The following is a 288,358-nucleotide window of genomic DNA, read 5'->3' as shown; positions in this document are numbered from 1 at the left end:
CCATGGTGAAGACCGCTGAACAGGGCAAAGAGCGCCATGGCAAAGCACCGCTGAACAGGGCAACGACTGCCATGGTGAAGACCGCTGAAGAGGGCAAAGACTGCCATGGTGAAGACCGCTGAACAGGGCAAAGACTGCCATGGTGAAGACCGCTGAACAGGGCAAAGACTGCCATGGTGAAGACCGCTGAACAGGGCACAGACCGCCATGGTGAAGACCGCTGAACAGGGCAATGAGCGCCATGGCAAAGCACCGCTGAACAGGCCAAAGACCGCCATGGTGAAGACCGCTGAATAGGGCAAAGAGCGCCATGGCAAAGCACCGCTGAACAGGGCAAGGACTGCCATGGGAAGACCGCTGAACAGGACAAAGAGCGCCATGGCAAAGCACCGCTGAACAGGGCAAGGACTGCCATGTTGAAGACCGCTGAACAGGGCAAAGACTGCCGTGGTGAAGACCGCTGAACAGGGCAAAGACTGCCATGGTGAAGACCGCTGAACAGGGCAAAGACTGCCATGGTGAAGACCGCTGAACAGGGCAAAGAGCGCCATGGCAAAGCACCGCTGAACAGGGCAAGGACTGCCATGGTGAAGACCGCTGAACAGGGCAAAGACTGCCATGGTGAAGACCGCTGAACAGGGCAAAGACTGCCATGGTGAAGACCGCTGAACAGGGCAAAGACTGCCATGGTGAAGACCGCTGAACAGGGCAAAGACCGCCATGGTGAAGACCGCTGAACAGGGCAATGAGCGCCATGGCAAAGCACAGCTAAACAGGCCAAAGACCGCCATGGTGAAGACCGCTGAACAGGGCAAAGAGCGCCATGGCAAAGCACCGCTGAACAGGGCAAGGACTGCCATGGTGAAGACCGCTGAACAGGGCAAAGACCGCCATGGTGAAGACCGCTGAACAGGGCAATGAGCGCCATGGCAAAGCACCGCTGAACAGGCCACAGACCGCCATGGTGAAGACCGCTGAACAGGGCAAAGAGCGCCATGGCAAAGCACCGCTGAACAGGGCAAGGACTGCCATGGTGAAGCCCGCTGAACAGGGCAAAGACTGCCATGGTGAAGACCGCTGAACAGGGCAGACACAGTGTGGGTATGAATAGGCCGCCACATCAGGCATCGCTCTCCCATGTGCAGCTGGGACAGTGACAGGACATGAACTTTCACGGGGAGACTCATCCAGTCTGGGCACCAGTCCCACCCAGTACCAGTAGAGAACTGCATCTACCTGCGAAAATGTGGCTTTGCACTCCCCAGGATGGCACAGTGGGCAACCCACCCACTATAGAGACTTGAGAGACTGTGGCTTTGCACTCCCCAGGATGGTACAGTGGGCAAGCCACCCACTGTAAAGACTTGTGAGACTGTGGCTTTGTACTCCCCAGGATGGTACAGTGATAAAGCAACCCATTGTAAAGACTTGTGAGACTGTGGCTTTGCACTCCCCAGGATGGCATAGTGGGCAAACCAACCACTGTAGAGACTTGAGAGACTGTGGCTTTGCACTCCCCAGGATACATCAATGGGCATGGAGCCCCGTCGTGGATCTGGCTTCGCATTCATCTGGCTGAGGTGCATCCCCCTTTCCTTCCCCCTGAGGTGCCTGTAGTGTTTCTATCTGATGCCCCGGCAGTGTTCTCTCGGATTTTGGTCAGGTATCTATTGTGGGCCTCGCTCATGCATTTTTGGACTGTTGGTGCACGGACATTGTTGTGTACATATCTGCACTACTTCTTGTATTGTATATTTAATTCTAACAGATTTTGTGATATATATCAGTATATTTTTGTATGACATGTATATTGGCACAATACAATGTTTGACCGCAATTTGCTTTGTCTTTGCATTCTTCCGGGGGGGATTGTGGGTTGTTACTGTGATTTTTGTGACTGCATTGGTGTGTATGTTGTCTAATGCGAGGGTGGGGGTGGGGGTGTTTGTTGGGTGTCCCCCTAACTTTTGCCTCCACCCTCCCCCGTGTCGTAGATGCAGTACTCACCAGTATCTTCTGCGCCTACGTCGCTGTTGGTCGTAGAGGAGCAGAAAGACAAGGGCAGGTAGGATTTGTAGTTCCGGCTTCATGGAGTCGTCGTTCCTCGTGGAGTGTGTAGAGGTGAGCGTTTTCCCATAGCAAAAGCTGTTTCCGCCGTGTTTTTATCCATGGAGAATCTGCCCTGGAAAAGGTGACGGATTAGTGTGTTGTGATAGTGTGGGCGGTACATTGTCTCCCGCCTGTTTGTTGGCGGTGACCGCCGCGCTGTTTGTCTGTACCCCCGTGGTGGGCGGTGTGTTAAAGTGGCTGTCTTTGTTGCCGGTTTCCGCCAGGGTCGTAATTCCATTTTTTGGTCCGCCGGACTGTTTGCGGTATTTGCGCAGCTTTAACACCGTCCGCCAGGGCTGTAATGACCACCATGGTGCTTTATAATTATCTATCGGTTTCCAAAATGATTAATCAGTAGATGTGTTGTGAACAACACCCAACATAGTCAGATTGGCTCCTTTTCTGATATGAATTATACATGACCACCAAGCATGGATTGATAATAAGCATTTTCCTATTGGCAGCAATTGATTTTAGAGCAGCAGAAAGTAACAAACCAAATACTTTGTTATTTCAATCTGACAGTTTTGTTGAAAGTAAAATAGATTTTCAAATCAACAAATTATATGAAAGTTTATATGATAAATTATATATTTTTGTAATGACATCCCAAACCTCTTTCCAGAACTGAGAAACAATACTGCATTGCTATGCCCATGTAGTTGGTTATGCCACCTGCCTTTCGCTAAATGAAACATCCAGTAATTGTGCTGCAGGAGGCTACATGTAGCACTGATACCTAAGAGTACCATCAGGAGCATAAGCACCAGTTACTCTCTCAATAATTTTGTTCACTCTGATGACTTAGTGCAGCATGCACCAAAGTGTGTCCACCAGACTTAACCCCACCAAGCCAGCAGTAAGTTCTAAATGCATCGGAAGGTCCCAACTAGGCAGAGAGTCTAAGGCTTTTGCCGCATCAATGGGCTGGCTGACTACCTGTAAATGACCTCATCAAAGTGTGAGGATATTTTCAATGCTATTGCTGCTCATGCTGTATTCTTCTTCTGTATGTATAAAATCTTGATTTGCTGAAGTTTGTGCCTGGTCTGGTAGAAGGGGAACATGTTTCAGCCTTGTTAGTCTTGTCATTGAGGTGTCACTTGGAACCTGTGACCCAGCAAGCAAGGGGCCCATGTCGGGGTATACCCTTGGTCCACAATTGCTTTCCTGCCCCCACTAAAAAGACAGAGTGTTATGAATGTGCTCTGATAAGACATTGCAAGAATTAAAGTCCCCAAGACACAGAAAGAAACTGCACATGATGTGACAGTGGCAAAGAGAGGCTTCTAATAGCTCTGCAGCTTAGTGGGAGGAAACAAGCAATTATGACTAAGGAAGGCCTATGAAAGCTAGTGAAATTACATGGCACAGAATGGCAGGCATGGCCTGCACCATGACTATGATGGATTGTACAGAGGTCCACTGAGATTATCTTACAATGAAGATAGTGGCCTTTAGCACAGTGTCCATGAGAATGTGGCTTTGTCAAATTTTAGGCCCTAGCAGGGTCGGTGCAATCAGAAGTTTCCAGAATACAATACAAGGTACTTAGATACCATGCCTTTGAAGTCTATTACCACGGAGACCCCACTGGATCCCCAGGGTACAAAATGGGTAAACGTGGTGCCAGGTTCACATGTTATGTCATATATAGTCTTGCAGAATATCAGTGCTGTCTATCACCACACAGGTAAATGCTAACACTGAGAGATCATGGTAACGTTTTTCTGGGTTTGTATTTTGTTGAATAAATAATGCTGATAAATATTGATTGCACATGAAATTAGTTTAATATCGTATAGAGAACTGTGTTTATTAACATGATTTAGTTGTGTCACATTTTCATAAAAAGACATATTAGTTCAGATGGATGCTGTTCTAATGCTGCATTGTCATCTCACTCTTGCTTTTCCCTCTTCCATCTCTTCCCACTCTGCATCTTCACTATCCACAGGCTCTGCTGAGCGAAGCCTAAGGGCCTGATTATGAGTTTGGTGGTCCCATGCCACCATGTTGGTGGTTCGACCTCCAACAGTCTGCCAGAGCGGACCCCGGTATTAGGAGTTTGGCAGTCGAGCAAATAGAAGACCACCAGCGTATGCGGCTACTGCCAGCCAACACAGACTGACGCAGTCTTCTTGAGACACAAACAAGCCGGCGGACACCATGTTTCTGTCAGACCTATTACGAGGTTGCACACTGCCAATGTGACCACCGCGGTTCAACCACCACGGATCAGCAACGGAAACGAGCAGTTTAAAGGAAGACACTCACTTGCACACACCAATATACATCTGGACCTGCAATGGAGCCATTCCCAAACATCATGCTCCAGCTCATCGAAAGACAACTAATTCAATGCCGACGTGAACAACACCAACCGTAAGTACACACACCTACCTGTATTAATACCATGTATAACAAAATTGTACGGCTACCAAACACATTGTTGGGGGGGGCACAAGGCCAGCAGCTACACCTATCATCCAAGACACACACACTCACATACTGCAACACAGACATCCACACGTTCACAAAACGCACACTTCAGCCAACACACACACACACACACTGCACGGCAAAACCACACATATGCGCACAACTACACAACACAGGATCAGGGACACTAAAGGCCACACAACATACACACACACACAGCAACAACAACACAACCACTGCACAAATACAATTACATTCCACAAACTCACGTCCTACAGTGGCAAGGGACTGGCAACACATGCAACACACAAAGCCATCCATCTGCCATGGCACACACACAACACCACCATCAAACAACACTGCAATTGACACACACATCACACACACTCATAGCACAATGGACCAACATTTGGGACTTAGATGTTCCTGGTTTCCAGATTTTGTAATAAAACCCTTTAGCTTCTCCTTGATCTAGAACTCAGTTATAGATTGGTTTCAGTAATATATTTGCTACTATGCTAAACTAATGTTGGCTCTGGTGGCAAGGAGGGTATCTTTTAGTGCAAGATCAACCTGGAACAGAACTTCCTGAGTTAAAATTTGGGGTGCTTTAAATTGGGGTGTACTGAATATTAGGAGTATGGGGTTCTGTTCCCTCAAGATCAGCAGGCTCTGAGAGGTTGAATGAAACTTACATAAGCAAGCAGGAGGGCTTCACTGAGGATCACAGGAGGCAGTGGGGGGACTTATCTCCCTTGTCAGGATGTACCACAAGATTCAATGGAGTGCCGTTCACTTGAGATCCTGTATGGTTGAAGATGAAAAAGAACCTCTTGGCTGAACAGTGAATACTAACAGGGCAAGTAGCAAGGGAAAACTGAGTCTGTAATTTACTCTCCCCTGAATATCAGTGAGTATCTCCAAAGTTCATGTTCCTGATCAACGATTGCCAAAATGAAGGCTTAACAGAATGTGTGATATGAATGTAATGTCAGTTTGTCTGACAAAGTGGACATGTCTTCTTAATGGAAGTTCCAGTGCAGCAGAACAAGATGCAAGCTTCATTACCTGGACTACAGGAGATCATCAAAAATGTCAGTAGACTAAGCTTGTGATAGGATGTAAAGCCATATCAGGGGCCTACAGGACATATCTTGTTAACTTGCCCTACTATAGCCATAGTGGAGGACCTCTGAGGACCTGAAAAACTCCTTGCTTGCATCATATTAGCTCTCAGATGGGTTCACAGAGACAAAAAGAAAGTAGATGCTGTCCAGCAGTCATCTCTGTACATTGAAGTTCAAAATATTTTATTGAATTTTATGATAAGGCAATAGACCAAACAAAAAAGAGCACCGAAAGAGGTAAACAAAATTTTACAATATTACATTATTAATATAATAATTGTACCTATACAATGACAACTGTGATATAATAGTAATTAAAATTGAAAATTAAAAAGGGGGAAATCAATAAATATCATCTTAACAAGTATATGATAGAGCTACTCACTATAATCTAAAATACCTTACATATTATATAAAAATATAACATATTAATAGTACTTATTTATAAATATACTGCTCTATAATTATCTATCACTTTCCAACATGATTGATAAGTAGATGTGTTGTGAACAACACCCAACATAGTAAGATTGTCTCCTTTTCTGACATTTTTCTGCATGGATTGATAATTGTAGGAGGCTGGCTCGCTATGCAGTCTGCAAAACCAGGCTCACTGTGCAGAGTCAAGGCAACCACACATTAGTTTACAGATGTAAAAACTAGACCACCTAATGCTCTAATTTTTAGGGTAGCTTGGTTGAGCAATTAGATCAATCTTGGAGAAGTGCAAACCATTTGTTGTACTCACAGTATCAATAAATAAAGGCGTACTCAAAAGAATAACTGAAGACCAATTTACAGAAATTCTTCAGATTTTGATATCATTTTTAAGACCAAGATCATCAAAATCGGGCAAGTTCATTTTAGGTTATGATTTTTCAAAGTTCAGCAAAAATAGTCTTTTTGTGCATAATTGAGCACCATAGGAATCAATAGGAGAAAACTTTAAAAATGCATATAAAATCAGGCAATACATTTACCAATGTCTTCTTTTGCAGATAGGTCGAGGTCATCGAGGCTGTTATGAGGTGAAGAATGGGATAGATCAACAATGTCTATGCAGTGACACCGTACGAGGAAATTGTAGAATGTAGTGAGGTAAGATGGAATGTGGTAGGCAGGAGACGGTGGTCGGCAGAGGGGCGCACAAGGTTTTACTTATGCTCCTCACTGTGCTGGGGAAAATTAAAAATAAACTAAACTGCATCGCAACCGGGGTCGGTGTAATTACTACAGAAAGTGGCAACAAGCGACCCAGCACATGAACCTACGGGCCAAATTCACAGCTGCTGATCGGCCATGGTTACGCTCCAACCTTAACCTTCACACAACTTTAGAAACAACACTGAAATGGTAATCTTCAGCATTTTGCTATAGAGGTGAGTTGCACTGTAAATTTTTATTAGAATAAATGGCTTCGTCGCAAAACCCTCCCTCCAACTGTCAAACCTCGTGCACCATCACAAGCTCCAGTATTCCATTTAACAGCTCTGCGCTGTGAATCGGTGACCCGCATGCTGTATGTGGGCACATGCTGTCATCCTGTGGTAGACAGTGGTACTGCACCAAAGTGCAGAGCATAAGTAAAATAAGGAAATTGAAGGTGGCGGACTTAAGTAAGGTGACTTAAAGTACTTTGAGGCACAATCATTTTTTTGGGGTTGGTAAAGCAAATGGTGAAAACTATTGCTGTTGTCCTTTATCAAAGCAAGCGCTTAAAGACATGACCTCTAGTAATGTTTTAAACTTATCTCCACCACAACCGTTTTCACCAACCTTTGGAGACAATTCTATCAAGTGGCAAGAATAGCGTGAATATTTTTTAAATTACTAATCCACCTTTGATGAGGATGATGATTACACACCTGAGAAAAAAATCCTTTTACACTGCTTAGGCCCGCAGGATGGAAAAGAAACAAAGACAACAGGGTCAAGGCAACGTTTTCAACAACGCACTAGAAGATTTAGATACTTATTACAATCCTACTGTTCGAGTGGGCATAGATAGGTACAAGTTCTTTCATAGGAAGCAGTCTAAGGAAGAGTCTATTGAGGCCTACGAATTGACATTAAAGAATTTAGCACTCGCTGTTTTGGTACATTACATGACGAACTCATAAGAGACCAGACGGTCATGCATGCTGCAATTCTGCCATAAAGGACTGCTTGTGGGTCAAAGGAGAAGCGCTACTACAAGAGTGATAGAAATAGTCAAGAAAGCAGAACTCACAGGCAGGTGTGCAAATGCAGTATTGTTAGAGAACAAGAAAGAAAATACATCAGAAGAGAAACTGGATCTGGAGTTGGTAAACAAAATTAGAACAGGAAAGAAACTATCCAGAAGCACACAGGAAATGCCTAAAAGACAAAGCAGCACCCAGAACTATAGACAGAACAAAGAATGGGAGGATCTAAACACAAAAGTAAATTGTTTTAGATGTGGGTTTACTGGCCATTTTGCTAATGATATAAAATGTCCTGCTCGCAGTCAAAGGTGTTCGGGTTGTGGTATCATGGGACAATTCTTGACAATTATGTAGGAAGAAAAAAAAAAGGGTGATAAAAGTATTAGAGGAAGAGTCCAGCTCAAAAACACTAGACTCTGAGGAGGAGGAGAAACATATGTGTATCTTAAGCCTAGGAAACTCCTTAGAGGCATGTGATAAAAATAACCAGAGAAAGAAACCTAAATGTGAAATATCAATTGGTGGTGTGATCCTCAGCGTCACAGTTGATTCAATATCTCCCTACATGATCGTTAATGAGTTGGTATGGAATAATAAACTCAAACCTGTGTTGGGATAAAGTATGGAAACACCAGACATATCCCCAAAATGTTTCATGGGAGAACCAATTGTGTTGCTGGGATTCAGGAAGTTACGCTTCATATTGAAGGGGAGGGGGGCAGAATGTAAGTTGACTGTCTCCAAGTCTGGTCCTTCAGTGCTTGTATGGTGGGATCAGGGTGAGTTAGGTATGATCCTTGATCCTAACAGTCTTGAACATGTCTCTGTGGTCCAACAAGGGGTTCATGATGGCAAAATATGTAAATACATATTCAAGAGTGCTTTTGGGTACACTCATCAGTTGAAGGGATTCCAACATAGAATTACATTGAAGAAAAATGTGACATCTTGTGTCCATAAGACCAGGAATATAAAGACAGGAATTAGAGATGAAGTAGCAACAGAATTATAGAAACTACTGTCTGCAGATATAATTGAAATGATAGAGTCCTCAGACTGGGTTGAATCATTAGCGGTTGCGAGGCATCCAAATGGTAAGCTGAGGTTATGCATGGATTTCAGAGATTTAAACAAGAACATCATGGTGGATCAATTTCCCTTACCAAAAATTAACAAAATGTTGTCATTAACCAAGGGAATGGAGTGGTTCAGCACCAGTGATCTAACCTCAACATACGATCTAGTGGCTTTGCATCCAGACAGTCACAGACTGACTGCATTCGTTACGCCTATCAGATGCTATCAGTTTGTGACAGTCCCTTTTGGGTTGGCATTTGCAGCTGCTATATTTCAAGATGATATTTTGATTCAATCTCAATTTAAGCTGGAGGGGGAGGGAAACATCCTGAACAACTAGGTCTAAACCACTACTTGCCTGAACCACTACTGCTAAACAACTAAAAAGTCTCTACAACTAAGTACTGAACAACTACTGTCTAAACAACAATTGTGCCTGAATAACAATTTCCTAGTGGTTTAGGCTATAGTTGTTTAGGACCTAGTTGTTCTGTCACATATTCGGAGGAGGGTGTGTTTTGACGAGAAGAATGGGATAGATCAATAATGTCTATACTGTGACACCGTACGGGGTGAATTGTAGAATGTAGTAGGTAAGATGGAATGTGGTAGGCAGGAGACAGTGGTTGTTAGAGGAGCACACAAGGTTGTACTTATGCTTCTCACTGTGCTGGGGAAAATGAACAATAAACTACACTGCATCGCAACAAGTGTCGGTGTAACTACTACAGAAACATCCTATGGGCCAGCTGGAGGAGTTCTGGTGGATCCCAGTTTTGGCGGGAAGAGCTGCTGAAAAGTCCTTGAAGCTTTTGCAGGACCACTCCGGGGGACCACTTGGAAAAGCGATGCACAGGTGAACTTCAAGGTGAGTTCAGTAGTTCCCCTTGTAGTGTAGGGGTTACAAAGGGTGGAGGACCCTTGGAGAACAGCTGGTTGTTCAGCGCAGGACCTAGAGAGGCCAGGTGCAGAGCAGATAGAGGGGCAAAGAGCTGTGCACAAAGGTGCCCCTGGAAACAGGAGGTAGGTCACTTTGAGGGTCGCATGGAGGTCAGCAGGGATACTCTGTTCTGGTACTTTATGAAATCCCTCAACTGGGGCTTCCTCCTGGTCCTTTTGGAGTCTGAAGTCAACTTTCGTTCCTGGTGTTTGATGCTGAGTGACCAGTACCTGGGGCTATTGCACAGTTCAGCCACTGGAGGCTGCAGTGCCACCAAACTTGGCACACTTGTAAGTTTTGTCCTCGGGTCCATCAGATGAAATTTGGTCTGACTGAATTACATCATATTAGACAGAGGAGAGAGTCTCCTTCTGGTATAGTGGGAGATATATTTGGAGCAATAACTCCTTCAGTAGGAGTTGTTCTGAATTCGATAAAGATTTGAAAGTTGTCTACTATTGTGGATAACATGCTGACAAATTTTTCAGGGGCTATACTCCTGATAGATACTGAATTAGCTGCTGAAAGAGCTGTGACTCTTCAGAACTGTCTGCATTAGACATTCTTTTAGCGAAGGAGGGCGGAGTTTGCAAAATGATTAATTCTAGGCATTGCTGTTCGTTCATTCCTGATAACAGTAAAACAATTAGAAGCTTACTTACTAATGTGACTAATAAAAGTGCTCATTTGAAAGAGCCAAGTGTTTGGGAGAAAGTTAGCAAAGGGTTTGCTTTAGTGGGAAATTGTCTCAGCAACATTTGGAATGGGATGTTAGCGAAAATAATACAGGGGATATTGATTGTGGTGATTTGCTTAATTGGAATATGGGGAATATGTACATTATGTAAAAGGATTAAATTGAAGAAGACAAAGAATAGTCAGAGGAGGGCAAAAAAGAAAAGGGAAAAATTGTTTAGGGAAAATTCGAAAAGAGAACAAAGGTTTTGAAGGGATCGAATTGACAGAATTTTTAGCTGATGGAAAAAATTTGTGAATGAAGGTTTAGTGTGATGACACATTTAGTCCTCAGAGGAGGGATTGCTAGAGCAGGAGTTGTTAATAGAATTTTCAATTAATAATCATGTATCCTGAGTGTTGAAACTGCGTAGAAAATGTGATAACGTAGGAAAATTAATGCAAGCATTTGAAAGTATGACCACGTGAGTGGCCACCAATGTTCATGAAGTGTACTTATTAATGGCTTATTAATATGAAATATTGAGCATATGTTTTATTAATGTAGTAATGTGTCATATTAAGGGTTATACATTATGTATTAGCTTTATTTATTAAAAGCCTTAACTTAGCATAGGTATTGGCCTAGTTCCACTGCCTCGTGTCAAGCTGCATTTCTTAAGCATTTAATAAATTGGCTGGTTAGAGAATGAAATTGTGATCTTCCACTGTGCTGACCTAATTTGTTCATAGCTAAAAGGCTTTCTCATGAGAAGTGCTTGCTAGAAGATGTTGTTCCTGTGAACGCGACAATGTAAATGTAGAATGTGTTAGACTGACTTGCTCAGGAGAGAACAATGACCATACTGATTGGAGTGTAAGCTGCAACAATATTGTTACCTGATGAGCCGGGTGGATGAGAACACTACAAAAGAAGCCAATCATCAACACGTGAATCATGTACTAGTAGAAATGTAGATTTTAAGTTTTAGTTTTATTGGACAAAGTGTGAACATGCGATCCCTTGACCCACGGAGATTTGGGAAGTAGGTTTAGGAAATCTAACTTAACAGGACTGCACTGAGAAGAACACACCATTCATTCACCATTTGTCCATTCATTCGCCATTTGCCAATGCGCATTTGCCATTGCGCATTTGCCTTATGCCCAAGCACATTTTTTTCTCTTGAGCATTTTGAGAAGAGACATTCTTAACTTTAATGCTTAAAAGACTTTGCCTTTTCTGAACTTTAATGCAGAATCCTGATGCCTTGTTGACCAAACTGATGTCCTGAGGACGAAGACTGATACTGCTTGCTGATCCATACTGAAGATAGGTATATTTGATGAAAATGTTGTTTGCTATGTCTATTTGCTTTTGTTTCTAGGTACCAACCACACTATTTTGATAGAGCCATAGTTAGATGTTTTTCCAAATTTGTGTTGACTAAATTGTTTTACATGAAGCCCAATTTGCTAATTCTAATCTGATGTTAATTAGGGAGTTCACTGATGAAGTTAGATATAAAGAATAACATTTGAGGTCTTTTCTTTGCTGAATCTAAATGTATGTGAGATTGTTTGCGCAGTTATTCCTGCTATTAATTTGTACTGTAACCTTGGAATGTGTAGTAGGTCAAGCCTTGATTAGATTACGTTTCTTTAGATGCTTTGGCCAGTCAGTGTTGTTTCAGTATGTTTATCATTTGATATTGAGATTAACTTAAGTGACATTAGCATTATTAATATAGGGAAATAAATATTCAAACTTTTATACAAAGGTGTGGTGACCGAAAGGTCATGGTGTGTGACAATTACTGACCCCTATTGATTACTAATGTTATTGATTATTGTTGATAATGGTTGTTAAAAATTGACAATTGGTTATTTGATATTGCGACGGGGACTATATGGTGGGAACATCTCAAGTGTTGGTCAAAAGGTTAATCGGCCTGTTGGCGTCCCCTTGTAAGTTTACTTATTAAGGTTCGACGCGCTAACAGCCTCACCCTTTTAAAAAATAAAATGATAATAAACAAGTTTTGCAGCTGCTGCTGGCGGGGGTCAAAGTTCCTCCGCCACAGCAGAGGAGCTGCCACTGAATATAATCACTTTAACTTTTAGCCATAAACATAGGGAGTATTTCCATGCTCCATTTCATATTAGTAACAGTGTATTTTTGTAGTTGGTTCTTGCATAGTCTGCTATCCCTTGAACAAGGATATCACAGTGCATCACTTTGTGGAGACACCATTTTTAACAGATCATAAAGTTTATATAAGGAAGATGATAAATATATTTGCAAAAAGTCATGATGGTGTTTACAATTACAAAACTGATATTAATGCAACATATATATCTTCATCTATATCAGATAGTGATCTTTAGACCAGCATATATTCAATACGTTAATATTGAGATTGGCCTTGAACAATGAGAAGAAGGATGGGAAGCCTATGGAGAGTGCGAGTTCCAGATTTTTGGAACATTGCCCGAAAAAGCATACGTCACTGTAAACTATTCTTGCATTTGGACAAGCTGAGGGATACAGAGGCATTCCCGGGTATTTATTTCCAGAAGAAAAGGTCTGCTTGCCAGGTATTTCAAAGTTTCTGTGTGCTATCCCTTGCAACTTAATACAAGCAGTCTAGAAAGTGCTATGTGCATCAAGTGTTAGCCATTTTAGTAACTCCTGGACTGGTTTAAAGTGATCAACTATTCTTGCTCTAGAGAGGACTCAAACATTATTACTAAGAACTGGTTTCGCTGAATAAGTCACGTTTTGAGTTGAGATAACACTCATCGTATTTCGTCCAGGTATGTATTTAGGATACGAAGATCAGAAGGATGTTTTGATAACCGATCCCCACATATATTTGGATGTTATCTGCAAATTATAGAATGGAGAACCTAAGAAGAGTTCACCTAATGGTCCAACATAAAGGTTGAACAGTTTGGAGACAAATATGGAGCCTTGTGGAACACCAGGTGGTGAGTTGGCAGTGACACAGTGTTGTATCAACCTATTTTGAATGTAATTATAATATAATCTATTTTGAATTTTAAATACAAATTTCATAATTAAATAATAAATATATACTATTTTATATATTTTAACATGAATTTATATGTATTTACATTTGTAACTATTTTAAATAATTTAATTTATTTCCTGTGAGTTTTAAGTCTTTACCACCATTATTTTCTATGGGAGTTTTGCAGTACCAGTGGTTGGCTATGTGTATTGCTGAACATACTAAAAATGTGTATGATCCTTCAAAAGAGAAGTTTGTGAATACCGAAAAGTAGTAAACTTACTCAAAAGTGTATTTCATCTTCCCTTACAGTTGTTTCTGTACTAGTACATCCTGACACTGTTTCCTTCTAAGGCACAAAAAAGTATCCATTTTATATATCACTGTGAAAAAGAATTCTATTTTGCTTATCTTCTGAAATGGAAGAACACAGGAGAGAGACACTGTAGGTAGGAAAGCTCTTTTAAAGAACATTGAATGCACAAGTCTCTTCAGCAGCTTTAACTCATATTAACTTACAATCATCAAAATAAACATTATTTCCTAATATTCAAACCCCTTTCTGCAGTTCCCTCCTATGATGATTTGAATCATAACAAACTATCTACACTACACTATAAAAGTTCATCAATTGTTCTTGATTTATTTAGCTCTGTCTTCTCCAATTTGAGGTCACCCAATTTAATCTCCTCTCTTTTCCCTTTTAACATCCTTATCATCTTTCTTTCATGTGCCCATTTTCATCATTTCATAAAGCAGGTAACGGTCAAACATTTTAATATTAGAATTAGACCAATTAGACCAATCAGTCAGCATAAATATTACTAAACAGGTTAGGATTTGTTTAGTAAATCACCATCTACATCATCAAACCATGCACTAGCATTTGCGACTCCCTTTCCAATATTTGGAAGCATGAACCAACTGTCTTCCATACACCAGTATCTCCTAAAGTTTTAGTTGCTTTAGTTCAGGCACAATTGTTTTATATAATGAATACATTTCTTAATTTCCATGTTATTATCTGCCACAAACATACAGCAAAGCTGTACCTTAATCACACAACATTCACTACCTTCCTTCACTAATAATTTAGCCAAAGCAAGTCTATTTTCTATAGCCATTGCATGAATGTCCAACATCTCCTCATTAATTTTAGTTGTTTTAATGCTCGACTATTCAGCCATTCACTCAATAGCAAATATCAAGGTAGCTAAAATACAAAAGGTACAGCATTTTCCCACTCCTCTCCACGTCACTCATCCTCTTTTCCGCTTTTTTTTACATTTGTTTTATTGGGTTTGTAGGTGAGTGTACAGTGTCCATCATATATTAACAAAACATACACTGAATATTGTAATAAATAAACAGAGATACTCCAAACTCATATTCCCAAGCCAGCCTCAAAGGACCACAGTGGTAAGTCCTTGTAAATAGAGAAAAAAAAGTTATGTTACATCCCCTGATCATAGCAATATTTACTTCCCCTGCTGCGGATTTCACTTAGTTTATCCCACTAAATCCCTCGATGGGGGTATTTCTCCATTAAAAAACTAGCAACTCGATCCTGGGGTACTCAATTGACAGTGATTGCCCCAGCCATTCGTCCACAGGTGCCCAGTTTAGATTGCCCTTCTTCCGAGCCCACCTTCCCCTTCGCTCGTAGACGCCTTCCTCCAAATTATACATGGCCAAAAAACGTGCTTGCCACTCTGCAAATGAAGGGGCCTCTGGGTCTACCCAGCCAGCTGCACTACACATGCGGGCCGTGGCCATAGCCACAAAGAATAGATCTCTTTCAGCCTTTGAAAGTCCCTGTTCCTCGCTGATACCAAGCATTACTGCCATGTGACCTCAATTTGTCTCTTAAAATTAAACCCAAAAATTCTGCAATGTTCCTAAAATAGCTAAATATGAATATAGTAATAATATAATAATAGCTAAATACACAAACATATGTATACTGTCTGCTTCCTCTGTCCCACATCTGCAACACCTAGAATCCTGTCTCCTGCCCCATTTGAACAATGTGTTAGGAGTATAATATAAGTCAAAGACTGTCTTATAGTGTTGAGACTCTTGAGGCCGGCCTTCAAGGGCACTTTTTTGCAAATCAAGATGAAATCTCTAGCAAAGCCCCATTAGCCCCTGACCTGGATTCCCACCGCGATACCTCGTCATTTGCGAGACCCTCAACCAAGATGTCATAGATCTGCCCAGTCCGGCAACACTGGTGAATTGTGTCTATTAATGGGCATTCAGAACAGATACTTGCTTTGCATCTAGTTTAAAGAGCTAGGGGGTCATTCCGACCCCGGCGGGCGGCGGGAACCGCCGAATGACCGCACCGCGTCAAAAGACACTGAAAATCTTTATGGGGCCCTGTTAGGGGGCCCCTGCACTGCCCATGCCACTGGCATGGGCAGTGCAGGGGCCCCCAGGGGCCCCACGACACCCGTTCCCGCCATCCTGTTCCTGGCGGTAAAAACCGCCAGGAACAGGATGGCGGGAAGGGGGTCGGAATCCCCATGGCGGTGCTGCAAGCAGCGCCGCCATGGAGGATTCCCTGGGCCAGGGGTAAACCGTCGGGAAACCGCCGGTTGCCCTTTTCTGACCGCGGCTTTACCGCCGCGGTCAGAATGGCCCAGGAAGCACCGCCAGCCTGTTGGCGGTGCTTCCGCGTTCCCCGGCCGTCGGAATGACCCCCCTAATCCTGTATCTGCAGATATTTATAACATTTCTCCTTTGTCAGCCCATATTTATCCTGCAGCCCCCAAAAAGAACTAAGTTGCCCATTCTCATAAAGGTCACCTACCTTCACTATTCCACATGACTCATAATATTTATAAGTGTCATCTTGAAATATGCCCGGCAGCGTGGGAGAATTCCAAAGGGGTGTGTACTGATTACATTTAGTGATGTTAATCCTCCTATCCTGACCCCAAGCCTTAAACACCACATCAACTGTTTTAAATCTAGTACTTTAGTAATAACTCCTCCTAAAATACTTTAATAGGCAACTCTTAACATCGGTGCCCAGGACTGGTTGTGAAATAGAGGATGATGCAGTAGGGTTAATCTTAGTGGTATTTCCAGTTATCAGGATCGCAAAGTGCTGTAACATGCATGCCCAATGATAAAGCAAGAAACTAGGTACTGCCCACCCTCCACGCAGTCTGGAGGACTTTGCCGCTCTCCTTGGTTTCCTAAGTTGTCAAATGAAACTAAAGCACAAGCTGTTAAACTTGGTGAACCACTTGTGATGAATCTCCAGTGGTATGGTTTGGAATAGGCATAATACCCTTGGGAGAACCAACAACTTTAATACATTGCATCTTCCCATCGGTGTCAAATGCAAATTATTGATTCAGTGAAGATCCTGCTTAATCTTATTTAACAGTGGCACCAGGTTATTTTTAACTATCTTCCCCACCACTGGAGTCAGATTCACCCCAGATGGGTTATGGCATCTACCCAAGGTGCATCTTCAGGTTTAGGACCCTCAGTGCTCATCACTTGGGTCTTGCCCTCATCAAGATGATATCCTGAAATGGCACCAACTATACTATCTTCCTCTTCTATAGCCGCTAAGTCATTATGGGAGTCGGGGGTAACAATTGCTAAATCATCAGCATAGGCCAACACTTTATACTGTGATTGATTCACAATAACCGCCTGGATCTGGCAGTTCCTTTGCAGACAATGAACGGGTCTATATATAAGGCAAACAATAACGGCGAACATGGGTTCCCCTGTATTGTACCCCTTGTTAAAGGAATCAAGTCTGACCCCCTACCACTGATCAATATTTTAGCCTTGGTATGCTAATACAGATCACAAGTAGATCTAATAAAACCCGGGCCAAGCCCTTTCCACTGCAAAGCTTCCCACAGAAACCCACAGGAAACTCAAACCCGGGCCAAGCCCTTTCCACTGCAAAGCTTCCCACAGAAACCCCCAGGAAACTCAATCGAAGGCTTACTCGGCGTCCAGCAGCACCAGCCCTATAGGTGTCTTAGCTGCCTCTGCCATGTCTAGGAGAGTAATCACTTTCTGAACGTGGTCAGCTGTGTCACGCCCCAGAATAAACCTGTGTTGTTGAGGGGATACGAGCTTGACCATAACTTTCCCTAATCTACAGGCCAGGGCTTTAGCATATACCTCTGCATCCACATTAATCAGAGAGATAGGCCGATATGACCCCGGATTCAGGGGGGTTTGTCCTTTTTCCAAACCACAACAATATTAGTTTCTGCCCATGGGGGTGGTATCACCCCCTCTGCCTGTGCTGCAAGAAAAGTAGCAGTGATAACCTCTAACAACTCACGGAGATACAACCTATAAAACCCCAACGGGATTTGATCCGGCGTCTCTGCCTTCCCCTTCGCCTTTATCTCCTCTCGGGCAAGTGGCTGCTCCAGACAAGCCTTCTCCTTAGCACTCAGCAGACCCCCCTCTATTGATTATAGATACCTAAGATACCCATCTGGCTGTAAGGGGATATCCTCCGCTTACAACTCTGAGTAGTAATTACCTAAAACCTCAAGAATTTCTGAAGCAATTCGAGTTTTTCCCCCTAGTTTGTCCTCAATACTCTCTATTCCTCTCTCTACCTCTTTCTACCTGACGCAGTGCGTCAAAAGCCTGCCACACAACACACCATATTCATAGCAATCAGCCCTATGGCTTAAATATTTAGCAGCCACTTCCTTACTATAATAACCATTGATTTTAGACTTAATGATCAAAACTTTCTGCAAGATCTCTACACATTCCTGCCCCTTTCCGATTGCTCCGGCTGGTTCCGTCTCACATTTAAGAAGGTAATTGGACAACTTCTGCATATGTATATGTATTTGACATTGTTTGGTTAAGCTGTAACTCATTGTCTTCCATCTAACTCATGCTTTTAGAGCATCTCATACCATACTAAGAGCCACAGTGCCTTGATGAAAAGAAATACATTATTTTACCCATGTGCGCATATGTGTAACATAATCCTCTTTATACAGGTGTTTCCTATCAAACGTCCAGGTGCAAGGCTGCCTTGCAAAACCTACTACTGCACAATCCCACACTAAGGGTTTGTTATCAGAGAGTATCTTGGGGAACCGTTGATTAAATAATTGAAACGTACCAGCTTGTCATGGGGCAGGGAAAAAAGGTAGCTATATTGTTAGACTTTTTAAGGGGGCGTTCCCTGAACTCTCTACGTGGGATTGGGCTACCAAGGTTAAGCGTGTTCACGGATTCCCTTTTAAACTGAAGAAAGCTAGCCGCCAGGTGGGTGACAGGCAAAGGGCGGTGTTGGTTATTTGAGGGATTTTTTTGTTGCACCAAGAGGTTTATGATTTGGCCCGCCCTGACCGCAAGCGGTCTTTTGAAGGTTGTACCTTTTTTGTCAGACCTTATTTTTGTCATGTGACTGTAGAAAGGAGATGGCGCCTGCGACAACTGATTCAACCCTTCCATCAGAAGAGCGCCCCGGCCTTTCTAAAAGTCCCAGCAATGCTTAAGATCATAGTACAGATGACTTCAGAGATCAAGGCTAAGGAATTTTTGGATGGTATGGGGACGGGTTTGGGTTAGGAGTCACAAAAGCTTGTTCTTCCTAATGATATGTATGGGGTTGATACTACAGATTAGAGTGCATCACTAGGCTTTGGCTCTGGCTCTGGCTCTGGCTTTGGCTTTGTTAAGGGTCCGTGGCTGGTGGGGTAGGGGCAGGGTCCTGTAAGGTTGCTCTGCAAGGTTGAATAATGTGGGGGTCACTTTTGCACATTGGAGTTTTGGTTTGTGTGGGTTGGAAGGGGAGCATTTCCATCAATGGGCCCAGGTCGTCCAATTGCCCATAGAGACAGGTGGGGGCCAGAGAGGTCGGGGGGAGTTCAAGGGTGGAGGGTAGTAGGGGGTAGTGGTGAGGTGGAGAGAGAGGAAGAAGGAGGGGTTTTGGGGTGGCACGGGGGTGGGTGGGATAGTCAGTGAGGAGGTTGGTTTTGGGGTTGCCGGGGTCAGCAGAGTGGGCCAGTTGTATTGTATGGGTTGCGATTTTCACGAGGACCAACAGGATATCAGTGGTAGTAGGGAGCCTAGTCAGTCGGCAAGGATTCTTAGCTTGACACATATCTTAGTACGCAGATAGGGATGTTCATTTTTGCTGGTTAGTACACGGTTTAATGACACAGGATAGAATAGTATCTGTATGAACAACATCTGTGAATTAAACGACAGAGGTAAGAGGGGGAGGGTGGCACTGGGGCTTAGGGCTCTGAAGCCAGATATGGTGTGCCTTCAGGAAACTCATGTCCCTCATGTCCCATGGGAGAGAAGGAGGTTGCTTGAAGAGTTGTGGTATACGTTGCTGGGTTGTACAATGCAGGGGGGGCACAACAAGGGGGGCAGCTATAATGGCCAATCGTCTTATCAGGGTACCAACTAAGGTGATATCTGATGCAATGGGTCATTGGGTCATCATGGAATCCTACATTGTGACAGGGAGGGTCACATTATGTTTGATATATGGGCCTAATCTAGACGACCCAGCTGTTTTCGATATACTGAACCTGGAACAGGCAACATAGCCAGCCCCTCTTATATTGTGTTGGGATTTTAATCTTCATGTCGTGGTGGGAGGCAAGTTCAGGGTTGGGGGGCAGTTATAAGGGCAGGAGGCCATCAGTTTTTCAGGCTGTTCAGCAAATAATTAAAGACCACAGCCTGATTGATATGTGTGGGGTTGTCAAGCAGCCTGACCGAGGGTTTACCTTTTTTTCAATAATTTTAGTTAATGTACTTGTAGTATTAGTAGCCAAAAAGTTCTCAAAAGTCGATAACTTTCTAATCATGACATCATTCAGAGCCACACTAATAGGAGGAATATACCCATAAGCACCCAGTATATTCATAAGCACTTAACCAAACCTACACTTCATTCTCTTAGGACTCACTTCACTCATTTAATTCAATTCATTAGTATGATAGATTTTGGGAAACACTAATGCAAAATAACAGGAACCTACCCAGTTTTTTGGGATGTTAAGATAGGATGTTTTCCCACAGGCATGATAAATATCTCTAAATATTGGATCATCACCTAACATGTAACCTTTGTCAATTGTATAATTATAACTACACTCATGTATGCCAATCATCATTGAAATATCCTCTTTACCACATTTCTCTTCCGTCTTACATATAACTTATTTTTTTTCCTGAGAAATCCTTAGTCTGGGATCTGTCTGAATGCATCTACATCTAACCTTAGCTTCTTCCTTTAATTGGATCTCCATTGTTTCAATGGCATGCCCACTAATTTTCACTTTTCTTTCATTACATTCTCTAATAAATTTATTCTCTGTATCAGTTGATTTGCATACATTCTTCTCATCTGTGTTTCTATTATTTATATTATAGAGCGTGATGGGTGTATTATGTTTATTTAAAAAAACAAATTCTCCCTTATAGGCAACTTCTCTAAGGGAAGTTCATAATCCACTTCAAATTCTTCAAGAATGCCTTGTCCCAACAAAATTCACACATAAACACTACAAGCTCTGCCATACCAAAATGGCAGTTGTATTTATGTAGCTCCTTCAGAAACAGAAGATGGTAAGAATACATGGTACGGAGGGTAATAAGTACAGATATAACAATTTGATACCGTCATAATAAACTTATAATCATTTAGCAGATTGTATACGAATTTTCCCCAAAATTTTCATTGGAAACATCGCTTTGATCCAATGTACTATCTCTTGTAAATATATTAGGTTGTAAAGCATTTTTGTTATTTTATGCATATCTAACTGGATGGTATAGACTCACTAGAATACCCTTTAAAACTAAGAAGATGAAATTCATTAAAACTATTTTAAAAGCCAAGTAAAATCTTTCTTTACATGTAGCCATTTTCTTTCTATAAAGGCTACCTCTCAATAAAAATCTAAATTGCAAAACAAGGTGCAAAACTCTACAAATTTCAAAATGTTAACATTTTAATGCAAGCAGATTTTAGTCTTTAACCGGGCACAAGATAAACCATCTGTGTGCAGGTAAATCCTCAGTTTGAATGCTGTAAAAACATGTGCCATTTGGGCTGAACTGTTCCCATGGGGAGCAGGGTCAGGACTGATTTGAATATGGTTGGGTCCAAAAACACAATGGCCCTCATTACAACCCTGGCGGTAAATCCCGCTTTCCGCCGTGCAGAAGACCGCCAACATACTGCTGCGGCCGTGGAATTCCGCTACCGGTATTACGACCCACAGCTCGGAATCCGCCACAATACCGACACCCACACAAGTCCACCACACCAAAGCTCAGTGATAAACTGGCGATACCGAAACCCACACCGTCATGCCAACAAGAATACACCCACACTATCACGACCCACGAATCAACGCGGCGGTCATTCAACCGCAGTAAACCATTGGCATACACAACGCCGCGCTCAAAATGCACACACACTAACAAAACACAACCACATTGGACAAATCGAAATACACACCTGATACACATACACACACCACACCCACACACCCAATTCATTATAAAGCACACACCCACATCACCCACAAACCCTTACAACCAAAAATTTTAAAGAAGGCCAGAGAGAGAGACTACCTAAAACAACACCAGCATCCACAGACACACAACACCATCACTTACACAACATCCATGCACCTCAAACAACACACACCAACACATCCCCTCACACATCACAACAGACACCACCTCACACATCACCCACACCACATCATGGCACCTCAAAGACACCCCAGGTTCTCTGAGGAGGAGCTCAGGATCATGGTGGAGGAAATCGTCCGGGTAGAGCCACAGCTATTCGGATCACAGGTGCAGCAGACATACATTGCAAGGAAGATGGAGCTATAGCGCAGAATTGTTGACAGGGTTAACGCAGTGGGACAGCATCCAAGAACACAGGATGACATCAGGAAGAGGTGGAATGACCTACGGGGGAAGGTACGTTCTGTGGTATCCAGACACCAGATTGCTGTACAGAGGACTGGTGGTGGACCCCCACCTCCTCCCCCACAACTAACAACAAGGAAGGAGCAAGTCTTGGCAATACTGCATCTTCAGGGCCTCGCAGGAGTAGCAGGAGGACTGGACTCTGGTAAGGCAGATCTTTACTACTTTATCCCCCCCAGCCCACCTGCATGCCATCACATACCACCACCCTTACCCTCACCCCCATCACCCATCACCCCAACAACCCACAGATACCCCACTAACACAACCCATACATCCCAAAACCAAGCCCTGCATATAACACCAATGCATGGACACCCATCACCAAAACATGTCCAGTAGAGAGACTCACTCATGCCCCAAAATCACCAATCACACACGGGCCGCGGCAATAATGCAAGCACAGGAGTAGAGGGTCACTCACCCATTGCACAAGATGGCACACACAGATACAATAACTATGCATTTACACCCCAACAGAACCAATACCCAATGTCACTGGACAGGAGATGCCAGACATATCCAGTCCCCCCACAGAAGATTCCCACAGTGACAACAGCAGCTCTGCACGCCTGGATCAAGATGACCAGCCCGGCCCATCAGGGACCTCTGGACAGTCGGTTCCCCTGCCACAGTCACAAACCACCACTGAACCTCCCCCCTCAGGAAACACCACCACAGCACCCACCCAGTGGGCCCATCCCTCTGTTCCCAGAACACGTCAATCAGCAGTGTGTCCGCCACTACAGGGAACCCAGGCAACCCCACTAACACAGGACGATCAGCGACCTGTGGGCAGTGGCAGTGGGCACACGGTTCAGGGGACAGAGGCACAGGATAACAGGGAAGCTGGGAGGACTGCTGTGCGACAGGAGGAGGACAGGCCCAGGGAACCCACTCTCCACGAGGCACTCTCCAACATCATGAGAGCTTACCACCATTCCCAGGAGACCATGGGCATGGTACTGGCCAAGTTTCAGGAGACCCAGCGGCTGCAGGAGGAACACTACCTGGGATCAGGGAGGACTTGAAGTCCATCAACACCACCCTGGTCACCATTGCAGGGGTGCTGGCAGACCTTCTCAACACAAGGAGGGACACAGTGGCACATCAACGGGCCCCTGACACTAGCCTGGACGATGAACAGCCCTCCACCTCCGCCGGCGCTAGTGGACAGGAGGCACCACCACAGGAACAACAAGTCACCAGCACCCCACCCCTGCAGATGGAGAACCACCCCGCAAACGGTCCCTGAGATCCAGGAACAAGACAGAGAACATTGCCAAGACCCCGCCAGGAAACAAGAACCCCCTGAATGTCACCCTTCTGTCCCACTATGTCACCCTGTCCACCTTAAACTGCCATTGCTCCACTTCCTATGCCCCTTTGGACAATGCACCTGTGAAACAAATAGAATGGACTCTGCCATGGACATACCTCCACCATCACCCCAGCCCATTTTACCACCCCCTCCACTTATTTGCACAGAAATAAACACACTTCAATCACAAAACAATCTGGAGTCAGTCTGTGCTTTCACAAATGTGTAATTGCAATATCTATGGAATATAGCAATGTCAATTTACTTGTTCACATACCAATGTAACTCAGCTGTAGGCCAGCAGTAAGCATAGCAGAGGGCACAAACTGGGACCCAGATCTGTGAAATGGAAAGTCAAAGTGACAAGTCAGTGTCCATACACTGAGTGAAAATGACAGACTTATGCTAGCTCCAACAATAGTATGAGATGTGGGAAGAAGTTCCATCTTCTTACCTGTGTCTCACTGGAAGTATTGCATGATGATGTTGTTTCGGTTGTCGATATCTTCTTCTTCTGCCTTCTCTTCTTCACTGTCCACAGGCTGCACAGCTGCCACAAGACCACCATCTGGCCCATCCTCCTGCAGAAAAGGCACCTGGTGTCGCAAAGACAGGTTGTGCAGCATACAGCAGGCCACGATTATCTGGCACACCTTCTTCGGTGAGTAGTATTGGGATCCACCTGTCAGATGGAGGCACCGGAATCTGGCCTTCAGGAGGCCGAAGGTGCGTTCTATTGTCCTCCTAGTTCGCCCATGTGCCTCATTGTAGCCTTCCTCTGCCCTTGTCCTGGGATTCCTCACTGGGGTCAGTAGCCATGACAGGTTGGGGTAACCAGAGTCACCTGCAAATGTCGAGGGACAACTGTTAGACACACACTAACCCTTAGGGACAACCCCATACCCAGACACCTATGTCAACTGTATTGGGACCTTGGCCTCACCTATTAGCCACACACAGTGCCTCAGGAGTTGCCCCATCACATAAGAGATGATACTATTCCTCAAGATGTGAGCGTCATGCACAGAGCCAGGATACTGGGCATTCACATGGGAGATGTACTGGTCTGCCAAACACACTATCTGGACATTCATCGAATGATAGCTTTTCCGCTTTCTGTACACCTGTTCATTCCTGCGGAGGGTACAAATGCCACATATGTACCACCATCAATGGCACCAATGATGTTGGGGATATGTCCTAGGGCATAGATGTCACCTTTCACTGTGGGCAAATCCTCCACCTGAGGGAAAACGATGTAGCTGCGCATGTGTTTCAGCAGGGCAGATAACACTCTGGACAACACGTTAGAGAACATTGGCTGGGACATCCCTGATGCCATGGCCCCTGTTGTTTGAAAAGACCCACTGGCCAGGAAATGGAGTACAGACAGGACCTGCGCTAGAGGCAGTATTCCTGTGGGATGGCGGATAGCTGACATCAGGTCTCGCTCCAACTGGGCACACAGTTCCAGGATTGTTGCACGATCAAGTCTGTATGTGATTATAATGTGTCTCTTCCATTGTCGACAGGTCCACCAGGGGTCTGTACACCGGAGGATGCCGCCATCTCATCATCTGCCCCTGCAGACTTGCCCTAAAGAGGAGAACAGCTAGCAAAGAGTCATCCAACACTGAGGTATCACAATGTGTTATTTGCAGAAATGTTTGTAATCCGCAATGTGCCGGTATCTGTCTGAATTCCCAGCCTAGATAGGAGTGATGCAGTTTTTATCAATCCCATGTGGCCCCCTGAAATGGCGGCTGCCTGACCTTTAAGGTGGGACAAGGGGAAATGAGGTAACTGTACTGGCGTTGTACACCGTCACGGTAGGCGATCAAAGACAGCGGCGCAATTCTGCATTGGTTAACATTGGGCCCTATGGGTCCCAGGAGCCAACGACGATGTACGCCCGCGGTGACGGTACGCACCGCCACGGACGTGACTGCCATTTTTTGTCTGTTCCCTCACTTGATACCTGACCTTCAACAGGAGAAGACCTACACTGCAAGTGCTGCTGTGCCTGGAAGCGACAATGGCTACAGTGTCTGGGGAAAGGGCCCCTGCCTTCACTTCGGAGGAGTTGGAGAAACTAGTGGATTGGGTTCTCCCCCAGTACACGCAACTGTACGGTCCTCCAGACAAACAGGTGAGTACACTGTGAGCATGCTGCATGGGCAATGCCTGTTTGAGTGGCGTGGATGGAAGATACATGGGGGGGTGGGCTGAGGCCTGCATGTGCGGACGGTGAGTGTATGTGCGTCAGGGCATGGGTGGGAACTGGTGGGCAATGAGTATGACGGTCCAGACGGGTGAGTAATTTCCTTTCCCCCTGTACCATTCCTCTAGGTCAGCGCCGACCAGAAGAAGGGTATTTAACTTGCCATCACCAAGGATGTCTGGACCCTGGGGGTTTACCACAGATGAAGCACCCACTGCCGTAAAAGATGGGAGGACCTGCGCTGCTGGAGCAAGAAGATGGCGGAGGCCCAGCTGGGGATGGCTTCCCAAAGTGGAAGGGGTGCCCGTCACACCATGACCCCCCTGATGTACCGGATCCTGGCGGTGGCCTATTCGGAGTTGGATGGGTGCTTGAGGGAATCACAGCAGCCACAAGGGGGTGAGTACAGTCTCATTCAGCTGACTCTGCACGCATTACGAGGTGTCTGGGTGGGGGAGGTGGGCAGTGTGTTCCCCTAGGCCAGGTCGAACTTGGTAGGCAAGGTCCCTTGTGAGGCAGGCTATGTGGCACCCAAACCCCACTAGTGGTAAGAGCCATCTACACCTAGTCAGGCTCCTGTGACTTCCAGGTGTGCAGCAATTGGGCTTAGGCCTCGTACCCCATGGGCATGTGAATTTTCTCTGAACTGTTAGTGAATGGCGTAGTGCTGAGGGCTGCTCCCTGTGTGTTGTGTCCGCCACCGGTAGTGGTGTTGCATGCACTGAACATGTTTTTCTTCTGTCTTTACCCCCCCCCCTTTTTGTTATCTCCCTGTTCTTGTGTGCAATAGCATCATCAGGTGGAGGAGCAGTGGCACCGGAGCAGGAGGGAACTGCAACCCACATGGCCATGAAGCAACGGAATCTGAAGCCACCAGTGGGACAGAGGTCGGGGGAGCTCCACAACGGGGACAGGAGTATACGCCAGAGACAGCGGCTCCTCCTCTGATGGTAGCTCCCTCCATGCCCACCGCATTAACAGGTACAGCCGCCACCCCCCCTACCAGCACGGCCCTCCCAGCAGCCCCTCAGCGTGTTTCCCGTGTCCGCTTGTTGTGTGGTTAGTTTTACGGATCCTTTGCACATTAGCTTCAGGCTTTAGGCCTTTGTGCACTTTGCCCTGGATGTATTTTATTCATTTGCTTGCAGCTTAGAGCCTCTGTGCACTTTGCTCTAAATGCTTTTTATTAGGCTTCGTACTGTTATTTTTCAAATAGCCAGTTCTACGGTCTTGTTTTTTATTCATATCACACTGTTTAGCCTACTTCAGCACTGGAGTTCTCCATAACACACTCTGTGCTTCAGTCAAGGATACAGTCTGGTACATTGCCGATAGACATGGTAGGAGTTTAGTCTTTGGCATTCCTGCGTAGGGACATTTTGTGATCACGCTGACATGTTAGTTATAAAATCACTTCCTTGTCCCAATACACGAAAGAGGGAGATTCCGACCAGAGAACCACAACTAGACGCTGACTGCCTTGTTGCAGATGCTGAACCAAGATCACAGGCCTTTGCTCAGGTATGAGGGCTGATTTCTCCCCAGTGATTCAGAAAGGCAAGTTAGAAGCTTAACATGCTGTGCTCAAAATAGATCAAGCAGAGGGAGAGTAGAAACTAATAGACACGATGATAGCTTAGTTCTTATGTTTTACTCTCCTGGTGACTATTTCAATCCTACTGTGTTGTATGGTTCTGGTTATTGCGGCTCACGCCTTATTATCTAAAATACAGACGTTTTATTAAAACATTATATAAAACTTATACTGTCTTTGTCATTTGTATATGAGATCATATTGGAAATGAGAGAGTTGGTTCGGATCTGAGTGACCACGACTTCCCTGAGAAGTTGCAAAGATATCATGCGCTCGGCTGCCCAATCATCTCTTCCCCTTGGGAGAAATGAGGCACTGCTAGTTAGCCGGAGCAAAAAACGGATTTAGGGTGACAGCGTTCATTTCACGTGGGTCAGACTCAGTCCCCCACACCGTTATCGATCCTGCTGCCTAGAAATCCAGTAGTCTCATTTAGGATAATGAGAGCCCACGCGACACGCTCACCCAGGACGGTGGGCATCTCCTTCACCCCAGGCACCTCAGGCCCTGCCCCAGTCAGCCCTGCTGCCCTCAGTGAGGAAGCTATTGACCTCCTGAGATCCCTCACTGTTGGGCAATCTACCATTTTGAATGCCATCCAGGGTGTTGAGAGGCATTTGCAACAAACAAATGCATACCTTGAGGGCATTCATTCTGGGCAGGTGGCCCAACAGAGAGCATTTCAGGCTCTGGCCTCAGTACTGATGGCAGACATTGTCCCTGTGTCCAGCCTACCCCCTCCAACTTCCACTACCCAGGCGCAATCCCCTGTACCTCAGCCTATCCCAAGCACACCATGAGACCAGCAGGCACACTCATCAACACACAAGAGTGGACATGGCAAACATAAGCACCACACATCCCACAAGCAGCATCCCCATGCAGACACAGCAACAGCCACTGCCTCCACTGTGTCCCCCTCCTCCACGTCCTCCTCCTCCCTCCCTGTCTCGTCTCCACTCACACCTGCATGCACTACATCCTCAGCCACTACCTCATCACCAGCACGCCCATCACAAAACACACTGCTCACGTGCACTCACCACCCCCACTACCATTCACACATCCCCTGTGTCCTCTCTCAGTGTATCTGTGAGACCTCCTCCCAAAGTACACAAACGCAGGCCCATACCCACCCAACAGCCATCCACCTCACAACAGCCTCCGGCCCATGCACCCTCACCCAAATTCAGCAGACGTACACCTCCTACAACCACTACCTCTTCCTCCACTCCCAAACCCACCCCATCTTCCTGTCCTAGTGTGTCTAAAAAACTTTTCCTGGCAACCCTTGATCTCTTCCCTTCACCTCTCCCCCTCCCCCGTCCTTCCCCTAGGGCCAGGCTTTCCTGGTGCAAGCCCAGCACCTCAGCCACCAAATCCCCAGGCACAGTTGTGCCAGCAACTGCGGTTTCATCGAGTGCGCCACCCATCAGGGCTGCCAGTGTGCCACGTAGCAAGGACATTCCTCACCTGCCAAAGTGAAGAAGGTGCCCACATCCCAGAGGGAGAAGCCGCACCAACCAGCCACCAAGGGCTCCACAAAAACAAAATGGGATAGTGCAAAAGACACCTGCAGCACCATCAAAGGTGGGGAAGGGACAAAAGCAGAAGAGCAGGTCAGGACAGGGCACAGTGGCACCAACTGAGGGACCAGTGTCACCCCTTCTGTCCACGACAACACCAACATGAACACCGCAAGCTGCCCCACCACCTGCACCGCAACCTGCACAGCCACACGTCTACAGCCTCAGTGACAGTCCCCAGCATCTTCCCCATTGGGCAGCCGTCTGAGGCTGCAGGAGACGTCCTGCTGTGTCCCTCAGCAGGTGCTGACCCATGCACCACTGCCAGCACTGCCACCAAAGACACCGCCGCAAGCACGCCACCAGCTCCGCGATGTGCTAGGACAGTGGCACCACCGCTGACATAGCTACCATCCCCAGTGGTCAGTCGTCCGATGCTGGAGGAGAGTTCCTGGACCCTGGCCAGCTTCCAGGAGGTATGACTTCCATCACTGTTTGCACCTGCAGGTGGAAGGCTAAGCCGCAGCAGTGTGAGATATGTCGCTGCCTCCATGGCGTATCATGCTACCTGTTCCTCAGCAATCTCGTGGCACACACACCCAGGTGAGGGAATGGTACTGGCCACACTGCACGTGGAGCACTCTGGGCACCAGGCCCCCTCCAGAACAAGTGGAGAAATACATCCACTACCTCAGTGCTTGGCAGGATGAAGCACTCTGGGCACCAGGCCCCCTCCAGAACCAGTGGAGAATGACATCCACTACCTCAGTCCTTGGCAGGATGAAGCACTCTGGGCACCAGGCCCCCTCCAGAACCAGTGGAGAAATACATCCACTACCTCAGTCCTTGGCAGGATGAAGCACTCTGAGCACCAGGCCCCCTCCAGAACCAGTGGAGAATGACATCCACTACCTCAGTCCTTGGCCGGACGATGCACTCTGGGCACTAGGCCCCCTTCAGAACCAGTGGAGAAATACATCCACTACCTCAGTCCTTGGCAGGATGAAGCACTCTGGGTACCAGGCCCCCTCCAGGACCAGTGGAGAAATGCATCCACTACCTCAGTCCTTGGCAGGATGAAGCACTCTGGGCACCAGGCCCCCTCCAGAACCAGTGGAGACTGTTATCCACTTGTGAGACTGTGGCTTTGCACTCCCCAGGACCAAGCAGTGGACAACCCACCCACTTGAGAGACTTGAGAGACTGTGGCTTTGCACTCCCCAGGATAAAGCAGTGGGCACACCACCCACTGGAGAGACTTGAGAGACTGTGGCTTTGCACTCCCCAGGACCAAGCAGTGGGCAACCCACCCACTTGAGAGACTTGAGAGACTGTGGATTTGTACTCACCAGGACCAAGCAGTGGGCAACCCACCCACTTGAGAGACTTGAGAGAATGTGGCTTTGCACTCCCCAGGATAAAGCAGTGGGCAAACCACCCACTGGAGAGACTTGAGAGACTGTGACTTTGCACTCCCCAGGATACAGCAATGGGCATGGAGCCCCCTCATGCAGCAGTGGCATTGTGCGTTCATCTGGCTGAGGTGCCTCCCCTCCCCCTCTCCCTGAGGTGCCTGTTTATTTTCGATCTGATGCCCCAGCAGTGTTCTCTCCGTTTCCAGTCAGGTATCTTGTGTGGGCTGTGCCCATGCATTTTGGGACCAGTGGTCCATGGACAATGATTGGTACACTATCCGGACTTGTGTAGTTGGTGTATATATTTGTATATACTGAATTGTGAATTTTGACTATCAGATTTTTCATGATTACAATTGTTACAATCGTTTCCTTTTGTCCTTGTGTTCTTCAAGGGGGTAAAGGGGTGTATATGTAATGTTGCTGCATGTATTTGTGTGTATGGTGTTGTGGGTGAGGGTGGAGGTGGGGGTATTGCATGTTGCGTGTGTGTGTCACTCTCTTTTCTCTCCCCTGTGTTGTAGGTGCAGTACTCAGAGTGGTCGTCGATGGCGTCTGTCTGTCCTGCTCCTGATAGAGCAGGAGGAAGAGCAGCATTGGTAACACCTGTAGTTCAGGCTCCATGACGTCCTGGTTCCTTGTTGGGTGTCGAGAGGTGACTGGTTTCCGTTCCTAAGACTGTTTCCGCCGTGCTTTTGATGGCGTTGGTACCTGAAAAGGTGGCGGATTGGTGCCTTGTAATACAGTGGGAGGTACTTTGTCCTCTGCCTGTCTGTTGGCGGTTACCGCCGCGGTGTTTGTTTCTACTGCTGTGGCGGTCGGAGTGTTAAAGTGGCTGTCTATGTTGGCAGTTTCCGCCATGGTCGTGATTGCATTTTTTTTCCGCCGGCCTGTTGGCGTTATTACTGCTGCTTTAACACTGACCGCCAGGGTTGTAATGAGGGCCAATGGATTTAGGCCCAGATCTCTGTACTGGGGGTGAATGTTTGACATTGTTCTGCATTCTGTCAATCACTTGATCTTTTTGCATTTGTTGCCCTAAGTGGGAAAGGTATTCCCACATGCTCTCTATGCCACTGGAGTCATGCTAGCCTGGCTGATGAGGGGTGATACTCCAAAACTGGTCCCAGGATGCTTGTTTCCGGTCCAGGGAGGAACAGGCATGGCGGTTCAGGCTGGACTGTTCCCATGGCGAGCAGGGTCAAGACTCATTGGCATATGGCTGAGTCCAAACTGGAATGGGACGGGTAGAAAAAAAACATGGATTTAGGGCCAGATCTCTGTACTTGGGGTGAATGTTTGACATTGTTCAGCATTCCGTCCATCACTTGTTCTTTTTCCGAAAAACATATATGAGCAGAACTGAATCTCAGCGGTGCAAAACTAATCTTCTTAAAAAATGGGCATTACTATTAAAAATGGACATAATATAAAAATCTCTAGCTAAGACTTTAGTGAAAGATGGTTATATGGGCACACTATGAAAAATCAAATATCAACATTTCCCTTCCCAAAAAAATTGAAAATTCTAGTCTATTACTTCATCAACAAGTTATTCAATATCAATCACCCTCATCTAAGTCCATCCCAATTCATGGAAGCTTTTCAACCAGAAAGTGATAATCTTTCAAATCAATGTCGCCTTCTTCTGATTCAACCCTTGCGAGAAGCAGGGTACTTCTTATTTGGCACTCGTTCTCTTTTTGATCTTCTTACTTCAGACTTCTTAGAAGCTCTATCATTCAGATCTGTTACAGCTTCTGTTGATGTTGCTCCTTTCTGACCTTTAAATCTTTGCAACAATATGATTCCTTCTAGCACACCTTCAGGCCACTCATCTTTTATCAAGCTTTCATTTTCAGCTTCATTTGTTTCAGTTGCTTTATCTTCATCTTCACCTGTTTTTTGATTTATGCAACCTGTGTCTGGAAAACCTTGATTTATATGTGGGATTTTCAGAGTTTTCGTTTTTAAAGCTTGATTTTTCTTGTTTTCGAGTTTTAAAAGCTTGTATTTGTGTTTCTAATTTTGATGTTCTTTTTCTTCTTCTTGTTCCTCTTCTTGAACTCTTTCTTTCCCCCCTCTAGATCCACTTAGAAAAGTCAAGCTTGACCAAGTGTATTAATGGTTGGTGTCACCACTTCTTCACTCTCTTTGTATGAGATGTATGGATCCACACTTTGCATCAGTATTCATCACCAATATCACTTGGTAAGGCCCTTCCAGACAATTATTATGGACTTGTTTCTTCACTATGACCTATTCTCCAGGCTCTAGGTAATGCCAGTGTTTGTAATTTGCTCAAAGTGATGCAAGTTTTACCTGGTGAGAGAAAGAGCATACCAAATAAGCCACATCCTTGCAGTAATCCAGAATCAGATTACCAGTTATGTTCAGAAAAACAGCACCTGAAGGAAATCCAGGAAATCTCATGGATTGCCCCATTAGCACCCCATTAGCATCCAATGGGCTGATAGTCCTGTTGCCTTGTTCAAGGCACATCTCATGCTCAGTAAAACTAAGGGAAGAGCATCTGCTTTGCCCTTAGGATACCACTGGCCCTTTCAAAGATTCCTTATGCTTCTGGATGAAAACCATAATAAAACTTCCATTCCATCTTTAGTCCTATCTTCAGTGCCATGCAAGGTTCTCTCATGATCTCATTTTTAAAACGAACTCTTCTGTCTGCCTCTAAAGAAATTGGCAAACCAAATCTAGGGATTAATATCCCTAATAACAGCTTGGCTACAGTCAAGGCGTCTCACTTTTGGGTTGGAAAAGCGTCTACTCTCCTAGACAAAAGGCTAACAACCACTATGATATATATATGGCAGTTGCATTGGGCCATCTCTACTTTGGACTGACATTAAGAGGTCGCTCTTAAAATGTGCCATTTCACATTCAGGGTTTTTGTTTGATTCTAAGGTGCCAGACACAAGAGCTCTGTACTTTAATCAACCCAATTTCTTTCCCTATAAAATTCTAAACCTCCTTACTTACAGTATGTTTCAAATCAGGAGGTAGGCCTTCTGTAGTGAGGACTGGAAGCATTTTAACACTGCTGTGACTTTAGTTTGAAGTCATAATATTCATCCTGAGTTTGAATGCAAATATTCATCCTGTGTTTCAATGCAAACACCATTCGATGTAGAGCAAATCACACTCATTCAGTTCCCACATGTGATCATGTCCCAACTAATGAATGGGGCTCATCTCACTGATTACAAATTCATGATTAATCATAGTTTAACTAATTTTTGTCGGACATTAGCAGGCACCTGTTTATTTGAAATACATACAACTCTGATTTCTTTTCCCAAAATGGACAGAATGGGAACCTCCACCAGCCGAACCGTGGAGTAGAAAACACTTGTACTGACTAAAAAGGGTACTGAATGGTTATTGAGGTCTCCTACAAAAAACAATCCTGGTCTACCTCTAGGACTGCAACAATAATACAATTCACATTCCGCATCAGGCACCATTGTTGTGCCTGACTCAGCCCTGTAGGAACTCTGAGTGCAGCTGCAAATTGTGGAAAATGGTCATTAATCACTAAAGGTTTTTGCAGAAATCTGAAACTATGTTCAAAACTGTACATAATATTCTGCACAGGCTGTTGAATAACTTGAGCTGAAGGCATATTCCTATTGGACTGCCTTCTGTATATTCTGCAGAAGCTGGTACAGGTAGGACCATTGACTGTGTCATCCCATTTTGGGCCATCTAAATCATTTGGGGGAAAACGTGTGACTTATTTTGAAATCTATTTGGACTAAATTACACTTCTATTTCCAATGTACTTTTTTAATACAGATGTGGAAAGGGTAATTTTTTTTATCTGTACATTGTTAATACCACTTTGGTTAAGTATTGTTGGACTTGGCGCTTTCTACACGATCATCCCCAAACTTTTTCCCTTTACCCTCCTGTTTTTCAGAACCTGTTTCTGTTGGCTTTTAGCACTCTGTGCACTTTACCACAGATAATCAGTGATGAAGTGCTTGTGCCTTCGCCTTTGAACATGGTGGAATTGACATGCACCAAATTGGCATATTTGATTTACATGTTAGTCCCCGGTAAAGTGGACTCAAGGCCTTTCAATTAAATGTTACTTGTGGGCCTGCAGCACTGATTCTGACACTCACATAAGTACCCTTTTAAACATGTGTCAGGCGTACTATTATAGCCTGTGTGTGCAGTTTTAAACTGCCTTTCGACCTGCCAAAATAAACCTTTTGCCAGGCCCAAAACCTTCTTTGTAATATAAATATGTCACCCTTAGGTTAGGCCGTAAACAGCTTATGTGGCAGGGTACAGTGTATTTAAAAAGTTGGAAATGTACTTTTAACTTTTACATGTCCTAGTAGTTAAAGACTCTTACATTTGTTTTTTAAATACTGCAAGGTCCGCCTCTACCATATGATAACAAAGGATTACTTTATTAAATTTAATAAGTGATAACTTTCAATTGGTAGCAGGTAAGAATATAGAGTTTGGTGTCTAACGAATTGTAATTTAAAACACTCTTTAATGGTAAAGTCAGATTTTAAGTCACAATTCTGAAAATTATACTTTTAGAAATTTGGCATTTTCTTGTTCCAGTAATTGTTTGTATGTAGCCTGTATCCTGGGTCGTGTGGCTAGGTGTGCATGGCAGTTGGTCTTTGTGTATTGTTCCCAGAAAGTGAGACAAAGGAGAAATAGGTGCTGGCAGGATAGGCCATCTCTGACTTGATAGGGTGGTGCTCTCACCTACAACACCTGCACATCACATAGCCTCTGCCTCAGTAGACTCACCAGCACACTGGTCTTTTGTGCCCTCAGACAAGCTGGGGCAAGGAGGGAAGCATACCTTTCCAAACACTACAACCTCCAGAGCCTTCTCCTACTGCAAAGCTAGCACCAAGTATAAACATTGGACCTCCAGACTCAACTCTTCAGTACACCTCTGGATTTGTGGGTACTACAGAATAAGGACTATTATGCTGCTCTTCTGCAAGAAGGACTGCTACTCTGCTGCCCTGCTACTCTGCAGTTCTACTTCCTGCTGCCCTGCTTGCTGAGAAAGAAGACTGGACTTGCACCCTTAATCCCAGGCTGAAGTGACTCCAAGGGTCAGCAGGCTGACCGCCTGTTCTGAGCTACAGGGCCATAATAAGCTCCAGAGGTATTCCTGCATCTGCCCAGCTGACCTGCTGCCTGGACCTGCAACTGGAGGGGTCTGAGCCCTGTTCGGCTCTGCTGGAGTGAATTCCTGATCTCCAGGATGTGCTTTGTTGGTTCTAGACACTTGGTGTGGCATTAGTTGACCTCCTTGTCCAAGATTAGGAGAATTCCTGACATTTTCGGCTATTCGCAACTGCGAACAGGCCTGGTCGCACCAAGATCTTGGCGACTCCCAAAGCATAACTCTGGGGAACCCAACTCTTCGTGCTGCAGCGACTGGCAACGTGAGATCTGCACTTCATTCTACAGCATCGACAGCCTGCAGTGGCCACTAACCCAAATCCCCAGCAACGACCATCCAAGATATTCATCAGGATCTTCGTGCTACAGCAATGTTCTGCAATGGTCTCCATGCTCTTCGCTGCCTCCTCCACCGCAAACGGAACTCTTCTCGCCCTGAGCTTCAGAATGTAACTCTTTCAGTGGGACTAACCTGGTCCCTGTATCCGGCATGCACCTCATCACGGTCAGCCAGAACTTGTCACTATCACGCGGTCTCAAATGACCAGATGACGGTAAGTCGCACTTTGTGCTTTTAGGCCCTATACCTACCCCATCACTTTAAAATTCCATATCTATGGTTCTACTGATTGGATTTCTGTCATTTTGGTCTCAAATAATTTATTACATTTTACTCTATGTTTCTAAATAGGTATGGGATGTTATCATTGTATTACTGTTTGAAGTGCTGCTTGAATACTTTACACATTGCCTCTAGGTTAAGCCCGATTGCCCTGTAGCAAGCTACCGGTGGTTGAGTACAGGGAAATTTCGGGAATGGCTGTGTTTCAACCTGATGAGAACTGTGGTTGTTGTTTGAGTAGAGTTTCACCCTTCTCAACCAGTAACTAAATTTCCTACAGGCATGTTATTAGTAAATCCTTTACCTCTGTCATGAGGACCATTATTTTTACCTTGCGCAAATTGCATACCATTCCCTGGTATACCAACACCAGCAAATACATCAAAGGTACTTGAAAACCACCTCATTTACCCTTTGTTTGAGTCACCATCAGTTTTTCCTTAGTCATTTTCTTTTTACCATTGCAACAATCACTAAAACACTTCATGTAGGCCAACATTTTGCCAATAAGTCACCTAATTGATTTAATTTGCCAACACACCACATTTTGCTGAATATGTGTACTAATCACTGGACTCAAACTTAAAACAAATGCAGAAACAAACACCTTTTGAAGGGTGCACTCTGCTATACTGTCTGGAAGTCTGCCTCAAGCTCTCCTAATGTTCATGCACTAACACATCTGGATTCTGCATCTTTTTCATGATTTTTGACTAATCCACTTGTTTCTGGGGAAGTTTTGTTTTCAAATGCTCAGATAACGGCATTATATTTCTCCATAACAATTGAAGAAGGCTTATTTAGAGGAGTCTCCTTTGGGTGTTCTTTTTCTGGCCTTTGTACTATGGTTTTACACTTAGGGGGTCATTCTGACCTCGGCTGTAAAAGGCGCTTACCGCCGGTCAGAAGACCGCCATTACACCGCCGCGGCCGCTGTAAACCGCCACGGTCATTCTGACCCACAACCGCCAAACCGCCAAAAACCCGACATCCACTGAAGCCCGCCTCATCAGCGGTCAGCGATAAACTGGAGATGACCAAACCTCCACCGTCACGCCAACACAAACACGCCCATGCCATTCCGACCCACGAATCCACGCGGCGGTCTTTCAACCGCGGTATTCCATTGGCGGTACACACCGCCGCGGTCAAAATACACACACCTTTACAAAACACAGCCACATTGGACAATTCGAAATACACACACCTGATACACATACAAACAACACACCCACACAACCATCACTATATAAAACACACACCCACATCACCCACAAACCCCCACAAATAGAAATTCAGAGACAAGGCGCAATACACAGAGAGAGAGCACAGGGAACGCAAAGCACAACACACACAGGAACCCAACCTCATCACCCACACCACATCTACGCACAAAACAACACACACCACCACACTCATCACCACAAACACCACCCCACACCTCATCCACACCACCCCATGGCACCCCAAAGACACCCCAGGTTCTCGGACCAAGAACTCAGGGTCATGGTGGAGGAAATAATGAGGGTAGAGCCCCAGCTCTTCGGCACACAGGTGCAGCACACCACAATAGCCAGGAAGGCGGAGCTATGGCAAAGGATCGTCGACAGGGTCAACGCTGTGGGACAGCATCCCAGAAACCTGGAAGACATCCGAAAGCGCTGGAACGACCTACGGGGGAAGGTGCGGTCGATGGTGTCAAGACACAACATCGCTGTGCAGAAGACTGGCGGCGGACCCCACCCACTCCACCCGAATTCACAGCATGGGAGCAAGAGGTCTTTAACATCCTGCATCCTGAGGGCCTCGCTGGAGTAGGCGGAGGAATGGACTCTGGTAAGTCTAATCTCAACTACTTCACCCCCCCCAACCACCAGCATGCCAACCCACACCCCCACCCTCACCCCCAACCCCCCAGCACACATCCTCCCTGCCAATGTCTCACCAGCACAACCCACCCAACCCAACACCAACCCCTGAATGCCAACACAAACCATGGACACCCATCACCTAAGCATGACCACTGCACATACCCATCCCCCCCCACAAACCACCCTCACAACTCCTCCCACAAGGGAATGCCAGCACTGGGGGACAAGGGCACCCACAAATCGCATGCCATGGCACACACAGAAGCAATAACCATCCTCTTTTACCCCTGCAGGGCCCGAACGCCAACACACCGGCCAGGAGGGTCCAGATTTGTCCATCCCACCCCCAGAACAGGCCCCCAGTGATGACAGCAGCTCTGTCGACCTAGAACCTGATGACCAGCCCGGACCATCGGGGACCTCTGGACAGTCGGTTACCCTCAGTCAGCCACAGGCCACAGCAGACCCACCCCCCTCTAGAAACACCAGCACAGCACCCACCCAGCGGGCCCATGCCTCTGTCTCCAGGACAGGTCAAGCAGCGGTGTGTCTACCAGTACAGGGCACCCAGGGTAACACACCACCCCAACAACAACAGGGACCTGGGGGCAGTGGTAGTGGGCACACCGTCCAGGGGACAGAGGCCCTGGAACAAAGGGGAACTGGGAGGGCTGCTGTGCGACAGAGGTAGGACAGGCCTAGGGAACCCACTGTGCCAAGAGGCCCTCACCACTATCATGGGAGCCTACCACCACTCGCAAGAGACGATGGCGACGGTCCTGGCCAGGTTGCAGGAGATCCTGCTTCTGCATGAGCAACAGCATATGGGGTTCCGTGAAGAACTGCGCAGCATCAGTTCCGCAATGGGTACAATGGTGGTGGCACTCAACCAGATTGTCACCACTTTGCGGGACCATGTGGCCCCCCAAAGGGCCCCTGCCACTAGCATGGAGGAAGAACAGCCCACCACCTCCGCCGGCGCTAGTAGTCAGGATGCCCCGACACAACAGCAACGGCCCACCCGGACCCCACCCCCTGCAGAACAAGAACCACCCCGCAAGAAAGGCCTGAGATCTAGGAAGAAGACAGAGTAGGATGTCAAGACCCCCGCCATGCACGGATACCCCCGGATGTCATTCCACTGTCCCACTTGTTCACCCTGTCCAACCTTGAACTGCCCCTGCTCCACCTTCCACAGGCATATGGACAATGCACCTGTAGGAACGACAGTCTGGACTCTGCCATGGACATGCCTCCACCATCACCCATCACCCTTTTTTAACTATACACCTATTTTAAAACTTCAATAAACACAAGTATTGCACAAAAACCAACTGGATTCTGCTATCTATTTATTTAAACCAAATGTATTCGATATAACCAACAAAACATTTCTATTTACATTGTGATGACAACATCCCAGTGTCACACAGCGGTAGTCCATGGGGAAAAAAACCAGAGGGCACTCCGTGGGGATCAGATCACTGAAATAGGAAGTGAAATACACAACTAAGTTACCATACATTGGGGTGAAAGGTCAGACAGTAGAGAGCCACTACAGTTACAGATATAATACAATGCAGGAGTAGATCCTTACCTGTGTGTCACTGGAAATACTGCAGTATCACTCTGTCCCTGTTGTCTGTGTCGTCCTCTTCGTCTTCCTCCCCTTCACTCTCCGCAGGCTCCACAGCGGCCACAACACCACCATCTGGACCATCCTCCTGCAGGAAAGGCACCTGGCGTCGCAAAGCCAGGTTGTGAAGCATGCAGCAGGCCACGATGATATGACACACCTTCTTTGGTGAGTACATTAGGGATCCACCTGTCATATGCAGGCACCTAAACCTGGCCTTCAGGAGGCCGAAGGTCCGCTCAATCACCCTCCTAGTACTCCCATGGTCCTCATTGTACCGTTCCTCTGCCCTGGTCCTGGGATTCCTCACTGGGGTCAATAGCCAAGGCAGGTTTGGGTAACCAGAGTCACCAATTAGCCACACACGGTGTCTCTGTAGCTGTTCCATCACTTAAGGGATGCTGCTATTTCGCATGATGTACGCGTCATGCACTGACCCAGGGAACTTGGCATTTAAATGGGAGATGTACTGGTCAGCCAAACAGACCACCTGGACATTCATCGAATGATAATTTTTTCGGTTCCTGTACACCTGTTCATTGTCTTTTGGGGGAACCAAAGCCACATGGGTACCATCAATGGCACCAATGATATTGGGAATGTGTCCAAGGACATAGAAATCACCCTTCACTGTAGGCAAGTCACCCACCTCAGGGAAAATGATGTAGCTCCGCATGTATTTCATTAGGGCAGACAACACTCTGGACAATATCTTTGAAAACATAGGCTGAGACATCCCAGATGAAATGGCCACTGTAGTTTGAAATGATCCACTGGCAAAAAAATTGAGTACAGACAGCACCTGCACTAGAGGCGGAATCCCTGTGGGTTGGCGGATGGGTGACATCAGGTCTGGCTCCAGCTGGGCACACAGTTCCTGTAAAGTGGCACGGTTGAGTCTGTAGTTGAGTATGACGTGTCTTTCTTCCATTGTCGACAGGTCCACCAGCGGTCTGTACACGGGAAGATTCCTCCATCTCCTCGCAAGTCCCAGCGGACGGTGCCTAGGAAGGGCAACATGGAGCACAGAGTCAAGCAACCCACAGGTAAGTGCCCACAGCATGCACATAACACTAATCTCTCTGGATTGAATGGCTAGTATGAATGTCGGTGCAAGGCCTAGCCATGAGTGACGCAGTAGGAATTAAGCCATGTGGGCCCTTGAAATGGCGGCTGCCTGACCTGTGAAGTGTGACGATGTGAAGTAAGGTCATTGCGCTGGTGTGGCACAACGTGGCGGTAGGCGGTCGCAGTCCGCGGCGCAAAGCCGCATTGGACAACATTGAACCCTATGGGTTTCAGGAGCCAATGGCGATGAGCGCCGGCGGTTGCGGTACGCACCGCCGCAGTACGCGCCGCCGCGGCCGTAACCGCCATTTTCTCTATGCTTAATCACACGAGACCTGAGCATCCACAGGAAAGGACCCATACTGCAAGTGCTGCTGTGACCTCGGTCTGGAAGTGACAATGGCTGCTGCGACTGGGGAAAGGGCCCCCGCCTTCAGTTCCGAAGAGTTGGAGAAGCTCGTGGACGAGGTCCTCCCCCAGTATGCGCTACTCTACGGTCCTCCAGACCAACAGGTGAGTACACGGGGGGCAATGCATAGTGGGTATGCCTGTGATGAGTGGTGAGGATGTACGATGGAGGGGAGGGCAGCGAATGACGAATGCATGGCACGACAGATGAGAGCATGTGCCACAGGTCTAGTTTGGGGAGGGGGGGCCACTCACATCGAGCATGCAGAAAAGTGATGATGTTTCTCTTCCCCCCCTGTACATGTCACATAGGTCAGCGCCCATCAGAAGATCGACATTTGGCGTGCCATTGCCAAGGACGGCCGGGCCCTGGGGGTCCACAACAGACGGGGCACCCACTGCCGCAAGAGGTGGGAGGACATCCGCCGCGGGAGCAGGAAGACCGCCGAGGCTCTGCTGGGGATGGCCTCCCAACCTAGGAGGGGTGCCAGTCGTACCTTGACCCCCCTGATGTCCCGGATTCTGGCGGTGGCCTACCCCGATTTAGATGGGCGTTTGAGGACATCACAGCAGACACAAGGGGGTGAGTACCAGCACATTCAGCTATTTAGCGCGCAGTGGAGGTGCCTGGGTGGGGGAGGAGGGCTGTGCGTATCCCTAGGCCAGGGCGATTTCAGTAGGATAGGCCCCTCCGTGAGGTATGGTCCTGTGCCCCCGCCCCCCACCTCAGTAGGGTGCCTAGTAACGCGATTCATGGACCTGTATATTCTGTGTGGGCAGTTGTCGCCCATAGGCTTGTAGGACATGTCCATGGAATGAGTTGTGTACCCCAAGTGTGCAGCGTAGTGCAGGGGGCTTCTGTGTCTGTCCTCTCTGCCAACGGTGTCCCCAATGCATGCACTCAACTTGTCTTTATGTTCCCCCCCCCCATTTTCTTTGTTTTTCTGGGATTGTGTGCATTGGCATCATCAGGCGGAGGAGAAGTGGCATCGGCGCAAGAGGGAGCTGCATCTCACGTGGCCCCGAAGGGCCATGCAACGGACTCCGACATGACCAGTGAGACGGAGGGCGAGGGGGCTCCTCCACGGGCACCCGTGCAGACGTCAGTGACACCGACACGTCCTCGGATGGGAGCTCCCTTGCGGTGGCGGCAACATCCGTGCCCACCGATACTACAGGTACCCAGCGCACCAGCACCGCCCTCCCAGCAGCCCCTCGGCCTTCGGCCCGTGCCCGCACGGCCAGGAAGCCAGCCATCTCCTTCGCCCCAGGCACCTCAGGCCCTGCCCCAGTCACCCCTGCTGCCCTCAGTGAGGAGGTCATTGACCTCCTGAGGACCATCATTGTTGGGCAGACTACCCTTTTGAACGCCATCCAGGGTGTGGAGAGAGAGGTGCATCAAAGCAATGCATACCTGGAGGGCCTTCATTCGGGTCAGGCTGCCCAGCAGCGATCGTTCAACGCTCTGGCCTCAGCACTGACAGCAGCAATTGTCCCTGTCTCCAGCCTCCCTCTTCTAACTCCCTCCACCCAGTCCCACTCCCCTGTTCCTCTGCCTATCCCATCCACACCTACAGACCAGCCTGCACACACCTCAACACCCAAGGGAAGCTCATCCAGACATAAGCACCACAGAACACACAAGCATTCACCCAAGCAACATACAGGTGCAGACATGCCAACAGCCAATACCTCCTCTGTGTCCCCCACCTCCTCGTCTCCCTCCTCCCTCCCTGTGACGTCTCCACTCACACCTGCAAGCACACCACCATCATCCATTACACCCACCACCAGCACACCCGCCAGTACAGTCCACACACGTGCAGTCACCACCCCCACTGCCATGTACACGTCCCCTGTGTCCTCTCCCAGTGTGTCTGTCACCCCCGCTTCCAAACCACACAAACGCAGGCAGCCACCCACCCAACAGCCATCCACCTCATGTCAGCCTCCAGCCCAAGCACCTGCACCCAAAGACAGCACACTTGACTCTCCTACAACCACAACCTCTTCCTCCACTCCCATACCCACTCCAGCTACCCTTCCCATGGCTCCTAAAAAACTTTTCCTCTCTAAAGTGGACTTCTTTTCCTCACCTGACCCACCCCCTCCATCCCGTAAGAGTACCACAAACACCTCAGCCACCACCAGCCCAGCAACTCCCAAGAACGTCGTGTCTGGTTTTTGGAGTCCGCCCTTTCCTTGGGCTGGGACATCGTCCTGCAGCAAAGGCACAGCCAGCCCCCCCCCCCCCGGGAAGAGGACCAAAAAACTGAAGGCCAGGCGCGACAGGCCTGATACGCCTGCCCCCAAGGAGGGTAGCCTTGCACTGTCACCTGCCACATCGGGTAGGGGAGCCAAGGGCCACGGCGAGTCTGCCAAGGAGGCCAAGGGCAGCAAAACAAAAAAGGCAGGGAGCAGCCGACCTGGCCATGAGGGACCCACCAGCCCCATTCCGGGGGTATCGGAAGAGACCCAGAGACCCAGGACTCCATCACAGGAGGGCCCCGCAACGGAAAGGTCCGATGCTGACTGAGCGGCAAGTATTGGCCAGGTGTGGTTCACTCGAAACACAAGACAGGCACTGCTGAACAGGGCCCCGCCGTGAAGAGCACCGCTGAACAGGGCCCGCCGTGAAGAGCACCGCTGAACAGGGCCCTGCCGTGAAGAGCACCGCTGAACAGGGCCTGCCGTGAAGAGCACCGCTGAACAGGGCCCGCCGTGAGAAGCACCGCTGAACAGGGCACCGCCGTCTCAAGCACCGCTCCGCTGGGCACCGCCGTCTCAAGCACCGCTCCGCTGGGCCCTTCCTGTCAAGCACCGCTCCGCTGGGCCCTTCCTGTCAAGCACCGCTCCGCTGGGCCCTTCATCTCAAGCACCGCTCCGCTGGGCCCTTCATCTCAAGCACCGCTCCGCTGGGCACCGCCGTCTCTGAACTGCTCTGCTGGGCCCTTCCTGTCAAGCACCGCTCCGCTGGGCCCTTCCTGTCAAGCACCGCTCCGCTGGGCCCTTCCTGTCAAGCACCGCTCCGCTGGGCCCTTCATCTCAAGCACCGCTCCGCTGGGCCCTTGCTGTCAAGCACCACTCCGCTGGACACCGCCGTCTCAAGCACCGCTCCGCTGGGCCCTTCCTGTCAAGCACCGCTCCGCTGGGCCCTTCCTGTCAAGCACCGCTCCGCTGGGCCCTTCCTGTCAAGCACCGCTCCGCTGGGCACCGCCGTCTCAAGCACCGCTCCGCTGGGCCCTTCCTGTCAAGCACCGCTCCGCTGGGCCCTTCATCTCAAGCACCGCTCCGCTAGGCCCTTCCTGTCAAGCACCGCTCCGCTGGGCCCTTCCTGTCAAGCACCGCTCCGCTGGGCCCTTCCTGTCAAGCACCGCTGGCCCATTGGCAGTCCTGGTTCTGTGTCGGGCAGGGCTTCACGAGGCACTCTGCCTGCCATGCCTCCTCCGTGACCAGTGGACTCTGTTATCCACCTGATGGACTGTGGCTTTGCACTCCCCAGGATGGTAGAGTGGGCAAGCCACCCACTGTATAGACTTGAGAGACTGTGGCTTTGCACTCCCCAGGATGGCACAGTGGGCAACCCACCCACTGTAGAGACTTGTGAAACTGTGGCTTTCCACTCCCCAGGATGGCACAGTGGGCAACCCACCCACTGTAGAGACTTGAGAGACTGTGGCTTTGCACTCCCCAGGATGGCACAGTGGGCATGGAGGCCCTTCGTGGATCTGGCGTCGTGGACTCATGTGGCTGAGGTGCCCCCCCATCCCTTCCCCCTGAGGTGCCTGTTTTTAATTTTTTGTGATGCCCCAGCAGTGTTCTCTCCAATGGACTCGATCTCGTGTGTGGGCTTTGCCCATGTGTTGCTGAACATTGGCCCACGGACATCTGGACTTTGCATAACTGGGCCGGACTTTTGCTACTTGTATGGATATGGTTCTAGATGTGTTATAATTCTTTATATATTGCTAAGATCGCTATATTTTATTGTTGCAATAATATATTTCTAATTTTACAATCATTGCCTTTTGTCTTTGCTTTTTTTTTGTGGGGGTTTGGGGTTGTCACTCTGACTTTTTAATCTGCATTGGTGTGTAGGTATATCGGTGGGGGTGAGGGTGGGGGTGGGTGTGTGGCGCATGTGTGTGCCCGTAACTTTCCTCCTCCCCCCTCCCCTGTGTCGTAGGTGCAGTACTCACCGTTGTCGTCTGCGGCGAGGTTCGTGATCCTGGAAGAAGAGCAGGAAGGCAATGGCTGGGAGGATGTGGAGTTCGGGTTCCATGCTGTCCCAATTCCGCGTGGAGTGTGTCGAGGTGAGCGTTTTCCATTGGAAATGTCTGTTTCCACCGTGTTTTTATCGGCGGGGCTCCCGCCCCGGAAAAGGTGGCGGATTGGTGAGTCGTGATAGTGTGGGCGGTACATTGTCTGCCGCCTGCCTGTTGGCGGTGACCGCCGCGTGGTTGGTTTGTCCCGCCGTGGCGGTCGGAGTGTTGAAGTGGCGGTCTGTGTTGGCGGTTCCCGCCAGGGTCAGAATTCCACTTTCTTGACCGCCTGCCTGTTGGCGGGTTGGCCGCCGCTTTAACCCCGACCGCCAGGATCAGAATGACCCCCTTAGTCCACAAATCTCAAGGTAGAACAATTGAAAATAAATCATCCAAATCTTTCAAAAGCACTTTTGAAACAGTTACAATCCTACACATCCCCATATACTACTTCTCAGGTTCCCCTCTAAGCTTGAACAAATACTTTGTAATGAATAAATATCACTTCTTGACTGAGTTACATGCACTGTTTGCTCCACTTTGCACTTCTCTCAATGACAATCCTGTTTAACAGTCACTTCACATTCAGGATCACGCACACTCACATTTTTCTTTGCTTTACTTTTTTTCAGCACTTCAGTCTTATCAGGAGAAAGTTCCAACCATTCTTCATGCTACCTTGTCCAATCTTCCCATTCTCTAATCATGTATAAAATGTTGTGAGATTTTCTTGCGATATTTAGGATTCTGTCTCATTCCTCTCTTTGGTTTCAAATCCACTTTCAATTCTTTAACTAAATTTTCAAGTTCCTCAAATTCAGGATGTGGACAATTTCCAACTTCTGCACCCAAAAATGCCAACTCATTTTTATTATGTATTGAAATGTTGTCACCATAAGTCGCGTTTCTGCATTAATTTTCCAAATTCCCCTTATGTATGAAATTACCACTGTTTACTCATCCTGTGAAGAACTAGGCTCTGCCTCATACTCAACTCTCCTGTCCTGTTTCTTGTATATGCGCTTGCCTCTGAGCCTCATTACACAGAGGTGGTCTTGTTTCAACCCATCCACAAACTCACCCACTCCCTCAAAGTCGCTCTCTTTCTGCTCTGTTTCATTCTTTTCCTAATTATGATTTTTATTTTGTGATATTGTATTTTTTTTGTCTGACTCATCGATAGTTTCTGTACAGGCATTCACAACACAAAACACTTCCTGACGTAATGCTTTCTTCCATAAATGTGATCTCACAGCCATCCAATTGTGACAGCCCTTCTAACCTGACCCTTAAGCATTTTCACTGCATAATCCTATTCATTCATGGCTTCAGACTGTGCAGGTCTGGGCAGTGACTTCACCACAAATATGACACACTTCAAATTTTCAAATTATTTGACATCAAATCTACCATGCACAGGATATTGCATTTTTTTTTCATTCACAGTAATTCCATTTCATTTTTTCCAGCCAGGTATGTAATCACGAGATCAGCAACATGGGAAATGGTACAAATTATGAGTGAAGTCTCTCGCTCAAGGGTTGGAATAGCAGGTTTATTCAAATGCACACCCACTGTAATCTCAACCAGGCTCTCACAGTACACGGAACATTAGCACAGCCAACCACAATGCAATTCAAGATAAACAAAACAAGACAAAACGCAATACATAATGTCAATAACCAAAACAAATAATCCCTTTTCTGCATTATCGGGACATAGGAAGGAAATTAAACTCATCACAAGGTACCTACAGCAGCACCACCAATCACACTTCAATAGGCTTTCAACCAGCTGTAACTTACCCTTTGAGTCAGCACATCTTTCCTCATGTGCAGAATAACTATGATTAGTTCACATTCACAACTAGACTATTAAAGATTCTTAAAACCTTAATGTTAACCTGGTGCCACACCTTTATTTAGCAGACAATTCATAATATCTCCAGATCTTGGATTTCCATGAATCTGTAAACTTTTCCATATAAATTCAAACACCTTTGAAGCATATATCCCATAAACCACAATATCTTTTCAGCAAAATATTAATTTGACAAAGCTTAAAAAATTCATACAGTACATTAAAATGCCAGACAATACAATTCAGCCTCCAATTTTCAACGGATATACAAGACAAAATACCATTCAAATAACGTGAATGGCATGTTCAACAATATAATGACATTCACAGTTACATGTTGCAAGACAACACAATCAGCATCAAGCAACTCATCATGCAAGACAACTCATCACACAAAGCCCTACTGAAATGTCATTCAACTCCCAGTAACATCCACAAGAACTCCAGAATCAATCCAAAAATTCTAGGACACTTGAATTTGAATTTTATTCTAAAAACAATCCAGAATGACACCACAGCAACTAATAAATGGTCCATGCATTGAACAATCACCCTCCTTTGAATGCTGCTCCTCATCCAGATAAGTAGCACTTTATACTTCTCTGCATTTTTATAACTTGAGTCTCCTTTTAACTTTCCTTATACGTTATTTTCATCTCCAATTTATGGAGATGTATACAACAACCCCTGTGCACTTTGTGTGCTTTTATTGATTCAATAAATAAGGCTGGGCCCCACCTTCGACCTCCCACCAGTGAATCAAGGCATTCTTTCACCGCGTATCAGCAATCCTTTTGTCTTATGCTTGCTTTTGGCTATGGGCCATCTGTGGCTTTTGTCACGGTTCCCGTCTTCCCCAGGATTGTGACGCGGTGGTCCTGAAACAAGCGTTGTCCAAGGACATCCCGCAAGTTATGATCCATTTTCTCAGCCGACACTCTTTTACATGGGCAGTCCCCCTTCTCAAACGCTTCGTTGACAGCGGGCAGTTTCCACGCCCAATGCAAGTACTCTTCTCCTTTTGCTCCCTGTCAGACGATGCATTCTCCAGGACCTTTTCGCACTAGTTATCGCGAGAGCAGCCACAATCTTGGTTTGGGCTTGAAGGCCTTTTTGTTCTACAAAATTACACGAGCACGAACTGCCACGGTCACAGTTGACGGTTGCAGTTCGCATCTTCTCAGCTGATCGGAGAGCACACGGCAGTAAGGCTTAGACATCCTGCATATTTTAGGCAATAAAGATTGAATTTAAATCTTTATTATCTTGCCTCTGCATATTTTGGGCCCTGTTCTCTTCTGCCTCTCAAATACTTCTTAGCAAGAAGCTCCGAAATACAATTTAAATATTATATATTACATAATTACATTGCTACAATCATTACATTATCTATATTTAATCTTACATTAAAAAATATATATAGAAATATAAAATATGTATGATTACGAGGATCAGCAACCTGCGGCCCCTGAGGGTAAAATTAATGAAAAGCTAATCAGAAAGCTCATACAGCATGAAATGCGTTTCTGCATTTGTCAGACAACAAGTCAAGTTATGAGCAGAAAGTGGCAGTCTAAAAGCTCCGATTACGAGACATGTTCCATGTCTGATGATGAATGTGAGTCTACCACAAAAAAGGGTAAAAAGAAGAAAAAAACTAAGCACTTGAGGAAAGAGCTTTTACCCTCCGCTGTCATGGAAGGTCTAAGCACCTTCAGCGACATTAGAGGTCCAAGTACCTCACAAAGGAGTGGTGCCCCTCGCAACACAAAAAGGAGAGGTGTCCCTGGTAGCACAAACAGATTGGGTGACCCTTGGGGCACAGAACATATTGGGACTCTAGACCTGGAGTTTGGGGATCAGGACCCTGAGAACACGTATGATGAATATGTTTTTTATTTGGACCAGGAGACTTAGATATTGATTAGATTTTTGACAACCCATCATCCCCATCTAGCTCAAAAGATATCATTAAAAACCCCTTGGGAGAGGAGATGTTCTCTCCAGACAACATAAGACACCCGAGGAGCTCAAAGTGGTGGCCAATGGAACATGTGGGCAATTTTATAAGAAAGTGGATTAGGAACCTACTAGAAAAAGAGGGACGCAACCTCCTCAAGACCGAATGCCCAGTCCGTTGATTGACGAAAAAGTAGGCCTTACTCCAAATCTTGGTCCTGAGCTGATCACATTTCTGTTCAAGATGGGATGAGACCCAAGGAAAGGCCAAGATCTTGAGAGATCGTCTGATGGATGTTGTTGGTCCATTGGCTAGGATAATCGACATGTCAGGGGAAGCCTACTTTGAGGGACTTCAAGTAGGCCTGGACCTCCTGAGAGCCCGGAGTCAACGAGCCATGGTGCTTTTGGGAAACGCCAATGCTGGCCTTAATGCCGAAAAGTGCAAGGCAGTGTTTCTCAAGAGTAATCCAAACCTCAGAGACATGGCGGAGAAGAAAAGCTCAGAAAATCGTAGGGGTTTACTCTTCGGAGAGAACATGGTCAAGAGCCTAGGAAAGTATGTGGCCATGTTCACTGCACTGGATAAAGCCCAGTCTAACATGCGCAAGGTATTTAACCCAATATTTGGCAGGGCCGGCAGAAGAGGACTTTCTGTCTGCCAATACCCACAAATGTCCCATATCAATTATTTCAGAACAAGAGGAGGATGTGGCAGGGTACAAAACTGGTGTTCAGTCCAATTCCTACCCACAGAAAGGATGATTCCAGAGAGGTAGAGGAGGCAAAGGTTGTGGGCAAGCTCCCACTCTCCAAGGTGAGTGTTGTCAAGCCTCTTCCTTCCTCTTCACAAGAAATAGTGGGGGGACACCTCAATTTCTTTTTTTTTAAACTGGGAATCGATTAATCAGGACCCCTGGGTGTTACAAACTGTCCAAGGTTTCAGAATAGAATTTTGGGAGACTCCCTTTCAACCAGTCAATGTGAGAGAGCTGGTATTCAAAAAATATCAATAGGTTATTGTAGACAAGGAAGTAGAGTCCATGCTTTTAAAAGGTGCCATTCTGGAGGTCACTCTAGAATACAAGTTTTTCACAAGTACTCTGTTTCTGGTAGATAAGAAAGACAAGGGATGGAGACCTGTGATAAACATACGGGAATTGAACAGATTCTTAGTCTACTGGCACTTCAAAATGGAGGGTGTCCACCTTCTAAGAGATTTATTACTGAAAGACGACTGGTTGGTGAAGTTAGACCTGAAGGAAGCATACTTCACGATCCCCAGGGCATTGTAATTCCAGCCCTACCTTCGGTTCATCTGCCGCAACCACTTTTATCAGGTTTGTGCTCTACCATTTCGACTGTCTTCACTTCCTTGGTGCTTTACCGAGGTCCTGAGAACGGTGGCCTCCTATCTAAAGGAGAGGGGCATCCGAATGGTCATCTACCTAGACAACATTTTGATACTGTCCCAAAGTTATCTACAGATATTAGAATACTTGAACTTGGTTATATCCCTGTTGGAGAACTTGGGATTTATAGTAAACAAGGAGAAGTCGGTCCTTACCCCTTCTCACACTCAAGAGTTCCTAGGCTTTACTATAGACACTGTGAAAGTCATGCTTCTACTTCTCCTAAAAAAGGTCAAGAAGATCAGGAAAGAAATAAGATATATCCTCAGTTGGGACATCTTAACCCTGAGAGAATTGGCAAGGCTTTTGGAGTTATTGTCCTCCTCCATCCAACCTATCTTTCCAGGTCCCTTGCACTACTGTGCATTACAGTGGATAAAATGGAAAGCTCTCCGCTCAGGACTTTGGTACGGGGACCAGGTTCCTCAAGATCAGGCAGTGAGAGAGAAGTTGAATTGGTGGCTCGGGAACTTGGATGCTTGGAATTGCTAAGCAATTTTTGGTCGTTCACCAGACTTTGTGCTGGAAACTGATGCAAGTATGACTGGCTGGGGTGCATGTCTGAGTGCTCATGAGACTGGTGGATTATGGTCAAACTTAGAGAGGTTAGATCATATAAATTATTTAGAATTGAATGTGGTACTTTATGATCTAGTGAGTTTCAAAAAATGTTTACAAGGCAGTTCTACTGAAAATGGACAATGTCTCTGCAGTAGCTTATATTAATTGATTAGGAGTTACCAGATCCATGGATCTAGCTATCTTAGCAAATATGCTTTTGTTATTTTGTCTAGAGCACAAGATCAGTCTAAGAGCAGAATATTTGCCTGGGAAGGTGAATATTTCTGCGGATTGGAATTCAAGGTTTATAAAAGACTACAGTGATTGGAAACTGAACGAAGCATGCCTCTGGGAAATATTACACATTTGGGGCCCACTAAAGATAGATCTCTTTGCAAGCAGACTAACATTTCGGCTGGACAGGTATTACAGTTGGATGCCGGACCCAGTTGCTCTGGCAGTGAATGCATTCCTTCGGAATTGGAAAGGAATGAAAGCTTACTTTTTCCCTCCTTTTGCAATGATTGAGAGGGTCCCGCAGAAGGTGAGATTAGAGTGCTGCCTCCTGTAGGAAGCTGGCTCTGTATATACTATATCAAAATGAGATACAGTGTGCACAGAGTCCAGGAGTTCCCTAGAGGCTTAACAGAGGCTAAAGTAGATAATACTGATGCTCTCTTTTGAGATAGTGTGGTCGAGCAGTTAGGCTTATCAGAGGGTAGTGTGAAGCATTTGTTGTACACACACAGACAATAAAGGAAGCACACACTCAATGACTAACTCCAGGCCAATGTTTTTTATATAGCAAAAACATATTTTGTTAATTTATTTCTAGAACCACAAGATTCAAGTTGCAGGTAAGTACATGAGTAAGCAAGTATTCAACATATGTATCAATACGGCTTTGGTTAGAATTGGCAAGTTATACAGTTTTTGAATAAATGGCAATAATCTGTTTTAAAAGTTGACAGTACAATTTTCAGAAACAGTTATTGGTGGAAGAAAAGTTAACACAGTTTTGAGGTAAGTACACGACGTACAGTTTGTAGACTCGAGGAGTTAGGAAGTCCACTGGCTGGGGTTCAAGTTAACCCCAAACACCCACCACCAGCTACATGGGGCCGGCCAGGTGCACAGGTCAAAGATGAGGCAAATTTAATGTGGGCTCCTATAGAGACAGGGGGCACTCGGAATCAGGCCTGCTTGCAGGTAAGTACCCGTGTCGCAGTTCCTTCTGATTCAGGCTGCATGCATCGTCGTGTTGGACAGGAGGGGTCAATCAATCCAGGGTGGGCACTTGCTCAGAATCATCTAGGGACCAGCTCTAGTTGGTTGGCCCACCTGGACATGGGCCGTGGGCGTCGGGTACAGCGTGGACAGGACTCGTGGTTCTGGAGTCCTTAGATGGAGTTTCTTCTAGGACAGCGCCGCTGTCCACAAGAGTTCTTGGTCTTCTGTGAGGCAGGTAGTCCTCTGGGGACTTTTCAAAGGTTGCTGGTCCTGCAGGATGCGTCATTTTCTTCTTGCAGGGCTTTTGAAGCTGGAGACAGACCAGTAGGGCTAGGTCTTAAGTCTTCTCTGCTGGGGTTTCGGCTTAGCAGTCCTTCTTTCTTCTGTGAGGTCACCAAAAATCTGATGAGCTAGGTTCAGGGGAGCCCTTAAATCCTGGATTTAGGGGTGTAACAGGGGTCAGAGGGCAGTAGCCAATGGCTCCTGTCCTTGAGGGTGGTTACACTATTCTTGTGTCCACTCCCTTTGGGATTTTTCACGGAAGGGGTCATCTCAGCTTTCAACACCTTAAGGGTGGTCCCAGCTGAGGTGGTCACTCCTCCCTGCTTTCCAAAATTTTCCTGCTGGACTTGCTGCAAAAAATGGGGCTTTGTCTGGGGGTGGGCATCTCCACTAGCAGGAGTGACCTGGGCCACTGTAACAGGAGGCTTGAGCCTTTGAGGCTCACCACCATGTGTTACCGTTCCTGTAGGGGGGAGGTGGGAAGCACCTCCACCCAGGACAGGCTTTGTTTCTGGCCACTGAGAGCACAAAGGCTCTCACCCCATGTGGTCAGAAACTCGTCTGAAAGTATCAGACTGGCACATACTGCTCATTCCTGCACTAGCAGTTTGGCTAACATACAGGGGGCATCTCTAAGATGCCCTCTGGGTGCATTTCTCAATCAATCCAATATTGACATCAGTGTGGGTTTATTGTGCTGAGAAGTTTGATACCAAACTTCCCAGTATTTAGTGAAGCCATTATGGAGCTGTGGAGTTTGTAATGACAAACTCCCAGACCATATACTTAATATGGCTACAATGTACCTACAATGTCTAAGAATGGACTTAGACACTGTAGGACATATTACGCGTGCAGCTATGCCCCTACCTGTGGTATAGTGCACCGTGCCTTAGGGCTGTAAGGCCTGCTAGAGGGGTGACTTACCTATGCCACAATAAGTGGTTTGTGGGCATGGCACCCTGGGAGGGATGCCATGTCGACTTTGTCTTTTTCTCCTCAACAGCACACACAAGCTGCAATGGCAGTGTGCATGTGCTTGGTGAGGGGTCCCCCAGGGTGGCATAATACATCCTGCAGCCCTTGGGGACTTTCCCTGGACACAGGCCCTTGGTACCATGGGTACATTTTACAAGTGACTTAACTGTGTACTAGGGGTGTGCCAATTGTGGAAACAATGGTACAGTTTTTGGGAAAGAACACTGGGGCTGGGGAGTGGTTAGCAGGACCCAAGCACACTCTCAGTCAAGATGGCATCAATATCAGGCCAAAAGGTGTTGGGGGGGGTAAGCATGCCAACAAGGCCACTTTCCTACACCTCCTTATTCTGATTACCCCATTTTGCAGCACACAGGCGTGGTTTCTGATGACTTTGGAACGCTCTTGCACAATTCCATTCCTTCTTACTGCCACAGAGCGCTTGCTAAAAGACATAGATGGAAGGGAACATCCTTTAGTACAGTTTGGGACTTTGAACCTTCTTGCCTGGAAAGTGTCAGGTGACCTGGGGAGCTGTCAGGCCTTTCGGGAAGAGCTGTGGAGCTCCTTGAAGAGTCTTTGGCCCCTGCCACTTCATACATATATAAATGAATCTAAAAAATCTGGGTTTGTTGGTGCCTGGAAAGGGACTTGGATCCAATTGAGGCTCTTACAGCTGAGGTGGTTAATTTTCTAGTGATTCAGTTCGACAAAGGCCTAGGTTACATGACAATTAACTGTTACAGATCTGCTATTTCTGCTAGAGACAGTTTGGTTAATAGTAAGAGTGTGGGGGAAAATGCTTTGGTTTGCCGTGTCCTTAAGACTATTAGGTTAAGAAGACCCCTCAGACAAAGGTATCAGACTCTTTGGGATGTAAATTTAGTGCTCTTGTTGTTCTCAAGTTGGCCAGTTAATAGGTATCTAGAAATTAAAAAAAACTTTCTATGAAACTGGCTTGTCTAACATGTTTAATTTTGTGTAGCAGGATCTCCGATGTCAAGGCTTTAGAGGTGAGTAATAGAATTTACCACAGTTTCAGACTCATCTTTGACATTACCAAAAGAACTAAGACTATGTCTGACACAATCTTCTATCCAAGGTTTGCTGCATGTAAAATGTTATGTGTTGTTTAGTGTATGAGGGCATTTGATGCTCGTACGATGGAGTTTAGACCTGATGGTGTCAATCAGTTGCTAATTTCATTTGTTAAACCGTTGCATGCAGTTTCAACAGCCACTATTGCAAGATGGGTGAACTGTATCATGCAGGAGGCTGATTTACCAAAATTTCAAGCCCATTCCTTGAAGGGTGCTTTGGTAATCAAGCAAAGGTGCGAGACTAGAGGATATTATTAAATCAGCTGATTGGGCTAATGCTGCTACCTTCGCTAAGCATTACTGTAAACTTATCGAGCACATGTCTAATGTTGTGTTAGAGAACTACCAACATGCGGTCCTGTAGTGAAATAGCAATTCTCAAAGTTTGACTGTCAAGAGAATCTGAATTTTATTAAGGACACGGAGGCTAACATTATACCTTCCTCTCCTCCCTTTAGTTATTTTGAGCACTGAAGTATACCAAAAAAAAAGGAGGAGTTGTGCAAAAGATATTATTGGTAGATGAATTAAAAAACGACAGAGACTTGTTATTTATTCATTTGGTATTCTAATAAGCTATATTAAGGCTGGCAAAATACATTCTGTATATATTTATCTTTCTTGATATTCTATTTTAATTATTTCCTTACTTTACAAACAATTCTCAGTAAAGCCATCCTCACGAACAATTCCATTTCCAGTTTGATGTTCAAGTTTACCTTTACTAAGAGAAGATTGCAAGTTGCTTTTCAAGTCATATATTCTAAAGAGGATGATTGTTCCACGCATGGACCTTTTATTAGTTGCTGTGGTGTCATTCTGGATTGTTTTGTTTTGTGATGTAATGGACTTTCAAGTGCTGCATAGGAGTGGCATTAAAAGGATTTATGCATAATGTTAGCTTCCGTGTCCTTAATGGAGTTCAGATTTTCTTGACATTGAAACTTTGACAATCACTATTCTCTTAAGCAGCTTTAAAATGAATGCCAGGGCAAGTAGGCTGAGGCTTAGTAATGCCAAATAGAGGCCTTGTTATGTTCATTATCGCCTACTGATGTTAACTTAAACACAAACTAAACATTATTTTCTTATTATCAAAAACTCTATGGGGTTTGTCTCACTCCACTTTGAAGGCTCAGTTGGAAGCCATTCAAGCTTTAGAGAGTCTTGAGGTGGTTTGCACTCTATTCAAACATTTGTGTCCTATCTTCTTAATGGTTTAATGTTTGTCTGGCCTCCAGGTAGAGGGATCCTTCTCCTTGGAACCTTCCTTTAGATCTCTCTGAGCTTCAGTGGACTCCAGGATAAGGTTTCCCTTAAATGTCTGACCTATAAGATGTTTTTAGGTTGCCATCACCTCAACCCGGAGGTTAGAGCATTGGGTATCTTTGGTCTTCCAGGCTCCATTCACTTATGTTTTTATAGACAGGATGGTTCTTCATCAGGGTTCTGGGTTTGTTTCCAAGATCTTGTCCAAGATTTGCAGGCAAAGTGAAACTGTTCTTGCCTAAACTTCTCGCTCTGGAAGAGATAGCACTGTATTCTCTGCACTTTGCAGAGAGGTGTTCATTTATTAGGACAGTGTTGTCTTCTTCTGTCAGTGTAATAACCTGGGCTTTGGCCCAGGGGATAATGGGTTAGCTCCTTCTTCCTCCACTTTGAGTTGATGGGTAAAATCAGATATTTCAAGTATTTATGAACAACCAAGAAAGAGGTTAACTGGACACATTCAGGGATGCTCCAAAAGAGGCATGCTACCTCATTGGATGAGGTACAGTGAGTCACTTTTACAGATATGTGTTTGGCAGCCACTTGGGCAGTAGGTTCTACAGGAGGTTGCCACCTTTTGGTTCTGCCCGCCTTAAAAAACACACTGGCCAGGACAGCTGGTCATCCCAACTGGTTGTTAATTTTCTGAATCTTGCATCGTTTGCCACTGAAGTTCTGTCAGCTGTCTCTGGTAGACAGTTTTCAGAGCCTTCATCCAAATTTAACATGGATGTTGCATTGACTGTTTTCACTTCTGTCGTTGTTCTTTGGCAAAGATGTGCCTCAGTGTTTGCATCTCCTTTAACATAAGGAAAGAAGAGAAATTAGTCAGTAATGTCCACGTTACTTATTGGTAATGTGAGTGCTGAAACTTTACTAATAAATATTTTATGTATTTTGTATTCTGAATATGCATAGAAAATGATATCATATAGAGAATAACATGCAACTCATAAAATGTGCCTACTTGAATGGGTACCACATAATATAAAATATCGTACTCAAGAATATATTAATGTGTATTTAGAGTCTATGGTGGTCATTATGACATTGGCAGTAAAAGCCGCTTACCGCCGTGCAGAAGACCGCCACCACATCGCAGCGGCCGCGGAATTCCGCCACAGCTATTATGACCCACAGCTCAGAATCCGGCAAAATTCAGACACCCACACAAGTCCGCCACACCAAAGGTCAGTGATAAACTGGCAATAACAAAACCGACACCATCACCCCAACAGAAATACGCCCACACTATCACGACCCATGAATCGACGCGGCGGTCTTTCAACCGCGGTATTCCATTGGCGGTACACACCGCCACGCTCAAAATACACACACATTTACAAAACACAGCCACATTGGACAATTCCAAATACACACACCTGATACACATACACAGGCCACTCCCACACAATCAATACAATATAAAACACACATCCACATCACCCACAAACCCTTACGAAAACAAATCACGAACGAAAGCCAGAGAGAGACACCACCAGCAACAACACCAGCATCCACAGGCACACAACACCATCATCCACATAACTGCCACACACCTCACACAACACCCCACTACATATCAGCACACTTATCACCCCACACACCAGCCCACACATCACCCACACCACCCATGGCACGGCAAAGACACCCCAGGTTCTCGAAGGAGGAGCTCAGGGTCATGGTGGAGGAAATCATCCTAGTAGAGCCACAACTATTCGGATCACAGGTGCAGCACACCTCCATTGCAAGGAAGATGGAGCTATGGCGAAGAATAGTGGACAGGGTCAACGCAGTGGGACAGCACCCAAGAAATCGGGAGGACATCAGGAAGAGGTGGAACGACTTTCGGGGGAAGGTGTGTTCCGTGGTCTCAAGACACCACCTGGCGGTTCAGCGGACTGGCGGCGGACCCCCACCTCCTCCCCCACAACTAACAACATGGGAGGAGCAGGTCTTGGCGATTCTGCATCCTGAGGGCCTCGCAGGAGTAGGTGGAGGAATGGACTCTGGTAAGTCAAAGCTTTACTATTACATCCCCCACCCTACTTGCATGCTATCACATACCCCCACCCTCGCCCTCACCCCCATCACTCCTACTCCTCACAAATGTCCCAACATCACAAACCACACATCCCAACACCAAGCCCTGCATGCAACACCAAAGCATGGACACCCATCACTAAATCATGCCCACTGCACATACCCATACACCCCCCTAAACCATTATCACACAAGGTCCCACACAGGAATGCTAGCACTGGGGTACACGGTCACCTACCCATTGCCCACCTTGACACACACAGATGCAATAATCATGCCTTTATACCCCTGCAGGACCCCTACCCAACGTCACCGGACAGGAGGGTCCACACATGTCCACACCACCAACAGAAGAGGCCCACAGTGATGACAGCACCTCTGTCCAACTGGATCTAGATGACCAGCCCGGCCCATTGGGGACATCGGGACAGTCGGTTCCCCGCACCCAGTCACAGGCCACTACAGAGCTTCCCCCCTCTGAAAACACCAGCACAGCACCCACCCAGCGGGCCCATACCTCCGTCCCCAGGACACGTCAATCAGCAGTGTGTCCACCACTACAGGGAACTCAGGCTAACCCACCACCCCAACTACAACAGGGACCTGGGGGCAGTGGTAGTGGGCACACGGTCCAGGGGACGGAGGCCCAGGAACACAGGGGAACTGGGAGGGCTGCTGTGCGACAGGGGGCGGACAGGTCCAGGGAACCCACTCTCCACGAGGCCCTCTCCTCCATCATGGGAGCCTACCACCACTCCCAGGAGACGATGGCAAAGGTACTGGCCATGTTTCAGGAGACCCAGCGCCTGCAGGAGGAACAGTATATGGGCTTCAGGGAGGAACTCAGAACCATCAATTCCACCCTGGGCACCATCATAGGGGTGCTGAAGGGAGTACTCAACACCAGGAGGGACACTGTGGCACTACAAGGGGCCCCTGACACTAGCCTGGATGATGAACTGCCCACCACCTCCGCCGGCACTAGTGGACAGGAGGCACCACCACAGGACCACCACACCAGCACCCCACCCCCTGCAGAGGGAGAACCACCTCGCAAACGGTCCCTGAGATCCAGGGACAAGACAGAGAACGATGCCAAGACCCCCGCCAAGAAATGAGACCACCCTGATTGTCATCCTACTGTCCCACTTTGTCACCCTGTCCATACTTAAACTGCCCCAGCTCCACTTCCTATGCCCATTTGGGCAATGCACCTGTGAGACTAATAAACTGGACTCTGTCATGGACATTCCTACGCCATCAACCCTCACCATTTTGCTACCCCCTCCAATTTTGAGCACTAAAATAAACACCCTTAAAGCACAAAACAATCTGGAGTCAGTCTGTGATTTTGGAATACTGTATTAGTAATAACTGTGGCGAAAAGCTCTTTCATTTGTAATGTCAACATACCTATGTCACACAGCTCTAGTCCATGAGGAATCAAAGCAGATGTCACACTGTGGGACCAAGATCTGTGAAATCGTAAGGGAAAGTGACAAGTCAGTGACCATACACTGGGTGAAAAAGACAGACAGTAGAGAGGCAGTAGTGTTTAAGTACATGTAGAAGGCAGGTTTGTATCCTTACCTGTGTTTCACTGGAAATAGTCCCTGTTGTCCATGTCTTCTTCCTCTGCTTCCTTGTCTTCACTGTCCACAGGCTCCACAGCTGCTACAACACAGCCATCTGGACCATCTCCTGCAGAAAGGGCACCTGTCGTCGCAAAGCCAAGTTGTGAAGCATACAGCAGGCCACGATGATCTGGCACACCTTCTTTGGTGAGTAGAATAGGGATCCACCTGTCATATGGAGGCACCTGAACCTCGCCGAAGGTCCGCTCGATCACCCTCCTAGTTCGCCCATGGGCCTCATTGTAGCGTTCCTCTGCCCTTGTCCTGGGATTCCTCACTGGGGTCAGAAGCCATGACAGGTTGGGGTAACCAGAGTCACCTGCAAATGGCGAGGGACAACGGTTAGACACACACTAACCTGGAGGGATATCCCCAGACAACCATTCCCACTGACTTGCTTCCAGGTGCTCACCTAATAGCCACACACAGTGCCTCTGGAGTTGACCCATCACATAAGGGATGCTGCTATTCCGCAGGATGTAAGCGTCATGCACTGAGCCAGGGAACATGACATTCACATGGGAGATGTACTGGTCTACCAAACATACCATCTGTACATTCATCGAATGATAACTCTTCCGGTTTCTATACACCTGTAGACTCCTGTGGGGGGGGGACCGAAGCCACATGGGTCCCATCAATGGCACCTATGATGTTGGGGATATGTCCCAGGGCATAGAAATCACCTTTCACTGTAGGCAAATCGTCCACCTGAGGGAAAACAATGTAGCTCCACATGGGTTTCAGCAGGGCAGACAACACTCTGGACAACACGTTGGAAAACATAGGCTGGGACATCCCTGATGCTATGGCCACTGTTGTTTGAAAGGAACCACTTGCAAGGAAATGGAGCACTAACAGCACCTGCACTTGAGGGGGGATTCCTGTGGGATGGCGGATAGCTGACATCAGGTCTGGCTCCAACTGAGTAAACAGTTCCTGGATTGTGGCACGGTCAAGCCTGTATGTGATTATAACATGTCTTTCCTCCATTGTCGACAGGTCCACCAACGGTCTGTACACCGGAGGATGCCGCCATCTCCTCACGCGGACGGTGCCTATGAAGGACAACAGCGAGCACAGAGTCAAACAACTCAGAGGTACGTACCCACAGCTTACACAGAACACCATTCATACTCAAAAAGTGGCCTGTATGTGTGTTGAGTCTAGGCCTAGGTATGTGTGACGCAGTTGAAAATGAAGCCATGTGGGCCCCTGAAATGGCGGCTGCCTGACCTCTAAAGTGGGACAATGGGATGTGAGGTAACTGCGTAGGCGGTCGAAGACCGTGGTGCAGAGCTGCATTGGTTAACATTGGACCCTATGGGTCCCAGGAGCCAATGATGATGTACGCCGGCGGTGACGGCACGCACCGCCGCGGACGTGACTGCCATTTTCTATCTGTTCAATCACTCGATACCTGATCTGCGACAGGAGAGGACCTACACTGCAAGTGCTGCTGTGACCTCGGTCTGGAAGAGACAATGGCTCGAGTGTCTGGGGAAAGGGCCCCTGCCTTCACATCGGAGGAGTTGGAGAAACTCGTGGACCGGGTCCTCCCCCAGTACATGCTACTCTACGGTCCTCCAGACAAACAGGTAAGTAGACTGGGAGCATGATGTATGGGCTATGCCTGTGTGGAGAGGGGTGGATGTAAGAAGGAAGGGGGGAGAGTGCGTCGTGCATGAAACGACGGTGAGTGCATGTGCCACATGGCAAGGGTGGGGATGGGGGCCAATCACTTTGACGGTGCAGTTAGTAATAACTTTCTCTTTCCCCTGTACAAATCATGTAGGTCAGCGCCCACCAGAAAAAACATATTTGGCGTGCCATCGCCAAGGACGTCCAGACCCTGGGGGTCTACCACAGACGGGGCACCCACTGCCGGAAAAGATGGGAGGACATTCGCCGCTGGAGCAAGAAGATGGTGGAGGCTCAGCTGGGGATGGCCTCCCAACGTGGGAGGGGTGCCCATCGCACCATGACCCCCCTGATGTTCAGGATCCTGGTGGTGGCGTATCCGGAGTTGGATGGGCGCTTGAAGGCATCACAGCAGACATAAAGGGGTGAGTACACTCGCATTCTGCTGACTTTGCGCGCAGTGGAGGGGTCTGGGTGGGGGAGGTGGGCTGTGGGTTTCCCTAGGCCAGGGCGAGTTCCGTAGGCAAGGTCCCTCCGTAAGGCAGGCCATGTGGCACCCCAGCCCACCTCTGTAGAGTGCCAAGTACACCTAGTCATGCCCCTGTGTCATCTATGTGTGCAGATGTCGTCCATAGCCTTGTAGGCCATTTCCCAGGAATTGAACAGTGGAGCCCAAGAGCGCAGCGTATTGCAGGGGGCTTCTGTGTCTGTCATGTCCGCCAACGGTAGCAGTAATGAATGCACTCAACATGTCTTTCTTCTGTCGTCCCCCCCTTTTTGTGGTCTCCCTGTTCTTGTGTGCATTAGCATCATCAGACGGAGGAGTAGTGGCACCGGAGCACGAGGGGGCTGCATCCCACATGGCCATGGAGGGTCACACTACGGAATCGGACTTCACCAGTGGGACGGAGGGCGAGGGGAGCTCCACGGCGGGGACAGGAGCTGAGACCAGTGACACAGACTCGTCCTCTGATGGGAGCTCCCTTGTGGTGGCGGCAACATCTGTGTGCCCCCCCATCTACAGGTACAGCCGCCACCCCCCTTCCAGCACCGCCCTCCCAGCAGCCCCTCAGCCTTCGCCCCGTGCCCGCTCACCCGGGAGGGTGGGCATCACCTTCGCCCCAGGCACCTCAGCCCCTGCCCCAGTCACGCCTGCTGCCCTCAGTGAGGAGGCCATTGACCTCCTCAGGTCCCTCACTGTTGGGCAGTCTACCATTCTGAATGCCATCCAGGGTGTAGAAAGGCAGTTGCAACAAACAAATGCATATCTGGAGGGCATTCATTCTGGTCAGGCGGCCCTTCAGCAAGCTTTTCAGACTCTGGCCTCAGCACTGATGGCAGGCATTGTCCCTGTGTCTAATCTCCCCCCTCCAACTTCTTCCACCCTGACCCAATCCCCTGTACCTCAGCCTATCCCAAGCACACCTACAGACCAGCATGCACACACCTCAACACACAAGGGAAGCTCAGGCAAACATAAGCACCACACATCCCACAGGCACTCACGCAAGCATCACACACATGCAGACATACCAACATCCACTGCCTCCACTGTGTCCCCCTCCTCCTCGTCTCCCTCCTCCCTCCCAGTCTCGTCTACACTCACACCTGCATGCACTACCTCTACAGCCACTACGTCCCTCTCCAGCACACCCACCACCACACCCCGCTCACGTGCAGTCACCACCCCCACTACCATTCACACGTCCCCTGTGTCCTCTCCCAGTGTGTCTGTGACGCCCCCTCCGAAGATACACAAACGCAGGCACACACCCACCCAACAGCCATCCACCTCACGACAGCCTCCAGCGCATGCACCTTCACCCAAAGTCAGCAAACAAACACCTCCTACAACCACAACCTCTTCCTCCACTCCCAAACCCCCTCCAGCTACCGGTCCCAGTGTGTCAAAAAAACTTTTCCTGTCCAACCTTGACCTCTTTCCCACACCTCACCCACCCCGTCTGTCTTCTAGGTCCTGAACTAGCACCTCAGCCACAACATCTCCGGGACCAGTGGTGCCTGTAGTCACCGGAATCTGGAGTGCACCGGCCACCAGGGTAGTCAGTGTGGCACGGAGCCACAGCACAGACAGTCCCCCACCTGTGAAGCATCAGAAGTTGGCCAGTGCCTGGCAGAGGGGGGAAGACTCCAGTCACCAAAGCCGCTCCCAGGGGTCCCGGTGGGAGTGTGGAGTCAGCTGTGACACCTTCCAAGGTGGGGAAGGGCCACAAGAAACCCGGCAAGTCTGGGAAGAGCAGTACGGCGGAGAAGACCGCCATCATCCCCGCTGCGCAGGAGGCCACCGCCAGCACCAGCCCAGCTGCCCAGGACAGGACCTGCCCAGGACAGAACCGCCAGCACCAGCCCAGCTGCCCAGGACAGAACCGCCAGCACCAGCCCAGCTGCCCAGGACGGGACCGCCAGCACCAGCCCAGCTGCCCAGGACGGGACCGCCAGCACCAGCCCAGCTGCCCAGGACAGACCCGCCAGCACCAGCCCAGCTGCCCAGGACAGGACCGCCAGCACCAGCCCAGCTGCCCAGGACAGGACCGCCAGCACCAGCCCCGCTGGGCCATGAAGGACCGCCAGCAAAAGCCCCGCTGAGCCATGAAGGACCACCAGCAAAAGCCCCGTTGGGCCATGAAGGACCGCCAGCAAAAGCCCTGCTGGGCCATGAAGGACCGCCAGCAGCTGAGTCCCTGCAATGGAGACCGCCGCCTCAAGCACCGCTGAACAGGGCACCGGCGTCTCAAGCACCGCTGACCAGGGCACCGCTGTCTCAAGCACCGCTGAACAGGGCACCGCCGTCTCAAGCACCGCTGAACAGGGCACCGCCGTCTCAAGCACCGCTGAACAGGGCAACGCTGTCTCAAGCACCGCTGGCCCATGAGCGCCAAGGGCACTGACGCTACTGAGTCCGTCACGGGGAGAATGAAGCACTCTGGGCACCATGCCTCTTCCAGAACCAGTGGAGAATCACATCCACTACCTCTGTCCTTAGCAGGATGAAGCATTCTGGACACCAGGCCCCCTCCAGAACCAGTGGAGAAAGGCATCCACTACCTCAGTCCTTAGCAGGATGAAGCACTCTGGGCACCATGCCCCCTCCAGAACCAGTGGAGAATCACATCCACTACCTCTGTCCTTAGCAGGATGAAGCACTCTGGGCAAAAGGCCCCCTCCAGAACCAGTGAAGATTCACATCCACTACCTCTGTCCTTAGCAGGATGAAGCACTCTGGGCACCAGGCCCCCTCCAGAACCAGTGGAGAAAGGCATCCACAACCCCAGTCCTTAGCAGGATGAAGCACTCGGCACCATGCCCCCTCCAGAACCAGTGGAGACTGTTATCCACTTGAGACACTGTGGCTTTGCACTCCCCAGGATAATGCAGTGGGCAAGCCACCCACTGTTATCGAGTTGAGAGACTGTGGCTTTGCACTCCCCAGGATGGAACAGTGGGCAAACCACCCACTGTAGAGACTTGAGAGACTGTGGCTTTGCACTCCCCAGGATGGAACAGTGGGCAAACCACCCACTGTAGAGACTTGAGAGACTGTGGCTTTGCACTCCCCAGGATGGAACAGTGGGCAAACCACCTCCTGTAGAGACTTGAGAGACTGTGGCTTTGCACTCCCCAGGATAATGCAGTGGGCAACCCACCCACTGTAGAGACTTGAGAGACTGTGGCTTTGCACTCCCCAGGATGGAACAGTGGGCATGTGGCCCCCTCGTGGATTTGGCGTTGTGCACTCAACCGGCTGAGGTGCCCCCCCTTTCCCTCCCCCTGAGGTGCCTGTTTAGTTGCTCTCTGATGCCCCTGCAGTGTTCTCTCCATCATGGTCGGGGATCTTGTGTGGGCCTCGCCCATACCGTGTGGGCCCAGTGTTCCACGTACTTAATTGGAGCACTACCTCTACTACTATGCTTGGTATATATTTTTTAAATGGTGTATATATATATTTCCGCCTACTTGATTTGAATATATTACAATGGTTACACTCATTTTCTATTGTCTTTGCATTCTTCCGGGGCCTTGGGGGGTGTAACTGTGATGTATTAATATGCATTAGAGTGTGTGTTGTAGTGGGTGGGGGTGTTGCGTGTTGCGTGTGTGTGTGTGTCCCTGTTTTTTGCCTCCCCTGTGTCATAGGTGCTGTACTCACCGTTGTCTTCGCCGCCGGCGATCGTGCTCCTGGTAGAGGAGCAGGAAGACTATCGCAGGTAGAATTTGGAGTTCCGGGTCCATGGTGTCCTGGTTCCTCGTGGGGTGTGTAGAGGTGAGCATTTTCCCTTGGGAATTCCTGTTTCCGCTGTGTTTTTATCCGTGGTGAATCCGCCCCGGAAAAGGTGGCGGATTGGCCTGTCATAAAAGTGTGGGCGGTACATTGTCTCCTGCCTGTCTGTTGGCAGTGACCGCCTCTCTGTTTGTTTGTACTGCCGTGGCGGTCGGAGTGTTAAAGTGGCTGTCTTTGTGGGCGGTTTCCGCCACGGTCGTAACTGCAATTTTTTTACAGCTGGCCTGTTGGTGGTCTTACCACCGCTTTAACACCGTCCGCCAGGGTTGTAATGAGGGCCTATATTAAAAATAAAATGCAGTAATATGTCACACTTACGATTAAATGCTATGTGTTAGCTTAAATATTAACTGTAGGCCTCAAGTGAACAATGCCTAAGTGTTAGTATTTCACCATCGCTTTAATAAAATATTATCTCATGGGGTGCATGGCCAGCAGCCGGTGCAGTAAGACGTGAATCGCTGAGCTCTCGCCCGGCGACCCCACATCCCTAGCAATCCTGAACAAACGGAGGCCTAAAGGAGATTGGGATCTTTGAATACCCTCGGATAATCAACCCAGGCCCTGGCTGAGGGCCCTGAAAATGGCACAAGTACACAAAAGACGCTGTTTGAATCCCTGATCCTAGAGACCCCGAGCAACTGCGAGGGGCTGAGACAAAATGGTGGCACCCTTTGCGCAGGGATAAGGGGACGCCTACAGAACAGCGGAAGACCCCCAGGCCGGAAAGAAGAACCTGTGCAACCCTAGCGACCCTAACTAACTGCCGACCGAACTGTCCGGTGGAAGACGAGTCGGAAGAAAACTGAGGCGATTGCAGAGGCTATGCGACAGGCACCACTCCTGCAGAACAGCAGCAGAAATGAAAGACAGAGGTGAGGAAGCCCCTATGAGATTGAGCTCTCCAGTGTTCCCCCTATGAGCGACTCGGGCCACCACTGCGGGCCCCGAAGCTGGCGGGAGTGCACAAGGGATGCTGATTGAGCCCCTGCTCCTGGGGGCCCCAAGCAATGACGGTGCCCAGTGTGAGAGGATATGGAGACACCTTCAGAACAGCAGAGGACCTGTGGAATGGAGGGGGAACCTGAGGGAGCCTGGCGACCCTGGCTGGCTGCTGACCGGATTGTCCACTGGAAGGGGAGACGGAGGAGGACCAAGGCGATTACAGAGAATACCTGACGGAAGCTCTCCCACAGACCAGCGACGGAGGCGAAGGACAGAGGTGAAGAAGCAGGATTGTGAGACAGATAGCACCGACGGAGTCGCAGGGGAATTCAGGAAGGCGATCCCGGTGATAACATTGGAGGCAGCAGAGGACCCACAGCCGGCAGACATGCAGCAGATCTAAGAGGGCGCCCTGAAGGCAAACAGTAAGGAAACGCGACGGGAACACTAGAGTACCTTAGGAGCCATGGGGGAGGATGGCTCTGCGTACTCCCAGGCCTAAAACATTGAGGAGACCAAGGGTGACTGCAGAAAAATTGCAGAACCCCTCATTGAGAGGAGGACACAGCCTAGCGTGACATTGTTGGCTAGCGCCCAGAGAACTAAGATGATTTAAAAAGAACGAGGAAGGAGAAGGGCACTCAATCCTGCCGAAGTAGCGTCCTTTGGAGCCCTCAGATAGAAGGGTTCAGAGCGCACATAGGCTAGAAGCCCGCCAACTGACTGGAGTAGTGCCCAAGAGGCCACTTGCCCCTAATTGTCACCATGGGAAAGATTATTTTTTTAAAAGGACGGAGCAGGGGGAGCAGCAGTGGGTAATGAGACGCTCTCAACGAGGCTGAATACCACAACAGAAGAACCCCAGCAAGACCCCACACTGACAGACATCATGCAAGCCATCACAACCATGAGAGAATCACTAGAAACCAAAATAGATGCACTGGGAGTAGACCTTGGCATTCTCAAGGACGACCATCGGTGATTGGCCACAAGAGTAACCATGACTGAGAAAACACTGAAAGAGCTTAACTCCGAGGAAGGCTCCTTGAGACCAGGCTAACTACGATGGAGGCAAAGATGTGCACCCTAGAACTCTGAGCAGAGGACAGTGCGACTAGGTCCTGGAGGATTAATGTCTGCATCGTAGGTATGCCCGAAAGAGTGGAGGGGGGAAATGCATTATCTTACCTGGAGAGATGGCTGTGAGAGGAGATAGCACCAGAGGGACTCTCTGCCTTCTACTCGCTGGAGAGGGCACATAGGCTCAAGGCAAAGCTTCTGCAATCTGGAATGCCCCTAAGGCCTATTGTAGCTCATCTCTTACATTACCAAGATCGCAACCACATCCTGGCAAGGGAACGAGAGAAACATGAGATAATTGTGGACAATCATAAAGTGATGATCTTCCCGGACTTTACTAAGGCCATACAAAAACAAAGAGCGACGTTCATTGAAGCAAAGTCGAGGCTAGGACATCTAAATGTGAAGTATGCCATGATGTTTCCTGAGAGTCTCCACAGCTGAAGGGACGCATTTCTTTCACTCACCCAAGAAGTATGGGACTGGCTGGAACTCCAAGAGCAACATGGGCCTAGCTGTACACCTCTGGTAGACAAAAGCGCACGGAAGAAGAAAGTTAAAAAGAGAGGGCAGACCCACAACGGGGGCACACCAACTAAAACAGAGGCACAAAAAGATCACCAAAGAGCAATAGAAATAGTGGCTGAGATGAGCAGGAAGAGACAAGAAGGCACCAGCCCGACGGTGACGAAAACAAATAGCGAGGCCTCTGTATCTAGCGGGGAAGATTCTTCGGATCATTCGGAAGATGAGATGCCCAAAATTACCCCACAACACAGCAGATGAATGCTTTTGAGACTAACTGACAGGTACTAAGAATGGCCTAGCACCTGACGGCTGTTGGGGGGGCATTCCCTACTCACTAACTACCCAAGTAGGGCACTGGCATGAGGGAACTAATTGGAGGACCGGATCTTGAGAGGACCGACTGATGTGATAACAGTGATGGAAACCTACACTAACTTGATCGGAGACTATAGAACAGAGCCGGGGAGCAGCTATAAGATGACAATGCTGGTGGGTGGGGGGAAGTCGGGTGTGATGTAAGCAGTTGATTGCAACCACCCCCTCGACGTTGATTGGTGGGCATCTCTGCCAATATTAAACTAAGTGTTATAGTTTGGATGAAGAGGGGGGACCCACTTGTCCTGGGGATGGGGAGTTTCGGGGAATGTTCACAGTTAGACTGTTTTCGGGAATTAGAAGTCTGGAGTAATGTCACCGCACAAATTATGCTCCCAGAAGGGCACTGGGCACAAGATAGCAGGACTGAGATACAAAGATATAAGATTATACATGGCAGACACAACAACATATAGGATAATTACTTGGAATATGAAAGGGATGCATACCATGGCTAAGCGATATACAGTCCACTCGTATCTGCAGTGTAGATGTGTGCAAATTGCCCTCCTACAGGAAACACACCTAACAGCCAAGAAAAGGCTAGCACTACAGCACAGGTGGGGAGGCCAACTATATTACACCACATACTCTGCATATGCGCGAGGGGCACAGATCTGGATCCGGGCGGGAGTACCATTTCAGTGTATGGGTCAAGTGATAGACCCGGAAGGCCAATATGTGGTAGTGAAGGCCAGATTAGACGGCCGAGTTGTAGTGCTGGGTAGCATTAATGGCCCGAATGTGGACCAAACACAGTTCTTTTCTGACATATCCAGAGTCTTGGACCCGCTTCTAATAGGCCCTGTAATATTGGTAGGGTATTACAATTGTGTAGCGGATCCACCACTGGATAGTTCTCACCCACCCCTTCCAAGCATGCAGACTGAGAGAGTGGCCCGAGCCTTCTCAGATATACCTACTCAGGTGCATACAACAGAATATCTGACTCGCCCCCATCAGATCACAACCCACCCTTACTCTGCCTTAGATGGGGAGAAGATCGTCCAGTATACCTACGTGGCGATTGCGCCCAGAAACCCTGAAGGATCCAGTATTCCGAACTGCGATAGGCATGGCTATTACTCAATATTTTGAAGAAAACAGAGGTACTGCTGACTACCCCTTAGCAGAATGGGATGCATTTAAAACAGTAATCAGAGGAAGATGCATCTCAGAAGTGGAAGGGGGTCAGGAGAACTTTACTCCAAGAGGTCTTAACAGCAACATTGCTCCGGGAGATGGACAAAAAAATGCCCCGGCCATTCGGAGCTACACCAGGAGCTCCTCGCTGCAAAGGAAACCGTAGCAGTCAACGTTGAAAAATGACGTTGTTTTGATTATCTAAACTATATGATACGGGCCCATGCTGAAAGAGACCGTACGGGCACCCTACTAGCATGGTTGGCGAATCCCACCAAGCGAGGATCAGTTATTGTAGAAATTAAAACAGAGGATAGCTCGAAACAATAAAGACAAAAAGAGATTAATACAATATTTCGAGAGTACTATGCACAGCTCTATAGGGCACGTGTGGGACTTCCAGTGACGGAGCTGCAGGAATTATTGGATACCCTACAATTAGCACGATTGCCCCCGGAGCATGTAGAGGCATTAGAGGCTGAAATCTCGTTCCAGGAAGTTCGGGCGGCGATTAAAATCATGGTCTAAAATAAGACGCTGGGTACCGATGGGATTCTTATTGAGTTTTGTGACACCTACAGAGAAACCCTAGCTCCTAGACTGAATAATATGCTTATCATAGTCAAGACCATTGGTATATTACCACAATCTACCAGAGATGCCCTAATTGTTCCCTTGTTAAAACCAGGCAAAGAACCCCAGGATAAATGCGCTTATAGGCCGCTGTCAATGTTAAATACGGATTATGAAATATTAGGCAGGATCTTAGCAACGTGCCTGTTGCCTCATATGACCCTATTGATCCATGCAGATCAATCAGGATTTATTCCAGGGAGAAGCACAGCTCATAACATATGGTGTCTCTGCGCAGTACTGAGGGCCACTGCATCTGGTAGACAGACAGCAGCAGTTCTAGCAGTAGACATAGAAAAGGCATTTGACAGCCTGGAAAGGCCCTTTTTATATGGCGTGATGGAACGATTGGGGATAGGGGATGCATTCCTTTCCTGGATCCGTTTATTTTATACAGACCCGACAGCTAGAGTCCGAACAGGACGACAGATATCTCAGGATTACAGGGTGGAGATGGTCACTAGACAGGGATGCCCCCTTTCGCCCCTGTTACTTGCATTAGCCTTAGAACCCTTGGCATGCTGGGCCCCTTGAGGGATGATGTAACGGACATTGGAGGTGGATAACAGAGAGCACTATATTGCACTACATGCAGATGACATCCTCCTTTTCCTCCTGAACGCCCAGAGGGATCTCCAAGGAGCTCAAAATATGCTGAAGCAATATGGCTTATTATCAGGACTTCAAGTAAACTGGAACAAATCATGTCTGTTCCTAGTCCAGGCAGGTGGCATACCGCTGGATGAGCTAGGACCCCTGCCCTGGCAATATCGTTCCCATACTTATCTAGGGTCCACATATACCATCGCACAGAAGACCTGCTAAATGGCAATCTGGGTAGGGCCTTGAGAGGCCTGAAGACAAGTATCTTTTTCTGGTTCACACTACTGATCTCTGTAGCAGGGAGAGTGGCTCTTCTAAAAATAGTGGCACGCCCCGGGTTGCTATAGTATTTTAGAACATTGCTCCTATGGGTTCCTAGGGCATACTTTAGGGAAATTGATAAGATCACCATGGGATTCATATGGGGTTCTGGCCATCGCCGAGTAGCTCTGACCACACTGCAGAGACCCACAACAGAGGGAGGTATGGCAGTTCCAGTGTTTGAGGCTTACTAACTGGCAGCCCAGCTGCAATGGCTTACTGTAGGAAAGTACCATCTTGCCTGGCATGTTACCCCCATTTTTCACTGTATATATGTTGTTTTAGTTGTATGTGTCACTGGGACCCTGGTAACCCAGGGCCCCAGTGCTCATAAGTGTGCCTGAATGTATTACCTGTGTAGTGACTAACTGTCTCACTGAGGCTCTGCTAATCAGAACCTCAGTGGTTATGCTCTCTCATTTCTTTCCAAATTGTCACTAACAGGCTAGTGACCAATTTTACCAATTTACATTGGCTTACTGAAACACCCTTATAATTCCCTAGTATATGGTACTGAGGTACCCAGGGTATTGGGGTTCCAGGAGATCCCTATGGGCTGCAGCATTTCTTTTGCCACCCATAGGGAGCTCTGACAATTCTTACACAGGCCTGCCACTGCAGCCTGAGTGAAATAACGTCCACGTTATTTCACAGCCATTTTACACTGCACTTAAGTAACTTATAAGTCACCTATATGTCTAACCTTTACCTGGTAAAGGTTGGGGGCAAAGTTACTTAGTGTGAGGGCACCCTGGCACTAGCCAAGGTGCCCCCACATTGTTCAGAGCCAATTCCCTGAACTTTGTGAGTGCGGGGACACCATTACACGCGTGCACTACATATAGGTCACTACCTATATGTAGCTTCACCATGGTAACTCCGAATATGGCCATGTAACATGTCTATGATCATGGAATTGCCCCCTCTATGCCATCCTGGCATTGTTGGTACAATTCCATGATCCCAGTGGTCTGTAGCACAGACCCTGGTACTGCCAAACTGCCCTTCCTGGGGTTTCACTGCAGCTGCTGCTGCTGCCAACCCCTCAGACAGGCAGCTGCCCTCCTGGGGTCCAGCCAGGCCTGGCCCAGGATGGCAGAACAAAGAACTTCCTCTGAGAGAGGGTGTGACACCCTCTCCCTTTGGAAAATGGTGTGAAGGCAGGGGAGGAGTAGCCTCCCCCAGCCTCTGGAAATGCTTTGTTGGGCACAGAGGTGCCCAATTCTGCATAAGCCAGTCTACACCGGTTCAGGGACCCCTTAGCCCCTGCTCTGGCGCGAAACTGGACAAAGGAAAGGGGAGTGACCACCCCCCTGACCTGCACCTCCCCTGGGAGGTGTCCAGAGCTCCTCCAGTGTGCTCCAGACCTCTGCCATCTTGGAAACAGAGGTGCTGCTGGCACACTGGACTGCTCTGAGTGGCCAGTGCCACCAGGTGACGTCAGAGACTCCTGCTGATAGGCTCCTTCAGGTGTTAGTAGCCTATCCTCTCTCCTAGGTAGCCAAACCCTCTTTTCTGGCTATTTAGGGTCTCTGTCTCTGGGGAAACTTTAGATAACGAATGCATGAGCTCAGCCGAGTTCCTCTGCATCTCTCTCTTCACCTTCTGATAAGGAAACGACCGCTGACCGCGCTGGAAGCCTGCAAACCTGCAACATAGTAGCAAAGACGACTACTGCAACTCTGTAACGCTGATCCTGCCGCCTTCTCGACTGTTTTCCTGCTTGTGCATGCTGTGGGGGTAGCCTGCCTCCTCTCTGCACCAGAAGCTCCGAAGAAATCTCCCGTGGGTCGACGGAATCTTCCCCCTGCAACCGCAGGCACCAAAAAGCTGCATTACCGGTCCCTTGGGTCTCCTCTCAGCACGACGAGCGAGGTCCCTCGAATCCAGCGACTCTGTCCAAGTGACCCCCACAGTCCAGTGACTCTTCAGCCCAAGTTTGGTGGAGGTAAGTCCTTGCCTCACCTCGCTGGGCTGCATTGCTGGGAACCGCGACTTTGCAGCTACTCCGGCCCCTGTGCACTTCCGGCGGAAATCCTTTGTGCACAGCCAAGCCTGGGTCCACGGCACTCTAACCTGCATTGCACGACTTTCTAAGTTGGTCTCCGGTGACGTGGGACTCCTTTGTGCAACTTCGGCGAGCACCGTTTCACGCATCCTCGTAGTGCCTGTTTCTGGCACTTCTCCGGGTGCTACCTGCTTTAGTGAGGGCTCTTTGTCTTGCTCGACGTCCCCTCTCTCTTCAGGTCCAATTTGCGACCTCCTGGTCCCTCCTGGGCCCCGGCAGCGTCCAAAAACGCCAAACGCACGATTTGCACCTAGCAAGGCTTGTTGGCGTTCTTTCGGCGGGAAAACACTTCTGCACGGCTCTCCAAGGCGAGAGGGATCCGTCCATCAAAGGGGGAGTCTCTAGCCCTTTTCGTTCCTGCAGAAACCTCAGCTTCTTCTGTCCAGTCGAAGCTTCTTTGCACCCGCAGCTGGCATTTCCTGGGCATCTGCCCATCTCCGACTTGCTTGTGACTTTTGGACTTGGTCCCCTTGTTCCACAGGTACCCTAGATTGGAAATCCACAGTTGTTGCATTGCTGGTTTGTGTCTTTCCTGCATTATTCCTCTAACACGACTACTTTGTCCTTAGGGGAACTTTAGTGCACTTTGCACTCACTTTTCAGGGTCTTGGGGAGGGTTATTTTTCTAACTCTCACTATTTTCTAATAGTCCCAGCGACCCTCTACAAGGTCACATAGGTTTGGGGTCCATTCGTGGTTCGCATTCCACTTTTGGAGTATATGGTTTGTGTTGCCCCTATCCCTATGTTTCCCCATTGCATCCTATTGTAACTATACATTGTTTGCACTGTTTTCTAAGACTATACTGCATATTTTTGCTATTGTGTATATATATCTTGTGTATATTTCCTATCCTCTCACTGAGGGTACACTCTAAGATACTTTGGCATATTGTCATAAAAATAAAGTACCTTTATTTTTAGTATAACTGTGTATTGTGTTTTCTTATGATATTGTGCATATGACACTAAGTGGTACTGTAGTAGCTTCACACGTCTCCTAGTTCAGCCTAAGCTGCTCTGCTAAGCTACCGTTATCTATCAGCCTAAGCTGCTAGACACCCTATACACTAATAAGGGATAACTGGGCCTGGTGCAAGGTGCAAGTACCCCTTGGTACTCACTACAAGCCAGTCCAGCCTCCTACATTGGTTGTGCAGTGGTGGGATCAGTGCTTGAGACTACTTACCACTCTTGTCATTGTACTTTTCATAAGAGAAAAATATACAAAACAAGGTCAGTGTATATACACATAGCCAAAAAGTTTTGCATTTCCTCTTTTCACTCTTTTCTAAGTGCTGAAAAGTACTTCTAAAACTTTCAAAAAGTTCTTACAAGTTTAAAAAGTTTTTTTTCTGTCTTTCCAAAAAGTTCTGAAAACTTTTTTCTCTTTTTCTATCACTTTAACTCTCTCTAAAAAATGTCTGGCACAGGCCAAAGTGTTGATCTGTCCAAACTTGCATATGACAACCTTAGCTGGAAAAGAGCAAGGAGTCTCTGTATAGAGAGAGGTTTGAGTTTGGGAAGAACCCTTCCTTGGAACTGTTACTTAACATGCTTAGAGAACAGGATAAGGCCATAGGTGCCCCATCTGTTGAAAAAGTACCTAATAGTTCCCAATCTGATTCAGGGACTCCCCCAGGAAAAGATTCAGGAAAGAAACTTCCTAGCCTGCCCATTACTAGACAATCTAGCATAGATGGTAATGATGATGAGCCACACCAAATAAATAGTGTTGTCTCACATCATAGCAAAAGCATTTATTCTCACCATACTGGTAGTAATGTTTCTGTAAACCAAGCTGTTAAGTTGGCTTCTGTAAGGGACAGGTCTCCTTCTGTTCATTCCCATCATAGCTCTGTTTCTAGAAATGTCCCTCCCACCAACCCTGATGACAGAATGTTAGAGAGGGAACTCAATAAGTTGAGGGTGGAACAAACCAGACTGAAGCTTAAAAAGCAACAGCTGGATTTGGATAGACAGTCTTTTGAATTAGAGAAGGAAAGACAGAAGTTGGGTTTAGATACCCATGGTGGCAGCAGCAGTATTCCCCATAGTCATCCTGCAAAAGAGCATGATTCCAGGAATCTGCACAAGATAGTTCCCCCTTATAAGGAGGGGGATGACATTAACAAGTGGTTTGCTGCACTTGAGAGGGCCTGTGTTGTACAGGATGTCCCTCAAAGGCAGTGGGCTGCTATCCTATGGCTATCATTTAGTGGAAAAGGTAGGGATAGGCTCCTTACTGTGAAAGAAAATGATGCTAATAATTTCCAAGTTCTTAAGAATGCACTCCTGGATGGTTATGGCTTAACCACTGAACAGTACAGGATAAAGTTCAGAGAGACCAAAAAGGAGTCTTCACAAGACTGGGTTGATTTCATTGACCAGGCAGTGAAGGCCTTGGAGGGGTGGTTACATGGCAGTAAAGTTACTGATTATGACAGCCTGTATAACTTGATCCTGAGAGAGCATATTCTTAATAATTGTGTGTCTGATTTGTTGCACCAGTACTTGGTGGACTCTGATCTGACCTCTCCCCAAGAATTGGGAAAGAAGGCAGACAAATGGGTCAGAACAAGAGTGAACAGAAAACTTCATACAGGGGGTGACAAAGATGGCAACAAAAAGAAGGATGGTAAGTCTTCTGACAAGGGTGGGGACAAATCTAAAAATGAGTCTTCATCAGGCCCACAAAAACACTCTGGTGGGGGTGGTGGGTCCAAATCCTCCTTTAATCAGAACAAGGAAAAGAAACCATGGTGCTATTTATGTAAAATAAAAGGCCATTGGACAACAGATCCCAGTTGTCCAAAGAAAGGCACCACAGCTCCTACCACTACAACCCCTACTGCTACACCTAGTGTCCCTACTAATAGCAGTGGTGGTGGGAGCAAACCTACTAATAGCCAATCCAAGGGAGTAGCTGGGCTCACTTTTGGTAATTTAGTTGGGGTTGGTCTAATTAGGGAGACCACAGAGGCTACTTTAGTCTCTGAAGGGGCTATTGATTTAGCCACTTTGGTTGCTTGCCCCCATAACTTGGAGAAGTACAAGCAACTAACCCTAATAAATGGTGTTGAGGTCCAGGCCTACAGGGACACAGGTGCCAGTGTCACAATGGTGATTGAGAAACTGGTGCACCCTGAACAACACATACTTGGACACCAGTACCAAGTAACCGATGCTCACAACATAACACAAAGCCACCCCATGGCTGTTGTAAATATCAACTGGGGGGGTAACTGGTCCAAAGAAAGTTGTGGTAGCTTCAGATTTACCTGTAGACTGTCTATTAGGGAATGATTTGGAGACATCAGCTTGGTCAGATGTGGAGTTGGAGGCCCATGCAGCAATGCTGGGCATCCCAGGGCATATTTTTGCTTTGACAAGGGCTCAGGCCAAAAAGCAAAAAGGACAGGGAAGCTTGGATCCTGGAACAATGGACCAAGTGCTCCCTAAAGCTAGGGCTAGTAGAAGCAAACCACTTCCTACTATCCCTCCCTCTACAGTGGATTCTACTTCTGAGGAAGAAGAATTCCCTCCCTGTGCAGAACCTACACCAGAGGAGCTGGAAGCAGACACTGCTGAGCTTTTGGGTGAAGGGGGGCCTGCCAGAGAGGAGCTGAGTGTGGCACAGCAAACCTGTCCCACATTAGAGGGTCTCAGACAGCAAGCTGTCAAACAGACTAATGGGGATGTCAGTGACTCTCACAGAGTTTACTGGGAGGACAACCTCTTGTACACTGAGCATAGGGATCCTAAACCTGGAGCTGCCAGGAGATTAGTGATTCCTCAGGAGTACAGAAAGTTCCTCCTAACACTGGCACATGACATTCCCTTAGCTGGGCATCTAGGACAAATGAAAACTTGGGACAGACTTGTTCCCCTGTTTCATTGGCCTAGGATGTCTGAGGACACAAAATAATTTTGCAAGTCCTGTGAAACCTGTCAAGCCAGTGGCAAAACAGGTGGCACCCCAAAGGCACCCCTTATCCCACTGCCTGTGGTTGGGGTTCCCTTTGAAAGGGTAGGGGTTGACATAGTTGGCCCCCTTGACCCTCCTACTGCTTCAGGCAATAGGTTTATCTTAGTGGTAGTGGACCATGCCACAAGATATCCTGAAGCAATTCCTTTAAGGACCACTACAGCTCCTGCAGTGGCAAAGGCCCTCCTGGGAATATTTTCCAGGGTGGGCTTCCCAAAGGAAGTAGTATCAGACAGGGGAAGCAATTTCATGTCTGCATACTTAAAGGCCATGTGGAAGGAGTGTGGTGTAACGTACAAGTTCACAACACCCTATCATCCACAAACAAATGGACTGGTGGAGAGATTTAATAAAACTCTCAAAGGCATGATTATGGGTCTCCCTGAAAAACTCCGCAGGAGATGGGATATCCTCCTACCATGCCTCCTTTTTGCCTACAGGGAGGTACCCCAGAAAGGAGTGGGCTTCAGCCCCTTTGAACTTCTTTTTGGACACCCTGTTAGGGGTCCACTCACACTTGTAAAGGAGGGTTGGGAACAACCTTTAAAAGCTCCTAAGCAGGATATTGTGGATTATGTACTTGGCCTCAGATCAAGGATGGCTGAGTACATGAAAAAGGCCAGTAAAAACCTTCAGGCCAGCCAAGAGCTCCAGAAGCAATGGCATGATCAGAAGGCTGTTTTGGTTCAGTACCAACCAGGGCAGAAAGTGTGGGTCTTGGAGCCTGTGGCCCCAAGAGCACTCCAAGATAAATGGAGTGGACCGCACACAATTGTTGAAAAGAAGGGTGAAGTCACCTACTTGGTTGACTTAGGCACTGCCAGGAGTCCCCTTAGGGTGCTCCATGTCAACCGCCTGAAACCCTACTATGACAGGGCTGATCTCACCCTGCTCATGGCAACAGATGAGGGACAGGAAGAAGATAGTGATCCTCTACCTGATCTCTTCTCTTCCACAGATCAAGATGCTCTTGTGGAAGGTGTAGTTTTGGCTGATTGTCTTACTGCTGAGCAGAAAGACAATTGCATAAATCTCCTAGGACAATTTTCAGAACTCTTCTCTACTGTGCCAGGCACCACTTCTTGGTGTGAGCACACTATAGATACTGGAGACAGTTTACCTGTCAAAAGTAAGATCTATAGGCAGCCTGACCATGTCAGGGACTGCATAAAGCAAGAAGTTCAGAAAATGTTGGAACTAGGAGTGGTTGAGCACTCTGACAGTCCATGGGCTTCTCCTGTGGTACTGGTACCAAAACCCAATTCTAAAGATGGAAAGAAAGAAATGCGGTTTTGTGTAGACTATAGAGGTCTCAACTTGGTAACCAAAACTGATGCTCACCCTATACCCAGGGCAGATGAGCTTATAGATACACTGGCATCTGCCAAGTATCTAAGCACTTTTGATTTGACTGCAGGGTATTGGCAGATCAAATTATCAGAAGATGCTAAACCTAAGACTGCATTTTCTACCATTGGAGGACATTACCAGTTTACTGTAATGCCTTTTGGTTTGAAAAATGCACCTGCCACTTTTCAAAGGTTGGTGAACACAGTCCTGCAAGGGCTGGAAGCTTTCAGTGCAGCATATTTGGACGATATAGCTGTCTTTAGCTCCAGCTGGGATGATCACCTGGTCCACCTATGGAAAGTTTTGGAGGCCCTGCAAAAGGCAGGCCTCACTATCAAGGCTTCAAAGTGCCAGATAGGGCAGGGTAAGGTGGTTTATCTGGGACACCTTGTTGGTGGGGAACAGATTGCACCACTTCAGGGGAAAATCCAAACTATTATTGATTGGGTTCCCCCCACCACTCAGACTCAGGTGAGAGCCTTCCTAGGCCTCACTGGGTATTACAGGAGGTTCATTAAGAACTATGGCTCCATTGCAGCCCCTCTTAATGACCTCACATCCAAGAAAATGCCTAAAAAGGTATTATGGACAGAAAGCTGTCAGAAAGCTTTTGAGGAGCTGAAGCAGGCCATGTGCTCTGCACCTGTCCTAAAAAGCCCTTGTTACTCTAAAAAATTCTATGTCCAAACTGATGCATCTGAATTAGGAGTAGGGGCAGTCCTATCACAACTTAATTCTGAGGGCCAGGATCAACCTGTTGCTTTTATTAGTAGAAGGTTGACCCCTAGAGAAAAGCGTTGGTCTGCCATTGAGAGGGAGGCCTTTGCTGTGGTCTGGGCTCTGAAGAAGTTGAGGCCATACCTGTTTGGCACTCACTTCATTGTTCAGACAGACCACAAACCTCTACTTTGGCTAAAACAAATGAAAGGTGAAAATCCTAAATTGTTGAGGTGGTCCATATCCCTACAGGGAATGGACTATACAGTGGAACATAGACCTGGGAGTAGCCACTCCAATGCAGATGGACTCTCCAGATATTTCCACTTAGACAATGAAGACTCATCAGGTAATGGCTAGTCTTATTGTCCTTCGTTTGGGGTGGGGTTGTGTAGGAAAGTACCATCTTGCCTGGCATGTTACCCCCATTTTTCACTGTATATATGTTGTTTTAGTTGTATGTGTCACTGGGACCCTGGTAACCCAGGGCCCCAGTGCTCATAAGTGTGCCTGAATGTGTTACCTGTGTAGTGACTAACTGTCTCACTGAGGCTCTGCTAATCAGAACCTCAGTGGTTATGCTCTCTCATTTCTTTCCAAATTGTCACTAACAGGCTAGTGACCATTTTTACCAATTTACATTGGCTTACTGGAACACCCTTATAATTCCCTAGTATATGGTACTGAGGTACCCAGGGTATTGGGGTTCCAGGAGATCCCTATGGGCTGCAGCATTTCTTTTGCCACCCATAGGGAGCTCTGACAATTCTTACACAGGCCTGCCACTGCAGCCTGAGTGAAATAACGTCCACGTTATTTCACAGCCATTTTACACTGCACTTAAGTAACTTATAAGTCACCTATATGTCTAACCTTTACCTGGTAAAGGTTGGGGGCAAAGTTACTTAGTGTGAGGGCACCCTGGCACTAGCCAAGGTGCCCCCACATTGTTCAGAGCCAATTCCCTGAACTTTGTGAGTGCGGGGACACCATTACACGCGTGCACTACATATAGGTCACTACCTATATGTAGCTTCACCATGGTAACTCCGAATATGGCCATGTAACATGTCTATGATCATGGAATTGCCCCCTCTATGCCATCCTGGCATTGTTGGTACAATTCCATGATCCCAGTGGTCTGTAGCACAGACCCTGGTACTGCCAAACTGCCCTTCCTGGGGTTTCACTGCAGCTGCTGCTGCTGCCAACCCCTCAGACAGGCAGCTGCCCTCCTGGGGTCCAGCCAGGCCTGGCCCAGGATGGCAGAACAAAGAACTTCCTCTGAGAGAGGGTGTGACACCCTCTCCCTTTGGAAAATGGTGTGAAGGCAGGGGAGGAGTAGCCTCCCCCAGCCTCTGGAAATGCTTTGTTGGGCACAGAGGTGCCCAATTCTGCATAAGCCAATCTACACCGGTTCAGGGACCCCTTAGCCCCTGATCTGGCGCGAAACTGGACAAAGGAAAGGGGAGTGACCACTCCCCTGACCTGCACCTCCCCTGGGAGGTGTCCAGAGCTCCTCCAGTGTGCTCCAGACCTCTGCCATCTTGGAAACAGAGGTGCTGCTGGCACACTGGACTGCTCTGAGTGGCCAGTGCCACAAGGTGACGTCAGAGACTCCTGCTGATAGGCTCCTTCAGGTGTTAGTAGCCTATCCTCTCTCCTAGGTAGCCAAACCCTCTTTTCTGGCTATTTAGGGTCTCTGTCTCTGGGGAAACTTTAGATAACGAATGCATGAGCTCAGCCGAGTTCCTCTGCATCTCTCTCTTCACCTTCTGATAAGGAAACGACCGCTGACCACACTGGAAGCCTGCAAACCTGCAACATAGTAGCAAAGACGACTACTGCAACTCTGTAACGCTGATCCTGCCGCCTTCTCGACTGTTTTCCTGCTTGTGCATGCTGTGGGGGTAGCCTGCCTCCTCTCTGCACCAGAAGCTCAGAAGAAATCTCCCGTGGGTCGACGGAATCTTCCCCCTGCAACCGCAGGCACCAAAAAGCTGCATTACCGGTCCCTTGGGTCTCCTCTCAGCACGACGAGCGAGGTCCCTCGAATCCAGCGACTCTGTCCAAGTGACCCCCACAGTCCAGTGACTCTTCAGCCCAAGTTTGGTGGAGGTAAGTCCTTGCCTCACCTCGCTGGGCTGCATTGCTGGGAACCGCGACTTTGCAGCTACTCCGGCCCCTGTGCACTTCCGGCGGAAATCCTTTGTGCACAGCCAAGCCTGGGTCCACGGCACTCTAGCCTGCATTGCACGACTTTCTAAGTTGGTCTCCGGCGACGTGGGACTCCTTTGTGCAACTTCGGCGAGCACCGTTTCACGCATCCTCGTAGTGCCTGTTTCTGGCACTTCTCCGGGTGCTACCTGCTTCAGTGAGGGCTCTTTGTCTTGCTCGACGTCCCCTCTCTCTTCAGGTCCAATTTGCGACCTCCTGGTCCCTCCTGGGCCCCGGCAGCGTCCAAAAACGCCAAAAGCACGATTTGCACCTAGCAAGGCTTGTTGGCGTTCTTTCGGCGGGAAAACACTTCTGCACGGCTCTCCAAGGCGAGAGGGATCCGTCCACCAAAGGGGGAGTCTCTAGCCCTTTTTGTTCCTGCAGAAACCTCAGCTTCTTCTGTCCAGTCGAAGCTTCTTTGCACCCGCAGCTGGCATTTCCTGGGCATCTGCCCATCTCCGACTTGCTTGTGACTTTTGGACTTGGTCCCCTTGTTCCACAGGTACCCTAGATTGGAAATCCACAGTTGTTGCATTGCTGGTTTGTGTCTTTCCTGCATTATTCCTCTAACACGACTACTTTGTCCTTAGGGGAACTTTAGTGCACTTTGCACTCACTTTTCAGGGTCTTGGGGAGGGTTATTTTTCTAACTCTCACTATTTTCTAATAGTCCCAGCGACCCTCTACAAGGTCACATAGGTTTGGGGTCCATTCGTGGTTCGCATTCCACTTTTGGAGTATATGGTTTGTGTTGCCCCTATCCCTATGTTTCCCAATTGCATCCTATTGTAACTATACATTGTTTGCACTGTTTTCTAAGACTATACTGCATATTTTTGCTATTGTGTATATATATCTTGTGTATATTTCCTATCCTCTCACTGAGGGTACACTCTAAGATACTTTGGCATATTGTCATAAAAATAAAGTACCTTTATTTTTAGTATAACTGTGTATTGTGTTTTCTTATGATATTGTGCATATGACACTAAGTGGTACTGTAGTAGCTTCACACGTCTCCTAGTTCAGCCTAAGCTGCTCTGCTAAGCTACCGTTATCTATCAGCCTAAGCTGCTAGACACCCTATACACTAATAAGGGATAACTGGGCCTGGTGCAAGGTGCAAGTACCCCTTGGTACTCACTACAAGCCAGTCCAGCCTCCTACACTTACTCAATGGGTAGCGGGAAGGAGAACACCAGGAGGATCCTTCCCCGTATTGGTTCCTCACCTAGCGACTTTGTGAAGATTGATTCTACGGCTCCCAGACACTGGTGGCAGAAACAAACCTGAATTCTAAGTTACACAACGGTGCTGGGCAAAACACCTCTGGAAAATACCCATAAATATCCCATACTCTCCAGAAATCCTGATAGGATTTTTGAAGGAACTTCCACACAGAGGATCTTGGAGAGGGTTGAGGTCCAGGAAGGATGCAGGGATGACCGAGATGACAGCACTCTATTATAATGGGGCACTCCTTCCATCCGAAGAATTTAGGGCCCAGTATGAATTGCTCTTTTACATAGAGCAGTTACGGAAGCTACTAAACGACATTGGAAGGCTGGGATAGAGGAACCACGCCAATCCATTAGTTGTCAATATCTAGTGATGGCATCAGGGACGGTCAAAGCAGTGACTTGCAGATATGGGAGACTAAGGAAGGAAGTAATGAAGCCACTGGAGGGCCTGAATGATAAGTGGGAAGCAGACTTTGATAAGACAACTGGGGACAAGGACTGGAAAAACATCCAATATAATACAACAAAGGCCACAAGAAATGCCCGTTTTGAGCTAATTAACTTCTATATCTTACATAGAGCATACCTTACACCAGAGACAATTAATAAGGTGTTTCAAATAAACACAGCTAAATGTGTTTGTTGTAATGAAGAAAGTGCCACATTTTTCCCCATGCTCTGGGGGTGCCCTGAGCAGTGGGTTTTTTGGAGGGGAATCACGGAAACAGTCTCAACTGTTATAGAAAAAGAGGTCCCATGTTCGGCGGACAGATGCTTGCCGAGCTGGTTCCAATATACATCTAAGAATAAGGTAACTAGTTGATTCCAAGACGTAGCTCATGTGCTTGGAAAAAGGGAAATAACCAGAATCTGGAAGAGTGGAGGAGGTCCTCACATAGCCACTTGGAAGACAGAATTCACAAAATGGGTGAGATATAAATCAGATGTTAGACTCAGAGAGGCCAAGAGGGGACGCGCTTCACTCGAGGGAGCACGGGCATGGGAGGTCCTAGCAGATGCCCTCAAAGAGTGGAGGATCTGAGGAGCAGAGACCTCCTCTGGGTGGAGTAGGAGATTGGCCACATCAGAAAGGATGTTGGGGCCCATCTACGAGGGTGGGGAACATCCAGTAAATGAAAGCAGAAGAACTGCCAGAACCGCATACCACCTGCAACTACCGCAGATTGCTGAAATCCCTATGCCCTGACGCCAAGAATCAAGTGTGATGAGACATATGAATGGTGCTGTGACTAGGACATTCCCATAGAAGGGGTAAGGGGAAGTACGAGGTTTAACAGTTAAGAAGTCTGAGAAATAGGGCACCGACAGTAAGATAACATTATGTGAGGAATCAGGAGGGGGAGATTGCACTGTCTTGTAGACTAGACATATAATCAATATCCAGATATAATAGGAGGCACTATAGACCCTCTTGAAAATACCCCTGGAGACACACTGTTGTTTTAATAATGTACTGTCTGTAGGTATTGATGCTAAAAAAGCAAAAAAGTAGGTATAAAAAAAATAGATGATCTCATGCTTGCCGAATAGAATATAACTAATTGTATCAGTCTCGAAGGTCGACCAAAATCCTCGAATTAGCTGTCTTCATAAGCTACTGTGTATTAGGTAATGTGTGTAGAAATGTGAATGTACAAAGGTCGTTACAATTTGATAGCTTGAGACGTATGGGAAAGAAATGCTCCCAGGAACTAACAACAGATGAGCTGACAGAAGGGGCAGAAGAATGCTAAATGTTGCTTCTTGACAACTCGACAACATGCGTATAGGAAGAAGAACCAATCATCGACGTTTGACACACTGTCTAGTTATATCTCTGATTTGAAATATTATTCTCATTGGATTAAAAAGCTCTTGTATGACTTTCTGACCAATGACAATGTGGGACAACTTTAATTTACCCGCACTGCATTGAGAACTTTAGAGCGAGATTCCTCGCTTCCTCTTGGGGTCCACTCTCATGAGCTTTTCTTTGGGTAACTCTGACGAACTTATCTGCTGCAATTTCACTCTGCCATTTTACGTGCTCCATGCTTAAATGCTGGTGTTCAATCTTATGCTCGATGCTTATAGCTCGATGCATCTTTGCTGTCCGCCTTAGAAATTTCTCTCAATGATTTTGAGAACTTAGAGTCCCCAATTCTAAACTATTTCCCCTGCCATGTCCTGTTGCTGATGTTTCCTGAACTGATGCCCACCTGACGAAGAATAATCACTGCTTGGTGATCCAAAATAGGACAGGTATTTTCATCTGAAAATGTCTTTACTACTGATTTGTCTTTTGTTTTCTAGGTGCCAACTGCTGCTTTTGATAGAGCGATAGTTAGATGTTTTTCCAAAGTAATGTTGACTAAAACTTTTTGCATGAAGCCCAACAGGCTAATGCTGATCTGATGACAGAGAGACTTTTTCCAACTGTTTAAGATACTGATTTGATGTTGCTCAATTGCTGACTATCTCAATGTATGTTGTTTCTATTGCAGAATTACTCTTATTGTTGCTCTGTACTCTAATCTTAAAAGGTCTGATCATAAATGCTTTATTTAGGTTGAGATTCTTTAGAAGATTGGGTCAACCAGTGTTGTTTTTGTACTTATATCATGTGATTTTGAGACTAATTTATGTAATACTAGCATTGTTAATCTAGGGAAATAAATCTAATCTGATACTAAAGGTGTGGTCATTCATGGCCAAATGGGTCATGGTGTGTGAAATTCACTGTCTCTAAAGATTTTCATTGATTGATTTGTGGATATTCATGATATGTGCAGACTCGAGGGTGTGAACGTCTTAAACGAGTCCAAAGTTTCATCGACCTCATACATCGTCCTCTTATCCACTTATAGCAATAAACTAATAAGGTCCGATGTGCCAAAAGAAATGGTGGCAGAGTCGGATGGTTAGTGTCTTTAAGAGCACATCCTTCAGTATAGTTAATGGTTTGTTTCGTTAAGAAATCGCCATAAACTCCCAAAAGATTAGAGGTAAAAAATTGATTTGGTTGAGATTTTTTCCAGATGATGCAGAATAGAGAGAAAATGTGTCCCTAAAAGCCTAGGATGACTTTCCCAGGTCCTCGGAGTTTGCCTATGCTTGTTTGAAATGTTCCTGGTGTTCTAGTGATAGTGTGATTGAAGTAGGTTTCACACTTTTACAGTTTAAGCATACCACAGGTGAATTGTGATCTTTGTGAGAAGTTAGGGGAGTTTGTGTACTCCAAATGAAGTTGTAGAAGGAGTTTGCGTACCCCGAAGTGTGAGAGTAGGGACATCGTTGAACTTCACATGTGTGTGCCGCTTTGTGCTTGTCCACTTGGATGTTGGTATACGGGCCCTGTGAGGTCTAAGATTCCGGAGTATATTGAAAAAGTGTATGCGACACTTGGTTTTTGTTGTAATTTGTCTGTTTAGTAGGTTGATCAGGCATGGTCAACAAGTCAGTGTGTGTCAAAAGTTAGATACATTTTCGACTGAGATTTGGCGAGCCCTCTGTGCACCAGGACAGACCCACTGATCAGTTAAGAGTAAAATTTGCAGGTCGAATTTTGCTTGCGATTCAGGGAAACAGAGAAAGAAAGAGTAGCTGCTAGAGCGAAACGCCATCAGTGAAAATCCATAAGGTTTCCGAAGCGATTGTGTTACCCTTCCTGTAGTAAACAGACAAATTTGGATTATTGTTTTTGTTGAAGTGCTTGCAATAATTTTCCAATAGTTTAGTGTGGATCTGAAAGGAGGAGCGCAAGCCGCTATACTTTGTCAGCCGCTGTACATGTCAGTGTGATGTCATTGGAGCCACTCTGGGATCGGTTGGTTAGTGAGAAGGGTTGCGCACGGATTGGCTAGCGACCGTGAAGTCACTTTCTGATTTGATAGAAGTAGCATAAAACTGCAAGGATGACGTTTTTCAAAGATCTAAAAAGTGCTCTAAGAGGAGAAGTGTATATTCTGACAGTAGGGGAAGTTACTCCTCCAGAAGGTACACCCACATACATAGTTTTCAAAGAGCGGGATGCTGTGCCATGCCTTTGGTTAAAACAGTGGTGCAAAGCGACAGAAAAAGATTGGAGTTTAGCGTTTCTTACCCATGGGACATTAAATTTGAGAATTTTCGAGAACTTAAGGAGGGTAATGTATGAACTGAAGCAACAACAGTTAAAATTTGAGAGCAGGATGAAAAAGGCAGAAAAGACACTAGCGGAGGCTAAATGAGACAGTGATCAAAAGTTTTAGAGATCTGAAACTTTACAGGGAATTTAAATATTTCCTGCAATGACACAGGATAATGAGAAAGAAGGGAGGCAAGAAGGCAAACAGAAGTCCTTCCGATGGTAGAGAGCAGAAATCAAAAGAGACTAGGAAGTCTTTGACACCTGACAAAGAGTCAGATGATGATGAGTTCATTTTGCAGTTGCTGAGGAATCGTCCTCCAGCATATGCAGCACAGGAAAGCAGTCCAAGCACAAATGTAAATCCTAAAGCTCCAACACAAGTTAACCTGACACAGAGCCCGGTACAAAGTAGTCTGAGTGTACCTACTACATTGGCAGCTCAAAATCCAGTGCCACAGTTGAGTATTACCAGACTTTATCCAGATGTGCCTTTTGTAGATACTGGAACAAATCTAACGGTCCCGACAGGACAGGTTTATAAGAGACAGACATTGGTTCAGATGGAGTCAACCCCACACTTACTGCCCCAAATGCCGCCACAAATAATGCCGAAGTTTACTACTGTGACAGGAACACAGACAGAAATGTCTCCACTGATGAGTCAGAATATGGGAATAATGCACCCTCAGAATCTAAATGTTAGACCAAGTCCTGACGCAGTGTCAGTACAAGTTACTATTGGTCCAGTCATACCATTGTTTGCCCAGGGAAATAACGGGACAAATAGCCAGGGAATCCTGAGTCAAAATACAATTGGAGAAAGAATAGATGGAAATGCAGGAATAGTATCTCCCATGAGACTTGAGTCCTTACAGAGTTCCACCAAATACTGAAGCAGGGTCACACATCAGTTCCAATCTGATGTTAATGACACCACAACCTCCCAAGCTTAAAGCACAACAGTTTCCAAGTACACAGCCTAATAACATTTCACTGCAAGGTTTAACAGCCCAAAAATTGACTGAATGGTTGGAAAAACTGAATAGTCTTCAAAGTGTTTCCACTGGAGGAAACTACCTAAATTATACTAGACTTGTGATGGAAGTAGAGGAACTGATTGAAGGGACAATGGGAGTAAATAGACTTGAATCATACACAGAAGATGAACTGAGATACTGGTGTCTAATAGTCACTAAGAGAGCAGGAATTCTACATCCGAAATTGGTAGAAGTCGCAGACAATTACAACATAGTCCTCGAGAAAACTAAACACTTATAGAGGAGTTACAGGTTAGAATTCGGTGCAAAGGATTTTGAACACATGAGAATTGCAGGAATGAAAACGCACATAAGGGAATTACTTCAAAGCATTCAGACATGGAGAGCATTAGACAAATGGGAAGGCAGATGGGTAAAGAAACGAGAGAAAAGAAAGAGAGATTTTAATGTTCCCCTGCAAACATGCTGCAAGCTAAGGAAGCAATAAAAATACTTCCAATGAGAGAAATTCAAGGAGGGAACTTTGTTTACATCCCTTGGAGCAGAAGTGCCATTCTGTCATTTACAAATGATTACCCCAGACTGAGGGAGAAGCCTGTAGAGTGGTACCAGCAGACAGACAGGTTTGTGATACTTGCAAAAGCCCTACTGGAAGACTTAAACACTCTATTAGAGATAGTAGTCCCAGCAGACTTATGGGTGGAATGCAAGAGGAGTGCAGATTGGCAAACGCGGGAACCAGAGAGAGATCCAATGACAGGTGCACCATCTCCTCAAGTAATGAAATATTACTATAAAGTGATCAAATTTTTAAAGCCAATGATTTTGCCCAAGAACATTGATTGACAGAACATAGACAGGACAGCCCAGGAAGCGAAAGAATGGATTCACGCATACTATAAGAGATTGTTGCAGGCGTTTAAAAATTACAGTGGTACAGAAACAATTGAGCTGAAAGACATGATTCATTTTGTGTTCAGATTTGTCAAAGGAATGAAGCCTGAAATTAGCCAGATGATTAAGAGTCATTTGATTTGCTGGCAGGTGAAATCGATTGATGAGGTGTTCCAGTATGAGAAATAATGTAGTGACAAGATTGAGTTGAAACAGAGAAAGTTGAAAGAAAAGGCAATGGTGATGCGGATTAGAGCAGCACAGACATGGATTCAGGGAAGCTATCAGCCACAGCGGCAGCAGGGAAATATGTTGTTTCAAAATCAAGGCAGATGTAGAGGCCGTGGAGGAGTGGGAAGTGTGAACCGTGGTCCTGATTTGAATACAGTGGTGGTGCAAGCTGATGCACAAAGGATGAAAAGGATGTTACCATGTCACGCTTGCGGAGGCCTTGGGCATTGGAAACGGGAGTGCCCAATGATAAATCAGGGAGGTGTTGTTCAGCAAAAGAATGATGTTAATTCTTTCCAAAACATGAGAGGAACGAGAATGAGAGGTCCAAATCGAAATTTCCAGAATAATGCAAACCCAATGCAAGGTTTTCAGGGTATGCAGCCCATACAGCCACAGCAATTACAGATGCCCCAAACACAGCAGATGTAATCACAGGTGCAAATGGTGCCTTGACAACAAATCCAAATACCTCAAGCCCCTCAGAAGGTCACAGGTCAAAGGTTCAACCAGAGTAACAACACTGTACACCAATTCCCCTTACACAGTGAGAATGGAATAAACGATGATTGGGTGAGCAATAGTTCAGATGAGAAAGAATGAGTGTTGGCTGCTTCACTAAAGGTAGATCAGAAAGGTCCCTACGTTAAAGGAAAGGTGAATGGTCACAAAGTCTCACTTTTGGTCGACACTGAAGCTAAACGGTCTAGAGTGAGAACTGCAGAAGTTCCAGACCTGTCCCTTTCAGGGAGAACACCAAAAAATGTAAGAGTTGCAAATCACTATTTGACAAACCCAATTACAGAACCAGTCCCGGTCAAAATTGGCAATTTTAGGGGATTGCACAAATTTGTGGTTTGTGACTATAGTCCCTACTGGGAAAAAGATTTGTTGTGCAAAACAAAATGTTCGATTACTTGTTCAAATGATGGAATTGAAATTCAGACAAACAGTGATGATGAAGATAATTTACTTACAGAGACAAACAGTAACCCAGTGACTGAAGAATACCCTCGGATTCGCTTCTTTCCAGTTTTCACTGCGAGAGATCTTCCTTCCGATTTATAGGGATCTGTGGTAACAAAGGTGTGGGATTTTTCAGGAAAAAGCATTGGTCTGATAAAAGGGGTTGAGCCAGTTAAGGTTACAGTTACGCCAAATGCAGTTTTTCCCCAAGTTCGGCAATACCACATGACAAAGGAAATGATTGACAGTGTAGCACCCATAATTGAAGAGTTCCTAGACAAATGTGTGCTGAAAGAAGTGCTGTGCAGCCCGTGTAATTCACCAATAATGGGATTGTCCGGGTTGTTCAAGATTTAAGAAAGGTAAATGACATTGTGGTTAAATGTTGCCCAGTGGTACCTAATCCCACAGTGATCTTGTTCCAAATTCCATGCGACTCTGAATGGCTCATAGTAGTGGACCTGTCACAAGCATTCTTTTCTGTTCCTCTTCATGAGGATAGCCAATTTCTCTTCTGTTTCAAATTCTTAAATTGAGTCTGTTGTTGGTGTGGGATTCCACAAGGGTTCTCAGAGTCACCTTCCATTTTTAACCAGGACTTAGAATCATTGGCAATGCCTTATCAATCAACAATGGTACAGTACATTGATGATTTGTTGATTGCTTCCAAAGTGAGGAAAGAATTCAAACATGATATAATTGCCTTGCTAAATCATCTAGGAAATAATGCTCATAAAGTGTCCCCAGTCAGAATTACAATACTGTCAGAAAGAAGTACAATACTTGGGTCACCTGATTGAGAAGGGGATTCGAAATATATCCAGAGAGATATTTGCAGCTATATTACAGATGAATCCTCCAACTACTCAGAGAGATATTAGGATGTTTTTGGGAATGGTGGGCTACTGCCGCCAATGGATTCCGAATGTTTCAGTCATTTGAAAACCCCTGCAAAAGCTGACTCACAAGGAGGTTACCGACCCCCTAGTGTGAGACCAAGCCTGTATGAAAGCCTTCATGGAACTGAGAGAGAATCTGTGTCTAGCACCAGCTTCAGGTATGCCTGATTACACAAAACCTTTCATGTTGTTCTGTCCTGAACGAGAGGCTTGTTCTTTGTCTGTCTTGACTCAAACACAAGGCAATGTAAATAGCCCTGTAGCCTTTTTTCAGCTACCTTGGACCCAGTTGCAGCAGCCTTACCAGGTTGTTTGAGGTCCGTTGCAGCAGTTGAACAGAGTCTCACTCAGAGTGAGAGCATTGTGATGGGGCAACCCTCTTACAGTATTGGTCCCTCACTCTATTGAAGTTTTGCTCACTAGATCCAAGACCCAGCATCTAATGAGTGCTCGTTTGACCAAGTATGAGTCCATTATCTTCGGATCCCCACATGTATCAATCAAAAGGTGTACCGTGCTTAACACAGCAACTTTGCTTCCGAATGAAAATGTTGAAAATGACAAAATTGATGACATTGAACATGATTGCATAGAGGTAACTGAATTGTGCATAAAACCAAGACCTGATATTAGAGATACTTATTTGGAAGAAAATGATCAAATTATCATTGTTGATGGCTCCTACCTGAGAGACAACATGGGTGCATTGAGAGCAGGATATGCCGTATGTACTGTTTCTGGAATACTAGAAGTGTCCTGGCTTCAAGGAGTATATTCTGCACAAGTGGCAGGGCTGGTGGCTCTTACTAGAGCATGCCATGTTTACGCACAGCTTAAAATCACAATTTTTACAGACAGTCAGTATGGATTCAGAATAGTCCACGACTTTGGCCAATTGTGGTCACAGAGAGATTTTCTGACCTCTTCTGGTTCACCAGTAAGAAATGGCGAGATAATTTTTTAATTGTCACAAGCCATCCAATTGCCCAAACAAATTTCCGTGGTGAAATACAGTGCACATCAGAAATTGCAAGATTTTCTTTCAATGGGAAATGGATATGCCGATCAAGTTGCAAGGTTTTTTGCACTGAACTATATATAATTCAAAGACAATTGGGAAGTGTTACCTGATGACAATGAAGTACTTACAAATTGTGCATAACCCTTCCGACGAGGAAGCAGAGCTGTTGCAATTATCAACAACGTCCAGACAACCTCAAGGCTCGGGAAGAGGAGAAAACAAACTGGAGACTGTACCTGAGCAGACCACATCCAGTGTGTCCACTCCTGTGAGGGACAAAGTGGAAGGAATACAGGAAAGTGACAATGAACCGACCTCTACTAAAACAATAGGAAAATCTAACCGGAGGAGGTTTTCCCAGAAGCAAACGGTCTTGAAAGACAAACAGAACACACAACTAAAAACAGCACTGACAGGGAAACCATTGAAAGGAAATAAGTGTCAACACCAGGACAGTGCGCGCTCTACGGGCGACTAGAATGCAAAAACCCAACACTCTCAAGAAAATGTAATTTATGCATTGTGCTGATATGTTATTGTTTAACCTTGTGCATTGCAGAATTCAATCCTGAAGACTCATTCTTAAGGTGCTTATAAATACTGTTCATTTGCAATGTATTGCAGCAGGCTTTCAGAGTGAGTCAGGGTGTGGTCCCTTTCCAGGGCCTTCTAGAAGCTTTCCCTGCAGCATGCCTGGGTGTGGTTGTGGGCTGGGCCAAGACTCTATAAAAGGGAGCCAGTCCAGCTCCACGTGCTCACTATTCAGAGGTCCCAGTGCAGAGCAGCAGCAACTTCCTGAGCTCCTGTTCCGGTGGCCTACCTTGATCTTCCAGGCCTCTGCCCTTCATACTACAGTGGTGACCCTTAGTCAGGGCGGTAAGACAAAGGATGGGCTGGGCCCCCGACCCCGTAATCGAGGACGCTTGAATTCTTGGGCCTAATTCTTCATGCTAAACAATTTGCCTTTGCGCGTGGGAATGTGCATTTGGGCTTTTCATGGCATTTGCATGCTGACATTCGAATCGGCAAGACGCACGATTCTTTCCTTGTGAATAATTCATGATACTCATTGTGCGCTACCATTCCTTGGCAGTTACATGGTGGCATTCGAATCGGGATGGCGCGCAATTCGTTTCCTAGTGATTTAACTCTTGATGCTCATTGTACGCTACCATTTCCTTGGCAGTTTCATGGTGACATTTGAATCGGCAAGACGCGCAATTCTTTTCTTGTGTGTAATTCATGATATTCATTGTGCGCTACTATTTCCTTGGCAGTTTCATGGTGGCATTCGAATCGGCAAGACGCGCAATTCTTTCCTTGTGATTAATTCATGATACTCATTGTGCGGTACCATTCCTTGACAGTTTTCATGGTAGCGTTCGAATCAGCAAGATGCACGATTCGCTTCCTAGTGACTTAACCTTTGATAATCATTGTGCGCTACCGTTCCTTGGCAGTTACATGGTGGCATTCGAAATGGCAAGACGCATGATTCCTTTCTCGTGTTTTAATTCATGATATTCATTGTGCGCTACCATTCCTTGGCAGTTACATGGTGGCATTCAAATCGTCAAGACGCGCGATTCCTTCCTCATGTTTAATTCATGTTATTCATTGTGCGCTACCATTTTTTTACAGTTACATGGTGGCATTCGAATCGGCAAGACACACAATTCTTTCCTCGTGCTTAATTAATGTTATTTACTGTGCGCTACCATTCTAAGGCAGTTACTTGGTAATATTCGAGTTGACAAGTCGTGTGATTTATTCCTTGAATCTACGTTGTGTTATTCATGGTGCACAATCCTTCTATGGTGTTTAATACTTACATGAAAACCTGCAATGTGCACAATCCACTTTTCAATGTTTTGAGATAACACAAAAGACCAGAGTTCTAGATGTAATGTTGTGGGTTCCTGATATGTATTCTTAAAAAAATAAAATATAATAAGATTCATATGATGGTTCAGAAATTACTCAGATTGTTTCCTGATTCTCATGCTAAAGAAAGTACTTGAATCCTAAAGTTTTATCTAACCTCTCTTGCTTCCCCCCAAAGGTATTCAGTCATCTAAAAGCCTAGTCATTTTAAGACTATTTCTTTGTTCATGTTTTCAGAATGACGATGCTTAGAGTCATAGCATAGTACTGATTTCATGAGATGTAATTTTGATGTTGTGTGTTTTAACTTCTTGCTTCCTACAGGTCTCCTTCCCAGCTGTTCCCTTCCTAATCCCCTTTTCCCCACTTGGACTCTCTTAGACTCTGTGACAAATCTAATCAGAGTATTGGAGTTGTCTTCTGGTGGAAGTGTTGGGAACGTGCACAGACCCCGAGGATCTGGTGACTCTGACAATAAGTGGCTAGAATCTCAGCCAAAAGCAAAGAAAGCAATTAAAGTAACAACAATCGAAGAAGAAGATGATACCACCAGAAAATAAGTTTAAGTGAAGGAGAACTAGGTGGTGATCGAAGGCCGAAATGAAAGAGAATCACAAATCAAAGGTACTCAGGTCCTGAATAAGTGTTTCTATCTACCAGTGAGTGGCAGAAATATTTTTTGTCTTTTTGTTTTGATGGAGATATTCCAGGTCAATACTTTAGCATGTGAAGAGAAATTATTAACTGAACCTGTTGAAATGCTGAAATTGAAAAGTGCCAAGAAAAGAGACTGTTATAATTTAGCGGAAGATAAATTTTTGATAAACTGATATGACAAGCTGCTAAACTGATTTTGACAATGTTACTGATTTTGACAAGGGTACCGAATTAAAGACTGAAAGCTGTAAATAATTATTGAAGAAGATTTTTGTTTTTGATTTTTGCTGCAAAGCCATAAATTGTTATTACTTCTGCTTTCTGTTCCTTTACAGACCATGAGTAATCCTAACCAGAAGGGTGGAAAGAATAGATGCTATAAATACTTAGGTATTGGTTTGGCGATTGTATGTGTGATAGTGTGCCTGACATTGATTGTAAGTGTGTCTGTTCTTGATACGAATGAGGCCAACCACACCATAGCTGTAGAGACTATCAAAAATAGATAACTTTAGGTAAGATGAGAAATATCTGCATGTAGATAACACACAGAGAGAACTTTCTTTTAATGTCTTCTAATGCTTATTGCAAGAGTATGTTGATACAATGGATGTGAAAGAATATTATGTTTGTACCCATATTCCTGCCTCAGTTGAGGAAGGAGTAACATATCATAGTCTGCCTCTAACCTATGGCATAAGTTGTAGTCTTTTACTAACAAGATTTGATAACCAGGAGTATATCCAGTATTTTATTCTAATTATCATGTTGTATTTTCGTTTGTCCCTATAATAAAATACCTGAGTAGAGTAGTTAAAGAAAATAACAAAGAATTGGTGAGAGGAATCTTTGAGCCTACATTAACGTTTGGAACTGCTTATGTGCACAGGAATAACCTGACATGTTTGCTCACACCTGTAGAAAATAGATTTTTAGATCACACAGAAGATAGAAGAAGAGCATTAAAAACACAGATAGAAAAAAGGTTAGTGATAATGACACCAGGAAATGATCAGGCATTTAGTGACACAACAACGCAAGGGAAATTAGCTTTAGATGCGCTACATTTAGGAAAGCTTTGCATATATAGGCCAAAATCGAGAGTTATTAGGGTGTTTGTAGGAACAAGTGAATGCAGACATTTGTTTTTGTTTAGTATAAATGGACATTTATGTTGAATGGTACTGACCTGGCATGTTCCAGGTTTTTATTACATCTGTGGACCAAATGCATATTACCGTCTTCCTAGAGGATGGTATGGCGTATGTTACCTAGGGATAGTTATCCCAAAGATGTATCATCTTAAAGACTTGAACAAATTACCAAAAATGACCGAATTACATCATGAAAGACAAAAGCGCGAATCAGTTTTTGGCATTGTTGGAGACATATTTGGAGCAATAATTCTTTCAGTATGAGTTGTTCTGAATTCTATTAAGATTCAAAAGTTTTCTACTATTGTGGATAACATGCTGACAGATTTTTCAGAAGCCATTACCCTAGTGAATACAAAGATGGCTGTGTTAAGAGCTATGACTCTTCAGAACCGCCTTGCGTTAGACATCCTTTTAGCAAAAGAGGGCACAGTTTGTAAATTGCTTCTTGCTCATACATACCGGACAATAGTAAAGAAATTAGAGGCCTTATTAACAATGTAACCAAATATAAAGCTGATTTAAAAGAACTAACTGAACCTAATGTGCGGGAAAATGTTGGCAAAGGCATTGCTTCTGTGGGGAATCTACTTGGCAACCTAGGAAAAGGGATAATAATAAAAATAATACAAGTGATTTTGGCTATTGTTATGTGCTTGATTATAATATAGGAAAAGAGAAAATTATATAATGTGATTAAGCTCAAAAGATTGAAAAAGGATCAGAGGAGGGAGCAAATTGAAATGGAAAATTGGTTAAGGGAAACTTCAAATGGGAAAAGAACAAGTAAGAAAATAATAGAAACCAAATTTTAAAAGAAAATTGTGGGATAAATTTGTGTGATGACATATTTAGTCATCAGAGGAGGGATTGTGAGCGCTGAAACTTTACTAATAAATATTTTATGTATTTTGTATTCTGAATATGCATAGAGGATGATTTAATATAGAGAATAACATGCAACTCGTAAAATGTGCCCACTTGAATGGCAGGCACCTAATATAAATTGTTGGACTAAAGAATATAATAATGTGTATTTAGAGTCTATATTAGTAATAAAATGCAGTACTATGTCATACTTACATGCCATGTGTGAGCTTAAATTAACTGGAGGCCTCAAGCTAACAAGGCCAAAACTTTAGTATTTCACCATCGCTTATTTGAAATTGCAATGTTAGAATAAAATATGATCTCATGCTTGTTGACTAGAAGATAACTAATTGTATCAGTCTTGAAGGTTGACCAAATCCTGCGAATTAGCAAATGTTTTTCCTGTCTTCATAAGCTACTGTGTACTAGGTATGTAGAAATGTGAATGTACAAAAGTCGTTACAATTTGATAGCTTGAGACTTGAGACTTATGGGAAAGAAATGCTTCCAGGAACTTACAATGGATGTACTGACAGAAGGAGCAGAAGAATGCTAAATGTTGCTTCTTGACAGCTCGACAACATGTGTAAAGGGAGAAGAACCAATCATCAACGTGTGAAAGACTGTCTAGGTATATCTCTGATTTGAAATATTATTCTAATTGGATTAATAAGCTCTCGTATGATTTTCTGACCAATGACAACGTGGAACAATTTTAATTTATCCACACTGCACTGAGAACTTTAGAGAGAGATTACTGGCTTCCACTCTCATGAGCTTTTCTTTGGGCCACTCCGACAAACTTCTCTGCTGAGATTTCACTCTACCATTGTATGTACTCCATGCTTAAATGCTGGTGTTTACTGGTTTGTAGAACTTAGAGTTCCCGATTCTAAACCATTTCCCCTGTCATGTCCTGTTGCTGATGTGTCCTGAACTGATGCCCGCCTGACAAAGAATAATCACCGCTTGCTGATCCATAATAGGACAGGTATTCTAATCTGAAAATGTCTTTACTCCTGATTTGTCTTTTGTTTTCTAGGTACCAACTGCAGCTTTTAATAGAGCCATAGTTAGAAGATTTTCCAAATTAATGTTGACTAAAACGTTTTGCATGAAGCCCAACATGCTAATGCCGATCTGATGTCAGAGAACCTTTTTTCCAACTGACTAGGATACTGATTTGAAGTTGCTCAGTTGCTGACTATCTCAATGTATGTTATTTCTATTGTGCAATTACTCTTATTGTTGTTCTGTACTCAAAACTTAGAAGGTCTGATTGTACATCCTTTAGTTACGTTGAGATTCTTTAGAAGATTCGGTCAACCAGTGTTGTTTTTGTACTTATATTATGTGGTTTTGAGACTATTTTACATAATACTAATCTAGGGAAATAAACTTTCTAATCTGATACTAAAGGTGTGGTCATTCATGGCCAAATGGGTCATGGTGTGTGAAATTAACTGTCTCTAACGATTTTCATTGATTGTTTTGTGGATATTCATGATATGTGCAGACTCGAGGGTGTGAATGTCTTAAACGAGTCCAAAGGTTCATCAAACTCATACACGCTTCCCCTTATCAATTTACTGCAATAAACTAATAAGGACCGATGCGCTAACAGTAATCCTACTTTTCTGACTTTCTCTTCCATGTCCCAGGCCTTACTCACCCCCCCCCCCTGATCACAGCTTTGGCTTTAGACTTGGAAATTTGTACTAGGAAGGTGGACGGGATATACGGGTCCTCATTTAGGTTTTCCGGCTGGCCATCTGTTGTTGTTTTAGGAGTCTGCAAAGGCCTGAGTGTGATACTAAATAGGACTTCATACAAAATAGTATGTATTCATTTCTAACATTACTTTTCTACCTTTGTTTACTTTAATTATAAGTCAGGGTTTGGTAACGCAACTCAAACGAAACCTTAAAAGCGCTTTCTATTTATATTCGCTATTTGAAGTATGTACAGACAAGGGCTAAAAAAAAACTTTCGTGAATTTGCTTATTTTTGTACCATCAAAATACCTGTGGTATTTTCGCATTTTGCAGCAACTTATGTCCTAAATGCCATACACATTCAAAATGCTTTCTATGACAGTCAGAGACCCCTGTAGCACTAAAAATACACATATCAGTATTGCCTGCTGCATCAGCAGGGTTGATTCCTATGAGCCTCAATCTGCGGTGATCAAGTAAACCAATAGAGATTTTGTAACATAAAGTAGTGCATTTCCCACTGAATAGTTTAGCTTGCATTTATTTTCCATTTCTGGTGTGGGTTATTTTATATACATTTATCTCATGGCGAAAGCCCAGCAAAGTAGTTACAGAATATTTGGGTTTTTTTAACCACACCTTTCATTTCGCCAGAACACTCACTGACCCTTCCCCATTGCACTCAGGATCATAGTATCCATACTTTTTTAATGGAGTTTGTCTGCTGCATTGAGAACCTTTGTAACATCTGAGAAAACCTGGGATATTACCACAGACTCTTCCCTCCTCCATCCTCCTTTACTCATCCCAAGCCTAAATCCTATTACCATATACTCCCAATTAACACTTCTGGATTATTTCCTCCTCCACCCCTCCATTACTCCAGTCAATCTAACTAACAAACTCTCATACCCGCGGCTCAAATTAACTCATGATAATACTAAAACTGTACTCATATTTCCCGATACTAATCCATCACTAATTCTTGTTGGCTTTCGGAGTAGTGTGCTACTCGCCGAAAAGCGCTTTGACGCCTCGTCAGGGGTAGTAAGCGCTATATACATACTATTACAATATAATACAATACAATTACGGGTCCTGCAATCCCTGAGTTTCTCTATGTACATTGTGTTTAAGATACTGTGTCCAATTAATTAACTTGTGGTATCCATTTATATAACAGTACAACATTCATCTGGTAGAACTGTACAAAAATATTTTCTGCTGGTTTTAAATGGGATTGAGAAAAATAAATGTATCCAGTCAGTGGCTTAATTGCTCTATGTGTTACTAGGAAACCTGGGTTTCAAATCCCAGCTGCCTCGCCTGGCTAAATTATGTGATCTAAGAAAAATGAAGTTACTTTCTGTGTCTAATTTACTTGATAGTGACATTTAGGACGACTTTCAAGTAATTGTATGATGGAATCACGCATGCCTGAACCATGCATGCCTTAAGAATGCAGTCACAACAATGACTGCATCTTTACCATGCATGCCTTTTCGTTGTAGAAGCATGTTTCGTAAAGGAACATGTGTGATATATTGTCCCCCGCCCTGCCCCCCTTATACCTGATACCATACTCTGCAAACCATGGTGGACCAGCTCTTAAAACTGCCCCTTCAAGCCCCTGCTCTACACCCTGCCCTAAAAGTAACCCCGCCCTGCCCTTAAAACCACCCCACCCGCTGCCCTGAACCATAAAACCTACCCCAGCCTGTCCTAAAAACTACCCCAACCCCTCCCCGTCCTGAACCAGAAAACCTACCCTGCCCAGTCCTAAAAACGTCCCCAACCCTCCACCCCAACCTAAACCCTTAAACCTAAACAGCCCTGTCCTAAGAACTACCCAGACCTCCGCCCTTGCCCTGAACCCTAAAACCTACCCCACATTGTCCTAAAAACTACCCGACCCCGCACCCTGAACCCTAAAACCTATCCTGCCCTGTCCTAAAATCTACCTGACCCCCTGCCACTGCCCTAAATCCTAAAACCTACCCTTCCCTGTCCTAAACACTAAAAAGACCTCCCTCCCTGTCCTAAAACCAAAACCTACCCTGCCCTGTCCTAAAAACTACCCTGATCACCCCGCCCTGCCCTGAACCCTAAAAGCTACACCGCCCTGTCCTAAAAACTACACCAATCCCCCACCCTCGCCTCAAACCCTAAATCCCACCCCACCCTGTCCTATATACTACCCCAACAACCCACTGCACCCTAAACCCTACCATGCCCTGTCCTAAAAACTACCCTTGCCCCGCCCCCCCGCCCTGAGCCCTAAAACCTACCCTGCCCTGTCCTAAGAACTACCCTGACCCCCGTCCTGAACCCTAAAACCTATCCTGCCCTGGCCTAAAAACTATCCCAACCCCCAGCCCTGAACCCTAAAACCTACCCCACCCTCTTCTAAAAACTACCCGACCCCTTGCCCTGAACCCTAAAACCTACCTCGTCCTAAAAACTACCCTGACCTCCCACCCCAGCCCTGAATCCTAAAACCTACCTGGCCCTGTCCTAAAAGCTACCCCGGCCCCCCACCCTAAACCCTAAAACCTACCCGCCCTGTCCTAAAAACTACCCTGACCCCCCACCCTGAACCCTAAAACCTACCCCACCCTGTCATAAAAACTACCCGACCCCTTGCCCCCACCCTGAACCCTAAAACCTACCCTGCCCTGAACACTACCCCAACCTCCCTCCACCCTGAGCCCTAACACCAACCCCTTTAAAAAAACACCCCACCCCTAAATCTGCCCCTTCCCCCAAGCCCTCAGACCCCACCATGTCCTTAAAAATTCACCCCTCGTATCCCCCACCCACCCCAGCCCCACTTACCCAGCTGATGCTTTCCTCTCCCGGCTGTTTCCACTGTGAGCCTAAACCATGCATATGCATGGTGCCTTACCCACGCATTTGCGTGGTTCAGGCACATGTGAGGTTCAGGCAAGCGTGGTAACAGCATGCTTGGTTACAACTGCATAGTAAAGGCTGTTTCCCCCTTCAAGTAACTCAGTTCCAGAAGGATCCTGTACAAAAGTCTCACTTGAATATACTTTAATATTCTGTATTGTACCACCAACCATAAAAATCATATTGGCCATGATTTAAGGACCACCAGACAATTGGTCCACATTGTTCACTCATGACTTTGTCAGGAGAGAGGGTTAACATGTTTTAAAGTTCATGTTTATAAAGTTTCCTTGCAAATAAATTCCGATGCAAAATTGTGATCTAATGCACTAAATTGAAACACTGCCATATATTAAAGAAATACATTTCTACATGTTGAAATATTCATCATGTTCTTATATTTGCTTGGTGTGTAATTTGCATCCAAAATATGTTTTAAATTATGTAAGTTCTTTAGCACTTAGGGATGAGCCAGTCTAATGTTCAGCCTTGGCTGTATTTCTGAGCCATTTCAAGACCTGGACGGAGTGGACAATTGTCTAGGACAGTGGTTTCCAACTTGTGGTCCGGGGACCCTTGGGAGTCCACAAAGCCTCCTCATGGGGTCCGCGACTGCTTAGAAAATTAAACAATATTAACACATTAGGTCCACAGCTTTTAGTAATGACTCAGTGGAGGGGTCCCCGGATTCCAATAATGATTCCGTGGGGGACCCCAGGTTCCAGTAATGATAAAGTGGGGGTCCACAGAAGTCAAAAGGTTGGGAACCACTGGTCTACGACCCGCACTTCCAAGGGGCCAGGCGTCTGCCCATCCTCCACAAGCACTATCAATGGACCATTGCGTTGTCGGAGAATGCCAGTGTGGGTGGGAACTCCTCATTTCTGGCCTCTTTTCTGAGACTACTCTCCAGGTACGCAATATTTTCCGATACCATTTCTGATTTTAGAAATTGGCCCACGTTGTTCTCTTCCTAACTTGTCTGGCTCTAAACAGTGATCCTATGAATCAGTTGCTGTGGATCTCCAATTTTGTCTCAATGTCATCTTGCTCTTTAATTCTCTTTTTTTGATGGGCCCGGGCTCCCAGTTCTCAGATAAATATGGAATCCCTGAAGCACACACTAATTCAGCAGTCATGCCTTCTTTTTGCTGTGAGACTACAGTACCTTACATCCTGACATTGGATTGAAACTGTTGCCCACACCATCCGCTCTGCCTCATTAATTATTTTAGGTGTGATATTAGATTTGGGTAGGGGTGATATGATATCCTTGACTCCGTGCTCAGCGCATCATTTTACTACTAAAACAAGGACATAATGCGCTATATGAATGCATCATATCTAGAGGCAATCCCATTAGAGCATCCCGTGAATAAATAGTTCCATATAAGGAATTGTAAATAAATGCATTGATGAAGTAGTGGGATATGGCTGCTCCTCAATTGTGTCCTAAAACTGAGCATTTGCCCTGAATTTTTTCCCTGAATTTTGACCCTTTGTCCTGAATTTGTACTGTCGTGTTCTCAGTTTGCCCCCATGCACTTTTTCCTAATCCATTCATATTCCGTCTGCACTGTTTTTTGGTGATTTTCGGTTCCTTTACGGGTTTTATAAAGACCCGTTCCGGCTGCTATTCCAACCCAGCTCTTTGTGCTCGAGAGTGGTGAGCGCTGCTGCTAAGAGGAAGAAACAAATTAAATAGCATTCCAGTAGTGACCAGTGTTTTACTTTCATTCTTAGCTCTCAGAGCAGGAAGCGGCAGCAGAGGTGAAGCAGCAGACGGCGGACCAGAGAAAGTAGGCAGCGTACCCGAGAGAAAAGGCTTTTTTTCTCGAAATAGTATCTCTGTAAGTATAGGCCAAGAGCCCACAACAGGTTTTGCGAGTCAGTCGCTTCATATTACCGAGTTACCAGCTTAAGTTTTTATTTGGGAAGGAACTTTCACATTTCACTCTGCGTTTCCGCCAACATTTGCAGGTGTAGATGATGGGCCGCGGTGCCACAGGCCGCCTTCTCGCTCGATTTATCAGCAGTCGGATGCCACCAACTGCCACTCCCCCCCCACCCACCTTGTCTCTTCAGCGAGTTCGGGAGATTAATGCCTACTTTTACTTGCCATTTGTCTGCCACGGCACATCTCTGTATTAATTTTACTTCTATATTGTCGACCTTTCACTGATAAATCAGCCGCGGAAAGATTCTAGACTTACTAACTGTTTGCGCGTGCACCGCAGTGCATTTCAGGAAATGTATGTTTTTTTTTACGATTTACGGTTTCCTCTCTGTATTGCACCCTCCCACCATTGTCCCTTGTCCCCCGGAACAACTGAAAATAATTTAGGGAAAAAAAAGTGCCACAAGCCTCCAGCTCAAGTTTTCCGATTCCATACATGCAGTGCTGGAACTGTAAACACTTTACTCTGGGAACTCATAAGTTTGGGTAGGGAGGGGGTGTTAATGTGGGCAATTAAAACGCGTCCAGTCATAAGAACGGGGAAGTCACAAAGGGAAGTCACGAAAAGCAGTCTGACACATTCAATTTATAGATTTATTTTTAAAAAAATATAAAAAACTATCACGAAAGAAAATTAAACCAAGGAGAAACGTGACAGTAATCGGACCGGGCCTAATTTAATTACACATGCTACACCTTTAATTTTTTTTTACCGGGTTAAGGGCCAGATGTAGCAAACTTTTTGCATGGCACAAACAGCGAATTTCGCTGTTTGCGACATGCAAAAAAGCACATCGCGATGCCCAATCCCCGTTTTGCAAGTCGGTAACCTGGTTACCAACTCGCAAAACAGGACTGCGAGTCGCAATTAGGAAGGGGTGTTCCCCTTCCTAATTGCGAGTCGCAGCGCGATGCTGCATTGCTTTGTGACCGCGAACGCGGTCGCAAAGCAATCGCAGTTACCACCAGTGTCACACTGGTGGTAACCTATTCGCAAAAGAGAAGGGGTCTGGGGACCCCTTCCCCTTTGTGAATGACCTGGAAAACATTTTTACATTTTGTAATGCATCTCGTTTTCCTTTAAGGAAAACAGGCTGCATTACAAAAAAAAAACTGCTTTATTTAAAAGCAGTCACAAACATGGTGGTGCTGCCAGTCGAAAGGGGGTTGCAAATAACGACCCACCTCATTAATATTAATGAGGTGGGCCTTTGCGACCCCCTTGCGAGTCGCAGATGGTGTCAGGGACACCATCCTGAATTGCGTCTCGCAAATTGCGAGTCTCTCTGACTCGCAATTTGCGAGTTGCAATTCAGGATTTTCCTACATCTGGCCCTAAAACTCTTGCTCCAGACAGCTTTGTGTGCCCATTGGTAAGATAGCTCGGGTGGAGAGATCTGTGTTTTGTTTGGTCACAGTTTGGACTCATAAAGTAGCATGGGGTTAATGAGTGTCCTGCAAAGCACATCGTGTAACTTGCAGATGACATAATTGTGTAGGGCTTCCGGTGTTATGGTATTTATTTTTTCAACATTTCCATCTCTATTTATTTATATTTATTTTTGGCTCATTTTTTCTGTATTTATGGACTTTGATTTTGTGCTTACTGTGTAAATGAAACTGCATTAGTATGTTTCCACATGTATTTACCTGCTAAATGTGTACTCACATTTGAATGTCCAAAAGGTTCCAGTAGTTTACAGTGCAATAGTGTTATCTGAAAACACTTTAATTGTAGAATAGCATAAATAACGGTAGATCTGTGCTTAATTAGGAAATCTATTGTCTTTTTTTCATCTCCTCTACCCTCAATCTGTACATCTACAGACCCAGCTCTCATGATTGACAGAAGAAAAAATAATTTAAAAAATGCCTATTTTCTGTATTTAGAAATAAATACAGACAGGAAAATAGGGTGTGGGTGGTGAACAGGAGGGTGGTGGGGTTGGTGATCAGGAGGGCAGGTGGGGGAGTGAGAAGCCAGTCACCCACAAACAGATAGCAAGATACAAGGAGAAAATGGGCAGAGAGGCACAAACAGAGGGTAAGCAATGAGCAGAGAGGCACAAACGAAGGTCAAGAAACGGGCAGAGAGACACAGACAGAGGGCAAGAAATAGGCAGAGAGGTACAAACAGAGGGTAAGAAACAAGCAAGAATTGATCAGAAAACAGGGAGAGAGACACAAACAGAGGGCAAGAAATAAGCAGAAAGGCAGAAATGGAGGGCAAGAAACACGCAGACAGGCAGAAACAGAGGCAGGGGTGTGGAATTTAATAAAATATCTACTTGTCCTTGGACAGATTGCTTTATAAATCTACTTGTTTTGTAACAAAATCCACTTGTCCCTTTGGTCCCATGTAGTGCGACAACAAATTATGGCAGCAATCTCATTATTTAAAACCCTCTCTAATTATGCCAGGAAATAATACTATAGTAGGGTTTGCATTTTAGAAATTCCTTTATTTTGCCACCTTTCCACAGATTTACATGTTGGGGCTGGAGGTAGCAGTAAGCAGTAGCTCCAGGGTTGTAATACCATATTGAGTGTGTGCAGACCTACTAACTTGCATGTTTTAGGGGTTTTCACCAACTTTTCTCTTATGTTTTCTCATACTAAGAAAGCTTGGAAAGGTATCCCTGACAAGAGCAGAAGTAACATTTCTTCCAGGATTAGGAAAAAGGTGGTAGAGGGAAAGTGAACTTGTAAACGCTCAACAGATTTTCCCATGTGCAAACCTACACCTTTGCTTGTGCTAAAAAGTAGTTCACAAATAGGAGTACCATTTCCCGGCCTACTTCTGTACATTCTTGGTAATTCATGAAAGTTCTAAATCTGCACTAATGCAAGGACATATACCCTGGGTACACTTTTGTGACTTTCTTTAAGAATTGGGACCCCAATTAGGCCTGGCGTTAATCAAGCCATTTTGTTCTTAATTAAATTCTGCCTTTCTCTATCTGTCTGTTGGCTGGCTTCACTATGAGCGACAGCGTTGTGCCCTTTCACAAGGAGCATATCAGCACACAAAGTAATTTTGTTCAATGCCAGGAACTACTGGGACAATGTGGTCTTTTTGAGACCAAAAAATATTTTTTCTTTTGGCTAGTGTTTGTTATAATAGTGAGGGGCCCGCAGCTCCGACCACAATAACGTTTTACACAAACCATGTCATTACAAGACACACATTGACAAAACCAAAAGACTGACAACCAATGTCGAACCTACTGGCTTTGCCAATGCTCGTTTATTTTCATGTTTCCCATAATCTTGTTGAAACTTGTTAGACTTGGCATCTTTTTGGCTTGTCTCCCCTGCCTTTTGCCTTCTGAGCTCCTGTTTTTATGGTATACTGGACCCTGTTTTTGCTGGTTTATTGTCTTTGCGCACTTTACCACTGCTAATCAGTGCTAAAGTGCAAGTGCTCCCTACATAAATTGTACTGTTGATAAGTTTATCCACGATTGGCATATTTGATTAACTGGTAAGTCCCTAGTAAAGTGCCCTAGAGGTGCCCAGGGCCTGTAAATCAAATACTACTAGTGGGCCTGCAGCACTGAGTGTGCCACCCACATAAGAAGTCCTGAAAACATGCCTCAGACCTGCCACTGCAATGTCTGTGTGTGCAATCTTGCACTGTAAATTCGACCTGGCAAGTGTACCCACTTTCCAGGCCCAAACCTTACCTTTTACTACATGTAAGGTACCTCTAAGGTAGGCCCCAGGTAGCCCCAAGGGCAGGGTGCAGTGTATGTTAAAGGTAGTACCTGTACTGATGTGTTTTACGTGTCCTAACTGAAATACTGCCAAATTTGTTTTTCACTGTTGCAAGGTCTGTCTCTCTCATAGGTTAACATGGGGGTTGCCTTTAATTATCCTTAACGTGCAGTTTCCCTATGAGAGCAGATTGAGATTTGGAGTTTGGGGTCTCTGGGCTCACAATTTAAAAATACATCTTTTAGTAAAGCTGTTTTTTAAATTGTTTGTTTGGAAATGCCACCTTTAGAAAGTGGGCATTTTCTTGCTTAAACCATTCTGTGCTTCTGCCTGCTTGTGTATACCACGTCTTGGTCAGACTGACAGTTGGGCAGTTGTGAATTCCCTCTAGACAGTGACACAATGGGGGTTGGGGTGTAGCCTGCAAATCCTGATGGGACATCTGGGCTAGAGTGGAGGGAGGAGTGGTCACTTACACCTGAAAGGACTGTGCCTGCCCTCACACAATGCAGTCTCCGACCCCCTGGAGTGTGTCTGGGGCCAGGCCTGGGCATGGCAGGATCTTGTGAACAACAAAGACTTTCCTTTGAAGTATGCCTACTTCAAAGGCAGAAAGGGGTATAAGTAGTGGACCCAAAACCCCAGACTAGTAGAATCTTTATGGGTCAAGAGGACCCTCTTCCAAGGAGAAGATCTGAAGAGCTGGAGGAGGAGTACTGCCCTTTTGCTGTGTTGCTTTGCTGGGTTGGCATGCAGTTGCTGCTTCTGCCTTAAAAAAGAGCAAAGGGTGAACTTTGCTGTGTATCCTGCTTGAGAGAGTTCTCCAAGGACTTGGAGTAGAGCTTGCCTCCTGTTGTAAGTCTCAGGGACACCAATTACTTCAGTTTCATCTGCCTACAGCACTGGGAACTGTGTGTTTTGTGCAGTTCAAGAAGAAAAACTACTGCAATGCCACCAACGACGACGCTGGCCTGCACTGTGACCTGCCGACGCCGCACACAGCCGCACTGCCCCACTTCGCACCTCAACCCTGTTGTTACGGATGCCGCCATCTGACGCGACCATGAGCCGCTGCTTGCTCCTTGACTCATGGGCCCCGTACTCCGGCATCGCCTTGCTCACACCGCATCCTGGGCATCCCCGAAGACAAGCAAACATCTGGGAACATCCAAGAGGAAGATTTTGTGACAGAAAGAGACAGTTTTATGTGCCTGTTGACTTTATGTGGGCTCAACAGAAGCTAAAAAAATGGTGATATGGTCTATTCAGCTATGAAATTTGTGTTTTCCTTCACAAATAGGTTGAGTTGACAAGCAGGTGAACCTAAACAAAGCTGACAGTGTAGGCCTCAAGCACTCCCTCCGCCCTGTGTGCCACCTGACATCAGATAGAAAAAGCGCTTGAAAATCTTCAGCAATGCCAGAAAACTTTTGTTACGTTTCCTCACAATAGGCAGTTTTCCCATTTGCTTTGGTTCCCCCATTGTTTCCTGCTAAATTATTAACCTGGTGAAAATAGAGGTGGTTTGCTGAGTCTGGCGGGCACTCATATCAAATCCTAGTTCAGTTTACTTCAGTGTGAACAGGACAGATTTCGCAGGCATGTTCTGCTTAAAAGTTTAAGCTATTCAGTAGTGCTTGATAAAACATTTGCATCACGTGTACCACCGTTCACATTATCGTTGTTGTTATTTCATAGCTGCAGTATTCGTAATTCACCACTCGCTTTGAAATTCACATCCGCATCGCCTGCATGATTTAAGAATGGATGCACAACAAGCACTTCTCCATTCACGTTGAAACTCCTGATGAGCTGATTTCCCTAATTTGCACAACCCCATATGTGCTTTGTTACAACAAAACTTTCCTTACTTGACAATTCTTATACTCTGCTCCTTTCCAGTCCTGGGTGGAGACATCCCTTGAGCTGTTGGTAATAACTCTTCCTTAATCCCAGGCCTCGTGTACAGCGTAGTCAGACTTCTCTCTGCAACCGACTCCTACTGGCTGGGTAAAATAAGCCCAAGCCCCCCAGCCAATGCAAGCACTGCTTTTTTGCTGCATATAATACTAAGCAGCATAAGAGCAATGATAGGATGCTAGGATTGGCTGAGGTATGGCAGCACCAAGCTCCATTGAAGACAGATGAGGCTGTGTCTTTGCTGATGCAGCTCCATGGCAACCTTCAATGTAAAAGCCTCAACTGAGCATGTGAGGCTGTACACAGCAAAAACATAGGCCAATCTGATATGCACAGCTCAGTTTCAGCCTCAGCTGCTCGTCCCACCCACTGAGAGCTCCATAGCCCCACCCCATAATGCAATAAAATTAATGGAGAATGTGCAGGGCTAATTTAAATTGCCAAATGAGACTAGGAGGGGCTTACAGCAGGGGGTCAATGCCCTTCGCCCCCATGAACGCACCACCGCTAATATATGTACATTGTATTTCTGTAGCACAAACATAGCTAAAAGGCAGCAGAGTCTTGTATAGGCTCAAAGATAAGCATAAAGTCAACGAGTGATAGGAGCGGTAGCTAGGTTGTGGATGGTTATTGTATTGTAATGTTGTGTTCTTTATAGATATTAGTCTTCACCTCTTTCCTAATTCGAAGCAGAGTTGGGATGGTAATTTTGGATACAGGGCTTTTGGTTCAGATGCTGGAGGCATAGATGGAAAAGCCAACTGCCTTGTTTCTTCTTTTTTATACTATTTAGTGTTCTGATGTTATAAGGTTCAATACTAAATGCATACATGTTGTCATTTGAACCTCTGTATTCCTATACTATTATTTAGGTTGTAGAATTAAGAGCCCAGTGATGCAATGAGAGTTGAGATTCATTGTTTGCTGGGAGATGTACTGTGCTGCGTGAAATAAACCCCGGTCTGCACTTTAAGCTTTGGACCCTTTATTGAATTTAACAAGTGGAGATGAGGATGGGAAACACTTTGCAACACTGCAGCACAGGAGCAGTGTTATCTCCATTGGACCCTACAGCGCTACAATTTACTTTAATGGTGTCTGAATATGAAGCACATGAAAACACTGGTGAGAAGGAGTGAAGACTGCACTGCGTAAACGGCTGCGAAGCTTATCTCAGCAAGATTGGTAATGTACTTTTATCGAATTAAAAGACATTTGGGGAAAACTCACTGCGTGTGTTGGCCGACGCGCGGGTCTGGAATCCTTTATCATTCTTTGCTTGCATGTGCGGAGCTCAAAGTGTGTAATTCCATTATGCTAGAGTTGGAACTTGTCTCTCGTCATCATGTGAGGTCACGTGAAGTCGCGCAAGGTACATGGGATGTGGCCATTTTGGAAATGTCTTTTCAGTCAGGAAAGCCAGGCACTCTCTAACTTCAACTGCATTTGTTCACCGAATGTGTGGAAGCAGTCTTTAAGGAGCGGTTCGCATTTATATGGGAAAATATAAAAAACAAGGTGCTGATAGTTCTTTTTAAATATTTTTAAATTATCATCACCGTTTTGCTTACCTAATAGATTAGGCTTTCAATAAAAAGACAAAATGCAGTTTGAGCCACCAACAAAATTTCTCCAACACAAAGGTGACCAACCAATACCATGAATGCGTTGGAAGGAAGATGTAAACCTACTTCGAGTATAGCTCTTAAAAGATTTACATTTTACACTAGGGCTCAGAAGAATGAGGAGGCGTTTAACAAGTTCCTTACTGCTTTACAGGGGCTTTCACTGCATTGTAATTTTGGAATGATGACTGATGAAGTGACCAGAGACCAAGTAATAGTCCATGTGAAAGGAAAGTTCAGGAACAATTATGGATTATGGGTGATCCTAATCTCCAGGACGCCATAACCACTGCCAAAACTCTGGAGCAATCTGAAAAGTGGATAAAACTGTACATGAATCAGGTAAAGTGATTAAGGATGAGTGTGAGAATATATGCACAGTTTGCCAGTAGTATCTCTGGTAGTAATAATGGCAAAGGTATGAAAGATATGATAAACTCACATGTTATCGCTCTGGTAGCACAAGTCACTTTGCTTCCTCGCCTCAGTGTCCTGCAATAGGGAAGGAGTGTAAGAAGTGTGGGAGAATTAGACACTTTGCTCATGTGTGCAATCATTAAAAATAAATAGTATGAGTACTAAGACAAAAGTGGCGTACATGAATGAAGTAAGGTCTATGGGTTAAATAGAGTGTGGTTGTGAGTGTAATTGCAGTGTGGGAAATTACAGAGTAAAAGGAGGTATGGTATTGCCACCTAAAGGAGTTGAGGGGGAGGAAGAAAATGTGAGAGTGGGAAATCCTCTTAATGTAAAGTAAGTGTAATGGGTGAAGTACTGGATCTCATGGCAGGCTCTGAATCTCCATGGACTATCATTACAAGTAATTATTTTCGGGATAAATTTGAGAAAGTATGGAGTGTAGGGGATTTGAAAGAGTCAGATATAATGGTAGAGAGTTTTGACGGTACCACCATTGACATTGTGGGGTACACTGATGTTGATATAATGTTCAAAGGAAGTAATGCAAGAATAAAGTTATATATTGTGCCCAAGGGAGTGAATGTGCTAGTTAGGAGAGACTAATGGAAATTGTGGATTATGCTGAATCCCAGAAGCTGAGTGCCAGTCTTAGGGATTGAGAGCTGTGGTGATAAAGAACGGATTGTATGTCAGTTTCCCGAAGTGTTTAATGAGAAGTTGGGGAAGCTGGATGGCTATTCACATAGGATGAAAGTGAAAACGAATGTCAAACCAGGTGTGCAAAAAGTCAGGAATGTACTTATCAATGTAAGTGAAAAGTTAAAGCAAATGTTGATGGACATGGTGTGTGAAGGAGTCATATAGGAAGCCGAGTTGTCTGAATGGGTGTCTCCCATAATTCTAGAAGCAAGGTGGACAATTCTTTGAGATTGTGCGTGGACCTTAGAGCTATAAATGCTAATATTATAGAAGGCTGTCACCCTCTACCTAATATAAACGAGGTCGTAGGAATGCTAGATGGAGCAAACATTTTCTCTGCCCTTGATTTGAGGTCAGCGTATCACCAGATAGGGCAAACTGAAGATTCCCGTCACCTTACAGCATTTCTTACACCGCAGGGGCTATTCCAATTTAAGAGAATTCCTTTAGGGTTAGCCTCTGCAGCATCTGTATTTCAAAGAACTACGGGGGTCATTACAACATTGGCAGTAAAAGCTGCTTACCGCCGTGCAGAAGACAGCCAACACAGCGCCGTGGCCGCGGAAATCCGCCACAGCTATTATGACCCACATTCCGAAATCCGACAAAATTCAGACACCCACACAAGTCTGCCTCACCAAAGGTCAGTGATAAACTGGCAAAAACAAATCCTCCACCGTCACGCCAACAGAAATACGCCCATGCTATCACGACCCACGAATCCACGCGGCGGTCTTTCAACCGCGGTATTCCATTGGCGGTACACACCGCCGCACTCAAAATACACACACATCTCCAAAACACCACCACATTGGACAATTCGAAATACACACAACTGATACACATACACACACCACTCCCACACACTCAATACTATATAAAACACACACCCACATCACCCACAAACCCCTACGACAAAAAAATCTGAAAGAAGGCCAGAGAGAGACACCACCATCCACAAACTAGCAGCCACAGGCACTCAACACCATCACCCACACTACTTCCACACACAAAACACCACACACCACTACATATCACCACATACATCACCCCACACATCACCTACACCACCCCATGGCACAGCAAAGACACCCCAGGTTCTCGGAGGAGGAGCTCAGGGTCATGGTGGAGGAAATCGTACGGGTAGAGCCACAGCTATTTGGATCACAGGTGCAGCACACCTCCATAGCTAGGAAGATGGAGCTATGGCGAAGAATATTCGGCAGGGTCAACGCAGTGGGACAGCACCCAAGAAATAGGGACGACATCAGGAAGAGGTGGAACGACCTACGGGGGAAGGTGCGTTCCGTGGTCTCCAGACACAACATCGTGGTACAGCGGACTGGCGGCGGACCCCCACCTCCTCCCCGACAACTAACAACATGGGAGGAGCAGGTCTTGACTATTCTGCATCCTGAGGGCCTCGCAGGAGTAGGTGGAGGAATGGACTCTGGTAAGTCAAACCTTTAACTACCATATCCCCCAACCTACCTGCATGCTATCACAGACCCCACCCTTGCCCCCTCCCCTATCACTCCAACTCCTCACAAATGTCCCAACATCACAAACCACACATCCCAACACCAAGCCCTGCATGCAGCAACAAAGCATGGACACCCATCACTAAAGCATGCCCACTGCACATACCCACACAACCCTAAACCATCATCACACAAGGTCCCACACAGGAATGCTAGCACTGGGGTACACGGTCACCCACCCATTGCACACCATGACACACATAGATGCAATAATCATGCCTTTACACCCCTGCAGGACCACTACCCAACGTCACCAGACAGGAGGGTCCAGACACCTCCACCCCACCCACAGAAGAGGCCCACAGTGATGACAGCAGCTCTGTCCAACTGGATCCAGATGACCAGCCCGGACCATCGTGGGCCTCGGGACAGTCGGTTCCCCACACCCAGTCACAGGCCACCACAGACCTTCCACCCTTTGGTAACACCAGCACAGCACCCACCCAGTGGGCCCATACCTCCGCACCCAGGACACGTCAATCAGCTGTGTGTCCACCACTACAGGGAACCCAGGATAACCCACCACCCCAACAACAACAGGGACCTGGGGGCAGTGGCAGTGGGCACACGGTCCAGGGGACGGAGGCCCAGGAACACAGGGGAACTGGGAGGGCTGCTGTGCGACAGGGGGCGAACAGGCTTAGGGAACCCACTCTCCACGAGGCCCTCTCCTCCATCATGGGAGCATACCACCACTCCCGGGAGACGACGGCAACGGTCCTGGCCAAGTTTCAGGAGACCCAGCGCATGCAGGAGGAACAGTATTTGGGGTTCAGGGAGGAACTCAGAACCATCCGCACCGCCCTGGGCACCATCGTAGAGGTGCTGAAGGAGATACCTAACACCAGAAGGGACACTGTGGCACTCTAAGGGGCCCCTGACACTAGCATGGACCAAGAACTGGCCACCACCTCCGCCGGCGCTAGTGGACAGGAAGCCCCGCCACAGGACCACCACACCAGCCCCCCCACCCCCTGCAGATGGAGAACCACCCCGCGAACGGTCCCTGAGATCCAGGAACAAGACAGAGTACGATGCCAAGACCCCCACCAAGAAATGAGACCACCCTGATTGTCATCCTACTGTCCCACTTTGTAACCCTGTCCATATTGGAACTGCCCCAGCTCCACTTCCTATGCCCATATGGGCAATGCACCTGTGAGACTAATAGACTGGACTCTGCCATGGACAATCCAACACCATCACCCCTCACCATTTTACAACCCCCCTCTAATATTTAGCACTGCAATAAACACCCTTGAAGCACAAAACAATCTGGAGTCAGTCTGTGATTTCGAAAATGTGTATTAGCAATGACAGTGACAAAATGCGTTCTCAAATGTAATGTCAACATACCTATGTCACACATCTCAAGTCCATGAGGAATCTAAGCAGATAACACAAGTTGGAAACCACACCTGTGAAACCGTAATGAAAATGTACAACTCAGTTACCATATACTGGTTGAAATCGACAGACAGGATAGAGGTGAAAGTGTGAAAGTACTTGTAGTAGGCAGGAATGTATTCTCACCTGTGTGTCACTGGAAATATTGCTGGATAACTGAGTCCCTGTTGTCAATGTCTGCTTCCTCCTCATCACTGTCCACAGGCTCCACAGCTGCCACAACACCGTCATCTGAACCATCCTCCTGCAGAAAAGGCACCTGTTGTCGCAAAGCCAAATTGTGAAGCATACAGTAGGCCAAGATGATCTGGCACACCTTCCTTGGTGAGTAGAATAGGGAACCACCTGTCATATGGAGGCACCTGAACCTGGCCTACAGGAGGCCGAAGGTGCGTTCAATCACCCTCCTAGTCCGCCCATGGGCCTCATTATAGCGTTCCTCTGCCCTGGTCCTGGGATTCCTCACTGGGGTCAGTAGCCATGACAGGTTGGGGTAACCAGAGTCACCTAATAGTCACACACAGTGCCTCTGGAGTTGACCCATCACATAAGGGATGCTGCTATTCCGCAGGATGTAGGCGTCATGCACAGAGCCAGGAAACATAGCATTTACCTGGGAGATGTACTGGTCTGCCAAACATACCATCTGTACATTCATCGAATGATAACTCTTCCAGTTCCTGTACACCTGTTCACTCCTGTGGGGGGGGACCAGAGCTACATGGGTCCCATCAATGGCACCTATGATGTTGGGGATATGTCCAAGTGCATAGAAGTCACCTTTCACTGTAGGCAAATCCTCCACCTGAGGGAAAACGATGTAGCTCTGCATGTGTTTCAGAAGGGCAGACAACATTCTGGACAACACGTTGGAAAACATAGGCTGGGACATCCCTGATGCCATGGCCACTGTTGTTTGAAATGACCCACTTGCAAGGAAATGGAGCACTGATAGCACCTGCACTTGAGGGGGGATCCCTGTGGGATGGCGGATTACTGACATCAGGTCTGGCTCCAACTGGGTACACAGTTCCTGGATTGTGGCACGGTCAAACCTGTAGGTGATGATCAAATGTCGCTCCTCCATTGTCAACAGGTCCACCAGCGGTCGGTACACCGGAATTCCGCCATCTCCTCACATGTCCCAGCGGACGGTGCCTAGGAAGGACAACAGCGACCACAGAGTCAAACAACTCAGAGGCATGTACCCACAGTCTACACAGAACACCATTCGTACACAGAATCTGGCCTGTATTTGTGTTGTGCGACAAGGCCTAGGTCTGTGTGACGCAGTTGGTAATTAGGCCATGTGGGCCCCTGAAATGGCAGCTGCCTGACCTCTAAAGTGGGACAATGGGATGTGAGGTAACTGCGCTGGCGTTGTACACCGTCGCGGTAGGCGGTTGAAGACCGCGGCGCAGTGCTGGATTGGTTAACATTGGACCCTATGGGTCCCTGGAGCCAATGACGATGTACGCCGGCGGTTATGCTACGTGACCGCCGCGGACGTGACCGCCGCGGACGTGACCGCCATTTTCTATCTGTTCAATCACTTGATACCTGATCTTCCACAGGAGAGGACCTACACTGCAAGTGCTGCTGTGACCTCGGTCTGGAAGAGACAATGGCTTGTGCGTCTGGGGAAAGGGCCCCTGCCTTCACTGCAGAGGAGTTGGAGAAGCTCGTGGACGGGGTCCTCCCCAGTACACGCTACTCTACGGTCCTCCAGACCAACAGGTAAGTACACAGGGAGCGCGTTGTATGGGCTATGCCTGTGTGGAGAGGGCTGGTTGTAAGAAGGAAGGGGGGCACAGTTCTGAGTGCATGAAAGACGGTGAATGCATGTGCCACATGGCAAGGGTAGGGATGGGGGCCACTCACTTTGACAGTGCAGTTGTTAATGACTTCTCTTCTTCCCCTGTACATGTCATGTAGGTCAGCGCCCACCAGAAGAAGGATATTTGGCGTGCCATCGCCAAGGACGTCCGGACCCTGGGGGTCCACCACAGACGGAGCACCCACTGCCGGAAAAGATGGGAGGACATTCGCCGCTGGAGCAAGAAGACGGCGGAGGCTCAGCTGGGGATGGCCTCCCAATGTGGGAGGGGTGCCCGTCGAACCATGACCCCCCTGATGTTCCGGATCCTGGCAGTGGCCTACCCTGAGTTGGATGGGCGCTTGAGGGCATCACAGCAGACACAAGGGGGTGAGTACAACATCATTCAGCGGACTTTGCGCGCAGTGAAGGTGTCTGGGTGAGGGGAGGAGGGCTGTGGGTTTCCTTAGGCCAGGGCGAGTTCTGTAGGCTAGGCCCCTTCGTAAGGCAGGCCATGTGGCACCCCACCCCACCTCTGTAGAGTGCCAAGTACAGGTATACATGCCCCTGTGTCATCCATGTGTGCAGATGTCGACCATAGCCATGTAGGCCATATCCCAGGAATTGCATCTGTAGAGCCCAACAGCGCGGAGTAGTGCAGGGGGCTGCTGTGTCTGTATTGTCCGCCAACAGTAGCGGTAAGCCATGCACTCAACCTGTCTTTCTTCTGTCGTCCCCCCCCCTTTTTGTGGTCTCCCTGTTCTTGTGTTCATCAGCATCATCAGGCGGAGGTAGAGTGGCACCAGAGCACGAGGGAGCTGCATCCCACATGGCCATGGAGGGCCACACCACAGACTCGGAATACACCAGTGGGACGGAGGGCGAGGGGAGCTTCACGGCGGTCACAGGATCTGCAACGAGCGACACGGACTCATCCTCCGATGGGAGCTCCCTTGTGGTGGTGGCAAAATCTGTGCCCCCCACTTCTACAGGTACAGCCGCAACCCCCCCCTACCAGCACCGCCCTCCCAGCAGCCCCTCAGCCTTCGCCTGGTGCCCGCTCACCCAGGAGGGTGGGCATCACCTTCGCCCCAGGCACCTCAGGCCCTGCCCCTGTCACCTCTGCTGCCCTCAGTGAGGAGCCCATTGACCTCCTCAGATCCCTCACTGTTGGGCAGTCTACCATTTTGAATGCTATCCAGGGTGTAGAAAGGGAATTGCAACACACAAATGCATTCCTGGAGGGCATTCATTCTGGTCAGGCTGCCCTTCATCGAACCCTGCAAACTCTGGCCTCAGCACTGATGGCAGCCATTGTCCCTGTGTCCAGCCTCCCCCCTCCAACTTCCTCCACCCAGACCCAATCCCCTGTACCCCAGCCTATCCCAAGCACACCATCAGACCAGCATGCACACACCTCACCACACAAGGGAAGCTCAGGCAAACATAAGCACCACACATCCCACAGGCACTCACGCAAGCATCACACACATACAGACACAGCAACATCCACTGCCTCCACTGTGTCCCCCTCGTCGTCGTCTCCCTCCTCCCTCCCAGTCTCGTCTACACTCTCACCTGCATGCACTACCACTACAGCCACTACGTCCCGCACCAGCACACCCACCACCACACCCCACTCACGTGCACTCACCACCCCACTACCATTTACATGTCCCCTGTGTCCTCTCCCAGTGTGTCTGTGACGCCCCCTCCCAAAGTACCCAAACGCAGGCACACACCCACCCAACAGCCATCAACCTCACGACAGCCTCCAGCGCATGCACCTTCACCCAAAGTCACCAAACGTACACCTCCTACAACCACTACCTCTTCCTCCACTCCCAAACCCCCTCCAGCTACCCGTCCCAGTGTTCCTAAGAAACTTTTCCTGACCATGCTTGACCTCTTTCCCTCTTTCCCACCACCCCCCCTCCAATTCATAGGTCCCGTACTAGCACCTCAGCCAAAAAATCTCTGGGACCAGTGGTGCCTGTTGTTACAGGTATGTGGAGTGCACTGGGCACCAGGGCAGCCAGTGTGACACGGAGCCACAGCACAGCCAGTCCCCCCCCCTGTGAAGCACCAGAAGTTGGACAGTGCCCGGCGGGACAGAGGGAAGACTCCAGGCAGCAAAGCTGCTCACAAGGGTTCCCGGGGGGAGTGTCGACTCAGCTGTGACTCCTCCCAAGGTGGGGAAGGGGCAGAAGAAATCGCCAAAGTCTGGGAGGAGCAGCACGGCAGAGAAGACCGCCATCATCCCCGCTGCCCAGGAGGCCACCGCCAGCCCAATCGTCACTGGCCACCGCCATAGTCAGTGCCCAGGAGGGCAGCCCGTTTGTCACTGGCCAGGAGGCCACCGCCAGAGTCAGTGCCCAGGAGGGCAGCCCGATCGTCACTGGCCAGGAGGCCACCGCTAGACACAGCCCAGCTGCCCAGGAGGGCCCCGGTAGCCACAGCCCAGCTGGGCAATGAAGGACCGCCAGCCCCAGCTGGGCAATGAAGGACCGCCATGGCAAGCACCGCTGAACAGGGCAAGCACCGCTGAACAGGTCAGGAACTGCAAACTCAAGCACCGCTGAACAGGGCAAAGACCGCCATGGCAAGCACCGCTGAACAGGGCAAGCACTGCTGAACAGGTCAGGAACTGCAAACTCAAGCACCGCTGAACAGGGCAAAGACCTCTGAACAGGTCAGGAACTGCAAACTCAAGCGCCGCTGAACAGGGCAAAGACCGCCATGGCACGCTCCGCTGAACAGGGCAAAGACCGCCAACTCAAGCCCCAGTAGCCCATGGGCGGCAGGGGCAGTGACGCAACAGGGACCGTCACGGGGTGAAGGATGCACTCTGGGCACCAGTCCCCCTCCAGAACCAGTGGAGACATGCATCCACTACCTCTGTCCTTCACAGGATGAAGCACTCTGGGCACCAGTCCCCCTCCAGAACCAGTGGAGACATGCATCCACTACCTCTGTCCTTCACAGGATGAAGCACTCTGGGCACCAGTCCCCCTCCAGAACCTGTGGAGACTGTTATCCACTGTGGCTTTGCACTCCCCAGGATGGTATAGTGGGCAACCCACCCACTGTAGAGACTTGAGAGACTGTGGCTTTGCACTCCCCAGGATGGTACAGTGGGCAACCCACCCACTGTAGAGACTTGAGAGACTGTGGCTTTGCACTCCCCAGGATGGTACAGTGGGCAAGCCACCCACTGTAGAGACTTGTGGACTGTGGCTTTGCACTCCCCAGGATAAAGCAGTGGGCAACCCACCCACTGTAAAGACTTGAGAGACTGTGGCTTTGCACTCCCCAGGATGGTACAGTGGGCAACCCACCCATTGTAGAGACTTGAGAGACTGTGGCTTTGCACTCCCCAGGATGGTACAGTGGGCAACCCACCCACTGTAGAGACTGGCCCAAGCAGAGAGGATGATTTGATAACAACGCTACCAAAGCTCTCAGAGAATTAAAGGCAGTACTTGACGCAGATAGTAGAAATATTGTAACAGTAACTGCATGTGAGCAAAAATATGTCTGTGCTGGACGCGAGGTAAAAGTCATAAAAGAAGAGGCATGGGTAGCACTTTGAGAGGCAAGTGAGATAAAATATAATGCTGCTTTCTGGCAGTGATCAATCAACACTAGTTTAGGGACATTGGTACCTTGACAGTGGTGGTTGGTATCCTGCCTCAGGAGAGGATTGACCATTTACCAGCATTTATGCAATTATGGGTATGGGGCGGGTTATGGAGGAAGACAAATATAATGAAGATATTGGAGTAAATACAAACAATGTCAGCCCAATCATTTTCACATTAAATTAGGTTGCTGAACATTTTCTAAAAAGGTATATCACGAGGAAACATCACTGCCCAATGTGATCAATGGACTCCCTGGTCAAGGTGACAAGGAGGATATTACTATCTAGTTTGGATGTTTGGGATGAGTAACACGCTATATTTTTAGACCTGCAAATGAGGTGCACATGGAAATAGGCACTGTTTTTCAATGTTTGAGCCTTAGCCTTTTGATCAATAAATATTCTGTGGCCAAAAAAGGGACTATTTTAATGGCTTTCATGGTCTTGTCAAGTGCTTTGCATGATTTACACAGTCAAAAACGTTGGTACTTAATGAAGGATATGCTGGTGTAAATACCAGTTGTTAAACTCCTCAAACAGATTTATACAGATTCCACAGCAAAGGTCAGATATGAGATTAATGGGGAAAGTACTGAGGTCTTTGGTATTGATAAGGGGTGCAAACAAGGCTGTGTGCTTGCACCTTTTCTCTTCACATTATATATTACCAAGGATGTGTCCCAGATAGGTCACCTTCCTGTCCCAGCCCTCTTACATGCAGATGATGCAGTAGTGATGGCATGCACACCTAGTGGTCTACACCTTCACTGACTTTATGGAAGAGCTCAACCTTAAAGTCAACCTTTCTATATCTTTTATTAAGAACTGTGGGCCCACTCCGATCAAACATCACCCCTTCACAGCCAATAATGTCCAACGTAATCAGATGGGCTCCTTTTCCTACTTAGGGGTTCAATTTGATTCACTGGGTACATGGAAGTCGTTAATGATGCCTAAGTAAACATCAATTTGACAAAGCTCTTAGCTCATTCTTTTAGAGTCTCACCTAAACATTGGATGGAACCCATAAAAGAATTGGGCCAAATATACCAAGCTAAGTGTGTGCTGCTGGTTATTCACAGGGATGGAGTATGGGCTTATGCAAATTCAACTAATTTACAGATTTCGGAAAACTTCTTCCTAAGAAGATTGCTGGCAGGTACAATGGGCTGCTCCATTTATGCCTGCAACAACGTTGGGCCTCAGCCATTTGGAAGATTTTATCCTTCTCTGCCCTTTCCTTCTGTGACATAGGATTTGAGAGCAGCCACAGGTCTTCCTTAATAGATAAATTGTTGAAGATTGTTTGACCCTGGATTCCGCCTCATTAATACCCTTATTTAATTAAGATGCATTGCGACAGGATGGGAACACTAAACACCAGACTTTATGAATTTGGTGACGTTAAATGAGATCTGCAAAGGAGACCTTAAAACACTGTTCCTACACAGTTTAGAGGAGGATAGATTTAATAAGGAGCAACACAAGTTTGTTACCTCCCATGCTGTTCTACTAATTAAGGATGGAGGTGGTAAAAAAAGGCACAGCATAAATTAGTAGTAATGTGATTTAGATGTAATATGTCCCCTTCATGTACAGTTCCGTAGACAAAATGCCTGACGCACAATTTTAATAAGCTGCCCATGTGAAGGGCCCTCAACACACACACTTTGCTAGTTTGCAAATAGTACAATGAGCGCAGAGATTAATTAAACCATTGCTACTGCAGTATAACTTGAGACAATGTAGACTGGCCTTGATCCACCTCCAACAGATAAACACTGTAGATATTTGTGTTGCTACGTCCTCTTTTATTTGCAAAGCTATCCATATCCATAAACGATTAAGTAAGTAAGTAAACTTTATTTGCATCAGTTGATAAAAACTGCACAGAATATACACAAGAAGTCAATCAATTAAAAAATATATATATATGTGGTAAGGGAAACATCAATTATGCCAGAAGTGTGAGTTAAAAAGTAGTACGGCAAGACCATAGAAAATTAAAAGACGGTTTTAGAGTGCAGGTGTATGAGTTAAAAGTTTTATGAACAGAAATCGTAAAGTGACAAGGAGCCAGGATAGCTTGGGATTGTAATATAAATGTCCCTACCCTCGGCTAGCAACCTGGCCCGAAAGTGGTTTTGTCTTCTGATTATCACTGGGTCTTGCTGTGCACATTTCCTAACTTACTTATTTTTTGTTCAAATTTGTTTAGGAATTACGCATGGCAGCTGTTTACTATAATGTCTAGTTGTAAGCAAGTTATGACGGCCTGCCGGCATATGCGTATACCTTTGTTTTTTTATTGAGGTTTGAACAAGGCGACTCCTGTCCATAGCCATTTCACTTTAACTGAAAATAACTATTCATGACCTTCCAGGCATGTGCTCTTTTTGCAAGCTCGTCTTCGTCCTTTAGTGTGGAGAGCTCAGCCACTGCAGTATTGTCTGATTTTTTTAAAGTGTCATAAGTGATTGCCAGCACCCGTAGGTTTTCGAGTTGCAGGTTTGCTGGAGATTGGTCTAAATATTCTGTGAAAATGCTGCTGTTAGTGCTGCCCATGTTGTAGTTTTGTAACCATGGAATGTTATTTAATGTGTTAGGCTCCACGTGTTTTAGTTTGAAGCAGCACTTAACTGTTTATCCCTACCTGTCAACTGAGCGCCTCATAAGACCGAACTCCAAACGTATCTAGCTAAGGGGGAGTTTTGTGCTAGATCAAAGAAATGCTGATAAACGTTTAGTTGAACTTTGTCCAATAGAACTGAGTCACAGCCATGAGGAGGTTACAGTTGGTAGAACCTCGGTGGTCATTTCTCTTAAAAGATGGTCATGTATTGTACCTTTCAGCCTCATGCACAGTGGATTGGATGCCACAGTTAAGGCGCTGCTTTTGTTTATGATAGCCCACAGCTGTTGTTTGAATGTTCCCTTGTCATCCAGCAAAACACCTAGGAACTTATATTATTTTACTGTGTCCAGGGTATGTGTGTACCTAAGTGCCAGGTTGTGTTCTGCTTAACTGCCTCGCTGACCATCCTCACCTTTGTTTTATTTACGTTAATAACTAAGTCATTTTGAGTGGCATGCAGTTGCAGTGTGTTTATCAGCCTCTGCAGGCCTACTTTAGTTTGACAGCACAGATCCACGTCATCCGTGTATAGCAAGTGGTTTAATGGTAACATACCGAGGTGGGGGGTGGCTGTTAATTGTGTCAAGAGCTGGGGAGAGATCTGCCATTAAAAGATTGAAAAGATGTGGTGCCAGCACACAACCTTGCTTCAGATTTACACCACATCCAAGTGCAGCTATGGTGTGACAAAGTGATTCTAAGCAGGTGCTGTAGAATGCTCCACGCCCTAAGCTTCCTCCAACGGTTCACTCGGTGTACACAGTCAAAGGCTGACTTATAATCGACAAAGCAGAGGTAGGTTGTGCGATGCTGCTTTTCCATTTGATCAAATAGAATTGATAAGGCTAGGATATTTGTGATTGTGCTGAAACCTCTCCTGATGCCAGTTTGGGTTATTGGAATTATCTGCAGGCTGGCTTCCGTTCCAAAACTAATGCTATGGACCAAGTTTTTAGGCTGTCATTGTTATCTTGGAAGTATGTCACCTTAGCCAAACAAAAATTGTATGTTGCCTTTGTGGATTTAAGATCTGCCTTTGACCTTGTTCCAAGAGATAAGTTATGGGAAGTCTTGATCAAAATCGGCACCCCAGGGAACCTAGTGCATTTAATTCAAAGGTTGCATGAGAACACATACGCACAAGTAAGATGGGGCAGTCAGGGGGAACTCACTGACAGAATAGATATTCGGCGAGGGATGCGTCAAGGTTGTGTCCTTGCCCGACCCTTTTTACTTTGTTCATTAATGAGGTGGTGTCAATTGTAACTGACTGCCAAAATGATGCGCCCTCTCTGAACAATCAGAAAATCCCGATTTTATTATTTGCTGACGATTCTCTGCTGATTTCCAGAACACCTATGGGTCTTCAGGTGTTAGTGGATAGGTTCAGCTCGTTCTGTGTTGATTATAGACTGGAGCTCAATCATAGTAAAACCAAGCTTATGACCCTGGGCCGTGGTTCTACCCAAAGATATACCATCCTTCATAATGGGACCCCCTTATGTAAGGTTCGATCCATCGATTACTTGGGGGTAAGAATCAGTGATAACATGCAATGGGACACCCAGATTGATAAAAGCTTACTCCTCCTGTCCCATAGATCAGGGGCTATTTTGCACTTCCATAGAGCCACCACTGAGAGAGTGGTCACTCCAGCTATTAAAATCTATCTGGCAGAGGCCCAGGGTGCTGTGGCATATGGGGCAGAAGTCTGGGGGTTCTCTAATGTTAGTAAACTTTCAGTGGAGGAAAATAGTTTTGTAAGATCGCTTTTGGGATGCCCTCAAAACACCCCACTGATCCCAATGTTCTGGGATCTTGGTCTTGCGTGTATCTCGGCTGTAATTGCTTTGAGACCACTTCTCTTCTGGGTATGCATCTGGACCACCTCCGAATTAATTACACATAAGGAGTCCATTCAAGACATTCTAGATAGACCAAATGTACTCTCTATTCCTTGGTTTAAGCACATCTCAAGATGGTTTCATATCTTGGGACTTAGCAACTTCTGGAGCCATCCTAACAACTTAAGAAGAGACCAAAATAAATATTTGAAAACAGTCTATTGGGTGTATGTTAAAGAAAACTATTTGCTACGTATGACACATGGCAGATTGGCATCTCAATTTCTCGATTATAAGTGGTATCCTTATTTTGAATCATTCATGGATCTAATCCTTGATCTGCTAAGCAAATGTTTGCACATTCAGTTTAGGTATGGATGTCTACCTCTCAAATCTCTCTGTAGCACTTGGAGTTCCACTTCGAGAGTTGATCTATGTCCTAGCTGTAGCTGCTCCTCAGAAACCGTAGTACATTTCATGTTCACATGTCCTGCACATAGGATTGCTCGGCGGAAGGTGGCTACGCCCGGTTTGCAGGAATATGGGCATGAGACATTGCAATGATGCTCCAAGGATTATGATGAGGGACACTTCCATTCCCTTGTTCTGTGCAGTCAGCAAGTTTCTTGCAGCCGCATGGCATACACGCACATGCTATTTAAATAATTAGAAATGACCAGTTTCAAGTTTTATAGTTTTAATTATATATTTCTGATTGATATAAGGTTTCATGATTACTGTGATTACTTACTTAGATGTTACGGAGGATGATTTGAGAGATAGGTTTCAGGTGGTTAAACATACTCTGTAAATATTCTAATGATTAAGTATTTATGTTTTTATTCTTTTTAAAATATTTTTGATTATACTATAGCTACGTCTTTTTGCTTCACTCTGTATTTGCATGATGTTATTGCTTTGATGGTTGAATATAACCGAATAAAACTATGTGTGAATTGAAATTGAATTATCTGTTTTGATTCTGCCCAAGCAGCATGTCCTGTAGAATGAGCGATGCAAAATATTTTCCTTCATTATTCCGAAGAGTGATAAGGCGATAGCCCTCTGGCAGGGTTCTGTCTCCCCCTTTGTGAAGTGGGAAGACGACTGCACCTCGCCATGAGTTGGGCATGTGACCTGTGAAGATTGCATTGGAATAAAGAGGGCCCAGCTTTCCTGCCCAATACTGTGGGTCTAGTTTATAAATGACCTGAGTTATTCCGCTGGCCCAGGTGCACCGTCTCTCCTACCTTTTGTGATAACCTTTGCAATTTCTTACTCAGCTAAATGTACTTCTAGTTTAGAGGCGATGTAAAGAATTGTACATGGTGATTGATCTAGTGGTCAGTGAGCTCCGTGCTGGGTCTGCAAAATCTTCAGGCCCGTATTTACAGTGCAATCTTTGGCTGAGTTACTGCTTCGAGAGGGTCTATAGCTGATACTATCCTAATGCAAGGGAGGATTAGGCACCCTGACGGCGGCAGGGTAGAATGTGCCTCTTGAAGCATTGTAGTTGGTGATAGTTAGCTGCCGAAAAGTGTTTTTGGAGGAAAGCCACCCAGCACTCTTCCCTAACTGGAATGTTACATAAGGCCCACTGTTGTCAGTTTAAATTATTTACAGTTAACAAAAAAATCATAAAACCGGGTTGCTTGCTGTCATAGTACAACTTTGCCCAAAAGCTGTCCATTTCCTTTTTGCAGTCAACCCTGATTGACTTTGTGTATTCTTATTTTGCTGCTCTTAAAATGCCTAATTTGTTTCTTGTTTTATCACAACCTCCTTGGGCAACCCTCAGCATCTTGTTTAACTTCTTCTTGGCCAGACAACAGGTTAGTGATCTTATTTGGGGTTTTTGGCAGGTTTCTGAGGGTGCCCTAGGATTATCCCTTAGGGGACCATCTGCATTACGGTTGCCGCTTGCAAGTAAATCAACAGTGCATTTGCGCCACTTTGTTATTTGATTTATGTTTAACCTTTCATACCCTTCTATAAAGGCCTTGATGCTATTGTCAATCTTTGCTATGGATGTTTCTTACCATCTTAATTTCTTGAAATTTACAGTGAATTGAGCTCCGAACACGGTAAGCCTACTCTCGACAACCCCTCTTCCCAGATCTAAGACCAGTGTTTGTGGGAGGTGATCACTCTCACAGCGTTCCACAATTTGAAAGGAGCAGATGGCATGGAAGAGGGTGAGAGATGCAAAGGTGTAATGATTAATGGACTCAGCCCGAGGGCGAAAGTAGGTTAGATTTGCAGGGCAATCATCAGGCATTGTTTCCAGAAGAGAAGAGTTTCATCGCTCTCTATTTTGCTTTTCAAACCAGCAATCATTCCAGGAGCAAAGTTTTAGACTTGTATGTCGTGCCCCCTTCCCAAGGTTCCAAGGTCATTTTCTGCTCCTTGCGTTTGGGAAGCCATTCCCAATCTGGGCTCACAGTATGGTTTATGGTTTGTAGTGATTTACTTGCTAGGGTGTTTCTCATACTGGCAATTTACCATGTGCTCCTCTTAGCACAGAAAAGGTAGGTGAATGCGGGCAACACTACTCAAAATATCCAAAGCACTTCAATAGAGGTGTGGACGGGAAAGATTAAAATCACTAAGTGCAGGGCTTTAAGGATATAATGGTCCTATGACCCTACTGGTATGCCAACATGTTTCAACCCTACAATATTGACCTCTCTGGTCCAGGACTTTTGTCAGGGCAAGTTAAGATCAGTGTACTCCCCCTTTCTTTAAGGTAACAAGAAGAACATGCTGATAGTCCTTTGTCACTTTGTGAGGGGAACGTTGAAGGGTGAGATAACTGTACTGATTTGCAGAGATTCAATGTCTGTCTCCTTTTCCACTTTGTTATGGTCACAGGACACTTGATGAACTTGGTCTTGTTTGCCCTCAGCAGCAGTGTGATAATGGTGGCTATGGCCTATATCCACCCTTTTTTCTGCTGTGTCCTATGCTTGGGCGTTTTGGAGATTTGTCTTATAGGGGCATCCCAGGCAAGATTTTATGTCCACAAGGAGTGTGTACAGAGTGTCTGGCAGGGTTCCCAGTTTATCTATGATTGAGAGCATGAACAAGTAAATTGATGGAGAAATGTAGCTGTCTAAGCTTCAATGATTAGTTTGTTCAGTTTCGACATTTTGAAGTTGATACGAGAGATGTGCAAAGCCAGAACATTAAAAAGGTCGACTTTCAGGTCCAGTGTATCTGAGTGGTAATTTAATGAAGCTTGAAAGGTTTTTAGCAAAAGAGGTCAAACGTCTAGGCAGACACTGTCTAAAGGCTTTCTGTTGATGATGTTTGAGCTGGTGGTGGATTAGTGCACAGTGAAGGATCCACTGTTCCTATCATGGATTTAGCGCTCACAAAATCCTTTACCACCTCCATTGCTGGGGTTAGAGCACCTTTAGTGGTCAATGTTGACCTCATAGAAGTAGTTAAGTCTGACTTTGTTGAAGCTTAGTCAAGATCCTTAGGCGTGTTCATGGCTATTGGGCCCAGGGATGACCTTAAGTGCTGTACTGGAGAAGTTATGACTGGATTGGATTGCCAAAGGAGTGCATGGATGTGTGTGGAGTCACTTGCATCCTGCACCATTCCCAGGATAGCTTCACATGGAGCATGCATCTCCACATTTATGACTTGTTTTTTTGAGAAGGCCTGCAACTGCATGGTTTCAGCTAACTCAACTGGCCCAGGGGTTTGATCCTTGTCTTCCAAGAGATAATAGTTGGTATTGGTGTTGCAGGAGCTATCTCTAATTGACATTTTGGCTGCATAGACTTGGGAGTCAGTTTTAGGCCAGGATTGAAGTTTGCTATACTGGTTGCTCCTAGATGAAAGTTAGGAGATGGTGAGTAAGTTTTTGTTTTTGGATGGGTTAATTACTGTGTCACATTTGTAGTCATTATTATATGGAATTATATTAGAACTCAAATCTGTTTATAGGATGTATTTTTCTTTATGTATGTTATATGAGCCCGTGCAAACCATGTGATGAAATGTTCTTGAATTTTATGTTTGTATTTTTATAATTTTTCTTTTGGAAACCAATTAGTTTCATTGAATAGAATTGCTGTGCCATTCAGTGAAAAACAAAAAAAGGGATTGAAGTCGGTTGTATGATAATACCACGCATGTCTTTACCACACATAATTTACCATGCAACGCCTTTACCATGCAGTGCTTTTGCCAAGCATGCCTTTACCATGAATATACCTTTGCCAAGCATGCCTTTACCATGCAAGGTAAGTTTATTAAAGGTGTGTGTGTATGTGTATATATATATATGCCGAAATGCGTTGACACGTTTTTTATGGGAGATAGCGTTTTCATTCATAAACGCATATAATAAAGCAGCGGATTCTACAGGAAAGACTTTGGGGGTTATTACAACTTTGGAGGAGGTGTTAATCCGTCCCAAAACTGACGGTAAAGTGACGGATATACCACCAGCCGTATTACGAGTTCCATAGGATATAATGGACTCGTAATACGGCTGGTGGTATATCTGTCACTTTACTGTCACTTTTGGGACGGATTAACACCTCCTCCAAAGTTGTAATAACCCCCTTTGTTTCCTCATTTTGCAGGCATGGATTAATCTTATATCACAATATGGTGCAGCTGGTTCGATGAGTTTTTCTCACAGTTTTTTTTGGAAAACATGTCCGGTCGAAGGCGTTTGCCGAAACGCATTGACAGTTTCTATGGGGATTAGCGTTTCCTGTGATTTATGCACATAATAAAGGAGACGATATTTTTGGAAAAAATACATTCTCGTTCCTCTTTTCTTGGATGGTGATTGAAGGCAGGCGGCGATATGGTGCAGCTGGTTCGATGAGTAGAATTCATCGTCTTACAAGAATGTGTATATATATTAAAAAGACACCGTCAGCACCCCCCTTTTAACATTAATATAAGTTTAATTTTTTCTTTATTGGGTTTATTTGGGCGAACTCCACTTTTTAAATAATTATTTTAAATGTGCTGTTTTTAATTTGTGGAAACCCCTTTTTAACCCTACCACCCTATACTCCTACCCACCCCATATCTCTAAAATACCCTTACCACCTTGTACCCTTGCCCACCTCTAAACACTAAAACACCCTTACCACCAGATACCCCTACAAACATACCCACCCCTAAACCCTTAAACACCCTTACCATACTATACCCCTACTCACACCATAACCCTAAAAATACTCTTAACACCCCATACCATTACCACTAATCCCTGAAAATACCTTTAACTCCTTATACCCCTATCCATCCCTACACCCTAAAAACAGCCTTACCACCCTATACCCTTACTTTAACAAAGCTGGTTACTGTTTGAGGGGTGTGAAATCCTACTGACGCAGAAAACCAAAATTCTTGTCAGGATGAAGTCACAAGCAAACCCTAAATTACCCTGTGCTCAGTCCTCTGGTAGATTGGCACAGAGTAGTCAGGCTTAACCTAGAGGCAATGTGTGAAGTATTTTTGCAACACTTCAAACAGTTATAAAGTGAAGCACAACACAAAGATAATCCCACACCAATTTGGAATACTAGAGTAAAATGTAATAAATAATTTAAGACCAAAACAACAACAATTCAATCAGTAGAACTGGATATTTCTTAGATTTAACTGAAAATACCACTTAAATGCACCATCTCTGGATGTCCGGTCATGTTAGACTGGAACAAATTCACAAGTTTAGGCCAACCGTGATGGAACGTGGGCTGGCCAAAAGGACCAAGTTAGGCCCGCTTAACAAGAGTGCCTTAAATATGTTTGTGAAGAGTTGAGGGGTCCCAAGTTCAGGATGCCTTGCACAGATGAGACAGTGCGAGGTCTTGGTCGGAGATGTGTCATGCAATGTTGGTTCTGAGGAGCTGTAAGGCTTCTAGGCGAGGTCCTGCATGATTGTTGAGGAAGCCGTCAAAGAGGGATGCGAAATCTTGTGTCAAAAATGCATTGCATACCAGTTGTTTTCAAAGAAGCTGCGAGGCTGCCAATGCAGAGTCCTGTGTCGTCGATGAAAAACTTGCAATGCATGGGCCTGTGTCAGGGATACATCACGCAACAATGTTTCTGATAAGGCTGTGGGCTGTGAAGACAAAGCAAAGCCTTTGCACTGGGAAAATTCACACAGCAGAGGTAATGTGTCTGTTCTGGCAGAGTTGCACTGCGTAGCAGAGAAAATGCATGGGTTCTGCTGGGTCCATAGATGGGCTGGCAGAGCACCATCAGGACCCACTCCCAAGGGCCCAGGCCTGGGGTGGCACCATCTGGCAGGGTAGGACTCACAGGTGGAAGTGTTCAGGTTCTCCGTTCAAGGTAGTTGGAAATCTGTTATGTCTCTGAGGCTTCTGATCAGGAGGCCAGCCAGCTAGCCCTTGGGGTCACTCTGGGGTCTTGGGTGTAGAGATGCATGTCCAGTCTTTCTCACCCAGGAAAGAGAGCAGCAGACCAGCACAGAAGGGCAGCATTCCTTCAGAGCAGCAGTCCACCACAGTGGCAGTCCTTACAACAGCACAGCAGTTCTTCCGGGCAGGGTCCACAGGTCCAGAAGTGTACTGAAGAGCTGGTCTCCGATGTCCAACATTTATACTTGGTGCCTACTTCTTAAGTGGGAGAAGATTTTAGAGGGTTCCGCCCCCGGAGGTGCTTGGAATGTCCTGCCTCACTACCCCTGCACCAGATTGTCTGGAGTTATAATAGACTAGTGTCAGATCTGTTTGCGAGAGTGCTCAGGCAGGGACTTTGTGATGTATAAGGTGTGGTAGATGACAGCTCCTCCCCTTGCTAATTCAGAGTGGCCAGTCATGCCAACACCTTTGTCTCACTGTCTAGGAACAATACACAATGACCAGCTGCCAACTAACTTAGTCATGTGCCCGAGGATACCAGCGGCAGACAAAAAATGGTTGGAACAGGAAAATGCAATTTTTCTAAAAGTGGCATTTTCAGAATTATGATTAAAATCCAACTTAACCATTAGAGAGGGCTTTTAATTACAATTCTGAAGACACCAAACTCGACTTGTCTACCCACTCCCAATTGAAAGTTATTGTTTGTTAAATGTAATAAGGTAATTCGAATGTTATCCTATGAGAGAGGTAGGCCATGCAGTAGTGAAAAACAAATTTATACATTTTTCACTATCAGGGCATGTAAAACTAAAAAGTAGCTGTCCAACATTTAAATACCCTGCACTCTGGGCTGCGTGGGGGTTACCTATATTTATAAAAAAGGAAGGTCTGAGACTGGCAAGATGTTTAGCTAGCCAGGTCGAAATGGCATTTTGAAACTGTACACACATGCTGCAGTGATAGGCCTGAGACATGTTTAGAAGCGCTACTTAAGTGGATGGCATAATCAATGCTGTAGGCCCACTAGTGACATTTGATTTACAGGCACTAGGTAAACATGGTACCACTCTACTAGGGAGTTACAGGTAAATAAATGTTGCCAGTTGGGTATAACCCAATTCGACCATGTTTTTAGGAGAGAGCACAAGCACTTTAGCACTGATAAAGTGTGCAGAGCCTTAAAAACTGCAAAAACTAGACCAACAAAATGATAAGGGGTGAAGGCAAAATGTTTGGGGGGGGGAACAAACATAAAGCTGACAGATCTAACACTTTCCCACCCCTTTAATCCTAATAACATCCTTACCAGGCTATAACCTTACACACCCCTAAACCCTAAAAACATACTCACCACCCTATATATAACCTTACCATGCTTATGTCATGCTTTTTCCATATAAAGTGTTTTTTGTTGGTTTGCTAATAACTTTGGTCCTGTTTGGCAAATGTTCCCAAAACATTTTTTTAAAAAGTTCATCCACCTCAGCTCATTGATGCCACTAGTGCTGTCATAAATGACGTAAGTGATGTTATATGTGAGGTCATAAGCAGTGCATGGCGAGGGCACAAGTTATAGTTAGCGCTGCTAAATATAACTGGTGAATTTCTGTCGTTTTTTAGTTCAAAATGAAATGTTAATGTTGTCATTGACATATTCACTTAACTGTAATATTACTTTAACCTTTGGCTTTTTCTGTGAATAATATACACACTTACCTTAAATATAGCTACCTTTCATTGTAAAGGCATACATGAGAAAGGCATATGCTTTGTAAAAATGTGTGGAAAGGCAGTGCGTGGTAAATTATGCATGGTAAAGATATTACATAGTAATACCAGTTTTGTAAATGGTGCTTCCCATCAAATCCATCAATATTCATATAAGGCAGGTTTGTACTGTTTCCTGTTTAAGATTTTCAAGTTGGGTTTGTATCATCAGCATATTATTGAATCTTGATGGTATTCTCTGTAAGTAGATCACCAAGATGACAGAACATAGCACAGAACTCTCGGGGGCTCCGCCGATGATAGGGTTCTTTCCTGGAGGTGTCCATGTGAAAAAATTGCTTTTGGTTTGAAAACTGGAAGGAAGACTAGTGAAGAACATTGCAGTTGTCTCCTGATCGAGACTTCCGGGGAGGGTATGAGAGTGGGATGGGCAACTGTGCTAAGGGCAGCTGAGAGTTCTAACATTATCAGGAGACCGGGGTCATCTACATATGTGATCAAGCAACCAGACATTTGGGGCCTGATTACAACTTTGGAAGAGGTGTTAATCTGTCCCAAAAGTGACGGTAAAGTGACGGATATACCACCAGCCATATTACAAGTCCATTATATCCTATGGAACTCGTAATACGGCTGGTGGTCTATCCGTCACTTTACTGCCACTTTTGGGACGGATTAACACCTCCTCCAAAGTTGTAATCAGGCCCTTGGACTTAATAAGAGTATAATTAATTTTATCTGCTTCACCCATCAGATAGTGACAAATGCCCGCTTTCAGAAACACACTAAATAAACAGATTAGCTCTGGGGGCTAAAAGTATGCAGACCTTTAGTGGAGGGAAAATGGAAAGGTAGCAAGTAAATTCCAGCACTAACCACGTTTTCCCCATCAATTCAACAAAAGCAAGAGCAATGCTGAAAGGTGGACTCCTGCCTGAGCCACGCCTCAGGCTTTGGTCCGCCGCGCTGGTCTGCCACAGGGCCTCACTTCTTTCTCCCGGATTTGGATCCCGCCTTGTTTCGGCTGGCTCCTGCCTTGGGGATTTGCCCTGGTTTTTGCCAAGCTCCTGCCGTCTGACCCCTGCACAGCGGCCAGCCCCATGTTCGGACTCACGGTGCCGGCCCCATTCTAACAAGTCGAATGCCTCGTTCCCTCCGGGCTGGAGAGCTCATTTTCCCTATCGGAGTCCTCGTCTGCAGACCGCCGGAATCCTCGCCGTCCTTGATGCCAAAGCCAAGGACCGGACTCCTGGATCTGGAGCCCCGGTGCGTTTTATCCTTGTTTCTGCTGGGATAATCGTGCTGACTCTGCCCTGTTCCCTGTTTGGACCTTCTTTTGAGCATCACTGTTTTTCGAGGAAAGTAAACTTTTACTGGAGTAACTTCTGCCCTTTTTTTTGTCTGAGACTTGTTGACTTTCTTTTCCTGATACTCATGGCAGATGGATTGTAACCCTGTTGTCGAGTGATCATGGTCTGGCCTGGCCCCCTTCTCTAAACGTACTTGCCTCTACCCTTGGAGACCACCCTCGGTCACTGTGTGTTTTGTTGTTGCCTTCTCCACTCGGGAAAGGTTGGGCAGCTCAGGCTATGACCCTGGGGTTTCCTCCGGCTGAGGAGTTTCGGAGCCATTAGTGAGTAGGGAAGATTGGCTCCCCTCTGCATGACGCGCCCTTCTCGGCCTTCCCCGTTTTCTGTGCCCCCCCGGGACCATCTTCCTCCCCTGGACACACGTCGGTGGGGCCAGTGTAGCTCTAGCAAGACGCATCCCATCTTTAGCCAGTGGTTGCCCTCTGACACTCCTCCCACCCTCCCATAAGAGATCGCCTGTGTCCCCTTGATACTCTCCCCCCCCTGTCAGCACCTCCTTCTCCTCCCCACTCAAATCCCAGCTCCTCTGACCTCTTGCCATTGCGTGACTCCTCCCAGCGGGATGGCAGACTTCTGACCCACCGCCTCCCCCCCCCTTATCCTGACTGAAACTCGCTAGCATCCATTTTTATGACCACCCCCCCTCCCTGGAATCCCCCCCTTTGTTTGGCCCCTTCTGCTAGCGACCTTTTAACCCCATACTTAGCACTGGCATTTTAACTGGATCTCTCAAGTACCTACACCCAACACAATCTGTAGGACCACTTAACCCTTTTCGAGCAGCATTACCAAGGTAGGACGAACATTACATGAAGACCCCCCCCCCTTAAGAGCCCCAGCCCCAGTCCCCCAACCTTGCCCCACCTTCTACCTCCACTAGCGACCTTTTAACCCCCTACCGAGCACTGGCTTTTCAACTAGATCTCTCAAGTACCTACACCCAATTCACAATCAGTAGGACCACTTAACCCTTTTGAGGATTACTACCAAGGTAGGACGAACATTACCTGCAGCCCACCCCCCCCCCCTCCAAGAGCCCCGGACCCATCCCTGCCCCACCTTCTACCCCACCCCTAACCTCACTAGCACATGATGTTGATCCCCACATAACCTGCAATCTCACCCATTTCCTGCTTCCTTAAACCCCACGGGCCCAACTCTTTCTCCATATCTCCCCCAACAACCTCTCCTCCACTGCACTGAAAAACTTTAAGCGCAAACTTATCAGGCAACACCCAGAGCTACTTATCGCCGACACCTATTACAATGCCCATAAAGGCCCTGTAAAGAAATGCCTCCTTGGCATGGTTAACTCCTTGACTTTTTGCCTTTGCTGATGCCAAGTTATGATTTGAAAGTGTGCTGAGGTTTGTAACCAAGCCCCAGCACCAGTGTTCTTTCCCTAACCTGTACCTTTGTCTCCACAATTGGCACACCCTGGCATCCAGGTAAGTCCCTTGTAACTGGTACCCCTGGTAACAAGGGCCCTGATGCCAGGGAAGGTCTCTAAGGGCTGCAGCATGTCTTATGCTACCCTGGGGACCCCTCACTCAGCACAGACACACTGCTTGCCAGCTTGTGTGTGCTGGTGGGTAGAAAAATGACTAAGCCGACATGCCATGCCAACCTCACAGCGCCCATGGCATAGATAAGTCACCCCTCTAGCAGGCCTTACAGCCCTAAGGCAGGGTGCACTATACCATAGGTGAGGGCATAAGTGCATGAGCACTATGCCCCTACAGTGTCTAAGCAAAACCTTAGACAGTGTAAGTGCAGGGTAGCCATAAGAGTACATGGTCTGGGAGTCTGTCATACACGAACTCCACAGCACCATAATGGCTACACTGAAAACTGGGAAGTTTGGTATCAAACGTCTCAGCACAATAAATGCACACTGATGCTAGTGTACATTTTATTGTGAAATACACCCCAGAGGGCATCTTAGAGATGCCCCCTGAAAACATGCCCAACTTCCAGTGTGGGCTGACTAGTTCTGCCAGCCTGCCACACACCAGACATGTTGCTGGCCACATGGGGAGAGTGGCTTTGTCACTCAGTTGCTAGTAACAAAGCCTGTACTGGGTGGAGATGCTTCTCACCTCCCCCTGCAGGAGCTGTAACACCTGGCGGTGAGCCTCAAAGGCTCACCCCCTTTGTTACAGTGCCACAGGGCATTCCAGCTAGTGGAGATGCCCGTCCCCTCCGGCCACGGCACCACTTTTGGCGGCAAGGCCGGAGGAGATAATGAGAAAAACAAGGCCAGTCAGGACGACCCCTAAGGTGTCCTGAGCTGAGGTGACTCTGACTTTTAGAAATCCTCCATCTTGCAGATGGAGGATTCCCCCAATAGGATTAGGGATGTTCCCCCCTCCACTCAGGGAGGAGGCACAAAGAGGGTGTAGCCACCCTCAGGGCTAGTAGCTATTGGCTACTAACCCCCCAGACCTAAACACACCCCTAAATTGAGTATTTAGGGGCCCCCAGACCCTATGAAAACAGATTCCTGCAACCAAAGACGAAGAAGGACTGCTGACCTGAAGCCCTGCAGAGAAGACAGAGACACCAACTGCTTTGGCCCCAGCCCTACCGGCCTGTCTCCCCACTTCAAGAGAAACTGCAACAGCGACACGTTCCCCAGGGTCCAGCAACCTCTGAAGCCTCAGAGGACTACCCTGCATCTAAAAGGACCAAGAACTCCCGAGGACAGCGGCCCTGTTCCAAAGAAACTACAACTTGCAACAAAGAAACAACTTTTAAAGGACTGCACGGTTCCCGCCGGAAGCGTGAGACTTTCCACTCTGCACCCGACACCCCCGGCTCGACCTGCGGAGAAACAACACTACAGGGAGGACTCCCCGGCGACTGCGACCCTGTAAGTAGCCAGAGTTGACCCCCCTGAACCCTCCCAGCTATGCCTGCAGAGGGTATCCAGAGGCTCCCCCTGACCACGACTGCCTGCTTCCAAGAACCCGACACCTGGTAAAGACACTGCACCCGCAGCCCCCAGGACCTGAAGGATCCGACCTCCAGTGCAGAAGCGACCCCCAGGTGGCCCTCTCCTTTGCCCAGGTGGTTGCTACCCCGAGGAGCCCCCCCCCCCCCCCCCTTGCCTGCCTGCTTTGCTGAAGAGACCCCTGGGTCTCCCATTGAAATCTATTGCAAACCCGACACCTGTTTGAACTCTGCACCCGGCCGCCCCGTGCCGCTGAGGGTGTACTTTTTGTGCTGACTTGTGTCCCCCCCCGGTGCCCTACAAAAACCCCCTGGTCTGCCCTCCGAAGTCGCAGGTACTTACCTGATGGCAGACTGGAACCGGGGCAGCCCCCTCTGCATTGAAGCCTATGCGCTTTGGGCACCACTTTGACCTCTGCACCTGACCGGCCCTGTGCTGCTGGTGTGGTAAGTTTGGGGTTGCTCTGAACCCCCAGCAGTGGGCTACCTTGGGCCCAACTTTGAACCCTGTAGGTGGTTTACTTACCTGTAAAAACTAACAAATACTTACCTCCCCCAGGAACTGTTGAAATTTGCACTGTCTAGTTTTAAAATAGCTTATTGCCATTTTCGCCAAAACTGAACATGCTGTTTTGCTGATTCAAAGTTCCTATGATACCTAAGTGAAGTACCTTTCATTTGAAGTATTGATTGTAAATCTTGAACCTGAGGTTCTTAAAATAAACTAAGAGAATATATTTTTCTATATAAAAACCTATTGGCCTGGAATTGTCTGAGTGTGTGTTCCTCATTTATTGCTTGTGTGTGTACAACAAATGCTTAATACTACCCTCCGATAAGCCTACTGCTCGACCACACTACCACAAAAATTTGCCACTATCTTACCTCTAAGGGGAACCCTTGGACTCTGTGCATGCTATTTCTTACTTTGAAATAGTACATACAGAGCCAACTTCCTACAGGCCTTAAAAGAACAGATCTTATCTTCTTCACCAAACGCCCAGCTAGATGGAACACCCTCCTCACTAGCCACCTCCTCCCCTCCAAAACTACCAACATCCCATACGGCTGCAAACTGTCAATCCCCAGCTCTCCCACGTTCCAGAGTAACGGCATCATCTCCATTTTCAGAAATGGAACCATCATGATTCAAGCTAACACTAACCTCTGTGCTTTCGAATTCATATTCCCATCTTTTAAAGTCAGCCCTCCCACACCATCAACTCCCCACAAGCCCCTCGGAACTTCACTTTACCCCCACATCCAATCCCCCCCAAATCCAACCCCCCCCCCAACATCACCCCCAGTTCGCCCTCAGCTCCCAAAGTCCACAGCCATAACCTGGTTGACCCACCCATCCCCTTCAACCCCTCTCCACCTGACCAATCCCCATACTCCCCTAACCCTACAACCCTCAATCACAACATCTGTATAGGCTTCCCAGCCCACACCTTCACTATCCTCTCACACAATACCTCTTCACTCTCCGAACCTCTCCAAGACTCCCCCAACAATGTCTCCCCTCCGAACCCCCTTTTCCTACCTCCCACTAACCGGCTAGACTCGACAAATCGTCGAGGCACTCATGTTCAGCCCACCTCCCCTATCACCTCTAACCCACACCCGAGACCAATCCCAAACACTCCACTACTGCCTCCTATCACATACTACCCAGGGATCTTAAAATCCAACCAGAAACAGTGGCCTCAGACCCCGGCTGATAAGAACCTCATCTCCCATACCCCCCTCCAAACCCTCCTCTACCTCAACAATCAATGAACTGCACTCCAATCTTGAATACCAACTCGAACTCATCATACAGGGCATCAACATGATACCGAGAAGCCTCAACCCGCTGTTGCACACTTTCCCGACCCTGACACACACGCCTTCGCTGGACATGACCACCCCACAGAGTCCCATCTGGCTCTCCAGGCCCTTCCACCTAAACACCTCAAGACCAAGAAGAACAAACTCTCCTTTGTCTCACAATGAAGCAATTGAACTCGCTCAATCTTACAACTCGTCCTACCCATCCCAAATCCCCCTTCCAACATCCAGATCATCACTGGCCTAGATCGATACCACATACAGCCTTCTTCACCCAGACCCCCAGCTCACCTCGTCAATATCCCCCTGATCCCTCCCATGTCTGACCCCAAAATCTATCAGCATACAAACTGCATGCTCATTAACTGCAGATCAGCAGTCTAACACGCTACGGATCTTGCTGATGCCATCCTCAATCATAACATTGACATTGCCTTCTTCACAGAAACCTAGCTGACTGAACTCTCACAAACGATCATGAACATCCTTGTCCCTCCCGGCTACTCAATTTCCAGCAAAGATAGAAAAGACCGCCCGGGGAAGGCATTGCCATCATTCACAAAAATGAAATAGTATTAGAGTTAAAAGACTCATTCAACTACAACTCCTGTGAACACCTTAATGCCTCCATAAGGACAAGTGACAATTGCAAGGTGACCTTCCACCTTCTCTACCACCCCCCTAGCAACACCCTACCTTTCGCTGACCACCTAGCTGACCTACTAACGCACTGCTCCCTCTCCTGCCCCAACTCCATCATCTTGGGTGACATCAACCTCCGCTGGAATGGAGAGAACAATGCTCTCATCCAAGCCCTAAATTACCTTTATAGCAACAACCTTTCCCAACATTGCAAGGTCCAAACCCACATCAAAGGAGCTACACTAGATGCGATAATAGCACATAAAGACTCACTCACGATTGATGACATCCTTCCTGTCGACTGGTCAGATCATCCCTTCATCCTATTCCATCTTAACTATACCCCCCAACAAGCTACCCAATCCCAAAAGACATTTAATTGGAAAAGGAACATTAGCCAAATCCCTTTATCTACTCTTGAAGAAAAAATCACCTCCCTACTACCGCCCCCTTTGACCAACCTCTCAATGACAGAGGTAACCACCCATTACAACTCGACTATAACTACCATACTTGATCAACTTCCCCCTTTGAAACTGAAAAGAGTGAGAAACACACCATCCAGAGCCTGGTTCAACAATAATCTAAATTTAGAAAGGAGAGAAGTGAGAGCAGCAGAAAGGCTCTGGAGATCCGACCCTTCCACCACCCACCTGGAGCAACTCCGAAGAGTACGGAGAAGCTACAAAAAACACATATACAACAAAAAAACTCCTTTTTCCGCAATGCTCTAGACAGAGCCAAAAACCGCCCTAAGGAGCTCTTCAACATCATCAAACAACAAACTACTAAATCTCCCCTCAACCCCCTACCTGCAACCATAGACACCTGTGTCAATTTCGCTAATTTCTTCAACGATAAAATCACAGAGATTGAGCTTTCCCTAGTACTGGCTACCCCTCCTATCACAGAGCCCCCCCCCAGCCCTCCAATAACAATTTTATCCCTGTCCCATCCCTCTCTGACAACCTACCCCTCAAAACTGAATTCTTTCTCACCAACCAGATTCAGCTGTCGATCCTCGCCAGCTGGATATTCTTACACCCCCTCCTGGCATCGGACATCTCCAAACTAATGTCCACCTCCAAAACATCCTCCCACCTAGCCGACCCTCTCCCTTCCTCCCTGGAAAAAAAAATCCACCAGTCCCTCTCCCCGACATCAACAGCTCCCTGCAAACCAGCGTGATTCTCGACTACCTCAAACTAGGCCAAATCACGCCGATTCTAAAGAAACCAGGAGCTGACCCTAACATCCTACATAACTATAGACCAGTCTCCATCCTTCCCTTCCTTGCCAAAACTCTAGCGAAATGTGTTCTCCAACAACTAACCCATCACATTGATAACAACCTCCTCAACCCTCTACAATCAGGTTTCCGAAAAGGTTGTAGCACAGAATCAGCCATCCTCAACATAGTAGATGACCTCTGCAACTCCCTTGACTCCGACCAATGCTGCCTTCTGATTCTCCTAGATCTAACAGCGGCCTTCGACATTGTCGACCACAAGCTCCTTCTGGACTCTCTCCAGAAGAGACTCAGCATTGAAGGTACAGTCCTCCGCTGGTTTTCCTCCTTCCTACAAAACAGAAAACAACAAATAAAAATACTCGACCTCGCCCACCTCATTAAGTACCAGAGGAGCCTCCAAAGGATCTGTCCTCTCTCCCACACTCTTTAACATCTACATGGACCCTCTTACCACCATTCTCGCTCGAACCAATATCCCCTTCCGTCTCTATGCTGATGACACACAACTTTATATCGAAATATCCTCTTTAGAAGATATCCACCACCTGAACAACACCCTCGAAGAAGTCCACTGTTGGCTATCCCATAACCATCTCAAACTAAACCATGATAAGACGGAAATACTCCTACTTTCAAAATCGAACCAGCTCCCTCAGTTGCAAGAATGGCTAAAGTCCATTGACGCTCTCAAATGTATTCTCACCCCTTCAATCATGGTCAAGTCTCTGGGAATCACTGTGGACTCCAACCTGACTATGCAGGACCACATCAAGAAGAACGCTAACAACGCTTTCCACAGCCTTAAACTTTTGAAAAAAATCAGATCCTTCATTCCCCATGATGATCTCAAACAGGCCACACAAGCACTGGTACTTTCGAGACTAGACTATGGGAGCTCCATCCTTACCAGCACAGCCAAATCTCAACTTGCCCCTGTGAGGTCCACTCTTCACGCAGCTGCCAGACTGGTGACGGGAATTAAAAAATATGACCACATCTCCCTGGCCCTGAAGAGTCTTAAATGGCTCCCAATTGAGGCCCGTTGCTCGTTCCGCACTGCCTGCCTAACACACAAAGCCCTTCACACTGGGAAACCAGAATACCTTGCCAAAAAACTCTTGAAAGCAGGTCAAACAAGATCACTAAGAAGCTCAAATACCTTCCTCCTCCTCCTGCCAAAAACCAAGAAGCAAAAAACTCGGACATGCTCCTTCTCAAACAACGCGCCGAGAATCTGGAACGATATACCTGTTCATTTCAGATCTAACCCTTCCCATCAGATTTTCAAGAAGCTACTTAAAGAATACCTCCTCAACCAACCTACATGCCAAAAAGAATCTCTCACCCCCACCCCACCACTGCCGGATCGCTATCTTCTTGTCCTTGAGAACCCCACTGTATAACCGGTCTGCAATGGGATCCTTATGTTTTTCATGTGTTTATTATCTATACTGTTGTAAAGCGCTCTGATACCTTCGGGGCCTTGCCAGCGCTATAGAAAACTTTCTAAATAAAAATAAAAGTGGACAAAGTGTCTGAAGGACAAATATGGCAACCACAGATGATCCAGACTCGAAACCCTCTGTACAAAAGTGGATGATTCCAAAATGCTCTTCTAGAGGATGATGCTTCAGTAAATCATGGGGAGTGTGTTGCTAAACCTGAGCACAAAATACATCCTTTAATCAAGATTAATACAACTGGGAAACAAAATCAAAATGCTCACTATGCCACAAATGTGAAAGATGCCCTGCAGTAGTGTATTTCATTCACGGTCAGTCCAAAAGAGGGAGATAAACTGTCTCAAGCCAAACAAGCTAATTACGTCCACGCATAAGTGTAAGCAGAGGAGTGGGAAGGCTTTGGGATGATGCTGATTACATTATAGAAGGGGAGTCAATGTCAATGAGGAGGTGATCAGAAAAGAGGTTTTAATTTAAAACAAAAAACATTTTCTTTTTCCAGATCTCATTCTGGGCATAGCGTCTAAGCAGAGAGAATTGTGGACTAGGTTACTAAATAATAGTGTGCGCTCTTTTGTAGTGCTTCCTGACAGACTAAGTCCGCCCAGAACGTTTCTGCAAAGGACTTTCTGAAAATGGTGACAGAAAGAAAGATAGGAGTGAAGAGGGCGGTTTGTAATAGTGGCTTTGTTGTTCCTAGTTATGGTTCCTTCTTTAAATCTCATGGGTTGAACAGTGCTTAATTTGTAAATAAAAACGGGCTGGTGCCCAAAGCCCTCCTCTTAAACACGCGGCTCCTGCAATTAAATGTGCGAACACGGAATACTGAGAGCGTAATCCTGAAGCCATCTCGTGCCTCTTCAATCCATTTACAGCCACACCCTGCCCCTTCAGCTCACTCTTGCATCTTTCTGCTTACTCCCATTGTGACGCTTTTTCGTTTTTCTCTCCCTCCCTCTTTCACATGTGTCTTTCGCTCGCATTAAATGCTTGAGGCATAAGTGCCGGCCCTAAAAAAAAAGTGCCGGTGCTCTGCACCCGAAACAACAAGCAGAAATTAAGCGCTGGGGTTAACCCAAAAATAAAGAAGTATAGTGGGTTACTATACATATATTATATATATGGTAGTTTAGCCTTCATGCTATAGTCTTAAATGTCTATATTAAGCTCTTTTCTGATTTCCAAGCGAACATGCATCCTCTGAAGCCTAGGGGGTACAGATTGGGAACACATTGCCCTTTGTTTAGCTGTATTGTGAGCCTCAAAGTTGTATGTACCTACTTTTTACTTTCCTTGGAATAGTTTATTGTAAAGTGTGCAAACATTGTCTAGTTTTGCTGTGTTATATAAATTAAATATATTCAGAGCCAGAGTATGACAAGGCATAGCTTTTAGCAGCCAACTTAATGAGTCTGTCCTTCCATATGGCCTTGGTTGGGAGTCTAAAGGCTCTGTCCATCATCAGCAGAGCGGTTGCCGTCTCAGGAATCTTGCCAGCATCTCACTCCAGTGGGAGGCCTGCTATGAACACCTGTAATCCTTCAAGGGCATTCAACAGAATATCCAATTGATGCTCAATGGAAAGTAAGTTGCACGCTGAGCAATCTTTGAAATCAGTTGTTTCTTCTTTGAAGACACCTAGTGTGGTTCACAAAGGCTTTGAGGTGTCCACAAACCATCTATTTTCTGCATCCCCTATTCTTCCCACACCACTGCGCCCGACAAAGCCTCTACTGAAATGATCCCCAGCCTTCATTGCCTCCCACATGTCAGCTTCCCTCCAAGCCTTTGCGTGTGAGTCCAGCCTTTGGCGTACCAGCTGCTATCTTGAGGTGCTTGCAGCATGGGAAGGAAAGGGGAGGATGTTTGCGCCACATTAAACCAAACCACTGGGTGGTTTCATCTCAGTAGATTGACCGCTAGTCAGTGAAAGGTCTGAGGACCAGCCCCCTCTTTGCCGGATTGAACAGTATGCCGTACAGACACACAGCGGTCATGCCACCAGATGAAGCTCGCCAGTAAGCGGACATAGTCCGGTATCTATTGCTCCCAACCCTCTGCCAGCATGTTTTAAAATCAGATTAAACTCGGTCCTCAGTCCGGTTATAATTCTGCTGCATTGCCTGCGTGGATTAAAGCCACGTCATCTACTCTGAGACCATACACCCTATTTCATTCAAAACTGTTCTAGTTCAATGGGATTTATGGTAAAGGACGAGTATGAGGAAGTCTGTCTACTTCGGCTCCAGCTGCCTTGGTTAGTGGTTAACAGTATGCATAGGCGGCAAATCAAAGGAGACTGAATTCCTGTCTGTCGTCCCTATATCGCACGTCTGTACTGTGTATTATGCGGTGTCCTGCTTTCCCTGTAACGTGTGCTCTTGGGGCCTCGCCCAGGTGCTGACTTCCAGCCACGCACGAGGCTTTAGAGCACGCACATAATGGCAGTAAAAACACACCAATTATCTCCCTCTCTCCAGGGGTGGGTGGGCCATTCGACTCATCAGACTAAGGTCGTCAGGACATGCCTCTTTTTCTTTTGGGTCAGTCTCCTGGTGCTCTCGGGCTCCTTCCCATTCCCACTTATTAGCATTGACAAAGATGAACATATTATTAAACAGCTGCCAGGAAGACCTCCTTTCTGTTGCATCTCCTACCCCCAAACTCCTTTGTAAAAAACACAAGCTGCTCAAGAGACACCTGGTGTTCATAGGGTTAAGGATGAAGCGTCCTTCATTTCAGCTCTTCACATTTTCACAAACAATGACGTGAATTGTAAGCATTAAGAGTATAAGATGAAATAAAATGAATGTTTATTTTTCCTTCCACTCCCTCAAGCTTTCTCTGGTCCTCTCATGAATAAAAGTCAATGCCAACCACTAAACTGGCAAGGCAAGTCAGACAGGTTACGCCACTGCCAACACACTGTGTACATAAAACAATACAGCAAAACCCGGCGAGGTCATTGTATTTTATAGTCTGACTTGTAGGCCGTGTTCTTTTACGTGCTTTGTGTCACCTGGTTGCGTGGCAAGGTGTACTCAGGATAGCCTGATAGTGTGGGATTAAACCATATGTACTTGGGCTCGTTGGGGGAGAATAATGAAAAACAATATTCATAAGGGTAGGGGGGGCGACCTCAGACCTAAAAGTCCATCTGCTAGGCCTTGCAAATGTTTGTGTTCTGGCGAGAATCATTTTGTGGAGAGAGGAACTCTTTAGTGAATTCCAGTAGTGGATATGTTCAGTGCAAATCTTCAGACAGATCATCTTCGCAATTCACTCACAAACATGGCAGCCTAATACCTGCTCAGTTACTCAAATTGAATAGTCCACCCAATGATAAAAGGAAGAAAGTGGCCTCACTTTACTTGTTTGTGTGTAGACTGGGCTGGAGCCTGGTGTTCATGAACTCTGTCCAGTCATGCAGCTCAGATCTCGGAAGAGGAGGTATAGCCGGTAGCAGAGGGCGGGAGCTTGCACAGAGTGATCAGACAACACTGAACAGTAGCACAGCAATGACACTGCCTGCTTTGACCACCTTTCAAACTATACACCAGTCTATTGGTTGCCCTGAGCCGGGCCCAAGAGTTCAAGTCTTTATCCTATGAGTGGAGGCTTAAGGTGGAGATGTTGGTGTTTACTTCCTTTCAGTCTGAGAGCACACGGCTGATGAGGCTGGAATGAGGAGGACAGGGACCGGAGTAAACCGCCTCTAGAGCGCAGCTTCTCAAATTTAGGCCCTACCCCTACCCCCACCCCACCTGACCACTTCAATTATCTTCTCTCTGACCGAGGTCATTTGAAAGATAATTGAAAGCACCGGATTATTGTCTTGTTTTTAGCAGTAAGTTCTACATCAGTGATTCCCAACCTGTGGTCCAGGGACCCATGGGGGTCCGCAAAGCCTCCTCAGGGGGTCCACGACTGTTTAGAAAAATTATATAATATTAACAGATTAGGTCCCCAGCTTTCAGTAATGACTCATTGGGAGGTCCCAGGATTCCAATAAAGAATCAGTGGGGGTCCCTGTGCTCTAGTAATGATGAAGTGGGGTCCACAGAAGTCAAAAGGTTGGGAACCTCTGCTCTACATCATACTGTGTTGCAGATTTCAACCTCAACTTCCACAAGATGGCCGTACAATACTGCAAGCTCGAAGAATGCATGCGCACCAGCAGGAGTCTGCACAACTGCTTCGTAGGGGTAGTGAATTTGAATGGAGACCTGTTGACCATGGACAAATAGGAGTGCCAGAAAAAAAGGAAAGGTTTGAGCTGGGCACGTCAGACTGCATCTCTTGTGTGACTGATTTCTTCACCAGTCCTACTAGCCTTTCAGAAGTACTCCCAAGGCTCTGATATGACCAGCATTTCCAATCTAGTTTGCTTTGAAGTGAACCTTTTACTCTGTTCTGCACCATATTGCTCATAAAACATGCATTGGGATGTACATTTTTGCCAGAACATTATCTTAGGGTAGAATGCCCAAAATTATAAGTTTTACTCAATGGCACAGACGTGTGTCCTTTCAAATGTCCCAGTAATCCAATTTAAATCCTACCGGATAATCTCCAGGTCTCCTTGTAAACATCTGTCAGTTGAGAATTTGTTGCTATGCCCCTATATTTGGAATAACTTAAAAATGGGGCAAGCGCATGTAGCAAAGTTGTTTCTATTGTGAAGTCTTAGAGCTCTCACATTCCTCCCGTTCCATTTGTGAGTTGTTTCTTTGCAGTCTGGAACCTAAGGTCCTATTGAGCTCATTGTAAGTTTGGGACCACAAGTAACAGAATGCAAAGTTAAATGAGAGCACTGCAGTTTTGTTTTAGGAAAACCTTATTGCGCTGGTCGGATTTTGTCTCTGGAGCGATGGAGAACTCTGAGGACCTGGACACTGCTGGCTTATATGTTCCATAAGGAGAAAGTCCTCTTTGAAGTAGCTTTGATTTACTCCATGATTTTGCACCGCTTACATTTCAGAATATGTGGTCATGCTACAGTTTGTTTTGGGGAAAGATAGGACATAGCCTGTGCCTATTTGTTTTTTTATAATTATGTGAAAATTCAAGGTACTGGAATTCTTTGTTTAAGGTATTCAGCTTTGTTTTTTAGTGGAAAAAGAAATTATGACTGTCAAAATGGCCTCCTGATCGAAAGTTTCTCACTAAACCTGTTTAATGACTATTATTAATGCTAGTGTGACCAAAGTACTCCAAATCATCAGGATACTACTGGCTCAATTCATAAACTGCATTTTATAGTACATAATGTGGTACAACAGTAGTTCTGCTTACTTACTACTAAATGTGATTCACTAATCTAGGAGTGGAAATCTCCAGTTCCACCTCTCCTATTTTTCTATGGGTATATTTTCACACATGTAAGTTTACTACCTAGTAGTAAATAAGGGAAGGAGTAGAGGAAGTGGTAGAAAAAAAGTGAATATCTACCACAAAATGGGAGGAGGTTTAGGTACAGGTAAAGAGAGTTTCAAACATCTACAAACACTCACCTACAAAACAGTGCGCATATTGCTATTCACAAATTACACTTCTTAAGTTTTTACAACCATAAAGGTGAACAAATAGTAGTACTTATACTCCAGCACAGCCTTAGACTAGGTCAGGCACCATAGATGGCCACTAACAAGTCTCACAATGCCGTAAAAAATAATGGAGAAAGTGACGTAATATAAACCCCCACACAAAAAAAGGTAAATACATTTTAAAAAATGACTTTTAAAATATTTTGTTTCATGTTAGTAGTAGTAAATAGGCTTACCAGTTAATTAAAACCATAAACATACAATACAAATAAAAATGAAAAAAAAACAGTAAAAGTCACATTTTGAGCTTACGTGTGCAACAATCATTCAGCAAATCTCGTGTGGTAAATGGTTTGGACAGTTTTGTGGATCTAACATGGTTTGAGATACACACCTAATTTACCAATTACTTTATCCAACCAATTATAGGACCAAGAATTCTAACTGATACAAAGGGAGGGTCCAGCCTTTCCTGGCCCCTCATATCCTCAGCCCAAATAAAAAGTGCATTCTGAGTGCTTACAGACAGAAACCACACAAAGAATCAATCTATGAGCACATTCCACTCATGGGGGGCAGAATTAAAACTGACACAGTAGATAAGAAAAACCTCCCCTGTTCCCCCCCCCAATATGCATTCCAGCTAGAAAGTGCCTTGTAAGAGCTTCCGGGCAGGCAGCTAAATAAGCTGAAAGTGCATTGTGCAAGCATGATTGACTAAATGAATACTGTGAGGACCGTGCCAATGGAGTCAGAAACGAACTCCAATTATCAATGATCCTCACGCCCTGCCTCTAACAACCAAATCATCAATCATTCTTAAAAACATTGTTAACCATCGGGTAAGAAGTACAGAAAAAACCACTAATCATACAATAAGCGAGCATGAAGAATAAAACTGATCTATAACTAGTTTGTGGGGCCCTGACACGAGCCTTGTTGCCTCAAACTACGTTGGCTAAAAGTACTTGGTGAATAATCTGGATAGGGAGCAATGATTTTCAGATCCTGCTCCTAGACGCCCTACCGTGTACCAAATTTATAACAAGAGCCTTCAGCTTCCATGAGCTTGCATGGCCGTGGAGCGAGCCCTATTGCCCCAAACTGTGTTGACTAAATGTACTAGGTGAGTGGTAGAGATAGGGAGCAGTGATCTTCAGACCCAGCCCCAAGCAGCTCTTCCATATGCAAGAGATTATAACATCTCTTTAGCCACGCGGAATGTGCCGCCCAGCTAGGGGGTATCTGATTTTAGTAACAGTAGGGAGTGGAATAGTAAATAAAAGAACAGCCCTTTTCAATACCCATTACCCTGACAATGATTTTATTTGATTATTAAAAATTGCTAAAAAGTGCACCATACGGCCATTCAACATAGATTTTGAGGGTTTAGGGCCTCCGTTGCTGCCAACCTACAGGTTCATACACCTGGTGCAAACAATTCTTTACGCACCAGGACTCTTTGATCAATTAATAAATTTGGACAAAGACCTAGAATGTGCTCAAATGTTTCATTCGACTGATGGCACTGGTGACACAACTTGTTATCCAACAAACCCCTTGACCGCCATTTGGGGGTGAAATCTAACATTGGTAAAATCCCAAATCACAATTTCCTGATTCCCTTCTTGATAATTAAGGATAGGGCTGAATCAAAATAAGGTTGTTCCTTGTGTGTTTCATACGATTCTATCACCAGCCACCCATGTGACCGTTTTGCCAAGTGCATTTTGTCCTCCACACAGAGTTTCAGCTAGATACATTTGTTTAGAGACTTCTTGAAAATGAAGTTGCTTACATTCAATCGCAATAGTTCTGTTAGACCAAGGTTCTCTATACTCGTCTTCAGGCATGTGGAAAAGTGTTTTTTTTTCCCAAGTCAAGATTTATTTCCTTCCAGACAAAATGTGCTAATGAGTCTTCATGGGCGTTCCTCAAACAATGACAACATCTTACAAATGCCACTTGTCTGACCAGTGTTTGATTTGCCAGGGAGAACTCTAGCCTTAATTAGGCTGGAGAAAGAGACATGTTTAATGCTACACATTATTATATATAATTGTTAAACCATTATTGTTTAAAAATGTAATAATGAACTTAATTTGAAAATGCAATTGAGCAAATCTTGTTTTACCTGTTGAAACCTTAAAAATAAATTACATTGATTTTCACAAAATATAGTACATAGTAAATTAAAACAAAATTGTTCCAATAGTGGGAAATATGTTACCCATTCCCTTAGCAAATTTATGCAAATTAATAAATATGATTATACCCTGCCCATTCCACACCCCTCTTTCCACCCCACCCCACACAGAAGCCCATTCTCCCATTTACCACCTGCTTAAGGAGGTGGGTAAATGTGAGTGTTAAACCTCCCAGCATTCGGAATTCCATGTGTTTTTCACCTGGTAAAACTGGGTCTGCACAGTTATGCCCTATTCCATTGGTTTACTCAGTGCTTAATTTGTAAATAAAAAGGTGCCGGTGCCCAAAGCCCTCCTCTTAAACACGCGGCTGCTGCAATTAAATGTGCGAACATGGAATACTGAGGCGGCGTAATCCTGAAGCCATCTCAGGCCTCTTTAATCTTTTAACAGCCACTCCCAGCACCTTCAGCTCACTCTTGCAGCCTTCTTCTTTCTCCTATTGTGACGCTTTTTCATTTTTTCTCTTCCTCCATCTTTCCCACGTGTCCTTTTCTCGCAGTAAACGCTTGAGACAGAAAAATAAGCGCCGGCCCTCAAAAATAAGTGCCAGTGCTCAGCACCGGAAACACACGCACAAATTAAGCACTGCGTTTACCTCGTAATTGCACAGTACTGGTGTGGAATTACCTCACAATACCCGTAGTTACAGGTGCAGTGTCAGCACCGCTCCAGTTCCATACAACCCGTAAAAAGAGTGGAAGTAATTTCCAAACATTTGCTATGTATGAAGCTATGATAACTCCACTTATCTCATTTCAGCTGTAAAAAAAAAAAAAAGCAATTTCCTTCTTTGATCCGCCAAAGTATGCCTTCCGTCCAAAGCCAGTAATGTTTGAGTCGGCCTCTTTTCAACCTTGGGAGAATGGGTTAATTAATGTATTATCAATCTCAAAACTAGATAGTCTCACATACCTACAATGTCTTCAAAGCAAGTATCTGGCTAACAAAAATCAGAATGCAAAATGCAATTTTAATATTTTCTTATTTTAATAGACTTTAATGCACTTTTTCCAGAACAAGTTGAAAATGGCAAGAAAAAACACAAACATAAATGAAAAGAAAACAATTGTGAAACGGTTAAAAAAACTGAGCTCTTTAAAAAAGTAGTCAGTAGTTTCCTGTAAGAGGTGCCTCTTTTGCAAAGATGATATAAAGAAGCCTAATACCATTTTATCCGCAACTTTATTTCAGCTGGCTGTAAAAGCAAAACAGCTATGCCCACTCTCCACATTGAAATGGATTAGAGATAAAAGAAAGATGTTTTAAGGAGTGCAAAGCAGGAGAATAAAAAAAAAGAGAGGCTAACTCTCAGCTTGACCTAACAGATGCCCTGCTGCAGCCCTAGCTTGACATTATCTGTATCGCTTCTGCAGGTGGTCATCACGATGAAGACATGTCTGACATGGATAAATATCCGGTACTTCCTCTGCTTGACCTTCCTTTTCGGACTCTGTTCATTCCTTCTGATCGTGGTGAATACAAAGACTTCATATCTACCTCCACATACAAAGGTAAGTGGCAACTTTAATCCAGAGACTAAGGGCCATATGTACAAACACTTTTTCCCATAGACACAGAATGGGGAAAAACCTTTGCTACATCTGGCCCTAAAAGCCTTATTTAGAATTTGACAGATGGGGTTACTCTGTCACAAACGTGACGGACATCCCGTCCGCTGTATTACGATCCCATTATATCCTATGGGAATCATAATGGGGGGGGATATCTGTTAACGTTTGCAACAGAGTAACCCCTCCGCCAAACTCTAAATCAGGCCCTAAGTAATCAATTTGCCACTGATGGGCCAAATAAGAAAATTAAGTAATTATAGCAATCAAAAGCTAAGGAATAAGTTACTCATTTTTAGGTTTTCAGAAATTCAGAAAAAAAAACTTTTTGGGTCAGTTAGTTATTTACCAAAATTATAGATTCTTAAAGTCACCAATGGAAAAATTAGCAGTTTCTAGTTTAGCTGTGGTTAACCTTAACTTTTTTCTTTAGTTTTTTTTTTCTCTTGTTAATATCTATTTTTACTTGCAAAAAAAGTTTTCCTCTGAAAATGTGGGGAGTTTTAAAGCACTTTCACATTTTACTGTGTTCTACCACAATAGTTAAATCTTCAAATTAGGCGTGTTAAACCAGTGGGAATGTTTATGAACCCCCACATAGTTTCTACTTTGTGGGTACAAGATAGCAACTGGGGTGAGCAGACGTCACTGGAGACAGCTACGCGGATGGACTTCCATGCTTCCAGTGCGACCGTTCTGCCACTTGTCACCAGCAGCTTGGCTGCGGTGGCATCCTTGTCGCCAACTGCTAAGGCCAGGTAAGAGACCCCAGTGGCTACGAAGTCCTTCAAGTGATCCTTCCGCCGGCAAAGACACCGCCACCTGTTTGATCTGCAGAAAGATGAAAAAAGATCATCATCTTGATAAGGTGCATCGCCAAACCACCGAAGGAGCACAGCACCACCCGAGTGGAGCCAGAGTCAGCAACGCGAACCGGCGCTGACAAGGCATCTGTGGCATTGTGGAAACTAACCACCTGAACACCTGCCATGAGCCCCGTGAACCAGACACCTGCCGGTGATAGCAGACCAGACCAGACCATTTGGACCATCTACCCTTGGGGTTGCACAGGACTTGGATGTGGCCCTGTTGGGAGTTCAGTGCGACTCCTTTGGCACGGCCTACATTGGCCTTCACAGTCCATGCAGGTCCCGTGGCAAGCCCATTAAAAGGGTCTCAAGGAAATTCCAGAGTGAAGAATCCACAAACGAGAGGTGGTCGGGAAGCTGCTCCCCCAACAAAGTATCAGGATGTGTCAAGGCTTCAGAGGAGGACTTCACACCATCACAGATCCCGTCAGTCCTCGAGGGATTGGCTGTCATGAAGCCAGGATGTCTCAAGAAGTATATTTGGAGCAGACTCAACCAACGCTCCTGATGCACCCAATTTGAGCCAGGTGAACTGTATACACAAACAGCCTCGCTACAAGTGCTGCAGGACTGACCCACAGTGCATGAGTGGACACTGAACCAACCATCTGACTGTCACAGAGTCCGGACTTCATCCACACAGTGTTCGTGCCCAGCTGCATCTGCCCACTGCAATGCTTCGGCCTGCCTTTTCGAGGCCGAGAGAGTGATGGTGATGTTTTGTTATTGTGTTTTCTTTTTCAGGTTGGACTTTGTTTTGTTCTTCAATAAAGTTTGGGAGGAATGTAGAGTCCAGGTGGACTTGTTCTAGTGTTACACAAGCCACTTGGATGAGGGCTGGCTTTACACACACACCCCACACAAAGCCAACACAGGCATCACCGGTCAGGTAACCCTGCCAATAAAAAGGGCCAGGCGCACGTACCCGAGGCCAGTTACCAGAACCTAACCATGTTTGTGTCACCTCATTTTAGTAGCATGAGGGCTTATGGCCCCCAACACTACAAGCAGTACGGGTGCACCTGCCCAGATGCAGTGCCAGTTTATGCTGCTCCTTCTCATCTTCAGTTTCAATACAGCTGTGTGGGATGTAGTTGCTGCATTTAAAAGCCTGAGAATAGGTGACCTTCGGAAAACTCATGGGGGAAGTTGCCAGCCAACCTTCAACTAGGTATTGTAACAGACATACAATTACAAAATTAAAGCTGCATTGTGGTAGCAGGACTGTTAGCGCGCAAACCCATACCATTCTTTACCCCAGTGTGTGCTGATTTTCTCCGACTGGGAACGATGTAGTCCCTACACGTAATTGTTTTTTCCCTTTGGGCCCTTCTCTCCTGTAAAGGAAATTCAATAGTGCCATGTCACTTATTCACATTGGAGTCTTTAAGAGCAACAGACACAAAGGTCTTAAGTTTAAAGACATAGGGGGTCATTACGACCCTGGCGGCCGGCTGTATGTTGGCGGTAACACCGCCAACAGGCTGGCGGTGTTCCGCCAGCAATTATGACCGTGGCGGAATTGCCACGGCCATACCGCCGGCCCCTCCATTTTCACGCCAGGATTCCGCCTGGTGGTAATAATCCCCAGGGCAGCGGTGCAAGCACCGCTGCCCTGGGGATTATGAGTCCCCGACCGCCGGCCTGTCCGTGGTGGTACACACCACCATTGAAAGACCGGCGGTAAGGGGACTTGGGGTGCCCCTGGGGGCCCCTGCACTGCCCATGCACTTGGCATGGGCAGTGCAGGGGCCCCCAGGCATAGCCCCTTCGCGCATTTCACTGCCTGAATTTCGGGCAGTGAAATGCGCGACGGGTGCTACTGCACCCGCTGCACATCAGCATTGCCGCCGGCTCTATTACGAGCCGGCTGCAATGTTGATGTGACATTTCCGCTGGGCTAGCGAACGGTAACACTGTTACCATCCGCTGGCCCAGCGGAAATGTCATAATAGGGAGACAGGAATACCGCCGACAATGGCGGTATTCTGTATCCCACGGCCTCAGCGGTCTTTTCAAAAGACCGCCGAGGTCATAATGACCCCCATGCTTCTGAAATATTCAGAGTACAAAGGCTCGAAGTGCAGTTACTCAAATAGAACTTCAGTTGAATTGCTAAGGCCAAAATACAGAAAATCATGAACTCAGCAGAGTTCAGGGACAAAACGTAGAGAGATTCGCCTTCCAAGAGAGTTAAAAGGACTACTCTCCACATCGTAAAGTTACACACTTTTATAGGATATTAGACTAAAGGTTCTTACATTCTCTACATTAGTACTTGGTTCTCAGGCTCATGACCATTAAAAATCAAACAAAGAGAACCATTTGCAACAGAGTCCATTTTAGGATTTTCTCTGTATTATACCACATGTGATTCTGTGCTTGCAGTGTCAGGCACATGGGGTCTCAACTGTTACATAGTATTTTATTCAGTCTGGGACAGCTAAACTCAGCCTTGAAAAAATGTCATTTCGTTCAGAACATTCAGTAAAGACTTCAGCTTGCTCCATGGAGCCTAGTAATTATTTATTCTAGCAGAGAATGAAACCGCAAAATGAACCTTGTGGTGCAGTACAATGGCACATTAAAGCTGAACAAAGTTAGCCTAGTTCACTTAAAGTACAATTTCTGAGGGTATTGACATTAAACTTCTACACAGTAGCATCCTCAAGACCACACCTTCATCTCCGATCACTGGAACAAGTACTCTTGACCCTAACTTACATTAGCTAACTGGTTGATTCCATGAGCACAGTGTGGGGGAGGTGTAGTAGGCTGCATCTGTTGATGTTACCCAGAGGTGTGTTGGTTGCTATTATTCTTTGTGGCTAAAGCCATGTGTCCACCACCCTCGAATAACAACTTCTAACCATGTTCTGCAGCACTTTTGCATTATGTGATTCCCTTGTATACCAAGCCGTACACCACCCTGGCCCTGCTTCTGTTGGCTCAGTAATTCCTGAATATCCATACCACCACAACTGCTAGAATTGATCCATGTGGGATTGAATTACCTGCCAAACAATCTTCTGACACTAGACGCAACTATAACCATACATGTCATCCCTGCTGTCGCACCTGGGTGGAATGCAGTGCAATGATAGGATGAGAGGGACCCAAAACATCTGCTCTGGTGGCATTGGCCAAACAGAACAGTGAAGAGGCATTTAGAGACACTAAAGATGGAGAAATATATTGGAAGGATTACCCTCGATTGTTCAGTGAACAAAATGACTTCAGCCTGACTCTGCAATGTGTTGCTATTCCCATCAGACAGCCTTTTCCCTGTCTGCTTTGTGCCGTGTAAATGAAGGTTCCTAATTTCACTAGTAAATTTGTAGTGCTTGTCTTTTTTGTGTATAATCATTGTCTGTACTGTCACTTGCAAAGGCATCCAGTAGCTAAACATTAGTACTAAAGAAAATACTCTGGTCCTTATTATGACTAGGTCAGACAACTCTGACTCCTCCCCAAGCCCCCTTTTGCGCAGGAGTTTGAATGATGAATTGTGTTGGGCTTTTGCTGTGGCTGCTATTTACTAGGTGTAATAATTTCCCCATCAAATCTTGCCAACAAAAACCTGGTAGAATTTAATGTTAGAAAGAGGGCTAGGAAATACTAGAATAAGCAGATTTCGTTATGGTAAGCACAAAATCCCCATTATTTCAATATTACAATATTATTTTCAAAGGAACTCGAAATAGGTGCTATTTATTGCAGCTGATAAACTCAAAAATCCTCGAGTTTTGAATCTTATCAGGTTCAGTGAATACGATACACCTTTCCAGTGCACTCGCTTAATTAGGGCCTTTAGTAATTGCCAGTGGCGGCCCGTCCTTTAGGGCGGAGGGGCCACGCCCCCCCACCCCATGAAGAGTGTCTGTCAGGCTGAACAAAGCTCTTCATCTTCAGGTCAGGCAGCCAGGAGCAGACATGCGCGATTTGCCTCAGTGAGCTAGACCTTCCTCCTGTTGGCTGTGTCTGAAAAGTCTATTGGGTGAAATGGGGGCGCAGCACAGACCACTCACACTTTGATGTGTGTGAAAAAGGTCGCTTTATTGAAACAACAATTTAACTTCCCTCCTGTTTAACAGTGAATCTCTTAGCGTCTAATAAACTGACATTCCTATGACATAACCTTTGCCTTCCTGACACGTTCCGGTGTGACCTTGTTCACACCCTCCCTTTCAGCCTGGCTCCCCTATGGCAACAACAATAACCTTATCAAAAGCCCGGAAAGCTTGTGGACCAAACGCCACCAGAAAAAGACACTATCTTGACTTTTATTGTCCCCCCTCGATGGACCAGTTCACACTTGTACCCTCAAGGTTCAGGACAAGAGCTCCTTTTTTTCCAAACGATACAACTCCCTCTCATACTTTGACAGATCCACTCCGTCATCTCTGAAAAACCCCACTGCGTCGTAATGTAAATCTGAGTGACCCACTTGACTTATTCCTTTGTCCCTGGAAAAACATCCAATTTCCCTATTTATCATCCTCCTGGCCTTGTCTATTGCTAACGGCTTGTTGGCACCTCTCCAAAACCTACTAGGAATGAGCTCGGTCTATGCCAGGAAACGCCCTGACCAAGGCGCTTTACTCTCCCTGAGGTCCTTCTTCATTTGTCGCAGTAATAAAAGGCTCTTCTCCAGTACCATATAATTCTTTACTAAATGGTTTAACAAAATGTCAGGACAGAACCTACCCCTCAACAGCTTATTGAACATAGGCAACAGCTTTTTTCACCTCATACCCTCTTTGATGGACTACCAAAATGGTATTTGAATCAAACCTCAGATTACGCCCCCAAGCACTCTTCCCAGCTTCCCCACCTGCCCACTTCACAAAGGAATGTCCAGCGATCTAAACTGCCATGCCAGCAGCCAAAAAGGCTGGGACTGAACCTTAAAAGAGAAAAAACAATCAGGACCAAAAAGAAAACTACATGCCCAATAAATCTCCTTCTCCATTCCTGATATACCTCTGGAAACATTCGGAAGATCATCCACCCAGTTCCATGATTCGCTCTAAGGACCAACTCCTCCTCCCTGCTTCTGTAGCTCCCCCAATGCAAAAGGAGTGCATGCCATACTCCCCCACTGCTAACCCTAACCCAGCCAGCACTTTCTTCAGAACTGCCAACAACTGGAATGCTGTAACTGCTTCATCTTGTGTGAATGAAAGTATGATCTGTGGACCAACCATTTTCTCCAGTGCCAAAGGGACCCAAACGTCCTCCAAGAGCTCCTGAAAACGTACCAGAAATCGCTGGCAGTTCACTGAGCCAGAGTCCATGATGAAGAAAAAGTTGTTCAAGTAGTGGGTTACCCATTCATGCCCAGTACACCATGTAAACAACCATTGCAAGAAGGCGCTCACTGCTCAAAAAGAGCATATGAGATCAAACACCCCATTGGGAGGGCTTTGTCCCTGTACCACTGCCCTCCAAATTGTATACCCGGTAGCTGAAAGTCCTCTGGGTACATGGGTAGCAATCGGAAAGCCGATTTTATGCCACATTTGGCATTTGTGCACCTACCCTTACCTGTTCCACCAGTGTCATCGCTACGTCTAATGACGAGTATGACACTTAAGACAACTCCCCACTAATAAAGCCATTCACCAATTGTCCTTCAGGCCAAGACAAGTGCTGGTTCAATCAGAACTGCCCCTGTTCCTTCTTGGGAACCACCCCTTTTGGGGATACAATCAGATTCTCCATAGGTCATACATCAAAAGGGCCAGCCATCTGACCCTCTTGTACCTCTTTCAGCAGTTAGTCCTGCACAACCTGTGGGCACGATTTGGCTCTGCCCATCGCCGCACTCTCGGACCCTCATACCCCAGTCGAAACCCCAATAAAACCCTCCTTGTAGGATTGCTGTGTCCTCCCTATTGGGGTAGGACTGCAGTCAAAATGTTAGGTCTCTGTGCCCTGTCCCCCTCTAATTTCCTGATGTACAATGGGTACCAATGATCCTCCTGAATTCGGTTGCCACTAGCTTGAGGTTCCTCCGGTATGACCACCCTGCGCTCCTCCGGCATTGTCATAGCAATGTACGAGTGATTTTTTCCCGAGCACTTTGAGCATTTATTTCTAAACTTACAATATTCTCTTGTGCACTGTCCCTTACTAAAATACCAGCAAGCTCCAAGAGTTCCTCACGGGCTTTTGGGTGTGGCACCCACCGCTTCACATGTAGAAGGGGGCCTGAAAAGGCCGGTACACTATTGACATTGTCCCCAAACTAAATTTGCGCTTTACGTGCAACATCCATATATTTGAACAGGACCACACTCTGCTCAGTGTATTTCTTGCAATATACACTGGCGTAAATTTAAAATGTTGCAGTCTAATTCTCTATGGTCATAGGCACAAGTGGGCGTTTTGCTAATTCAAATTCTTCCTCTGTGAATTCTTCATTAGCCCTCAATTCCCTATGTAACAACTTAAACATTTCCACATACTGCCTTTCCAAATTTTTTCTTTTGTAGATAGCATCAAATGTGCTCCCAGGGGTTTGGTCACTCCCATGTAGCGGAGTTTCCCTATTTTCAACTGCTTGCTCTCCTTTCCCTCTGCCCCATCTGCCTTGTCATTCTCCCCATCCTTATCCTTGTTAGCAACGGTCGTGGAATTGAGCTGCTCGCCTGTCTGTTCCCCCGCAGTTGTCCCCATAGATGCCCCACACTCTGAACAATCCACCTCTTTGATTTTTACAGTTGCCATCTGTGTTTCCTGTGGACCCTTCTTCTCTGTCTCCACCCCTGTGTTCCTCACAAATTTGCCCTTCTGCAACCTCGCCTCATCCTGCCTCAGCTAACAACCAGCATCTGCTTCCGTTGACACCATCATTGGGGCCGCCCTTGCAGACTTGACTTTCGTACCTGGCATTAAGGTTGGTGCCCTCTCTGAAGCCTGCTGCTTTGCCAGTGAAAGTTTCCTTTCCTCCAACTGGATGCCAACAGATGTTGCCTGAGCCTTGTGGGTTGCCTGAAAAACATTACTAGGAAACTGGTTAATGCAACCCCTCCCTGTCCAATCGCCCTGCACCTTTATGCCACCATCTTTGCCCCACTGCATCCAGTACATCACTGTCCACAATCTCACCCTGTTGGAGACTGTACCCTTCGTAATCCAATTCCATACAATCCAACCATTCATCATCCTGCCCACGTTTAGCACCAGCCACTCCTTGCAGCACTGTTCGTCCCACCAAGGGTTCTCCATATTGCTCACCCTGAGGGGCAATGCCAAACCCTCCCAGGCACTCCTGCGATGCAGAACGACATGTCCAGTGTATCCATCAAGCCGTCGATACTCTATATGCGGCCCTGGTGAAGCCTCACCGAACCTTTGTGCCTCAGTTAAGGGCTGGTTCCACAACGCTGCACGGCTGGCCTTTCTGTGCTATGCCTTCTCTTCATCTCAGGGTCGATGAGCCACACTGTGCTCTCCCAAGTCCACATCCTGCTGTGCATTGGAAACCTTTAAAAAAAGATAGGTCTGGTGTGCAGTGCCCAAGGACCCCTACATCCTGAGCCTTACCATCAATTCCTCACCACGGTGCAGGGAGGAAGATTTCCTGGGCTCCAGAAACCTCCCAGAGCTATGTACTGTCCGTGCCTGTGCAACCCCCTTCCATGTAAGTAAACCTGTTTTGGCCTGTGCCAAGGGCACTCGCCTTCCTCTTACTGGCCCACATCGTCACTCCATTCCGACATAGCAGCCATTAACGCTGATGCTGGGCCCCTCTTAGATGCTGTGATAACATCAGGGGGCAACTGCACCCTCTTCCCCCTATGAACTCCATCTCTCCCTACTGATCCCGCTATCCCCAAGGAAAACTTCCTGCCGCCTCTCAAATACCCTTAGGTGCCCTTTCCAGCCAGTCCCACCATCCCAGCAACTCCTGGGTCTTAGCCAGTGTGTCAGCAGCCTCTCTGTGGCTATATCCAGTCCCAAATCCTCTGCATCAAATGGTCCTGACACTCCCACTCCAAGGTTTATTCCTCCCGCTCACCCCCCCACTTTTGGGAAATACCTGCCTGGAAGTAATTTGCATGTCCCATAGTGCCTCCACCTATTTGTCTGCACACATAGTGCTACCAATCCCTTGGTACATTACCCCTTCCTGATCATTTCCTTGATCCTGAACTCCACCAGGGCTCAATACAAGCCCCTCTCCCTCCAGGTTCCTTGAATCACAGCCCCCCTGGCGAGAAAAACATGCTGTTCTCCACCTGCGCCACTTATACCGCACAGCCTGACCTCTCATCATCTTTGAAGCCGCTCTGCGAACTTGCGAGGGGCCCCATACATCTACCTGAGCCTTGGTGTTGTCTGCAGCCCACACACGGCATGGGGAGCACGCGAGGACAGCAGCGGCTACCCCATCTGACATGCACCTCGCCAGTCTGCTTGGATTTACTGGAGCACCACCTCCCACAAGTAAGTCCAGGCACCCGGCTTCCTCAAGTAGTCGGATCATCTGTCGGACTTTTGCTTTGGACATGTTGCAGTATATTAACAGCTACAAGAGCTCCATATAAAATGGCATAACAATGGTCATCTTGAAAGTAGAGGAATACGCTAAAGGCGATACATGTGAAAAACGTATTGTCTCACTACCACAATGGCTACCACCAGGTACACCTACCACAAAATGGTATGTGCAAGCCCAAAATGGCTCCCATTAAAACTGTTGGGCTACATCTTTTAATGGATGCAGCCAAATGCAGCACAGTCATCTAGAGTGCACCTGCATTTCCCCTACGCCACCCAGGGGACCGGCATCCCTCCTGTCAGCTGTCCCCCAAAACCATATTGTGACACATCTTCTGTAAGCCCTAGTTATTTAGTTAACTGCAAGTTCCAGATTTCATTGTGGCACTTGATTACAAAAAAAAGCAATGACAGGTTGAAATTGTCACACAGGACAGGATTACTTTTGGCATTTATGCAAGACAGCATCTTGTCTGGTTTGTCATAAATTAATGCTGCTGGGGGCTGTGGCCAATATGGCGGACGACGCGGACGCCTAATCCATCTCCGTGTCAGGCCCGATTACTATCCTGTAAAGATCATGACAGCCGGACTATTCAGCTGCACGACACATGTCTCCTGGGGCTTCGTATACCGCCCCACGGCTCCTGAGCTGTGCGGCCGCTGCAGAGGGAAACCCAGACTGGAGAGCGAAGCCAGCCGAGCGTGTCGGAGCTGGGTCTGGTGTTACGGGCCGGCGTGCCGGCCCCTGAAGTGCTTGGAAGAGGAGACTGGCTGTGGAAAGAGGGTCCGCGGGGGCCTTTGTAGGCAGAGAAACTTACCGGGGCGACCCGGGTGGCGGTGGCCTGTTCCAGCGTCGTGCATGCACGCTGCCCGCAGTGCAGCGGGATGCCTTACCTGGGCGCTGGCTCGCACCACGGCTGCAGCCTGCGGTGAGGAGAGTGCGGGCAGTACGGACAACCTGCGGCCGTCTGCGGCGACCGTGGAGGGGCCTGCTCTCTGTGGGGGGCATATTGAGGTCTTCGCTGCGCTTCCTTCCCTCCCGTCCCCTCCCCCCCAGCCGGCTTGTATTGTTGGGGCTGTGCGGGTTGTGAAGGGGAGCGACTCAGCCACTTAGAGGCCCCTGGGGCAGAGGCACGGTCCTTGAGTCGCCACGCGGAGCACAGGACTGGGCCCGGTTGAGCGGCGTGTGTCTTGCACCACAAGAGTAGTGGACTGTGACTTGGATCGTCATCGCCATTCATGGAGACGGGACGCAACAAATCAGATGGACTGCGCCTGGCGGGGCAGGGCCCACGTGTGCAGGGGGAACAGGGGGGCCCTGGGACCCCTCCGGATTCTTCGGTGACAGCTATCCTGGGGGAGCATACCCAGAAATTTGAGGACATCCTTAATGCAGTACAGAGTATAAAGTCCACTTTGGAACCTAAAATAGGAGCCCTGCATATTGATGTGGGCCACTTGCGCGAGGAGCACAAGAAACTGAAAGAACGAGTCACCTCTGTGGAAGTCACAATATCGGAGCTGTCCCCCTCTTTGGAGACCGCCACCAAAAACATCAAGGACTTGCAGAAGTGGGTTCTGCATTTAAGCCAACGGCTCGAGGAGCAGGAGGGCAGATCCCAGTGCAACAATATCTATGTGGTAGGTCTGCCGAAGCAGGAGGGGGGCCCTAGTATGGATCTATACATGGAGCAGGGGCTGTACCAATCAGTCCTACAAGGGAAACATTCATCTTTTTTCTCAGTGGGGAGAGTGCATAGGGTACCTGGCGGTCCCCCACCCCGCCGGGGGCCCCGCCGCTCGGTGGTTGTTAGACTCTTTAACTACAGGGACAGAGACCACATACTGCAGAGAGCTTGCGTCATTGGACCCTGGAGAATCAACAATGCACAGGTACACATTTATCCTGACTATACTCTTGAAGTACAACGCAAACGTTTCTCGTTTCTTGCGGTGAAGCGCTCCCTAAGAGAACACAACATTAGATACGCGCTGCAGTTCCCAGCTACTCTCCGTATCATAACAGACACTAACACTATATTCTGTGCCACACCAGAAGAGGCCTAGGCATGGTTAGAAAACAGCAGCATGGGTCCAACGGCACCTTCATTACCCCCTCGTCTGTGGAGGTGCAGGTCAAGGGGGAATCCTCCTGGGGGATCCAGGTGTACTCGTGCGGCCCCTACCGTGGAGCAAGCTACCATGGAACAGGAGCACGCAGAGGTGGAACTGAGAGTGGGCTCCCCTGCGTCGTTGTCATCGTTGGACAGCGTGGAGCAGCAGGATAAGACACCTCCGGGTCTGGATGAGGAACAGCTCAGGGCGGCCTTGGGGAGGGACCCAAAGGTGATGCCGCAGACAGCAGAAGATGTATTTTAATACATGCGGCGCCTGGCTGGCGTGGTACAAACCTGCATAGTTTAATTGAAAGGCTTGTCACTGCCAGCTTCACTAAGGGCTGGAATAAGCTATTTGATGGTTTTACTCAATTAATAAGCACTACAGGGTACTGTGATTTGCATGTACTGTTTGTGCTTCCTTATCCCCCCCCCATTTTACACCTTGGTGTAATCATAAGTGAACAATAATGTTTTTGTTGGGTAGCAGCATTTCAGTGGTATTGGCTGACCTTCAGTTGTTGGTTCAGCCGGGGAAGAGCTGTTTAATGTTATACTTATATTCTTTATCATGGGTTTGTTGGCTAGATTTCTGGCTGGAATTGCATGTGTGAGGTGTGGACTCTGGACAGAGTGGGGGGGACTGTGTGAGGGGAGGCGTATGTTGGGGTGGTATTTGTTCTCCAGTTTTGCTTGTTTACATGGTCTTACCTCCTGGCACTTTCCCATAAAATTACCTCCCGCTTAAATGGCACAATATTCTTTTATAACATGGAATGTTAGGGGTCTGGCGGGCTTTGGCAACCGTCACAAGGTTTATCAATTCCTGCGTCGCCACAAGATACAGGTAGCTTTGCTTCAAGAGACACATCTCACGGCACCAGACCTGGGACAGGTGCGCAAGCGATAGCGTGGGACATTGGTTGGGACCACATATTCCAGATGTACTAGGGGTGTTCTGATATGGGTGGTCCCTGGAGTGCCATTGTTGATACAGATAGACCCAGACGGGCGCTATGTAATCTTAGAGGGGACACTGGATGAGGCACAGATTTCACTAGTTTCATTATATGCCCCCAACGCTAACCAGGCCTTATTTTTACAGACAGTGTCCATGTCCCTTCTCCATAACCCGGTGGCACCATGTTACTTGGGGGGTGATTTTAACGGCACACCTTGCATCGAATTCGATAGGTCTCGCCCTCCGCTGCGGGGATCCCAATCAGTTGCGTTTGCACATCAGTTGCGCCTGTGGTCCACACATAAACAATTGCATGACGCGTGGCATAATCTGCACCCTGCCGACCAGGTATACTAGATTTACTCAAGCCTTCACGCTCTACACACACGGATTGATTTAGTTTATTGCAATCCGAAAGTGTTGTTAAAGGTCTCCAGTGCGGACTACCTTGGGCGGGCCCTATCCGACCACTCACCCCTGCAGGTAGGGATACAATGGAGCTGCAGTCCTCCGAGTATACCAACTTGGAGACTGCCAGTTATGGCACTACAAGACGCCACTTACAGGGAGAGCTTGAGAGGGCACATTGAAACTTACTACGAATTTAACGAGAAAACTACATCGGACACAGGGATCGAGTGGGATGCCTTTAAAGTGGTACTGAGAGGTCATGCGATTAAAACAAATTATGGGACGGTGCTGCTGCTGCGTAGGGAGCTCCTGGACTTAGAATCGGAGCTGAAACATTATGAGCAGCTCCTACCTACAGCTCCGGGGTTGGAGAGTCCCTGGAGTGAGCGCGGATCGCCCATAAACAGGCATTGGCTAGATTGGCCCAGCTAAATTACACAGAGTACTAGGCTCAGAAACATGCGGAAGGTGACAAAACAGGCAAATTGTTGGCATGGCTGCTTCGCTCAGAGCGCACCCAGACACCAATTACAGCACTACAGGGCGGCAAGGGTCAGTTACTGAACACACAGGTGGACATCAATGCGGCATTTTATGAATACTATTCGGCACTGTACAAAGCCTCGGAGATGGGAGGGGAGGGTGCAGTGGCTGAAGAGTTTCTGTGCCCCCTCCATATGCCGAGAGTGTTCCCTGCAGGTAGAGAGGCACTTGAGGCTCCCTTACAGCTCTTGGAAATTGAGGAGGTCATCAAGGGCATGGCCCGGGGTAAGACACCCAGCACGGATGGTTGGCCGATTAAATTTTATGCCACATATCAGGCAACGTTGGTTCCTAAATTGTTGAAAATGTATAATGCAGCGTATGACGGGGGATCCTTCCAGCCTCTTTGACGGAGGCGACGCTGGTGGTGCTCCCCGAGCCGGGCAGGGAGCCCTTACTACTGGGATCCTATCATCTGCAATCATTGCTTAACTCTGATTACAAGATCTTAAGTCGTATACTAGCAGAGAGACTTGCGCCCATAATCTCTGGCCTGGTGCACTCTGACCAGAATGGTTTCATCCCTGGCAGAAATACCTTCCTCAATCTCCGTCGATTGTTCTCCATTATGGACTGGGCGGGTGAGAGGGGGGATAATGTAGTGGCCTCGTTGGACATCGAAAAAGCATTCGACATTCTGGGGTGGGACTACTTACTGAAGGTCCTACAAACAATGGGCTTTGGACCTAGCTTCACGAAATGGATACTATATCATGCACTGTTAGCCGGGGTGAAAACAGGTGCTAGAATCTCAGAGACTTTTGTCATCGAACGCGGAACTCGTCAGGGTTGCCCCCTGTCCCCACTTCTATTCGTGCTAGCAATGAAACCCATTGGTGCTGGCCATGTGATTGAGGGCTCCCGAGTGGGGTCTGTGTGTGGAAGGGGTTTAACATGTCGTCTCACTCTACGCAGATGATGCACTCGTGTACCTTCGCAAGCCTGCCACAGTCGTGCCGCAGCTGATGGCGTTGCTGCAAAGTTTTGGCAGGGCATCTGGTCTCAAAGTGAACTGGTCCAAGTCCTGCTTGTTCCCTCTTACGTCCCTGACCATGGCCCAATGAGTACAATTGCCCAACACCTCTCTCTCGTGGGAATGTGACACCATTAAATACTTCAGGGTTAGGATACTCCATGATGAAAAGGATTTACTAGATGCCAGTATAGGCAAGGTGCTGGCGGGGGTGAGATCGTCGTTACAATTTTGGAACTCCTGCCCCCGCTCTCACCGATGGGTAGACTAGCCATAGCTAAGATGCTGGTCCTCCCGCAACTGTTGTACCACTTCTCGGCTCTCCCTATTTACCTCCCACGGAAGTGGTTCACGGAGATGCATTAGCTTTTTACTGCACTGATATGGGGCAGAGGTAGAAGCCGGGTGGCATTGTCCAAGCCTTATGCGCCTACATCGGAGGGTGGATTAAGGGCCCCGAATTTCAAGCACTACTATATGGCGGCCCAACTCCAGTGGCCTATGCGCTGGTTGGCGGGCCACAACCTGTACGAATTGTCCTCTGCATGTCAGACAGTGAACTCAGGTGGTCTCTTAGGTTGGTTAATGTCGCCGCACTCTGCTGGGTCTGTCAGTGGTAGTAATTTATTTATTAATAAAAACGTCCAAGAGATGCTGGATTGCTTTCACGCGTAAATCAGGACAGGAATTTCCCTATGCACCACAGCTGTCGCTGCCGGATTTGCCAAGAAGCGCTATTTCCCTGCATGATCCGTCGTTGAGAGCCCAAGAGGTAGCGGGTATAGTGGAGTGGGGTGACCTGTTTGAAGACCACATGCTGATCCCGTTTGACAACCTAGTGAATGATTTTGGTGTTTCATGGCATACGCGGCGGTGTCGAGACAAGCGGCAGACCATTGGGGTACGTTGCCTAGGGAATCAGATACATCAGTATTTCTTCAGATGTTGCTGACTCACGGAGGTGAGAGGAAAGCCATTACAAACATTTATAAAGCTCTACACATGGGGCTAGATGTCCCTTAACATCGCTCTGAGCGTATTGGGGAATGCGCTCTGCGTGAAACTTACAGATACACAATGGGAATAGGCCCTCGTGGTTCCGAAAACTATCTCTGTGAATGCCTGTTACAAGTACATACAATTTAATTATTTACATCACACATATCGCGCTCCTGCGAGATTAGCACAGAATTACTCTTCGGCATCAGATAGATGTCCAAGATGCCACAATGGGAATGCGGATTTCCTACACATGGTGTGGACCTGCCCCAGAGTAGTTGAATATTGGGAAGCGATAACTGGGACGCTAAACAAAATAACAAAGAGAAACGTGCGGCATGACATGGCACACTATGTGCTGGGAGTAACACATAGAACCCCTAAGAACAAATCAATGAATTAAATATTGGACTTAGCACTCATACTAGCAAAAAGATGTCTAGCGATGTGCTGGAAGTCTGCTTTGGCCCCCCCGGTGTTGAGATGGCTTGTTGATCTTCGCAACGGAATACTGGCAGAACAGCGCTTATTATTATCATCCAATAGTCGGGTGAGCCGCTTTACAACCCCCCAGACTGGACGGCACTTCTTGAAGGTGTTGAGAGTTTGCTCAGTCCACAACCGGCTGTAGAATCTGATGATTGAGGTGAACATTCTCTCCCTGTCCCTGTGCCCCCGCCTGGCACATGGACGTGTTTTCTTACGTTCAAAATAAAGAAATATGGAAAAAAAAAAAAAAAAAATTAATGCTGCTGCTCAGGCAGCGGCCATCGTCGTGACAATTTCCAAGAATGCAAAAGAAACAAACCTATTTAAACAGGCATGCAATTTACTGACCTTGCAGGAGAACTTAAGCACCACTGTCACATTTTATTAAAGTCGTTTCCAGACCATTATTACACATGATATGGTCATGCTGGAGCGCTGGGCCCTGGAAAATTCCTACTCTCCAGCTCCAGGCTCAACAACCATCAGCGTGAGTGAGACACCAACACCAATCTCCCACCCTCTGAGGTCAACTGAATCTTTGGACTTGGTGAAGAGTGTAGTAGTTAAAATTATTCAATCACAAATCAATGACATTATATCATAAACAGTACTAAACACCAAAAGAATTTAACACTAAATCAAACTCTAAACCAAATAAAGTTTCAAAGCTTTATTACAATCCTAAAATCAATGTCACATAAATGGTGTGCAAAACTAAATAATAAACATACATGAAAACCATAGGCTGACCGAAACGTCTGGAACGAATCAACCCACTAAACATCAACACTGTTAAACCCTCCAAAAGAATATTATAGATTAGCAACGTACAATATGTGCATGGTTATTAACATTCAAAGCAGAGAATGGTGACATCAGTGAATAATCAAAATACAGTTTTAACAATTAATTCCATAGCTGGGCCATTCCTAACACTAACCAGAATTGGGACTTGCATGTGTGGGAATGGGCTAACACATGCAGACAAAAGCAAAAATAAAAGAAGGACAAAAATAGTTTGGAAAACATCTAATTAGGACAACTCACTATAAAAATATGCTGGTGTAAGTGACTTAACTAAAAAGGAAACAAGAAACCAAATTTATCTATACCTCTCTTCATGGGACAGCATACAGGACGATCTCACAACAAATGTGTTTAATTCTTATTCATTTAATACTCATAATACATTTATATTTTCGCTGTTTCTATCTAGAAGTAACACTTTCATGTTAATATTCATTAATTATTCATTCAAAATATAAATGCATGTCTCCATGTTAAACATGATGTCAAAATACGAATGGTAGGCACAAATGTCCACCACAATTTAAACATGTACGTTTTTATTTCTACTTTATTTTCTCGGTTAGGTTTCTAAAACTACAGGTTTATTAGCTGCCATAAGCTACTTCTCTGCCACTAGTTTATTAATAAAATTTGCTCTCTCTCAGTCATTTCTGACAATACAGACATTACTGCTTTGTTCAACCTCTGATAAAGTGTCACAGACGGTGTCACTAAAACAGCACTGAAATGTCACACAGAACCACTCTAAAAAAAGATGGATAATTTGCACATAGCTACTCTAAAAACTCAGCAGCTATGTAAGCCTGAGGAATTAGTCTACAATACCACTAAGTGACTGACTGGCGAAAGACTTAAACAATGGCAGTACATTCTTCATGTTTCAGAGTAGACAATCAGGCTCTGGGATCAACAGAGGCACACACTGAAGCCAGCAGTGAAAGGAAAAGTCAAATTCTCAGCAGTTCAAGCCTTCTTGTTCCTGTTCGTGTTCTAAACTGCATTGACCTGTTTATTGCTGAGCTGGATTATCATTGCTATTCCTGTTTCATAATAAAATGCCTGCTGAATCCCAGTCAGAAGACTTTAACACGGGCAAAAGCTCAAAAAGGTCACATGGTTGAGGGGTCTGAATGTGGTGATTTTTTGTATAATAAAATATCATTGAATAGAAGAAGAACCCTTGTGAAAACATGCATATTACATAAGACCTCCTGCTATCAACATGGTCAGCCTACCTCTGCAATAGAAAATCGTAAGCAGTAGTTACAGGACTTTTCAACTCACTCCCTGCTCTTAATAATCAACACATTTTTTATTTTAGCTAAAACTCATATTTATATATATATATATTACCTAGTGGCAGTCGCTACTAGGTAGTTATAGTTAGTACCATGTTTCCATAGAAAAAGCATTTTTTGGCCTGCCTATATTTTTGGCATTGTTTGATGAATCTTCACAAAAGTTTCCAAAAAAGTGACCTGGCGATTCTTGTTGTGCACAGAAAGTTTCAGGGTGATCTGTCACAAGGAAGCCAAGAAAAAGGGGAGGTCAAAAAAATTGTGTTTCTCATATTAATTCCCATAGGACCTTTAGACACGACTACAGCCTGAACTGCTGAACGGAATTACACCAAATTTAGCAGAAAGCTATCTTTTGGCACATAGATGACTCTTTCACTTATTTGGTGTAAATCCGTTCAGTAGTTTTGGAGATATTAAAGGGAAAATAAATTTGTATATTTAGGGCCATGGATCCATCAAAACGTCTTTGGGAATAATGATGAGCTTGTGCAAGGAAATACAGAGCTCTGATTGGCTGCCAAAACATCAACCAGGGAGTGTTGACAGACATTTTGGGACTCAGCTTCAGCCAAGTCCCAACAAAAAATGCAAACAAAAGGAAAAGGGGCAGGGTACATGTCCCCACACACTTTAGCTCTGGTGCTAGGGTCCCAGAGGGACCATGCCAGAGCAAAAAACACTTAATTTTTTTTTTTTTGCCTTGAATTTGCAAACTTGTGGCAAATTTGTGGTAATAATAAAAAAAAACAAGTGCATTTTTCCTGATTGTTTTTTAATAAGCCCCCATGTGGGCCAGGTCTCGGGCATTGAAAATATAAGGGGGGCACCAACGTCACCTCCCCAGGACTTTGTTTATGTTACAAGCGGGGGACGCGTGGCCCCCCCCACACCCTGGGGACCACCACCTCACCAGGGCTAAACAATAAAATTATGTGGGGGGGTGTGTGGCACCTTGCAGCCTCAGTGACCTCCAATTCCCTGGGGCAGTTTTGCAAATAGAATGTGGGGGTGGGGTGCCTCCATCTCCCGCAGCCCCGATGACAACTACCTCTGCGGGGCACTATTGAAAATTGAATGCGGGGGTTGTGTGACCCTCTGCAGCCCCGGGGCTACAAAAACAAAAGTGAAGGATGTCCACTGCAGACTTCCAAGCCCCAGGGACCAGCACCTCCCCACGGCAATGCTTGTTGGAGAGGGGCCGAGTGCCCCCATTCGTGGAGCCAATGATGGCCCTGGGGACCGCACCCTCCAAGGCCGTCTCTTGCTATGACCTGGGGTGCCCACCCCAGGACAAAGCTGCCTGCTTTTGGTGACAGCTACCAAATATAGGGGGTCATTACGACATTGGCGGGCGGCGGTAACCGCTGTGCGGCCGCCAATGCGGCCGCACTCCCGCGGCCCCCATTACAACATTCCCGCTGAGCTGGCGGGCGCAAACCAAGTTTGCGCCCGCCGGCCCAGCGGGGATGAGGCCGCAACATAGGAGCCGGCTCCTAATGGAGCCGGCGGTGTTACGGCAGTGCAACGGGTGCAGTTGCACCCGTCGCGCTTTTCACTGTCTGCTGTGCAGACAGTGAAAAGCTGGCCAGGGCCCTGTTAGGAGGCCCCTGCACTGCCCATGCCACTGGCCCCAGGACACCCCTTACCGCCAGCCTCTTCCTGGCGGTGCAAACCGCCAGAAACAGGCTGGCGGTAGGAGTGTCCTAATCCCCAGGGCAGCGCTGCTTGCAGCGCTGCCCTGGCGGATTATCACCGGTGGGGCTAAAACAGCGGGAAACCGCCGGCCCCGGCGGTGCGACCGCGGCGGTGAGGGCCTCCGTACCGCCAGCCTGTTGGCGGTACGGACGCTACATTACCCCTAACGGTCGGAGACCGCCAGGGCCGTAATGACCCCCATAGTTAGAGGTATCTCAAGTGATTATAAATCATGTCCTAAGGTAACTATAACTCACAACCTTGCCACACACTTCTAATTACTCCACAAATGACGACACTCATGATATCTTTGATAACATCATTGACAATATCAATGCAATATTTGCAGTTACATTTTTTATGAAAAGAAACGGTGGATGGCAGGGGCGCGAGTTATAGTTACTTTAGGACATGAGTTATAGTTACTGGAGATAACTCTAACAGTTAAATTCCTATGGTTTTGTATGTTTAAAATGTGAGCCTAGCTATAATGTGCCTGTAACCTTTGTCTTTTTAAGTGAATTTCTATGTTTTTTTTAATTATATTGAACTCTATTTCCTAACTATAACGTCCCTGTAACCTTTGTTTTTTTCAGTGAATATCAATCTATATATATATATATATATATATATATATATATATATTAATATTCACTGAAAAAATCAAAGGTTACAGGGAAGTTATAGTTAGGATCTGAATTTACTCCCTCAAAACCATGGAAATTCAGAAGTTATACTTATGGTTAACTCAAGTAACTATAACTCGTGTCATAAGGTAACTATAACTCGCACCCCCACCATGCACAGTTTTCTCATCAAGTAATTTGATTGTAAATGTTAATGTGATAATATCAATGATGCCACAGAAGTGTCATCAGTGGTGTAATCTGTGGAGTAATTAGCTGTGCATGGCAAAGGCGCAAGTTATAATTACCTTAGGGCACGAGTTATACTCCACTTTGAATGTCTGTACAGGGGTGTGCATTATGCATAAAAATGATGATGATCAAACCACACATCTCTTAAGGTCTATTAAGTTGTATCAAACAGCATGATCCCTAGATGCCCATTCATGACATTTTGTTTACCTATAGTTTTGTGCTTGTTTAATGCTTTTTTATCTCAGTGATTTGTAGCTGCTGGAATGTAGCTTCCCATAATGCTCTCTCTTTTCTATTCTTGTTCAGTATGGAATGGTTTTTGATGCTGGCTCAGTGCACACTGCACTGTACGTCTACCAATGGCCAGCCGACAAGGACAATGACACTGGCATCGTCAGTCAAAACTTTGTGTGTATGCAAAAAGGTCAGTATAAAGGAAATTATTTTGAACAATTCCACAGTTTAACCAATATATGTGTTGGTAACACACACAATAAGGGGTAGACCACATTCTTCTAAGCCTCATAGTAAAACTATGTCAGGGTTTCACAGCATGTTTCATGACCTCAAATTACTTCTTCCTGCAAATTGCAGCAGATAAAACAGCAACAGTAAATCACCCCTCCAGAACCAATATTTATTGTTTTTGTGAAACTCTGTTATCCTAAAATGCAAGAAAAATGAAGGAGCAGAAAGTAAATAACACTGTGTCTAAAGGTGAAATGTCATGACTCTGTGCTGCTCCCAGGATCCGCTCATAAAGTTCTCTGATTAAAATTTGCCAATGATATCCTCAGCCTGGTATGAAGAAGTATGTTCATGCAAATAGGACTTAGAGACCTGATGAGGGATTTAGATCACAAAGTAGGAATAAGAAAAGAGGCACAACGTAATCAAGAAAGCTATGGTTTGAAAAACACAAATTATGTAGCAAAGTAATAAATATGATATTGGAATACATAAATAATTTGATTTATTTTATGTTTCTGTTAGGTAATATGATCTGATATTGATTGCATTTCTCAGAATAATGGCAAGGTTATTTTGTTTAACTTCACCATGAGCAAGGATTTAATGAATATTGAAAATTCGAGAGCTGTACACTATCAAAATGCCGCATTTTGATTGGCTACTGCTGGCCATTATCTCTTCAGTAGATCTGACCTACTTAGTTATTTAGATAACCCTCTTTGCACTATTAACCCCACTATCACTACACATTAATTCCCTAATAGCTGCCTGTTAAGATTACATATTTCTAGTAAAGAACTAGAGTATTCACTTACCTCACCGTATGTGCCTTTATTAGGAGATGTGGTGCTCGCAAATTTAGCTTTAAGTCATCTTTAAGTACTTTTTTGTGCTGAAGGCTGAATATGTACATGAAAATGGTTCTGTTCCACTCACCAAGCTTCTGGAATAAATTAGTCCCCGAAAACATTATTTTCAATTTGTTTGATATACATCTAAAGTTCTCCCAGTTGGCACAAACTGTGTAGTCCATGACAGTTTTTACTACACTTGAAATTAGTAGCTTCATTGTTCTGCTTGATGTGCATTGTTACATATTTTAAGAATGTTTTTAAATTATTTACCTTTCAAATATAATTGTTTGATATTTGAGGATACATTTTGAAGACAAAAATATATTTTTAAATATATTTGTTAATTTCCTTACAATTAACCCAGAATAAAAACAATTTTGCAGATACTGCATGATCAAGGAAAAAAATTAGCTGTCCAAGCAGCAACTCATTTGTACGTTCCCACTACCCATATAAGCATAAATGTATTCATTTTAAACATGAGCTCTGTCTGGAAATAGCTTCCTGCTGTCTAAAATACCTTTTCCAATACATATAAACACAAGATTAAATAAAAATCCATTATCTACGAAAGTGTTAACATTTTAAAATGAAGGATGTATTAATCAACTGAGAGGTTAGATAGTGTGATGAAACCAATTTGGAAAGCGGAACTATTTTAGCCCAATAAAAATATATTATGCAGTAAATCACGAGAAACCCTCTCAATTAAACAACAGATGTCCTATGCCCCTTAACCCTTCACTGATCAATTTCTTCAGCCTGCTTCATCGGAAAAGCTTTAAATTCAACATCTTCTGTTCCTGCAAATTGAAATTCATAGGTAGCTCACTTTTGTCTTAATTATAGAATGTTAGTGCTCTGTTTGTTCATTAGAACTCTGTGTAAATGTTACAGTAGAACACTGGGAAATCAGCTGACAGGCTGCTGGTGCTATTAGAAGTGCATTTATCTCAGCATGCAGACTTTTTTTCTCACGTGGCTGAGGAAGATACTTGTGAATTTATAGAAAATATGTTCTCATTTTAGGTTCTGACTCCCCAGCCCCTTTGACTCCACCCTAGTCAATAACTGCCTTGGACTGCCCACCCTCTTGGATAATGTTGCTTAGTTAAAAGTGATAACCACAAAAAAACTGTAGGTGAGAATATAGTTTTTGAACTTCTGTGTTAGGAAGTGATATCAGGGTGGCTCTGTTGACACTGCCTTGAGGAAGTAAAAAAGTAGACACATTACATAAATTATGTTTAACTGCTTATGACAGAAGTGCAGTGTCATTGTTATTTTGAATACAATTGTAATACCTGACATGTTTGCTGTGCTCAAGAAATGTGGGAATTAGCGTCATAAATGAGCACAAATATTGTAGATACCGTCAATTTCATACTTACATAACGGTACTCATTGCTTACTTCTCCTGTCACACGTAGAATCACATCTCCCAAAACACTGAAAACAGTAAATCTCAACTCAATTAAAAATATTTGTTTTCATTGTGCAACAGAAAACAGGTTTGAGCAATGTGTTGCTTTAAGGCAGTGTCTGTCATGGTCTATTTATGTGACACAGAGATTGTAATTGCCATAAACAATAGCTGATTTTTTGTAAAGCTTTGTGGAAAAGGGTCATCAAAGTTCAGAGAGCAGTTGTCAGATAATTCAAAACATTCCTGTCTGATTAACACTTATACCTTCAAATTGACAGGACGATGAAGTAAAATGGGGTCTTGAATGTACTAAACCAGATAGTGCTAAACCAGACTCCCTAGCTTGTCAACACATTGGGAACTGCTTGTGTAGCAATAAACAGATTATCCTTGGAGAAGACATTTGATTGTCCCGAGACCTGGAAAAGGAAACCATAGCAGTCCTGCAGAAAGACACACTCATATTCCTTACACATTTTGAGTGAATATTCAAATTGGCAAAATAATCTGCCTGCAGAAGGCGGGTATATTTTCCTGCCTGCTATTTTAGATGTAAAGCTTTGGAGGACAATAGTTGACTAGAGAGGAGTCTCTACCTTGTTGGCTATGGTTTCAACAATCTCAAAGAAATTAACACTGCAAAAATAATTTCCTAGAAAAAAAAAAATTCCTAAGTATTATAAGTTAATTTACTCACATTATAGAGAAAGCTGCCTCCACTCCAATCCCCCACTCTCTCCTTCTTCTCAACTCATTACGTCAAGCAACTCAACGCTGATAACCCTTATTTACTTAACTGCTTTACAATTCTGCAATTAACTAATCGTCCACTTATTAAAGGGAAGCACCAGCGCCCACAGGGCATCCTAGCCCTTAATACCACTCCTGGTCTTACCCCTTTCCAGTCTTCAAGCCCCCTCTTATTGTTTTCTGAAATATTAACTGGTTGCTTGAGTTCATGAGATTAGAAGTATATAAGAGTGTATAAGAGTCCTGAGTCTTTTCAGAAGGCATGGGGGTAGCCAGAGAAGATATATTCTCTTTGGATCTGTTTCCAGTACTCTGATATCTTACAAGAGCTTGGTGAAGGACATAAAGTTGTTGTGCTGTTCACTTTACTGAGTTTAGAAGTATATGAGTGTAAAAGATTCATGAGTCTTTTCAAAAGGCTTGGGGTAGCTTAAGAATATAGATTCTCTTCAGATCTTTTTTTACTATGATAATTTGCAAGAGCGTGGTGAAGGACATTTCGTTGTTGTGCTGTTCACTTACCTTGAAATTAGCAATGCTAGATGACCGTACCAAGCTTTTTAAAATATTTGTACTAATTCATACAAATCATTCGATCCTTCTGTTACCATTTTTTCATACTACTAAACATAAAATGTTGGCAAATACTATAGAACTACAAAATTCAACATTGTGGGCCTCATTACGAGGCTAGCGGTCTTCAGACCGCCAGCCCTGCGGTGGCGATCAGGGCCACCTATGCTGTGGCGGTCCGTCTGCCATATAAAAACTCTAGTGATCATACCACCAGGGTTCCGCCAGCACCGTCGGGATTGGACATCCTGATGGCCTGGCGTTGGCAGGGATTGTAATCGTCCAGGGCAGTGTTGCATGCAGCGCTGCCCTGCAGATTACGACCGCGTTCCCCGACAGCCTTTTCATGGCGGTTTCACCACCATAAAAAGGCTGGCAGACAACAGGTGCAGGAGGCCACGGGGGGGGGCCTGCACTGCCCATGGCTGTGGCGTGGGCAGTTCAGGGGTCCCTCTGCCGAGCACCGTTGCTGTGTTCAATGTCTGCTGTGCAGACAGTGAACATTGCAAGGGTGCTGGTGCACCTTGTGGGCTACAGCATTGCCGCCAGCTCGATTATGAGCCAGAGACAATGCTGTCGCCATTTCCCGCTAGGCCGGCGGGCAGAGACTGAGGTTTCCAACCTCCATGTGCATACTGTTGAGCTTATTTTTAGAAATATTTAAAGTAAATGTGCATATTGTGAAAATACACAAAAGTCATAATAGCGGGGCAGCTAGTTCTGTGAAGCAAGGATTTGAGTTGTAGTCTGGATTTTATTAAGGTGTGAACATGTACACCTGAAAAGAATTATCAAAACAACTGAAATTCTAAGTTTTGTTAAAGTGGCCTTAATTTTATTTAGGTGAGAACATGTACAGCATAAAAAAATATAACAGAGACTGAAGGTTGAAACTTGCCTCCACAAGGTATGATTCGCTGCTGGTGCACTAACTATGCACTTACAGCATGTGTGCTGTTGTATTTCAGGAGGCATTTCATTTTATGCTGATAATCCGGCTAAGGCTGGTGAAAGCCTGAGGAATTGTCTGGACAAGGCCATGCCAGTGATCCCTACCAAGCAGCAGAAGGAAACACCCATCCTACTAGGAGCCACTGCTGGGATGAGGCTTCTAAGGTAAAGGGATGCAGTACTGTCACGAACATGCAATGTTTTAATACTGCGTTGGACTGCTGTTGACCTGGTGTGGGTTAGGAACAGCAGTTTGGAAATGGACTGTTACGCAAAGATGCACACTGTTTGATGGTCCCTCACTTTGGCTCAGTTGATGTGGTTGAGCTGGACAGGGAGACCTTTAGAAATTGTGCATGAAAACTGTTGTGATTACCGCCATACCAAACACCACACCAATTCTCAGATATTGTATCATTCTTGATATCAATCACAGGGTCGTGTAGCTAAGCCTGAGCTCTCCCTTGTTTTCATTTTAACTGGCATGCCTGGGCCTGTGATAGTTGCTCTGCAGTTCTCAAATCTTTATTGAATGTGCTTTTCTCTTAATCTTCTCCTAAGGCCTTACAGTTACAGCTGCAATCCTCTATCTGCTAATGCTGTCAATGATAGGAGAGAGTCATGTAGGCCCCGTAGTATTAATGCTGCGCTTGTGAGGAAGATATGAAAAGGCAATAAGTGGACCAGGAAAATTAAATTTGGAGCCTGGAGAAGCATAAAGAAGAAAACGCTTGTTAGCTATCTAGACTTCAAGAAGGACGTTCACACTATCACACTAAGAAAACGATTTGAACAACCTTGGGATGGATAGACGATAAACTGGGCTAGGAAATGGCGAACAGAAGAGAGACATTCATAGTAACTTGAAATAAATATTATGAACAGGGGGTGAGGTGTGTTCTCTAAAGTAGTTGTTAGTACATCAGTGGACTGTTTTATAAATTTCCATGCATACATTATTTATGGCTCAAGCCACGATTCTCATCATCGGTGTGAGTGATGCACGGTGCTTTGTTGTTCCATGATTCTAAATTGTGAGATCTGAAAAATCACAAAATGAGGATTCTATTCAAGCTAATAAAAAGATGGGCACTTCCGGTGTCAATAGCTATGTGGCTTTTAAGCTATCTGCAGTCATGCAGTAGGTAACATCCAGGATGGGATAAAGAGACGCCTTTCTATGTTAAACTGTGAGTTAACCCAGAGGCTGATGTGTATTGGAATGTGCTAATAGATGTCCTGAGTAAGGCTAATGCTTTTCCAGTCGAATGTTTGCCCATTCTAAAATGTTCATTTCAACAGATCAGAATTACCTAGGTCCAAGATCAGCCTGGTTGCATTTACAAAGATTTTATAATATACATAAATCACTGATTTCCAACACGTTGTCAGGAGGCAATTGTGAGAGGTGTTACTTTAAAATCATTGCATAAATTAAGGGTCATGTATGCCTATAGTAGGAAGAAGCTTCAGAAATACTTACCACAGTTAGGTAGGTAAAAACGTCAATAGAAAAATAACAAGCAAAATAATACATTTTAAGGGTCAAATTAAGCTAATTTATTTGTAGATATCTGCTTGATCATTACAAAAGTATCAAATGGAAAAAGAGTCTGCTGGGAGTCTGGAGGTGAAGGCTGTGCAGTGGGCAGTTTCAAGGGGGGTGAACTAAAGTGGTGCAAAAACATGTTCTAAAAGAAGCAAGAACCTAAGAAAAATCCGGTATATCAATAAGTCTGTCGATTGTAAATGTACAAGCATAGCATTGTAACCTACAAAAATATGTGATGGTGAAGACGTGTCAACGTTTCGACTCCTCTAGAAAATAAAATGACAGGATCATCGGCAACGAAATAACAAGGATAGTTTTGTCACCATTGTAGATGAATAAATAATGAAAGACATGTTTTTGACAAGCCTACATTTGTGTCTGGCTAACATAATCAAGAACAATATTACTTGAAAAACAACTAAAAATCAAGAACAGTCAAAGGGGCATATTAGTGCTTAATTTGTAAAACATAAGTGCAGGTGCCTAAAGATTTCCTTGAGAGACCACCACTGGAACTGCCGAAAGCCGGGTTTGCCAAAGGCTGCATATTCTTCTTTCCACCTCATGCTTCTTTTTTCCACGACTCCAACACTTTTGTCCCGTTATCGGTTTTTTAACTTCCTTTTTCATCCCTGCTTCTCCTTTTGTCAAAGTTTTGCTATCTTTTTTACCCCCTTTCTCTCTTTTCTGCCTCTCTCTCTCTTGCTCCGAGTCAAAGTTTGATGATGAAAAATTAGCCCTTGTCCCTAAAACGGAAAGCTTTTTACCACCGGCACGAATTAAGTACTGGTACACAAGCTACAATATAAAGCGTTATGCACAACAGAGATTCTGCTAAATGCACTTAACGGTAAATAAAGCCACCAATCATCTTCAGAAACAATCACATTATGCAAACACTAGATTGATTAGAAACCAGACACAGTCCATTGCGTGCATGTGTCTATAACACAGCGTGGTACCAATCATGGTACATGCCTCGTGAAATAAAGCATCTGTTATGGATAGCCCTTAAAAACAGAAGGTTACTAGCTAGCAAAATGGGTTGTAGCAAGTAGCTGTAAAAAATGAAGAAATGCAGCATTTTGCTGTCTGGGAATAGCAAGAATTGAGAAAGTCTCTGTGGGTTAGAGTAATTGTAGCATCTTCCCCAGCCTGGGTATCCACCAAAGACTGTCATACACAGAGCTATGTTTTAGACCTCTTTATTCATCTGCGTGTAACTGCAAACTCAACATTGTAAATCTGCATTCTCTTCATTATGCTCTAACACTTATGTCACAGTTATACGCATTCCATCAGGGGCCAAAAGGATTCCGTCATTCATAACTCACACAACACTACATCACCCCCTCTGTTAAATAAAAAAATGACAATTTTTTAACAAAGATACATACAAATATATTTCTTCAATTATCCTGCTTGGCGTTGAAATTGCTCATCCAGATCTTTTCTTTGGAACCTGGGAACCGGTAATCGATGTCGTGTCTATGATCTGCGTTGGCAATGCAGGAACAACAACAATCAGGGATTTTTCACTTGCCATTTCAGAACCAGTCTCTACATTGACATCAGAATCTGACAAGTGGTGAGCTACATGTCAGAAATGCGAGGAATCTCACATAATGGATTTCCCAGGACGTTGGGCAGTCACCATGTGTCCCTTGCTGGTCACAACATGGAATGACTAAGCATCGAATGGGGCCTCAGGCTTATATCTTCTTGACTGACAGACAAGCTCTCTCCTCTAGTGAAAACAATGTATTTTGCATATCGTTGCTTGCCGGCATAGGACTTTATCTTCCTCTTATGATCCAGGATGTTCGTACGAGTTTCTTCCTCAGTATGTCATCTTTTGTTGTCCATCGAGGTAGCTTGGTCGTCATGTCTCTCCCAAACATCAAAGTTTCAGGGCTTTCACTAGTGGCCGAGTGAGGGGTCGAACGGTAAGCTTGCAGGGTAGAGTTTAGGACAATTTTAAGGTTGAGCTTTTCTAATACAGCATGCTGATCAGCTTTCTTTAAAGTACTCATGAAACGTTCGACATAGCTATTGGCTTGTGGCCAAAAAGGTGTGCTCTTTTCTAATTCACATGATTGAGAAAATCTTTGAACTCTTGACTGTTGAGTAGTTCTCGATGGCAGGCAGTTGCAAAGATGGCAGGTCTTCAACTCTCTTTCAACTCTTTCTTTGAGATGAGGAAACCAGACTGTCTCAAAGAGCTTGTTTTGTGGCAACAACCTCACAATGACCTTCATGGGCCACTTTGATTATTTGTTGTCATAGGCTCTCCGTAATAACAAGTCTTGAACGTCTCAGGATAATAACTTCTGGAGTCATGGACAGTTCATCTTTGAGAGTTTTTAATTTGTGGTATTCACTGTCACTTGCAAAAGGTCAACTGTGCTGGTTCCAAGACTGATGTGTAATAAAGTCTTTCAGTTTTAACATGTCACTATCTTGACAAGTGGCAGTGACAATTTGCTCCAAAGAAATGATAGCAGGTGTGTTTGATTTTACAATGAAATTTATGTAAGCTTTGGCCGTCTTAGATGGGGTACCATAACACTGTATAGGTATTCTGGAGAAGTAGTCAGCAGCGTTTTGATACTTCCCTGGGTGGTGCACGTTTGTGTAGTTGTATTCTTGTAATCGTAGACCCCAACATTCAATGCGAGGCGGCATCTTAGCGTTTGGATTGCCAAAGATAGTCAACAATGCTTGTTGAACTGTCCCAAGCGTAAACAGCTTTCCGTATAAGAACACATGGAAATATTTATATGTCCACATCACTGCTAAACTTTCTTTTTCAGGCTGTGAAAAAGCACGTTCAGTTTGGGACAAAGGTTTGTGTGCTATGCCACAATATGTCTTCGAGCATTTGGATGTCTGCTGTGCTGTGCAAGGATTGCACCTAACCTGACTGGGCTAGCGTCAACAACAACTTCTGTATGGAGCTTTGGATTAAAATATGCAATTTCAGTAGCATTCTTAATAGCTTGTTTGATTCTCTGAAAACCTTGCTCACATTCATGTGACCAATGAAATGAAACATTATTTTTCCTCAAATCTCTCATTGAAGCACTCACAGTGGCAAAGTCTTGTTGTATCTGGCACCGTAACTGGCTACGTCAAGGAATGAACGCAAATTGGAAACATCTTGTGAGGGACTGGTAGTTGACAATGCTTGCAGTTTAGCTGGATCGGGTGTCATACCTCCATCGTAAAAGATATGGCCAAGGAACTTTAGCTTTATCTTATTGAATTCACATTTCTTAGCATTTAGGGCCTCATTCTGACCCTGGCGGCCGGTGATCGCCAGGGTCACCGGCCACGGGAGCACCGCCGACAGGCTGGCGGTGCTCCGAAGGGCATTCTGACCGCGGCGGTTCAGCCGCGGTCAGAAAGGGTAAACCGGCGGTCACCCGCCGGTTTACCGCTGCCCTTCTGAATCCTCCATGGCGGCGGAGCGCGCTCCGCCGCCATGGGGATTCAGACACCCCCTACCGCCATCCTGTTCATGGCGGGAAACCCGCCATGAACAGGATGGCGGTAGGGGGTGCCGCGGGGCCCCTGGGGGCCCCTGCAGTGCCCATGCCAATGGCATGGGCACTGCAGGGGCCCCCGTAAGAGGGCCCCGCAAAGTATTTCAGTGTCTGCTATGCAGACACTGAAATACGCGACGGGTGCCACTGCACCCGTCGCACCTTCCCACTACGCCGGCTCAATTCTGAGCTGGCTTCCTCGTGGGAAGGTTGATTTGCCCTGGGCTGGCGGGCGGCCTTTTGGCGGCCGCCCGCCAGCCCAGGGCAAATCTCAGAATCACTGCAGCGGTCTTTCGACCGCGGTGCGGTGTTCTGACGGGGTTACTTTGGCGGGCGGCCTCCGCCGCCCGCCAAAGTAAGAATGACCCCCTTAAAGTTAAACCTGCATCTATAACACACTCACTTGAGAGCTCTGGTGTGCTCCTTCTGTGTAGCCTTGAAAACTAACATGTCATCACTATAGTAAAAAGCATTCATGACCGGCTGTATGATATATCGAATGACATCTTGAAAAAGCTCTACAGGTGATGACACACCAAAACTGAGTCTTTTATATCAAACAAGACCAATATGTGTAGAAAAGGTTGTAATGTACCTGCAATTCTCATCAAGTTGCAACTTTATTTAAGTCAAGGAGAGAGAAGACCTTTGTACCAATTAATTGTGTTATCATGTCGGCAATGTGCAGATCTAGATGTTGTTCTCTTTCAATTGCCTTCTTTGCTTGGCACATATCCACACAGATGCTTACAGGTCCCTCACTGTCCTTTTGGGTACTACCACTGTGGGAGAAACCCATGGCGCTGGACTAGTAGAATGCTCAATTACATCCTATTTAAGTAATGATTCAAGTTCCTTTTCAACAACTTCTTGTAAATGAAATGCAATTTGCCTGTGTTTTTGAGCAACAGGACGAACATCCTCATTTATATGCAATTGTACTTTCGTAGTCTTAAGTTTTCCCAACCCATAAAATAATGAAGGGAACTGACTTACTATTTTGTGATGAGCATTCATGTTGTTGTTCACTGAGATCAGACCCATATCTGCAGTTGTGCTGGAAGTGAGTAAACAGGCACTTGATTCCGTATCTTGAAGCACATGATTGGGCGCTTGCACTTTTGTCTTCTTGTGTTTCATCATCGTTAGGAATAAACCTTGACTTTTCAATCCCATAGTTGCAGCCCATATATAATCTTTAGTTTTCATTGGCGTTGGTTGTGGCAACTGAGATGGTTCATTGTGTTTCTCCTCAGGCATAATGTTTATTGACGCACCACTGTTGATAATGATAGGTACTAAACAACCATTTATTTTCAGTGTAATCTTCTGAAAATGTTTGAATGACTTTGGTGCTTTTTATGTTGCCTTTTCTTTGAGTGGTATTTTTCTTCATATTCAAAAAGTCTAACATTCACCTTTTTTTCTGAGGTAAACATTAACATTGCACAATCATCTTCTTCACTTTCTTTTGAAATTGATGCTGAAGAACTTTTTGACAATGATTTAGATGACGATCAACTTCTTTGGTGTTGATTTGTCCAAACTTGTGTTGCCACTTGGCCTTGTGGGTGTGCATCGATCGTCGCTTCTGGAGTATTCAGGTGGCCATTTTGTCTTCTCGCTATGATGCACTTACTGTCTTCTTCACCTTGCAAACTGTTACAAAATGGTCCTCCTTTCCACAGCCTTTACATATCTGTCCAATGGTGGGGCATTTACCTGTGTGTGAAAATGGAAATCCACACCTGAAACACAACTTCTTTTTACGTGGTGACATGACTTTCTGTCTGTCAGCCTTGTGATTTTGCTTACTTTTCATGTTCATGAATGACTCACTTTGGGCACCTCTGCCCTCCATGTCAGCAGCTTGTCAATCAGCATACTCTTCAGCTTTGGCAGCCATGAGAACTCGATAGAGGCTAAGACTTTCTCTCAACATTCCTCGTCTCACTGCATCTGACAGGTATCCATCAATAACTCTGTGACGTATTGCTTCCTCATCATTAAATTCATTGAACTTACAGTGTTTGATGAGCGCATCCAGTCTCTCAACAAATTTGTCTGTGGTTTCACCAGCTCTCAATCTTCTTGACTGGAGATCTACCTTTTGTGATCTACATTTGGAATTGGATTGGACTTGAGATTCAAGGCTTCTTTTATTTGACGGTATGAAACTTGGTCAGCTCGCGGCATTATCTTTAGGACTTCTTTTACACCCTCACCAGCAAGATTCTTAAGGTGTTTGAAAATCTTCCTGTTATTTTGTTTGCATCTGTTTATTGTTTCTTTCAGGTTGATAACAAATCATAAAGACAGCAAGATATGCTTCAGTTACATAGGGAGTGTAGCGCCCAGAAAGCTGAGTGCCATGAAGTGATACAAATTATGCTTTACTCAATAGGGCAGTACTGCGAGAAATTAGCCATACATCAGCATGTAGGTGTCAGCCAGACACCCAAACCCATGCCCCCCTTGTCCCGCACACACATCATATTTGGTCAGGAGAGCACATAGTTACACTAGTCAATGTACAAGTTCTCGGTCCTGGAACAAAGTGAACAGGAAAAGGCTAGATGCCCCATAGATGTCCCAGTCATCTGCTGCTCCCTCCCCACTCTCTAGTGGGCCATCTGGAGCCTCGTGCTGTGTTGTGTGGCGGCCTGGAAATCAGTCAGTATGGTGTAACAATTGATGGCAATGGGAAATTTGCACAGCCCTAAGTTGTTTTCCCTAAGCAGTGCAACACTTTCTGCCTGGGCCCAGTTGATGATCTTCCTGTTATTGGTGCCTCTAGCGCATCAATTAAATCATCAAATGTCTCTCCATCTATCGCCAATATTTTACTTTTTGGCGGCATCGAATGGTGGTGGTGGTTTCAGTAAGGGAGCAGAATTATAACAGTTTCTGGGATTGGCTAACACTGAGAATGGAGTTTTCTCCAATACTGTCTGCTATCCACTAGGATATTTTTTATCCGTACTAACTCTAAGGCCTTGGACATGCTGGCCTCTGGGTCATCTTTGATAATTGCTGGAACCGTGACTTACTTCTTGGTCTCCATTGTAGAAACAGCCTTTCACTGTTCTGATCGCTGTTCTCGGCCTTTCAATCTTTGAAGACCTGTGGAGTTGTTCTGAGCCCAACTTCCCCAGTCCTGTGGTATGATGACTCTCTTTAATTGATACTGGTAAGCAGATGGCTGTTTCTTGTATCAGAACTGCTTTGTTTTCAAGCATCCTTTTGTGCTTTTGACACCTGGTTGATCTCTGCCGTGCAGTGCTTCTGATCCCAGCATTAGCTTGAAATTTGCTGTCGCAATTTGCTGCTCTTTTAAAACCTGATTGTATCTGCCTTCAGCATTATTACTCTATATGATGTATAGTTTTAGGTTGTGTAGTAGCACGGTATCTCTCTTTGTGGCCTTGCCAGCAGAATCTCGGCCAACAATGTGTAGACTTCTCAGTGAAGCTTTTGTTATCTTCAAATACTTCACACTAGCTTTCGCTCCACATACGCCAAATGCTGATTCCGCCCTTCAACTGCTGAGCAGTTTGCTTGGACCACTGCAAACTGTCTGGAAGAGCATTGTGGACCTTTGGGTTACTTATCCTCTAACTCATTGCCAGTTTTAGCCTCTTCCCCAGCCTAGGTACCCACCAATAACTATGCCACAGACAGAGCTATGTTTTACATGTCTTTATCCGTCTGCATGTAACCGGAAACTCAACATTCTAAATCTGCCTTCACTTCATTAGGCTGTAACACGTACGTCACAGTTCTTCGGAGTCCATCAGGAGCCAATTGGATTCCATCATTCATATGTCACACATCACTACATTAATAAACAATGTAAATCTGCAGAAAACTTCTTAAATAGTCTGGATTAAATACCAGTTGATCACTGCAACAAAGGAATGTAAAGTAAAGCTGTGAATGGATATATATAATTAAATCATAGCTCAAATTTGATTAAGAGTGAGCACGTAGAAAATCATGCAGGTACTCACTAGTAGAAGCAGTAGCATGAATCAATAAAAAGAAATCTGTAAAAAAGCTGCAATAGTGGGGTTAAAACAAAGTATGGAAAGTGTAAAGAGGTAAGGGTATTGCATGGGCACTCACTAGAATATGGTTTATGAATGTACGATCACTGTTCTGGATGGGAGACGCACCAGTCACAAATGACCTCTCATACTCCTAGAAGGAAGTCACAATACGAGAAGCACAAGATTAATAATAGCACATATTTCCTGCACTAAGGCCTGTGAAGGCATGAATTAACATCACAGCAGAGGTGGCAGAAGTAAAACAGAAAACAAGTTTAAAACACCTTGACATCAACTGTGGTCTATTTCTAGTTCATGAACCAAGGAGAAGTTAGAGAAAATGTAAGATCTTCTTGTCAAGAGCAAGCAAGGACAGAATTGATCACTTGATCTGCTGGTGTTTGTTTGCTCTGAGGACATAAAAGTCCCTAGAATAAAAATAATAAAGCCACGTGGAAAATAATTAACGAATCTTGTTCACATAACTATGTTTTTCCGAGGATTATCAAGTAAGTGTTCTTTGTTTGGTCTGATTTTGAAAAATGGTAAGACAACTTTTACAACTGACTGAAAGTCTTCCTGATATATTGTTTCAGAATGAAAAACCAGACACAAGCAGATCAAATATTAGCTGAGGTGTCCAAGACCATCAAGACATACCCTCTGGATTTCCAGGGTGCACGGATTCTCACTGGGGAGGAAGAGGGGTCTCTTGGATGGATTACCATCAACTACCTCCTGCGAACCTTTATTGAGGTAAGTCATCCAGGGCAAGCATGCTATGTGATTTCCATCAGGCCTACTGGGGTCATGCATGACCAGAGTTTTGACAAGAAAGCTTCTGACCTGTAGGTCATTTCTTTAAACCCAGTAGAGGTCAGTAAAGCCTGCAAGTCACTATCCCCAATTAATGTGCTGGTTGCCTTGTTGTAAAAATTAGTTCACATTTACCGGTGACAAATAAACCTTTCAGTGCCCAGGACAAATTTGGGTCAGCAGTAGGTCAACCAGCTGCAATCTGCACAGTCTCTACCTGTTTTTTTTTTTTTTTTATCTACGTCTATGCCGAGGCCTTCAATTGCCAGTGCTGTATACACCCAGAAATTTTGTCCAAGGGCACTCATTCCACAAAAACACTATACAGCTTTATACTCATCAACATACAAGCTAACTCACAAAATCTTTTCCACACCAAGGTATAATAAAAGTGTTACCTCTACCCATGAATAATCACAGAATCATAATTTGCAAACTTCTACGGTCACTGATGATGCTCACCGCTGCAAAATCTGCCAGGTTGTCCAATTTTTAACAGCTATTGTTAGCTTTAAAAGTTTTGTAAACACGTAATTCTGGGGAAGGGCGCTAGCCGTTGGAAATGTTGGTATACCTACAATATCACAACTTTGTGATCATTTACCAACATTTCCAATGTATTTTACGTTCTGTCCTAAATTCACATATAAAAGTACTCTAAAATGGTTACAGTAATTATTTACTTAGGGCGGACAACTGCTCCAGAAAAGCCAGTTCTTTCAAGTGGTGCAGTGAATAATGTTTTCCTTTCGAAGAAAAGAAGCAAAGAAAAAATGTGTAGAAGTGCACACTTTCCCTATCTCTCCAATTTATCTCTGGACAACCAGTATTTTAAGAGATTATGGGAAACAGGCATATGTATTGTAAAATATGAAATATTTCCATGCATACATTTGGATAATTTGTAAACCCAAAAAATGAATAAATATAAGAAACATGCAGACATAAGTCTGTGTTATGTTATAAAGCAATTACAAATTACACAGACATCATAAAAATCTTTAGGCGATATAATTTAATTGAGAGAATGGAGACCAGTGCTTATTATGCCAGTAATTTAGCAATGAACACGGATTTAGGGACTTTCCTGAACTATAAATGATTATGGCTACGTTTCAAATGAGTAAGTACTGAATTCCACAGAAACTAAGTTAAGCCAACAACAAAAACAAGCAACCTCCCAAGTGCGCTGTACAGAATATTGGCACATTCAGCAATAAAAGTTCGTCTGGGTGCAGAGTTCATGCAGGACAATATTTGATTAAGAGTTTAGCCACAGCTGTTGAGGGATCCTGCACAAGTTATGCATTCTTGAATAGTAGCCAATGCAGGAATTTGAAATCGGGAACATCTCAACACAGTCTGGGAGCATTATAAACATCTGGGCCACCTGGTTTTGAATGTTCTACGTTTGGGCCAGGAGAGACATTGTATGCCTACATAAATGCTGTTGTAGTAATCCAGACATGGGCCCACAATGGCAGTCATAGCAGGTGTTCGCTTTCACTAGATTAAAGTGGAAATACCAGGCAAAGTTTCCTCGTTCAAAAAATGTTGAGGGAAGTGACTGCCCTGACCTGAGGTTCCAGTTGAAACGTATCCTATTTTTGGCAATTGGACTATGATGTATACATTTATTAATCCTACAAGAACCTGACCCCCGTAATTCAACTACCCTCCTCCACACACATTCCTTTTTCAAAGTGACTTTAACGTCAAGTCTCAAGCTTTTGGGAAGAAATTGTTTCTTTGAAAAATACAAGGATGGCTTTAAAAGCAGAAAAATGCTAAAAGTATTTCCACCACCAGTTTTTTGAAAGATTTAGAACACTGCATTATATGAGTCTGCAACATATTGTTTAATGCACTTCTCTTTTGAGGCACATGCAAAAATATAAATTCAATATGTGTCAATAGGGACTACTTGTACAGCTCCAACGCAGCCCCTTCTTTGGGACTAAGAGCCCATTAAAAGGCCTGATGTGGAGAGGAATTGGTGTGTACCCGAAAAAGGGGCTAGATTATTAGAGTGCTGCGGTGAACCAAAATCCTGAACTCTCCACTCATGCATTCTGGTGTTGTGGCATAGCTGGATGGTCCGGACCCAGTGTGGGCCTACTGTTCACTGTAGCCTCATTTAAACTTCATACCTGGATGTCGCCTCCACCCACGGGGGAGATAGCAACGGAGGAGGTGACATGGAGGCTCAAGAGTCTCCTATTCTGTACGTGTCACATTTTCAGGAAGCAGAGGTAAAACACCACTGCATCCTTCATAGAGACGAGGTGAGATAAGGTGGATTTTGGATCCAAACTTTGATGAGTTTCTAAGCACCATCCCAGCCTCTGAAGAGCAAGCTACTTACCTTCAGTAATGCCTTATCTGGTAGAGATGCATTCTAGTTGCTGGATTCTTACCTCAGAATTTCCGCCAGGAGTCAGTCTGGATCCAGAGATTTTTGTTGAGCAGTACCCCTGCACACTGTCAGGTGGCCTCAGTCGGCTCCACATTCGTTTTTGGTGTCATGTACAATGGACATGATGTTGAGGTTCCTATATAGGCGCCACCCAGCGCGCTGATGTCAGTTTCTTTTTATGACTTTCACAACACAAGCGCAGAGCCATGAGGAACACTGACAAATGGTATGTCAAAGCTAGGGCCCTGAAAGGGAAGTCCCTGTCCCAAGAAATCAGTTTGCATAGTGGGGAGAATGGGTGGGTGGGTAAGGAATCTGCAAATAGAATATGTCTCTACCAGATAAGGCGTTACTGAAGATAAGTAATTTGTCCATCTAACAGAGACTTCTAGTTGCAGATTCCTTACCTTAAAATCGATACCCAAGCAATACCAGCCCCGGAGGTGGGTCTGCGAACCATGATCATACTGGGAAGTCATGCAGGACCGAATGGGCAAAGTACCTGTCCCTTCAGACCTGACTGTCCAGGCAGTAGTGTTTGGTGATCATGTGCAGGGATGCCCACATTGCTGCCTGACCGATGTCCAGGACTGGAACTCTGTGTGCTAACTCAGTGGTTGCAGCTGTCGCTCTGGTCGAATGAGTGCGCGTGCAGTTGTCGCTCTAGTGGAATGAGTGTGCAAACAGTCCGGTTTTTTTTAGCCAATGCGTAGCACATCTATTGCAGAGAAGACCCATCGGGAGATGGTTCTTTTGTGCCCGGCCTTTCTTTGCACAAAACATAACCAATAAAGAGTTGCTCATCTACCTCAAACTCTTTTGTACGATCAAGGTAGAACACCCACACTCTTTTTGGGTCCAGGCAGAGGAGTCTCTCCTCTTCCTCAGAAGGATGTTGGGGTTCCTAAAAATTAGGCAAGGTGATAGGTTGGCCTACATGAAAGGGAGTGATCACTTTTGGCAAAAAGGAAGCCCTGTTGCAAAGCAACACTTTGTCAGGATAGCTGGAAAGGTAGGGTGGCTCAGATGATAATGCCTGCAGCTCACTCATCCTGCGGGCAGAGGTGATGGCCACAAGGAAGGCTGTTTTTAATGTCAGAAGCCTGAGAGGACAGTTGTGGAGCGGCTCAAAAGGAGCGAACATTAGTAATGTCAGAACCAAATTCAAATCCCATTAAGACATGATGGGGATGGTGGACACATACGGGTAAGACTCTTAAGGAAACTACTAACAATAGGAGACTTAAACACAGAGGGCTGGTGAGGAAATCTCAAAAATGCATAGATATCAGACAAGTAACCTTTGAGGGTGCCCAAAGCAGAGCCCAGCTGGGCCGAAGAAATTATAAAAAAGAGACCTCGTAAAGAAGGACAGAGAGGGGGTCAATAGACAAGTCTGTACCCCTGTGCCACTAATGTGTTCCAACAACAGGTGTACACTATTTTGGTGGCGGGAAGTCTGGCTGCCAAGATAATGTTGCAGACTTTGGATGAAAGGTCAAAAGCTGTCAACTGCCACCTCTCAATCTCTATACAAGAAGGTGGCGACTTGACAGGTTCGGGTGGAGAACCCTCCCGTGCTGCTGCAACAGAAGTTCCTCTTGAAGGGACAGTCTGATCGAAGGATCGATGGCCATGCTCAACAGCTTGGGATACCAGACTTCGTGCCAAGTCCGAAGCCACAAGGATTATTTCGGCCTGGTTGTTCTTGATCTTGTCGAGAACTCTGGGCAGAAGTGGTATTGGCGGAAAGGCGTACAGGAGGGCTGAGTTCCACTCCCGATGAAAAGCCAAACAAGTGCCGCCTTGGAAACTCCACTTCACAATACTGCTGACATTGAACATTCTCTGCAGAGGTGAACAGGTCTAACCAAGGATCTCCTCAGTGCTGAAAGAGACCTTGTGCCACCTCTGGATGAAGATGCCATTCGTGATCGACAAGGCATTGTCGGCTGAGTTTGCCGATCTGCCGTTCAGAGAGCCCGCCACGTGTTGAACCACGAGGGAAATGCCCTGATGTTCCAACCATGTCCAAAAGCGCAGAGCCTCCTAACAAAGGGCCCACAACCCCACCCCATCCTGCTTGTTGCAGTACCACATGGCAGTGGTGTTGTACGTGAACACCTGCACTACTTTCCCTTTCAGAGAGGGAAGAAAGGATTTCAATTGCATTCTGATCACCCGGAGCTCCAAAAGGTTGATGAAGAGTCCGGACTCCAGCGGAGACCAAATGTCTCTGACCTCTGCCTCTTCCAGGTGGCTGCTCCATCCCAGGAGTGACACATCTGTCCCTACTGTCAGATCTGGTTGGCGTAGGGAGAGGAATCTGCCTCTAACCCAATCATGGTTCATTTGCCACCACTTCAGATCTCTTGTAGTTCCCTCCGAGATCTGGACCATCTCAGAGAGATTCCGCTGATGCTGCGCCCACTGGAAGTTCAGGTCCCACTGCAGAGCCAGCATATGCCATTTGGCATGATTCAATAACAGGAATCAGGAAGCCATGAGGCCCAACAGCCTCAGTTATTCTCACTAGAATTGACAACAGGGGCTAAAACACCATACCCTAAATATCCTGGACTTGCTGCTCGGGAGGTTAAGCCTGAAACTGCACTGTGTCCAGAACAACTCTGCTGAAAGGGAGTGTTTGAGAGGGAGTCAGGTGTGACTTCTGCATGTTAGAATGAACCTCAGTGAATGCAGGAGGTCTGCTGTAGTCTCAAGGTGGGAGATAACAGCCTGGGGAGAGCCCGCCATCAACAGCCAGTTGTTGAGGTAGGGGAAGACTAAAACCCCTAAGCTGCACAGATGAGCAGATGAGCTGCAACCACTGCCCTCACCTTGGTGAGCACCTATGGGGGCACTGGTAAGGCCGAAGGGGAGCACGGTGAACTGAAAGTGCACGTGGCCCACCATGAATTGCAAGTAACGTCTGTGAGCAGGCATGATGGGGATGTGAAAATAAGCATCCTGCAGGTCCAACACTACCATCCAGTCTCCTGGATCCAGGGCAGATAAGACCTAAGCCAAAGTGAGCATTTTGAACTTCTTCTTTTTGATGAAGCGATTGAGGGATCAAAGGTTAAGGATAGGGTGAAGACCCGTCTGCTTTTTTGGGCACCAGAAAGTAGCGAGAATGACAACCACAATCTACTTCTGTCACAGGGACCCTCTCTATGGCTCCCTTGGCCAAGAGAGCCTTAACATCTTTGCAGAGAAGTGCCAATTGATTCTAGGATAATGCCATGGATGGTGGGGTAGTACCAGAGTGGAGAGATTAGCCCCTTTGGATTATTTGCAAATCTCACCTGTCTGAAGTGATGGACTGCCAGTGGAACAGGTGATGGCAGATCCTGCCTTTGACTGGGCCCTGGTGGGGCATCCTCAGACTAGGAAGGTTTGGAGGTAGTTGCAGGGAGGGGTGTTGTTTACTGGCCAGACCACTTGCTCTCTGATCCCCAAGGACAGTGGATCTCATGTCCCCAGCCACGCAGAGGCTTGGCAGCATGGGCAGTACATGGCTGGAGGGGAAGGGCGGTATTGGATGCCTCTTCCATGCAAAAAGCAGACTGAAGGAGGCTAGGGGGAGCTGCAAGGTCCCTGGACCTGGCTGTAGCAATAGAGTCCTTGAAACGCACAAGCACTGAGTCTACTTTGTCTCTGAAGAGTCGAGTGTCATCAAAGGGCATGTTCAAAAGGGTAGATTGGACATTCCCCGCCAGACCTCAACCAGCCGTGGTGCTTCAGGGCAACCATCAATGCAACCAAATCTGATTGTAAACTTTGCTGCGTCTCTCCCATTAGCAACAGCTTGAGAGAGAATGATCCGGGCCTCCCCCGGACCCTGTGGCAGCACTTGTGCATCCGTGTCCCATAGAGTATGGAACTAGAGGCTCAAAAGCCATGCAGTGTTCCCAGACAACAATGACAGGCTGGAGGAAGAGGATATTTTTTTCCCACGTTGGTCAAGCCTCTTGGATTCCCTATCCAGGCAATCAGAAGGGAATGCGCCCTGGGATGTAAAGGCTTAGATAACCAAGCTCTCAGGGGTGGGGTGGTCATTTGGAGCAGGTCTATGGCGGCGGGTGATTGTCCTCTTCACAGGAACCCCTGTGCTGGGTTTGGACTAAGTATCCAGCAGGCCATCTGTAACGGCTTCATTGAAAGATTGAAGGACAAAAGGGATTCAGAAGATGAAGCCCCAGGCTGAAGCAGCTCTGTCAGGAGGTTATTCCTGACTGGCACCAAAGGTAGCTCAAGGTCGAAAGCCTCGGCCGCTCTGTGCACCACCATTAAATAGGACGCTCCCTCTTCTGTAGCCCCGGTAGAGGGCGAAAGCATGCCAGAGTTAGGGGAAGTATCTAGACCACTGGCCTCATCCAGGTCCATCCGCCAGTCAATAGGATCTTGAAGCTGGGATTCTAAATGATCCAGCAACCCCTCCCATCCCTCACCGTACCCCAACTCATATGAATAAGGGTCAGGATATGACATGGGGGCAAGGCCCTTACCAAAGTCATCGTCACGCGATCCTGATCCAGCTTCATGGGCGGTGTTGGAGGGTTGATGCCAGAACTGGCGTCCTGGGAGGTCAAGGTGGTACGACCAAAGCCGGTTTGGTTCCGGGAACAGTTCCATGGGTGCCCCCTGGAGCCAAGGCCGAAGACCCTAGCACAGAACGCAAGGTGGCCCCTGCCGACCCCGTAGGGCCCAAAGGCGCTCCAGCAGAGTCGAACTGGCCAAAGGCAAGGCCCAAGGCCTCATAAAATTTCCTCAATTGCACAGGGGACTCTCTGGCTACCCGAAACTCAGGGAGGCGTGGAGCCGTCCCAGATGCAGGCTCCAAGGTTGGAGCAATGATGCTCCATTTCCCTCATCCCATCCTGCAACAGATGGGGTGAAGTCGAAAAACACTTGTTCTTCTTCAACTTCTTGGCCTCTTAACTGACCGAGGACTTAGAGTGGAATAATGAAGAATGGGGGCTCCACGACTAATCTCTGGGCCTTCCACTCGACCAAGGGCGGGAGTGACGTGAAGCCGAGCGCCAGGCCACAAGGAGCTTTAGGAACTGCTCCCTCAAAGCTTTCGGATTCAAGGACCGACAATTGGAGCACGACTACAAGTCATGGTCACACTCCAAACACCACATGAGGTGTGGCTCTCTCACGGACATTGCCTGATAGCAGGATCCGCAGGCTTTGAACCTGGTCTTACGTGACAACATCCTCGATGAACCAAAAGTGTAAACACTCAAAAATCTTCGACAAAAAGTTGAAAAAGACTAGTCAAAAAGTGACTGAGGCATAGCTCTACTTTGGGTCAGCACTGGCTGGCACATAAAGAAAAGAACTGACAGCGAACCGGGGTGGCTCCTATATAGGAACCAAAACGTCTTGTCTGGCGCACACAACACCAACGATGGAAGCGGAGCTGAGTAACGCCACCTAACAATGAGCAGGGATACTGCTCAAGAAAAATCTCCAGATCCAGACTGACACATGGAGGAAATTCTAAGGTAAGGAATCTGCAACTAGAAGTCTCTATCAGATATGAGGTGCCACTGATGAAGAGGCATAAGAATTGGAGAGGCCACAGACCAGAAAGAGTTTTGTGTTCCTTGGGTCTGTGAGGGTATGTAGCTTTGACTGGGAATGTGGCTGTGGTAATGCTCCATTCCCTCCAGCATGCTGCCCTTTACTGTTTCCTCGATATTTGTGTTGGTCTGAAGGAGGCATTTTGTCTAATATTGCTTGTCTTGTCTTCCTCAGTGAGTCATTTTCACAATGATTCTGAGGTAAGGAATACATTGGTTTAAAACAATGCAAAATGTATGTTGTGCAGAAAGCAGTGTTCCACTTTTCAGTTCTGCACATTAATTTCTTGTTTCTCAATGTTTCTTGCTGGTATTTTTCCAGGAAGACAATTTCCCAAATGTCTTTTAATTGTTAATATTTTTAGTACAACTTCAAGGAATAGGTAAAAAGGTGAAATTTTGCACACCTCTAGGTAAGAGGTCCCCTTTTAGTTTGCCCAATTTCATTCACAAAACTGGAACAAGCATTCGCAAAACCAAATTGGTCTGTCATTGGCCAACAGCCTTTTGGCAATTCTTGTGTTTTTTTGTCATAGCTTGTGCAAAACGTGATTTGTTTGGGAATATGCCAGACCCTCCTCCATCTAAAAATACAAAAATCATTTCCTACAGGCAAAAAAGTTTTTTTGGTCTAAAAAAACACACATTACTGTAGTGCTCCCTGGCACTGAATGTAACTGCTTTGTGTGCAGATGTGTTTCTTGTGAAACTGCAGCATACTGTAACTTCTGGTGAAGTCAGCCAATGGCTGAAGAGGTCTGATACATTGCTCCTTAATGCATGCTTGAGTGAGTGGAAGAAAAATTTGAATTACAACAAACCAAAGACTATAGGATGAAGTCTGGCTGAAACTCCTAAAAAGTAACTATGTTATACTCAAATCAAAAAGTCTTCACTAACGCAGACCTAAAAGAGTCAATCAGTCTGGCATTGCCTGCAAGCCTCTTGCCTTTGAGAGAGGGAGGACAGAAAAGTGGAAAAGCAAAAGAAAGAAAAAGGGTAAGGAAGAAGGTAAGAAAGAAAGAAGGGCAAGCAAGAAAGAAAGAAAGAAGACAAAGAAGAAAAAATGAAAGAAGACAAGAAAGAAAGAAGGCAGTGTGAAAGCAAAAAAAAGAAAGAAGGCAGACATGCAAGATAGAAGCCAAAAAGAAAGAAGGAAGGATGGAAAGCAAAAAATGGAAGGAAAGTGAAAAAAGAAGGAAGGAAACGAAAAAGAAAGAAGGAAGGAAAGCAAAAGAGGGAAAAAGAGAGAATGGAGGAAAAGAAGGACAGAAAGAGAAGGGAAAGAGAAGGATAGCAAAAGAAAGAAAAAAGAACGAAAGAAGGCAAGCATGAAGGAGTGCAAGAATGAAAGTAAGGAAGAGAATGAAGGAAAGAAATAAGGAAAAAAGGAGAGAAATTATGAAAAAGGAAGGAGAGAAAGTAAAAAGTAAAAAAGATCACTTACTACAGAAAAGTTTTAAATGGACACAATCTGATCTGTTATGCTGTGAAATAGCAACAGTCTGGAGGTGATTGCTAGAAGATAAGATAACTTCATTCATTCACTTGCCATGCTTGGATGTTGGATGCAGCAGTGTTGGAAAGTGCCCCTTTGGACACAGTCACCCTCACTTTGTGCCACTAGTACTGAGGAATTTTGATTGAGGTGTACTGGGTTCCCACTAAACAGACCCCAGTGCCAGTGCTCTTTCCCTAAAACAAGGTTAAAGGTTTAATTGTATACAGTTGGCACCCACTCTAGTACCTCTGTAAGACCCCAGTAAATGGTACCTCTGGTACCTAGGGCCTGGGTACTAAATAGGGTTCCTAAGAGCTGTAGCATGTATTGTGCCACCACACAGCCTGCCCCGCAGAATGTGTGTCATGGTGCAAGCCGTGAGTGAAAACACAACATGGCACACTCATTGTGTGGCATGCCCATCTCACGGCACCTCATATATGCAAGTCACTTGTACAGCAGGCCTTAGAGCCCTAAGTCAGAGTGCATTATATTTGATGTAAGGACATAGCTGCATGAGCAGATATGGCCTTTTGATGTCTAGTTCAATTACTTAGACATTGTAAATGAACAGGGAAGCCATCTTAAGATATGTACTGGGCACTAGTCAACACTAGTTACCCAGCTACATAATGGCTTCACTGAAACCTATGGTGTTTGGTATTAACAACCTCGTTTTAATTAATCTATACTGATGGCAATCTTGTATTTATTATGACATGCACCCCGAGGACACCTTAGAGATGCTCCCTAAATCCTAGTAGTCCTCTAGTGTGCTTGCTGACTGGTATCGACCAGCCTGCCACCACAGGCATGTTTCTCACCCCTAGAGGTGAGAGCCTGTGCCCTCAGAGGCTAGAAACGATGCCTGCTCCAGAGGAAGATGTTATCACCTCCTCCAGCAGGATGGCTAGTGAATATGCATACCAAAGACAGGGACTTCAAAGCCCCTGCCATCTTTGTTATGTGACTCCGGCTTCCACCAGACCTGGGAGATGCCACTTCCTGACCTGAGGCCCATTTGGCACCAGGACCAATGGGAAATTAGTTATGCAGTAGGTGTGTTGCACTACCAGGCTAGCCATACCCCTAATGTGGGCTGCCTGATGTGCCCCCCACATTTTGTTTTTGGTTGAACTAGAAGTTCTGGGACAGGGTTATGCCCACTTACCACAGAAAGTGGTCATACAGGGGGAATAGTCACCCCAGGGGTAAGTAGCCCATTGGCTACTACCATACACTCCCCTAAATATCCCTAAACCGAGTATTTAGGTGGCTCCCTGACACCAGAAAAACAGATTACCCTGATTTAAGAAAGAAGAAGATAAAGAAGAGCTGAAGAAGTGAGAACTGTGGATTGCTGGTGGACTGTGACGCAAAACCCTGCCTGCTTACCTGCTACTGTCCCGAAAGTCGCAACAAACCGTCTCGTCCTGCAGTTGTGCATCATCCAAAAGCCACTGAAAGCCTCCAGCACTTCGCCAAGCCATCAGTGTCTCCCTTGAAGTGGAGGAGACACTTGTCTGCGCCCTGCACGCACCGACCACAATGTTGAGGTCACCGTGCTGCCAACCACTAGCTCCACCAATGCATCAGCCGCCCAGGAGGAGGTCACTGAGCTCCATTAGTATCAGCTAGTCTCCCCATCAAGTGAGACGACCCGAGGACCTATGGGAGCAGCCCTGCGCTAGTACCTGGGGTTCCAGACCCCTTGTAGCAACCAATGCTTGTTTGAGTCCATACCAGACTCTGGCGCTGCAACCAGAGACCAGCCATTGAGAGACGTCGGCATTGCAGAGGCCATCATTCAGAGTGGACCACCTGCCCTTTTTTGTCCCTTTGTTGCAGGTCCACCAAAGAATTGTGGGCACCTTGACGCAGGAGCACCCATTGACCAAAACCTGCTGCACCCAAAATCCACGGCCTAGGTCCACAATAACCAGAGCTGTTCCCTTGCTCCCAAGATCCCCACCAACTGAGCCCCCATTAGAAGCTCCCGGGCTTGTCCCCCTGTGCAGCCTGTTTCCATGTGCCCCTCTCTAAGCCAACCGTACATTGCACAAGGAACCCTGCCCACCCAGCACCTCTGCACCCAGATGATACAGGGCAGGTAAAACTGATCTACTGGTGTTTCTTGTAACCTTGTCCCCCTAGCACCCTACGACCTAAAGCGGACCCCTTGAGAATGAACTGCAAAGACACCTATGCAGTAAAAGTGCTTTATCCAAAGGAAGTCTTTTACCACGTAAAAGTGCAATTGAGTGCATTGTTACCTACTTTCAAAAATTGATACACTGCAACAGTACTTACCTTCTTTTGAAGTCTTTCTGATGTTGAAACATTAAAACAAAAACAACTATAATTTTCTAAACATTGGTCTTGAGTTTCTTTTTGAGTGTATGTCACATTTATTGACATTGTGTGTGTTTAACAAATGCATAGCAATACCCTCTCACAGGACTAAACTACTCGCAAACACTACCACAAAAGAAGCATTTGGGATTATTATGTGAACCCCTCCAAACCAATAAGGGTCGCCTGGACTATCTGTAACCCCTTCATGCCCATAGTAAGCCTCCTTTTAAATGTTGATTTCTCGAATACTAGTAATGTGATTTAAACCTAAACAATCAAGCAAAAATCCTTGAGTACATTTTCAACTTTGTGCCAAGTTTGATGTAATTCCTTTCAGTCGTTTCTACTGTATCAGTTAGCCAAAACCCTTTTATTGCAATGTTTGTTGCAGATGTGTCACAGTTAATAAGAAAATGCCTTTCCTACTCTGGGTGTGTGTAAGTGTGTGTGTGTGTGTATATATATGTGTGTGTGTTTGTGGTTGTATATATGTGTGTATATGTATTATTATATTTGTATATATATATATGTACATATATATATATATCAATTTTTTGTTTTAAAGATTTTTTTTTAAACATTTTTTTCACATTCACAAAATGCAGGATAGATAGATAGATAGATACTTTTATAGGGCATGACAATCCTAAGACCATTGCTATTGCTGAGGTAACTGTGGCTGCTAAGTCTTTGTTGCAGGTAACCTGCAGTGGTACAAGGCCAGATCTTTGAGTAAGAAAATGTTATTGCTGTACAGATTCTGCTAGTGGCATTGACTTTACAGTGACCATCTCCTTATTTGCCTCTCGTCTCTATCTGTGCCTGTTGCAGTACACGTTTGAAGGTGGATGGGCCCACCCAAGATCAACTGAGATTGTGGGAGCAATGGACATGGGAGGAGCCTCCACTGAAATGACCTTCCAACCCAGTGGTCCCATCAAGAGCAAGGACTCCAGTATATTCTTTCGACTGTACGGCTTCAACTACAGAGTGTACACCCACAGCTACCTCTGCTATGGCCTATTTGATGCGCTAGAAAGATATCTGGGTAAAATCATAGCGGTACGCTGAGCACTAATCTTTTTTACATGTGTGTGTATTCAGGCTGTCAGCTGCAGTGTTTGCTTGGATGGAGACTGCGATTTCAGGATTTATCAGAGCTCCTGATGCACATTCATGCCTTATGTTACACTGCTTTCATAATGCATTAGTGCCAGTTACACAGCTTAGGGATGGGTAGATATCCTTAGGTGCAGAGTGTTGTCTTTAGGTTAACCTAGAGTTTGATCATATTGTCCCATGGTATAGGAGTTATTTAGGGCATTCTCAAGAGTAACTAGGCCTCCAAGTTAGTATTGAGAGAGGCACTGGTGGTTGGAAAAGGCCGCAGGGGGTGAACAAGCCCATGAACATCCTAGCTAGAATTACCTCTTATCCTCTGAAACAAACCACTGTTAAGGAACTTAGCTCAATGGCTTTCTTTATATTACTTGATAGCAAAATTAATCTATCAAGACTTCTCACCCTAGACCTTCCTAAAGTGAAAGCGGTTCAGGCAGTTCATTGTAGTGCACAGTGAGAGGAAGTTCAAATTTAGATGAACATATCTGCTTCACATGGCCTTTACATTTCTGAGTAGTTCACTCCGCGCTCTGAAAATGAGCGGCTAAGATGCGAGTACCATTTACCATGGTAATGCTAAATTACCTGATCACACAGCAACATGTGCTACAGTTGGCAAAAACTGCATTTATGGTTTGGTACCTAACCTGCTAGGTCATGCTAATCCTGTGGGGGTCCATTGTTGTCAAGTGAGGCCTTCCTCCCTGCCTAGCCCTCTTGAATCATTTTGTTTCAAAACTGCATTTAGATTCGCTTTCCACAGGCATGGGTGTAATACATGGCAGAAGTATCAATGCACAGTTATCTCTAGCATCTTCCGTGAAAGGAAAATTGAAAGGTTTCAGCATTGAAGATAGATTTCTTAGTTAGACACTTTTAATTTAGAGATCCTCACAAGTTAGAGATTCTGACAAGACAGTGAACTCCCTTTGAACAGTGTAATACCACATCCATTGACGCTAAGGGTTTAATATCCACTCTTTAAACTTTGAGTGCAAGGCTTTGTCTGGAGACATCCACCCTGCATTTGTGTACTTGGAAACCATTATGTGCAATTGGGGTGTCACATAGATGTCTAATATGATTTTTTTATATATACTTAGCACTATCCAGTCAGTAAATTGATTCGGATGTAACCAACGGTGTCAGATTTTGAGAAATTGTGGAGAAGTAGGGTACAGTCCACATAGACAGCAAAGATACTAAAAGGGAGACATCTTAGAGAATGAGTCTCTGTCTATGAGTGGGTTACTAAATCTAACATCTGTACCTCTCAATTCAGCTATCATCCAATGGTTGCATCGTATTTAGAACTCACTAGCCATGGGCACCATTAGATCCTCTAGCTATAATATTCATACCATCATTGTCGAAATGTGATAGAGTACGTGAGGAAGTATTCTGAGGCATTCACCTACCCAACAAGACTGGTATTTTAAATTTTTTTTATGAAGCATGAAATGGAGAAAGTTATTGATCCGAGTGAAACAAATATTCCTGAGTTGCATCCATAATCTCTTTCTACGACTTACAGATATAGCAATGCCTGATTTGCTTTGGCATGTTTAATTTTTCCTTCGTTTTTTTTTTGTTCAAGAAAAAGCTGTAATGCGGATCCATTTAGGTAAAAAAGTGTCATTAAATGGCTTTTTCTTTCTTATTTTTATTTTTTATTCTAATTTTAGTGTGATGATTGTAAGGAGCGATTAAGTAACAACTGTTATTTGAGCTAAATATCCATCTAAAGTTTAAAAAACCAATAAAATGATACGTAAAATATGCTTTCCCAGAACACTAAGGGAACTGTGGTGATCTTTAAATTTCAAATTGATGGAGTGACCAATCTCTTTGAGACGCAAACCAGTAGTTTAAATACAGCTCCACTGCATTACCACCGAATTTCACTCCCAATAATCTATGTGGGCCATTTTCTTTTAACCACCCTGTAGGATCCATACCTAAAATATAATCTAAATTTGTCTTATTTATAACATTTATAACTTCACTCATTTGTTTGTGCTCTTCACAGGACCAGAAATTTGGTAATGTCACCAATCCATGCTATCCTAAAGGGTTTGAGAGAAATGTGTCCCTGACTGCTTTGTACAGCAAGCCGTGTGTGGCTCTGCCGACTCTGAAGCCACCCACCAAAAACATCACATTGACCGGCACAGGAGATCCTGGAAAGTGCAGGGTTGCTCTGCAGGGCATCTTTAACTTCTCAGCCTGCGAGAACAAGACTGAGTGCACTTTTGATGGAGTCTACCAGCCACCTCTGCATGGTCAATTTTATGTAAGAATCTACTCATCCTTTTCATTGTAGAAGTCCAGGTCTGACAATGTGTTGAACTGAGCAGCTTTCCCTACTGTGGCTCTCTTTAATAACCATAAAAGTAGAACAAGGGGCTTTAGCAGCCCTTTTCCTCCAAGCATTTAGAACACGATGGAATGCATGCAAAATTGACACCCAGGTGCTGGATATCTTTTTTCTGTTATGCTCCATTCGAAAGTTACTAGACATTTTTTTCTGTTTTTCTGCATTTCAGTGTCTCTAGAAGTGACTGAGATGTGTGCATGCCACCTGGTTATTTGTAATGGAATATTCTAAATGGAGTCCTTTTGTTCACCAAAACGGGATAGGTATTCATCCTAGCTAGTGGATATTTACAGCAACAGTTATGCGGTTAGAGTGAAACGCAGTTTAGAGCTTTATGCAATATATGGTATTCAAAAATCTGTTACTTTGAGGCTGGCAGTTATTCCCTGGGTAAATGCAGCTACAGTGACATCCACAAAACAAAGGCAGTTCACTCATCCTGGTGCTCAAACTGCACTGGACCAACAAGAAGGAAGAGGAGGAGATTGTATGCGATGGGAGAACACTCTTCTATCAGACAAATTAAACCTAACCTGGGCTGAGACTAATTGACCTAGAAGTAGGCTACTGTATATAGATATGTAGATATGAATGTAGACCAAAAAAAAGTATTCTCATCTGTTTGCTAGTTTCCACCCATCATTGTCACTTATGGCAAAGAATGTGACAGCTAGATCTGCATAAAGAAACTAGAATGGAGCATGAGCTAGCCTCTTGTCTACCTGCTTCTGGAAGCCATCCACCTGAAAAGAGATCCTGAGTTTTTGGAAAATTAATAAAGGGCATACAGCCTCAAGTCCCTCTTCTTTTTCTACTTTAGATACCTTTGCAGAGATAGGGAGCCCACTAAGTGAGCTTGGGGAATTGAAAGTGCATTTACATGTTTCGAATGATTTCAGTAGAGACTAAAAATCAGACGGGCCATCAGAATCATTGAGATTGCCATAGGACAGAGCAGTGCTTAATTTGTAAATAAAAATGTGCCGGCGATCAAAGCTCTCCTCTTAAACATGTGCTGCTGCAATTAAATGTGTGAACACACAATACTGAAGCAGCATCATCCAGAAGCCATCTCAGGCCTCTTTAATCCGTTTACAGCCACTCCCTCCCCCTTCAGCTCACTCTTGCAGCTTCCTGCTTTTCTCCTTTCTGACTCTTTTTCGTTTTTCTCCTCCTCGTCTTTTCCATTTGTGTCTTTTGCTAGTAGCAAATGCTTGAGGCAGAAAAATAAGTGGTGGCCCTAAAAAATAATTGCCGGTGCTCCGACCAGAAACAACAAGCACAAATTAGGCACTTGGATAGAGCGATAGTGAGTAGGGCGCTGGTGATCCCCTCAAACGAGAAAAACTAGAGTGAGCATAACGACTGAACTCCTAACACTATCCTTCAATACTTAAACAGAGGGAGCTTGGGGGTGGACCTTCTGCCACAATTAGTCATATGCTTTCTTCAAAAGAGGTAGTGCACACAACTTGGATGAAATCAGATTGAAATCCAGAGAGGATAAGAAGAGGCAGCTACGGGTCTGTATAATATAGGTAGGAGATAGTAGTGGATTTCAGTTTCAGGAGTACTCAGTTTTAGGAGGCACAGGTAATCCAAAGCTGAATGGCAGTGTAGTAGTTGGTCTTTGATAATGGAGATGGTGTGGTGGTAGAAAGAGAACACTACTTTGAAAAAGATCTGTGTAACAAATTGTATTACTGATTGAGGTGGGGGGTGAAATCCTTACTAAAGTAGCAACCACAATCCTAGTCAGGGTGAGGCACAGTCAAACCCCAAATTAACCTGTGCTCAGCCATCTGGTAGCTTGGTACAGAGTTGTCAGTCTTAACTTGGAAGCAATCTATAAAGTATTTATGCACTGCTTCAAACAGTAATAAAGTGGAAACACAACACAAGAATAATCCCAGGCAAAGTTAAAAAGATAGAGCAACATTTAATAAATAATTTGACACAAAAATCACAAAAACATCAATCAGTGGAACCAGATTTATGAATTTTTAAAGGTTCAAGTGAAAATAGCACCAAAAACCCAAAGCGCTATTCGGGGCTATCTGGTTATGGGAGACAGGGAGAAAGTCACAAGTTCATGCCAACAGTGATTGATACAGGGATCCAGGTTTGTCTCGCTGGAAGGTTACCTCCTCAGTCCAGCACAAAGAGTTCCGTTCATGGTGGAAGGGGCTGCGGGAAGCAAGCAGAGCATTGCAAATTCCCATGGAAATAATGCAGAGGGCTGGCTGGGTGTCACAGAAGATCCTGTTGGCGTCTCGGACGGAAGGGACTGCAGCTTTGCGCTGGCGGTCACCATGGAGGTTGATGCTGTAGCGCAGAGAGTCAATTTAATGGAACTTCTTGTTGAAGGGCGGTGAAAGTGACAAGGTTTTAGCGCCAATGAACCCGTTTGCAGTCACAAAGTCATTCTGGGAGTCCTGGGTTCAGGGCCAGGTCCAGTCCTTCTGATCCAGGCAGGAAGGTAGCAGTCCAGCAGGGCAGCAGTCCAGTACAACAGCAGTCCTTACAACAGCACAACAGACCTTCTTTCTGGCGGAGTCTCCACCGGTCCAAAAGTGTACTGATGAATTAGTGTCTGAGGTCCAATATTTACTTACCTATTTTATTTTGAGTTTTATAAAGCGCAAACATGACCAAAAGGTATCAGAGTGCTGTACAGAGCAAAGGCAGTTGCCCGTACAACATCTTACAAAAACAACAGGAGTATCTTATCGATATGAAAGATAACTCTGTCCGCCCACATTTTATGGGGAGTACATTGCATCAACACTACTAGGATTATTATCCTCATGGCCTGATCAAGTTCCACCTGTGCAGGCTTGTGGTGTAGAGAACTAACAGCCTAACTTAGATCTCTGTAGAGGGGTTACTCCATGGCAACAGTGACGGATATCCCGTCTGCTGAAATCTAAATACCATAGAAAACAATGGTATTTTTTATTTTCGGCAGATAGGACATCAGTTATCCTTGTGACGGAGTAACCCCTCTCCTGAGATCTAAATCAGGCCCTAAGTGTTGTGGTGTGCTTACATTGCTGACTCAAGATCAGTTCAGTCCGAGAGGAACCTACTAAATACAATCAATTTGACTTCTCTTTTGAAAACCCTAGTTGATGGGTTCTGCTGAGTCTCAGGTGGTAGAGAGTTCCATATTTTATACCCGGTGCTTCTTTTGAAGTGGGAGAAGCTTCTATATTTTTCCCTTTGAAATGTCCAGGTTTCCTGCCTCACCTGCTCTGGCTCCAGACTAACTACACAGGGAATGTAGCCCTTTGTGTGGAGACAGGACACAGCCTGTTCAAGTGTAATTACGACTGTGCCCAGCGCCACCTCCCATCCTGCCAGTGATAGCACATCCAGGCACACCTAAGCCCTCTATTGTGTGTGGCTGTCTAGGAGAAATACATAAAGCCAACTACACTCAGTCATGTGATGAGCCAGGCTACAGGCACTAAATGGCTATGGCAGGAAAATGCCAACTTTCTAAAAGTAGCATTTTCAAAATTGTGATTTAAAATCTGACTTTACCATAAAAGAGGATTTGTCATTCCAATTCCAAACACCAAACATGAACTGCTTACCTTTTCCCATTTGGAAGTTACAGCTTACTAAATGTAATAAGGTAACTCCAATGTTATCCTACGGGAGAGATAAGCCTTGCAGTAGTGAAAAACAAATGTAAGAGTTTTTCAATACCAGGACATGTAAAACTTAAAAGTACATCCCACTTTTTAACTAAACTGTACTCTTCTCTCTGGGCTGCTCAATGCCTTCCCTATCACAGGCGTGCATGCATTAAAAAGGAATGTAAAAGGTTTATTTTGCCTGGTCAAAATGCACTTTAAACTGCATACACAGGCTTCAATGCCATGGCGGAGACATGTTCGAAAGGGCTACTTAAGTGGGTGGCACAATCAGTGCTACAGTCTTACTAGTAGCATAGTACAACTTTATTAGGGACTTACAATTAAGTTAAATATGCCAATTGGGTATAAGCTAGTTTTTCCATGTTTAAAGAAGAGAGCACAAGCAGGTTATCACTGGTTAGCAGTGTGCAGAGCCCTAAAGCCAGGAAAAACGAGGACAGCAAAGTAGGAGGGTTGAACACAAAAAAGTTAGGGGAGAACCACGCCAACAATGTGTTAAAAGAAATAAAAAGAGAAGATGCAGATACTGTAGAAAGTAGCTCCCTGTGGCAGAGCCTTTGGCACCTCTGTAGGTCCACTATCACGCAGAGTAGGATGCCTCACCTCCTATCCTCCTCTCCCCTTCCACTTCACCCTTGCACTCTACTGCATGGATTAGCCCCTCCATGTACTATGCTCAGTTGGTTTACAGCAGGCTCTCCCTTTATAAAGCTCATACATACATGCTTACAAAAATGTTGTGCCTGTGTGACCACCCAGACGAAAAACACTGATTACATATTTAGGCATTTATTCCCCTCTGGACCTTGCAGCTGACCCCTAGATTGGCTGAAAATTAAATAAGCACTGCAATCTGATATCCCTTCTTAGCATCTGATGTTGATGAGTAGTTAAGTGCATAAGTAGCAGCCACATTGCCTTTTGCAGTTTGGAAAAGACTGACCTGGCACTGACTGTGCTGTGCCTTGATAATCTGCCATTTTGTGACTTTTCAAATGATTTAATTGAGTGTGCCTGTGTATTTTTCTGAAATATATTTCCCTTTTTCAGGCTTTCTCTGCATTTTATAAAATTTTCCGCTTTCTGAATCTGACCGATGGGCAGTCCCTAGATGTTGTCAATTCCACAATTTGGGAATTCTGTAGCACAAAATGGACAGTGGTGAGTATTTGCATAATATTTTGTCTTCAAGGTAAGTGACACTTCACTTCTGGCAAATACTTTCTATTCAAGCCCCCCTGGGCTCACTTCTCTAGCAGAAGGCCACTTAGATTACAGGTATCCAGGCGTAAATCTCAGAATAAAGAATGTTCAATTGAGAATTATAATTCTCATTTTGTTTTTCACTTACGAGTTTCTCTCGCTCTCTAACTTGCAATGGACCAGTGAAATCTGTTTAGAGTTGAGTCCTTTTACAGGGTGCAGTCTAAAAGGCCCAGCCTCTCAATCATGCTATGTTTTTGCATTCTTGTGCTTAGATTACGTGATGTTGATCTTCGTTAGACCAAATCTTATTGATCCTCATCACATTCCTTGTCAAATTCCTCCCTGAGGCTTGAATCCCAGTTACCACAGTCTGAAAATGCTAGCCCTCACACAATCTGGATATCATAAATAGAGTTGTTATTAACAGACTCCTCTTCAGAATATCAAAGTCCCTGAAGCACCAACTTTGCAATGGGCGAAATAGGGCAAAATACTTCTGAGTGTATGATTAGAAGTAATGAGGATTACAAAAAATTAACTTCTGCATTACTGCAATCTTGCAACCCCATATTTTCTTTTACATTTCTGTCTTATGAGAGCAACAAGAATGCATCGGACCAGTGCAATGCCAGAGAAAAACATACTGACAACCAAAATTGTTTGTAAGCCTTATCCACTGCAACACATAATTGTACTTCGCTGGTAACCCTAGCAACCTGAAGCCTAAAGGGAATAGAATGTGAAGAAAGGATGAGACTCCTGATTTTATGCCCTGTAAATCTTGTCATGAGATTCCTTGTTTCTGTGCCCTGGGATATACTATCTGCTTGAAAAATTTACCCTGATTTTTCAACTGAAGTTGATTGCTACCTTGGCATACCTAGTGAGACTGAAGCTTTAATCAGACAGTTATATGCAGTGCTATGCCATGGTGCCCCATGACCTAAGGCCTGTATTAAGAGTCACTGGGCTCTCTTTCTCAATTGTCATGCATCATTCTTCTAACTTTCGCCAAGATGGAGCTGTTCAGATGACTCTGCAGCTTGAAAGAAAAACTGAGGGAATCACAATGCTTTCAGTTCTAAAAGATGGCTCCAGCCAAAAGAACAAAGCCACCCTAATAAATCACCACACCTGGTCACCTAGAATATAAAATAGAGATACAACTGACTTTCTAGGCAAAGAATGGTATCAAAAGAATATGGCCCTCATTATGACATTGGCAGTAAATCCTGCTTACCGCCGCGGTGACGGCCGCCAACATACCATAGCGGAGGCGAACATCAGTTCGCCATATTAATGATCACACACACACCAAACCGACAGAATACTGCCACAAACACATATCCGCCAGACCAAAAGACAGTGTTAAATAGTCGGTACGAACATCCATACCGTTACACCAACAAAACAACGCCCTCCACATCATGACCCACGAATTACCACAGCGGACATAAAAACACACACCTGACCCTGATACACACACCACACACCCACAGCACTATAAAACACACATCCACATTACCCACAACCCTTTACGAACACGAAAAATAGCCAAGAGATAGCCACGCAAATCATAGACACAGCTACAAACACACCATAAACACCCATTCATCCTTCACGCACCCCATACCCCAACCCATTACCCAACACCCACTGCACAACACACCACACAACACCCATGCCCCGACAAAGGCAACCCTGTTTCACCAATGACGAGTTTCAGGTCATGGTGGAGGAAATAGTCAGGGTAGAGCCACAGCTGTTTGAAGCACTGGTACAGCAAATCTCCATTGCAAGGAAGATGGAGCTATGACGGAGAATCGTGGACCAGGTGAACGCCATGGGACAGCATCCAAGAACAAGGGACAACATCAGGAAGAGGTTGAATGACCTAAGGGGGAAGGTACGTTTCATAGCAGCAAGGCACCAGCTCGCCATCCAGATGACTAGTGGTGGACCCCCACCTCCTCCCCCACAGCTGACAGCATGGAGGAGCAAGCCTTGGCAATTCTGCATCCTGAGGGACTCACTGGAGTTGCCGGAGGACTGGACACTGGTGAGTCAATATTTACTACCTATCCCACCACATACCTGCATGCCACCACCACCCCTCACCCTGACACCCATCACTCTATTCCATTCCCCCCACAGTGCACCACCACAATATACTAACCTGAATGCCAAGCCCTGCATGCCATACCCACTGCATGAACATCCCTCCCATCCCTGCCTGTACACCCCCCACCAATGCATGCACAGCATGGAGAACTAACAATCACACAATATATCACCATACACAAACAAAGGTGGCAGGGCAGCAGCAACGATATAGGAGAAGCTAGGGATGTAGAAAACGTCATAGACATGTAGCATAATACACCACTTACATCCCCAAAGGTGCCCTAGCCAATCCCAGCGGTGAATAGGTGCCACGGCTACCCAGTCCCCCACCAGAAGATGCACCCAGTAATGACAGTAACTCTGGACTTCTGGATCTGGATGAACTCCCTGACCCATCAGGGACCACTGGTCAGTCGAATACCCCAGTTCTCCATAGAGCCTCCCCCCTCAGTATCCAACACCACAGCAGCCACCCAACGCCCCCACACCTCTGTCCACAGTACACGTCAATCAGCAGTGTGCCCACCTGTACAGGGACCCCGGTCCTCACCTCATAGCCAAGACAATCAGGGTCCTGGGGTCAGTGGCAGTGGGCACACCATTCAGGAAACACAGGCACAGGGGGCCAGGGACACTCGGAGGACAGCTGTGTGCCAGGGGGAGGAAAGGCCCAGGGAACCGGCTGCCCAGGGGGCACTCTCTAATGTCCTCGGTGCTTACCAACAATCCCAGGGCAAGATAGGTCAGGTGATAGACATCATTCAGGAGAACCAGCGGCTGCAGGAGGAACACCACCAGGAGAGCAGGAAAGAATTGCAGGTCCTCAACACCAAAATGGCCTCCATAGCAGGGGTGCTGGTTGATATGGCCAACATCATGAGGGACTACACATTACACCAGCGGGCCCCTTCGACTAGCCATTCAACTGAACAGCCCTCCACATCTGCTGCAGCTAGTGGACGGGCCGTGCCACAGGACCCACAGGCCACCAGCACCCCTCCCCCTGCAGAAGGTGAACTACCCCGCAAACGTTCCCTGCGACCCAGACAGCCGCCAGAGACACTTGCCAGGATCAAGACCACCGCCAGGAAATGAGACCCTCCTGAATGTCCCCCTTGTGTCCCACTGTGTCACCTTGCCCACTTTAAACTGCCATTGCTCCCCATCCTATGGCCCCTTGGACACTGGATCTGTGCTACAAACAGACTGGACCAATACCCTGGACTTTCCTCTACCCTCACCCCATTCCATTGCACTATTCCTTCTATATTGTGCACTTCAGTAAACACCCTTGAACACAACTTGAGTGATAGTACTTTATGTGTCAAAAATGTGCAGTCATTTTAACAGTTTTATCTTGTGCAATTGTCCAGAAATTTGTGATTCCATACAACAAAATGGCCTGTAGCTGTCTGTAGTCACCACATCAGTACACAGTTGTAACCACACCAACATCTGCAAAATGGAAGGCATGGGTGACAGTCAGTTGGGATGCTAAGGAAGTGACTGCCATCATGCTACAGCTACACAGAAATGATAAATAATCAGAGGAATGGTCAGTTACACTGTCTTACCTGTGTGTCATTGGAAGTACTGGCATATGACTGATGTCCTGTTGCCCACATCCTCATCCTCTGCCTCCTCATCCTCACTGTCCTCAGGGTCCACTGCTGCCACAGGAGCATTTCCATCCTCCTCCTCCTGCAGATAGGGCACATGTCATCTGATGGCCAGGTTGTGCAACATGCAGCATAAAACAACTATCTGTCAGACCTTCTCAGGGGAGTAGCAGAGGGATCCACCTGTCATATGGAGGCATCTAAACCTGGCCTTCAGGAGGCCAAAGGTCCTCTCAATTATTCTCCTGGTTTGCCCATGAGCATCATTATACCTATTCTGAGCCCCTGTCCTGGCATTTCATACAAGAGCCACTACAGGTTTGGATAGCCAGAGTCACCTGCAAGAAGTGAGGGACAAACATTAGCCTTGCACAATGGTATGGGGGATGACTCCTCAAGCCATGCACTGACATGCATTGGGTGGGGTCTCAGGCTCACCTATTAGCCACGCCCTGTGCCTCTGTAGTTGTGCCATCACATGTGGGATGCTGCTATTCCTCAAGACAAAGGCGTCATGCACCGACCCAAGATACTTGACAGTGACGTGGGAGATGTACTGGTCAGCCAGGCACACCATTTGCACATTGAGTGAGTGGAAACTCTTCCGCTTACAGAACACCTGTTCATTGTGCTGGGAGGGGACAAATGCTATATGTGTTCCATCAATGGCCCCAATAACATTTGGAATATGTCCTATTGCATAGAAACCAGCCTTCACATTGGCCAAATCATCCACTTGGGGGAAAGTGATATAGCTGCACATGTGTTTGAGCAGGGCAGCCAAAACCCTTGCTAGCACTATTTAGAACATTGGCTGTGAAATTCCTGCAGCCAAACCTACTGTCACTTGGAAAAAGCCAGTTGGCAGGAAAAGGAGCACTGATAGGACCTGCAAAAGAGGGGGAATCCCAGTGGGTTGACGGATATCAGATCAGGCTCCAATTGTGCACACAGCTCTGGGAGTGTGGTCCTGTCCAGTCTATGGGTGAGTAAAATGTGCCTGTCTTCCAGTGTAGCCAAGTCCACAAGGGGTCTGTGCACGGGGGCGTGCCTCCTCCTCCTCCTATTCCTCCACAGTAGTAGGTACCTAAGGGACACAAGAGTGAGAAGGGAGTGACAAACTGAACAATGGATTCACCACTTAAGTGCACATTGAGCTTGTATGTAACTGAACTATGTAAATGGCAATGGATGTATAATTGACAGCAATGACACATTTTTCAATTTCAGAATGTTGACCTGCACCATAAAATGGCGACTACATGTCCTGTATGTAGGGACAGGTGGAAGTGATGTAACTCCGTTGGTGTTGGGTGTCATGGTGGAAGGCGGTCTTGCACCGCTGTGCTATTCCTCATTGGCTTACATGGGGCACGGTGGAGTATAGTGTCCAATGAGGATCACCGGTGGCGGTGTTAGTGTACACCTCCTCAGATGTGACCATCATTTTCTGACTATAACCTCACTTGATTCCTGACTTTCCACAGGAAAACACATCCACTGCGTATGCTGCTATGACCTGAGTCTGGAACCTGCCATGGCCGTGTGACATCGGAAAGGGCCCCTGCTTTCACTTCAGAGGAGTTGGAGCACCTGGTGGATGGGGGCCTACCCCTTTATGAACAGTTGTATGGGCCTCCAGACCGACAGGTGAGTACACCGTGGGGACAATGCATGTGACAACGTTGCAATGGAGATGTGTGTGTGCTGGCAGTATATCATTTGGGTGGTGGGTATGGCTGGTGGTAGTGTACATGCAGGGCTCTAGGTGATGTGTGTGCCATTTGAGGGGAAATGGTATTTGTGGGCCATATGTGTGACAGGCTGGATTGTATGGTTAATGGTGTCCTCCTGTCTGTGTTTCCTCTGCAGGTCAGCGCCCATCAAAAGATGGGATTGTGGCGTGCCATTGCCAAGGATGTGTGGAATCTGAGGGTCCATAGCAGGCAGAGCACCCACTGCAGGAAAGGGTGGGAGGACCTGAGACACTGGGCCCAGAAGACCGTGGAGGCCCAGCTGGGGATGGCCTCCCAATGAGAGAGGGGTGCCCAACGGAACCTGACCCCCCTGACTGCCCACATACTGGCTGTGACCTACCCAGAGCTGGACGGGCACTTGAGGACAGCACAGCAGACACAAGGGGGTGAAACAGTGTGTGTACCACATGTCTTTGTTGCCTGGCATAGGATGCTGGTGGTGGCTTTCAGTAAGTGAGCGCCCCTTCATGCCAGCTCGTACATTGCTGTGTGGTCCAGCTCAGGATAAATGAGTGAATGACAAAATCTTGTTAGCCAGCTAAGTGGCATTCCATGTCAGACAGGGCTTAGTAGGTCCCAGGAGGAGTGCAGATGGCGGTGGTTGGCTCTCATCTTGCTGTGGTACCTAGCCAATGGAATGCCACTGCAGTGCATGGTGTTCAATCTTGATCCCTGTGTGTGATGGTAATTTGTATGGCATCTGTGGTGTTGGTGCTGTAATTGACCCAGTGCTCCCTTTCTCTCCCCCTCCCTATTTTCTTCTGTTACCCTGTCCATGTGTCCATTAGCATCATCTGGCGGAGGAGCAGGGGCACGGGCGAGTGAGGGAGCTGCAGCCCACGAGACACAGGAGGCAGAGTCCACCGCAGAGGGGACCAGTGGGACAGAGGGTGAGGGGAGCACCACAGCGGGGACAGGAGGTAACAACACTGACTCTGATTCCTCCTCCGATGGGAGCTCCCTGGTGGTGGCAGACAACTCTAGAACCACCCCAGAAACTGATACAGCCGCCACCCCCTGTACCAGCACCGCCCTCCCAGTAGCCCCCCACCGAGTTGGGCATGCCCGCTCACCCAGAAGGGTGGGCATCTCCTTTGCCCCAGGCACCTCTGGCCCTGCCCCAGTCAGCCCTCCTGCCCTCAGTGAGGAGGCTATTGACCTCTGGAGATCCATCTCTTTAGGACAGTCAACCATAGTGTTTGCCATCCAGGGGCTGGCATCCCAGATGCAGCAATGCAATGCCTACCTGGAGGGCATCCACAGTGGGTTGGCGGCTCTACAGGGATCGTTTCAGGCTCTGGCCTCCTCTCTGATGGCAGCCACTGTCCCTGGTGCTACCGTCCCCCTCCAACTACCACCAGTCCCAGTCTCCTCAACCCGAACCCATCCCATGCACACATACAAACATGCACACAAAACATCACTCAAGAGTGGCACAGATAAACACAGGCAGCAAACTTCAAGCCACGAGCACTGACAGAAACAACAGCCCGTTGCACACACAACAACATCCAATGCCTCCACTGTCTCCCCCTCCTCCTCCTCCCTCACAGTCACAACCGCACTCCCCCTGCATGCACTGCAACAACAGCCACCACCACCATCACCACATCATGCAGCACACCCACCTCACTTGCAGACACCTCCACAAAAATACATCCACACATCCTGTTTGTCCTCTCCCACCCTGCCTGCCCCCCTAAGAGACACAAACACTCGTACTCAGACACCCAACAGCCATCCACCACACACACACACACTGTCCATGCACCTGCACCCAAGTCCAGCCGACATGCACCTCCTACAAGCACTCCCTCTACCTCCACTCCCATCCCTCCTCCCATACCCTGCTCCAACGTCCCTAAGAAGCTTTTCCTTGCCCATCTTGACCTTTTCTCTCCCCATCCACCCCCGTCCTGCCCGTAAGAGCAGGCTCCAACGACCCAGCACCTCAGCAAAACAGTCTGCCACTGCTCCCACCAAAAAATCAGCTACTGGCACAAAGGGGCCCCTGAGTGTGACGGCAGCCACTCCTAGTAAGTCCACACCTCTGCCTCAGAAAGGGAGGACTAGGGTGGCGAAACCTAAGGGATAGAGGATAGGGTCAGTGGAGGCACCTCCTAGACCTGGAGGCAGGTACCCAAGTCACATGACATAGGCCAAGGGGGCCCGTCACAAGAGGGAACACAAGTATCCCCCTCCACATCCAAAGAAAGCCAAGGATACCCCTCTGCCACCAAAGAAAGCCAAGGATCCCCCTCCACCAGCAGAGGGCAAGGAACCCCCTACACCAGCAGAGGGCAAGGAACCCCCTACACCAGCAGAGGGCAAGGAGCCCCCACAACCAGCAGAGGGCAAGGAGCCCCACAACCAGCAGAGGAACCCAAGGAGCCCCCACAACCAGCAGTAGAACCCAAAGAGCCCCCTCTTACAGCAGAGGGCAAGGAGCCCCCACAACCAGCAGAGGAACCCCAAGGAGCCCCCACAACCAGCGGTGGAACCCAAAGAGCCCCCTCTACCAGCAGAGGGCAAGGAGCCCCCACAACCATCAGAGGAACCCAAGCAGCCCCCACAACCAGCAGTGGAAGGCAAAGAACCCCCTCCATCAGCTGAGGACATGTAGTCCACCCTTCAGAGACTTTTGGGCAAGGAGCCCCCTCCAGAACCAGTGGGCATGTTACCCACTCCAGAGACTGTGGCCTTTTACTCCCCTCCAGAGAATGTTGGGGAAGGAGCCCCTTCCAGAACCAGTGGCCATGTTACCCACTCCAGAGGCTGTGGCCTTTCACTCCCCTCCAAAGCCTGTTGGGCAAGGAGCCCCCTCCAGAACCAGTGGGCATGTTACCCGCTCAAGCTGAGGTGTCCCCCCACACCCACTTCCCCCTGATGTGCCTGCCCATTTCCAACATGATGCCCCTGAACACTGGAGTCCGGAAGTTGTCAGGAGTCAAGTTGAGCCTTGGACTATGCCCTGTGGCCATTTGGCCCTTTGGTACTTTGGACTGGCCATTAGCCCAATCTGGACATTGACGCCTGCATTTTCATGTCATGATTCATTATGGTGAATGTTGGCAGCTAATTACAGTGTTCGTACTTCAGAATTGTTGTCCTTGCATTATTTGCTAGTGGGTCATGTGACAGTCGTTTTACTCTGCAGCTGGTACTGTGTATGGTGTGTGTGTGAATGCTGTGTGTTGTGCGTTTGTGTGTCACTCTCCTTTTCCTCCCTCCCTTCCGTATGTGCTAGGCGGCTGTACTCACCGTCGTCGTCTTCGTCGACGTTGGTGCTTGAAGACGGCCATGGCGTGGTAGAGCATCGGGAAGACTTGGAGTTCTGGTTCCATGGCGGCCGCGGACTCCTCTGTGTCCCTGATGGTGAGTCTTTCCTTTTTTGTACTGTGTTTCCGCCAGGCTTTTGATGGCGTTGGTACCGCCCCGGAAATCCTGGCGGTTTGCTATGTCATAATACTGTATGGTGGGTGGTACCTTGACTTCCACCTGCCTGTAGGTGGTTACCGCCGTGGTCAGTGGTGTTAACGTCCTGGTGGTTGGTGTGGTACATTGGCTGTCTATGGGAGGTATCACCGCCATGGTCATTATTTGGCGGTGATTACCGGCAGGCTGTTGACGGTATTACCGCCACTTTAACAGTCACTGCCAATGTCACGATGACCACCTAGATCCACCAAGATAAAATAAATATTAAAAAACATTGACCCTAAAGGATAAAAAGATGGACCAAAGGGAAACTTAACCACAGAAATGATTCAAAGGCTCATCTACTGTCTGAGACAAAGAAGGACCATGAAGCAATCAGGCTTCGTGTATCACCTTAGTGGGTCACCTTCCAAGTGTCTTGAACGGCATGAATTGCAGCCGGTGGCCAAGCTTGGTCAGTAAGATTGGGGAGGTGTCAGCAACAGATTTTCTGACAATGAGGCTGGCATATAATGTTTAAATACATTATACGACAAGCAGGGTGGATGATAGGGGCCTATGATGAGGCAGTGGAAAGAGAGAGTAATGGGGACTGGTAGGAGTACTAAGAGAGAGAAAACAATATTTTGTAAGATAACATACATTTTTGAGGACTTTAAAAGCAAAGATGGTCCGTATGTGTGATGTGTCTGTGTGTATGTAATACATCTGCTGAAATTCCACAGACATCTCACATTAGCCAACTGAAAAAACCTATACCCGACTATTTATTTAAAAAAATACATTTATTAGGGGGTGTAACATCCCAGACACAACCCTGAAGTTACGCCCCTGATGGCAGCCCTTGTAATGTGCAAGATAGCAGTAAAAAAAAAAAAAAAAAGACATATCCACAATAAACATAGGGGCTAATTGACAACCACAAGAGATACTTTTAATTTCCGTGTTCATCAACCACTCCACCTCCCCCCATAAAGGTTTTCAGCAACACAGAAGTTTTAAAAGTGGCAGAAGACTGCAAAACAGCAAAGTCTTTTCGACTTCATGGTCTTCAAGCACCCAAGCTACCCAAATAATTGTAATTCATGTCTATTACTATTACTCACGCACCCAGCCATGCAGTTTTTTCGTCAAACATTTTACTGAAAAAATTACACTGATATTATCAATGATGTTATCAAGCGTGTCCTGAGTACCATAACTTTGGGGTTAATTAGCAGTGCATGGCCAGGGCGCAAGTTATAGTTACCTTAGGACACGAGTTATAGTTACTTGAGATAACTCTAACTATAATAGATTAATTTCTATGGTTTGGTACGTTTAAAATGTGAGCCAAACTATAATATCCCTGTAACCTTTGGTTTTTAAAGTGAACTTCTATAGTTTTTTAATTCTATTTTCTAACTATTACGTCCCTGTAACCTTTGTTTTTTCAATGAATTTCTATGTTTTTTTCAACGTATAGTAATTTTCATCACTATATGTTAATCCAACCACTGCTGTGCCAAATCTAGAGATCGGGGGGAGCCCTTGAAAGCTCCCTTGCAGTCCCAGAAATCACATAAAAGGCTTAAAAAACAATAAAAAAGCCCATTCCCCGTAGCTCAGAGTGAAGGCCTGTGACCTTCACCTGGAGCTTTGGGGGTTCGAATGCAGCTAGACTCATTTCCTTTTTGTTTTTTAAATTACATTTTTTTTTTAAATCAAAATTAAAAATATTTTTTTTATTTTAAATTGAACACAAATATCTCATTCTAACTATATGAGATATATTAAAGCCTAAAAAAACGTTCTCTTTACCTCTCAGTTTCTTTCTGTCTTTCTCTCCTTTAATCAATTTCTCCCACTCAGGCACTTAGCACCCACTCCCACTCACCCAGACAATCACGCACCCACTCACAGACCCAACTCACACCCTCATGCACCCACTCTCAGACCCACGCACACACAGACGCACCCATTAAAACACTAATGTACGCACTCTCACACCCAGACATACAATGTGACAGCTACTCTCACCCCCAGAAACACCCTTTCACATCTATTCTCACACCCAGAGAGGCCTACGACAACTCACGCTGCGCATGGCCAAAGACCCTTGTACAGCATGGGGTCGAGTGGTTAGGGGTAGTTGGCTGCAGGGTCTGGCTGCAGACCAGGTTTTGCAGGCAACTGCCCCTGCACGTGGGTAAAGGCCTTGCAGGGTGCAAGTTTGGGTGCTTGTGGGGGGTGAACTCAGAGCCTGGCCATTTCCGAAGGCCATATGCAGCGGTGGTTGAAATAACGAATAGTAATGAAAATAACTATACATTAAAAAAACACAGAAATTCACTAAAAAACAAAGGTTACAGGGACATTATAGTTAGGTAATAGATTTTTTAGAAAATATAGAAATTCACTGAAAAAACAAAGGTTAGAGGGATGTTATAGTTAGGCTCACAAAACCATAGAAAATCAGCAGTTATAGTTAGTTACCTCATGTAACTGTGACTCGTGCCCTAAGGTAACTGTAACTCACACTCTTCCCATGCACTGCTAATTACACATTAAGGCAACCCATGAAATCTTTGATAACATGCTTGATAATATCAATGCAATATTTGCAGTAACATTTTTTAGGAAAAAACTGTGCTTGATGGAGGGGCGAGTTATGGTTACTTGAGGTAACTTGAACTATAACTGCTGAATTTCCATGGTTTTGTATGCTTGAAATGTGAGTCCAACTATAACGTCCCTCCAAACTTTGTTTTTTTCAGTGAATATATAGATATGTAAAATATGTTCAAATTGTACATGCAGAAAGCATCTCAATTCGGACCCCCTTCATACACTTATATAATAAGCGAATACATATATTAAATACATAAAGTATACATAGTAATGCATGCAGTAAATCGAATAACATTATTGTAGGAAAGTACCATCTTGCCTGGCATGTTACCCCCATATTTCACTGTATATATGTTGTTTTAGTCTATGTGTCACTGGGACCCTGCCAGGCAGGGCCCCAGTGCTCATACGTATGTGCCCTGTATGTGTTCCCTGTGTGATGCCTAACTGTCTCACTGAGGCTCTGCTAACCAGAACCTCAGTGGTTATGCTCTCTCTGCTTTCCAAATTTGTCACTAACAGGCTAGTGACCAATTTCACCAATTCACATTGGCATAATGGTATACCCATATAATTCCCTAGTATATGGTACTGAGGTACCCAGGGTATTGGGGTTCCAGGAGATCCCTATGGGCTGCAGCATTTCTTTTTCCTCCCATAGGGAGCTCTGACAATTCTTACACAGGCCAGCCAGTGCAGCCTGAGTGAAATAACGTCCACGTTATTTCACAGCCATTTACCACTGCACTTAAGTAACTTATAAGTCACCTATATGTCTAACCTTCACCTGGTGAAGGTTGGGTGCAAAGTTACTTAGTGTGTGGGCACCCTGGCACTAGCCAAGGTGCCCCCACATCGTTCAGGGCAAATTCCCCGGACTTTGTGAGTGCGGGGACACCATTACACGCGTACACTGTACATAGGTCACTACCTATGTACAGCGTCACAATGGTAACTCCAAACATGGCCATGTAACATGTCTAAGATCATGGAATTGTCACCCCAATGCCATTCTGGCATTGGGGGGACAATTCCATGATCCCCCAGGTCTCTAGCACAGAACCCGGGTACTGCCAAACTGCCTTTCCGTGGTCTCCACTGCAGCTGCTGCTGCTGCCAACCCCTCAGACAGGTTTCTGCCCTCCTGCGGTCCTGGCAGCCCTGGCCCAGGAAGGCAGAACAAAGGATTTCCTCTGAGAAAGGGTGTAACACCCTCTCCCTTTGGAAATAGGTGTGAAGGCTGGGGAGGAGTAGCCTCCCCCAGCCTCTGGAAATGCTTTGATGGGTGCAGATGGTGCCCATCTCTGCATAAGCCAGTCTACACCGGTTCAGGGATCACCCAGCCCTGCTCTGGCGCGAAACTGGACAAAGGAAAGGGGAGTGACCACTCCCCTGACCTGCACCTCCCCTGGGAGGTGCCCAGAGCTCCTCCAGTGTGCTCCAGACCTCTGCCATCTTGGAAACAGAGGTGCTGCTGGCACACTGGACTGCTCTGAGTGGCCAGTGCCAGCAGGTGACGTCAGAGACTCCGTCTGATATGCTCCTTGAGGTGTTGCTAGCCTATCCTCTCTCCTAAGTAGCCAAACCTCCTTTTCTGGCTATTTAGGGTCTCTGCTTTGGGGAATTCTTTAGATAACTTATGCAAGAGCTCATCAGAGTTCCTCTGCATCTCTCTCTTCACCTCCCCCAGCCTCTGGAAATGCTTTCATGGGCACAGATGGTGCCCATTTCTGCATAAGCCAGTCTACACCGGTTCAGGGATCCCCCAGCCCTGCTCTGGCGCAAAACTGGACAAAGGAAAGGGGAGTGACCACTGCCCTGACCTGCACCTCCCAGGGGAGGTGCCCAGAGCTCCTCCAGTGTGTCCCAGATCTCTGCCATCTTGGAAACAGAGGTGTTTGTGGCACACTGGACTGCTCTGAATGGCCAGCGCCAGCAGGTGATGTCAGAGGCTCCTTCTGATAGGCTCTTACCTCTCTTGGTAGCCAATCCTCCTTCCTAGGTAGCCAAACCTCCTTTTCTGGCTATTTAGGGTCTCTGCTTTGGGGATCTCACCAGATAACGAATGCAAGAGCTCACCAGAGTTCCTCTGCATCTCCCTCTTCACCTTCTGCCAAAGGATCGACCGCTGACTGCTCAGGACGCCTGCAAAACCGCAACAAAGTAGCAAGACGACTACTAGCAACCTTGTATCGCTTCATCCTGCCGGATTTCTCGACTGTTTCCAGGTGGTGCATGCTCTGGGGGTAGCCTGCCTCCTTTCTGCACCAGGAGCTCTGAAGAAATCTCCCGTGGGTCGAAGGAATCTTCCTCCTGCAACCGCAGGCAACAAAAGACTGCATCACCTGTCCTCTGGGTCCCCTCTCAGCACGACGAGCGTGGTCCCTGGAACTCAGCAACTCTGTCCAAGTGACTCCCACAGTCCAGTGACTCTTCAGTCCAGGTTTGGTGGAGGTAAGTCCCTGCCTCCCCACGCTAGACTGCATTGCTGGGTACCGCGTGATTTGCAGCTGCTCCGGCTCCTGTGCACTCTTCCAGGATTTCCTTCGTACACAGCCAAGCCTGGGCCCCCGACACGCTAACCTGCAGTGCACAACCTTCTGAGTTGTCCTCCGGCGTCGTGGGACTCCCTTTTGTGACTTCGGGTGGACTCCGGTTCACTTTTCTTCTAATTGCCTGTTCAGATACTTCTGCGGGTGCTGCCTGCTTCTGTGAGGGCTCCCTGACTTGCTGGGCGCCCCCTCTGTCTCCTCATCCAAGTGGCGACATCATGGGCCACAGCAGCATCCAAAAACCCTAACCGCGACCCTTGCAGCTAGCAAGGCTTGTTTGCGGTCTTTCTGCATGGGAACACCTCTGCAAGCTTCTTCACGACGTGGGACGTCCATCCTCCAAAGGGGAAGTTCCTAGTCCTCTTCGTTCTTGCAGAATACCAAGCTTCTTCCAACCGGTGGCAGCTTCCTTGCACCCTCAGCTGGCATTTCCTGGGCTCCTGCTCACTCTTGACACTGTCGCGACTCCTGGACTTGGTCCCCTTGTCTTACATGTACTCAGGTCCGGAAATCCACTGTTGTTGCATTGCTGGTGTTTGTTCTCCTTGCAGAATCCCCCTATCACGACTTCTGTGTTCTCTGGGGACAGTAGGTGCACTTTACACCTACCTTTCAGGGTCTTGGGGTGGGCTATTTTTCTAATCCTCACTGTTTTCTTACAGTCCCAGCGACCCTCTACAAGCTCACATAGGTTTGGGGTCCATTCGTGGTTCGCATTCCACTTTTGGAGTATATGGTTTGTGTTGCCCCTATACCTATGTGCTCCTATTGCAATCTACTGTAACTTTACATTGCTTGCATTACTTCCTTTTGCTATTATCTGCATAATTTTGGTTTGTGTACATATATCTTGTGTATATAACTTATCCTCATACTGAGGGTACTCACTGAGATACTTTTGGCATATTATCATAAAAATAAAGTACCTTTATTTTTAGTACTTCTGTGTATTGTGTTTTCTTATGATATTGTACATATGACACCAGTGGTATAGTAGGAGCTTTACATGTCTCCTAGTTCAGCCTAAGCTGCTTTGCCATAGCTACCTTCTATCAGCCTAAGCTGCTAGAAACACCTCTTCTCCACTAATAAGGGATAACTGGACCTGGCACAAGGTGTAAGTACCTCTGGTACCCACTACAAGCCAGGCCAGCCTCCTACAATTATTCCATATAGTAACGAATGCATACCAAACATACATACATTACATTAAATTATTTTTTTATATATATATATATATATATATGTTCACTGAATAAAGGTTAAAGTTACGTTATAGTTAGGTGAAATGTTCACTTTTAAACTCTACAAACCACTGAAACTCACCAGTTAGAGTTAGAGTTATCTCAAGTAACTATAACTCATGCCCTAAGGTATCTACAACTCACGCCCCACGAGTTATTGCTACCTTAGGACACAGTCAACATAAACAAAAGCATTCTCCAAAAGACAGGAGTTAGAGGAAACAAGTCTGCATCCCGGGGGCAGGCTGGCATGTTTATATATTTTCGGAATGTGTTAAAAAGGGGGGATTACTGGATGCTCCACCATTAGGAAGTGATATTCATCAAAATCCAGGAGACCCTTGTCCCTTCATTTTGCTAACAGATCAAAGAACTGTGCATATTCCTTCCCGTAAACAGGCTCATAGCATTTCTTGTCCCTCTATTGTCTGAGAGCTTCTTTCACATAGAATTCTTTTGTCATCAAGACAAAATATTGCCCCCCTTATTAGAAGGTTTTATTATCCCATTTTCCAAGTCCATGATCCTTTCCCATTGCTGTTGGGGCATATTTCTACATATTTTGTAATCCCCTTCTCTATAAGCCTGTCCAATTCCTTACACACTCTTTCATTAAAGCTATCACTAGCATCATGTCGTGTCTGCGGGACAAAGCATGATTTCAATTTGAAATTACTGGTTCCATTGTTTTGTTGGATGCCAGCCAACTCTAGAACATTGACCATATAGTCCCCTTCTTCCTGATGACCAATCAATGCCAATTTTTCCAAATGACGTAATGTCATAAGTGCCTCCAAATCTTCCCCAGTCAAGATGTCAGTGGCGTTGTTGGTTTCCATGACATGTTCCTGCATTATGAGTGTCTTTGGATTTAAAGTATGAATCTTAAAGAGTTTCAGCTTCTGCACAAATGTATACACTTGTATTCTGGTTTGTGTATAACCAAGCTGAGCACCAGGACAGAATGTGAGAAATAGTTGTAATATCTTCACTTCAGATTCAGTTAGTACACGGTTTGTCATGTTAACAACTGTAATGTCTGATTTGATTACTTCCATTACCCTCCCCGTTTGCTTCTGGTCACTCTTGCCATTGTCACTGTTTTTGAATCTTTTGTTGCCCCTTAGTTTTTTTCCTCCAGTGTGCTTTGGTGGATGCACTCTCTGAGAAAACAATTTCCACGTCTGGCGTATCAGCTGGTACCCTTGACCAAAAGTGCTGCTGTTGTGGGAGTTAGCCGCTGTTCTGTATTTTCACTCTCTGAGAGACCCGTGTCGGTCCCCATCTCTGATTCTGAGGTTTCTCTTGCTACTGGGATCCTTACATTTCTGGCTTTGCTCATCTCTCTTCTTGGGATGTAAACCTTTTTTGCATATGGGAGTACCATGACTGTTACATAGTTCTGCTTATCTCTATCAAATTTGCTTTGTTTACATTGTTCAATTTACTCTTCATGTGCTATGAGCCTTGTCTTCATCTGTTCCTACAGTTCAGCAATGGTGTGTGTCTTGTTACTTTGTACTGTTTGTTGTTCCAAAATAATCTGATATTCCAACTGGGCTCTATCACTCCTGGCATATTTAACCAGGATTTCCACCGATCCCCTGGCTGAGGCAGTTGTAAATTGCACCCATTCCTGTAACAGTTGGGGGATGGGATTTTCATAGGAGGGTGTAGTGTAAATTTTGAATCCGCTTGGGATTCTGTCTACCTGTAAATAATTTTGCAAGGAAGTGGCCTCTCACCCCTTCCTTATATCCTTATATATAATATTCCCTATTTTTTTTAAAAATCCCATTTGAGGGGAACTGCCCTAAATTCACCTCCTCTTTTAATGTACCACTATCCACCCTTCCACCCTAAGACCTGTGCAAGAATGGATGGGGTGAATAAAGACCCTGAAATCAGTGGTGAGGAGGACTAAGATACACACAAACAAAAAATGGTTGTTAGAAAGGGTATCCTGCTTCTAAAGGTGAGGGTAGAAGAGAGTTAGACATTTTAGTTGTCCTAGGCAGGCACAAAAGAGCAGAATCAAAGGTACAAGTGACCATAGAAGAGAAAATAGTATACATGTGAAGCTAATTAGAAAACACAATTTTTGTAAGTAATTCTCAAGTGGAAATGAATATTTGCCTGCATCTCTTTTACAGAAGAAACCACAAATGTGTGGAAAAACTATTTTAGTTGTCTAATAATAAATTGAAAATGGTAATTGTTTCTTTCCAGCTGACATCCAAATTTCCTACTGCTGACCAGAAGTGGCTCCATGGTTATTGTGAAGCAAGCATCTACATTCTGACTCTCCTTCTTGATGGTTTCAAATTTAATGACCAAACATGGAAAAACATAAACTTTCGCGAACAGGTAACCACAGGGATATCGTTATCTGTTTCCAGTTTGTTAAGTCATAGTTTGAAAAGCATAGACTTTATATTCAGTAGCGGGTTGTTTTGCATAGTGTTGCTGCAAACAAATAAACCTTCCTTAGCTGCTGTATTATCTAATGACAGTCCCTGAGATGGTTAGGCACTCTGTCAAACAGTGGGAAAATGAAGTAGTCCATCCATTTAGGGGACATTTAGGGCCTGATTACAACTTTGGAGGAGGTGTTAATCCGTCCCAAAAGTGACGGTAAAGTGACGGATTTACCACCAGTCGTATTACGAGTCCATTATATCCTGTGGAACTCGTAATACGGCTGGTGGTATATCCGGCACATTTGGGACGGATTAACACCTCCTCCAAAGTTGTAATCAGGCCCTTAGTCTGCTCTGACCATATGTTGGACAGTTATTGATGAATTGCTGAGGTTCAATCATTTGGCCTTACTGTTGTGGTTTGCAGGCATGCAGGGAGATGCCAAAACATCTGACTCTCAGGTAAACATGTATTGATGGGTTTCACGGAAGTAACAATAAAGCAACAGCACAAAGAGATTTCTACATTTCTCCAGAAACCTGAGGTGCTCTTATTAGATAATTGTTACTTGCTTGTAATACATCATTTAGTTTTGTTCAATTGGCCTGAAAATTATTTTTTTCTCTGAAGAGGAAAACATTTAATTGAGTGCAGTAAGCTGTAAACTGTGATCTCTTGTATGGTTGTCTTTAGTAAATGTATTAGACAAAGGATAATTAATGGTAGTCAATGAGTAAGATTTCTATTAGTTTTCAAAGATGATTTTCTCTGCAGAAATGAAGCATTGTTCAGCGAAAAGCAGCCCATTAACTGCACAGAAATCTTTTTTTAACATTTACTGGGGAGAATGCTGGTTGAAGACATTGTAGTGATTAAGATAGGTATAGTGTTTTCATTATGTAAAGGCATTTTCATGCTTAGATAATAAGTAACTGGGGAGTGTGGCCATGCCGCGACCAAGATGGCTGCACGGTGGTGAAGCTCCTGCAGCGGTTCCCAATAATCCGCAGAGATCAGCGGTCACCACGCATCAAGGTCCATGGCAGGAGTGGAGTGGTGAGGAGAAGAGGGTGGTTGTGTGTAGGGTGGGCCGCTGCGGCCGCACTATTGGGCACCGCTGACATCTAGGCCCACGTGCGGTACCAGGTCCCATGATGCTTGTTTCTGGTCCAGGGAGGACCTGGCCTGGCAGTTCGGGCTGGACTGTTCCCATGGGGAACAGGGACGAGACTGATTTGCATATGACTGGGTCCAAACTGGAATGGCATGGCAAGCAAAACAACTGATGGATTAAACCCAGATCTGTGACTGGGGGTGAATGTTTGATTTGCTCTGCATTCCGTCCATCATCTGTTGTTTTTGTATTTCTTCGAAAAGAGAAGGCAGGTAGACATGGCTTCCGCCAAGGCTGGAGATGCTTAGCCCGGGATGACTTGGTGCCAGACCATGGGATTGGAATGGAGGATATCTTGCTGGAGCTCTGGGCTGGGTTCCACGTTATTGACACTAAATTAGACTCCCTCATCTCCAGGTTGGATAACATGGGAAACAGACTGGACAACAGCAGGATAACATGGGAAACAGACTGGACAAACAGCAATCACACCTGGAGGGTGTAAGGGGTGCACATCTGTCGCTGAAGACGACACAGCTGCGTTGAAGAAGCGTATTGAGAAAATGGAGGGGAGACTGAAAACTGTGGCTATCAAAAACGAGGATTTGGAGGCACAAGGGGGCCGCAACAATTTGCGCATAACTGGTATCACGGAGTCTACCAACACCGGGCGACTAGATTTGTTTGTTGAAAATCTACTGACTGAGCTGCTGGGGTGACAAAGTTTTACATCAACGTTCATGGTGGAAAGGGCATACCGTACCTTGGGCCCCCGCCTCCCTCTGGGAGCGCCAGCCCACCCAATCATCGCAAGACTCCTGAATTATAGGAACCATGATACCGCCCTCCGATTGGCTAGAGTGAAGTGCCCCCTACAATATCAAGGTTTGGTGATTTCCCTATTTCCTGACTTTACACCCACTGTACAGGAAGCCAGGTAGACATTTTTTAAGGTAAAGGCCGTGCTTCGCTCTGCAGGTGTATGATACAGCATGCTCTACCCAGCCTGGCTGAGAATTGAGGTGAATGGTAAACAGCGCTATTTCAGCAACCCGAAAGACGCCATGGCCTTTTGCTAACAGGTCCCGGGCCTCAATGGATCTCCTCGTGGGTCTCCCAGTGACTGCGACTGCTCAGATGCCGGGCCTTCCTCAAGCATGTAACTGTTTCCCCCCGACTGAAACGTGCTGGCTGATCCGAGTTCCCTACATTATTGCTTTAACAATGAATTACCCAGTGGTTACTTCTGAGCTAAGTCACGCTTCCACTCTGTAACCTTTCAAACTTATTATATAAAAGACCACCTACTCCTATCCCACTTTGACATTCCTGCTGCTGACATGGAACTATCTGTAGATGTGTTATCATGCTCCCATGGTTTTATACCATGATATTTGTTTTGTGTTGTGAATGTTTACGGGATGGGTCATATGGGATTCACTCTGCACTTCTAGGCCGGGTGTGGGAGGGGGAAGGTTATTCTATACTTACGGGATGGGTGTTGTTATGTTGTTTTGTTTGGCAGTGCAGTGGAACGATATTCCTAACTGCTACTTACATGGCCACGCATACCCAACACACTAGGGCTGATGCCCCAATGTCGAACACATTAGAACTCTTACTCATGTCCTGGAACATATGTGGCCTAAACAACCCCCACAAGGGCAAATTAGTGCTGCAATACCTTTGCAGGCATGCGGTGCAGATTGCTTTTTTTACAGGAGACTCATCTCCCCAATGGCGCTGCACCCTCATTTGCGTCCGCATGGGGCCCACATCGCTAATTTTCTAGCTAAAGCACTTACTTATTGGTGCATAAAACTGTCCCATTCAAGCCGCTATCGACATGGTCGGATAGTGCTTGCAGATACGTGATGGTAATGGTGCTACTGGATAATCCTAAACTCCTACTATTAAATGTCTATGCTCCCAACACGTACACTCCAGACTTTTATCAAGATTTACATGCACACATAGAGCGCTTTGATGTAGAGCATGTCCTGATGGGTGGTTTTAACTCAGCAAGGGACCCCACGCTTGATACTACTTTGCATGCTCTGAGCTCTAAACATCACTCTTTGCGGGCGCTTGGGGGACCTTTGCAACACTCTGACACTTCACAACCCATGGCGCTTGCTCGATGGTGGAGGCATGGCTTATACTTTTCATTCATCACCTCATTGCACCTGGTCCCATATTGACTACTGGCTGATCACCCAAACTATTGCACACAGCGATCGAACACCTGCCCACCCACTGTCTGACCATTCGCCAGTACTTATTATGGCTAATATCCCTGATATCTGCGGCACCAGAAAATTCTAGAGATTTCCGGATATGGCATTACTAGACACCCCATTTTGCGCAGCTCTAAGGAAGGCATAGTAGACTTTTTCGAGTTAATTGAGGGCTCTGTGAACACTTGGGCGGTACTATGGGACGCCTTCAAGGCATATGCCAAGGGGTTTGCATCTCTACACATGTAGGTATCCTTAAAGAAACACGCTGAGAACTGGCAGCAGTGGAGGTACAGCTTTAAGACGTTGACCATGAGATAGAGCATGCTGACAGTGCCCCTCTATTACACTGTCGGAAACACCTGCATGATGCGTTTCACTCCCAGGCAAACAGGGAAATGCAGTACATGGGCAGAATGGCCAAGGCCCGTAGATATGGTGAAGGGGATAGACCCGGGAGGCTGTTGGCCAGGCTGATCAGACCATCTTACTCTGCGTTCCACATTCTAGAAATTAAAAGACCAGATGGCAGCATGGCAGTTGGCACCTCCGAGGTTCAGGCAGAACTTTTCACATACTACTCTCTGTGGATTTGGGCTCTAGATTGGTCTCCAAACTATATGCAATGTGTATTAAGGCCCTTCCAGTGCCGGATGCTGTGATCAGGGAGTCCTGGGAAAGGGATTTGGGTTGCCTCCTGCCCCAAAGAGTCTGGTAGGCATGCTGTGCGCAAAGTTGATTTATCTCACTCAATCAGCGTCACAAGCTCATCCACTTTAAATTCCTCAGAAGAGCCTACGTTACCCCAGGTGCCTGTATCTACCCAGCCTGCTCATCAGCCTCCGCAAATGTCAGGAACCGACTGCAGATTTTCTACACATGTCCTAGACCTGCCCTAATGTTAGTCGCTATTGGTGTGAGGTGCATGATTGTTTATCAGTGATTCTGGGGTGGCCTCTCAACCTTGACACACTTTTTGCCCTGCTTGGATATACTGACGATTTGCCAAAGTCCATTAGGCGCTTCACAGCAATATCTCTCCTGTTGGCAAGTTGGGAGATAGTGCTTTGCTGGGGATCTAGGGCTGAACCCAGCGCTGCCTCTTGGCTGGTCATTCTCACATACTGCGACACCACCAGGGTGCTGTACACCTTACTGCAGCCCGCTACATGCAGGCCTAGAGATATAATTGGCAGCCACTGAGGGACTATTTATCTACAACTGCTACTTCCCCACTACCCTCGCATACCTTGACTGAAAAAAATTCATTTTGATACCAATATAATGCAGTTTACTGTATACGCTCTGTCCCTTCTGAGCCTTTCCAGGTCCAATGGCTAACTAATACTCACAGAAACCACTGCTACTGGATATGTCTGGAACTGATAAACTGTTGTTCCAATGTGATACTGTTCTGGTGGATGATACTGAACTGCACTGTATTTGTTATGTTTTATGATTGAAAATGACAATATATTTAAAACAAAAGATAATAAGTAACTGGTGAAAACAATATCAGATGGACGAACTAATTTTGTAGTCTTTCTTTTGTTTCAGATTTTTAATTCACCAAAATGTTGTATTTTCCATTAAATGTTATGTTACATGGATTTATATAGCGCATATCTACCAAAACTGCCTCACAGCGCTCAAAGCTTTAAATCAGTAACATCACAGAATCATATGTTGAAAGTTAAGTCTTTAAATAACCTCATCTTCAGGGCCTTCCGAAAGGATAATTCCTGGTTTATTGCTCGTATACTACTAGGTGGAGAGTTCCCCAATTTAGCTCCCTGATATAATAGAGATCTTCCACCCCATCTGGCTTTCTTCACTTTAGGAATCAATGCCAGATATGCCGAGGAGGATCTAAGTGACCTAGTAGAAGAGTAAAAGGATGCTAATGAACTCAAAATCTCTGGGCCCTGCTTGTACAGTGCTCTGTGCATATGGCATAGTGCTTTAAATAGTATTCTTTTAGCTACAGGAAGCCAGTGTAGGGAGGAAATTCCCGCTTTTATAGATTCATGCCTGGGGACATTCAGTAGCAGACGTGCTGAAGCATTTTGTACTCTCGGCAGTCTTTTGATCACATAATTTGGTGAACCGATAAACAAGGAATTCCCATAATCAATTCTAGAGACAATCATTGCTTGTAAAATTACTCTTTTAGCTGTAAAAGGTAAAATGGAAAAGACTCTCCTTAGCATCCTAAGGAGGCTAAAGGAGTTAGAGGCACTTCTATTGCCATGGTGGGCCATAGAAAGATGAGGGTCTAACCAGATCCCAAGACTTTTTATAAGTTCTTTAGGAGGACGTACAAAACTCATGCCATCAATCCGTACCGGAGTCGAGCTGGGCTTTGTTGTTTGCCCAAAGAACATCACCTCCGTTTTATTATCATTCAGTTTTAATTTACTGGTTGTCATCCAGGCGGATACAGCTTGAAGGCAGGGACCCAGCGATGCTTCTAAAGTGCAGGATTCCTGTGAGAGAGATACAATTAGTTAAGTATCATCTGCATACGTTACCACGTTTAGCTCAAAAGGCTGCACTATTTCTGCAAGTGGCAGCATATAAATATTAAATAAGGTAGGGCTAAGAGAAGATGCCTGCGGGACTCAGCATTTGCTTATGATCCGGTTGGAAAGAAAGGATCTGTCTAATACTTGGAACGATCTATCTTTGATAAAATATTTCATCCAGTCTAGGACTGGCCCTGATATTCCAATCTCTTGGATCCTCTCCAACAGCATATTCAGATCCACTGTATCAAAGGCGGCACTGAGATCCAACAAAATGATGGCTGGTTCCCTCCCCTTGTCGAATCGGTTTTTGCTTCTTCAGTCACAGCGATCAGTGCGGTCTCAGTGCCATGAAGTGGTCTGAAACCCGTATGAGTGGGATGGAGGAAGGCGATTAAGTAAAAAACTGTTTAGGTTGTTGAAAAATAATTTTTTGTTTTCTAAATATGCATTCATTTTCAAGCAAATGTTTTTGGTTTTAGTTTGAACAGATTGGATTGTGTCATTTTCCATTGGTAAATTTGTGAAACTGAATTTCGGCTCTAACTCTACCCAATTCACTTCGGATAAAATACATTTAGCATCAAAAAGCCTGAATAATTAGAACTATTCAATGTCAATGCTCTCTTTTTAAATTGCTTCTCTTTGGCAAAGGATTCACTACCGTTGCATCTTCTTCTTCTGATAACATTTTCAAAGTACATCTGCGTTTTAAAAACTGTATAATTTTTTAAATGGTTAAAAAAATAGATAAGCTGGGCCCGTGGAGGAAGGTGTAAAGAGGCAGTAGGTGCTATTACCAATAAACTCAGATTTTATAAAATGTAAATGTTGCGCCTCTATAAGCAGCACTGAGGCAATACCCTGTCTGGCATAAATTATCTGTATTGTTATCTTAACCCACAATATTTTTTTCATCTGTTTATTGAGCATTTTCAAGTTTTAAAACATGTATATCACAACCATAAATGGTCGAACAGCAATTCCAACTTGGAATAGATACAGACCGTGAGATGCAATGCTTCCAGAATGATGTAACGAGTTGACATAGCCATAAGGATGGAAGTCCATTTGACAAACAAAGGGTACACAGTCGGATTTCACAGTGACCCGTTTAGTTCTGCCATCTATAAGCAATAAGTAGATTCAATGCAAACTAATCAAGGGTGAAGAACAACAAACCCAGAATATTTGAAAAGACCCACACCCTCCTGCATTGTAAACATATGCCCATCTGCAATGCAAGATCACTTAGAACAAAGGGTGTGGTGGGGAAGGGAGCAGTCAGTGTGGTGTGGTAGATATGCTTTGTGAGAGACGGGTATCTGGGAAGCCCACACCGTCTATAGATGTCAGTGCTCCTCCAGGAGACTCAGATGTGTGGAACAGGGCATCTTGGAGTGTGACCAGAATATTGTCCCAAGTGGACACAAGAGGGTACTTGCGTAATCCCCACAAATCTTCTGTGTGCAGTGCAAAGATCTCAACTTGAGCCCACGTCTGCATGGAGTGGTCATGGGGGTTGGCTATCGGCACTTCCGAGTGATCAGGTTTGACTAGCAGGAGCCCTAAGTCTAAAAGTGGGTGGTGGCCCTGTATTTTTAATTCCTGCAACATAGGCCCAACCAGCACACCTCCCACTTGTGCAGTGAGGAGTGTCCCATCCAGTCTGTTAGGTGCGTAGTGACATCTTATCCATTCTGGTGAAGGGACAGGCAGGCCAAGAGCATGTGTAGGAAATCTGTATCAGGCAAAAAACAGCAGGGGCAGGCAGCGTCCATGCAATGGAAGTATTGGTTTATCTTGTCAGGGGTGAGGTAAACCCTGTGGAGGACATAATATTGAATGAGGAAAAAGCGGCCTTTGCACAGGTTAAGGGCAGGATACTCCAGTATGGGACTCCATACCTTATCTTTGAAAGGGCAGCCCAGGTCTGTCTCCCAATACCAGTGCAAGGAGATTAGTGACATCACTGCAAGTGTGAGCAGAGAATGAGCGAGCCAGCACGTCAGGTCTTGTCCCGTACCCATAACATGGAGGTAGAGGACTGTAAGATGCATTGGGCCCTCTTGCTGCAAATCCCCCTAGTGTCCACCCAGTGCACCAAGGAGAGAGTTGTGAAGCAGGAAATGACCAGAAGGAATCAAAGACTCAAGGGGGATGATGGAACCATAGTGATATAAATCTCCCCGTGCATGTAGGCCTACCTCTTACCAAGGGGCCATCTCCACCAAGGAGGTGATTCGCCCTCCCCTCGGTGTGGCTACAGTGTTTGTGCCAGGGCATACGAATGAGATGCCCTAGTAAGAAAAAGGCATACTGCTGCCATCCGTAAAAGAGTGGAGATGGTTGTCGTCACTCTCGAGCAAGGATGAAACAAGTGCAGTATGCGAAGCAAACTCCAAGCTGGGGAGGCAGAGGTGGTGTCAGCTATCTGGATGCCCACCAACCATTGCAGCGGGAGGTCAGGTAGTAATGCTCAAAGTTCTGGACGACAAGTGCTCCCCACCCCCCATTTGAAGGCAGGTAGAGCTTATGCAGCACTACCCTACATCCTATGTTGTGCCAGAGAAACACCTTTATTAGCTTTTCAAGTGACTGAAAAAATTACTTTAGAACATGCAGGGGTTGGTTGGCAAAATAGTATAGTAGGTGGGGCTGCATCACCATCTTGTGCTACGTGTCCCTCCACAGAGGGTGGCAGTGTGCTCCAGAATTCAATCTGCCCCCGCAATGAGAATACCGTCTGAGTGAGATTGTTGTCAAACAGATGAGAACACAACGGATTGCCACAACAAACAAGTACAATTAAGACAGAAGTCAGGTGTTGTGTCACTGAGTGACTTTATGATAGATTTGAGCCCGGTAAGAGTTTACGTACCTGTGGTGAAATTACATCGTCCTTTCTTTATACTGGAGTAACTGAGTAGTGTTGGACGTGCTGGATGGAAAGGATTAAGCAATGCTGTTGTAGGAAGTTGATGTTGAAAGCAACAATTATTGTTATTTAATCCACTTTGACACATTGGGGATCATTCCTACCCCGCCGGGCGGCAGCCGCCGCCCGCCAGGCGGTGACCGCCAAAAGACCGTACCGCGGTCAAAAGACCGCAGCGGTCATTTTGACTTTCCCGCTGGGCTGGCGAGCGACCGCCAAAAGGCCGCCCGCCCGCCCAGCGGGAAAGCCCCAGCAACAATGAAGCTGGCTCCGAATGGAGCCGGCGGAGTTGCTGGTGTGCGACGGGTGCAGTTGCACCTGTCGCGATTTTCAGTGTCTGCTTTGCAGACACTGAAAATCTCAATGGGGCCCCCAGGGGCCCCACGACACCCGTTCCCGCCATCCTGTTTCTGGCGGTTATGGCGGGAAGGGGGTCGGAATCCCCGCCGTGGAGGATTCCCTGGGGCAGGGGAAAACCGGCGGGAAACCGGCGGTTTCCCTTTTCTGACCGCGGCTTTACCGCCGCGGTCAGAATGGCCCCTGAAGCACCGCCAGCCTGTTGGCGGTGCTTTCTCCGTCCCCTGCCCTGGCGGTCCATGACCGCCAGGGTAGGAATGACCCCCATTGTCCTGAGGATGGTCTCATGGACGGTTTGAGCCTTGGCAGACGAAACATCAACCTTATACTCTCCATGATGCAATTCTTCGCATGAGCTGCTAGAGTTCATGAGGAGTGATTTCTGAGTTTGAAAGACTGCATACAGGACTCTGACCTTTTGTGCATGCAGGAGGGTTGGTGCTCTCCTTCTATCCCTTGGATATAAAGGGATTGTGGACTGGCGGGGTCACCAGTGCATTTGTATAAAAACAATAACAATTCTCTTTGTTGCTTTGCTATGTTGATGAATGTATTATTAGTGAATATATAAAAATCTTCAGTTTTCCAGAAATGAATTACACGCTGTTTGAAGCTTTATTCATTTATGGAATTTGATTTATGGTTAATTACAACATTAATAGTATTTAATATTGCTGAAATATTTGAATGCAAATGATTCCTCCATGAGCATTGTGTGCTTTACTGAGTGGAAAAACTTGGCCCGGTTAACCTTTAGGCCTATAAGTGCTGCAAATTTGTCAAAAGTTAGTACTATATCAACAGGGATAGCATGTATATCTCTAAGGTACAGGAGTAGGCCACCTCCTTACAGTGAAACTGAATGCAGACCGTCACCCAGATGAATCCCCCAGTTCCATCTGTGTTTTTGGACGGCAAGTGCCAGCGGTTCCAGGGCCAGAGAAAAAAGCAAAGGGAACAGGGGGCAACCCTAACAGGTGCTGCTATGGATCAGGATGGGAGTCAGAAATGAGAGCATCCGTTTTCACTCTGGTTAGCTGGGTATAAAGCAGTTTAACCAATCTAATGAAGCGATTCCCCTTAACTGTGGGCATCAGGTCGGATGTTTGAAGTTGACATTTGGAAGAGCAATGTACTATGGAAGTTACCCTAAAATGTATGAAGAAGGACGGTATTTTTGGTTTGTTTTGATGTTCTCTCTCGTGTATTGCCTGACCAGTAATGTATCAGATATTTTATAAACTGCTATATGTTTGTTTCTTCAAAAAAAGGGGGGAAAAGTTAAGTTTTTTTTAAATTAAGTGATTCCCCAGGCCATAGCATGGCAGCACCTCAAACAGGAAGGCCCAATACAACAAGTCACAAGCCTTCTCCAGGTCCAGCACTACGCAGCCCGCCCATGGCCAAGAGTAGGGGTGTGTGCTCCAGGCTGTGAAAAAATCCCAGCAGATTAAGAGAAGTACTGTTGGCCATGATAAACCCATTCTTGGGTGTACTAATGCTGGGTCAACAAGGATCTTAGCCAGTATTTTATAATCTGTGTTAAGGAGTGCCAACAGCCTGTATGACCCCAATGCAGTGGGATCTCTGTTGGGTTAGGGAGGGTGATGAGCAGCACCTCATGGAGCGTGGCTGGCAGGCAGGCAGCCAGCTGTCTCATCATATAATATCTTCAGACAGGGGGCTAAAGTGGGGTGCACCCTTTATAAAATTCAGGGGCATATTTATAGTCTGTTTGTGCTGAATTAGCGTCAATTTTGTTTACGCTAATTCAGTACAAACTTAACTCCATATTATATTTTGGCGCTAGAAATGTCTAGCTTCAAAATATTGGAGTTAAAGTCATTTTTTGTCTGTGGAAAACTACTCTTTGTCAATGAGATGCAAGGTAGGCTTTCCTGGGCAAAAAATTATTCAAAGGCTCTAGCACCTTATTTATCTTCCCGTGCAAAAACGGTGCATGGGAGGGAGGCGGGCCTAGCTTAGCGCCATTATTTAACACCCGGGTCAGGGCAGGCATTAGGGGACCTGTGGGCCTATTTCTATGGTGGAACACCATGGAATAAGCCCATTGGTGCCCTCCCCAGGCCTCAGGGACACCCCCACCGACACCAGAGGGACAGCGGAGGATGGGGGTCCCCATCCCAGGTAAGTATAGGTAAGTAAAGGTAAGTATTTAGAATTTATTTTAAAGTGCCATTGGGGGCCCTGAAATGGGCCCCCATACATGGCACTGGGTGCAATGACCATGCCCAGGGGACCCTTGTCCCCTGTGCTGACCATTGGGGTGGTGGGCATGACTCCTGTCTTTTATAAAAGAGGAGTCATGTGGTATGGTAGGTTTTGTGTCAAGAAAGGACGTTAGGCTGTTTAGAGTCATCTTTTTTTACTCTAACCAGCCTAGCGTAATTTTTTAACGCTAAACCCACTACTCCCATACCGCCACCCCCACCCAGCTAATGTCAGGCTAATGTTTCCATGCCGTTAGCTCACCGTTTGCGCCGGATTGCGCCATTTCATAAATATGACGCCCGGCCGGCATCTTGGAATTGTGCTAGCCGGCGGGATACTTTTTGACGGTAAACTGCGTTAGCGCAGTTTAGCGTCAAAAAGTATAAATCAGGGGCCTCAGTCTGGAGACCATCTGGACCTGGGACTTTGCCAGTGGGAAGTGCACGGATGGCCTCCTGAATTTCGAAGGGCATAATGTAATTTTTCAGTTCAACTCCCTGTTAAGACACTCAAGGCAAGGGCATGTTAGATGGATACATACGCTACTGATACATACAGTGAGGTGCAATGGCTTGTCAGCTCGGCATGAATAGATCTCTGTGTGTGCAGGAGGGCTGCAGAGGACACCTGAAGTGCCATTGTAGGTTTCCTTGGCCTTTCCTGGTGAATGAGTCACGCCAATAATGATCCTGACTTGTCAGACTCTGCGTGCATTCTGGCAGAGTGAGCCACGTAATTTAGGGTCACATGTAGGTAGGTTCAGATTTGCGACACGCAAATTGCAAGTCAGAGCAATTTTGAATGTAGGATGGTGTCTCTGACACCATCTGAGATTCGCAAGGGGGTCACAAATGCTCACCTCATAAATAATCCTTAAAGAAAAATGAGATGCATTACAAAAACAAAAAATTAAACGTTTTCGTTTCATTTTACCAGAGCAGGCAGTGGTCCGTAGGACCACTACCTGCTCTGAAAAAAATGTTTCAGTGACATTCACAATGGGAAAGGGGTCCCATGGGGATCCCTTCCCTTTTGCGAATGGGTTAGCACCCATTTGAAATGGGTGCTAACTGCGATTGTTTTGTGACCGCGTTCGCAAAACAATCTTACATTGCACTGCGAGTCGCAATTAGGAAGGGAACACCCCTTCCTAATTGCGAGTTGCATACCCGTTTTGCGATTCGGTAACCATTTTACCAAATCGCAAAACTTGGTTAGTGCATCGCGTTGTGCTTTTTGCATATGGCAAACAGCGAGATTCGCTGTTTGCGACATGCAAAAAGCTACCTACTTGTGGCCCTAAGACAGCATAGTCTTTGAAACAAAACAGCGTGCGCCTTCTGTGCCCGCACAAGGAGATCCTAGTGCTCTGGGACTAACAGAACCTGTAATTCACAAGTCAACAGATCAGCACTCAATCTGAGCAACATCTTTGTCAAGATGACGGTGCACATTCCATTTTTAGCCCAGACCTTAACCCCTAATGGCCACCTTACAAGCTTTCGGGGCAAAGGGCGTGTAGTGTAGCCATTTTTAATATAGCTTCATGCACGTTAGTTTAACATACTAGGCCACTGTGCACTTTGCCCTAGATACATTTTATTCAGCCTTGCACTGTTATTTCATGATAACCAGGTTTACGGTCTTGTTTTTATTTCCTCCTATCACACTGTTTAGCTTAGTTTAGCACTGTTTTCTCAAACAATGCATTCTTGATCGCCCTGTGCTTCAGTCAAGGCTACAGTCTGGTACATTGCCGGTAAAAGTGGTAGAAGTTTAGTCTCTAGTATTCGTAGAAAATACACCTCATTACGTAGGGACATTTTCATAGAACATCTGCGTGTTAGTTATAAAAAACACTTTCTAGTCCTAATACACGTCATAGGGAGATTCCGACCAGGAACCTACAACTAGATGCTTACTGCCCCGTTGCAGATGCTGATGCAGATTACAGGCCTTTGCTCAGGTATGAGGGTTGATGTCCTCCTGGGGGAACCTGAAAGGCAGGCTTAGAGCTTCACATGCTGTGCTCAGAATATAACTTAGAGAGAACATAATCTAGTTGCACTATGATAGCCTTATTCTTCTGCTTCACTCTCATAGTTACTATTTCAATCCTACTGTGTTGTGTAGTTCTGGTTATTGCAGCTCACGCTTTGCTATCTAAAATGCAGTCGTTTCATTAAACCAATCTTTAAAACTTAAACTGCCTTTGTCATTTCTATATGAGACCATACTGTGTATGAGAGAACCGGTTGTGACCTGAGTAACCACGACTTCTCTGGGAAGTACTAAAGATGTCATGCGCTCGGCTGCCCGATTGTCTCTTCCCTTCGGGAGAGATGAGGCACTGCTAGTTAGCCGGAGCAAAACCCGTATTTAGAGTGACAAGGGTCCTTCACTGTGGGTCAGACTTAGTCCCCCACACTGCGAACGATCTTGCAGCTCAAAATCCAGTAGTCTCATTAGGATAATGAGAGCCTATGCGAAAGGGGGAAGGAGCAATTTAAGTCGACCCTCAACAGACTATTAAATTCCCCCCCAGGGCCACGGGTCCCTACTCTATTGTGAAAGCACCCCAGGTAGCTTAACTAGGAACCCATTTAGCTGGAGTGGGGGCCATATAAGGTGCCAGTTATTAAGTGGTGCCTTCCAGTGAGCCCTCAGTGAAGACATAGAGGCCCTCATTGCAACCCTGGTGGGCGGTGTTAAAGCGGCGGTAAGACCGCCAACAGGCCGGCGGTAAAAAAATTGGAATTACGACCGTGGCGGAAACCGCCAACAAAGACAGCCACTTTAACACTCCGACCGCCACGGTGGTACAAACAAATAGCGCGGCGGTTACCGCCAACAGACAGGCGGAGGACAAAGTACCGCCCACAGTATCACAACCTGCCAATCGGCCACCTTTTCCGGGGCGGATTCAACATGGACAAAAACACGGCGGAAACAGGACTTCGAAGGGAAAATGCTCACCTCTACACACCCCACGAGGAATCCGGATGCCAGGGAACCAGAGCTGCAGATCTAGCCAGCCCTTATCTTCTTGCTCCTCTACCAGGAGCACGAACGCCGGCGGCGAAGACCATGGTGAGTACTGCACCTACGACACAGGGGAGGGGGGAGGGAAAAAACAGGGACACACACACGCAACACTCCCACCCCCACCCTCACCCACCACAACACACACACTAATACAGCATGATACATTACAGTTACACCCCCAACCTCCCCCAGAAGAATGCAAAGACAAAAGGAAATGAGTGTAACCATTGTAGTATATTAAAATCCAGTACGCAAAAATATATATACACTACTAACAAATATATACACCAAGAAAGTAGTCCAGGTAGTGCTCCATTCAAGTCCGTGGAACACTGGGCCCACACGGTATGGGCGAGGCCCACACAAGATCCCCGACCATGACGGAGAGAACACTGCAGGGGCCTCAGATAGCAATAAAACAGGCACCTCAGGGGAAGGGAAAGGGGGGGCACCTCAGTCTGTTGAGTGCACGACGCCAAATCCACGAAGGGGCCACATGCCCACTGTTCAATCCTGGGGAGTGCAAAGCCACAGTCTCACAAGTCTCTACAGTGGGTGGTCTGCCCACTGTTCAATCCTGGGGAGTGCAAAGCCACAGTCTCTGAAGTCTCTACAGTGGGTGGTTTGCCCACTGTTCAATCCTGGGGAGTGCAAAGCCACAGTCTCTCAAGTCTCTACAGTGGGTGGTTTGCCCACTGTTCAATCCTGGGGAGTGCAAAGCCACAGTATCTCAAGTGGATGTCTTTCTCCACTGGTTCTTGAGGGGGCTTTGTGCCCAGAGTGCTTCATCGTGCCAAGGACTGAGGTAGTGGATGTCTTCCTCCACTGGTTCTGCAGGGGGCTTGGTGCCCAGAGTGCTTCATCCTGCCAAGGACTGAGGTAGTGGATGTCTTTCTCCACTGGTTCTGGAGGGGGCTTGGTGCCAAGAGTGCTTCATCCTGCCAATGACTGAGGTAGTGGATGTCTTTCTCCACTGGTTCTGGAGGGGGCTTTGTGCCCAGAGTGCTTCATCCTGCCAAGGACTGAGGTAGTAGGTGTCTTTCTCCACTGGTTCTGGAGGGGGCTTGGTGCCCAGAGTGCTTCATCCTGCTCGTGACAGACTCAGTAGCGTCAGTGCCCTTGGCGCTCATGGGCCAGCGGTGCATGTGGCGGCGGTGCCCTGTTCAGCGGTGCATGTGGCGGTGGTGCCCTGTTCAGCGGTGCTTGTTGCGGCGGTGCCCTGTTCAGCGGTGCATGTGGCAGCGGTGCCCTGTTCAGCGGTGCATGTGGCAGCGGTGCCCTGTTCAGCGGTGCTTCTTGCGGCGGTGCCCTGTTCAGCGGTGCTTGTTGCGGTGGTGCCCTGTTCAGTGGCGCTTGTTGCGGTGGTGCCCTGTTCAGCGGTGCATGTGGCGGCGGTGCCCTGATCAGCGATGCATGTGGCGGCGGTGCCCTGTTCAGCGGTGCTTGTTGTGGCGGTGCCCTGTTTAGCGGTGCTTGTTGCGATGGTGCCCTGTTCAGAGGTGCTTGTGGCGGCTGGGTCCTTTGCAGCACCTCAGCTGCTGGCGGTCCTTCATGGCCCAGCGGAGCTGGTGCTGGCGGTCGTGTCTGGCCCAGCGGGGCTGGTGCTGGCGGTCCTCTCTGGCCCAGCGGGGCTGGTGCTGGCGGTCCTCTCTGGCCCAGCGGGGCTGGTGCTGGCGGTCTTCTCTGGCCCAGCGGGGCTGGTGGCGGTGGCCTCTTGGGCAGCGGGGATGATGGCGGTGGCCTCCTGGGCAGCAGGGATGATGGCGGTGGCCTCCTGGGCAGCGGGAAAGATGGCGGTGGCCTTCTGGGCAGCGGGGATGATGGCGGTCCTCTCCGCCGTGCTGCTCTTCCCAGACCTGCTGACTTTCTTGTGGCCCTTCCCCACCTTGGAAGGCGTTGCAGCTGACTCCACACTCCCACCGGCTTTGGTGGCTGGAGTCGTCCCCCTCTCCCGCCGGACACTGGCCAACTTTTGATGCTTCACAGGTGGGGGACTGTCCGTGCTGTGGCTCCGTGCCACACTGAATGCCCTGTTGGCCGGTGCACTCCAGATTCCGGTGACTACAGGCACCACTGGTCCTGGAGATGTTGAGGCTGAGGTGCTAGGTTGGGACCTGGATAGTCGGGCCCGAGGAGACGGACGGGGTGGGGGATGTGTGGGAAAGAGGTCAAGGTTGGACAGGAAAAGTTTTTCAGAAACACTGGGACGGGTAGCTGGAGGGGATTTTGGAGTGGAGGAAGAGGTTGTGGTTTTAGGAGGTGTTTGTTTGGTGACTTTGGGGGAAGGTGCATGCGCTGGAGGCTGTCGTGAGGTGGATGGCTGTTGGGTGGGTGTGTGCCTGCGTTTGTGTATCTTGGGAGGTGGCGTCACAGACACACTGGGAGAGGACACAGGGGACGTGTGAATGGCAGTGGGGGTGGTGACTGCACGTGAGCGGGGTGTGGTGGTGTGTGTGTGCTGGTGATGGCAGTAGTTGCTGTAGATGTAGTGCATGCAGGTGTGAGTTTAGACGAGACTGGGAGGGAGGAGGGAGACGAGGAGGAGGGGGACACAGTGGAGGCAGTGGTAGTTGGTGTGTCTGCATGTGTGTGATGCTTGTGTGAGTGCCTGTGGGATGTGTGGTGCTTATGTTTGCCAGAGCTTCCCTTGTGTGTTGAGGTGTGTGCATGCTGGTCTGAAGGTGTGCTTGGGATAGGCTGAGGTAGAGGGGATTGGGTCTGGGTGGAGGAAGTTGGAGGGGGGAGGCTAGACACAGGGACAAGGGGTGCCATCAGTGCTGAGGCCAGAGTCTGAAAAGCTTGCTGAAGGGCCGCCTGACCAGAATGAATGCCCTCCAGGAATGCATTTGTTTGTTGCAACTGCCTTTCTACACCCTGGATGGCATTCAAAATGGTAGACTGCCCAACAGTGAGGGACCTGAGGAAGTCAATGGCCTCCTCACTGAGGGCAGTAGGGGTGACTGGGGCAGGGCCTGAGGTGCCCTCCTGGGTGAGCAGGCACGGGGCAAATGCTGAGGGGCTGCTGGGAGGGCGGTGCTGGTAGGCGGGGTGGCGGCTGTACCTGTAGATGCGGGGGGCACAGATGTTGCCGCCACCACAAGGGAGCTCCCATCAGAGGACGAGTCCGTGTCACTGGTGTCAGCTCCTGTCCCCGCCGTGGAGCTCCCCTCGCCCTCTGTCCCACTGGTGAACTCCGAGTCCTTTGTCTCGCCCTCCAGGGCCATGTGGGATGCAGCTCCCTCCTGCTCCTGTGCCACTGCTCCTCCGCGTGATGATGCTAATGCATACAAGAACAGGGAGACCACAAAAAGACAGAAGAAAGACATGTTGAGTGCATGCAATACCGCTACCGTTGGCGGACACGACAGACACAGAAGCCCCCTGCACTACGCCGCGCACTTGGGCTCCACTGTTCAATCCCTGGGACATGGCCTACAAGGCCATGGACAACATCTGCACACATGGATAACACGGGAGCATGACTAGGTGTACTTGGCACTGTACACAGGTTCTCCAACTCATCCGATGTGAAGGCAGGGGCCCTTTCCCCAGACACTTGAGCCATTGTCTCTTCCAGACCGAGGTCACAGCAGCACTTGCAGTGTAGGTCCTCTCCTGTCGAAGATCAGGTATCGAGTGATTGTACAGATAGAAAATAGCGGTCACGTCCGCGGCGGTGCGTACTGTCACCGCCGGTGTACATCGTCATTGGCTCCTGGGACCCATAGGGTCCAATGTTAACCAATGCAGCATTGCGCCTCGGTCTTCGGCCGCCTGTACAACGCCAGCACAGTTACCTCACATCCCATTGTCCCACTTTACAGGTCAGGCAGCCGTCATTTCAGGGGCCCACATTGCTTAATTTTTTACTGCGTCACACATACCTAGCCTCAACACACATACAGGCCAATTTTCGAATTATGATTAGTGTTCTGTGTAAGCTGTGGGTATGTACCTCTGAGTTGGTTGACTCTGTGCTCGCTACCGTCCTCTGGGGCAGGTGAGGAGATGGCGGCATCCTCCAGTGTACAGACCGCTGGTGGACCTGTTGACAATGGAGGAAAGACATATGATCATCAACAACAGGCTTGACCGTGCCACAATCCAGGAACTGTGTGCCCAGCTGGAGCCAGACCTGATGTCAGCTATCCGCCATCCCACAGGAATCCCCCCTCAAGTGCAGGTGCTGTCAGTACTTCCTTTACTTTCAAGTGGGTCATTTCAAACAACAGTGGCCATAGCATCAGGGATGTCGCAGCCTATGTTTTCCAACGTGTTGTCCAGAGTGTTGTCTGCCCTGCTGAAGCATATGCGGAGCTACATCGTTTTCCCTCAGGTGGAGGATTTTCCTACAGTGAAAGGTGACTTCTATGCCCTGGGACATATCCCCAACATCATAGGTGCCATTGATGGGACCCATGTGGCTTTGGTACCCCTCTGCAGGAGTGAACAGGTATACAGAAACCGGAAGAGTTATCATTCCATTAATGTGCAGATGGTGTGTTTGGCAGACCAGAAAATCTCCATGTTGATTCCAAGTTCCTGGCTCAGTGCATGGCGCCTACATCCTGCGGAATAGCAGCATCCCTTATGTGATGGGTCAACTGCAGAGGCACCGTGTGTGGCTATTAGGTGAGCACCTGGAAGCAAGTCAGTGGGAATGGTTGTCTGGGGATATCCCTACAGGTTAGTGTGTGTCTAACAGTTGTCCCTCGCCATTTGCTGGTGACCCTGGTTACCCCAACCTGTCATGGCTACTGACTCCAGTGAGGAATCCCAGGACAAGGGCAGAGGAACGCTACAATGAGGCCCATGGGCGAACTAGGAGGATTATAGAGAGGACCTTCGGCCTCCTGAAGGCCAGGTTTAGGTGCCTCCATATGACAGGTGGATCCCTTTTCTACTCACCAAAGAAGGTGTGCCAGATCATCGTGGCCTGCTGTATGCTTCACAACTTAGCTTTGTGACGACAGGTGCCTTTTCTGCAAGGGGATGGTCCAGGTGGCGGTGTTGTTGCAGCTGTGGAGCCTGTGGACAGTGAAGACGAGGAAGCAGAACAGGATATGGACAACAGGAACTCGGTGATCCTGCAATATTTCCAGTGAGACACAGGTAAGAATACAGACCTGCCTACTACATGTACTTTAACACTACTACCTCTCTACTGTCTGTCGTTTTCACCCAGTGTATGGTCACTGAGTTGTCAATTTCCCTTACCATTTCGCACATGTGTGTCCCACAGTGTGACATCTGCTTTGTTCCCTCATGGACTAGAGCTGTGTGACATAGGTATGTTGACATTACAATTGAAAGAGCATTTTTTCACTGTAATTGCTAATACACTTTTCGAAATCACAGACTGACTCTAGATTGTTTTGTGCTTCTAGGGTGTTTATTTAGGTGCTCAATATTGGAGGGGGCTGTAAAATGGTGAGGGGTGATGGTGGAGGAATGTCCATGGCAGAGTCCAGTCTATTAGTCTCACAGGTGCATTGCCCAAATGGGCATAGGAAATGGAGCTCGGGCAGTTTGAGGATGGACAGGGTAACAAAATGGGACAGAAAGATGACATTCAGGATGGTCTCATTTCTTGGCGGGGGTCTTGGCATTGTTCTCTGTCTTTGTCCTGGATCTCAGGGACCATTTGCATGATGGTTCTCCCTCTGCAGGGGTTGGGGTGCTGGTGTGGTGGTCCTGTGGCGGTGCCTCCTGTCCACTAGCGCCGGCGGAGGTGGTGGGCAGTTCATCGTCCAGGCTAGTGTCCGGGGCCCCTTGTTGTGCCACAGTGTCCCTCCTGGTGTTGAGTACTTCCTTCAGCACCCCTACGATGGTGCCCATGGTGAAATTGATGGTTCTGAGTTCCTCCCTGAAGCCCAAATACAGTTCCTCCTGCAGGCGCTGGGTCTCCTGAAACTTGGCCAGTACCGTTGCCATTGTCTCCTGGGAGTGGTGGTAGGCTCCCATTATGGAGGAGAGGACCTCATGGAGAGTGGATTCCCTTGGCCTGTCCTCTCCCTGTCGCACAGCAGCCCTCCCAGTTCCCCTGTGTTCCTGGGCCTCCGTCCCCTGGACTGTGTGCCCACTGCCACTGCCCCCAGGTCCCTGTTGTTGTTGGGGTGGTGGGTTAGCCTGGGCTCCCTGTAGTGGTGGACACACTACTGGTTGACATGTCCTGGGGACAGAGGTATGGGCCCGCTGGGTGGGTGCTGTGCTGGTGTTTCCAGAGGGGGGGAAGGTCTGTAGTAGCCTGTGACTGTGTGAGGGGAACCGACTGTCCCGAGGTCCCCGATGGGCCGGGCTGGTCATCTGGATCCAGTTGGACAGAGCTGCTGTCATCACTGTGTGCCTCTTCTGTTGGTGGTGTGGACATGTGTGGACCCTCCTGTCCGGTGACGTTGGGTAGGGGTCCTGCAGGGGTATAAAAGGATGTTTATTACAACTGTGTGTGCCATGGTGTGCAATAGGTGGGTGACCGTGTGCCCCAGTGCTTGCATTCCTGTGTGGGACCTTGTGTGCTGGTGGTTTAGGGGGGTGTATGGGTATGTGCAGTGGCCATGCTTTGGTGATGGGTGTCCATGCTTTGTTGTTGCATGCAGGTCTTGGTGTTGGGATGGGTGGGTTGTGATAGTGGGACATTTGTGAGGTGTGGGGGTGAGGGCAAGGATGGGGGTATGTGATAGCATGCAGGTAGGGTGGGGGATGTAATAGTAAAGCTTTGACTTACCAGAGTCCATTCCTCCATCTACTCCTGCGAGGCCCTCAGGATGCAGAATCGCCAAGACCTGCTCCTCCCATGTTGTTAGTTGTGGGGGAGAAGGTGGGGGTCCACCGCCAGTCCGCTGAACCGCAAGGTGGTGTCTTGAGACCACAGAACGCACCTTCCCCCGTAGATCGTTCCACCTCTCTTCCTGATGTCATCCCTATTTCTTGGGTGCTGTCCCACTGCGTTAACCCTGTCCACTATTCTTCACCATAGCTCCATCTTCCTAGCTATGGAGGTGTGCTGCACCTGTGATCCAAATAGCTGTGGCTCTACCCGGACGATTTCCTCCACCATGACCGTGAGCTCCTCCTCTGAGAACCTGGGGTGTCTTTGCCGTGCCATGGGGTGGTGTGAGTGATGTGTGGGGTGGTGTGTATAGTGATAAGTGGGGTGATATTTAGTGGTGTGTTGTGTGAGGTGCGTGGAAGTTATGTGGGTGATGGTATTGTGTGCCTGTGGATGCTTGGTAGTTGTTTGTGGTGTCTCTCTCTGGCCTTATTTCGGTATTTTTGGTAGCAAGGGTTTGTGGGTGATGTGGGTGTGTGTTTTATATTGTATTGTGTGTGTGGGAGTGGTGTGTGTATGTGTATCAGGTGTGTGTATTTGGAATTGTCCAATGTGGCTGTGTTTTATAAGAGTGTGTGTATTTTGAGCACGGCGGTGTGTACCGCCAATGGAATACCGCGGTTGAAAGACCACCACGTGGATTCGTGTGTCGTGATAGTGTGGTCGTATTTCTGTTGGCGTGACGGTGGAGGTTTGGTTTTTGCCAGTTTATCACTGACCTTTGGTGTGGCGGACTTGTGTGGGTGTCTGAACGTTGGCGGATTCCGTGCTGTGGGTCATAATAGCTGTGTGGAATTCCGTGGCCGCGGCGGTGTGTTGGCGGTCTTCTGCATGGCGGTAAACGGCTTTTACCGCCAATGTTGTAATGAGGCCCAGAGACCCTCTGGGTGAACAATTGTTGTGTCTGCCATGAAGGGAGTGCCATCTCTGATCCACACCAGTATGCCTCATGCATAAGTGGAATAATTTGTGGAGTATACCTACTTAGCTGCTCTGCAATCTCTCAGCCTCTGTTCACGTTAGGTGGGATTCTTGTAATAACGCTGTATGCATGGAGCTGCAGCATAAATAGGAGTAAACAGTCTATCATGAAATTAAAAATGATAAAATTATTTTTTAAAACCACTTACGTCCTCCGCTGTGCACCAATCCTCCCGCTCCTCTGCAGGCACAGGCCCCCAGCCTGCCCTGTGCCAATCCTGATGCTGCTCAGAGCAGCATCAGCATTGGCTGGGAGCGCCGAGCCAGGGCGCTCCCAGGCAGACTGGGAGCCCATGCAAAAAGCTTTGATACATCTGGCCTTTAGTCCTCTTCAACCTTTTATAAAATGTCTTTCATCTCGAATTTTCCCCATAAAATGTTTCCATTTGTACATCTACCCTCTTCTGATTCTTTTTAAATCTTCCTCTTTTAATCTTTTGAAACTGTTTATATATTCCCCAAATTCCAATTGGACAAAACACAGAACTTGAAATCCATTTCACTAATTTTAATATAAGACCTTCACCTAGGTTGCCAATCCAATTTCCCACTGAAGTAATTCCCTTGCCAGCCTTTTCCCAAATAGTAGTTTCAGTTAATTCTTTTAATTCAGTTTTATCTCTTGTTAAGTTATTAATCAAATCTCTAACTAACTTAGGGCCTGATTCTAACCTTGGCGGACGGCGGAGGCCGTCCGCCAAGGTTCCGCCGCCAAATGACCGCACCGCGGTCACAAGACTGCGGCGGCCATTCTAATATTTCCTCTGGGCCTGCGGGCGCTCTCCAAAAGAGCGCCCGCCGGCCCAGAGGAAATGCCCCTGCAACGAGGACGCCGGCTCAGAATTGAGCCGGCGTAGTTGCAGGGGTGCGACGGGTGAAGTTGCACCCGTCGCGTATTTCAGTGTCTGCATGGCAGACACTGAAATACTTTGCGGGGCCCTCTTGCAAATTCTGCTTTAATTGTTCTTCTCCTATCCTCTCTGTTATCTAGAAATTTCTTCTCTAAAGGTGTAAGTAAACAGGTCAAATTATTGCAGTGCTCGAAAGCAGTCCCAAATGTTAATATAGGTTAGAAGAAACTCTTTACTATATCTATGTCTAGCTATCTTACTAAGATCCTTAATAATAGGCACAAAAGAAAACACAACATCCGTGTTCGAGTAAAATTATTGAATAAACTCTTGGTTATAGAATGGTGCTAGTAAAAGACTACAGCTTATAGCATAAGGAAGCGGTAAACTATGATAAGTAATTCCCTCCTCAACAGAGGCTGGAATCTGGATGCAAACATAACACTCTTTCGCATCCATTACATCAACATACTCACACAATAAGCGATAGAAGACATTAGAAGTAAGCTCTTCTTCGTTGTGTAAGTATTTCTCATCTATTTTAAATCTATCTATCTATGAAAGATCAGTAGTTAATTTTGAAACAGTAACAGTAGTAGGTGCAACTATAGTATAGTTGGCTCCACTCGATTCAAAAACAATCACACTCACAATCAATAACAAACATACTATTGCACAAACAATTGCCAAACCAATACCTATACATTTACAACAACTATTCTTAATTTGATTGTTACTAAAGTTTCCCATGGTCTATAAAGAACCAATGAAGGCCAAAACAAAAACAACTATAGCTCTGCAGCAAAAAACAAAACATAATTTAAAAAATCCTCAACTTGCAATCTTAAATCTTCAAATTTAATCCCCCCTAAAAAAAAAATCCCAAAAGTTCATTCACACTTTAAGAACCTTTTGTCAAAGTTCAGTAAAAATTGTCAAAATCAGTTTAGCAGCTTGTCAAGTTAGGTTATCAAAGTATTTTCCAGGTACTTATTTCAACAAAGTCTTTCACTTTTCTTTTTCAAATTCAATCTTTTTCCCAACAATTGTTTGTTAGTTACCTTCATGTTCCAAAATATAGACCTGACTGTCTCTGTCAAAACAAAAACTCCAAAACTCTTCTTGCCATTCATTTGTAGTTGCATATGCCCATTCAGGAACATAATATCTCTTGTTGGCAACTCTTTTCCTTTTCCATCTTAGACCATCACAAACTTCTCCTTCACTCAGATCTTCTTCTCCATTTGGCTTGTTTTCTTCCCTAATTGGTGGTACAAAATTATTTTTCCCTGCTTCAGAACTTCTCTCTGGCCAATTATCACCTTTCAGTGGCTTTTTCGTCAGCACTCTTTTCAAAATCAAACTCTTCTCCTTTGACGTTCCTGCAACTGCTTCAAGAGGAGTCAAACCCTTTTGGCTTGGATCTATCTCAACTCCTTTACCACTGGGGTTAGTCACTTGTTCAATCTTGTTTATTAGACCATCTGCTTCTGAGGACACCCTCTTCTGAGCAGGTCTTCTCTCAACCTGTACTCTCCCTTGTTCTCCTTGGACCGATTCCTTCAGTTATTCAGTCGAGCGAGGTTCACCCTCGTCTTCCAGAATACCTTCCACCTCGTCTGACACAGGTGTGGATACTTTGTTTGTAGTCTCCAGCTCTTCTTTTTCTTTCCCTGGAGTACTCTTAGATACAGGTACTCTCAACAGCTCTTCTTCCTGCTCTGTTGGATTGTTCACTTTCCGAGTGTGACTTGCATGCACCAAGTTCGCGAGCCCTGCACACTTCGCAGCTGTAATACTCACGTGCTTACGAATAACGACCCAATCACCAGCTCTCAAGTTTTGTTCCTGACCTTGAGATGATTGTAGTGTATTAGCTTCCACCGGATGAGAGAAAGATCGTACCACATCAGCTAGACCCTTGCAGTAGTCTAACACAATATCATCTGTAATGTTCACAAGTGCATTTGTAGGTTTGACTGGTAATCTCATTGCTCTATCCAGGAGTATTTCATGGGGCGAAAATCCTGTTTTCTTGTCAGGAGTACTTTTCATTGACATCAGAACCAACGGCAATGAATCTGGCCATATAAAATTCATTGACACACACATTTTCACCAAACTCGATCTAAGAGTGCCATTCATCTGTTCTATAAGTCCTGAGGCCTCCAGGCAATAACTACAATGGAGTTTCTGCTCAATGTTTAAAACTGAACATAGCAATTTAATCACCTCATTACTGAAGTGGCTTCCTATATCTGATTCCAAAGAGACCGGGAAACCGAAACGTGGGTATCAGCTCTCTAAGTAGTAACTTTGCTACTGTAAGGCTATCATTTCTCCTTGTAGGATACATCTCTATCCAGTGACTGAAAATGTACACAATCACCAACACGTACTTCAAACCAGCACACGCAGGCATCTCAATAAAATCCATTTGCATTCTGCCAAATGGTCCTCCCTCCATGCCAATGAGTCCCATATTTACCACTGTCCCTTTGCCAACATTCATTTGTTGACAAATAGTACACCTGTGGCAAATTGCTTCGGCAACCTGTCTACATTTTGGATTGAACCAAAACTGTTTAAACGTACGGACCATTGCATCTCTCCCTATATGAGCTTAACCATAGTAGTATCTAGCCATTTGTGTCAGTAGACTGTTTGGCAGAACTACATTCCCTTCTCCTGTCATCCAAATGTCGTTGTCCCTCTAGACACATTTTACCTTCAGCCATTCCTTGCGCTGCTCTTTAGGGATATTGTCTTGAGTAGCGTTTAACTCTTCCAAGGTATCAACAATTTGCATAGACCTCATCATTTTCAGATAACAGCTCACAATTTCCTTTGAAGGATATGCCATTCAAGGCACAAACCGTTGCGACTTGATTTGCATATGCATTTCCCAATGACACATAATCTTGTGACCTCTGATGTGCACTTTATTTCACCACAGTAACTTTCTCAGGCATCTGTATAGCTTGTAGCAGCTCATAAATTCTCTCACCATTTCTTATTGGCGAACCAGAAGAAGTTAGGAAACTGCACAATTCCGAATCCATATTGACTTTCTGTGTAAATTGTCACTTTCATCTGATTTGAAATATGGCAGGCTCTAGTAAGAGCTACACATTCTGCTACTTGTGCATAAAACACTCCTCGAAGCCATGATGCTTCCAGTATGCCAGTGATAGTACATACAGCATATCCTGCCCTCAATGTGCCCACATTATCTCTCAGACAGGAACCATCAACAAATATAATTTGATCATTTTCCTCCAGACATATATCTCTAATGTCTGTTCTGGGGTTTGTGCATAACTCTGTAACTTCCAAATAATCATGTTCTGTATCATCCAATTTATTTGAGCCAATGTTCTCAATCAGGAGTAAAGTTGCTGGGTTAAGCACTGTACATCTCTAAATGGAAATATTTGGAGACCCCAAGATTGCCATTTCATACCTAGTCAATCTCGAACTGGTAAGATATTGAGTCTTAGAGCGAGTAAGCAAAATCTTGATAGAGTGAGGGACCATTATAGTAAGAGGAGATCCCATTACTATTCCTTCACTCTAAGAGATGCTCTGCTCAACTACTGCAACAGACTGCAAACAACCAGGTAAAGCTGCTGCAACAGGATCCAATGTAGATGAAAAATATGCTACTGGTCGATTGACACCACCATGTGTCTGAGTCAAAACAAACAAGGAACACGCATCACGTTCATGACAAAACAGAAAACTCTTTATGTTGTCAGGCATACCTAAAGCTGGAGCTTGACACAAACTCTCTTTCAGCTAAGAAAATGCTTTCATACAATACTCCAGTATTATAGGATCGTAAACATCCCTATGAGTCATCTTCTGTAATGGCTTTGAAAGAACTGAAACATTTGGAATCCACTGACAACAGTAACCAACCATTCCCAGAAACATCCTCACATCTTTCTGTGTACGTGGTACTTTCATCTGCAAAATTGTAGCTACTCCCTCTCTCAAAATTCTCATAGTTCCTTTCTCAATAAGGTGACCCAAATATTTCACCTCTTTTTGACAATACTGCAACTTATTAGGGGACACCTAATGTCCATTGTCTCCCAGGAAATTCAACAAAGCAATCATATCATATTTACACCCTTCCTTTGTCTTTGATGCAACCAATAAATAATCAATGTTCTGCATTAATGTTGATTGATATGGCATTACCAATGACTCAAAATTATTTTTCAATATCTGGTTGAAAATGGATGGTGACTCTGAAAACCCTTGTGGAATTCTACACCAACAGTAGACTTTGCCCCAAAATTTGAAACAAAATAGATATCTGCTGTCCTCATGAAGAGGCACAGAAAAGAATGCTTGACATAGGTCTAACCCAGTAAACCATTCAGCATCACATGGGAACTGGAACATAATCACAGCTGGGTCTGGAACCACCGGACAACATTTAATCACAATGTCATTTATTTTCCTCAAATCCTGTACAAGGCAAATTTTCCCACATGGTTTTCGTAAACCCATTATTGGTGAATTACGTAGGCTACTCAGCACTTCTTTCAGAATTCCTTTCTCCACAAACTGTTCTATTAAAGGTTTTACACCTTCAATTGCCTCAATTGTCATTGGATACTGTGGAGTCTGAGGGAAAACCACATCTGGCTTCACTGTTGCCCTGACTGGTTCCACTCCTTTTATTAACCCAATGTCCTTCCCTGAAAGATCCCAAACTTTAGAGTTAACAGTCTTCTGCAGATCAACAGGAAGAACTTTCACTTCAAAAACTGGAAATAAATTAATCAAAGGAGCTTCTTCAATTTCTGTCTCATTAAAACTAATCAAAGGTAATTCCTCAGATACCAACTCATTGCTGACAGAATGTGTCAGGTCTTCTTCATCATCACTTCTTGTCTGAATCTCAATTCCCTCATCTGAACAGGTAATCAAACATCTTGTTTTGCACAATAAATCTTTTCCAAGTGGTGACACTGGACTTGAATCATAACCACAAACTTGTGTAATCCTTTCAAATTACCAATTTTAAACAAAACTGGCTCTGTAATGGGGTTGGTCAAATGTTTATTTGCAACACCCACAATCTGACTCGTTTTCCCTGATAAAGGCAAATCTGGAACCTCTGCAGATCTCACTTTTGAGCTTGTAGCTCCTGTATCAACCAGAAAAGAAACTCTGTGACCATGCACTTTTCCCTTAACATAAGGACCTTTCTGATCCACTTCTAATGAAGCAGCCATCACACACTCCTCCTCATCTGAACTATCCGACAGCCATAGTTCATTTATTCCATTCTCACTATCCAAGGGAAACTGTTGTATTGCATTAGCACTATTACTCTGATTTATTTTCTGACCCGTGACCACTTGAGAAAGCATCACTTGTTGCTGATCCGTAGGACTCTGTGGTATCTGTAATTGTCTAGGTATTTCCACCACAACCTCTATCTCTTCCTCCATTCTGAAACATACTCTTATTCTGAAACATGCCGTTTCTCTGTTGCTGTTGAGGCTGAAAACTCCCCTGCATTCCTGTCAGTGCAGCTTTAATTTGCATTACCATTGCTTTCTCTTTCAACTGTTTCTGTTTCAAATCAGTCTTATCACTACAGTATTTTGCATACTGTAATACCTCATCAATCAGCTTTCCTTGCCAGCAAATCAAATGATTCTTAATCATCTGGCTAATTTCTGGCCTGAGTCCTTCAACAAATCTAAACACCAAATGAATCATGTCTTTCGGCTCAATTGTTTCTGTACCAATGTAATGTTCAAATGCTTTTAACAACCTCTCATAGCATGCATGAATCGATTCTTTCCCCTCTTGAGCTGTTCTATCTATTTGTTGCCAATCAAAAAGTTTGGGTGAAACTCTTTTTTTCAGGAACTCAATGACCTTATAGTAATACTTCATTACTTCAGGAGATGGTGCACCAGTTGTCGAATCTCTTTTCGGCTCACTTGTTGACCAATCTACACTCCTTTTACATTCTATCCACAAATCTGCTGTAACCACAATCTCTAAAAGAAAGTTTAAATCCTCCCACAGACATTTCGCAAGTTTCACAAACCTATCTCTCTGCTGGTACCATTCTACTGGTTTCTCCCTCAACCTTGGGTAGTCATTCGTAAATGATAAGATATCACTCCTGCTCCAAGGGACATTTACAAAATTCCCACCTGAAATTTCTCTCATGGGTAAAACTTTTACTTGTTCTTTAATCTGTGATACATCTACAAGAGGAGTATCTGAATCTTACCTCGGTCTTTCTCTTTTCTTGACCCATCTGCTTTCCCATATGTGTAAGGCTCTCCAAATTTGCACTCTCTCAAGTCATTCTCTTAGATGTGTTTTCATCCTGCAGACCTCTTGTGTTTAAAATCTTCCGCTTCAAAATGTAATCTGTAACTTCTCTTCAGGTGTTTCATTTTTTGTAAGGTCTATCACATATTTTTCTGCTAATTCTTGTAATTGCTGATGTAATTCTGTTGCTCCCTCTGTGATTAATGGACACAAATATCTCAGCTGTGCCTCATTAAAGGAAACCAGTCTATTTATTCCCATTGTTCCTTCCAGAAGCTCACCCACTTCCATTACCAGGTTGTACACTCGGTAACTGCTGTTGCATTGGGCTCACATGTTGAGGCGTTAAAACTTTAAACACAGAACCATTCCCCAATCCATTCATTTCAGAATTGTTAAGTGGAGTTAAATCCAATAATGATCCTGATCTGTTTAAAGTCTGTCTCACAGGTGACATTAACCTAATGTCTTCATTCAGATTTTGAACTCTCTGATTTTCTGTGCTCTTTTCACTCTGAGCATATAAAGGCACAAGTGGACTAAATGTAATTGGTACTGATATTGCATCTGGGCTCCTGATATCAACATTCTGAGAATTCTCTACTCCTGCCTTCTCCGTACTAGGCACTAACACTGGAGTATTGAATTCTGACCTGAAGATACTACTAGCTTAGCAGTAGTGTTCACAATTGGTACATCTGGATAAATCCCAGGAATATTAGTCTTAAGCAGTTGTCTATTGTCAGTTGTCTCATTAAAACTACTCTGCATCGGTATTTGCACTGGAGGATTAGTCTGAACTGAGCTCTTATTCACGTATGGATTAACCTGTACGGAACTCCCAGTCGTGTCTGGTTACTCTGTACTGTATTTTGAGTCACCGTAACTAGTATCTGTGCAGTAGGATTTGTACCTGCTGTACTTGATCCTTCTTGAACCACATAAGGTGGCGGACGATTTCTAAACACCTGTGTAATAAACTAATCTTTGTCCAATTCATCATCATTATTTAGAAACACTTTAGGCTCTTTTGATGTCTGCTCTTCAACTGCTGAAGAACTCTTTTTAGATTTCTTTGAAACCTTCTCACTCTCTTCAGTCATTGCAGGAAACACTTTGTAAGGGAATGATTCTCCACTGTCTCTTCACTGTGCCATCTAGCTTCCACTAGTGATTTCTCTGCTCTCCTCCTTCGCCTCTCAAATTTTACTGATTGTTGCTGTCTAGCTACCAGCTCCCAAATCGCTAAAGCTTCAAACTGAGCTGGTATCAGTGGAGGTCTTAGACCATATATCACCTCTCATAAATTCTCCAAAATCTTCAAATTAAATGTACCATTCTCAGGAAACACTAAACAACCTTCCTTCTTTGTGATCCTAGTCCAATGTTTTAACCAAAGACATGCTCCAGTACCTTTTCTTCAATTACAATATATGCTGAATTACAATATATGCCGTAGTACCTTCTGGTGGACAAATGTCTCCTTGCCTCGCCGGAATCTACTCATCTCCTCTAAGAGCACTTTTTAAAGCTTTCAAAACTTTCATTTTCACAATTTTATTTCAAAAGAATCAATTATCAGGAAGTGACTACAATCCCACAGTCCTCTTCGTAACCTTTCACGTCCAATTGTGCTACACGGTTGTCCACCAATCTGTGCGTAACCCTTCTCACTAACCAACCAATCCCAGTGCAGTGCAAAAATGACATCACACTCCCCCACAGCAGCTGACAAAGTCTTGCGGTTTATCTTCCTTAACTCAAAAACACTCAAAACTAATGCAAATGAATTGCGAGCACTTCTTCAAAACCAATCAAACAAATCTGTCTATTTACTACAGGAAGGGTAATACAGTTGCTTCAGGAACCTTATGAATGTCACTGACAGCTTCTGCTCTTGCAGCTATTCTTCTTTTCAGTTCCCTAGATTCACAAGCAAAATTTGACCAACAAACTTCACTCTCAACTGATCAGTGGATACTGTTCTAGTGCACATAGAAGTCGCCAAATCTCCAGTCGATAATTTCAATCATGCAAATTAACTCACAAACTCGACTTACCAACCACACCCAATTGATCTACTAAATAGTCAAATTACAACATAAATCAAGTGTTTCCTTATACTTTTAATAACCTCCGGAGTCTTAAGCCTGCTCTGTGAGGTCCGTTTTACCAACAACCATGTGGACAATTTTCCAAGCAACAAGCGCCACACACATATGAAGTTCACCGACTTCGCTACTCTCACACTTTAGAGTATGCCAACTCTTTCTCTAACACTTTTTTTCTTCTGGCGTACAGCCACTTCCTAAAATCTCACAAACAACTCAATCAACTGCAAATTATCTAAAGCTGTGCAAGCGCATATTCCAACTCTCTATCTAACAACAGAATACTGAGAACATACCCTACCAACCTAGGAAAACTCAAAGGACCGGGGAAAGTCACTTTGGGCACTTAGCAATTCATTTTACCAAAATTGTACAACATCTTCAAAACCAAAATCAACTCCTACTTATGACGCAATTATGACTTGACTTAAAGAAACAGTAAACCATCCTCTGCTACCAAAACTGCTAATGCAGGAAATCCTAACTGTTTAGTCATGACAGACCAAAAAGCGTATTTTATCCCCTAGGTTGACGGACCGAACCCAATTTGCTTTAAAGATAACGTCATAATATAAACAACATAAACAATCGATTAGTGCACCAATAACCACACCAATTTATTAAGAAGTTAAAGATTTATTTCCCTATATTAACAATGCTAAGGTTACAGAAATCATTCTCAGACTCAAATGATACATACACAAAAACAACAATGGCTGACTTAATCTGTGCATTAATCTAAGTTTAATCAATGCAAACTGACATAATATCTCAATGGTTATTACACAAAACCATAGCAATAGAATTTGAGCAAGAGAAATTGAATACATTTAATTTAATAAAGAAAAGACATCAATAACCATCCAGAAGTATGAGAATATCACCTCACTAACCACTAATTAGCATTAACATGTTGGGCTTCATGTGAAAAGAATTTAGTAACACAAATTTAGAAAAATATCTAGCTAAGGAAGTTTCAAAAATAGCAGCAGTATTATATTATCAGCAGTTGGTACCTGAAAAACAAAAGACAAACAACAATATGCATTTCATACAATTATTGAATCACTAAGGTTTTCAGGAACAACGACTGCTTCATCAAGGGGACAGCAACATCAGGCATCAGGATCGGACCACGATTGGAACAGGAACAACATGAGGTATTTGGTTTTGAATTTGGACTTTAAGATCACTAAACCAGCAAAGCATTTGTTCAGTATTGAACAGACTAAGTAAACTCAGGAAATATTAAACAAAGATGATTAACGAATGACCAAAAGGCAAATGAATGCCAAATACAAAATGGCAAAAATGATCCTAAATCAATGGTGACTGAACATTAAATTAAACTTACTAAACACTGTGATTGGTTCAAAGAAATATGCGGAGGAAACTATGCCCCACATTTTACATCAGTGGTAAAAACCGCCTACCGCCGTGGCAACGGCAGCCAAAAGACCGTCTCTGTGGCTACCAGCCATCCGCCATATTATGACCACCGCCGGATTTCCGCCACAAGAAGGGTGGAAATCCAGCTGTGGTCATACTGGCCGATGCCGGTAAGGTGGCACTGCTACCACCAGCAGCGCCACGCCAGTAGACCGCCGGCAGCCGTAATATGACAAATAATACAGCCTGGCACTGTTCTGCTGGCGGGCACTGTTGGCGGTAGCAGCACCCCGTCTCCTGCCGGAGGACCCCATGGATCCAGGTAAGTTTGGTCTCCGACAAGGGAGGGGGCTGGGGTATTGGGTGTGTGAATGTATGTGTGAGTGTGTGCGTGAATGTGGGTGTGTGTTTAGTGTTGAGTGTGTGCATGACTGTATTGAAGTGTTAGTGCGTGACTGTACTGAAGTGTGAGTGCGTGAATGTATGGAATTCGGAATGTGTGTCTACATGTATGTTTTAAAGTGTGTGCGGATGTGTGTGAATGGATGAATGTATGCGTGTCTGTATGTGTGAATGAGTGTGTTTGTGTGTGTGTGAAGGGGGTATGGATGTAAGGGGTGCAGGGAGGTGTTTGGAGAGGTGGGGGGGGACACCTATCGGTGACAGGGAAGGAATTCACTGTCACTGATAGAGCCTACCACGTAAAACATGGCTGTAGGCGGGTCATAATCCCGCAGGTGGCACAATGGTGGCCGCCGGCCTCAAGATGAATATCTCCAGCCTGGCGACTGCTACTGCCATGGTGGTCGGAGTGGTACATTGGCAGGTTGGCTCTAGCCAACCTGCCAATGTAATAATGTGCTGGTAAGTACTACCGCCACATTAACGCCGACCGCCGGGGTCTCTACTTGGTTTCGGCAAGGAGATGAGGAGTGCCTCTAGGAGTGAGGCTGGGAGGTGGAACGTTTCTAAAGCCTCTGCATTAACCGACTGTAAGTGGGGTATCAGCAGTGTAGTGTAAGCCTTATAAAAGTCTGCAGGCAGACCATCAGGACCCGAGATCTTTCCAGTCACCAATGTTCGTATCACCTCACGTATTTCAAGGGGCGTGATGGGGCCTTCCAATTCCACCTTCTGGACATGTCTAATGCAAGTAAGGGGCAAAGCGGTCAGAAAAGAATCTATATCATCTGTGGTAACCTCAGTGACTGATCGATATAGGGAGGTATAATGACTTGTCAGCTCTCAGTGGATTTCACGCGGTGTGTATAGTGAGGGATCCGGAGCAGAGTGCAACGCTATGATGGGGCTGCTGGTTTGTCTTGCTGTATCAGCCACGCGAGGAGTGAGCTGGTTCTATCTGCTGTGGCATGCATTTTGGGCAAATGGGTGGCATCATTATGACATTGTAAGCGCTCTAGTAAGGCCACTCACTCGCCCCATGCATCTGCCAATTCCCGCCTGCCACATGGATTAGTCATGCCGCACCCTCCAAGCGCAAGAGCCACCGCTCAATACATAATATGTCAGTATCTACCTACTAGTGTATGCTCCAATGCTTCCCCAAACAATATCGCCACAATGTCACCTTAAATACTTCCCATTCTGTGGATCTTGCTGTAGTAGTGCCAGCACTGAGATCCAAAAACCCTGTAACAACAGAGTCTTTAAAGCATAGGTCCTCTAATGCTGCTGGTTGTAGGTACCATTTTCGGATTCGGGGCGGAGTCCGCATCCCAGGTGAATTGCAGGTATTGAGGGTTATGATTGGAGTGGGTGTGGCCCAGGTAGTCAATATGGGTGACGCAAGGGGCGATACCCAGTGTGCCCACTAACCTATCAATCCTTACCTGCAGGGAGTGAGGTGCAGAGTAAAAGGAGTATACTTTCGTAGTCTTGTTATGGTTGCACCAGATGTCAATTAGGCCCCAATTTTGTAGCCAGCTGCTAAGTGTCTCTGCATTGGAAGACACAGCAGTGCGAGACAGTGGAGGGAACAAGCCATCCAGCATCATTTCAAGGACACTGTTGAAGTCACCCCCAGCAGCCATGGAATTCTGCTCCCGCGTGAGAGAACCCCAGAAAGTGAATGTAAAAATACTCTTTGATCCGTGTTGGGGGCATAGATACTACCTAGTAGGATATGACAGCCACCTAGCTTGTCCTTCGCAAGGGCATATCTGTCCTTTGGGTCCATCACCATTTCATCTGGTGTGAATGGTGTCCGTGGCTTAACCCACAGGAGCGCCCCGCAGGCATATGAGGAAATGTCAGTGGCAAAATTGTGTCTGCACCAGGGTTGCTGTAATTTAACAGCTTTCTGAAGCGTTAGACAAGATTTTTCCAGGAATGCTATATGTATAGTATGCCGATGGAAGTAAGAATATATGGCTGTTGGACTTTTTGCCTTACGCAGGGTCATCCCCAGTCATGCCTCCTTCCTCCTGGTTTTTCTGACCTCTCGCTGTTGGCTCTAGGACTCTGAGCACTTTATCACTGCTGACCAGTGCTAAAGTGCAGGTGATCTCCCATCTAAAGTTGGTATGATTGGCTTATACCTAATTGGCATATTTAATTTACCTATAAGTCCCTTGTAAAGTGGTATCTCTATACCCAGGGCCTGTAAATTAAATACTACTAGTGGGCCTGCAGTGCTGCTTGCTGTAGCAAAGATGTTCCTCACATACCCATAGATCTTGTTCCTAAGTTCCAAGAGGGGGTGACATACGTCAGTGGTTAAAGGAATATGAGAGGGCTCTGGTAGAGCGCAGGATCCCTGAGAAGGATTGGGGAACTGGCCTAGGGAGCTTTATTCCTGAGGAGGGGAGGGATGCCCTACTGACTCTAGAAGAGAGTAACAGGGAGGGGTACTCCACTGTAAAAAATGCACTGATTGTGAAGTATGGTTTTTCCCCTGAGGAATACAGAAAAAGGTTTTGGGGTGGTAAGAAACTGTCCCACCAGTCTTGGGAGGAGTTTGTGGAGGATTGCTGCATTGCACTAGATGGATGGGTGAAGGGTAGCACAGTAAACAATTTTGAAGGGCTGTTTAGTCTGATTGTCAGAGAGCACCTGCTTCGTTGTTGTTTTTCAGAGTTACGCCAACACTTGTCAGTGTGTGAGCTCTCTGAGGGAGCTTCCAAAGGAGGCAGACTTCTGGTTGCGTACCAGAGGGTCTGGTGTGGCATTAGGGGGTGTTCCTAATGAGAGTGATCTAGGTGTTTCCGAACCAGGTGTGGTGGGAAAGGCTTGTGTCCCAGGTAGGTCCTAGTGTATTGGGGTGGGTAAGGTACCCCATGTCCAGTCTCAGAGAAGAGGGAATGGGGTTGGGCTGAGGCCCAGGGTACCCGAGCTCCAGTCTCAGGTCCTGGAGGGTTCCATGAGTGGACGCCAGGAGGTGAGCCTAGCCTGTGCCGTAGGGCCAGCTGTTCAGAAGGATCCCATTTTGTCATTAGGACTTGTGCGGGTGGCTAGAGATAGCGTTCCACCGGTCCTGGTGTCTGGTAGTCTCGCTGTACAGCGGAGGAGGCGGAAATCCAGCCATAGGGCTGAGAGGGGGCTGCGGGCCCCAGTGGAGAACCTGGAGGGTCAGGGGTCAGCTCTGAGAGCAGAGCCCCCCAGGAATGACCTTGATGAGACCATTTCTGGGCTGGGGGGAATCCAGACTCTGTCAGATGAGCAGAGGTCAGGAGACCTGCGCCAGCCAGACTCTTGTGTGGCCCTTGCGGAAGGTGTTTCCCTGGTGGGGGGTAGGTGTGCCCCTAGGAAGTCCTGGTGCGCCAGGCAATGATTCAACCGCAGGATGGTGACTCTGGGTTGGATGATCAGGTTCAGGGGGTAAACTCTGACCTGATGGGGTGTAGGTGTGCTCCCAAGGAAGTCCTGGTGCGCCAGACAGTGGTTCAACCGCAGGGTAGCGACTCTGGGTTGGATTGCCAGATTCAGGGGGTAAGCTCTGATCTGGTAGGGGGTAGGTGTGCTCCCAAGGAAGTCCTGGTTAGCTGGGCAATGGTCCAGTCTAAGGGTGTCGTCCCTGGACTAGATAGACAGGCTCAGGAGGTAAACTCTGACCTGGTTGGGGGGGCGGTTAGTGTGCTCACCCCCGTGTGAAGCTTCTGGTGGCTTCTCCCGAGTTGGGGAGACGCAGGACTCTGGAAGTGGGGTTCAGGGAGGGGGAAGCCCGCCCCGGACCCCGGTGCAACCCAAGGGTGTCAACCCTAGGTTGGGTGGTCAGTCGCCAGGTAGTGATCCTGGGCTGGCGAGAGAGTTGTGCAGGACTGCTGTACCCAGCACCCTGGCAAGTGTGGATTCTGGTGATACCCCTCCTAGGAGAGGAGGGCGGGATCCTAGAAGGAGGGGTAGAGGGAGGAGAGCCTCGCCTCTAGCCCCTGTAGAACCTATCGATGCGGACCCTGGGTTGGTGGATCAGTGGCAGGGTAGAGCCCCTGAACTGATTGGAAGTGGAGTGGAGACAGGTTGCTTTGCACCTGGGGCTACCGCCCCCCACTCGTTATGGTTTCAGAGAAAAGAGGCTCCTACATGGTCTGGGGCCTGGTTCTGGCCATTGGCAGCTAGAGAACCCCCGTGGGTTGGTCTAGGCTGCCTGGGAAGCATTTACAGAGAGATCCAAGTGGAGTCAGGAAGGCGTAGAACTGGATCATGCCCCTGCTGTTGTGGGCCTGGGTCCTTGTTCTATCGCCCCAATCAGGGAAGTACATCAAGGTATTGATTGTTCTCCCCTGGCTTTTGGCTGGTAGGGGGTTGTGTTGGACTTTTTGCCTTACGCAGGGTCATCCCCAGTCTTTTTGCCTCCTTCCTCCTGGTTTTTCTGACCTCTCGCTGTTGGCTCTAGGACTCTGAGCACTTTATCACTGCTGACCAGTGCTAAAGTGCAGGTGATCTCCCATCTAAAGTTGGTATGATTGGCTTATACCTAATTGGCATATTTAATGTACCTATAAGTCCCTTGTACAGTGGTATCTCTATACCCAGAGCCTGTAAATTAAATACTACTAGTGGGCCTGCAGCGCTGCTTGCGCCACCCACTGAAGTAGACTTTCAAAACCTGTCTCAGGCCTGCTAGCGCAGGGCCTGTGTGCGCAGTTTTGTGCCACAGGGACCTGGCATCTAAATGTACTTGCCAGGCCCAGAACTCCCCTTTTACTACTTGTAAGTCACCCCTAAGGTACGCCGTAGCTAGCCCTATGGGCAGGGTGCCATGTATGTAGAGAGGCAGGACATGTGCCATATTGCATGGCCTGTCCTAGTAGTGACAAACAGCCTAACTTGGTGTCTCACTGCTGTGAGTGCTGCCTTCTAATAGGATTGAATTAGAAATGCCCTGCCTTATGTGTAAGGGGTATTGTCTGATTTATGAGGGGTAGCGTAGGCGTGTTTGGTATGGTTGTGAAGGTGATAATAAATGCTGCTTACTGGTGTGGGTGTATTTTTTATTACTATCACAGAAATGCCACTTCTCGAAAGTGCGCATTTATCTGTGCTTATGACTCTGGTGTTTTGCAGCTTGACTCCAATCCACGTCTGGTTAGAGTGACAGTTGGGGCTTTGTGCATACTTTTCAGACAGCCTGTACACAGGGAGGGTGGAGGTGTCACAGAGGTGCATCTGCATACTGAAAAGTCTTCCTGGGCTGAGAGAAGGGCGAGGCGGGGCACACCTGCATTTGTAAAGACTGTGCCCTGGCCTCACACAATAGGGTGCATCACTCTGAATTGTGGTTATTGCCTGGTTCTCGTGGAAGCAAAGTAGTAAGTATACTAGATAAGCATATTTGCTTTTATAAGGCTCTTGCCTCAAACGGTATTTCTAAAAAGATCAAGAGACTGGTTGAGCCGTCCCTTGCGGATAAGCATTTTGTTAGAAGGCCAATATCTCATTCTGTCACTTTAAAGAAGAATGCTATATGGCTGCACAGAGATTAGTCTCTATGCAACAGGCAGAGCAAACAAAGGTTGGAAAAAATGCAGTAGCTCTCCAAATTGGGTTACATCTTTGACAAATGCTAGGACTAAAAGGAATCCCTCCTATGCCTACCATACCACAGTATCTCAGCAAGCAGCATCTGCAGGACACAAGAACATGTCAGAATAGAAATACTAACAAAGCCTCAATATATTTATTATTTAATTTGGTTATTTATTATTGAGCATTTATCCAAAGCAGTAAATAAATGAACACAGATGGTATAGAGCAAAAAAGGGCAAAAACAATGCACAGTCACATGATCAAGGCTGTGTACCTACTGGAAGAAAATGACTCTTCATTAAGTTGTTAAAAATGGGTTAATTTAAAGCACTCCTGAACTGAACCAGAATCTCATTCTGTAACTGAGAGACAAAAAAAGAAAATGAACAAAAGCAAGAAGAAACACGAGAAGGAGGAGGAGGTAAAACAAAATAGTCAAAGCAGAACGAGAGAGGAAATGCAGAGAGACCAGTGAACAAAAATAAAGAGAGGCCAGTGAATAAAAACATAAAAGATAAGTGAAATGCGAAAGTGAAACCCAAGTTACAAAATTAAAGGTAGCCAGCAAAGCCTAGAAAAATAAGTTGAAACATGCATGAAAGGCAAGAGAGAATATTAATGCACAAATTTGGAATATTCTGTAGAGGAGCAATAGCATTTGAGAAGACGAAAATAAAAAAGGTACCTTAGTTCAGATAAGAAAGAACTAGTCTGGAAAAGTAGTTTCAGGGAAGGGTAAGGGGGAAATTAAAAAAGCATCTAATTTTTCGAACACTGAACAACTGAAAACAACAGATTTTGAGATCGAAGTTCAAATACAAAACCAGAAGTAGCAGAGATTGTGACAGAGCACAACATTTTACAGGATGAGAAGTACACTACATTGAGTTTAAGGAAGTGAAAGGGCATCCGAGCATCTCCTGCAGAAAGATTGCCAGACATTGAGGCTGCGGAGAAGAGGAAAAGGAAGGATAGGAAAAACAAACATTTGGCAATCATCCTCAGAAAAGTGACCGGAGATATGCGTCTGCTCTTCTAAAAGACTGCTGCAACCTACAACCGCCAACTGAGTGCGTAGGTGCAGCAGACTAATGAAACCAGCCCTCAACAGATTATGCAATATATCTATATACTGGGGTTCTCTTTTTAAGTAGTATCAAAATCAATGTATTCTAATGTGACGAAGTATTCATTCTCAAACTAGTTAAACATATAAGCAGATGAGGATGAGAACAGGTCTTGCTTGGCCACTCCTCCCTAACAAGACTAAATCTATGGTGGGTATTAGGAAATATGTTGGTTAGTAGCTGTGGCCGGTAAATTAGGCACTGAAGTATTAAATATGTGTCAGTCCACACTGAAAGAGGTAACTCGGATAATGAGAAAAGACAATTGTTTCATATGAATTGAGTAGCATAGAATACTAGTGTTTATGTTCACACCGAGCTCATACCATTTTTTTATGAGTTGATTTGTACTGGGGATATTGTGTATGTGGAAGTCCCACCCTGAAAGGGGAGGGCATCCATTGTCCATGTTGCTTCCATAACATCAGGTGACTGAAAAACACACTCCATAAAGGATTGGGAGTAAAATAAGTGAAGAAATTCATTAGGCTGTACTGGGTGTGTGGATCATGTGCGGGGGTGAGGGGGAAGGAGAGTGTCATCCCTTGGTTAGATACCATTTTGCAAGGCTCATAATGATTGCAATGGTGTCTTTATCATATTGTAAAATGGTAGAAGAGACTAGCATGCACTGAAGCCTGTAAGGATCTCTGATATTTGCTCCTTTAGGAGTTGCTTTAGTTAATATCTATTTGCAGCCTGACTAAGGGATCACAGGACTTAGAACACAAATTAATTTACATGAGGATAGTTTTAAAAAACAGACTCTAGACTCCACAGGCCCTGATAATTATTCTAAAGTCTTTAAAAGCAAACATTGTACATCCCTAGAATAATAATGTTGCAAGTTTTTAAACAAAGTGAGATAAATTTTGTTCCTGAATATCTCTTTAAAAAATGTTTAATTGAACGACTTTTTTTCAGTTATATATCCAGCTTGTACAAAAGGTGTAATATAGAATTACTGTAGGTGAAATAGGAAAACAATTATTTGTAACCACATATTTCAAACTATTATTATGAAGCCAACTATAGTTCATGTGCTGTGTCATTGTATCATCTGGCAAGTGGTATGCAGCAGAGTCCGGTGTGGAGAAAGAAGGGAACCAATGGCGTGAAAGAAGAAAACCTTGGGGAACTCTGCATTTTAGTGGATATTGTAGGCATCGCAAGTTGCAGGTATATGGCTTGATTATACTTTTTTGGAACACATGGGTATAAGAATTGTGGTGACATTGAGAAGGGTTACTAGGTTTTTGTTGACCACTGCTTGGCTTGGAGTTGGGGGGGATGAGGCACTTTTTCCCCGGTGGAGGTAAGGGAATGCCAGATGGTAAGCTCTCTTTAATGTGGTTAAGAAGAGTACTAGTTAATAGTAGATGGCTAGCTAAGCTTGGATTGGTCACTGAAAATGGTCTATGTGCTGCTGACCAGCGAGCTAGGAAAACCTGTGTTAGAAGATGGTCAGAAGCTCCCATTGATTACTTTGCTATTGATATATGGGCCAGAATTTCAGTATCCTTTTAGTTGTAGGTACCGGTCACCTCCCTATAGGTTTGTGCATACCACCTTATGTCTTGGTCAACTTCAAGAAGTCAGTCTGATGCATAACTTGCTAGAGGCCCTAAAATAATATGGCAGTTGCCAGTGTAATGCTAGTTGAGCGTTCCTAGTTGGGTGAACCGCTATGGTTGTATGACACCCAAATGAAATTGATATTTACTAAAAACAATTATGAACCATATAAGCCTTTACTTTAGAACATTGCTTCAGAAAATGTATTGGAGGTTATATTACCCCCTAGTAACAATCTCTGACACAGATGGAATTTCTAATCAAATACTAAATAAAGTGTGTGCCAGAATTCTGGGTTCTCACCGATTTGCTGCTGTTCCTTTATATTTGAAAACATTTGGGATAATGAGGGAAAATTAAGTGCATGACTCTGCAGTATAATATATATCAGAAAAATAAACTAGAATTTTACATATAACAAGAGCAACATTCTAAGCAAAAAGAAATCAGTTACCAATGGGTCTCAGTTGAGGTGCTACTGTGATCTTTCACTCTTTCATAGCAACTATATAACATTTGCTAACACACCAGAAATTATAACTTTTTTATTTGATGCATGAGTTCTAAGAGTAAATGTAATTGCATCCATGTAAAATCATTATCAAATATTCCTCAAGTGCTGAGTACAAAATCTTCACATGAGTTAATGTGTGAGTGTTCCTCATTATGTGCTGCATCCAAAATCTTCACACATAAACGTGTGTGTGTGTGTTTCCTCTTGCTTTACCAATGCATGTTGCACCGCTGGGGCTTGTTGCTTTATGACTTTCTTAGGATTAATAGTACAAATTACCATGTTCTGCACCTCAATCAGCTATGCAGTATTATTAATAATTATGTTTAATGTAAGTTATGAATAAGTTAATCGTAGACAGTCTAGGTTCATGTGAAAGCACAGACACTGTAGGAGTTACTGCACCCCTTTTCTAATACGGCTAGGATTTATGCAGAAGTGGTATGTTTAGTGCTAGAACTCATATATGATATAAAATATTCTTTATGGTGTGGAATTGTATTATATTCATTTATATTGCCAAAACTGGTGTTACTACATCCATCTGGCTACTACGGTCTCACTGTAAGTAAATCTGCTACAAAGGTGATTGTTCTTATCCCGGTTTTTATAGTTACTTTACCTGCTAGATTCATCTGCTAAAGTTGAACATTTGATGGAGAAGTTAAATCCTAGGTTGGCTTTAGACCGGGCTTGAGCATGGTGAATCCAATATTTTCTCTCTTGAAAGTTGCACAGAGGTTGACTGAGTAAAGCAAATTATTTGCATGTTTCACTGACTTCCGTGATGCCTCTGATAGTATTGATTGCTCGATTGCTTCATTATCTATAAGTGACTTTTTAAAGCTCTTCATTCTGTACTGTGGACAAAGGTATAGTTAGGTAATAGAGATACAATGTTGAGTACCTCTACAAACAACCTAAAGCAAGCGTGTGTTCTTGTACCCTTGGTTTTTGCATTGCTTTAGTGCTATGTCTTACAAATTAAAACATTACACAAGCAAAGGCTTATCATCTGAAGATTTTACCATCTTAGTTGCTGATGAACTACTAGTAACTAATCATAGCCCAGAGGTAAGTAGGTGTGTTTTGTATTTATAATTTTGTCAATTATTTAAGATAAATGTATAAAACTTCTGTTATGTCATGTCATTTGGCATGAGAGGACACTCTTGCACTTGACACTTGGTTTCTAATAAAAATAGGGAAGTAGACGGTTGATGTTTTGCGAACTTGAGTTGGAGGTGGGGGCTGCGACATAAATGTGAAAATGATCTTGTACTGTTGTAAAATCAATACAATTGTTTATAAAAAATATTTTAAAAAATAACTTGAGTTGGAACTTTCATTGGGTAGAGTACCTCCAGTCGATGTATGGGTTGGCTTAAGTTACCCTGTTTGGGTGTCATTCACATAAGCAGTTCAATAAAGTGAACAAAATCACCTACAGAACTATCTAGCTGTGCTGCAGTGATCTTGGAAAGCAAACTTAATTTAAGAAAGTTGACGGCCACTGTTTGGACAAAATCTCTCTGTATCCAGTTTTGCTAGTATTGAGGCAATTAGGATCGAGGTGGGAAGGCTTCATTTTGTGTCTGACAGATTACAGCTACATTTTTTGCATTGTCTCATTTGAAGAAGAGATGTGCGCCACAGCAGGTATTTGTCTTAAGATAGTGTCACCAGTAATACTAAATGGGCTTTAACCTAAAATGTCATTGCAGATATTTATTTGCTGAAATCACTTTTCACTAAATATTAGTGGTGTGGTGAATAAAAGAAAGGATCAACACATTGCTTGAGGATTACTACACAACAAAATATCTTGAACACATGAGCACAATGCCAAGGTTAAAAAAATATATATGAACACTTTGAGGCCAAAAGATTTTTTCAATCTATTTGATGTCGCAGATAGATCTATACAATGCTTGCTATAGATGGCTCAATTGTGACATATCACAGCATTGTTTAATTAAAAGTAATACATTGGTTTCTTTCCAGGAGAACTGTACCTGTGTGAATTTGGATTTTGATAGATCTTAAAATTAATCATTGATTTTTTTTCCTAAGTTCACCATGCTAAATTTGTATGTCTAACGCCATTGTTAAATGAATATAATAATAATTGTGTAAGCCAGTGATTTTATCTCAACCTTACAGAATCTTTAAGTTGCAATTGCATATAAGAAATCTTATTTAAAAGTTATTATTAATGCTACTATATTTAAGTTGTATTGCTGTATTATGTTGGTGTTTTATGTACATTAGTTTCTCTAATTAACTTTGAACAAATTAAAAAGTGCAGACCCCACTGCACACCAGTGAATTGATGTGGGTGTTGCAGATGTATTTTTGGATTTTGGGTACTGTCAATTTATACTATACATAAACCTCAGTTAGTTCATCTGTTGCCTGGTGGTTCTGAGTTTTCGCTTTCTCTTTTCCCACAGGCTGGTAACGCAGATATTGGCTGGTCTTTGGGCTACATGCTGAATCTAACAAACAAGATACCCTCGGAGGCACCTGCTGAAGTAACAGGGCACAGTTATGTCATCTGGGTAGCTACAGTCACAATGAGCTTCCTGACTGCACTTCTGATTCTGTGTGTGGTCTTGGTGCATTGCATTCAGACACCTGTTTCCTCTTATGAGACATTGATGTAACTATGAAAGGCCACCTTAGCTTTCAAGCTGATATATTGATGAGACCAACGTGAGTGCCAATGAGAGCCTGGGTGGGGATTATGCTGTGTAATCAATTTTCTAACCATTGGAAGCCAAGGTCAAACCATTATAGGAAACACTCGCAGGCACACCCTGGGGCTCTGACGTGATAGAAACACACTCGTTAGAAATATCTAATAGAAAAGACCAGATTCTCAAATCTGTTTGGGCAAGGTACAACTTAGTTCTACCTTCCTGGCTTCATTTTGACTCCAAGTAAAATGCCTAAAAAACTTAGATAAGGTCTCCTTGTTTTTCACTATAGTCATGTCATTGGTTGAAAGGAAGATAGAACAATGCATAGATGGGGTGAAGCCTGATATTAAACCTTTTGTCCTGTTTATATCTGAGTAGTTCACCTAAGTGCTCATGCGTTCCTCTGAAGATCACCAAATGTGGATCTCCCTATGAAAGTATTTTTACATTGTAACATAGATAGCCCGTTACCCACACTAATATTACTCAATAATCTATAAGTCTCTCTACTACGGTTACAAGACAATGGATTCCATGTCAAAAATATTTCAGAAGATGAGATGTGAACAGCCACAGAGCATATCTTACCACTTTTGTTCTAATCAGATTTGAGCCCAGTAAGCCTTTATAACACAAGTATTGCCTCAAGCCACCAAAAATTGTTCTGCATGCCTTAAGCATGGCTTTAACCCTAAACTTTGATAGTTTAGCATCGCAAATCAGCAATGTGGCTCTTCTGATAACTTCATGAATGCAGGCAGAGCTAAACCCTCCAGTGGTTTCATACATACATGAGGTTGAATTGATTATTTTCCATCACTGGCAGCAAGTCTACAGGTGAGTGTTTACCACCAAGGCCTCGGAACTATAAACAGAATAGTGAAAAATGCACAGCAAAAGAGCAAACAGGTTGTTATAGCACCGGGAATAAACTGATATTTCCCTGCCTGCAAAATGTTTTCTTTATATGTTAGAAAAATCTGATTTTAGAATACTTCAGAGAATAGTTCTCAAACAAAATCCTCTCCTGCAATCTAAATGTTCCATTTTGCACACGACAAAACAAAGAAATGCAAGTTATCCTTGTCAAAGCTTTTGCTTTCAATCATGGGACGTAGGGACTAAAACAAAGACTGGATGAGCCACTAATTCATGACGAGATAGTAAGTAAGGTCTCTTTCAAGGATTAGAATGACTTAAACTTAGAACCTTAGAGTTCCCAACTTGGCTTTATTGAAGAAACGAAATGTCACATTCTCTAATTGCATGTTCATATATTCACCTCAAAAATACATCTTTTAAGAAGAAGACCAGAAGCATGCTAACAGATACTCATGCATCACCACAGCAGGACATGGTTCAATAACTGCCAGGATTATTAAAAGATACCAACTTGCGGAATCTGACAATTTCTCTATCAGGTTGTACTTTTGGTAAAAACATTGACTCCATTAAAGGAAATCATTGCACTGAGAAAATCATGTTTCCCTATATTAATGTCAACAGCTCTAAAACAATCCATGATGATATCAGCAGCATAAGACTAGTGTTGAAAAGTTACTTATATTGCCTTCAAATTGAACCTAAGCACAACTAGATGGGGACAAGTCGACCGAGGTCTATATCACAAATAAAGTATTGGAGTATTTTTTTCTATAGGAGGTATGTGCCTTAGAATGCTCTTCCACAATACTTCATTAAATCAGTGTGCATTATTAGCTGCAGCAGTGCTGGGAAAAATAGTTTAATTGTCATAAAACCTAATGTGTCAGAGGATGTAGGGTAGTTGAAATTGGTGTACATTAAAAGAGAAAAAGGGATCTGTTTGGGTTAAAGGGAGTAAAGGGATGCTGATTGCAAGTGAAGGACTCACAGGCAGGGACTGTATTATGGGGTCTCTCCAGGGTGTTTTTCTTGAACCTGTATTTTTTCTGGAATTAGAATAGTAATTCCAGCAGGTTCGAAATATTATGAGGAACAGTAGTTGAACATCTTATTGAGTTGGTCTGCATATGGTGCCTTACATTAACTAATGCAGACAGTGGAGCAGACAAGCAACACATAACCAATGCCTCAACCTGTTTGCCAAGCTAAAGAAAGAGTTGTATTTCTTAAACAATATCATTTCTGTTTGTTTTTGTAAATAAAATATATAAAGCTGAGAAGAAACTCAACAGACTCACCATCTGACAATACTCAGCAAGACCACAATAAAATCCTAACTAATTAAACCTCTTTCTTATGGGAACAAACGTTGCACTGTAGTTAAAAACAGGACATACTCTCGACAGAAGCATAAGAAACAACAGTCCTTGTTTGGGTCCCATGTATGGCAAGGTAATCTCTTAGCTGCATAGATGAGGTATGTAACACCATCAGCAAGTAGCAGAGCGACATCATCTCTCCACCAATCAGCTGAGATTTGTGCACCCTCAGCAAGCATCAGGACAATGTAATATTCTCTCAGTGCAACAAAAGTGCATTCAAATGCTGAAAAGAAAACAATAAAACTTTCAGTCATTGTTCAAACTCCATTGTAGGAGTCCCCACCACACCTGGTTTTCCTTGCAGGATACCAGTCGCGGATCGTGGGTTATAAAGTGGGCGGGATGGCTCGGGGGGGTTGGTGGGAATTAGTAAAATAAAAAAATAAAAAATACAAATACACTTACCTTCCTGTGCCGCGCTGCCGCCATCACGCTGCTCTTCTCCTGTAGACTCCAGGCACGGCTCCCAGCCTGCCCTGCGCCAATCCTGGTTGCCGGGCTGGAGACAGCCTATTGCGCATGTGTGTGTGGCCGGCCCGAGATGACCAGCCAAACACACATGCGCTCGGAGGGGGGCGCACAGTGCACTCCCCTCATCTAGGTCACCCCACAAGGCCCCGCCCCTTTCACAAGGAAAGGATAATAAACCTGGTTTATTATCCTTTTCTTGTGAAAGGTTTTGCAGCGGTTGCTGCTGGCGGAGGGGCAACGCTCCTACATCAATAAGGGGAGCCACCACTGCAGGATACAGATAACAAGTATGAAGAACTCGAGGCGGTTTATAGCAACTACCCATGAAAGTGGTTGGTTTTGAAGTGAATACACAGTTCCGCTTCTGCATTATAATGGAAACAAATAATCCATGTCCCATTTGGCAGACATTTCATCCTTCCTCAGATCACTGTGGAACAGAAAGACCTGCTGTACTACGTGAACCAGTCAGAAAAAATTATAAGGACAGATCAATCCCTGTTACAGAGCAGGACCTTCCAAAGCCCTATAAGCAATACTCTTTCTGCACCAAGCTCTTTTCTAGTGTCCGCACCCCATGAAATGACTGAGAGCAATGGAAACAGAAAAGGCAGCGCACCCAGTGGAATTGGGCACTGCCTACTGGAAATAACCAGTCAGGCACTCTGTCTGAACAAAGGTGGTCTTCTTGCCCACAGATTGTGTGGATGCTCCATCTACCAAACATTGCTTCTCTTTTGCAAGTACAAGCGCTGAAGTCCAGTAACAGCATGGCTCCTGAGAACAGCTTGTTTTCACTCGAGTTAGATACATGAAGAGCACACTCCACATTGCAAACATGCAGGAACGCTCAATTAAAGCCTTGCATTCCCCTTAAACAACCATTTGAAAGGAAAAATGCCAGAGCTGCCTACCTTTGGCGCCCCTCAATCAATACAAGTGCAGCATTTGCTAGGTACTAACACCGCCATGGAAACCTGGAACTGACCACATGCGTATGAGTATGAGGTTCCTACTTTATGTTTTGGAGTCAGTATCATGCAAATGGACCCCTGAAAACTGTCAGTATAGCTGAGTGCACCTATTCAAGGAAAGTAGCAGGGTCAGCGGGTCTCCACACTGGGCTTCTGCCCAGTAGCAGGCTGATGCCAGAAGAGAGTCCTCGAAAGCAGTAGTGCTTGTTGTCTTCAGGCCCCCGGAGACAAGTAACAAACCTTTCCACTCCCATAAGCTACTCCAACTCATACAGAGTTAGGATGGTAGTGGCTGGTAAAGCAGACTGTGGGGCACAGCAAGCTATTGCGGCTAGGAGGCAGCTCTTCATATCACAAGCCGACTCCTCAATACAGGCACTACAATTGCCACCAATGTCCAAAGCAGATTCGTCATAGATAATTGCCACCAGGTGGGTTCCTCTCCTCCCATTTGCTTCTATTTTGCATCTCTGTCACCCTTTACAGAAAGCCTATGAGAGTCATTTGAAAATTACTTGGTTGGGTAATTCAGCAACACTGGTGAGCAAATCTCATTGTCAGAGGTACAACTGAAAGATGACCAGCTGAATAAGAAATAGACTGGACTCGGGTGAACAAAAGCAGGCTCTTTTTTATTGAATACAGGTTAGAGAATTAGTAGCAAAGATGCTCCACCAGGTGGAGACAACTGTGGTGTTCCACCTCACATAGTAACTGAGCCAAATGCCATTTTGGAAATATTCCATTGGTCAACACTTCCCAACACAAATCACAGCATTCTTAGGCTGAGCAGGGGTACATTCAGACAGACTGACGGACAGGACACGATAAAGCCCATGCATCAGCTACAATACTGAACGAAATACAAAACTGAAATGCCATGTCACATTTTGAAACGAAAATACAAAGCATTTTAAAGCCACCGAGGTTAGAAGAGGAAAACATACTTACATTCTGCACACACAAAATGTATTTTGTTAATGATTAGTGTACTTTTAAGTAAAATATAGCAAAGATCTTAAAATGCAAAACTAATGATACATTTATACTTTAGCCGCAACTTTCTCACAATTATGTCTGAAACATAATAGGTACGATGTCTCCCAAACTATAAAAATAGCAATTTAGTGGACTCCTGGCCACTCTTTCCTATCCGTGAGAAATAAGGGGGTGTTCTTCACCAAATCATTGCATTTCTCAAGAATATATTACAATGCCGATGTGAAAATTGCCCTTACAGGATGTCTTATGAAATTTTCATTTTTCAACCCTTTCATGATGCAAAAAAACATCTGCCCGTTAGTAATAAATGGCCAGATGTTCTGTTACCGCTAGTAATCAAGGGTTGTGCAAGCACATCAACTGGTTTGCGGAAGGGAATGCAATTTATGATACAGTACTAAATGTTTGCTTTGCAAATTGTCCATTCTGACTAATGAATATAATTTAGACCCTCTGCGATTGGCAGTGTACGCAGGGATGGAAATCTGCGAGGCATAACTGACATCTGCCTTGCGTCTCCTTTCCCAAATGTTTCTCGTTTCGGAAAACTTTTGGGGTGATTAGTTAGTGTATCTCTGGACTACTGGCTGCTGCACCTGAGGCCACTAGAAGTGATTCCTAAAAATGAAGCTGCCCCTTTGGGACACCTTTCCCTTAAGGAATCCGTTACAGTTGGGTATGAGCCATAAAGCCTTACCAGCTAACGTTCATATGTGGTTCTGCTTGTAACCAACATTTACTGTGTCAAAGCCTCTGCAGAACTCAGATGCCAAAAAAAGATTTTTAATTTTATGCACAAATGTAATGCTAGAATAGACGACACTTTAGTAATCTCACCATATAGTGCTGAGAAGTAAATTTTGTATGCAGTGATTCTTTGTTGTGAGCGATAAATCATCATCAAATCTACTTTGACATAATAATATTCAAAACCAATACAATTGTGATTTTATTTCTTAAATGATTCTTAAAATTGTTTAGGCAAATGTACTTGAATAAAAAGAAACATTTACTGAAAAAAAATTGGTTTCGGTCATGATAAAACGACAGACTTGATTTCCTTGGTTTATTTCTATTCCCTGCTATGGACCTGTTCTGTAGATGTAAAGTCGCCATTCGCATCATTTTAAAATGTGCTCTGACTTGGTGTCCTATTGTGTTTATCCTGTCTGTGTGGTGTGGATTTCCTCTCTTGTTCACATCATTGGCTCCAGGATGTGCAGTGTCCTATTGATATGGTGCAGTCTCGATCTGTTGGGACAGCAATGTAGGAATACTGGTACTTGGTGATAGTGTCTTTGTGTACAAAAATAAACGCCCTCACATGTGTAAAAACCTAGGTTAGACCACAGGGGCCAAACTAGTTGTAGATTTCATCTTTTCTCATGTCCAGGCTTGCAGGGGTATGTGAAGAACAGCAGGCGCAAACCATGGTAAGTATGAGTGGGAGGTGTGAGCTTGAGATTTCCCAACGATCAAGCTGAGACATCTTGTTAAAACACAATGGGACAGATTTACAAGGCCCTAGTACCACCAGAGCATCACTTTTTGTTACGCTCTGGTGGCTTTGTGCAGTGCACCACATTTACAAGGCGGCGCTAAGCCACTATTTGTGGCTTAACACCACCTTGTAAATACAGGCCCCCCTGCAGCTTTCTGTGTCAGAGGTGTGTGCAATGGGTGTTGTGGTGGAAGTTCCACTGCAACACTCATTGCTGTTGACACTGCCCCAGAAGGCATAAATCTGTGGCAGCGCCAAAAACTAACACCATCTCAGGGGTGGTGTTAGCATGGCACAATGAGGAGGAATGCTTTTATTCCTCCTCATTTTTGCTTTTTCCATGTGTGCTGCATTCTGCAGCACACACAGAAGTGCCAAATCCCCATTGAAGATTGTTTATGTGCAGAAAGGGACACCTTCCTGCACATAAACAATCAATCCCCTCAATGCTGACACCCTTACACTATGGTGCAAGGGTGCCTGCGTTGGCAGCTAAATAAATTTAGCGCCGGTATAGGGGAAGCACAGGGGTGCGCTGTATTTCAGTAAATACGGCGCATCCCTGCATTTCTAAAGTGACGCAGTGCTGCTCTGCAAATTGTGGCGCAGTGCTGTGCTGCGCCACTTTTTAGTAAATCTGGCCCAATATATGAGAAGCAAGACATGATAGGGACTTAACGTAAATTGGAAAGAGAGAGGAGTGCAGATTGTTAGGGGCACTTAAAATGCAATATTTTTCAAACTAATCAACATTTTTTAGGCCTTCAAAACAGAGTGGACAGAGTGTCTGTGTTTTTGTCGGTTTTGGGCATGTGAAAATCACATGTGAAATCCAACAGACACTTCACATTACCTGACTGAAAGCACTTGTACCTAACTATTTAGTACAGAATCCATTTTGGGGGGGTGGGGGTAACTCCACAGACACCTGCCAATCCCAACTCCGAGTTACAACCCTAAAGAGCAGGCCAGCACCCCAACATGTTAACACTACCTTTGTAATGACCCAGGCAAAAACTCATAATTTAACTAGATACATAGATGTGTAACCCCTTTTGTTCTTGTTTCGCTATGTGATGGCAAGTGAACTTCACTGTATATGGTATCAATGTGCAGTGAGAATTCTTTCTTAGGTAAGACCCTGTCCAGAGGTCCTGTATGACCAGAAGCCACTAAGGCAGAAATTAATGGTCCCAGCTCTTTTCATATGGTCCCAGCCTAAAGAGGACGCACCAGTTAAGTGCTTTTGAGCATGTTAATTTCTCTATATTTTACTGGTATTTAATAGTACCATGCTGCAACACCAGTCCATTTCCCTTGTATACTGAATGAAGAACCTGGCTATACTCACGCATCTAATATGTGCCTTGGTAGAGCACACGGAATAGCTCTGGCATCTGCTATTTGTTATTCCTTTAAGGAAGTGCAGTCACACCTCTGCAGCTAAGTTTGATATCTCACTCCAAAAAAATCCAATTTTGCCTCTTTAATAATAACTTTAACCCTCTTGACCAATTTGCACCAATTCCTGGAAGAACTAGTGTTTAAAGTCCAGCATTTTAGCAGGCAAATTTGGTGCAGATTGTTCAAATGTATCCAAGGTTAAGGCAGTAGCGGCTCGAAAGCTGCGGAAGGGGTGGAGCAGGGAGGCGCATCGAGGGGGGAGGAGGGAGGGATTAAACGTTAAATTTAATTTAAAAAAAGAAAAAATACTTACCTCCTCCGCCGCTCCTTGTCCCTCGACGCTCCTCTGTCTCTGCAGGCACAGGCTCCCAGCCTGCCCTGTGCCAATCCTGATGCTGAGAGCGCCCAGCCAGGGTGCTCCCAGGCAGACGGGGAGCCTCTGCAGGTTTTCTCCAGCCCAGCAACTGTGTTGCTGGGCTGGAGAGAGCCTACAGCACATGTGTGTTTGGCCAGCCCAAGACGGCCGGCCAAACACACATGCATTGTGAAGGGGGAGTGCTGAGCACCCCCTCAGTGCACGTCACCACCGTGGCCCTGCCCCTTTCAAAGAACACGATAATAAACATAGTTTAGTATTGTTTTTTTAAAAAGGTTTTGCCATTGAAGGTGGGTGGGCAACGCTCCTCCGCCCACACGGAGCCACTGACACTGGGTTAAAGTACAGTTCTCCACAGAGGCCACTGTTCCATTTACCATAGAAAAGGGGATATGTGGCAAGCACTCCAAAAACACTGAATGACAGGCCACCAAGTTTTAAAATCAGTGAAGCCTTTCTGGCAGTTTGTGTCTTTTCTTCGTTTGCTGAATTTTGAACTAGGGGAGTTATTAAGTGAAAAAAGAAAACAAGTATCCAGTGTATTTGCGCCAGTACTGTATGTTCTATAAATATTTGAGAAGTTTGAATAGCAGTGTGCATGTGAACCAGGACATCACATATTTCAAATGATCACAAAGATTCAACCGAGCAAATAGCAATGATTGCAAAGATCATGTTCAAAGGCTTGCAAAAAGCAGAAATGAGTATTGCCCTTGCTGTGGCTTTCCTAACTCTCACACCTCTTCACACAACACATTGCAAAGATTGCTGGGTTCTAATAACGAACCACATTGGTGAGCAACATTTAACACAACATATAGAGAAAGTGTGGGCAGGAGAAGCCCTCGCTTTGTGGTACACAATTGTCACACCAACTTTACTTGTACTGTATATAACAAAACATATGTAATGTGCATAGAGAAGACCAGCTCAAATGTTTAAAGCTATTACACTAAACATATCCACAAACTCCCCTCTTACAGTATTCACTGCCAAGATTACTACACAAGTGGAATAGAAGATAAGGTTAAGGTAGTGCCTTAATTTGTGAATAGATGCCTTCTTACTTTTTGTGCTATAGCCCCTTTTGACACCGTGTCAACCTTATTTTCCTTAAACTTAATTTTTTCCCTGACTACACTTCCAGATCGGAATTTAAATAATTGCAAGTGCTGTTGATTTAGGAAGAACTGAGTTTCAGTGAGTGCTAGAAATTTGATCTCTAGTTGACAGCAGTACGCACCCTGGGTCAACAATCCTACTCAGGGTAAGTCAAGTACACAACCTAAATTAACCTGTACTGACCCTCTGGTAGATTGGCACAGAGCAGGCAGACTTAACTTAAGAGGCAAGGTGTAAAGAGTGAAGTATACCAGAAAAAGACTCCTCGTCAGTTTAAAAAATAGAGAATATTTATCTGAGTATAACAAGACCAAAAATCCAATAAGTAGAAGCCGAGATATTAATTTTTAAAGATTAAATGTGAAATAGTGCTTAGAAGTCACTAGCAGTCAAAAGCTTACTTGAGGTTGTGAGGGACCGGTGCAAATCCAGAGTCCAGACCGACCACAATGGAGAGTAGGTGAGCTACAAAACCCACGCAGGGTCTGCTGAAACAGTACCTTTGATGGAGCAAAGCATTGACGTTGAGAGCACGATGTGTCAGTTTTTGCAGAAATCAGCTGCAGAACCCACTTCTGAGGTCCAGGACTTGAGGGGGCACCTGAGGCAAGGGTAGGATTCACAGATGGCAGAGTCCAGCAGCACCAGGAGAGTTACATACAGTCTTGGATGTCCCTGAGACTGCGGAGAACAGGTGACAACCCAACAAGCCCTTAAAGAATCTTGGGTTCAAGGATGTAGAGAACAGGTCCAGTCCTTCTCACTCCAGGCAAAAAGCAGCAGGCAGCAGGTCAACACAGCAAAGCAAGTAGCAAAGTGGCAGTTCTTCCTACAGCACAGCACACAGCAAGCAGTAGGCCAACACATTGATGCAGTTCCAGAGTGGCAGTCCCTTCTAGCAGCACAGCAGTCCTTCCTGGCAGAGTGTCCTTGGTTCCAGTACAGTCCTGTTTTGGTGGAGTTTGGGGTCCAGTTCCTATACCCAAATGTGCCTTTGAAGTGGGGGATCTCTCAAAGAGACCTTTAGAGATCACAATTTTCTTGCTCTGCCTTCACAGGCTCCAAACACTCAACAGGGGGTTATGCAGCCCTTTGTGTGGGGAGAGGCACAGCCCTATTCAGGTGTGAGGCAGTGCTAAGCTCCGCCCCATCAAGGCAGTTAATGGCCATTATGGCCCATTAAGTCACACCTAAGCTCCCACTATGTGTGACTGTCTAGAGAGAATGTACAAAGCCCAGCTGTCACAAACCTCAGACATGTTTTCAGACACAGGCATATGCACAGAATGGTTAAAGTAAGAAAATGCCAACTTTATAAAAGTGTCATTTTCAGACTTACTATTTAAAATCCAACTTCGCCATAAGTTGTGATTTTAAATTGTGAGTTTAGGGACACCAAATCCAAATTTCTATCTTTTCCCAATTGGAAGTTACACTTAAAGGCTGCTTCAAGGTAACCTCAATGATAACCCAATTGGAGAGATAGGCCTTGTGAAAGCAAATTTAATCGTTTTTTACTACCCGGACATGTTAAACGTATAAGTACATGTCCAACTTTTTAAATACACTGCACCTTGCCCTTGGGGCTAACTAGGCTTACCTTAGGGGTGACTTAAAAGTAATAAGTGGGTGCACTTGCCAGGTTGAAATGGCAGTTTAAAACTGCACACACAGGCTCTGCATTTGCAGGCCTGGGGCATGTTTGAAAGGCTACTGTTGTGGGTGGCACAATCAGTGCTCCATGCTGACTAGTAGCATTTACGTTACAGTGCCCTGGGCACATATAGTACCCTTTACTAGGGACTTACAATTAAATTAAAATGCCAATTGTAGAGAAGAGAATGTTACCATGTTTTAGAGTACAGAGCGTGTACACTTTAGCACTGGTCAGCAGTGGTAAAGTTCCCAGAATCCTAAAACCAACAAAAACAAGGTCAGAAAACAAGGAGGAGGAAAGCAAAAAGCCTGTGGATAACCCGACAGAAAGGGCCATTTCCAACAGTGAGATGGTGTGATTAGCCCAGGATTACAAATGTATAAGTGTATGTATGTATAGGACCTGTTGAAAAAAAACAATTCACACATTTTTTAAAATCTATGATAGAAAATATATCCATTGTGGGTGAGATAAGTGCAACAGGTTTAAAACACCCCATGGCCTCAGCAGTTATCCTCTGGGTACAGTGTGATCCTATGGCTTTAGTCCTTCAAGCTAGGTCTTCTTCACTTGAGTATGAGAAAATAATAGTGTTGTTAAACTGAGATTCATACTGCAATTCTACAACTTCGAAACTATGTAGATAACATGTTAGTGTAACTCAAGTTAATAGTGCTTATTTTACAAACCTCAGAGTATGGAAGGCTCAGTTGGCTTTGCTGGGATTCAAACCTGTGAACTGCAGATCACATCAAAGGCAAGTGTTAACTTACTAAGGCACTAAACTGGCTAGGCAAAAGGCAACACTGTACCATAATATGTAAGTGAGAGACAGTGCCAAATTCCCCTTTTGCATAGATACTACCCAGTGCAGACTTTTGCAAAAACTGTTCCAAAGGTCCACTGTAGAAGGGACCTGTACATTTTTAAACATATCTTGTTAGTGCAATTCTTAAAGTGTTTGTTGCAGAAAACAATATGAAGGTATAGTTGGATCTGTGCGCTTATTTTGTAACAACAACCTCTAAAGTATATAAACTTACCCTGCAAACCCAATTCCAAAACTGTAGATGAGTGTAGTATTTTGTTGGACTGATTACACTTGGTTCAGCATTGGTGCCCTCAAGAAGAAAGACATACAACCATTGGACCCATTAACAACGGTGCTGTATGCCCACACCAGGTCAAACATTTTGTTTCCAAATTAAATCCAATCCTATCTGCAGCTTTCCAGTCCCCTTCATCAAACTACTGGCTTACTCCACCATGCCACTTGCTTGTGCATTGGAAAATGCAGTTGTACTATGCTTTATTCCACAGTTTTCCAAAAAACATCTCACCTACTGTGAAATGAGTTGCATTCCCTTATCTATAGTGATGTAATTGGGTTGACCTTGCTTCCTTGAAATTATCTTTATACCCTAATAATATTCATTGTAGCAACCTCTCATTAATACTAAACATACACACCTAGCGTGCAAATCAACTATAAATGCTACAAACGGAAGGAAATTGGGCAACCCTGTAAAAGGCCTTATGAAGTCCAAGCAATTCCTTTTCGATTGGCCACCAGGAACTTCAATGTGCTGTACACCCACTCAATCCTCTAGCCTTTAACCACTACTCTCCTATTCATAAACTTTACAATTGTCCACTCTCCTTGATATCTGATTATCAGAGCCAAGCGATCAGAACCTCCCTTTCACCCTTTCTGTCATATTTAGGCCTAGTTTGCCTTCATGCACCATGCCTTGCAACCCTTCTGGTATCACAAACCTGTCAAGAATCACAATGCTTCTTTACATACTGTTTATTCATTCAGAACCTTACCTACCAGTCTTACCTTCACTGAAACAAAATTCTCCCTTTTTCCATCCCTTCTTGGTTACCTACTTCACCTCTTTCAAAATGGCATCACTACTGCCAGCCGCAATCCTCTCCTCTTTTGCAGTCGCAGCTTTACTGTACTTTAAGAATGTCTGCACATTCACCACAGCTTCCTCCACCTCAACCACTGCCTTCTGAATGTAATCAAACTATGGTAGCTTTCAATCCAGTATTAAGTTTTTCCACCAAGGGATGTATGTCATCGAATAATTATACACCTGAAATCTGGCTGCATGTCTTGCCAGTGTGCCTTAAAACGTGCAATTCTCCACCTGGGAATAGGAGTCTCAATAGAGGTTTGTGATCTGTCCTTAACATCACTCACTCCCAAAATATACATACAGATGTATTCTGTGTCCCAAGCAACTGCTTAGGCCTCCCATTCAGTTTGGATTTTGACAATGACCGGAAAGTGAAAGCCACTGTCTTTTCTCTATCTCCATGCTCCGTGGGAAAGAACTGTGCCTATACCATTGGCACTGGCATTCATGTTGATTGAGATGGTTTTCTTCACACTAAATTGTGTTTATATCTTTGAATGCTTTCTGTAGGACCTTCCAGACTCGAGTGAATTCTCATTATTTCCTGTAGTATGTAGGTCTTTCATTCTATCTTCAAAAATCCTCACAGAGTTGGCATTGCATTCTACCAGCACCATGAAGGACCACAAATCATAATTGCCCAGTGGTGGGGGTGCCTTATTGATGACACTCACCAAATCTGCTTTCGGTCTTACTCCCCTTCACTGAGACTGAACAGCCAAGATACTCCACCATCTCAACTAGGAATTTACATTCACCCTTAAGGAGGCTCTTGCCTGTCTTCTCCAGCTTGTTCAAAACCTGCTTTAAAGTCTTGGTGTGTCCCTCTCTGGTCTTCCTGAACATTAAAATGCCATGCCAGAAATATGACTATGTCCGGGTCACAAACCATTCCTGACATCTTACGTTGGAAGACACTCACTGTAGAAGCAAGGCTGAAAGGTGAACAGGAACAACCTTTACATGGTAACAACAGCTGTCAATTTATTGATTCCTGATACAGCTTGATCTGGTGCACACTCCTTAAATCTAACCACTATTTCGTTGTTAGGAAGTAGAAACGGTTTGGTACCACGCTTGAATTGTGGCCTTGTAAATCTACGTAAAACCTCAGTTTGCCATCTACCTTCTTGGGGATTAAAACTGGTAATTGCCATTCTGAGGCCTCTGCCACCATAACTGTGCTCCGCCGAACCCTCCTTCAGCAAACTTTTCAGTTCATCTCTGACCACTATAGTTACTTGTCTCAATTAGGCGGTCATTACAACATTGGCGGTAAAAGCCGCTTACCGCCGTGCAGAAGACCACCAACACACTGCCGCGGAATTCCGCCACAGCTATTATGACCCACATCTCGGAATCCGACAAAATTCAGACACCCACACAAGTCCGCCACACCAAAGGTCAGTGATAAACTGGTGAAAACAAAACCGACACCGTCACGCCAACAGAAAAACGCCCACACTATCACGACACACGAATCCACGCGGCGGTCTTTCAACCGCAGTATTCCATTGGCGGGACACACTGCCACGCTCAAAATACACACACATCTCCAAAACACCACTACATTGGACAATTTGAAATACACACACCTGATACACATACACACACCACTCCCACACACCCAATGCAATATAAAACACACATCCACATCACCCACAAACCCCTACAACCACAATTACAGAGAAAAGGCCAGAGAGAGACACCACCATCACTAGCATCCACAGGCACACAACACAATCACCCACACAACTTCCACGCACAAAACACCACACACCACTACATTTCACCACACTTATCACCACACACACCACCCCACACATCACCTACACCACCCCATGGCACGGCAAACACACCCCAGGTTCTCGGAGGAGGAGCTCAGGGTCATGGTGGAGGAAATCGTCCGGGTAGAGCCACAGCTATTTGGATCCCAGGTGCAGCACACCTCAATTGCAAGGAAGATGGAGCTATGGCGAAGAATAGTCGACAGGGTCAACGCAGTGGGACAACACCCAAGAAATCGGGAGGACACCAGGAAGAGGTGGAACAACCTACGGGGGAAGGTGCGTTCCGTGGTCTAAAGACACCACCAGGCGGTTCAGCGGACTGGCGGCGGACCCCCACCTCCCCACCCACACCTAACAAAATGGGAGGAGCAGGTCTTGGCGATTCTGCATCCTGAGTGCCTCGCAGGAGTCGGTGGAGGAATGGACTCTGGTAAGTCAAATCTTAACTATTACATCCCCCACCCTACCTGCATGCTATCACATACCCCCACCCTCGCCCCCACCCCTATCACTCCAACTCCTCACAAATGTACCAGTATCACAAACCACACATCCCAACACCAAGCCCTGCATGCAAAAACAACGCATGGACACCCATCACTAAAGCATGCCCACTGCACATACCCATACACCCCCCTAAACCATCATCACACAAGCTCACACACAGGAATGCCAGCACTGGGGTACACGGCCACCCACCCATTGAACACCATGACACACACACATGAAATAATCATGCCTTTCCACCCCTGCAGGACCACTACCCAACGTCACCAGACAGGAGGGTCCAGTCATGTCCACTCCACCCACAGAAGAGGCCCACAGTGAAGACAGCACCTCTGTCCACCTGGATATAGATGACCAGCCCGGACCATCGGGGGCCTCGGGACAGTTGGTTCCCCTCACACAGGCACAGGCCACTACAGACCTTCCCCCCTCAGGAAACACCAGCACAGCACCCACCCAGCGGGCCCATACTTCCGTCCCCAGGACACGTCAATCAGCTGTGTGTCCACCACTACAGGGAACCCAGGATAACCCACCACCCCAACAACAACAGGGACCTGGGGGCAGTGGCAGTGGGCACACGGTCCAGGGGACGGAGGCACAGGAACACAGGGGAACTGGGAGGGCTGCTGTGCGACAGGGGGCGGACAGGCCAAGGGAACCCACTCTCCACAAGGCCCTCTCCTCCATCATGGGAGCCTACCACCACTCCCAGGAGACAATGGCAACGGTACTGGCCAAGTTTCAGGAGACCCAGCGGATGCAGGAGGAACAGTATTTGGGGTTCAGGGAGGAACTCAGAACCATCAGCTCCGCCCTGGGCACCATCGTAGGGGTGCTGAAGGAAGTACTCAACACCAGGAGGGACACTGTGGCACTACAAGGGGCCCCTGACACTAGCATGGACGATGAACTGCCTACCACCTCCACCGACGCTAGTGGACAGGAGGCACTGCCACAGGACCACCACACCAGCACCCCACCCCCTGCAGACGGAGAACCACCCCGCAAATGGTCCCTGAGATCCAGGAACAAGACAAAGCACGATGCCAAGACCCCCGTTGGAAAACATAGGCTGGGACATCCCTGATGCCATGGCCACAGTTGTGTGAAATGACCCACTTGCAAGGAAATGGAGCACTGATAGCACCTGCACTTGAGGGGGATTACTGTGGGATGGCGGATTGCTGACATCAGGTCAGGCTCCAACTGGGTACACAGTTCCTGGATTGTTGCACGGTCAAACCTGTAGGTGATAATCAAATTTCTTTCCTCCTTTGTCGACAGGTCCACCAGCGGTCAGTACACCAGAGGATTCCGCCATCTCCTCACATGTCCCAGCGGACGGTGCCTATGAAGGACAACAGCGAGCACAGAGTCAAACAACTCAGAGGTATGTATCCACAGTCTACACAGAACACCAATCATACACAAAATGTGGCCTGTATGTGTGTTGAGACTAGGCCTAGGTATGTGTGACGCAGTTGGTAATTAGGCCATGTGGGCCCCTGAAATGGCGGCTGCCTGACCTGTAAAGTGGGACAATGGGATGTGAGGTAACTGCGCTGGCGTTGTACACCGTCGCTCTAGGCGGTCGAAGACCGCGGCGCAATGCTGCATTGGTTAACATTGGACCCTATGGGTCCCAGGAGCCAATGACGATGTACGCCGGCGGTGATGGTACGCACCGCCGCGGACGTGACCGCCATTTTCTATCTGTATAATCACTCGATACCTGATCTTCGACAGGAGAGGACCTACACTGCAAGTGCTGCTGTGACCTCGGTCTGGAAGAGACAATGGCTCGTGCGTCTGGGAGAAAGGGCCCCTGCCTTCACATCCAGGAGTTGGAGAAGCTCGTCGATGGGGTCGTCCCCCAGTACATGCTACTCTACAGTCCTCCAGACCAACAGGTAAGTACACAGGGAGCATGTTGTATGGGCTATGCCTGTGTGGAGAGGGCTGGTTGTAAGAAGGAAGGGGGCAGAGTTCTGCGTGCATGAAAGACGGTGGGTGCATGTGCCACATGGCAAGGGTAGGGATGGGGGCCACTCACTTTGACGGCGCAGTTGGTAATGACTTCTCTTCTTCCCCTGTACATTTCATGTCGGTCTGCGCCCACCAGAAGAAGGATATTTGGCGTGCCATCGCCAAGGACTTCCGGACCCTGGGGGTTCACCACAGACGGAGCACCCACTGCCAGAAAAGATGGGAGGACATTCGCCGCTGGAGCAAGAAGACGGTGGAGGCTCAGCTGGGGATGGCCTCCCAACGTGGGAGGGTTGCCTGTCGAACCATGACCCCCCTGATGTTCCGGATCCTGGCGGTGGCCTACCCGGAGTTGGATGGGCGCTTGAGGGCATCACAGCAGACACAAGGGGGTGAGTACACTCTCATTCTGCTGACTTTGCGCGCAGTGGAGGTGTCTGGGTGAGGGAGGAGGGCTGTGGGTTTCCCTAGGCCAGGGTGAGTTCCGTAGGCTAGGCCCCTCCGTAAGGCATGGCCCTGTGGCCCCCCACCCCACCTCTGTAGAGTGCCAAGTACAGCTATTCATGCACCTGTGTCATCTATGTGTGCAGATGTCGTCCATAGCCTTGCAGGCCATTTCCCATGAATTGCACTATAGAGCCCAACAGCGCGACGTAGTGCAGGGGGCTTCTGTGTCTGTCTTGTCCCCCAGCGGTAGCGGTAATCCATGCACTCAACATGTCTTCCTTCTGTTCCCCCCCCCCTTTCTTGTGGTCTCCCTGTTCTTGTGTGCATTAGCATCATCAGGTGGAGGAGCAGTGGCACCGGAGCACAAGGGAGCTGCATCCCACATGGCCATGGAGGGCCACACTACGGACTCAGAATACACCAGTGGGACGGAGGGCGAGGGGAGCACCACGGCGGGGACAGGAGCTGAAACCAGCGACAAGGACTCGTCCTCCGATGGGAGCTCCCTTGTGGTGGCGGCAACATCTGTGCCCCCGCATCTAGAGATACAGCCGCCACCCCCCCACCAGCACCGCCCTCCCAGCAGCCCCTCAGCCTTCGCCCCGTGCCCGCTCACCCAGGAGGGTGGGCATCACCTTCGCCCAAGGCACCTCAGCCCCTGCCCCTGTCACCCCTGCTGCCTTCAGTGAGGAGGCCATTGACCTCCTCAGGTCCCTCACTGTTGGGCAGTCTACCATTTTGAATGCCATCCAGGGTGTAGAAAGGCAGTTGCAACAAACCAATGCATTCCTGGAGGGCATTCATTCTGGTCAGGCGGCCCTTCACTGAGCCTTTCAAACGCTGGCCTCAGCACTGATGGCAGCCATTGTCC

At 45.9% G+C, this 288,358-nt stretch overlaps 1 protein-coding gene across 2 annotated transcripts; it reads left to right on the top strand.

Moving 5' to 3' along the window:
• The first annotated feature begins 103,180 nt into the window (after positions 1-103,180).
• Positions 103,181-275,781, top strand: LOC138301184 (ectonucleoside triphosphate diphosphohydrolase 8-like). Of its 2 annotated transcripts, XM_069241408.1 has the most exons (10): positions 103,243-103,371; positions 151,483-151,620; positions 172,544-172,661; positions 177,280-177,427; positions 187,005-187,164; positions 199,922-200,152; positions 202,242-202,505; positions 207,305-207,415; positions 225,034-225,171; positions 269,804-275,781. In XM_069241408.1, exons 2-10 carry the CDS (start codon positions 151,495-151,497, stop codon positions 270,014-270,016), a joined length of 1,509 nt encoding a protein of 502 aa, XP_069097509.1. In that variant the 5' UTR covers positions 103,243-103,371; positions 151,483-151,494; the 3' UTR covers positions 270,017-275,781. The 2 variants fall into 2 exon arrangements, with proteins under 2 accessions (XP_069097510.1, XP_069097509.1); XM_069241409.1 differs by lacking the exon at positions 202,242-202,505 and having other exon boundaries at positions 103,181-103,371.
• Positions 275,782-288,358: the final 12,577 nt, after the last annotated feature.

Source organism: Pleurodeles waltl, chromosome 6, assembly GCF_031143425.1.
Source record: "Pleurodeles waltl isolate 20211129_DDA chromosome 6, aPleWal1.hap1.20221129, whole genome shotgun sequence".
NCBI classification, from domain to species: domain Eukaryota; kingdom Metazoa; phylum Chordata; class Amphibia; order Caudata; family Salamandridae; genus Pleurodeles; species Pleurodeles waltl.
This window is presented reverse-complemented; position numbering and strand designations above follow the sequence as displayed.

Bases quoted from the DNA above. Each gene is read 5' to 3' on its own strand.
- LOC138301184 (XM_069241408.1), top strand. From the start codon at position 151,495: ATGAAGACATGTCTGACATGGATAAATATCCGGTACTTCCTCTGCTTG. The intron at 151,621-172,543 runs GTAAGTGGCAAC...ATTCTTGTTCAG, and splicing joins ATCTACCTCCACATACAAAG to TATGGAATGGTTTTTGATGC. The intron at 172,662-177,279 runs GTCAGTATAAAG...GTTGTATTTCAG, and splicing joins CTTTGTGTGTATGCAAAAAG to GAGGCATTTCATTTTATGCT.